The sequence below is a fragment of the Callithrix jacchus genome, chromosome 12 (assembly GCF_049354715.1).
Source record: "Callithrix jacchus isolate 240 chromosome 12, calJac240_pri, whole genome shotgun sequence".
In the NCBI taxonomy this organism is placed as follows: Eukaryota; Metazoa; Chordata; class Mammalia; order Primates; family Cebidae; genus Callithrix; species Callithrix jacchus.
Genome location: NC_133513.1, coordinates 112,866,662 through 113,115,894, shown reverse-complemented (window position 1 = coordinate 113,115,894; position 249,233 = coordinate 112,866,662). Strand labels below are relative to the sequence as shown.

Genomic DNA, 249,233 nt, shown 5'->3' with positions numbered 1-249,233 from the left:
AATACGTGAAATTGATGTAAACCCTCCTGACTTCACTTTCTGTCTTTCTCTCTTTCTTTTTTTGGTGAGACTCTCTCTGCTCTCTCTGTTGCCCAGGGCAGAGTGCAGTGGCACAATCTCGGCTCACTGCAACCTCCCAGGTTCAAGGGATTCTCCTGCCTCAGCCTCCTGAGTAGCTGGGACTACAGGAGAGCATCACCATACCCAGCCAGTGTATTTTTTGTATTTTTAGTAGAGACAGGGTTTCACCATATTGGCCAGTCTGATCTCAAACTCCTGACCTCGTGATCCACCCTTCTGGGCCTCCCAAAGTGCTGGGATTATAGGCGTGAGCCACCACGCCCAGCCACAAGTTTTCTACTACAATGGGTCAGATAGAACCAGGAACTGACACTAAGCTGATGACCTGAAAAGGGATCCTTTGCTTAATTACACCATCAATAGTGAGAAGCTCCCTGATCTCCTACTTTCTGACTCCCAAGAAAGATTCTATTTGCTTGTTGAAAGAGAAATCCAGCCACAGGTGGTGGCATACACCTATAATTCCAGCACTTTGGGAGGCTGAGGCAGAAGGATCACTTGAGGCCAGGAGTTCAAGACCTGCCTAGGCAACATAGTGAGACCCCATCTTTACAGAAATAGATAGGGATATTTTTGTATGCTTCCTTTCTGACTTTAGTATAACACTCTTCTAGAGCTTCTTTGTCCTCATCCCCTAAAGGAAAATGTGAATAGCTATTTGGTTGTTTTTCTGTGCATACAAACTTTAGGCTCTTATTCTGCTTGTAAAATTTAGACGTTTTTGTTGCTTACTGCTCACCTTCTTAATTTTTTTCTTTTTTTTTAATTTCGAGATGAAGTCTTGCTCTGTCGCCCAGGCTGGAGTGCAATGGCACGATCTTGACTCACTGCAACCTCTACCTCCTGGGCTCAAGCGATTCTCCTGCCTCAGCTTCCCAAGCAGCTGAGATTACAAGAGCCTGCCACCACACCTGGCTAATTTTTGTATTTTTAGTAGAGATGGGATTTCACCATGTTGTCCAGGCTGGTCTCGAACTCCTGATCTCATGATCTGACCACCTCTGCCTTCCAAAGTGCTGGGACTGCAGACATGAGCCACCATGCCCAGCCACCTTCTTAATATTTTTAAGAGGAAGATACTTTCCCACATTAGATGTTGATTATGATTGAAGTTTTTATGATTTTTTAAAAGCCTGTGTTTATTCTCAGTGGGCTTACTTATTCAGAGAGTCTGAGTATTATTTTTAGCACACAGCAAACCTATTATTTTAGATTAGATTAATAATGAAACTAAGCCAGTTTCTTGACTGTTTTTTTTCCCCACTTTCTCAGTTAAAAAATATTTTCAAGATGTCTCTGAAAGGATCCGATTGATTGATTGAGACTGGGTCTTGCTCTGTCACCCTGGCTGGAGCTCAGTGGCATGATCATAGCTTACTGTAGCCTCGATCTCAGGCGAGGAAGTAACTGAGTAACTGGGACTACAGGCATTTGCCACTACACCTGGCTGATTTTTTATTTTTATTTTTAATTTAGTAGATACAACGTCTCTCTTTGTTGCCCAGGCTGGTCTCAAACTCCTGAGCTCGAGCAATCCTCCCACCATGGCCTCCCAAAGTGGTGAGATTATAGGTGTGAGCTATTGTGTTTGGCTCGAAGGAATCTTTTTATTTTTGTTTTTTGCTTTTTTTTGACATGGAGTTTCTCTCTTGTTGCCCAGGCTGGAGTACAATGGCACGATCTCAGCTCACTGCAACCTCTGCCTCCCAGGTTCAAGCAATTCTCTTGCCTCAGCCTCCCAAGTAGCTGGAATCACAGGCATGCACCACCATGCCCGGCTAATTTTGTATTTTTAGTAGAGACTTGGTTTCACCACGTTTGTCAGGCTGGTCGTGAACTCTCGACCTCAGGTGATCCACCCACCTTGGACTTCCAAAGTGCTGGGATTACAGGCGTAAGCCACTGCACCTGGCTAAGAATAATTTTTAATAGGTACTCCCCTTTGTCCAAGAACCTTAAGAATATATCAGTCATAAATAGGTTGTGGCAAGCAGCTGGTTTCTATATGTCTAGACTATTTCATATATTTCATATTGTGCATAGAGAAGGGACTCCACATTTTGTAGGGTAATTTGGATGGGCCCTAAGGTAGAGAATGATTGGGGAGAGGAGGGAAGTGCAGGTAAGCTGACTATGGGCTGAACTGTGCCTCCCTAAATTCTACATGTTGAAGTCCAAACCCCCAAGTACCTCAGACTGTGAGTGTGTTTGAAGACAGGACTCTTAAAGAGCTGATTAAGGTAAAATGAGGTCAATAGGTCGGGTCCTAATACAATATGACTGATGTCCCAGTAGGAAGAGAAGATTAGGACACACACAACACATAAACCTGGAGACAACCAGGTGAGGACACAGCAGGAAGAGGCCAATGGTAAGCGAAGGAGAGAGACTGTAGGAGAAATCAACCCTGCCAACACCTTGATCTTAGACTTTGATATGGTTTGGCTGTGTACCCACCCAAATCTCACCTGGAACTGTAGTTCCCACAATCCCCACGTGTTGTGGGAGGTCAATGAATCATGGGGGAGTTACCTCCATGCTGTTCTTGTGATAGTGAGTGAGTTCTCAGGAGATCTGATAGTTGTATAAGGAACTTTTACCTGCTTCATTCTGCACTTCTCCTTGCTGACGCCCTGTGAAGAAGGACGTTTGCTTTCCCTTCTGCCGTGATTATAACTTTTCTGAAGCCTCCCCAGCTCTGCAGAACTGTGAGTCAATTAAATTTCTTTATAAATTACCCAGTCTCGGGTATGTCCTTTTATCAGTGTGAGAATGGATTAATACAGACTTCTAGCCTCCAAAAGTGTGAGGATGTAAATTTCTGTTGGTTAAGCCTGCTACTCTGTCACACTTTGCCATGGCAGCTTGAGCAGTCTAAGACAGCTGGGTCCTGGCCACATGATCTTCCCCACTCTGGAGTTCAGTTTGAAGGGAAGGGGGAGAGGCGAGGAGGATGAATGTCAAAGTCATCTGTTTGGCCATCTGCTCTATACAGCTTTGAGAACCCCGAGCAAGTCATCAGATACAGGTTGGCTGCAGAGATGGAACCTTCTTCAGAGTAGGGAAGGGGAGAGGAAGTGTGAGTAACAACAAAACATACTCAGGTAGTGGGGGCAGAGGGAGAGGCTGCAAATAGTCACTTTCACAGTTTGGTTGCTGTACTTCATTCTCTCATGGCTGATGTTTTACTTTTCCTTAAGAGTAAATAGAACTGTACTCTTTAAAAATAGAAGGAAACAATATGATTAATTTAAAAAGGCTTCTATTACTCTCTTGATGCCTTTTTATTTCCGAGTGACTATCTTTGTCCATTTTCATGCTGCTGATAAAGGCATACCCAAGACTGGGTAATTTATAAAGAAAAAGAGGTTTAATTGTCTCACAGTTCCACGTAGCTGGAGGGAGCCTCACAATCATGGTGAAAGGTGAAAGGCACATCTTCCATGGCAGCAGGCAAGAGAGAATGAGAGCCAAGTGAAAGGGAAAACCACCTTACAAAACCATCAAATCTCATGAGACTTATTTACTAGCACAAGAACAATATGGGGGAAATGCCCAATGATTCAATTACCTTCCACCAGGTCCTTCCCACAACGCATGGGAATTATGGGAGGACAATTTAAGATGAGATTTGGGCAGGGACATAGCCAAACCATATCAGTGACATAGGAATTGGTATATTAAAGGGGGTAGTAAAAACCATTCAAAAAAAGGTACAATCTCCCCGGCAAGTACACTGGGTTAAATAGTGTTCTCCCCAGATTCATGTCCACCAGGAACCTGTGAATGTGACCTTATGGAGATAGGGCTTTTGGCAGATGTAATTAGTCATTAAAATGAGGTCCTACTGGATTAGGGTGGGTGGGTCCTATATCCAATTTGACTGGTGCCCTTAGAAGAAGAAGAGAACTGGCTGGGTGCAGTAGCTCACACACTTTGGGAGGCCAAGGCTAGAGAATCACTCAAGCCCAGGAGTTCGAGACCAGTCTGGGCAACATAGGGTCTACCTCTTTAAAAACAAAAAAAAAATAGCCAGGCATAATGGCAGATGCCTGTGGTTCCAGCTACCTGGTAGGCTGAGGTGGGAAGATTTCTTGAGCCCCAGCGGTTGAGGCTGTGGTGAATTGTGATCACACCACTGCACTCCAGCCTGGGCAACAGAGCAAGACCCCATCTCTTAGAAAAAAAAAGGAGAGAGGAGCTGAGAGAGACACATGTAGACAGGAGGAAAATGCCACATGATGTGGAGGCAGACATTGGAGTGATACAGTCACATGCCAAGGAATGCCAAGGGTTGCCAGAAGCCGTCAGAAACTAGGAAGAGGCAAGGAAGGAAGAGGCAAAGACGGATCCTTCTTCATTGCCTTCAGAGAGTGCATGGCCCTGCCAATCAATGCCTTGATTTCAGACTTCTGTCCTCCAGAATTGTGAGCAAATACATTTCTACTGTTTTCAGCCACCCAGTTTGCCACCTGGTGATGTCAGCCCTAGGGAGCTGATAGAGGAAGCAGTGCAGGGACAGGCACAGTGCTTGACAAGTGCTTGTGACTTTCAGTGAATTTCATACAGTGGCTGCAGGTCCAAAGAAATCTCAAACCTGTGCTAGGATTATACAAGTGGTAAAGTGTCAGCTGGGTGCAAAGTAATTCCAGCACTTTGGAAGGCTGAGGCACATGGATTGCCTGTTCTTAGGAGTTAAAGACCAGCCTGGCAAATATGGCAAAACTCTGTCTCTACTAAAAATAAAAAATAAAAATAAAAATGGCAGGGCGTGGTGGTGTGTGCCTGTAATCCCAGCTACTCCAGAAGCTAAAGCAGGAGAATCACTTGAACCCGGGAGGTGGAGGCTGCGTGAGCCAAAATTGCACCACTGCATTCCAGCCTGGGCAACAGAGCAAGACTCTGCCACCAAAACAAACAAACAAAAAACAAAAAACCAAATGGTGTAAAGTGTCTAGCATACACCCACAGAAATAGTTTCCTTCCCTTTCAAACATATTGCACAACAGATGTAAACTGCTGACCGAAGTCCTTTGAGGACACCTCTTGAGGGTCCTCACCTGCACAAGTAAGGTAACTCGTACAAAGGGCTTCAGAACCGGAGAGCTCATCACAAACTGGGAGCTGACTATTTTTCCTTCAGTGCGAAGAATCTTCTACATTCTGAAATATCAGGATAGCTGCTAAGGGGCATAATCAGCTCGCTTTTGAGAAATTTTCCCATTTATGAGAAAGAAACATCATTCAGCAACAGGAACAGGAAGATAAGTATCAGAATCATAATGTTTTCTTAAATTTTTCAGACGTCAACTTGAAGTAGATGCCCACGTTTAGTGTATGGTAAGCTTGTCTTTTCTGCCAAAAGGGATTGTGTAAAGATTAACAAGGTAGATATTTGAAGGTGATTTTATATGTTTGTTTGTTTTGAGGCAGGGTTTTCCTCTGTTGCCCAGGCTGGAATGCAGTGGCGCTATCATAGGTGGCTGTAGTCTTGAATTCCTGGGTTCAAGTGAGCCTCCTGCCTCAGCCTCCCAAAGCACTGGGATTACAGGCATGGGCGAGTTCAGCTGGCTGAAGCCGATTTTGAATGAAATAGCATTGTTCCTAGGTAGGGAGTTACACGAGAGGCTGAGTAGTGCAGTGGAAATCATGCTGGGTTAGAGATTCTGAGGTGGATTTCTATGAGGCCTGGTGTCACAAATTTGCTGCCTGACTGTGGGCAAGTTGCTGCAACTTGCCAAGTCTTCATTAGGCTGGGTAGGTGCCTGCTGGATTCTCTAACCTTCTCCCACTGAGTGGGAGGAGAGGGTATTAGCCCCTGTAATGAGTAACCTCCCAAGAAATATGTCCAAGTCCTAATTCTTAGTACTTGTGAATGTGAGCTTATTTGGAAGTAGAGTTTTTGAAGATGCAGTTAATTTAAGGATTGTGGGATAAGTTCACCCTGGATTAGGATGGGCCCTAAATCCAATGACCAGTATTCTTGTGAGAGATGGAAAAAGGGGAAGATACACAGAAACATGGGGAGGCTGAGCGTGGCAGCTCAAGCCTGCAATCCCAACATTTTGGGAGGCAGAGGCAGGAGGATTGCTTGAGGTCAGGAGTTCAAGACCAGCCTGGACAACATAGCAATATCCTGTCTATATGGAAAAAAAAAATTATATGTTAGGCTGGGGATGATACCTAATGCCTGTAATCCTAGCATTTTGGGAGGCTGAGGTGGGTGGATAGCTTGAGCCTAGGAGTTTGAGACCAGCCTGGGCAACATGGTAAGACCCAGTCTCTACAAAAAATACAAAAATTAGTCAGGCATGGTGGTGCATGCTTGTAGTCCCAGCTATTCAGGACGCTGAAGCAAGAGGATCACCTGAGCCCAGAAGGTTGAGTCTGCAGTGAGCCATGATCTTGCTACTGCACTCCAGCCTGAGTAACAGAGTAAGACCCTGTCTCAAAAAAAAAAAGAAAAAAGAAAATTATACATATATATATATATATATATATACATACACACACACACATACACATATGTGTATATATATGAAAATAAATAGAAACCCATGGAATAAGGCCAGGTGAAGATTCGTGTGAGGGTGGAGTTGGAGACTGGAGCAATGCACTATAAGCCAAGGCATACCAAGTGTTACAGGAGCCACCAGAAGGTAGGAGAGTGGCATGGAATGGATTCTCTCTCAGGATTTCCACAAGAAATTGACCCTACTAACACCTTGATTTTGGACTTGGCCTCAAGAACAGTGAGAGGATCAGTTTCTGTTGTTTTAAGCCACCAGGTTTGTGGTCATTTGTATGGCAGTGCTAGGAAACTCATATAGACCTCCACAGGTTAGGAGGGGGCACTGGCCCAACAGGCCCTCTGATATGGATTGGCTGTGTCCTCACCCAGCCAATCTCATCTTGAATTCCCACATATTGTGGGAGGGACCCAGGGGGAGGTAATTGAATCTGAACCTGAATGGGGGCAGGTCTTTCCTATGCTGTTCTCGTGATAGTGAATAAGTCTCATGAGAGCCAATAGTTATAATAAAAGAGAGTTTCCCTGCACAAGCTCTCTCTTTGCCTGGTGCCTCCATGTAAAATGTGACTTGGCTCTTCCTTCCCTTCTGCCATGATTGTGAGGCTTCCCCAGCCACATGGAACTGTCAGTCCATTAAACCTCTTTCTTTTGTAAATTGCCCAGCCTGGGGTATGCCTTTATCAGCAGCGTGGAAAAGGACTAATACACCTACTCCACCTAGGAACCCCTAAGGAGTCATCACTGCATCTGATGATGAGATGCCAGGGTTGCCCATGTTTGTGAGACCAAATGCATGGGATTCTGATAGAGGTTGTATTCGTTTCCTGTGGCTGCCTTAACAAATTAGGACAAACTTCATGGCTTAAAACAACACAATTTTATGCTCTTTTATTTCTGTAGCACAAAAGTCCAAAATCAGTCTTACTGGGCTAAAATCGAGGTGTTAGTGGTGCCTTTCTACCTTCAGAGGCTCTAGGAGAGAATCAGTTTCTCATCTCTTCCAGCATGCAGTAGGGGCTGGCATTCCCTGGTTTGCCCATCTTGAAGAGCAGCACCTTCAAATCTCATATCACTTTCTCCCCTGTATGTTAAAAAAAAAAAGGAGCTTTGTTTTTTGGAGATGGAGTCTTGCTCTTGTCACCCAGGCTAGAGTGCAATGGCACAATCTGAGCTCACTACAACCTCTGCCTCCTGGGTTAAAGCAATTCTCCTGCTTCAGCCTCCTGAGTAGCTAGGATTACAGTCACCCACCGGTGACTGGGATTAGGATTACAGGCATGGTGGTGACCATGCCTGGGTAAAATTTTGTATTTTTAGTAGAGATGGGTTTTCACCATGTTGGTCAGGCTGGTCTCCAACTCCTGACCTCAGATGATCCGCCCGCCTCAGCCTCCCAAAGTGCAGGGATTACAGGTGTGAGTCACCACACCCAGCCCTCTGCCTCCTTATTCACATACATAAGACTACATTTAGGGGCACTTGGATATCCCAGGATAAGATCCCTAATCACATCTGCAAAGACCTTTTTTCCATACAGGTAACATTTACAGGTTTCTTCAGATATCACTGAGGGCTGTTATTCTGCTGACTGCAGGCGGTTAGACATGATGGAAATGTCAAGTAAGTGAGCGAAAGCCAACAGGGATAGAAAGTTTCACCTTCATCCCACCATACCACTCAGGGTGAGAGGAAGGTGAGGCACGCCTCTCCATTCAGGCCTTCAGAGACTATACTGAAGATGTGCTTAGGCAATCTCCCAGCTCTCCGAGGTCAGTTTCTCCCTATGCAAAATGGAGACAAAATAGAAAAATTTCTCTACAAGGTTGTTAGTAGAACTATATGAAGTTTTTGAAAGGGTATCTACAGTGTTACAAAAATGTTATTTTATACTTTAAAAAAATCTGTTTTATATGTAAAGTTTTCCCCTCCAAAATAAGAATTTGACAAATTCCTAACATATATGTGTGTGTATATATGTACATACATGTATAATATTAGCAGAATTAAATATATTAAGAGAATATTTTGAATGGATACTGTGTGTTTCCTTTTTTTTTGAGACAGAGTCTCACTCTGTCACCCAGGCTGGAGTGCAGTGGCATGATCTTGACTCACTGCAACCTCTACCTCCTGCGTGGAGCAATTTTCCTCTCTCAGCCTCCCAAGTACTTGGGATTACAGGCGTGCACCACCACCCCTGGCTAAGTTTTGTATTGTTAGTAGAGATGGGTTGCACCATGTTGGACAGGCTTGCCTCCAACTCTTGATCTCACATGATCTGCCCACCTCAGCCTCCCAAAGTGCTGGGATTACAGGTGTGAGCCAGTGCACCCGGCCTTCCCCCAATTTTCTATTGTCTCCTGCTCTCCTTTAATTCCCCTCCCAGTATGAGATCTCCTAACCCCTACCTTGGAAATTACAACCCTGCCCACAGGTTGGAACCTGACTTTTATCTCCCCAAGTATCCTATAAGCCCTACCCCTACAGCTCTGATGGCTCTGGAGTTAGGGGGCAGTGAGGTTGGATTCCTGTGAATTGTTGGAGGATTGTGATTCCTTGCTGCTTCCAGGCAGTGCCTTGACCAGCAGTAGCTGTGGCCAGGTTGGTCCTAAATCCCCCAAGGACAAGCACGCCTTGCCACTGAGTATTAACATTTTTTTCCTGAAACCACCACCCAGTCTAGCATCACACAATGAAAACACTCTCCTCCTATTAATAGTAGTTTGAATCTACTCCTGGAAAATCTATACCCTGGCATTGCTGAATCAAAAATGCTTCCTAGCTCTATTTTCAATATAAGTGCTCCACATGAACTGGGAATAGCTCTGTCTGAGTCATTGGGATGAATGGTGCCATCTTTAAACATAGTTTCCGATCTCTAAATTTATCTCTAAAACAAATGCGTGTATGTGTGTGCGTGTGCTCATCCAGCTCCATAGCTGTTAATGGATTAGAGAATTGGAGGGAGCAGAAAGTAGATCCGAGCTCAGAAGAGGAGGATGGGCTAAAAGGACAGGAAAGAATGATCACAGAGGGAGACAGGCCAAGAGAAGACAACAAACAGACACAGATCCTCCTGGGATGTAGAAGTACAGAAGGTTCTTTACTACTAGTGAGGGGGGCACAGTTCTTAACTGTGATGCCTAAAGCTTTTTCCAGTAAGGAGGGTCCTCTTGAGAAAGAATAATACAAAATAGTGAATACAGAATCAGGGCTGTGGATGAAATCAAGGAGTCTGGCAGCTTAAGCTTCTTTTGCCTCAGGACAAATCCTCTGTCTCTGGCTGGGAATCAAGGCCAACCTTCACCTTATAGTTACACAGTTAACGTCCACTACTTTTATTTCCTAGTGATGTGATTTGAGCTAAAAACATGTGAATTGGCTGGGCGCGGTGGTTGACCCCTGTAATCCCAGCACCTTGGGAAGCCAAGGGGGGTGGATCACAAGGTCAAGAGATCGAGACCATCCAGGCCAACATGGTGAAAACCCGTCTCTATTAATAAATACAAAAAATTAGCTGGGTGTGGTGGTGTGCGCCTGTAGTTCCAGCTACCTGGGAGGCTGAAGCAGGAGAATTGCTTGAACCTGGGAGGTGAGGTTGCAGTGAGCCAAGATCGTGCCACTGCACTCCAACCTGGCTCCTGGTGATGGAGTGAGACTCTGTCTCAAAAACCAAAACAAAAAACATGTGAATCATTTATATATATAAAATTGTGCTTAGCTTTACATATATATGTGTGTGTGTATATATATGTGTACATATATATATATATATATATATATATTTTTTTTTTTTTTTTTTTTTTGAGATGGAGTTTTACTCTTGTTGCCCGGGCTGGAGTGCAATGGTGTGATCTTGGCTCACTATAACCTCCACCTTCCAGATTCAAGTGATTCTCCTGCCTCAGCATCCTGAGTAGCTGGGATTACAAGCATGTGTCACTATGTCCAGCTAATTTTGTATTTTTAGTAGAGACGGGGTTTCTCCATGTTGTTCAGGCTGGTCTGGAACTCCCTACCTCAGCTGATCTGCCCACCTCTGCCTCCTAAAGTGCTGGGATTAGGCGTGAGCCACCACACCCCGCCAATATTAAGTATATTAAAATATATATTATATATATTAAAAAACATGTTACATATATGTTAGGAATTTGTCAAATAATGAATCTAGAGGGGAAAACTTTATACATGAAACAGATTTTTTTTTTTTGAGACAGGGTCTTGCTTTGTCACCCAGGTTGGAGTGCAGTGGTGTGATCATGGCTTATTGCAACCTCTGCCTCCTGGGCTCAAGTGATCTTCCCACCTCAGCCTCTTGGGTAGCTGGGACTACAGGTGTGCACCACCACCACACCCAGCTAATTTTTCATATTTTTTGTAGAGATGGGGTCTTGCCATGTTGCCCAGGCTTGTCTTGAACTCCTGGACTCAAGTGATACGTCTGCGTCAGCCTCCCAAAGTGCTGGGATTACAGGCCTGAGCCACTGCATCCAGTCATAAAATAGATTTTTAAAAAATATATGCAAAATAACATTACAATAACACTTCACAGTTTAAGATACCCTTTCAAAGAGGTGGCTTCATTTAATTCTGATGGCAATCTTGTAAAACAAATTTTATATCTCATCTCCGTTTTGCCTAGGGGGAAACCAATCTTGAAGAGCTGGGATATTTGCCTTAGCACATCTGGCTGGTGAGTAGGTGGCATGGGCTGGGACCCCAGTGACACTAGCCAGTGTTGGCAGGCTGTTCTGCTTCCCAGGGCCAGGGGTGGGTAGAGGAGAACAAGACAGCAGAGGTCACCGCAGCTGCTTGCCCCTTGGCATTTGTCTCTTTCCATCTCCCTTGGATTTCTCAGCTCCAAGCTCCACAGGCAGAAGAGTCGGTAACTTGCTCCAAATAGGAGCAAATGGGGGGGCTCTGGGGAATCACTCCAGATCCAGTGCTTATCCCTCTCTGCAGGCAGGCAGCAGCCCCGAAAACTTGCTGTCCTCCTCTGAACCAGACTCTCTAGTTCCAATTAGGAAATCACAAGGGAAGAAAAGTCCAAAGACCAGCCGGCAGCCTTTAAATGGATGGACTCTGCACAAAATTGTTTACAGGCCACATTTCGTTCCCAATCTAAATGAAGATACCTGTTACTGAATCCCAAAGGGGAAATATGTTTATGCTGAAGTGATGGGCTAGACTTGGTCATGTTTGCATGTTTCTAGCCTTTTCTCTTTTCCCCACCCCAGCCCCAGCTAGAGAGTTTTCTGGCTTAGCTTTGTGCTATTTCTTCCCGCCTCTCACCCTCTAAATAAGGCCAGGCCGTGCAGCGGGAGGGGGCGGGGGAGAATAGCCCTAAGTGGTTTGGTCAGATTTCACAACAAAGAACTGAAAAAGAGGCTGGAGGGAGAAAGCTTGGTAGAGTTTTGGGAGGAGAGATGGGAATATTTGTGCTATATGAGGACAATGGTGAGAAGAAAAGAAGATTTAAAACAAATTATAAAGGGCTGTAGAATATTTGAGAAATACACAAAAAGAACTTGAGTTTTCTCATATTGTCTTTAATTGTAGAGAATGTATTATTATTATTATTATTTTTAACCTCCATGCTGCCTGAGCTGAACCCCTTTGGTTGTAGCTTTATAAGCATCATACCTACAATTTAGAATCCCCACTCGATTAACTCAGAGACTAGCAACGAGAAAAGACAGGAGAAATGATGAGCTGCTTGGGAGTAACTGAAATGTGAGTATCTTGCAGGGTTTCAGAAGCAGTCATAGCACTCTAATCCTGGAATTAGAGTGAAGGCCAAAATTTCAAAATATATTTGCCACATTTTTGCAGCTGGTCTCTGGTTACCTATCGTAGTTAAAATCACCATCTTGGAAACTTGCAAATCACATTTCATGCTGCGTTAGCCCCCTCTCCCACCTCTACACCCCCATGCCTTTGCTTCTGTAGTCAGAAGCTGTCCAAACACCCTTTCCTGCAACACACATCCCCTCACTGTACTTCTCAGGCTCATTGAAGGATTGCTATAAAATTGAAAGGAAAGAACAGCAGTGTTAGGAAAACCAAAACCTATGTTTCCTTGTCACTTAGTGCTAGTCTTATGAAATGCTGAAACACTGTAGGATATTATTATTTTCTTTAACCTGGAGAAGTAACAATGGGTTCAAAATCCACTGGGCAGCCTTTAGGACGTACTAACTTTCTACCAGAGTAACTTCCCCCTGTTGTTTTCCTGTGCAGTGCAAAGCATTATCTGAAAAATCTCTAACGTGATTATCTAACAATGCATTTTTTATTTTTCTGAGGCAGAGTTTTACTCTTGTTGATTAGGCTGGAGTGCAGTGGCAGCATTTCAGCTCATAGCAACCTCTGCCTCCTGGGTTCAAGCAATTCTCCTGCCTCAGCCTCCCAAGTAGCTGGATTTCAGGTGCACTCGACCATGCTCAACAATTTTTCGTATTTTTAGTAGAGACAGGGTGATTCCATGTTAGCCAGGCTGGTCTCAAACTCCTGACCTCAAGTGATCTGCCTGCCTTAGTCTCCCAAAGTGCTGGGTTTACAGGCGTGAGCCACCATGCCCGGCCAGAGGCAAAAGACTTGGATCTTTAGGTAATATATTGCCTAAAAATATGTTTTTATGTGTGGTGGAGGAATGATTTGTGTATATTGTATATATATATATATATATATATATATACACACACACATTTATATACATACACACACACATTAGTTTTTTAAGATTTCAAACATTAAAAGCACATAGTTTTTTTAAAAAATCAAAAGAGTATACAGATATATCAAGACATTTTATGTACCCTGTAAATATATACACCATGTACCCACAAACATTAAAATTTTTTAAAAAGTGCACAGGAATATAAAGTGAAAAAAGTCTCCACCTTCCCTCCTACATTCCTCATTCCTTTTCACAGCCCCTCCACTCACCACCCCCATTTCCACCCCTCAAAGGGAACTACATTTTGTGTTTTGTTTCAGAAGTGTTCTGGGCTTATAAAAATGTAATATCTCTTCCATTCCCTTATTTTAGACACTCAGGGGCCGGGCGTGGTGGCTCACTCCTGTAATCCCAGCACTTTGGGAGGCTGAAGCAGGCTATTCACGAGGTCAGGAACTCGATATCAGCCTGGCCAACATGGTGAAACCCTGTCTCTATTAAAAACACAAAAATTAGCTGGGCGTGGTGGTGGGCGCATGTATTCCCAGCTACTAGGGAGACTGAGGCAGGAGAATCACTTGAACCCGGGAGACAGAGGTTGCAGTAAGCCAAGATTGCACCACTTGTCAAAAAAAACAAAAACCAAAAACCCTCAAATGGGATACTAGAAAATACTGTGTACAACTTGGAGGTTTTTTTTGTTGTTGTTGTTTGGTTTTTTTGAGACAGGGTCTCACTCTGTCACCCAAGCTGGAGTGCAGTGTGACATGATCTCGGTTCACTGTAACCTCCACTTCCCAGGTTCAAGTGATCCTCCCACATCAACCACCCGAGTAGCTGGGAGTACAGGTAATGTGTTACCATGCCTGGCTAATTTTTTTATTTTTAGTAGAAACAGGGTTTTACCATGTTGGCCAGGTTGGCCTTGAACTCCTGGCCTCAAGTGATGCACTCGCCTCAGCCTCCCAAAGTGCTGGAATTACAGGCATGAGCCACCGTGCCTGGCCTAACTCAGATTTTTTTTCTATTTAATGGTGTATCTTGGCCTTTTTTTCCAAATTAGCTTATTTAGACCAAACTAATTTTTTAAAAATTATCTTTTTCTGTTTTGTTTTTTAATTTAAGAGTGAATGCATAACAGAAGGGAAGAGAGAGACAGCTGGTTTTAGACAACTATGAAATTACCACTGAATAAGGATAATTATTTTCTTTGCAAGGAAAGATGAGAGTTAGATGCAGAAAAGACATTCTCTCTCTCCTTCTCTCTCTCTCACACACACACACACACACACACAAACACACAAATAATTATGGCTGGTTTTATATAAAAATTTTTTTTTTGAAATAGAGTTTCACTCCTGTCACCCAGGCTGGAGTGCAATGGCATGATCTAGGCTCACTGCAACCTCCACCTCCTGGGTTCAAGTGATTCTCCTGTCTTAGCCTCCCAACTAGCTGGGATTACAGGTGACTGTCACCATGCCCAGCTAATTTTTATATATTTTTTCAGTAGAGCTGGGGTTTCACCATGTTGGCCAGGCTGGTCTTGAACTCCTGACCTCAGGTGATCCACCTGCGTTGGCCTCCCAAAATGCTGAGATTACAGGCATAAGCCACCACACCCAGCATAATTTTTTTTTCCTTTTTTTTTTTTGACAGACTGGGCCTCTCTCCTCCCTCTTTTGCCCAGGCTAGAGTGGAGTGGTACAGTCATAGCTCACTGTAGGCTTAAACTCTTGGGCTAAAGTGATCCTCTCACCTCAGCCTCCTGAGTAGGTCCTTGACAATTTTATCAGGCCATATAACTTAAAACCAATAATCACTAACCCTCAAAGTATAGAAGTGAAAAAGAGGGGGTTTTCTCCATTAAATAAAATGGCCTGTCTCTTTTAGGCCGACATGACAGTCTCTTCATGAGAGACTTTCCTTTTTCTTGGTCCATGGTGCTTCTCAACTGAACAACTTTATTAATTTAATTTTATTTTATTTTAGAGACAGAGTCTCACTGTGTCACCCAGGCTGGAGTACAGTGGCGCCATCTTGGCTCACTGCAACTTCTGTCTCCTGGGTTCAAGTGATTCTCCTGCCTCAGCTTCCTGAGTAGCTGGGATTACAGACACCTGTCACCCTGCCTGGCTAATTTTTGTATTTTTAGTGGAGACAGGATTTCACAATGTTGGCCAGGCTGGTCTCGAACTCCTGGCTTCAAGTGATCTGCCTGCCTTGGCCTCCCAAAGTGCTGGAATTAGAGGTGTGAGCCACCTTGCCCGGCCTGCAGAACTTTATACATGTCAAAGTACTCCAACATGGTCATTACAATTTCCAGTCATCCTGGTGAAGTTATGTGAGGAGGTAGCATAAGTTTGCTGGCTGACAAATCCATGAGAGATTGGCTGTTGAGGGCCGGGCGCAGCGGCTCATGCCTGTAATCCCGGCACTTTGGGAGGCTGAGGCAGGCAGATCACTTGAGGTCAGGGGTTCGGGACCAGCCTGGCAACATGGTGAAACCCCGTCTCTACTAAAAATACAAAAATTAGCAGGGCATGGTGGTGCATGCCTGTAGTCCCAGCTACTTGGGAGGCTGAGACAGGAGAATCTGTTGAATCCAGGAGGTGGAGGTTGCAGTGGGCCAAGATTGTGCCGTCGCATTCTAGCCTGGGCAATAGAGTGACAGAGTGAGACTCCATCTCAAAAAAAAAAAAAGAAAAGAAATTGACTGTTGATTGGCCACATGTAAAAATTTGGCTTGTGTTTTAGCCTGTTTGGGCTAACAAAAAAATACCATAGACTGCTGGAAAATTCAAGATAAAGGCACTGGTAGATTCAGTGTCTGGTGAGGGCCTGCTCTCTGGTTTTTAGACGAACATTTGTTTCCTCGTGATGCCCTCACGTAGTGAAGGGGCAAGGGACCTTGCTGGGGTCTCTTTTGTAAGTGCTCTAATGAGCTTATTACTTTCCAAAGGCCCTGCCACCTAATACTATCACCTTACAGGTTAGGATTTCAACATATACATTTTTGGAAAGCAGTCCATTGCATTCTGCCCTCATAGTTCTCCAGAGAAATAGAAACAATAGAATATATATAGATATATATAATAAAATCTATGATGCGAGATTGGTCATGAGACTGAAGAGGTCGAGAAGTCCCACAGTCTACCTTTTACAAGCTGGAGAACCAGGAAAGCCTGTGGTATACTTCTAGTCCAAACCTAAAGGCCTAAGAACCAGGGAAGTCAATCTGGGTCTGAAGGCCCCAGAACCAGGAGGTTCTGCAGGCAGGAGGAGATGAATGACCTGGTCCAACAGGGAACACATTTGTTGTTCATCCACCTTTTTGTTCTAGTCTTATCCTTAAGGATTGGATGACCACCATACTGGTGAGGGCAGTCTTCTTTACTCAGTCTACCAATTGAATGCTAATCTCTTCTGGAAACATCCTCACACACACACACCCAGAAATAATGTTTTACCAGCCTTCTGGGCAGCTCTTAGCCCAGTCACGTTGACACATAAAATTCACCATCACGACTTGTGAGTGTTTTGGGCCCTTAACCCTAAAGCTAAGCCACCTGGTCTGCTGACCTGCAACATGAGCAGCCTCCTGGCAGGTGGGGGGAGGGGGCTATATATATATATATATATATATATATGTAAGTATATAGATTTATATAAATATAAATCTCTTCTTTTGGGAGATTTCTCATAGACAAGACTGAAGAAAGTTCTTATGGACAACATACAAGACTGGGGACAAGTAGACAGAAGACAGGAGATGATGTTAAAGTCAAACCTTACCAGAGGAAACCAAAATCGAATTCAAAGATCTCAGAGACAAATAATAACCCTGACAATGAAGGGCTAAATCGATCATCAGAGTCGGCTTATTTACCATAATTATCTGTGTAGGTTTAACTGTGTGGATGCATTTCCTCACACCGATTTCAGCACTAGAAGGGAACACTTAGTGATCATCTCATTTTTTAAATAAGGACACTGAGACTAAAAGAGATTGAGTGAATTGACCAAGATCACATTGAACTGGCTAGAACCAAACTCCTTAGTGATTATGCTTAGATTAGCATACACATGCCATACGTGTAAAAAGAAATATAATATGTATGATGGTCATCGTGTTGAAAAAGGAAAGCAGCATCATGTGAACTTTCTACTAAAACCTGGTGACATTGGCGGGATGACCTTGAATTAGGAAGCTGGCAGAGGGTGATGAGGCTGGCAGTTAGCCACAGGCCGAGGATAGGCCAGCCAGAGAGTGGAGAGGCTGCAGGGGCCAAGGTGCTGAAAGTTCATAGCAGAAACAAGGGAAGGCAGCTGTGGCAGTAGATTGGGGATGTGACATCTGCCAGAGGCAGAAAACATATACTCTTTTCACTCATTCCGCTCGGCCAGGCTAGAGCTATGCCTACCCCAAAGCATGCATTTGGAGCCTGAGGGAGACCTCAGTGTACATTGGGGTCAGATAGATTAGAAGCATCTCCCCTCCATGTTTTCCTCTCTCCTAAAGATTTGCTTGTTAACTCTGGATTTACAGGTAACCAAGCCCATATGATAGCACTGGTTAATGACTGACTGCTGTTTTTCCAAGCTGCTGTCAGGCAGATTTTTCTAATTAACTTCGTTTAAAATAGTGACATTTAAGCCTCACAACACATTAAAGTCATCTGGGGAGCTTAGAGAAAAACAAACATGCCAGAGCCCCACCCCAATTTGTACCCTCTCACTTTTACTTGATTTAATTGGTCTGAAGTCCAAGCATAGATATGTTTGAAAAATTCCCCAAGTGATTCTAAAAGGCAGCCAGGGTTGGAACCACTGATCTAAAACATCAGGAAGATTTTCAATGAACTAAGTAATTGCTTTAAAACAGTTACAACAGCATTTTTTTCTTCACATCCGGCAATGTAATTCATAAAACAATAATGAAATAATTTGCTGGATACACCATCTTCACAGAACTTTCTCATTACTCATTTTTGCTAAGTCAACATATGGCTGAATTCAACAATCAATCTGAAACCGATGGTTCCAATAAACCTTCTTACAGCTTCATTACCTACGTTTTCAACAAATCACATCACAAAGATTTGATAGAGTAACTTTTCTGTTGAGGTGTCTGGACAGCACAGAAGGCATGGTACTCAGAAAAGATCCCAGGATGCTTTGTAATCATTGTACTTTCTGTGCTATGGAAATTCAACACTAATTAGTCATGTGGAACTCCTTCCTGCTTTTGTACCCTCTCACTTTTACTTGAGCCGAAGGTTAAAAGTATTGGCACCCCTCTCTTTCTCTTTGTTTTTTTTGAGATGGAGTTTCACTCTTGTTGCCCAGGCTGGAGTGCAACCGCACAATCTCAGCTCACCACAACCTCCGCCTCCCGGGTTCAAACAATTCTCCTGCCTCAGCCTCCTGAGTAGCAGGGATTACAGGCATGCGCACCACACCTGGTTAATCTTGTATTTTTAGTAGAGACGGGGTTTCTCCATGCTGTTTGAACTGGTCTCGAATTCCCGACCTCCAGTGAACCACCCGCCTCAGCCTCCCAAAGTGCTGGCATTACAGGCGTGAGCCACCGCGCCTGGCCTTCTTTTGCCTATTAAACCCTCGCTCCTAAACGGGGGAGGGGGAAGTATTATCTCCCTTTGCTCATCTCCTACCTCTTGCCTTTTTCTCTTATTTCCGCTTCAGACATTAGAGAAGGCAAGGAATTAAGTGCAGAAAGATTCACTGATTTATAGAACTGGGAGTGTAATAAATGTCATTAGCCATCATCTGAAACCAAGAGACTTCCCCAAGATCACACAGCTAGACAGTACTGCAACTGGCCCCCGAAGTGGGGACCTCATTCCCTAGACCCATTCTGATCAGGATACCAACTGGTTTTTCAAGACAGACTGAGCTCAAGGATGCTTAGGGGAGACTCCTCCCTTCCCGAGAGCTTCTCCACTCATCTTATCCTAGCCAAACGATATTCCTTCCGCGTGCTTCATTAATTGGCTCCATTTATGAAGTCTTCTCCAACCCGCCCCGCTTAATTCGGGACACAGCAGCACCTGCACATTCCTCCCTTCCTCCTAGCTCTTTAGCCCCGCGCTGCTAATGCTTGTGTGTTTTCTATTGCTACATGCTCTCCCTCGTTGATGTGCATTTATTGAATGCCTCCTGTTGTCAAACTTCTAATCGGAAATATCAACACAGAAGACGCCTCCGCTCGCCGGGGAGCATGGCTGGGTATGAACTCCTGTAGCCAGGCCCCGGGGTCTTGCCTGGTTTCGGCACGGGCGGGCAGGCAGCGCAGGCCCGCGGGTGTAGGGCTGGATTCAGGACGCGGCTTGACTTTAGAGGGCCTAGTGAGGCGTGAGCGCTGCCAGCTCCGAGGGGAGGCCCCGGCGGTGGTCGCCTGCCGCCAAGGCCGCGCGGATGGCGGTCAGCCCAGCCCCAGTCAGCCGAGCTCCCGGGCGGTCCCCGGTGGCCAAGGCGGGAAGGCGGGACGGGCCGCGGGAGGGACCTGGGGAAGAGCGGGAGGGGTGGGTGGAAGGAGAAGAGGGAGGAGAAAAGACCCGTGGGGAGGAGCTGGCAGGAGAAACCCGGCAGAAGGCGGAGGACAAGGCAGGAAGCAGGGGGGAGCCGAAGGAGGCGGAGGCTGAGGGGCGGAGCCCGCGGAGGGGGTGGAGCCGGACCCGGGGAGGAGCCGGGGGAGAGGCCTCTACGGTCGCCGCCGCCGCCGCCTCCGGGGCGCGTTCTCCTCCTACCGGTCGGGCCCCCCGAGGCGTTCCCTCCGCCGCGGCTCCTCGGCGCAGTTCCTACCCGGCCGCTTCCCAAGGCGCGGGCTCTGGGGGCCGCGACCGACGAGGACGCCCCTTGCGCTGCCCGCGGGCCGCCGCCTCCCTGGGCGCGCGGGGCCGGCATGGAGCTCTTCCAAGCCAAGGACCACTACATCCTGCAGCAGGGCGAGCGCGCGCTGTGGTGCAGCCGCCGCGACGGCGGCCTCCAGCTCCGACCCGGTGAGACTGGCGGTGCGGGAAGGGGGCGCCCCGGGCCCGGGCCGGGAGAGGAGGGGGCGCGGCCGGACCCCTCGGCCGGGCGGGAGGAGCCGCCTGCGGGCCTGGCGAGGTGGGGCGGGGCGGGCTGCGAGCGCGCGAGCTGTCATTATTTCCTGACTGGAGGGAGCCTGGCCTTTCTCCGAGGGCTGCGCGGAGGGGCTGGCGACCCTCATCCCTCTCAACGCATCGCGCTCCCGCCCTTGAGGCTAAGGCCGAGGGGAGGGGGGTCCCCTCTGGCAGAAAGTTCCAGTAAGGTGCGCTTGGCCATAAAGGCCTTTTCCTCCCTGGAGTGGTTCTTTCTTGGCCTTCGCCAGAAGTTCTGGGTTCGAATTCCAATCTGGAGCGGTTGCGCCAGTTCGGTCGAGAGCTCTGCTGGATACTCACGCCCTGTTGCCATCCCGGCTGTTCTTGGTCCCTTATTAGTAAAAGGGTGACTTCAGTGTGGTTACCTCATAGGCACTCGGTTTAAAGCCCTTGTCTTTGACTTTAATACCACAGCACAATTAAACTGTATTATCATGTATAATTTTGAGATTTTTGTGTGACTTGATGTTGGACGACACAAAATGAGTTGTGGGTCCGTGTTTGGGTGTCATGTAAGCTGCTCGGAGAGGCTTAAGTCTATAGTTAGCTTGCTTTAGGAAAATGTGTGTGCACTCGTGGTTTAAACAGAGCAGTCCCTGCCCTCAGAGAGCTGACAGTCCAGTTTCTTGTTTGGCTGGGTGGCGCCTGTCCCTTTTGGCTTGCCAGTCCTTTGCCCATATCACTCAAGATTCTTTCACTTTAGGAAAAGTGAGAGGATAGAGTTCTTTAAGGAAAGAGCCAGAGCTTTTCAGACTACCATGTAATTCTTATGTGCAGTCTAGACAGAAGGATTACATGATATGAACTGAAAGGATAAAAGGGCCAAATGAGGTTTTCACATCACAGCGTGTTACCCCTTCTAGGATGGGTTTTAAGGACGGGCCCTTTAATATATTATTCCTGATCCCCACAACATCCTTACAGCACCGGTGTGGGATCCTCTTGTTCAGGTGAGGAGAAAGGAGTGAGAGGTTATGAGTAGCTCGCTAGGGGTCACAGCCTAGAGTTGAGACACTGACACAGGGCCGTTCTGTGACCTCCAGAACACTTTTGGACAGGCCCCATTGCTTTTTTAGGAAGGACTGTTAGTTGCTTTGCCAGAGCAGTGGATAACTTATTTTTTTCCCAGGCTCTGGCTGTATTTTCTTTCTATTACGTTTTATTTCTTCTTTTCAGAATGGAGGATAAACTCCTTGGCCCAGATAAAGTGCTTGATGCTTTTAGGACAGAGTTGTACATAGGCTAATTTTGGCCAGTCTTTGTCATTCTCTTCTCTGATTTGACCATTTGCCTGGCTGTTTCTCCCCTTCCCTCCTTTCACTCCCCCAATTTGGGTAAGGCTTCAGTACAGCTTGAAGTAAAGCAGATTGCAGAATTTCCTAGGTTGTCATAAGAGTCAACTCCTTGGATTCTAAAAGTTTAGACTATTAGAGCTGGATGGGATTTAAGATTGTCTCCAGCTCATCTGACAACAGACTTCTACACCCCAGTGTTTTCAGCTATGGTTGAAGGCTGATTGGGCCTACGTTTTTGGATGAAGCCATGCAGTTTGGATTACTGCTTTTCCGAAGTCCACCTCAGAAGGCAAATTTAAAACTTTTTGGGGGGAGTAAAGTAGCTACAGTCTTTGCAGTTGAGATTGTCATACTTTTTTTTTTGAGACAGAGTCTCGTTCTGTCACCCTAGCTGGAGTGCAGTGGCACGATCCTGGCTCATTGCAACCTCCAACTCTTGGGTTCAAGCAATTCTCCTGCCTCAGCCTCCCGAGTAGCTGGGATTACAGGCATGTGCCACCAGGCTCAGCTAATTTTTTTTTATTTTTAGTAGAGACAGGGTTTCACCATATTGGCCAGGCTGGTCTCAAACTCCTGACCTTGTGATCTGCTCACCTTGGCCCCCCAAAGTGTTGGGATTACAGGTGTGAGCCACTGCACCCAGCTCTTATCATACTTCTTAGGATATAGTTGACCACAGACCAAGTAGACCAAATATCTAGAGGAAGAAAGAGGCCATGTTTCAGAAGTAACAGCCAGTTTTGTTCTAAGGTGTTCAGGATAACCAGGGAATAAAGAGTCCCATGCACTTCATTTTCCCATAGTTCATTCTGTCCGGGACTGAAGATCCTTTCTAACTAATGGCTATTTCATAATGGCATTTTACTTGAATAAGTGCTTTTCAGATCTTCTTCTATATATGGAATCATTTAAAATTCTCTTTATTTTATTGAACTTTTCCCCTCTGCTTTTATGTCAAGTTTTGCTGCTATTTGTAGTGACAACATTTAAAATCTTTCATTGTTTCCTATTGGTTATTTAGCTGAATAGATTACTGACCAAGTCCTTTTCTTTTTTAAAAGGGCAATGTTATAAGCTCAAAAAGGCTTGTGGGCATCGTGGTTTTTACGTTCGTGGCTATTGAACAATCTGAAACAAGAGATTTCCTTTTTCTAGAGACACCAGAAGGATAAGTAATGATGATATTTAAGATTAAAATGCTCATTTATTTAGCCTGGGATGTTTGTTACTGTCGACTCCTTTTCCTAGCTCATTTTGTAAGGCCCAGTTCAGATGCTGCTCCAACCCCTGTGTTCATCCTACCTCTCATCTTTGGGGCAGAATTATTGTCCATCTTTATTGTGTTTCCAGGCATTTTCTATACTTAATGCACAGTTCAATTCTAGCCCTTATGCATCAGCACATAAAGTTTGCCTACTTCTTCCTCAGTGGGAAGTCCCAGTGTGTTCCCCAAGCAAGGCAAGGGGAAGAGTGTGTACTCTTCTTGGTGTCTGTAGGCTTTAGAGTTCTTAGGACACAGAAAGTGTTTTTGTTTGAGTTGAGCTGAATTAAAGTTAAGTCTAAATTTTCTCTCAGTAATATCATTGCCTTAAAAATAAGATGTATTATGCTTGTTGCTCTTTTTAGGCCTGTTTTTTTTTTTTTGGAGGGGGCAGCAGGCAGTGGACAGTCTTTCTCTGTTGCTCAGGCAGGAGTGCAGTGATGTGATCTTGGCTCACTGTAACCGCCACCTCCTGGGTTCAAGTGATTCTCCTGTCTCAGACTCCAGAGTAGCTGGGACTACAGGCAAGTGCCACCACACCCAGCTGATTTTTGTATTTTTTGATAGAGACGGGTTTTGCTATGTTGGCCAGGCTGGTCTCAAACCCTTGACCTCAGGTGATTTTGCGCGACTTGGCCTCCCAAACTACTGGAATTACAGGCTTGAGTGTGCCCCGCCTCTTTTTAGGGCTATTTTTAATATACTTTCATTGGAGTGGAAAATCTCTGTCCATTTGGATGAGGAAATATGAGGAAAGGTTTGCTTCCACTTCTGTTATATTTCTATCTGATGTAACATTATCTCCTTATCTTTTTGCTTTTTCTGAGACAGGGTCTTGTTCTGTCACCCAGACTGGAGTGCGGTGGTGTGCTCATGGCTCACCGCAGCCTCTGCTTCCCGTAGTCAAGCTATTCCTCCCACCTCGGCCCCCCAAGTAGCTGGGACTGTAGGCGTGTGCTGCCACACCTGGCTAATTTTTTTTTTTTGGTAGAGATTGAGTCTGACTGTATCACTCAGGCTGATCTTCGCCTCCTGGGCTCAAGCGATTCTCCCACCATGGCCTCCCAAAGTGCTGAAATTACAGGCATGAACCACTGCGCAGGGCCTTTAAAAAATCTTTATGGTAGTATTCCTTACTTTCCTCTTTAACGTTGTTTAAACTTTTTCAGTTTTTTTTTTTTCCCTAGCTAAACAATCAAGTATTGTTATTTTTCTGGTATTTCTAATTTTTTTAAGGGTAGTGAGTAATCTTTATTCATACATAGCACTGTTTTTTGAAAGATGCTTATGCCTATTGTAAGATAATGACCACCAGAGAAAAATGTTTAGGTTATTTTATTTTCTACAGGGAAAATGATAAAGCACTGTGTAAACATTCAATACTCTTGTGAGAGTAGAGTTTAATATCTCAGGATGAGAATTGTAATTTAAAGACTCAAAAAGAAATATAATACAATCTGCTTTGGGGTAATGGTGATATGGTCTTGTCTCTTTATTCTTAAAATTGCTTCCCCTAGTCCTTGTGGCTTTGTCTGATATGACAGTATTGTATAATTTATAGCTGTGTGTAAATTATATAATAATTCACATTCCATTCTGAGACAGAGTGACCATGAGAAGATCTCAGAGCATCTGCATTACACATAACATTAATCAACATAGAAACTATATGATACTCTAAGTGACGCATCCCAGCGAACTTTTTTTTTAAGGGGTGCTGGCTATCAGTTAGAATTCACAAAAACATTTTTTAAAGTTCTGTTGTTCTTAGAGTTAATTTTTGATAATAAAATTATTTTTACTATGTCATATGAGATTAACTTTTTTGAATGAGAAATCATAATTATGGAATTGAAATCCAACTGGAATTTTTTTGTGTGTGGAATCATTTTTATGAAATGTTTCTGTTTATTTGGAGTTTTGAGGCATTTGGTATTTACTTAAAAGAAGAAAGGATTTTGAACTTTATCTTTTTTTCAAAATGGTGGCTCACACTTGTAATCCCAGCACTTTGGAAGGCCAAGGTGGGTGGATCACCTGAGGTCAGGAGTTCAAGACCAGCCTGGCCAACATGGTGAAACCCTGTTCATACTGAAAATACAAAAATGAGCTGGGTGTGGTGGTGGGCACCTGTTATCCTCACTACTCAGGAGGCTGAGGCATGAGAATTGCTTGAACGTGGGAGGCAGAGGTTTCAGTGAGCCGAGATGATGCCACTGCACTCCAGCCTGGGTGACAGAGTAAGACTGTCTCAAAAAAAAAAAAAAAAAAATTGTGTTTGCTAAAAATTTGCAAAATACCATGACAAAATTTTATAGGGTACTTTTAATTAAATATTAAATATGTTTATAAAATCTTTCTAATCACTTTTGTTGCTGAATAACCAAGTTTTTTCTTAGTGTATCTGGTCTTTAGTTTCTATAAAATGGGTTACTAGTTTTATATCCTACTACTTTACATTTTATATTGCTGACAACTAACAGTTGGGTTGAATAAATCTGTGTATTTTTATGCATGTACATATGACTGTATATTTCCTATTTTAAGGTAGAAATATTTATCTTTACAGAATTTTCACCTCACATGTTTTTGACTTAAATGGAAGACAGGTTTTTTTTCTTTCTTTTGGAGACAGAGTCTAGCTCTGTTGCCCAGGCTGGAGTGTGGTGGCATGATCTTGGCCCACTGCAACCTCGGCCTCTTGGGTTCCAGCGATTCTCTTACCTCCGCCTTGTGAGTAGCTGGGACTATAGGTACCTGCCACCACACCTGTCTAATGTTGTGTATTTTTAGTAGAGACAAGATTTTGCCACGTTGCCCATGCTGGTCTCGAACTTCTGAGCTCAGGTAGTCTGCCCGCCTCGGCCTCCCAAAGTGCTAGGATTACAGATTGAGGGAGGTTTTTTGTGTATATTTTGATGTCTGAATCATCACCTGAGATTAAGAGTAGCTAATAATAACAGCTTTTATTTGTTGAGCACTTTTCTTTTTCCTTTTTTTGAGATAGAGTTTCGCTCTGTTGCCCAGGCTGGAGTGCAGTGGCACAATCTCAGCTCACTGCAATCTCTGCCTCCCGGGTTCAAGCAATTCTCCCTCCCTCAGACTCCCGAGTAGCTGAGATTACAGGCAACTGCCACCATACCTGGCTAATTTTTGTATTTTTAGTAGAGATGGGGTTTTACCAGGCTGGTCTTGAACTCCTGACCTCAGATGACTGGCCCGCTTCAGACTCTCAAAAGTACTGGGATTATAGGCGTGAGCCACCCTGCACCTGGCCTGTTGAACACTTTTCTGAGCCAGACACTTTTCCATGCCCTTTACATATATTATTTTATTTCATCTTCACAGTGAATCTTGGGAGGAGAGTTTCATTATTATCCTCATTTTACAGACGAGGAAACTGAAACACAGAGAAGTAATTTGCCCAAGTTTACAGAGGGAGAGCCAGGCTCTAACTCAGTGTTTGACTCTCAAACCAGGTTTTCCTCAGTATTGACAAAAATGTTTTATGAACCTTTCTACCCTCTTGACTCCAAAGTTACAGGATTTATATTTTCATGGCGATACCTGAAATGTACCTTTAGCTCTCCTAATCATTATAGTGTAGCCTACATAGAGAATTAAATAGCCTCTCAAATGTGAAAGCAAGCACATTGAGGAAGGATCTATGTAGAATGAAAAGGCTAATAATGTAGTAACTGGTTTGTTTGTTGACCCTATGCCTGCACTGGCTTTCTTGCAAAATTCATATAGTTATGGGGAATGTTGTTATGTAATGAATTGACTAGTAGTACTTTTTCCAGCGACGATCAGTTGATCAGGTTTCTCTTCTTAAGTGTTTGGAACATCTGCAGTTTGGGAAGGGAATAGATACAGGGTAGATCTTTGAGCAGAAACATTGATATGTGTACTCACTGGGAACTCTTTCTTCCAATGATGAGCAACCTGAAGCCCTTCTCAGTGTAGCTTTTCAAGAGTCCTAGATCCAGTTTCATGGACATCCTTTCAGAGCATGTACAGCAGAGATGAAATTCAGGAGAATCCTGAAGGGCAAAACTACCTTCAAAGAAGGGAGAACATTTGTAGAATCACTGTTTTCTAGACACTTGTGTTTTGGCCAGGTCCTGGCCAGCAGAGGCCAGGACTTGCCAAAGGCATGCTTTAGAAGAGAATTAGTATCAAGACTTTTTAAAGAGTAGATTGTGAAGGTGCCAGAAACTAAGGTGCACTGACAGCTTGGTCTTTGGGGAACCTGGTTGCATTGATTCAGGTCCCTACTTTTCCTACTTGCCTGGTGTAAACACCCCCTTGCCATGGAGAAAGAGGACAAGACTCATTGCTGGATCCCTAGCACCTGGACCATAGCACGTTTTCTGTGAAAGTTGTATTGAATAACTTGAAATAATTCTAGTCCCTGGTCTACCTTGTATAGTTTGAGCAGCAAAGGGGTTGTTGGGAAGTTTAAGGGGAGAATACAAGAACGAAAGACTAGAACACACTGCCTCTCTTGCCACCTAGAAAGGTTGTGCTAATTTCTCATTGCCATTTTATTCAGTGAAGCAGGAATTTCTTAATCCTGTGGAATTCATTAAATTTGTTTTCTTTCTGAATAAAAATAAATGGAACCCATAGACATTTTATTTTTTTCAAGCTGGCTCTCATGCAAAAAAGGGTGTTGTTGCTAATTTTAGTCTTTGTGATTTGTGACGGAATTTGTTGATGTATTTGCAGATAGATACTAAACTACTGGAAAATCAAACTAGTTTGGCTGTGCTATTGATTCAGTATATTCTCAGAATCATATCTAACCTTGTTTTGGCATGGTTTCATGGGGACTGAAATGCATTAGCTCTTCGCAAGCTGTGTTACTATGTCTCTGTGTGTCTTTTTGTAAACGGTTCTATTCCTGTTCAAATATGTTTTAAAACATAACCTTTAAAAATCTACCTTTGCAAACAGAAGTTTGCGAAGTAACAGCAATGTCACAGTGCCTCTAGTCAATCCAAGTCCTTAGCTGATATCAGTCATAATCATTATGTGTCAAATGCCCATATTTGAGCCGAGGAGAACATTTGAATCAGTATGTTTAACAGAATAGGGAAATAATAAATGTTATAGGTTATCAATAGCCATTGACAATACATTAAGTGATAATGTGTAAATCGTATTTCTAAAGTGAAGATAAACATTGAACATTCAGCATCACTGTCCGTCACAAGACATACTGGTAGCACCTTAATTAAATTGCATGTTTTTAGGATGACTCATTTTCTGGTTGTTGGAGACTCCTAAGGGATCTGCTTCCATTCACAAAAAAGCATCCACACATTCTTTGGTGAGTGGTTGAGTGAAATATGGGCTGATTTTAGGTCAGTGTTCCCTGATGTTTTTTTTCTTTTAAGTTATTTTAATTTCAGGTTCTTCCTAGTTTACCCTGTGTTTCTTTAACTTGATAGCAGGATACTTTAAAATACCACACTAATTTTCTTTATGAATCTCATTCTTTGAAACATTTTACTTTCAAGTTAACACTGAATTTCAAGTTTCACAATTTCTGCAATGTCAATCTGTAGGATTTGAAGCAGTTATTGAACTGAAGTGTTAGGAGATGTAAAACATGCCATAATGCTCTCAATTTTAGTAGTTTGCAGGTATAATATTATTGCTGTTTCACAGTATCATTATACATTGTTTTTATACCGGATATAAACATGCTTCTTATTGCCAGCTTAAAGAATGTCCCTTTCCCCAGGGAGCAACGGTAGTGGGTGGCCCTGGGAGTTTAGCAGAGTAACAGTCTCTTTTCTAGGCAGGGACTCCCAGGATTCATCTGCGTAGCATCTGTGCCACCTGTGCCTTTTACTCCCATTTGCACCTTCCAAAAACTTCCCTTGAAGAAGCATCCCTCATCCCCCAATATCTAACTAATTTAGTATTATATTTATTTCTCCTAACACTTTACATTGCCTGAAATCCTGTGGGCCAGGCTCAGTGGCTCATGCCTATAATCTCAGCCACTTTGGGAGGCGAGGCCGGTGGACCACCTGAGGTCAGGAGTTTGAGACCTGCCTGGCCAACATGGTGAAACCCTGTCTCTATTGAAAATACAAAAATTAGCCGGGCATGGTGGTGAGCACCTGCAGTCCCAACTACTCAGGAGACTGAGGCACGAGAATCACTTGAACCTGGGAGGTGGAGGTTGCAGTGAGCTGAGATCGCGCCTCTGCACTTCACCCTGGGTGGAGACTCCGTCTCAACAAAACAAAACCAAACAAAAACCCAGCACTTTGGGAAGCCAAGGCAGGCGGATCACCTGAGGTCAGGAGTTCACAACCATCTCTACTAAACATGGTGAAACCACATCTCTACTAAAAATATAAAATGAGCCGGTGTGGTGGTGCATGCCTGTAATCCCAGCTACTCAGGAGGCTGAGGTAGGAGAATCGCTCGAACCCGGAAGGTGGAGGTTGCAGTAACCCGAGGTTGCACCACTGCACTCCAGCCTAGGCAACAAGAGTGAAACACTCCAGCCTAGGCAACAAGAGCGAAACTCTGTCTCAAAAAAAAAAAAAAAAAAGAAATTCTATGAAGTCATTTACTTAATCTTTACAAACATTTATTGAAGACCTGTCTGCTAGGCATGTGCCAAAGTAAAAAGATACTTAAAACACTGCCCCCATCCTGGTGGAGGATGTGGCCTAATGGAGAAGAGACGCATATTGTATAGAGTCAGATACCCTGATGGAGCGATCACATAGAGCTCTGTGGGAGATTTGAGCTGAGTCTTGAGGTTTGAGACCTAATGGTGTTCCCCACACCAAGATGGTGAAAATCTCTTTCCTAATAAAGAAAATGAAAGAAAGGTGTTCTTTGTTTTGACTCTGTGAGGTTCTTTCAGATATGAATGGAAAGCCCTGGAGGATACTGGCCCTATGCAGGCCTGGACGTTTAAGAATTTTTGTTTTCTTTCTTCCTTTTTTTTTCCCCCTGGGATGGATTCTCTCTCCCTCTGTCGCCAGGCTGCAGTGCAGTGGTGCAGTCTCGGCTCCCTGCAACCTCTGACTCCCTGGTTCAGGCGATTCTCCTGCCTCAGTCTTCTGAGCAGCTGGGATTATTACAGATACGCACCACCATATCCAGCTAATTTTTGTATTTTTAGTAGAAACCGGTTTTCACCATGTTGGCCAGGATGTTCTCGATCTTCTGACCTTGTGAACTGTCCTCCTTAGCCTCCCAAAGTGGTGGGATTACAGGCCTGAGCGACTGCACCGGCCAGGACTTTTTTTTTTTTGTCTTGCCAGAAATAACTCCTTGTATGTGAAGATTGTGAAGGTGCCAGAAACAATGCCTGTGTTCTAATTAGGTGCTCCAAAAAGGAAAAAAAAAAAAAAAAAAAAAAAAAAGGAAAGGAACAAATTCATGAGGATGAATGGTGCCTACTGGGCCAAACTGTAGGGATAGTACATGTTTTTCTTTCCTTTCCACTCCCCGAGAACACTATCCTTTGGCCCTTATTTATCCGGAGTTTTTCATCAGAGGCCAAGTAAAATGGCAAATCCTAGACATGATTGGGTTTGAAGGTAAAGCTTTCTGTTGGGGAGGACCTGTGGTGGTAGAATGACTGTACAATCTTAGATGGGGTAGAGTAAAGTAATTTTGAAAAAAAATTTTAGGAAAAGCTAGGAAATTATTTGAACACCAGCTGGGAGAAAGGTTACATCTATTTAATGATGAAAGTGCTAATTTTATGCTTCTCTGTTAATGGCTCTAAAATGAGGAAAGGAAAATACCGATTCTTAGCTCATCTATGCTTTGATTTAGCTCTCAAAATCCTGTTTTTGAAAGTGATGTCAAAAGACAGTTTTGGGGACAGCAAAAGGTGAGGAGTAAATTCCAACACATTGCCATGCATTATGAATGCATCACCCAAGGATTTATCTAATCTTTGAGGTGGTTGTTACTTTCAGGTGCTTAAGGTAATGAGTTTGGCAAGTTGTAATTCAAGTTGTACTTCCTTTTTTATTCCCAAACCATGGCTTTTCTTTTTGTTAAATAATAGAGACAGGGTCTCGCTATATTGGCTGGGTTAGTCTTGAACTCCTGGCCTCAAGCAGTCCTCCTGCCTCAACCCTCAAAGTTCTGGAATTACAGACATGAGCCACTGTACCTGGCCTAGAAACTACGTTTCTTTTCTAGGTGGTATCTCTAATCTTTTAAATATTCTTGTGGTTACCTTTTGAAGTGTATTTCCTACTGCTAGTTTAGACCAGCTTTTATGCCACCTCACTATATTATGAGATCTTTATGCATTTTATATTACTTTACTACATGAGAGTTTTGAGTTGAATGTGCTATAGGCATCATCTTTCAGTCAGACTGATAAGACCAAGTTACTAATACAGGTCCTTCCCAGTGACCTATAATCATTTAGAACAGTGATTCTTAAGCTGGCTGTATATTAGAATCACTAGGGGGAGAATTAAAGAATACCTATTCCAGGGCGCCACCCTAACCAATTGAGACAATCTCTGATGCTGAGGCAATAGTATAAAGCTCCTAGATGATGATAATGAGCAGCCGTCACTGATAACCACTGAGTTAGATTTAAGACTGGGAAATCACCAGCTGCTAGAACTTCTAAATTGGATTAGCTCTTCAGCTTGTAGAATGCTGGAGAATAAATACTATCAGAGAATTCAAGGAAAAAAACTTTGCATTCATAAGATAGCACCGAATCAAATTATTCCTTAACCTATTTTCCTGGCCTAATTAAATTCTGAGAAGTAAAGCATAAATGAGCTAACAATTGAAACTTTTAGTTTCTCATTTCCTCATCTGTTTGATTTGGTGTTGGTGATTGTCTTTTCACAGCAATAATATCCTTTAACTTTAGCAGGAAATGAAACATGGGTTTGATTATTTATGCATACTCTGACACACCTTTTTTTTTTTCTTTTAAGACACAGTGAAAGTGCCTATAAACTTCAGCAGCTGTGCAAAACCCAGGCTTGTTCTGGGGCTGAGGGAGTGCCTTCATTCTTCCATCTTGGAATGAATGACTCATGTTCTGTGCAGGCACATAGTACTTAATCACTTGTTTTCTGTGTACCAGGAAGAGGAGGGCATATGAAAATAGAAGCGATGTACTGCCAAATGCATCTGAAATAAGAGTGGAAATGTTGACCTGATGGGTCAAACAGTTGAGCTTATTGCAAATACTTACAACTTTGGGTATATATTATTATTTCACTAATTAAAATTTGGCATCATTTCAAACATGCTATACTTTTGTCATTTGTAAGCAACTCTATTCCTTATAGGTACATTGATTATCTTAAATTTTATGATTTATTTGTGAATTAAAAATTTTTCTTTTTTAAATTTGTGTGCCACATTAGACTATACCTTCTGAAGGAAAGATTAGAAAACAATACGTTTGTTGGATTAGATCGGTTACATGGTTATTAGATAACTTAGATAGTTTGAGCCCGCTGGCCATTTTTTCTGGCATTCCAATGCCTTCTGCCCCCATAGTAGCCATTAAAATGGTTAGTAGAGTATCTGCTACTGAGGGCACTGCTGCATATGCCTGCTCTCATACTGTCTACACATGTCCTCTGTACAGAAAGACCCTTTAATGCCAACTGTTGTTTTTTTTTTTTACTGAAGAGCTACAGATTTTAAATACACACACACACACACACACACACACATTTTGAAGTGTCAGCTGTATGCCCGGTGCTATACCAGGCAGCAAGTCAGAGCAGCTCATAAGACACATGCAGTCTTCCTTTTTGTGTTAATTATAGTAGCTGCTTCAGGCCTTCCTCTATTGTTTAGTGTCTCTTATCTCTAACTAGTTTGAGAAGTTATGTGCTAGAGGTTTCAAGATAATACAAAGATTTCAAGATAATTTAAATTGCCCTGGCCAGGCTTGGTGGCTTATGCCTGTAATCCCAGCATTTTGGGAGGTTGACTTGGGAGAATCGCTTGAGTCTGGGAGTTTGAGATCAGCCTGGGCAATATAGATAGACCTTGTCTCTACTAAAAAAACAAACAAACAACAATTAGCTGGGCACCATGGCGTGTGCCTGTAGTCCCAGTTACTTGGGAGGTTGAGGTGAGAGGATCGATTGAGTCCAGGGGTTGGAGGCTGCAGTGAGCTGTGATGGAGTTACTGTAGTTGAGTCTGGATAACAGTGAGACCTTGTCTCAAGGAAAAAAAAATTGCCTAGAATTTTTAGGTAAACCTTTCATTTTGAGAAACCATATTCTCATCATGTATTATATTTACTGAAAGATAATGCTTTTATTAAAATCACCTGAAGAAAATTAAAACTCCAAGCTCATTCCTGGTTTGTATAAAAGAAGAAAATAAGTACATAAATGAAAGTGCCTGCAGAGCAAAGACTGATATTTTGGGGCTAACTTCAAAAACAATAAAACCTTATGATGGTATTCTTATTATGCATCAATGAAAACAAGCAATTGTTAGGAAAAATTCATTTTCACTTTTTGATGCTTATTTTTCTTTATTTTGTTTAATAACTATTGAATGAGTGCCTGTTATGCTGGACAGCAGGTATATAGTGGCAAACTATAAATAACCAGAGAATTAAATAAACTGATAGAGGGGTTCGGACTTAATAGTCTATATTTTTTTGAGATAGGGTCTCTTTTTGTCACCCAGACTGGAGTGCAGTGGTGTGATTCATGGGGTTACTGCATCCTCAACCTCTGGGCTCAGATGATCCTTCCATTTTAGCCTCTTAGGTGGCTGGAACTAAGGTGCCTGGTTAATTTTTTGTATTTTTTTTTTAGAGACAATGTCTCACCATGTTGCCCAGGCTGGTCTTGAACTCCTGGGCTCAAGCAATCTGCCTGTCTCAGCCTCCCAAGTATTGGGATTACAGGTGTGAGCTACCATGCCCAGCCAATAGTCTGTCTTGTCATTGGTTAGTTGAAACTATTTGAATGAACTATAAATGTATTAGAAGTGATTTCTACCTTTTATTTATGTTTTTCACTTATCATGCTTTTCTTAATTTTTATTGCTGTTGCCATTTCCCCCCATTTTTCATTGGTTAACTGAAATTTTGTCAGGTGTCTTTCTGTTGCTCATTAAAAGTTATACTTTCTATTTATATTCTCCTGCAGTTTCCCAAGGCTTGGGACCTAGTACTTATTAACATATGGAACTGGAGTTTATCAGTATTCATGTCTTTCCCAAGCATGTTTCTACCTCCCTTGAGATTCTACCTTTTTTAGATTATCCCTGTCTCCTGTGTATGTAGGGGGTGTAGGGCAGGGGAGTAAGTCGGCAGTCATGTTTGATTTACCATTTGGACCAGAATTTGGTTGTTGGGACTGAATGATGGATGCCCATTGTTAGGCTATATCAGAGCTGCAGATCAATGTTTTCTATTCTGAGAAAGTAGAATTCTGGGGCATATCTAGGCATTAAGATATTTCTGTAAAGCATTTATTACTCTGAAAAGGCTTTCAGGAATTACGGTCCTACCATGAGGTTTAATAATTGAAAAACTTATTGAAGTAGTTTTTTTTTCGAGACAAAGTTTGGCTCTTTTGCCTAGGCTGGAGTGCAGTGGCACGATCTCGTCTCACGGCAACCTCCGCCTTCTGGTTTTAAGCGATTCTCCTGCCTCATCCTCATGAGTAGCTAGGATTACAGGCGCCTGCCACCATGCCTGGCTAATCTTTGTATTTTAATATTTTTAATGTTTTTGAGATGAAGTCTCACTCTGTTGCCCTAGCTGGAGTGCAATGGTGTGATTTCTGCTTACTGCAACCTTTGCCTCCCAGGTTCAAGCAATTCTCCTGCCTTAGCCTCCCAAGTAGCTGGGACTACAGGCACCCACCAAGTGCCTGGCTAATTTTTGTATTTTTAGTAGAGATGGGGTTTTACCATGTTGGCCAAACTGGTCTTGAACTCCTGACCTCATGATCCATCTGCCTTGGCCTCCCAAAGTTCCGGGATTACAGGCGTGAACCACTGTGCCTGGCCTATTTTTGTATTTTTAATAGAGACAGGGTTCTACCATGTTGGCCAGGCTGGTCTCAAACTCCTGACCTCAGGTGATCCACCCACCTGGACCTCCCAAGTGCTAGGATTTCAGGCGTGAGCCACCAAGTCCGGCCGTTATTTTTTTTGAGACGGAGTCTCACTCTGTTGCCCAGGCTGGAGTGCATTAGGGAGATCTTGGCTCACTACAACTTCTGCCTCCCAGGTTCAAACGATTCTCCTGCCTCGGCGTCCCAAGTAGCTGGGATTACAGGTGCCCACCACCACGCCCAGCTAATTTTTGCATTTTTAGTAGAGACAGGGTTTCACTATGTTGGCCAGGCTGGTCTTGAACTCCTGACCTCAGGTGATCTGCCTTCCTTGGCCACCCAAGGTGCTGGGATTACAGGCATACTGCACTCATACCAATAACAGCTTTTTATTAAAAATTTTTTTTTAATTGTAATTTTTTTTCTTTTTGAGACAGAGTCTTACTGTATTGCCCAGGCTGAGTTCAGTGGTGCTATCTCGGCCCACTGCAACCTCCATGTCCTGGGGTTCAAACAGTTATCTGCCATAGCCTCCCAAGTAGCTGGGATTACAGGCTTCCGCCACTATGCCCATCTAATTTTTTTTGGTATTTTTAGTAGAGATGGGGTATCACCATCTTGGCAGGTTGGTCTTGAACTCCTGACCTCGTGATCCACCCACCTCGGCCTCCCAAAATGCTGGGATTACAGGCGTGAACCACCATGCCTAGCCAGTTGGTAAATGATCCTGATGGTGAAGGACCTGGACAAGGATAGTGCAGTAGGAGTCAAAAGAAGTGAAAGATTAATCAGTTATTGAGGAGTTACAACCAATCGGACTTGGCAAGAAAAAAAGGCATTTTAGAGTACCTGGGATGATGCTGGTGAGCTGAAAGCCCTATACAAATATGAGAGGATCGCATCAGAGAGAATTTGGTAGGGAAATTTACGGTATTAGAAAGAGCTGTGGCCCGAGAGTGAGAAATTATTCCGATGTTAACAAGCTGTGCAGTGTTGGGCAGTTACTTTACCTCTGCCAGCCTTAATGTCTTTGTCTCAAATAGACCAGATGAGATGACTTTACTTTTGTTACCTTAAGTAGTAAATCCTTCCAAAGTGGTTCTGTGATGATTTTAACTTTTGCCACTTTTAGTAGTAAATCCTTCCAACGTGATTCTATGCAAGTTACCTGATTTCAGCTTGCCTCCCCTTTCCATGTCATACGTTTACCCATTCATTTTGGAGCCTTCCGTGTACCATGCACTGGGAGCATAAGCTCGAGGAGACTAGGTCTCAGTCAACTTCCTCTTTCTGATGAGTTCCTATTCAGTCAAGGGGACAGGCAAGTCACTAATAACGTGCACTAAACCAAAGTAAGGTGCCATGATGGGAATATGTGCAGGGCTCAGGGCAGCCACGCAAGAGAGTCTGGTCAGCTCTGCTGGGTGGGTGGAGTGGGGAATGTGTCTGGGAAGAGCAGTGACCCTTGTTCTAAGTCTGGAATGAAGGGCAGGCAGAAGTGGGTGGGGAGTTGCATTCCAGGCCCAGGCTGCACATGGTTCAGAATGACTGAAGGCCAGGTTGCTACGGGGGGATGTGTTGGAGGGGGATGGACAGGACTAGCCCATGCAGGGTCTCACAAGCCTCTCCAAGGAATTTGGACTTTATTCCTAAGGCTGTGGGAGTTGGACAGGTAGTTAGCAATATCCATATTTATTCCTTTTTAATGCCTAATGTGTTTCTTTCACAATATTAATGTTATACCAACTAGACTTTAGGGCAAAAAGTGTTATTTGAAATAAGACTGGTTATTACATCCTGATGAGCAGAGCAGTTCACCAGGAAGATATAATAATCCTGAAAGATATAACATAAAAATAAAGAGAAAGAAAATAAAGCATGAGATTTTGAAAAGTAAGACCTCTCTCAAAAACTAACAGGTGAAGCAGTCAGAAAAATGAGCAAGTATGTAGAGGAGTTGAACAAAATAATTCACAAGGTTGTACCAAAAACAAAAGTTTTATGAAATATTTCTCCTTACACTGTGGTTTTTCTGTTTTCTATTCTGTTTTAGTGCTATTAATGCTGATCTCTACTTTTTTTTTTTTAGAGACAGAATCTTGCTCTGTCACCTAGGCTGGAGTGCAGTGGTGCAATCTTGGCTTACTGCAACCTCTGCCTCCCAGGTTCTAGCAATTCTCCTACCTTCGCCTCCTGAGTAGCTGGGATTATAGGCATATGCTGCCATGCCCAACTAATTTTTTGTGTTCTAGTAGAGATGGGGTTTCAGCATGTTGCCCAGGCTGGTATTGAACTCCTGAACTCAGGCAGACCACCTGCCTCGGCCTCCCAAGTGCCAGGATTACAGCTATGAGCCACTGTGCCCAGCCACTGCTCGTCTCTTTATATGAAATTGACATGATGACCCACTAATGGATTGATCCCCTTTTTCTTGAAAACACTTGAGTTAAAAAATATACATACTTTTTGGCCGTGTGTGGTGGCTCACACCTGTAATCCCAACACTGGGAGGCTGAGGCGGGCAGATCACAAGGTCAAGAGATCAAGACCATCTGGCCAACATGGTGAAACAAATAACAAAAATTAGCTGTGTGTGGTGGCATGCGCCTGTAATACCAACTACTCGGGAGACTGAGGCAGGGTAATTGCTTGAACTGGGGAGTTGGAGGTTGCGGTGAGCCGAGATAGTGCCACTGTACTCCAGCCTGGTGACAGAGCGAGACTCTGTTTCAAAAAAACAAATTATATATATATACTTTTAACATACATAGAACACTTGCAAATTGACTTTCCAAATTCCTTTCCCACACCTAGCCTCCAGTGCCCCTATTACTCCTTCATCCTTCCCTTTGCTAAAACAAAGATGACTTTGACTCCTGAGTCAAGGGCATATGATACACTCATCTGCTTCTCTTCTCCACTTCTATATTTAGCTTTTCATCTTTTCTTCCAGACTTAGAAGAAAAAAATAGTATCTTCTTTTCTAAGGTTAACTTTTACACCTGCTTTTTTTTGGTCATCTGTCTTCTTTTCCTTCTTTAACATCTTTTGTCTTTCTTGTTTTTTATTTTTATTTTATTTTATTTTCTTGCTCTGTCCCCCAGGCTAGGTACAGTGGCACCATCATAGCTCACTGCAGCCTCAAATTCCTGGGTTCAAGTCATCCTCCTGCCACAGCCTCCTAAGTACCTAGAACTACAGGTGTGTGCCACCATACCTGGCTAGTATTTTGTAGAGGCAGGGGATCTTGCTGTGTTGGCCAGGTTGGTCTCAAACCCCTGACCTCAAGTAATCCTCCTGCCTTAGCCTCCTAAAGTGCTGGGATTACAGGCATGAGCCACTGAGCCTAGCCCCTCCTCTTGTTCTTAAATTTAGTTATTTCCTCTTGATCAGCTCATCTTGAACTCAGTCTTTTTTTTTTTAAACTTTTTAAATGGTTTTATGTACAATAATGAACAGATATTGTACCCATAAATTCTACTTTCCAAAAGTGGGAGCTTTTTAAAAGAAAACCACATAACTTGTAAAAGGCACTGGGATTTCTCTGCTTCTAGATCATTGGGAGGCTAGAAAATAAAGTTTGTTCTATCAGGAATCACAAGTTGGAAGTAAGTGTTCTCCAAAGTGGAATTTCTAGAGTGTAGTGTCACTTCAGGCAAAGATTATTCAGTTCTCATCCCCAACATCCAAAACTACCTATCAGAAGGGCTAAACCAGGTCAAAACAGTCCAACATCAAACAATATCTTTATGCTCTTCCGAGATGCAGGTAAACCAAAACAGGAAATACTAAAATCTAAATAATATTTGATACTCATACAAATTGTTAGTTCCTTGTTATATCCCCCCCTTCTGTTACATTAATAAAGGGAATTAATAAAGTGCTTCCCTTCTGTAACATTAATAAAGGGAATATTTTACTTCAAAGAAATATTTTATACATCACTAGCCGTGAATTTTTGCTGCCTTGTGCCGTTATCCAAATGGCATAACCATTTTACATCCACAATTCACTTCTATAGTTATAAGCAGAATTTTCATGATTTACATAGGTACATCTGTCAGTGAAGATTTGACACTGAGATGCAATCTAACATCCGTAATATCTGATGTTTTGTAGATGGCAATATAGGAAAGATATATTTTAATCACTTTTCATTTAAGTGACCTTATGTAAAAAATAAACTAACAATTTAGCAGTTCCAAGTGTCCAAAGGGCATTTTCAAATGTACGTAAAAGAAATGGCTATATTTTTAAGAAGCATCTACCATGTCCACATCCCCTTGCAACTGCTGTACCATTTTCTCTTTCAACTGCTTCCCGGATGGACGTGGTGGCTCACACCTGTAATCCAACCACTTTGGAGGCCAAGGCGGGCGGATCACCTGAGGTCAGGAGTTCAAGTTCAAGACCAAGTGCTTCCCTTTTCCTGCAAGAGGGCCTCAGAGAAGATGGATGTTTTGCTTGACTTCTTTGATATCCTGAACTTTCTGTAGCTCTTTTTCTTCAGTCTGTTCATTATAAATTTAGCTTGGCGTTTCTGTTGGATCTCTTCAACCCTCTTCAGTGCATCGGTAGTTTTATTCCATAGCTCTTGTTGGTATTTGATAGGTTCATTTCTATGCTTTTCAAATTCAAATGAATTATCCACTGTAAGCTCTTTACCAGCTGCTTTCTGGATTGCTTTGGTCCACCTAACTTTGCGAGGATTGCGCTTCTATTTAAAGTTTTTATGACATTTAGATTCACAAAATCTGAACACCTTGTAATCATTGCAGACGAACATCATGCTGTGGCCAGGGTAGATGGGCCCTGAATAGAAATAACACTTTTTGATAATGCATGTTGAACCCTCGTGGGTCACCACTAACCAAACGCCCAGCTTGAGAGGAAGTCTTGAACTCAGTCTTAATGGGTTTAACTGGTTTTCATTCTGGACTATTAATGACTATTGTTTTTTAATCATTAGACCACAACACAGACATTTTTCTAGTTTTTTTTAAGTTAAAATCTCATTTTCTTGAATGGATGATGCATTTGCATGGTTCACAATGCCAAAGATGGAAAAGGGTATTGAATGAGGAGGTTCTCACTGGTCCTTCCTTTTGGCTGCTGTATACCCTGTCCTTACTGCCGTGCTCCCTCTTGCTCTTCTCACTTATGTCCTCATCCTTTCCCACTCAGGAGAGAATAGGTGTCTCAGTGTTATCCTTGATTTGCCCTCTTCCTGTCACTCACATAGCTTCTTTTGAGGAGTTTCATGTTCATCTCCTCCTGTGCATTCTTCACCCACTACCAACTCACTCTCCAAGCTCTTTCTTTTTTTTTCAATTTTTCCTTTTTTTTTCTTGAGATCTTTTCTCCGTGACCTTTCATGTCATTTCAAGCCAAGACTTTTGTAGTAACCCAAGTGGGTTTTTTACTCCCATTCTCCACCTCTTTTCAAATACTATTTCATGAAACTTTGTTTCGGTTACCTACATACATCTATGTGTTCACTAGGTAGTGATGTAAAAATATCTCTTACGATGAACCTTCTAAACGATTGAAAACACGATTTAACTTTTGGGTAAGGGTTCCTTAGTTACATCAACCTCGTGATGTAATCCCTGGCTGTAATCTTGTTTTACTTATTTTATTATCTGCTTGTCATAGTCTCCAGGAAGCTCAGGCTCCTTACTGTTTTTTTTTGAGATGGAGTCTCGCTCTGTCGCCCAGGCTGGAGTACAGTGGCATGATCTTGGCTCACTGCAACGTCCTGGTTCAAGTGAGTCTCCTGCCTTAGCCTCCTGAGTGGCTGGGATTACAGGCAGCACCACCATGCTCAGCTAATTTTTGTATTTTTAGTAGAGACAGGGTTTCCTCATGTTGGTCAGGCTGGTCACTCCTGACCTTGTGATCCACCCACCTTGGCCTCCCAGAGTGCTGGGATTACAGGCTTGAGCCACTATGCCCAGCCAGGCTCATTACTGTTTATGTGTTTTTCCACAGTTGGCCTTAGTTTATCAGCTTTATCAGTTCATATCTTCAGTGTACCTACTGGTTGTCTGTTATCTACACTGTTTGCTTCTTTATTTTTGTATCATCTTAACATGATACAGTGTCTGGTTCCTGGCAAGTACTTGATATGTGTTTCTCCAATGATGGGACAAATCCCGGAACAAATCTTGTACTTTTTTTCTGCTGTATTTTTCTTGCTGCTGCCCTTATGCCTGATGGCGCCACTTCTTCTACATGACTCTCCCTGACTGCTTTAACTCTGTTTTTCCCTTCCTCTTCCCTATTCCTAAAGCTTATTTGGTACCCAAGGTATAAGTCCTCCAACTGTGGTTTGTTTGTCTGAGGTCAGGGTGGGAAGGTTCTGGGTAGCTGGAACTCTTTCCTTAGCAGGGTTGTCTGTGTTGGCAGATGATGAGACGTGTCCTGCCTGATACGAAATTCTGGCTTGCTATTTGGAAAGAAATCAGGGTATCTTTATCCCACTGGTGTTAGGGTTAAATAGTTAACAACTAACAGATGAAATCAGTAAATACAGTAAATGATACTAACGAACAACTTTGTAAGCAAAAGATATAAAAATTAAAAACTGTGAAAATATTTGCAAACATGTCAAAAGAGTTGAAGTCCTTAATATGAAAGGAACTTGTAAGTCAATGAGGGATATAAAGAAAACTTGTTACGAGGTATGAACAAGGAAATCATAGAAGATGTCATGACATATTAGCAGCCAATTTATTTATTTATTTATTTTAATCAGAGTCTCGCTCTGTCACCCAGGCTGGCGTGGAGTGCAGTGATGTAATCTCGGCTCACAGCAACCTCCACTTCCCGGATTCGAGGGATTCTTGTGCCTCAGCCTCCCAAGTAGCTGCGATTACAGGTGTATGCAGCCACGCCCAGCTAATTTTTGTATTTTTAGTAGAGATGGGGTTTCTCCATGTTGGCCAGGCTGGTCTCAAACTCCTGACCTCAAGTGATCCACCTGCCTCTGCCTCCCAAAGTGCTAGGATTACAGACATGAGCCACCATGCCTGGCCATAAGCAGCCAATTTTATAATTAAGTTTTTAGTTTTACCAGCAATAGAATGGAAATAAACATCATGTTAGGCAATGGATGCCATCAAATTAGCAAAATTAGTTAAATTCTAAATTTTGAATTCAAAGTTATTAAATTTTTTTGTTGGTTTTTGAGACAGAGTCTTGCTCTTTTCCCCCAGGCTGGAGTGCAGTGGTGTGATCTGTTCACTGCAACCTCCCCTCCTGGTTCAAGCAGTTTTCATGCCTCAGCCTCCAAAGAAGCTGGGTTTAGAGGCATGCACCACCACACCCAGCTAATTTTTTTTTGTATTTTTAGTAGAGACAGGGTTTCAACATGTTGGCCAGGCTGAACTCCTGGCTTCAGGCAATCTACCTGCCTTGGCCTTGCAAAGGTTGGGGTTACAGGCGTGAGCTACTGCGCCTGGTCTTGCTTTTTTTTTTTTCTTAAACTCAAAGAAATTCATGTGCTTCTGGCAGAAGTCTAACTTGGTGTAACCTTTGTAGCAAGCAATTTGGTATTATTTGAGAAAATTACATTTTTAAGCTTTTAACCTATTATTTTAATTCCCAAGAATCTATCCAAAAGCTATTAATTAGAGAGGCAGATATTTGCATAATGAATGGTCATCATTTATCACAGTGTTTTTTATAATGATGGGAAAACTTCCAGTAACTTAATGCTTTTGTTGAGGAAGTATTTCTTTAAGTGGGAAATTATGCCACCATGAAGTTATAATTTTGAAGAATATTTTAAAGAAGAATACTCATGAAATATTATAAAAATTGTTGGAAATATTAGAAAATTATTTTTAAAGTTGTAAAAAATTATAATTATAATGTCATGGGATCCTTGGGGTGTTGCTTTTCCACCGGGAAACCTCTGTGGCTGGTGGTGCTTTTGTCTGAGTTTTCTTTGGACCTGCTGGGCTTGTTCCACCCTCTTGGCTTGGCAGGCTGCACACGGTTTGCATTACTAGCCCGGATCCTGTGCCTGCCAGGGGCGAGCCAGGTGCGGAGCGGTGAGTGTGTGTGAGTGAGTGTGGGGTCCAGCCACTGTGCACAGCCAGGTGTGCCAGCCATGGCAGGGCAGGCAGCTCCAAGCACCAGTACAGGCACTGGCTCTGTGGGAGGCTGTGGCTGGACCAGGCGTACCACAAACAGCTTCCACTCGGCACCGGAGAATATGGTGATGCCTGCAAGCTTGGAGATGCCAGCAGCTACAGAGCCCCATAGAAGGTGTCACAGCCCTGGCTCGGAGAGCCCCTAGGTCTGGTTTCCCTGAAGGGCCACAGCCCTTCCCTCCTTGTTGCCTGCAACCTGGTGAGCAGAGGGCATGTTTTGGTCCTGTTTGTGTTACAGCTTTTTCAGTCCTACCATTCAGGGGTCCCATGTCTAGGAAAAATGAGGTACACAGACAACTGGAGGGTAAGCAAGGCAGAGAGCAGCTTCATTGAGCAACAGAAGAGCTGTCAGGAGACCTGAAGTGGGTAGCTCCTTTTCACAGGCGGGTCTTCTGATGAGGAGACCTGAAGTGGGCAGCTCCTTCCTGCAGCTGGTAGTATGGACATCTGTGAGTATGGCTGAGTCTGGGATTTTTATGGGCTCAGAATGGAGGAAGTATGTGCTGATTGGTACATGGGAGGCCATGGACGACCTGGAAAAAGCACCGTTTAAGTTCTTACTCCAGCCAGTGGACTCCACCTGGAATCTGCAGTCTGGACCCCAGGCCTTAGGCCATCTCTGGCTTAAAGGTGGGGTTTCACCTGGGACCCACCCCTTTATGGGCAGGAACCTGTGTCTGCCTCCCTCCATCAACATGCCATCCACAGTCCCCACACTGTTTGGGTTGAGGGGTGCCTGCAGGCCCACTTTGAGCTGCCTTCACCCCTGCTGGCCTCTCTGTCATGCTCACCAGCACCCAAAGTCCAGAGGGGGCTGAGGTGGCAGGGGGCTGGTGTGTCAGCACTGCCCCTAGCCTGTGCACACCTGACTGGGTCATGATAGTGCCCAGGCTCAGCCACTACTTTGCTCTGCACCAGAGCAGGTGCTAGGAGCAGAGAGAGGCCAGGGAGTGGGAGCAGGCACTGCCTAGCCTGCAGGAGAAGAGGGGGCTTCCTGGGCCCCTGAGAGTGCAGGAATGCCTGGGTTAGAAGCCTCCGCTGGCTGCAGCTGTGCCTGGAGCATGGGGCTTCCACCCTGCCAACTTGGTAGCGGGCAGGGCTCCCACTTGTTCTCTGCTCTGCTGGCTCCGTGGAGCATGCAGCCTGGCTGCGCCTCCCCCATTGCAACCAGCAACTGCTCCAGACAGGCTGCCCCTGCCCTCAGTAATGCTTATTTATAGTGTTGCAGTTTGGTATGTCTACAAACATATGACCTGAAATGTAGCAGAAGAAGTTATCTCTGGATGGTGGGATAGGTGATGATTTTTTTTTTTTCACTTTATAGTACATGTTACTTAAAAATCACTGTCCTGGCCAGGCACAGTGACTGAGGCCTGTAATGCCAGCACTTTGGGAGGCCAAGGTGGGCACATCACGAGGTAAAGGGATTGAGTCCATCCTGGCCAACGTGGTGGAACCCCATCTCTACTAAAAATACAAAAATTAGCTGGGCATGGTGGGGGTGCCTGTAGTCCCAGCTACTCAGGAGGCTGAGGCAGGAGAATCGCTTGAACCCAGGAGGCAGAGGTTGCAGTGAGCCTTGGTGCAGAGTGCACATCATGCCGGTGCACTCCAGCCTGGCAACAGAGTGAGACTCCGTCTCAAAAAAAAAAAAAAAAATCACTGTCTTGCTGATTAGCTCCATGTATAATTTCTGAAGGAGGCACTGTAACAGAATGATTTAGAGCAAGGGCTAAGAGTCAGGAAGGTCCGGTGTTTGGTAGCAGCCTTGATCCGATCCATTGTATGACTTGACCATGTTACTTTTCTCAGCATCTATTTCCTCATCTGTGAAATGGGACTTCTTAAACCTAACTCACAGTTGTCAAGATTAGAAATATAATGTATTATAATAGCCTTTAAAAAATAAATTTATTATTTTGCTTTAATTCTTGCAATAAAAACAAGTCTTTTTTTTTTTTTTTTTTTGAGGTGGAGTCATACTGTTGACAGGCTAGAGTGCAGTGGCATGATCTTGGCTCACTGCAAACTCTGCCTCCTGGGTTTGAGTGATTTGCCCACCTCAGCCTCCTGAGTAGCTGGGATTACAGACACATGCCACCATGCCTAGCTAATTTTTGTATTTTTGTAGAGACAGGGTTTCACCACGTGCACCAGGCTGGTCTTGAACTCCTACCTCAGGCGATCCACCCTCCTCTGCCTCCCAAAGTGCCGGAATTACAGGCATGAGCCACTGTGCCCAGCCAAAAACAAGTCAACTTTTTTTGCCTCCCATAGAATATATCATAACAAAGACATTCAAGATATAATAGTCAAAACTCAAATGAATTTTGAGGCTGAACTATTAAGTGTATAATTACCCTGTGAGTTACAGATTGAGAGTAAGTTTCACTAAAATAAAATGTAAATAATAATAATTAAAATGTAGTTTAAATTTTCTGCCAAGACAAATATTGTTTTCATTCTTGCTAATCTTCTTCACCTGGTGAACTACCACAGATGTTACATTTATTACCATGTCTATAACAACCTTTTGCAGTCTGGATCACACGAGAGAATAAACCCTGTCCTTAGGCATCTGTTGCATGTAATGAATTTGCTTCTCTTTTGTGTGTCTACGATGGAACCAGCTTGTGTCATCTAAGTTCTCATATGGAAGCAGTGAGAAAACTGTCACCCAAGTTGCTGTCTGTTCTGTGGTTTAGATGACGAGCCCTGATTGAGATGCCTGGCAAGTAGAAGGCACTCAAAAGGAAACAGTTCCTATTGTATTTGTCCTAGAAGTCATGTAAAAGAGCAGTTGCTTCCCAGATTTCTTTGTTTGTTATAAGCATCTTTGGGAAAAGGTATTTTCAGAGTATGATCCTGTAAGTGGACAGCTCTGTGGCAATTTCTTAGGCCCGGTCTTTGGATCTGGGACTGACTCTGTGCTGTGTAGAACCACAGGCAGCTCCTCCGTTAGCCCTCTTGCAGTGTAACAGCCCTTTTCCTCCACTATAGGGCGCCAAGGTACTGCTTCCTATCTGGGCAGAGTTTCTGAATTCTCTTCCGCTTAACTGTCAGAAGTCTTATTGTATCAGAATTTCAGGCCTCACGTTTAATGCTTTGTCACAAATTGCTTTATGGTGATATATTTCATTTGGATATTCGTACTGCTTTTTTGGGACTTTTTTTTTTTAAATACACTGCTAAAGATATTGTTTTAATATATTTTCTGGTGAATATTTTCTCATCACTGCTTCCTATTTTATTTTAGCTACTGATCTACTTCTTGCCTGGAATCCCATTTGTTTGGGATTGGTAGAAGGTGTTATTGGGAAAATTCAGCTTCATTCAGGTATGTTTCTGTAAACTCCTTAAACTTCTCAAATTTATTATGGCATTTTTTTGGTGTTTTCCTCTTTGAGGATGCATGTAGGGTCTCTTATAGCTTTGATTCCTTTGTCTTAATTTTGGGTCTGCTCAAAGTGGGTGTATTTCCATATAAGTTTAATGAAATAAAAAGGTAACTTTAGAGAAAAAGTGGCATCATATTACACTTCTTTCTGCTACTAAAAACAAAAAACAAACAAACAAAAACGTACTGAATGCCTGCTGTGTGTCAGGAATCATGCTTGTTGGTGGAACACTATAATGAGCAAAGACCTGTTTCTACCCTTATAAAGCCTACAGTTTAAGAGGAAAGACAGGTATCAAAGACTAATCATGGAAGTAAACGTATGATTATTTGATAATCGTGGAATGTGCCATGAAGGAAAGATATAGCAAATGCATCTATCTCAAAGGAGAGTAGTAGGAATAAAGCTGGCAAGGGAGGCAGGTGGCAGACCATGGCTGGTTGGCTTTATGTCAAATGTCTTTTCCTGATATAATCAACTCTGACAGGGACAAGCATGGGTCTCTTAGCACACAGTATGGTCCTATCAGGGATCCCTATCCAGAACAGACAAATTGATAGGACATCCAGGTCATTCACCAGGAATGACAGGCACCTGTGTTTGTGTCCTAGGCCTAAAGGGAATTTTGTTGGTAGGAAAGTATAACAGGTATTATACAGGCGGGTCCTAAAAAGCTGACTGAAAGGGGCCAAATGAAATTTTATTTTTTTCTTTTTTGGTGGCCTGCCCTTCAGGGGAGCTTTTTGTTTGGTTGTTTTGTTTTTTTGTTTTTTTGTTTTTTTTTTTTTCAGATGGAGTCTCTCTCTGTCATGCTGGCCAGAGTGTAATGGCATGATCTCAGCTCACTGCAACCTCTGCCCTCCGGGTTCAAGCCATTCTCCTGCCTTAGCCTCCCTGGTAGCTTGGATTATAGTCATGTGCTACCACGCTCAGCTAATTTTTGTATTTTTAGTAGAGATGGGGTTTCACCATGTTGGCCAGGCTGGTCTTTAACTCCTGAGCTCAGGTGATCTGCCTGCCTTGGCCTCCCAAACTGCTGGGATTACAGTCGTGAGCCACATCGCACCCAGACTAGGGAGCTTTTTAAAATTAAAGATGGGTTCTCGCTATGTTGCTGAGACTGGTCTTAAACTCCTGGCCTCAAGTGATCCCCCTGCCTTGGGCTCCCAAAGTGCCAGGATTACAGGCATGAGCCACCGTACTGACCTAAATGAAATACTTTCAGCATTATGTTTAAATAAGTATTTTTCCTTTGGTATCAATGAGTTACGAATTTAGGAGGCTTTGCCATTATTTCTGTGTAATTGTGAGTATGTATCTCTATAATGTGTCCTTTTTTATTACTTAAAAATAATAAGCATTTGAGAGCTAGATTGATTTTTTTTGTATATAAGAAATAAGCACATATATCTGGAACAATCATGATTCTTTGGTTGTTTTTAAAAGTGTGTTTTTATCATGAAATATTTTCCAATTTCAAAAAGCTGTTTATCACAGATGTACATTTACACAGGTTGTTGTAAAATATACACATATATCTACCACCTAGATTAAGAAATGAAATATGGGCCAGGCTCAGTGGCTCACGCCTGTAATCCCAGCACTTTGGGAGCCCAATCACTTGAGGTTGGGAGTTCGAGACCAGCCTGACCAACATGGAGAAACCCTGTCTCTACTAAAAATACAAAAATTAGCTTAGCATGGTGGTGCATGCATGCCTGTAATCCCAGCTACTCAGAAAGGCTGAGTTGGAGAATCACTTGAACCCAGGAGGCAGAGGTTGCAGTGAGCTGAGATTGCACTGTTGCATTCCAGCCTGGGCAACAAGAGCAAAACTGTCTCAAAACAAACAAACAAAAAAAGAAATGAAATATGACCTATGTGTTTGGAGCTGTCTCTGTGCCTTTTTCCAAATGTTTCCTGTTTCCTTCCTCTTAAAGGAACCTGCTATTTTGAATTTTTTATTCCCTTGGTTTTCATTATTGCTTTTATTATATATGTATTCCTAAACGTGTTGCTAAGGCTTGTATTTTGGGGATTTTATATAAATGATATTAAGCTGTTTGTGTTCTTTCACTTATTTTTATTTATATTTTTGAGATTTATCTACGTATGAAACTAGTTCCTTATTTTCACTATTTATGAATATGTCATGATTTGTTCTTTTTCCTGTCACTGGGAAATTGTTTCTTTTTTTTTTCCTTTCTTTTTTTGCTATTAGAACTAATACTGCTATGAGCACTGTCGTATATTCTTTATTTGGTGGGCTTTTAAAAAAATTCTTCTGACACAGAGGAGAAAAGCATTTAGTCATTGTGTAACCATGTAACCAAGGTATTTTAATAACACTCTCCTACCTGTCCACATTTACATACATATATTTTTAATTCATTTACATGCTGACAGGATAATTTCACAACTGGGTGTTCTGAGCTAAAATTCATTTTCTATTATTTAAATGACATGTATGAAACTTTTGAGTTATTTTTTCTCATTTTCAGTCACATCTTAGCACAGTGAATAAATCACCGCAGTCAGGAGACCTGAATACAAGCTTTATTTATTTAGCTTCGAGATATAGGAGAAGCTGCCTAATATCGGTTTCATATATTTCTTGTTATGTAACAAGCCAACCCCAAAAGTTAATGGCTTAAAACAACAGTGTGGCTGGGTGTGGTGGCCACACCTGTAGTCCCAGCACTTTCAGAGGCCGAGGCGGGTGGATCACAAGGTCAGAAATTCCAGACCAGTGTGGCCAACATGGTGAAACCCTGTCTTTACTAAAGATACAAAAAATTAGCTGGATGTGGTGGCACATGCCTGTAATCCCAGCTACTTGGGAGACTGAAGCAGGAGAATTGCTTGAATCCAGGAGGTGGAGGTTGCAGTGAGCTGAGATGGCGCCATTGCACCACTCCAGCCTGGGTGATGAGGCAGGACTGTCTCAGAAAAAAAAAGAACAGTGTATAATTTCTCAGGATTCTATGGGTTGACGGAGCATCTCTGCTTTTCTTTGTTGTGTTGGCTGGGGTCATTCACGTAGCAGCAATCACTGGGAGTTTGCCTTGGGTGGCCTCAGTTCTCCTTCACCCGGCCCCTCCCTCCATGTGTTTCTTCTCACAAGGCCTCTCCTTGAGTCCTCCTCTCTCCTAGATAACCTGGACATCCTTTCAGGGTAGTGGCTGGGTGCTGAGAAGACAGCTCCCAGTATTCAAGGGCCTGTGTGTCTTAAGTTGTTAAACAAAGTAAAATAAACAGGTCTCTTCATTTCCGTAGGGTATTATGAGTCCCAAATGAGATAACGTACCTGCAAGTGCTTAGTAAATTGTAAATCACTATTTTATCAAGGCTCTTTGGTTGCAAATACAAACCTATCAGCTTAGCAAAAACACATACTTTTTAATGAGGAACCCACGGGACCGAAAATAAGAAAGAAATGGATGTTGTAGAGGATCCAGGATTACTTTATTGAGACAGCTGGTGTCTGACAAGCACCTCTTCTTCTATGTCTCTTTTATTCTTCTCTCTTTTTGGCTTTCTCTGTTTGTGTGTATGTAGGACAAAATTTCTGCCTTTAAAATGGCACCCTCAGCCCTCAAACCAACTGACATCTGATAATCCCTGAAATGACTGGAAACTGACCAGCAAGCAAAACAAATTGAGTAGTGAGTCCGAGTCCATGTTAGACTTCTAGTTAAGAGACTTATTGGCTCACCTTGGGCCAGGGGACTTGTGGCCAGGGTCACATAGGTCACATGTGCTCCAGAGTCCCAATCCCCTAGGTGGGGGTCAGAGCAGCAGGAGGGTTTGGACTTGGCAGACAGCCCAGAAGCTGCTGCTACAAATAATGTACACATGTAAGTTAGTTAATAGTTGATGAGTTTATGACACAGTCAAAGTGTGGTCATTTAAGAGGCGGTGAAGGTATGGTCATCCGTGGGTAGCCTCTTTATATGTACTGCTCCTCTTTGCCATTTTTTGGTCCCAAAACAGGTGAGAAAACCTGTGATGGTAGGATATTTTGGAAGAAGGAGAGGTGGAGAATAGAGTGAACTGGAGAAAGAAAGTATGAAAAAGGAAAGAAGGGCAGGGAAATTCTCTTAATTTTTCACTCTCCTAATCCTGGAACCTTTTTTTTCTTCTTGTCATGTCACTTGAAAGGTTTGGCTCTTAAGAAAGACAGTGGGGAGGAAGCAAAAGAAACTCTTTTCTGGGCCCCTGCTGCTTTTCCCTCCCTCCCAACCCTCTTTGTGTTGGGATTACTCTGCCCGCAGCCCCTCGCCTGTGAGTGAGTACCCATCTTACTTACTCCTCTCATCTGTCCTTGGGGATGCACCCTCCTCCCCGCTCCCTGCCCCACCATTAAAGCTCTTGCCCTAGGTCAGATTGGCTAGAAGGGAGGTATGTGCCTGCTGTGTTAGAAAGAATTGAAAAAATTACTTCAGGGACATTTTCCCTGGGAACATCTTATTTTTGGAGCATAGGGGATGAGGGGATTAAAATGTCTGTACTTAAACTTTCTCCTGTTTCCCTCCTACTTATTAGCCACATATTAATGCACAAATTTTTGTTCTTGCCTAGTGAGATGGGAACATAAATTTATTTTAACAGATGTCATTGACAGTCTTAAAGTGGCGTGGGTGAGCCATGCTGCTGTTCCTGTCACTGAACTCTGAGCTCTGTGGAATAAAGCAAGGGCTTGTTACTTAGGAACTATATTAGTTTGCTGCCATAACAAAGTACCACCGGCTGGGTGGCTTAAACAACGGAGTCGTATTTTCTCACAATTCTGGAACGCAGAAGTCTAAAATCAAGGTGTTGGCGCAGTTGGTTCCTCCCGAGGCCTCTATCTTAGGCTTGTGGCTGCCATCCCCTTGTGTCTTCATGTGGTTTTTCCCTCCGTAACTGTGTGTGTCTGTCTGAATTTCCTCATCTTGTAATGACACCAGTCATTTTGGATTAGGGCCCACCCAAATAAACTCATTTTAACCTAATTACCTCTTTGAAGACCCTGTCTCTAAATAATCACGTTCTGAGGTCCTGGGAGTTCAGACTTCAGCATATGAATTTTAAGGGGACACAGTTTAGCCTGTAACAGAAACAGCCTCCGAAATGCTCATTACAAAAACACATCAAAAAGAATTCCCTTTAATCTGATTTGCTGTTTTCTGCCGCTTGGCCTTATTTCAGTGTGACAGGCCAGTCCTCACATATTATTGGCTAGGCACCCACTCCAGACAGGAACTAATTATGAAAGATCACACAATTGCCTTGAGTCAGGTGACTTCATCTAGCCTCAGTTGCCATCTAGAAGACAAAGCTGATTATAGTTCCTTGATACAGTTATTTTGAAGGTTTAATAAAACTCATATAAAGTGAGTTCTTAGTAATAAGCATTCAATATATGCGGATTACTATTTTTTTCCGCTTAGATAGCCTCAGAGGTGTCAGATATTCTACTTGAGAACCACTTACATTGTGGCTACACATTTTTGAACAAATTTTAAACGTGGACTATTTTTCTAACGTTAATTTTTGCTGAAGCTGTAATAAGAACAAGTCATAGGCTGGATGTGGTGACTCACACCCGTAATCCAAGCACTTTGGGAGGCCAAGACAGGTGGATCACTTGATGTCAGGCATTGGAGACCAGCCTGGCCAACATAGTGAAATCCCATCTCTACTAAAAATACAAAAATTATATTGGTGTGATGGTGGGCACCTGTGGTCCCAGCCACTAGGGAGGCTGAGGCAGGAGAATCACTTGAATCCAGGAGGTGGATGTTGCAGTGAGCCAAGATCACACCACTGCATTCTAGCCTAGGTGACAGAGCAAGACTGTCTAAAAAAAAAGAAGTCACTGAAAGACTACATTGTAAGAAATGTATAAAAAGTAATGTTTTTGGTAGTAACAGATTCGTAGCATTAGCCAAAGTTATTTTGTAATCCACAGTTCCTTTAAAAAATGCTGTCCAGAGTTTTTATTGAGAATTGGCCATGTGGACCACATGGCCCAAGGCCTCCCACCAAAAGTTACATTGTTAGCATAGATTATCTGGCATTGCTCAAGGCCTCCAGTAAACAAAGATACTCCTACAGGTATTATCTGTAGGATAACATTCCAAAGGCTTAGAAATTACAGCAAAGTTAATAAAAAAAGAAAAAATACATATATGACAGAAGAATTTCAAACTATTTTTGTTTGTTTTATCCTTTGTTGATAATTGCCTGCCCTTTTAGCAAGCTCTGCCAAAAAAAAAAAAAAAAAGGGAAAAGAAAAATGGTTCTGTTTAATGCCTATAAAATATCTGTTTAGAACCATTAGCCTGTTTCTGGGTTGCAAGGCCACTTCCCCAGACATCTGTAGGCAGGTCTTCAGCCAGGGTGTAATGTACTCTGTCTCCAACAACTCAAACATGTCTGACTTTGGTCTAACCAGTTGAGAGAGATTAATATGAGGAACAGAAAGTAGGAGATGTATAATGTATCGACTAGGTGAAAGGAAAGTATAGACTTGTGAAAAATCAACATGAAAAAAGATTCATTGTAGTATCCAGGAGGAAATAAAAATGGCAGTCAAGGCTGGGCACAGTGGCTCACACCTGTAATCCCAGCACTTTGAGAGGCTGAGTTAGGGCAGATCACCTGAGGTCAGGAGTTTGAGACCAGCCTGACCACACAATGAAACCCCATCTCTACTAAAAATATGAAAACTAGCCGGGCATGTTGGTGTGCGCCTGTAATCCCAGCTACTTGGGAGGCTAAGGCATAAGAATCACTTGAACCTGGGAGGTGGAGGCTGCAGTGGGCCAAGATCTTGCCACTGCACTCCAGCTTGGGTGACAGCAAGACTCCATCTGGCTGGGAAAAAAAAGAATAGTAATCAGATTCATATCATAATTGTAATTACATATTAATTTTTTCTTTTTCTCTTTTGTCTGTCTTCTCATGGAAGTAACCTCCAAGTAGACAGCAGCTGTGGGCCATGTCTGTTCTGCTTACCTGCTGTGTCTCTGTGTGCTGGCCCCCTACAGGGCTATTCAGAAATATTTAGCGAGTACTTAAGGATTTAATGAGTATCTATGGAGTACCTACTGTGTGCCACAGTCTGTACTCATTGCTGGGAACTGCGGGTTGAACAGAACTCGAAGTTTCCAGAAACACAGACTCAGAATCTGAGTGATAGATGTTAATTACCAGTTACACAGTTTTACCATTACAAACGTAATCATCTAAAGACAAGTATGGGGTGCTGTGGTGCGTAAACAGAAGAGCCCAACTGGTGGAGCTGGGGTTGCTGGATGGAAAGCATCTCATATGGACAGGGCCAGGGGTGGGATGGGGAGGGATTGAAAGGAGAGATAGTTCTTGGCAGAGTATGAAGTTGTGCAAAAGGCCCACATGATTGATGTGTTTCTTCTCTTCATTTTCTGTGTGATGTCTGGCTATAGCCATTTCTTCACTCAGACATCCAGGAAAAAGACTGCTTTAGGCTGGAGATTTAAAATAGATCACAAAAGCTCTTCAAGTTATAATGTATTTTTAAGATCGAGAAGAGGATAAGCTCAATTAGGGTAAGAAGTATCTGAAGATAAAAAGCAAAAAGATCATTAGTAAAGGAATATATCCCATGATATATTTAGGACTAGTTTAAAGAGAAAATTGTCAGGAGTCTTGGTTAATTGGCAATAGAGCCTCTTTGTTTAGTGATTAACTGAATTGCTGCTGATAGTACTGAACAATCGTAGACAAAAATTCACTCAAATAGATCTCATTCATTAAAATAAGTACTCACCATCTGCTGTTCCTCCACTTTTTAAAGTGGTAATGATGTCTCAATCATTAAGATGGTAAAGTATATTATGCATATTATTATTATTATTTTTTGAAATGGAGTTTCACTCTTGTTACCCAGGCTGGAGTGCGGTGGCGTGATCTCGGCTCACCGCAACCTCTGCCTCTTGGGTTCAGGCAATTCTCCTGCCTCAGCCTCCTGAGTAGCTGGGATTACAGGCATGCGCCACCATGCCCAGCTAGTTTTTTGTATTTTTGGTAGAGACGGGGTTTCACCATGTTGACCAGGATGGTCTCCATCTCTTGACCTTGTGATCCACCCGCCTCTGCCTCCCAAAGTGCTGGGATTACAGGCGTGAGCCACCGTGCCCTGCCTGCATATTATTTTTAATACTGATTTTAGTCTTCTCTCTATGGAGACTTTCTTGCCATGGCACTAGTGACATGAAATATTTTATATTTTAGTGATGCATGAATGGAGTGTCACTAGCATCGTTTTATTGCATGCCTTAAAAGCCATTGGAAAACCCTACTCCTTAAGGACATTGGAGAGAAACCAGGGGTCTCACAGGATCCCTGTGGAGCTCTTATCCTTTGCTGGAGGCCTGGGTCGTGGGACAAGCCTTTTAGTTATTGTTTCTGTTTAGATATCAGTTTACCTGGATACAACTGTACTATGGGAGATGCAGGTTGTTTTATTGTCTACTGACAACTCACATAATTAAAAACATGTAGGTATTCTGATGATAGTTATACAACTCTAAATGTATTAAAATCATTGAGTTGTTTCCTTACAGTGGATGAAATTTATAGTATACAAATTATAGTAAATATGTCTTGAGATACAATTTATATCTTATTGTAACATAACATTTCTACCAAAATATAAGTGATCTAAAATATAATTCAAATACAGTCTTTTTTTGGCTGGATGCAGTGGCTCATACCTGTAATCCCAGCACTTTGGGAGGCCGAGGCAGGTGGATCACCTGAGGTCAGGAGTTCGAGACCAGCCTGACTGACATTGCTAGCCTCCCAAGTAGCTAGTAGTCCAAGCTACTTGGGAGGCTGAGACAGGAGAATCCCTTGAACCTGGAAGGCATAGATTTCAGTGAGCTGAGATAGTGCCATTGCACTCCAGCCTGGGCAACAAGAGCAAAACTCCATCTCAAAACAAAAGAAAACAAACAAACAAAAAACAAATACAATCTTTTTTGTTTTGAAGACAGAATCTCACTCTGTCACCCAGGCTGGAGTGCAGTGGCGTGATCATGGTTCATTGCAGCCTTGACCTAACTGGACTCCAGTGATCTTCCCATCTGTCTCCCAAGTAGCTGGGACTCTAGGCACATGCTACTGTGCCCAGCTAATTTTTGTTTTTTGTTTTTTTTTTAGTAGAGATGGGGTTTTGCTGTGTTGCCCAGGCTCATCTTTAACTCCTGAGCTCAAGCGATCGATCTGCCTGCCTTGACCTTCCAAAGTGCTGGGATTACAGGCATGAGCACTGTGCCCAGCCTCAGATATAGTCATTTTATATTCATTTTCTCATTTATGAGGATCTCAGAGTTATTGACTTCAAGAGGTAAGATTTACTTTTTTTTGAGACAGAATCTCCCTCTTGTTGCCCAGGCTAGAGTGCAGTGGTACGGTCTTGGCTCACTGCAGCCTCCACCTCCTGGGTTCAAGCAATTCTAGTGCCTCATCCTAAGGTGGCTAATTTTTGTATTTTTAATATAGACAGGGTTTCATCATGTTGGCCAGGCTGGTCTCAAACTCCTGCCTGCCTCGGACTCCCAAAGTGCAAGGATTATAGGCATGAGTCACCATGTCTGGCCTAGAAGTAAAATTTTCATTGGCAACCAGATTCCTGGTTAACCCTTAGAATATTCTTTAACTATAGTTTAGTGGACCCGTTTTCCTAACAGACTTGAGTCTTGGAAGCAGGCAGCTAAGTGGTGTGAGAGATTACTTTGGTATCTTCTCATCCGTCCTGTTTTTGCTTTCCTCCTGTTCCTTTTCCTCTCCTCTCAGGTACCTAGATGCTTGAGTGCTTCATCTTCTCTCTTTATTCCTCTCAGCTTGTCCCCACATTTTGTGCTTCAGATATTTTTCACTTCCCTTTCCCTAGTCTTGAGTCTGTCTCTTTGTGCAGACAGTTTTACCTCCCTGGTAGTAGTGATGCTTTAACAAGTCACATGAATGCCACATGCAGTTCTGAGCTCCCCAGAGCGTGATTACACAAGTATGCTTCTTATTCCTGAGCATCTCTCTAAGTGGCATGGCACATTTTTATGTTTTCAGGCAGAGATACTTGCAAGGCAGGCCAGCATGCCTGATATGCTATTCCACTGTCATTCCTTTTTTCTAGTCATAAACCCATTTGTTTTTAATACTCCAATTTTCCTCAGTGATCTCAATGGCCACAATGGTAAAGGTTTGATTTTCAGCCTCAGAAAGAGGGGAGGAAAGTTGGGTGCAGTGGTGTGTGCCTGTAGCCCCAGCTACTCGGGAGGCTGAGGTCAGGGGCACTGCTTCAGGCCCGGAGCTCGAGGCTGCAGTGCGTGATGATCATGCCTGTCAATAGCCACTGCACTCCAGCCTAGGCAACCTAGTGAGACCCTGTCTCTTAAAAAATAAAAATTTAATAAGGAGGATTGTTAAGTTAAAAATGACTGTGTGGACCACCTGTACAGGTGCTTTCTGTATTTCCTCCTTTGTATCACCTTTTGGAGTTTTTATCTTACTGAACATTTAAAAGTAATTACAGTCAAATTATTGTCAGAGCTAATTGTATTTAAGAAAGGAGATTCTCAACAAATATATTAAGTTCTCATTTACTTAGACTTGGCCAGTAACAACCATTGATAGCAAAAAAAGGTTATTTAATTGACTTGGATAGCAGGTTTGTTACAGCCTTTGGACTTGATTCACTTTGTGTATGGACCAATCACCTCCAACCTTGAAGCATTTTTATGTCACTTTTCAAAGCAGTAATTTATCTTTATAATGATTAACTTGCATCATGAGTAAAAATCCTGATTGTCTTTAGTATGCTGGAGTTTAATGGGCAGGAAAGTATTAAAGCTTTCAATAAACATACAGGAAAATATTTTAGTACTTTAGGGGAATATGCTGTAGTTATCTGGAAAATACATTTTTATAAAGAAGATCATTTGCCCAAAATAAAAATAAAGAGAAAAAGCCAGGTGTGGTTGCTCACGCCTGTAATCCTAGCACTTTGGGAGGCTGAGGTGGGTGGATCCCCTGAGGTCAGGAGTTTAAGACCAGCCTGGCCATCATGGTGAAACCCCATCTTAAAAAAATAAATAAATAAAAATAAAAATAAGGAAAATCATTTTGCCCAACAGTACTTAATAAATTAGACTTTTCTAGTTTTCTATAGATACAAAAGAGTTTATATGTTTATGGAGTATAATAGATTAAGATTATTTCATTTTATGGCAGATTTATTTAGGGATTTAACTACAGTCTTAAGCTTTACAGGCTAAGCAGAATATACTTCTTTTTTTTTTTTTTTTTTTTTTTTTGAGACAGAGTTTCGCTCTTGTTACCCAGGCTGGAGTGCAATGGCGCGATCTCGGCTCACCGCAACCTCCGCCTCCTGGGTTCAGGCAATTCTCCTGCCTCAGCCTCCTGAGTAGCTGGGATTACGGGCACGTGCCACCATGCCCAGCTAATTTTTTGTATTTTTAGTAGAGACGGGGTTTTCACCATGTTGACCAGGATGGTCTTGATCTGTTGACCTCGTGATCCACCCGCCTCGGCCTCCCAAAGTGCTGGGATTACAGGCTTGAGCCACCGCGCCCTTCTAATTGCACCATTTGGTACTTTCGAAATAGAGCCTATTAAAAATGTCTCTTGCTGTAGATGCCCTCCCTATGAGTCATTGTCACTTTTCTATAAACTGAGACTTAGGAAACTTTAGTAAGCAGCAGAGCAACCAGTTGGGAAACATGGAATAGCTGCTATGTTTGGAAGATGAACAAATTAATAGGTAGCTCTTTAGTCACTGAGAACATTAGAAGCCTAATGTGGTGTGCTTTTAGCTATTAGGTACCTGACGTTGAACAAACCAGCACTGGCATGGTGGTGGCATTCCTTGTTATTCCATTTACTTGATGTATGTTGTTCCCTGAAATACAATCTGAGATATATGGTGCTCTACTTCCACTGAAGGAAAAACATTACTCTTAGTGTAGTTTTTTTTTTTTTTAATACATGGCTTTAAATATAAAAGAATTAAAAATTAATTTTTTTTTTAAATATAAAAGAAAAATTCATTATACATACTGTGAATTCATATTTTTAGTCAAAATTTAAATTCATGTGTAAGTGTGCAGAAAACCTACTTTATAGACTCGTATTCATATTCACTTAAAAGTGCTAAAAGCTGATTAATAGCTTATTCATCAGATACCAATGAAGTAGCTTTTATGTACACTTAGGACTCAATTTACATTCCTGCCAAAGATTTGTAAATAAGGGAGAATACATAAAATTGGAGCATAATATGCCTTGGGATAAACTATTAAGATACTCTCCTAATTATTAGTTTCTCTTAGCATGTGAATATTATAGTTCAGTTGTCCCTTGGTATGAGGAGGAGGGGTTGGTTCTGGGACCACCCATGTATACCAAAATCCATACATGCTCAAGTCTTGAAGTTGGCCCTGTAGAACTTACATATATGAAAAGTCGGTTCTTTGTGTGGGTTTCTCATTCCATTAATACTATATTTTCAATCTGCATTGGATTGGAAAAAATCTCCATGTAAGTGGACCCTTGCAGTTAAACTTGTGGTGTTCAAGGATCAACTGTGTATAATAGTTCTCTCTTTGTCTGTTTGGGCTGCTATAACAGAATATCATGGACTGGGTGGCTTATAAACAACAGAAATGTATTTCTGATGGCTCTGAGGCTGGGCAGCCTAAGATCAAAGCCCCAGCAGATTTGATATTTGGTGAGGGCCTGCTTTTTATACATGGATGGTCTTTTCTCACTGAGTCCTCACATGGCAGGAGGCATGAGGGAGCTCTCTTGGGTCTCTTTTATAAGAGCACTAATCCTACTGGTGATGATGGAGCCCTAATAACCTCATCATCTACCAAAGGCCCACCTCCTGATACCATAACATTGGGGATTAGGATTTCAGCATACCTTCAGGGTCCTTCCTATTTGTAGGTTCCGCATCTGCAGATCGAAAATATTCAGGAAAAAAAAAATGCAAATAATGTAATAACTATTTAAACACCATTTATATTGTATTAGTTGTTATAAGTAATCTAGAGATGATTTAGAGTATACAGGAGGATGTGCATAGGTATATGCAACTATAATACTATGCCATTTTCCATAAGGGACTTGAACATTTGAGGATTTTGGTATCCATAAGGGATCGTGGAGTCAATCCCCTGAAGATACTGAGGGGTGACTGTATGAATTTGGGGGGACATGAACATTTAGCTTATAATATTCTGTCCCCTCAAATGTATGTTCTTCTCATATGCAAAATACATTCATTATAATCTCAGCAGCCCCAAACTCTTAACTCATTCTAGCATCAATTCTAAAGTAAAAAATCCAAAGTCTTGATTAAATGTCATCTAACTCAGATGTGGGTGAGACTCAAGGTATGATTCATCCTGAGGAAAATTGCTCTTCAGCTGTAAACCCTGTGAAACCAAATAAGTTACGTACTTAGAAAATACAATGGTGGGACAGACTTGGGCTAGACATTTCCATTTCAAAAGAGAAATAGGAAAGAAGAAAGGGGTAATGGAGCCCTGGTAAGTCCAAACTATAAGCCAAACTACCTGAGATCTTAAGGCTTGAGAATAATCTTCACTGGGTCCATGTTCTGCACTCCAAGCCCACTGGGGTAGAGGTCCTACCTTCCAGGCCTGCTGAGGTGGGGAGGCCTGCCTCTACAGCTCTACCCAGGAATGGTTGTGCCCCTGGGGCCCTGCTGGTTGTTCCTATCCCCACAGCATTGGGCAGAGACCATCTTGCCTGTTCAAAATAAGGCAGTCCCTGCCTATGCCTTTTGAAACCCAGAAAGCAGCCCTGATGATCTTAATCACCTTTGGGATTATTCTGCCTTGTCTTGAAGAATAGTGCACATTCTCTGCCAAAAAGCTCTGTGTTCCTGGCCTGTAAAACCCAAGAGGACAGTTCATTCCTTCATTCAGTTCCTTCCCTTCAGATTCCCAGTTTCTTCCCTTTCATTCCTTCCCAGTTCCTTCCTTTTCATCTCATACTGGCCATTCTCCTGCTGGGGTGGCTTATCAAGTCTATGGTTCACACCCATATTACTCTCCTTATCAGATGGACTTCGGCACACCTGTTGTGTTTCCCCCTGAACATGTCCTTTTCAAAATTTATGTAGTATGGCCAGAACTGTTCCAATTTTTAAGTTCTGCTTCATTTTTGCTTAACAATTCTGTCTTTAAGTCATATCTCTCTTCTCGCATTTTACCATAGGCAGGAACAGCCACATTGCAGCTTTGATGGTTTGCTTAGATATTGCTTGAGGTAAATATCCGATTTCATCACTCTTAATTCCTCCCTTCGACAAAATACTAGAACATGCACATACTTCAACCAAGTTCTTTGCCACTTTATAACCGGGGTCACCTCCATGTTGTCCAATAACATGTTCCTTATTTCCATCTGAGACTTCATCAGAATGCTCTTTACTGTCCATGTTTTCTACCAACATTCTGCTCAGGATTACTTAGGAATTCTCTGAGAAGATTGAGGCTTTTTCTACAGCTCATCTCTCTTCTCTCTGTGTCCTCACCAGAACCACCTTTAAAGATTCACACAGGGTAATGTAGGTTTTTTTCTAATAGTAGACACCTTCAAACTCTTCCGGCCTCTACCCGTTACCCAGTTCCAAAGCTGCTTCCACATCTTTAGATGTTTGTTACAGTAGCACCCCTGTTGTTTGCTACCAAAATCTGAATTAGGGCTTTCCAGAACCAGTAGTGTATATGCGTGCAAATGCAAGCACACACAGGTGCACGTGCACACACACACATACAGTTGACCGTTGGACAATACAAATTTAAACTGTGTGGGTTCATGTATAGTATATTGTCTTTTGCCTCCTCCACACCTGAGACCTCAAGACCAAACCCTGCTCTTCCTTCCTCTTCCTCAGCCTACTCAACATGAAGATAAGGATGAAGACCTTTATAATGATCCACTTCCACTTAATGAGTAGTAAATACATTTCTCTTCCTTATGGTTTTCTTTCTCTCTCTCTTTTTTTTTTGAGATGGAGTTTTGTTCTTGTTGCCCAGGCTTGAGTGCAATGTTGCAATCTCAGCTCACTGTAACCTCTGCTTCCCAGGTTCAAGCTATTCTCCTATCTCAGCCTCCCAAGTAGCTGGGATTATAGGCATGCGCCACCACGCCTGGGTAATTTTTTATATTTTTAGTAGAGATGGAGTTTCACCATGTTGGCCAGGCTGATCTTGAACTTCTGACCTCAGCTGATCTACCTGCCTTGGCCTCGAAAAGTACTGGAATTACAAGTGTGAGCCACCACACCTGGCCACTTGTGGTTTTCTTAATATTTTTTTTCTCTAGCTTCCTTTATTTATTTATTTTTTTGAGACAGTTTCCCTCTTGTTGCCCCGGCTGGAGTGCAGTGGCATGATCTCGGTTCACTGCAACCTTTGCCTCCCAGATTGAAGCGATTCTCCTGCCTCAGCCTCCTGAGTAGCTGGGACTATGGGTGCCTGCCACCATGCCCAGCTAATTTTTTGTAGAGATGGAGTTTCATTATGTTGGCCAGGCTGGTCTCCAACTCCTGACCTCAGGTGATCCACCTGCCTTGGCCTCCCAAAGTGCTGGGATTACAGGTGTGAGCCACCATGCCCGGCCTAGCATACTTTATTATAAGAATACAGTATATCATACAGCATGCAAAGTATGTGTTAATCAACTATGTTGTTAATGAGGCTTCTGATCAATAGTAGGCTTTTCATAGTTAAGTTTTGGGGAGAGTTAAAAGTTGTATGTGGATTTTGTTTTGGTTTTTGAGACAAAAAGAACAAAACTCTGTCTCCCAGGCTGGAGTGAAATGGGGAGATCTTAGCTCATTGCAACCTCAGCCTCCTGGGTTCAAGTGATTCTCATGCTTCAGCCTCTCGAGTAGCTGGTACTACAGGTATGCACCATGGTACCTGGCTAATTTTTGTATTTTTTTTTGTAGAGACAAGGTTTTGCTATGTTGCCCAGGCTGGTCTCAAACTCCTGAGCTCAGGTGACCTACCTGCCTCAGCCTCCCAAAGTGTTGAGATTATGGGTGTGAGCCACCACACCTGGCGCTCTCGCACTCGCTCTCTCTTTCTCTCTCTGCGTGTGTGTGTGTGTGTGTGTGTGTGTGTGTGTAGAGATTTAACATCTATAAGAGAATTATTATATATAGAGATTGGCTCATGTGATTATGGAGGCTGAGAGGTCCTAACGTCTGGCCATATGCAAGCTGGAGAACCATGAAAGCTGATGGTATAGTTCTAGTCCAAGCCCAAAGGACTGAGAACCAGGGGAGCCAATGGTGTAAGTCTCAGCTGGAATCCAAGGGCCTGACACCCAGGAGCACTGATGTCTGCAGGCAGGAGAAGATGATGTCCCAGCTCAGAGAGCAAGGTAGCCCATCCTTAGCCCTTTTGTTCTATTCTGGCCCTCAATGGATTGGATGATGCCCACCTGTATTGGTGAGGGCAGTCTCTATTCAGTTTACCAATTCAAATGCAAATCTGTTTTGGAAATATCTTCATACACAAACCCAGAAATTATGTTTTACCAGCAATCTGGGCATCCCTTTCCAGTCAAGTTGACCCACAAAATTAACCATCACAGGGTTATTTACAGATATTTCATACACTTTAAAAATGAGATCAAGAAAACTAATCAGAGGTTCTGTTTCTGACAGCAGCAGTATTTGATGAAATAATGGCCAAGAATTTTCTAAAACCAACTGTAAATACAAGCCACAGATTCAAGAAGTACTTTGAATCCAAGGGGAAAAACATAAAACTATACTTTAGTTACCTCATAGTAAAACTGATAAAAACTAAAGACAGGATATTCTAAAAGCAACTAAAGGGAAAAAAATACACACTAAATTCAAAGGCACGTAGTAAGCCCTGATAGAAACAATGGAAGCCAGAAGACAATGGAATGACATCACCAAAGTGCCTGTCCAGAATTTTATGCCTTCAGAAATTAAGAAAAATAAAGACATTTTGAGACAAACAAAAACTCAGATAATTTGTCACCAGCCGTTTCTGCATTAAAATAAATACTAGAGAGGGCCAGGCACAGTGGCTCTTGTCTGTAATTCCAGCATTTTGGAGGCCAAGGCGGGAGGATCACCTGAGATCAGGAGTTTGAGAACAGCCTGGTCCAACATGGTGAAACCCCGTCTCTTCTAAAAATATGAAAATTAGCCAGGCATGGTGGAGGGCATCTGTAATTCCAGCTACTTGGGAGGCTGAGGCAGGAGAATCACTTGAACCTGGGAGGCGGAGGTTGCAGTGAGCTGAGATTGCGCCACTGTACTCCAGCCTGGGCAACAGAGTGAGACTCAGTCTCCCAAAAAAAAAAAAACTAGAGAGATTTTCAGGCAAAAGGAAAATGATTTCAGATGGGAACATGGAGGGGTAGGAAGAAATGAAGATCAATGGAAAGAGGAAATAAATTAGTAAATTTAAGTGAATTTGTCATATGGGGCTTAAATTTAAATGTGGAATTAAAATACACAACAATAATAGTAACAATGGGGAGTGAAAAGGAGTTGGTATTCTAAGTTCTTTCACTGTCCAGCATCTGGAAAAAGTATGAATTTACATTAGGCGTTTGTAAATTAGTGTTCATATTATCCCCTACAGTGTAACCACTAACAGAATAATAAAATATTGTGAAAAGCTAATAAAGGGGAAAAGCAGAATAATAATGATTTAAAAATTTAATCCAAAAGAAGGCAAGGAAAGGTGTGTATGGAACAAGTGGGATAAATAGTAAGATGATAGTTTGATTCCTAAATATGTCAGTTATTACATAAGAAATGAGTAGACTTAATGCTTCAATTAAAAACCAGAGATATTTATACTGGAAAAACAATAAAATCCATCAACTGCATTGGAACTGAATCATTTTCTGAGTGCAAAACACACACACAAAAAGACAAAAAAATCCATCTACATGCTGCTTTCAAGACAAATGCTTTAGATATGTGAATACAGAAAGTAAAAGCATAGAAACTGCAAACATGAACCTAATGAAAACTGGTGTCACTGTGCTAACATCAAAGTAGACTTTAAGGCAAGAAGTAGAATCATTTCAAAAATAACGAAATGTTCAAGTCATCAGAAAGACAGAAAAATGTGAAATTTGTATGCACCTAAGTATAATCTCAAAACCAACTATAAATATATATAAAAAAACAGCAAGTCATTTGGCTTACAGTTTTTAGTTGAGACTCTCAATTTGAAATGACAGAGGAACGTGAATGTTCCTATTGGCAATGTGACAGAAAAGAAAGGAAAGGTGGGCAGACTTTTCCCCTTTTCAGATTATCCTTTTCCTTCTTTACCAACATGTCTCCATCCTCTGATGTATCCGATGCAAATATAGACCCTTCTGTGGTGCTTTGAGCATGATCTGCAGAAGCACAGCCCTTCAATAAATATTTGTATTTGAATATTATGTTACAAAAGACTTTTGAGTATATGGTATGCACCTCTGTCTTTGGGTTAGTATTTGTTGGCATGTCAATATAAGTTCTTATCAAGTGTGGTGCTGCACACCTGTAGTCCCAGCTACTATAGAGCTAAGGTGGGAGGATCACTTGAGCCCAGGAGTTCTGGGCTGGAGTGAGCTATGCTGATGTGGGTGTCCACACTAAGTTTGGCATCAAATATGGCAGCCTCTTGGGAGTAGGGGGAACACCAGGTTACCTAAGGAGGAGTGAACCAGCCCAGATCAGAAACAGAGGAGGTCAGAACTCCCATGCTGATTAGCAGTGGGGGTGGCGCCTGTGAATAGCCACTGCACTCCAGCCTGGGGAATATAATGAGATCCTGTCTCTTAAAAGGGAGAGAAAGAAAAGAAAAAAATTACAAATTCACCTGTGCCAGCTCCTCAAGTCATAACTGAACACAGTCTCAGTGTTCAGGCAGATGGGTGCACTCCATTTCACCATTTCCTAGCCTCTCTTTGACTATTGTAGTGAACCTAGGAAAGGTAACTCTTGGCCTCAGGAATATAATGTAAGTATTAGGGCATAATAAAGGAAGTAAATACCTGAGACTCATTAGTAAATGCACCTTCCCTTCCTTTTTACCTTTGTTCCTCACACGAATGTTTATAGAGATAAATTGGAAAGTGTCCAAAAGAGCAGTGAAAATAGAACCTGCAAAATAAATTATGGTTGTATATTGTGAACATAAGTCATTTTAAGTTCTCAAGTAAAATTAAAAGGACTAGTGCCAAGAATGGTAACCAGTTACTTTCTGTCGCTCTTGTTTTTCTTATGTGAGAGAACTAAGAAAGCGGGGTTTAGATTAGGTTTAAAGAATTTCCATGGAGTAGGGAATAATGGTTAAAGAGAACTTTAGTTTTATTTCTAATGTTTAAACTTTCAAAATGAGATGTATTTATATATTCCCTATATAATGTTAATAAAAATAAAAATGATTGCTGGACATGCATTGGTGGATTGAATGTATATATTTTCTGTATGTCAATAGTATGGTTAGCCATGTCTAGAAATATGTAAATACCCTTAGAGGTAAGGTCATGAGTAAGGAGTAGGCTAATTTAAAAAATTTTCTTGATATTTATTGATTTTCTTTTTGAGACAGTGTCTCACTATGCTGCCCAGGCTGGTCTCAAAGTCCTGGGCTCCAGTGATGCTCCTACCTCAGCCTCCTGAATAGCTGGGACTACAGGCACAGGCCGCTGGACCTGGCAGTGATGTTTAATTTTACATGTCAACTCGACTGGGCAGGGATGCCCAGAAAGCTGGTGCAAAATTATTTCTAGTCATGTGTGTGGGGGTGTTTCCAGAAGAAACTTGTGTTTGAGTTGGTTGACTGAGGAAAGAAGATCCATCCTCACCAGTGTAGGTAAGCATCATCCCATCTATTGAGGGCTGGAACAGAACCAAAAAGGAAGGGTGAATTGACTCTGTTTGAGCCTGGGCATCCATCTTCTGCTTATGGACGTCAGAGCTCCTGGTTCTCAAGCCTCCTGACTCAGATTGGGAGTTAAACCAACAGCCTTTGAGTTCTCAGGCCTTGGGACTTGGACTGGGACTTTTACCATGGATTCCTCTGGACTTGAACTGAATTACACCACAGGCTTTTCTGGTTCTCCAGCTTGTAGATGGCACATTGTGGGACTTCTTGGCTTCTATAGTCACGTGGGCAATTCCAATAATACATCTTTCTTACTTATATATCCTCTTGGTTCCGTTGCTGCAGAGAACCGTAATGCAGGAGAAAACCTTTTTTTTTCTAAAGCTGAATGAAAATCTTTATCCTACAATTGCTCATCTCCTTTTAAGTGAGTCATTTTCTAAGTCAAGCACTTGAACTTTTTCTAGGACTACTGTTTTAGCTCGCGGTGCTGGTAATGCTTTTCAAGGTAACCACTTCCTAATCAGTTTTGTTTTTTTTTTTTAAATCTTGCTGGGAAATTCAGGTTTCCTTGTATCTCTTTTCCTGGAAGAGGCAAGGTTTCCTCTATTGTAATATGTTTTAAAAGTTTGAAAAAAATCTTTATGCCGTCAGACCTTGCTAGATTCTATTATTTTTTTATTCCTTGTTATACTCTATATCTTGATCTCAAAATGGCAGCTTTAATTGAACCAAGTTTCTTTTCCTCTTGGGTAAGAAATAAAATACATAACCTGCTTTGGTGCTTTTTAAAATTATATTGTAAAATTATGCCTGGTGGATATGGATTGCCAAACCGTAGTGATGCTGTATTTTTATGTTTGTCTTGTTTTAATTCTAAGTATAAAAAATAGAGATCATTAAACCCTGTAGCTCAATGTACGCATTCCTACTGGACTTCTCAGGCTTTTATGTGGCAGGTGTTGTGTTTTATTTCACCAAAGGCAAAAATAATTGCAAGAATAGAGACTGCGGTTATTTTCCATGAGGTTTTATTGTTTGTTTATTTTCTAGAGTGAGTGTTGTTTTTGCTTGGAAATAGCTCAGTGTTCAGTTCATGATTTTTCTTTTCGTTGTGATAATTTTGATTATTCCCTTGAACACTATTCCATACAGCTACATCTTTTCACTAGTATTGATACATTTCAAGAATTCATGGACTGTCCTATCCTAACTACCATTTTTGGCAGAAAGTATACTTTTTAGTTTTTTATCCTCTTCTTTAGTTAAGACTCCTAGCAAGTTCTTTTGCTCTTCAGAAGGAGCTTTTTAAATAAATAAATAAAACCTTGAGATTTAATGTACATACCATAAAATTAACCTTTTTAAAGTATACAGTTAAGTGGTTTTTAGTAGATTTGCAAGGTTGTGCACATTTACCGCTCTCTAATTCCAGAACATTTTCAGCATCCAAGAGTGAAACCTCTTAGATGGCCAGTTATTTCTCATTATCCCTTCACCCAGCTCCTGACAACCACTAACCTCAGCTCCTAGTCTACCTTCTGTCTGTAGGGATTTTCCTGTTCTCAGTATTTCACATAAACAAAATCATACAATATGTGGCCTTTGTGATGGGTTTTTCTACTTAGCACAATGTTTTTAAGGATTATCTATGTTGAAGCATGTACCAGCACTTCATTCCTTTATAGCTGAATAATATTCCCTTGTATGGATAGACTACGTTTTGTCTGTTCTTTCATCCTTTGATGGATGTTTGGGTTGTTTCTTCCAATGGAACTTTTTTTAAATTTAAATTTTTAGGTAGTACAAGTGCATGGCGTAACAATGTGAATGGTAGTAAAAGGTATTCAGTGAAGCCTTCCCACTCCCCAGTCCCTATCTGCGCAATTTCCACTACTTCATCCAACCTAGCACCCATCATTATTAGTTTCTTGTGAATCCTTCCAGAGTTTCTTTGTGCATTTACAAACAAATATAATTATTATGCTTACAGTCTTCATTTTCCCAACCTTCCCAAATATATAGAATACATTTCTAGGAGAGGATAAAGCATACACACAGTTTGAATTTTGATGCATCTCCAACACTAAATGTTACCTTTAAGGAAGAGATTTCTTTTTGACAATCTGATAAAGAAAAAGTGATCTTCCTATTTTAATGTATATTTATTTGATTATTGCTGAGCTTAATTATATTTTTAATGTTTATCATCTGTACTCCCTCCATAAAGTGCAGATTCATATCTTTTTTTTACTTTGGGGACATTACTTTTTTCTCTTTTACAGATTTTATTGAGGAACTGTTGCACAAGGGGAAAAGAAACCTCCGTCTAGGATTGTGGTCAATTTCAAATATAGTAAGGACAAGTGGGGATTTACAGCAAAGGAGTGTGGTAGGAATCTGTGGATGGAAAATTACCAAGAGGAAACCTATTACTTTTTTATTGATTGATGCAACTCTTTATGTTTCACAGATACTAACCTTTAGCATACCATGTGTTGCAACTGATTTCCTGTTTGTCATTTGATTTTCATTTGGTTTATAGTGTGATTTACCACCCAGATACATTTTATTTATGTAATGAAATGTGTCCATTTTATGATTTCTGGATTATGTATCATGCTTCCAAAGGTCTTTCTGCTCTGAGATGATAAAGAGTCTGCTATATTTTGTTTTGTTTATATTTTTAGCAGTTAGCTCATCTACAGTTAATTTTGGAGTATGGCTTGCAGTAAGAATTTAACTTTTTTTCATATGAAGAACTAATTCTTTCAACATTGCTTTTAATTTTTAAAAATTATTATTTTTTTCGAGAGAGGGTCTTGCTCTGTTTCCCAGGATAGAATGCAGTGGCTCGAATTCGACTGACTGCAACCTTTGCCTCCTGGGGTCAATTGATCCTCCCACCTCAGCCTCCTGAGTAACTGGGACTACAGACGTGCACCACCACGCCCAGCTAATTTTTGTATTTTTTGTAGAGACTACTGCTTAATTCGTGGACTCAAGCAGACTACCCACCCTGGCCTCCCAAAGTGCTGGAGTTATGGGCATAAGCCACCACTCCTAGCCTATTTTTTAAATATTTTTAAATTAAATAAAAACTTTAAATTTTAGTTTCAGGGGGTACATGTGCAGGGTTGTTTTATGGGTATATTACATGATGCTGAGGTTCGGGTTTCTGTTGATCTCGTCACTCTAATAGTGAACATAGTGCTCAGTAGATGGTTTTCTATCCCTTGCTTCCTTCCCGTCATTCCCCGTTTTGGAATCTCCAGTGTATATTGTTTCCATTTATATAGATACCATTCTTTTCTCTTCTTTGTCATCATTTATGAGATGCTCATTTTTACATGGGTTTGTTTCTGGCTTCTCTAGTCTAATCTAGTGATACATTTATCTATTCCTTTACTAGTATCAAGTTTTAATTGCCATGCTTTTTTTCCTCCCATGTGCTTTGTCTCCCATGTTGGGTTTCACTGTCCCCCATGCTGGAGGGCAGTGATGCAATCATAGCTCACTGCCAACCAACTTCTTCAACTCCTGGGTTCAAGTAGTCCTCTTGCCTCAGCCTCTGAAGTAGCTGGAATGACAGGTAAAAGTCACCACGCCTGGCATTACCATAGTTTTATAGTACACTTTGCTGTCTAGGAAGATGAATAGTCTCAATTTCTTTTCAAAATTTACAATATATATATATTTACCTGTGTGTGTGTGTGTGTGTGTGTGTGTGTGTGTGTGTGTGTGTGTATGTATGTATTTTTTTTTGAAACAGGGTCTCACTCTGTTGCCCAGGCTGGACTGCAGAGGCATAATCTTGGCTTACTGCAACCTCCACCTCCTGGGTTTAAGCGATTCTTCTGCCTCAGCCTCCTGAGTAGCTGGGAATACAGATGTGTGCCGCCATCCCTGGCTAATTTTTGTATTTTTAGTAGAGACTGGGTTTCACCATATTAACCAGGCTGGTCTTGAACTCCTGGCCTTGTGATCTGCCCGCCTCAGCCTCCCAAAATGCTCGGATTATAGGTGTGAGCCACTTCGTCAGGCTGATAGAGAGATAGAGAGATAGAGATAGAGATATTTTTGAGACAGAGTCTTGCTCTGTTGCCCAGGCTGGAGTGCAGTGCTTGATCTCGGCTCACTGTAGCCTCCACCTGCTGCATTCAAATGATTCTCCTGCCTCAGGCTCCTGAGTAGCTAGGACTACAGGTGTGCACCACCACACCTAGCTAATTTTTATATTTTTAGTAGAGACTGGGTTTCACCATGTTATGGTCTGTCAATCTCCTGACCTCTGGTTCTGCCCACCTTGGCCTCCCAAAGTGTTGAGATTACAGGAGTGAGCTACCACACCTGGACTTTACTGGATATTTTTACACATTTAGTCTTTCAAGTGAAATTTAAAATATATTTAAATTTTCCTAGAAGTCCCATTAGAATTTTGATTGAAATTGCATTAAATTTGTATATTAATTTGAGAGAGACCAACAAATTTGAAGTATTGAACCTGTGCATCCAGGCACAAGATGCTTTCACATATTTATTTTCTGTGTACTCTAAATGAAAGTTCTGTGGTGATTTTCATGTAGATATTCTTCCTTCCTTCCTTCCTTTCTTTTTTCTCTTTCTTTCTTTCCTATCTTTTTTCCCTCTCTCTTTTCTTTTCCTTCCTTTCTTTCTTTCCTTCTTTCCTTTCTCCCCTCCCCTCCCCTCCCCTCCCCCCCCCCCCCCCCGCCTTTCTTGACTGGGTCTGGCTATTTTGCTCAGGCTGGTCTTGAACCCCTGGGCTCAAGCAGTACCTCTGCCTTGGCCTCCCAAAGCGCTGGGAGTACCGACATGAGCCACCACTCCCAACCTAGACATTTCTTAATTGGAATTAGTCCCAAAAGCTTTATTGTTACTGTTGCTAATGTTATGACATCCTTTTTTTCTGTTACATATGGAAGTGGCCTATATTAATGCTTTTTTGTATGTATATTTATATATGGCCACAAAGGTGGACTCCATCTATTAATATATTATTGATTTCTCAAGGTTTTAAAAACTTTGGAAAACATATAATATTTCATTTCTTTACAATATCACTAGTTTTTAACCTTTTATATTACATCTAGAGTCCATGCTTTTTCCATGAGGCTGAGGTTTAGCAAATGAAAAATATACAGCATATAGTAAAGGCATGGTGCTAGTTTTCTTCTTCACTGTTTCAGCCTTACACATTGATCAAAAATTAAAAAAATGAAACTAAGTAAAATTTATGAGGCAGTAGATATCTACACGTTATCTAGGTAATCTACCTTAATTTCTCTCTGCTTAGGAAATGGCATGATGATAGGTGTTTGGAATTTTTCTTCACACAACTTCCCTTTAGGATTCCTTAGGGGGAAAAAGCAATAAAAAAGTTACATATGTTTGATTATGCTAGAATCTAAAATCTTTTTTTTTTTTTTTTTCAATTTATTTCTGGAAGAAACTGGATTATCAAATATAATTCTTTTTTCTTTTTCTTTTCTTTTTTTGAGACGGAATCTTACTCTGTCACCTAGGCTGGAGTGCAATGGCATGATCTCTGTTCACTGCAATCTCTGCCTCCAGGATTCAAGCCATTCTCTTGCCTCAGCCTCCCAGGTAGCTGGGACTACAGGTATGCACCACCATGCCCAGCTGATCTTTCCATATTTTTAGTAGAGCTGGGGTTTCACCATGCTGGCCAGGCTGGTCTCGAACTCCTGACCTCAAGTGATCAACCTGCCTTGGCCTCCCAAAGTGCTGGGATTACAGATGTGAGCCACCACACCCGGCCTCTTTTTTATTTTTATTTTTTGGTAGTGTCTCTCATTCTGTCGCCCAGGCTGGAATGCAGTGGTGTGATCAAGGCTCACTTCAGCCTTGACCTCCCTGGGCTCAGGTGATCCTTCCACCCTCAGCCTCCGTGTGTGTGTGAGAGTGTGTGCATCTGTATGTGTGTGTACATATATACAAGGTTACTCCACCATGCCTGGCTACTTAAAAAAATTTTTTTTTTTTTTTTTTTTATAGAGACAGGGTTTCCCCATGTTGCTCAGGCTGGTCTTGAACTCCTGGGCTAAAGTGATCTGCCTGCCTTGGCCTCCCAAAGTGCTGGGATTACAAGTATGGGCCACTGTGCCTAGCCTCAAATACAATTCTAACTCAGATTTTTAACCAAAGGCCCATGGGATTTCTTCTTTACTTTCTAGATTTGCAATTTTTTTTTAAATTAAAAGACAGGTACAGAGTCATTGGAAAAAAAAAAAAGTTGAACGTCATAGAAGTCTGAGTCATGCATTGATTACTGCTGGGTCTAGGTGGTGGGTGGATTTGGTTTGATTTTATTGCTCCCTCTACTTTTATGTATGTTTGAAGATGTCTAGAAAGAAAGTTTAAAAAAAAATTCTATCGGCCAGTTGCAAGCCTGGATGGGGCATCTTATTCGAATGTTTTTCAGTTTTTTAGCTATAGGTTGGAAATGGAATCTACTAGCAGGGTATAGTGGTATTAAAACTGTGACATAAATTGCCTTGTGATACTTACAGTAGATGTTCAATAAACATTAATTCTTAGGAATAATATCATGAATTATACAAATTGTTATTTAATCCTCACAGCCACTCTCTGAAGTGTAGGCAGTTTTATCCCAGTTTTCATATGAGAAAACTGAGAACTGGAGCAAGTAAGTATTATGCTTTGAAGTATAGAGGAAGTAAGTGATGGAGCTAAAATCTGGCCTCAGAGTCTAGGATACTTGAAGCCTGCCTGAAAAGAGAAGGCTGCTATTTACAAAGCTTTGTTTCTGTCATTTGAGATTATTTACATTTTCTCAGATTTAATCATCATAACTGCAAGGCTGATTGAATGTCAGTCTATAACCTTTTAAAAGAAGCACATAGATTTTTCACATTTTTGTATATGAGTAGTTAACTCTAAAAAATGTGTATTTTATTTTTAAATATATTTGTATGTTTAAGTTGAGTTTATTGGCAATACCAGTGTTTTTGTGGAAGAAAAGGTGCCTCTTAGTTTTCCAAGTGAGTTTGTATATGAGATAAAACCTCTGTGTTAAGTTTAAAATTTTATATTTTTGTTACTATATCATTAGATGGTATATTTGATAATGTACATTGTGTTTTTGTTGTTGAATTTATTAAAATCATAAATTATAATGTTAATATGAAATGAATCCAGAATAAATCAGGGCAAGAAGATGTAAATTAGGGAAGGCTCTCCTGTGTGTGGGGTGGGGGGGAGGGGGGCTCCTTGAGTCATAAAATAAAGATTCCTTATTTATTTATTTTTTAAAGAGACATGGTATTGCTCTGTCATCCAGGCTGGAGTACAGTGACACACTCATAGGTCACTGCAGCCTTGAACTCCTGAGCTCAAATGATCCTTCCACTTAAGCCTCCTGAGTAGCTGAGCCTACAGGTATGCATCACCATGCCCAGATGATTTTTGTATTTTCGCAGAGACTGGGTTTCGCCGTGTTGCCCAGGCTGGTTTCAAACTTCTGGGCTCAAGTGATCTGCCCACCTCAGCCTCCCAGAGTGCTGGGATTATAGGCTTAAGCCACTGCACCTGGCCTTGGCTAATTTTTAAAAACAATTTTTAGGTCTGGGATCTCGCTGTGTTGGCCTGGCTGTTTTTGAACTCCTGGCCTTGAGTGATACTCCCTCCTTAGCCTTCCAAAATGCTGGGATTACCAGGGATGACCCACCATGCCTGACCCAAATCTGAATTGTTCACTATAAGACAGAAATTATTCCTGTGGCGTTAAGAGACCTATTGTAAGGATTTTTTTGTTTTGAGACAGAGTCTCTGTCGCCCAGGCTGGAGTGCAATGGCTTGATCTCGGCTCACTGCAACCTCTGCCTCCTGGGTTCAGGCAATTTTCCTGCCTGAGCCTCCTGAGTGGCTGAGATTATAGGCATGCCCCACCACGCCCGGCTAATTTTTGTATTTTTAATAGAGATGGGGTTTCACCATGTTGGTCAGACTGTTCTCTAACTCCTGACCTCATGATCTGCCCACCTTGGCCTCCAAAAGTGTCAGCAGAATGTCTTTTTATTCAACAAAATTCATTGACATTCAGCAGTTTATTATCTGTTATGTGCTTTTTCAGAAGAATGGCATGCTAGGTTTGTTACCAGGCATCTAAAGGGTAATATTTCACATATCCCCTAAAAGGTGTTTGGCAATGTCTGTTCATGTCTGATTAATTTCCTAGCACATGGCAGGTCTTCGGTTAATGTTTAATGATAGTAGGGAAATGGCCTTTAAAAGCCTTAAAACTTTGGAGTAAATTTCTGCCTTATTTTATATGGAATTATAAAATGTTTCTAAACTTTGAATTTATGAAATGTTTAAAGCATGTCTCCAAAGCACCATTTCTAATATGAGAGTTGATCAAACTTGGAGAATAAATGTGGAAATGAAAATATTATATATCCTTTTTATTTTTTATATTTATTTGTTTATTTATTTTAAAAAATGTTTTTTTGAGATAGGGTCTCACTCTCTCACCTGTGCTGGAGTTCAGTGTCACTGTCTCGGCTCACTGCAACCTCTGCCTCCCAGGTTAAGCAATTCCCATGCCTCAGCCTCCTGAATAGCTGGGATTACAGATGTGCACCACCATGCCTGGCTAATTTTTGCATTTTTAGTAGAGATGGAGTTTTGCCATGTTGGCCAGGCTGGTCGTGAACTCCTGGTCTCATGTGACCTGCCCACCTTGGCCTCCCAAAGTGCTAGATTATAGGCAATGAGCCACTGTGCCTAGCCTGTATATGCATTAAAAATTTTGTTTTATATGGGAAATATATGATGTTATTTTTCTGTAATAGGGAAATATATGATGTTATTTTTCTATAATTTCTGAAACACAATTTTAATCATTTTTGCTTTGGGGTATAATTGGGGAGTATTTTTTAAGGGTGTAGTCTCATAATCTGTAACATTGCTTTTGCATGCTGTTTTTCATAGACTCTTTTTCATTTAATTAAAAATCTCTTGTGAGAAGTAGAAATTTGGATTGGATGGATTGGGTATTTGCTTCTTTCTGTCTTGTATTTATTAAAGGTTTCTTTAGGTTGTTTTACCATTTTCCCCTCTATTCTCCTCAATGTATTCAGTTCTCTATTCAATCCTAGTGTACACATAAAGTGGGTAGAGAATCGCCAGCCCATACTCTTCTGAAAAATAAATTTTGTAACCAGAGTACAAAGTGCATACAGTTCTTTTTGTCTTTATCTCTACCAAATAGTTTTCTGAAGTTATTTGGTTAGTTTTTTCTTCTCTATCTCCAACAGTTTAGTTCGATTCTCAATTTTTAATAGAGTTGGGTTTGCAGTTTGAAGTTCTCCCACATTCTGGTTGATTCGAACTATTTATTTTAAGAGATAGGTGAAACATTACCATTGTTCTAAGTGTCAGAATTCTACTCAGAGACCAGTCATTTGCCAGGGCGTAACTGTCATTTCCTTCTCATCTCTTTCATCCTGTTCCCATCCCCCTCTTCTTTCTACTCCATTACCACCTACTCTGTGGAGATAGCTAATCTCACTGACTTCTGGTTTCTCTCTCCTCTTGTTTTTGTACTAATGGGTGGATACATGTAGTTGTGCGTCACTTAATTAGAAATGCATTGTTGGGCAGTTTCACCTGAACATAGAAATGGTACAGTCAAAATACTGTGTAAAAGATAAAAATGGTACACTTGTATTGGGGAATTAGCATGAATGGAACTTGCGGGACCAGAAGTTGCTCTGGGTGAGTCAGTGAGTGAGTGGTGAGCGCATGTGAAGAACATTATCGTACACTACTATCGACTTTATAACCACCATACATGCGGGTGACACTGACTTTATTTCAAATATTTTTTTCTTTATTTTGGGGGGTTCTTCTTTTTTTGTGTGTTTGTTTATTTATTTATTTATTTATTTATTTGAGGTGGAGTCTCACTCTGTCGCCTAGGCTGGAGTGCAATGGCGTGATCTCAGTTCACTGCAACCTCCACCTCCTGGGTTCCAGTGATTTTCCTGCCGCAGCTTCCTGAGCAGCTGGGATTACAGGCACCTGCCACCACACCCAGCTAATGTTTGTATTTTTAGTAGAGATGAAGTTTTACCAGGTTGGCCAGGCTGGGTTTTTAAATAAACTTCTTATAAGACAGGATCTTGCCCTGTCACCCAAGCTGGAGTGCAGTAGCATGACCATGGCTCACTGTAGCCTCAACTTCCTAGGCTTAAGCCACCCTCCTATCTCAGCCTCCCGAGTAGCTGGGACTACAGGTGTGTTTCTCCACTCGGGGCTAATTTTTAAATTTTTGGTAGAACAAGGTCTCCATATTTTACCCAGACTGGTCTTGAAGTCCTGGAGTCAAGCAATCTTCCCACTTCAGCCTCCCAAAGTGCTGGAATTACAGGCATGAATGATCCTCCATGTCCTGCCAAATTTTTTTTCTTTTTCAATAATAAATTAACCTTAACTTACTGTAACTTTTTTACTTTATAAACTTTTTAATTTTTTGAAACTTTTTGACTTTTCTGTAATAACACTTAGGTTAAAACACAAACACATTGTACAGCTGTGCAAGAACATTTTCTTTTTACCCTTAACTTTTTTTGTAAGTAGGAGTACACCTAAAATAATGATAAAAAGAACACTATAGCAGATACATAAACTGGTGACAGTCATTTATTATCAAGTCTTATGTACATATAAAATTTTATGTTGTATACTTTTATATCACTAGCAGTGCAGTAGATTTATACCAGAATCACACAAATATGTGAGTAATATGTCATGCTACATTATGATGTGACTGATAGGAATTTTTCAGCTCCATTATAATTTTAAGGGACCATCACTGCATACGTAGCTCATCATTGACGGAAACATCATGTGGTACGTGACTGTATGTATAGGTAGATATCACCTCATATTTTCTTTCTTACATGAAGGGTAGTACACTCTAGGTATTCTTTTATGCTTTGATTTAATAATATATTTTATTGACTGGGCACAGTGGCTTACGCCTATAATCCCAGCATTTTGGGAGGCCAAAGCTGGCAGATTGCTTGAGCCCAGCAGTTTGAGACCAGCCTGGGCAACGTGACAAAACCTTATCTCTTAAAAAAAAAAAAGTACAAAAATTAGCTGGACGTGGTGGTGCATGCCTGTGGTCCCAGCTACTTTACAGGTGGGTGGATTGCTTGAGCGTTGGAGACAGAGGCTGCCATGAGCTGAGATTGCGCCACTGCATTCTAGCCTGGGTGACAGAGTGAGACCCAGTCTCAAAAAAAAAAAAAAATATATATATATATATATGTTTATGTTATTATAACAGAGCCTTATTATGTACAGTCGGCCCTATGTATCCATTGAGCTCTGTATCTGAGGATCTAACCAACCATGGATGGAAAATTTTTGGAAAAAGAAAGGATGGTTGCGTCGGTACTGGATGTGTATAGACATTTTTTTCTTGTCATTATTCCTTAAACAATACAGTTTACCTGTATTGTTTACCATAGCATTTACATGATATCAGGTTTTGTAAGCAATCTAGAGATGATTTCAAGTGTATGAGAGGATGTGCATATAGGTTATATCCGAATACTGCACCATTTTACCTAAGGGCCTTGAGCATCCTTAGAGTTTGGTATCCACGGGGGGTCCTGGAGCCAGTCCCCCTCAGATACCGAGGGATGGCTCTGTATGTTAATATATTCAGTTTACCTACTTAATGCATCCACCTCATTAATTTATAGAATACTTTTTTTTTTTTTTTTGAGACGGAGTTTCGCTCGTTACCCAGGCTGGAGTGTAATGGCACAATCTTGGCTCACCGCAACCTCCGCCCCCTGAGTTCAGGCAATTCTCCTGCCTCAGCCTCCTGAGTAGCTGGGATTACAGGCACGCGCCACCATGCCCAGCTAATTTTTTGTATTTTTAGTAGAGATGGGGTTTCACCATGTTGATCAGGATGGTCTCAATCTCTTGACCTTGTGATCCACCCGCCTCGGCCTCCCAAAGTGCTGGGATTACAGGCTTGAGCCACCACGCCAGGCCTATATAGAATACTTTTTTTTACAACTGTGTAGTACTCCATTGCATGGATGTGCCATAGGTTATTCAACCACTATACTGTATCTGGACATTAGGCAATTTGCAGTATTTTATAATTATAAACTGCCGCAGTGAATAGGCTTCAGTGTATGTACTTTTCGTTGTTGAGGTATACCCTCAGGGTCAGTTCCCAAGGGTGGGATCACTGGATGGATTAAAAGGTGAGTGCATTTGTTGTATTGTTAGGTACTGCTAAATTTCCTTCCAGAAAAATTGCATTTGTCACCAGTATTCTCACCTGCACTGTTCTTGAGTTTTCTCACAGCCTCACCAACATGTGTATTGTCATTCTTGTTAATTGTCCCCAATCTGATGGGTGAACATGGTGTCACAACATTGTTTTAATTTACATTTCTCGAATTATGAGTGAGATTGAACATCTTTTTGCATGTTTAAGGGTCATTTTTATGTCTTTGTGACATGTTTTCCTTTCAAAGTTTATTTTGGATGCACACTTTATTATCATTGTTAGGTTATTCACCTTCAACTTGTCAGAACAGTAGCACTCTGTAAATGCCAGACTTTATTATGACTCTCCTCTTTCAGATCTTCCATGGTGGCTTATTCTAATTCGGCAGAAGGCATTGGTGGGCAAACTCCCAGGAGACCATGAGGTCTGTAAAGTTACCAAAATTGCTGTGCTATCACTTTCTGAAATGGAACCTCAGGATCTTGAGCTAGAGGTAAGGTGAAATAAAGGGAAATTCTCTGGAAACCTGATATAAATGTAATAGCAAATATGAGGATTTGGTTTAGTAGACCAGAAACATTCATTTTTTTAGAGCTGGTTTAGTAGACCAGAAACCTACATTTTTCAGAGCTGGGTAATATTTTTTTAAAATAATTTAATCCTATGATTTTCCAACTTTATTTTAGTAGTGGAACCCTTGTCTCAAAATCCATGAAATCCAGTATAGAAGACACGCAAAAGCAGGGCTGCTGTGGTTGAAGTAGTGCTGAGAAATCCCTGGAACTCTGACCACTTGATCTCTCCTGGGAAGCCACCTTCTGTTTCCAGGGAGCCGTAGGGCTCTGAACAGTACAGTTTGAAAACTTCTTAGGGAAAAGGAGTGAGTCAAGAAAAGGAGAACTTTGATTATATCCCCTTTTGTCTACATTTCTTGAAAACTTTCTAAGCATATATGAATCTTACAATTTAAAAAGAAAGTTTTTAAAAGGAAGACAGTCACTCATCTAATGTCATCTCTTTATTTTCTAGAGAAGAGCTTAAGTTTACAAGTAGAGTAATTTAGGGACAAAACAATGAGATTGCCTAGGGCTCGTGTTTTACCACAAGGTGCTGCCTCCTAGTAGAAGTAACCCATGAAAGCATTTCTGTTCAATTTGCTCTCAGTATGGGGATTTGATGCCTAGGAATTGTCATCACTCTAATATAGCCATAGCCTGTTTTGTTCACTGTGTGATGTGCCAGGCCTATGTATTACATAGATGATAATATTTAGTCCCTAGGAGAACCCTGTGAGGTGGGCATTAGGAGACCGGGGTGGCTCCTTTTTTTGACAGGCTAAGGCTGGAGGATTGCTTGAGCTCAGGGGTATGAGACCAGCTTGGACAACACAGGCAGACCTCATCTTGTTAAAAAAAAAAATTAGTGAATAGATTTCAGAAAATAAAATAAAAACAAAAGAGACCTGGCAAGGGTTAAGCCATGCAGCTGGCACATGTGGGGTCTGGATCTAGATAGACTCAGGTAGCCTGGTCCTGTATCACCCTGCTGAGCTGCCACCCTGTTACCTGAACAGCAGGTAACAGATAGCAAAGCACACACTGCCCTGCAACTCAACACATGTTTTTCCATGCAGAGTTCCTGGGGAGGAAGTTTGAGGACAGGGTTAAAATGCTTTAAGAATAAGTAAAAATAAAGCTATTTTTATGCTTCAAATGTCACTGGAAGTTTGACAGTTGAATTTTTAGAAACATTAAAATGAATTTAAGCAGACTCTGATGTTAACTATTTGTTACAGGGATCAAAAAAAGTTTGGAGTTCTTATTATTCTCCTTTTATTGATACTTATGCCAGAACACTATTCACTACTGCTGATCGAGAGACAAAAAATCTAGGCTGCAGTTAGGCCTATTAAAAGCAGATGTTTGCAGTTTTTGTTTGCTTTTTTTTGTTTGTTTGTTTTTGGTGAAGAGCAGCCAGGCTAGCAAAAATTGTATTAGTTTCCTAAGCCAGTAAATTTGCTGCCAATGTCTTTTGGATGGTTTTGTTGACACACTGAAAGATCAGGATGGCTTGTTATCACAGACTTTTCCCTTGAGGGTGGGCACCCCTTGGCCTGGCATTCAGGTTTGAGCACTAAGTGTGGAGTCTCTGTCGGTTTGATTTAGAGCCGGGAACCAGTTTGTCCAGCACTTTGTCCATCTGCCAGTTATAATTTGCATATTTGGCACTCCCAGTTCTGGGGAAATTGAATGTCACACCTCATCCAGAACAGGTTGGGGCCTTTGTTAGACCTTTCAGGGAGATTTTCTGATGTCCTTCATGGCCACCAATCTGTAACATTTTTGAGACTAGCAGCTGACTATTAAATAAATGGGGAAAAAGCCAAGATGGCTTTAGGAACTAATATTTACATGGAGTTTTTAAGCACAAAAGTGTGAGTATTATAAAAGTTTTAAGAACTTCTTTATGCTTCAGACTTTCCCTTTTCTCTCTCTTGATAGTCTAAGGGAAAGAGATTATATTCAAATAAAAAGGAAAGTGAGATTTCCTCTATCGATGTAATTATTTTTACAGCTGTTGGGCTGTGCTGCCGCACTTCTCAGGGGCAGCAAAATCATGATTCACGGTAAGAACTGAATATACGTAATGACTCTTGCTAATTAGGAGTTTAAGTAATTTCAGAGAAAGTATTTTCAGATCCTACCTCAGTGAATGGTTTGGTACACCTTTCTCTCCAGAGAGTATAATTTTAGAAATTTGTACTTGTGCTGTTTTTTCTTTCCTTTTAATTCTGTTTTATGGCAAAGGAGCTTTGCAGCAGTGAACAGCAGGAAGGGCAAAGAACCACTGTGTGGAAAATCACAACTTTACTGTCTTGTAACATGTTAATTTAAATCTTGGTACCTTTATTTCAATTTCCATATAACTCAATTTAAAGGAGCTTTAAGAAGCTTAATCATTTTTAAATTGTGTTTTTTGATTATACAGTGCATTGTAAAAGAGAAGAAAAAATATCCCCCCACTTGGAAATAGTCATTATCAGTATTCTACTGAGTTTTGATGGGTGTTTCCATTTGTACCTAAGCTCTTTGGAGGACCAGTGTTACTTTCAAATGTTTCAGAATAGTTTTTCTGTTTTGCATTTTTACATATTTTCCGTTAGTCTTATCTTTTTTAAGAACATAGGAAGACTTTATTAAAACTACTTATTTCTCCTTAATATGACTTTCTGATTTAGATGTCTGTATATCAATTTCAGTAATCCGCATTTATTTCAGCAGCGTCTTTTAATGTGGCACTGTTCTCAGATTTGCTAAAGCCTAGTCTGTTGCTGTAATTGGAGCAGATGCAATCTTATTTCAGAGACTTGTATTAATAGAATTTCTAGTTTTCTGCCTCTGTTGTCTTTTCTGCCTCTGTTGCCTTATTTGTTTGCCAGTTTGTGAATTATGTGAAAATAATTCACATACCATAATCCATATACTGTACAGTGCACCCATTTAAAGTATATGTCAATGGTTTTTAGTGTGTTCAGAGTCACGTCTTTATCAGCACAATCAATTTTAGAACCTTTCATCATCCCCCCCAAAAAACTCTATCTTCGTTAGCAGTCACTCCTCCTTTCCTTCCAAGCTCCAGCTCCCCAGCACTATGTAACCGCTAATCTTTCTGTCTCTATAAGTGTCTTTTGTGGACATCTCATATAAATGGAATCATATACCATGTGGCCTTTTGTGACGAACTTCTTTCACCTAGCATAGCTTTTAAGGTTCATGCCACATTTTATCTGTTCATCAGTTGGTGGACATTAGAGTTGTTTCCACCTTTTAGCTATTATGAATAATGCCATTATAAACCATTTTGCATACAAGTTTTTGGTGGTATGTTTGTTTATCTCTCTTGGTGGTGTGTACCTAGGAATGGAATTGCTGGGTCTTAATGGTAACTCACTATGTTACCTATGCTGGTCTTGAATATCTGAGCTCAAGAGATCCACCTGCCTCAGCCTCCCAAAGTGCTGGGATTATAGGTCTAACGTTTTGTGGAACTGCCAGACTGATTTTCAAAACTGTGCTATTTTACAAAAATGATGTAGAAAGGCCGGGCACAGTGGCTTACACCTGTAATCCCAGCAATTTGGGAGGCCATGGTAGGAGGATCGTTTGAGACCCACCTAGGCAACACGGCGAGACTCTGCCTCTACAAAAAACAGCCAGGTGGCACATCCCTGTGGTCCCAGCTACCCAGGAGAATTGCCTGAGCCCGGGAGGTTGAGGCTGCAGTGAGCCATGATCATGCCAGTGCACTCTTGCCTGGGCAATGGAGTGAGACGTTGTCTCCAGAGAGAGAGAGAGAGAGACAGACAGACAGACAGATGTAGGGGTCATGCCTGTAATCTCAGCTCTTTGGGAGGCCGAGGAGTTTGAGACCAGTCTGGGCAACATAGTAAGACTTAGCTGGGTAAAGTGGTGTGTACCTGTAGTCACAGGTACTCAGGAGGCTGAGGCAGGAGGATTGCTTGAGCCTTGGAGTTTGAGGCTGCAGTGAGCTATGACTGTACCACGGCACTCTGACCTGGATGGTGGAGTGAGACCCTGTCTCTAAAAAGTAAAAATTTAAATATATATATATAAGAGTATGAAGAATCTGTAAAGTTTAAACAATGAGGACATAGATGCTCCTTCTTTAGAAAAAAAATACCCTTTAAAGTTGCATAGGCTTATGTTCCATGTCTGCATATCTTATTTGCTGTATCTCATTGCCTTAATAGATAACTGTATCATTTTCCATATTTAGTTTCCATCAGACATCTGTTTAAAATTTCAGCTTCAGATGGATGTAGATACCAGCTTTTCACTTAAAATTATTTATTTCTCTCTTGTTAAATGACAGCAGCAACATCAACCCTTAATCTTGGTCATGACGTGTAAGTTGCAAGCGTAATTTAAAAACCAGGGAACTGCTGTGGAGCCTGTGGCTGTGTTATTTTCTTTTTGAGATCGAGTGTTTCAGAGCTGTGATAAGGACCTAACCACATACCACACAGAACTGGCTGGGCCTCTGGAAAGGGGAAGGTGATTCTGTTGCCAATGCAGTGCATTATAATCCTGCGACTCTGTGTAAACAAAATACCTTAGAACTGGGAAGGAATCCCAAGCAGTAATTTTCTCTTATCCCTGTTTTTTGTCACGACCGAATTTAACCTTTTCAGAAAGGTAGTGCTCTATACTTTATTTTCTAAAGGTAACTGTGTAGAAGATTCTAACATATTCATTGAAAATATTTGCATTTATAGTAATCTCATTAATTTGTTTGTTTGAGAGAGGGTCTTGCTCTGTTGCATGGCCTGGAGTGCAGTGGTGAGATCCTGCCGTCTTCAGCCCTCCAGGTGGCTGGGACTATAGGCATATGCTACTATGCACGCATAATTTTTATTTTTTCTCTTTTTTGTAGAGGTGGGGTCTCACTGTGTTACTCATGCTGGTCTTGAATACTGGGGCTCAAGCGATCCGCCTGCTTCAGCCTCCCAAAGTGCTGATTATAGGTATGAGCCCCTGCACCTGGCCAGTAATTTTAAATTTTTATTTAGAAAAAATCATTTTTAAGAGACAGAGGGCCAGGTGCAGTGGCTCATGCCTGTAATCCCAGCACTTTGGGAGGCTGAGGCGGGTGGATCATGAGGTCAAGAGATCAAGCCCAGCCTGGCCAACATGGTGAAACCCCATCTCTACTAAAAATACAAAAATTAGTTGGGCATGGTGGTGCATGCCTGTAGTTTCAGCTACTTGGGAGGCTGAGGCAGGAAAATTGCTTGAACCCAGGAGGCGAAAGTTACAGTGAGCCAAGATTGTACCACTGCATTCCAGTATGGGTAACAGAGGAGTGAGACTCCATCTTAAAAAAAAAAGAGAGAGAAAGACTTCCAGTGAAGGTGTTTCCCTGAGTTTGAACTGTGTTACACAGTTCCACAATCCTTATCTGAACTTTTTGGGGCCATATTTGTTTTAGAATTCTAGTTTTTTGGAGTTTTCAAAAGACTATTCCATGTATTTTCTATACTCTAAAGTGATACTGTAGCATTACCCCACAATAAAACACATTAATGTTTCTTAAAGAATCGTATAAATATTCATACTAAGAGAGGTAAGTAAGGATTATCAATAGCCTCATATCAGGTCAGGGCATGCTCTGCTATTAAATGAGTTTTAACTTAAAAAATAAGCTTTCAGGTCTGAGAGTTTTTTGGATTTTGGAATTGTACATAAGGAAGTTAAGGATGATGGGCTTATATTAACTATGTTTCAAGTCCAGGATGAGTATAGATAAAAGAAATAAAAATAGAAAAGGCCGGGCATAATGGTTCATGCCTGTAATCCCAACACTTTGGGAGGCTGAGGCAAGCATATCACTTGAGGTCAGGAGTTTAAGACCAACCTGGTCAACTTGATGAAACCCTGTCTCTACTGAAAATACAAAGATTAGTTAGGCATGGTGGCACATGCCTGTAGTTCTAGCTACTCTGGAGGCTGAGGCGGGAAAACCACTTGAACCCAGGAGGTGGAGGTTGCAGCAAGCTGAGAAGGAGCCATTGCACTCTAGCCTGGGTGACAGAGCAAGACTCTGCCTCAAAGAAAGGAAAAAAGAGGGAGGGAGGAAGGGAGTGGGGGGCGGGACCAAACTTAAAGAGAAAGCATTTTTAAAAGACCAGCTGCAGGCCTTTCTGGGTCTGCATCCAGAAGTGGACAGTAGCAGGTGGGAATTTGGCCCCTATAAGGTAAAGAGGACTAACAGAGCTTCATGGGAAATGGGAGCTTGGGGCCATGCTTAGTACTTGAGGCCTGGGGCTCAGGTGGAACTCCCTAGATCATGAGGGGAGCTGTTAGAGTGTCTGCACTGAGTTGGATAATCCTGCGTAGAAATCTGTGTTCCATGCCAGTAGCACTTCCATGAAGAAACACTGGTCTGGGCCAAAGATAGGGATCTGAATCAACACAGTAACTGGGCATGAAGTGGCTGGGGCTGACAGGAGAGACTTAGAGAAGAATGATGGAAGATGACTCGAAGGTTTCTTGCTTAAATGATCCAGTGTGGGGATGCAGTCATTAACTGAAAAATAGGGCATGCCAGAGAGGGAACAATATTTGGGGAGCAGATGTTGCTCGGTTCTAGAGATGCTGAATTTGAGGGTCTAGTGTGTCTCAGTGAGGGAGACATGTATCAGTCTTGAGATTAGGGCGGGAGAGTGGAGTTAGCAAATGTAGTAGTGAAAATGAGGAAAGAAGGTGACATTTTCTAGACGGAGCATGAAGACTGAGAAGTGAGCTAAGAGTAGAATGCTGGGAGTACCAACAGCTTTAGAGAAGAGAGATACACCCACAAAAGAGACTAGGAAGGATCAGCTAGAGGTGGGGAGGAACCCGAGAGACTGGTGTCATGAGGACCAGACGAGGAAACGGCAGGGAGTGTCCATTAGCGCCACATTCTGAGAGACAGAATTAGGAGGCCTAAGAGTGCCACTGGGGCCTTTACTCCTTGACTTACCCCAATCAGATGATATTCCTTACAGTTCCTGTGGCTGGGACACTCTCTGTGCCCTGCAGGCTCTCGGAGTAGATTCCAGGTTTGAGGAATGGATTTAAAAGAAGATTCTCGCATATGTAAGCATGTCATGAGGTGCTAGTAAAGGGGCTGTTAGAGGTTGGGACAAAGGAAAGGGGTGAATGATGAGCCCAGGTCCTAATTCCAGAAACTATCCTCTAAGAGAAAAATGGACTGTCTTTCTGAGTGAGGAAAATGTGGGTGTAGACTAGGTGTGCTGCTACACATTTACTTGGAATATGGACCTTTGATATATTCCTGGGGGGAAGTTTTTGCTGGCTTGAGTGCTCTTAAAGAATGATTATGTTGGCCGGGAGCAGTGGCTAACGTCTGTAATCCCAGCAGTTTGGGAGGCAGATCATCTGAAGTCAGGAGTTCAAGACCAGCCTAACCAACACGGAGAAACCTCATCTCTACTAAAAATACAAAAATTAGCTGGGTGTGGTGATGTGTGCCTGTAATCCCAGCTACCCGTGAGGCTGAGGCAGGAGAATCGTTTGAACCTGGGAGGCGGAGGTTGGGGTGAGCTGAGATCATGCCATTGCACTCCAGCCTGGGCAACCCAAGCGAAACTCCACCTCAAAAAAAAAAAAAAAAAAGAATGACTGTGTCTGTCACATTTTGAATACTAAAATTGTAATAGTCTGTAGCTCAGTCTTGAGCAAGTAAGCATGTTTTCAGGTTTTTAAGTTATTCATATAAGTAAATAATCACCAACATTTTATATAAATATTGCTAACCAATAGTTGCCCAGTGCCACAAGCAGAGCGGTAGCAGGAGACCAGAGGGAGAGCATCTTTTTAAAACTGCTGCTCTGCTGCCCCAGTGATGCTGTATCTTGGAGGGTGGGGTGTGCACGGTGTGTTTATGGGAGAAGGGGAGTGAGGGTCGTGAAACCTCTGATGCCAGCCACTGCTAAGGCACCAGAGATAGGAGTCAACAAGACAAAGCTTCCTGCCTTTATGGAGCTTACATTATAGAAGGAGGAGACAGATGATAAACATCAGCACAATAACCATGTAGTACATTGGGAAGTAATAAACACACATGGAAATGAGAGTTGAGCACAGTAAGTATGGTGGAGGGAGTGCCCAGGAGTGGAGATGGAGGTAAGCTATCTGGGGAGGGGCTGTCTGGGCAGAGAGGACAGCTGTGTTGAGAAATAGCAAGGAAGCCAATGTGAGTGGAGTGGAGTGAGCAGGAGGCAGAGAGGAGTAGGAAGTGAAGGTAGAGGGGAGGGGAGGATCTGGTTTTGGACGTGTTGAGTTTAAGATCCCTGGTAGAGATCCCAGTGGAAGTGTTGGGATATGTGAGGCTGGAGTTTTAGGAGAAAGCTGGTCTGGGAATAAACATTTGGATAGGTGGGGGTGGCATATGGATGATATTGGAATCCACAAGTCTGGATGAAATCACTGAGGGAGTGAATGCAGACGAGAAGGGGATCAGGGATCAAAGCTTGGGGAACCTGAACATCAAGCAGGAGGCTGGAAAGGAACCAGTCAAAGTGGCGGAGGAGGAGGGGCCAGTGGGAACTGGGGTGAAGCTGTGTATTGGAGGATGAGGGAGTGACTCAGATGCTACTGAGAAGTTAAGAACCAAGAGCATTAGATATAGCAAAAGTGGAAGTCATTGATCATGCTGGAGACAGCAGCTTCCGAGAGTGGTAGGGGTGAAAGCCAAATTGGGGGGTGAGGGGGCAAGTTGGGTAGCGAATGGGAGGAGTGGAGCTGGAGGCAGTAAGGAGCGCAGAGTGAGTAAGAGGACAGCAGTGGCTAAGGAAGAGGAGTTAGCGGGTGTGTGCAGAGGAGAGGAGCAGAGGAGGATGGGCCTGTGTGCTGATGAAAACGGTCACAGAGAGGGGTGAGGAGAGAATTGCTGGAGCTGTGTCTATATACTTGGTTCTTCTCTCCTTCCTGTCACCTGGAGTTCTTGTTTTTTGCTTATTTGAAGGGAAATAAAGTAAGCTGTTCTGGCAGTAGGAATATAAAGCTTTTCTGCCACACCTTTTGTTCCCTTGTATTTAATGGTAGGGCAGGAGCAGCTTAAAGCTGTAATCATGGTGAACCCATGTGGACAGTTTTTGATAGACCATAATTTTGAAAAGGCATAAAATCATCTGGAGATTCCATTGCACATGAAAATTTGGTCTGGTTATTGTTTCTACTTCCAAATTTCATAAAACAAGGATGGTCTTTCTCTCTTTTCTTGAATAACCAAAGCTTAAACCTGCTTTTCTTCTCTTTTATCATGTTAGTAGTTATTTTGTAACACACTTATGGTAGTAAGCATTTAGTAACTATTAATTCTTACTAAGAGTCTCCTCAGTGTAGCAGTGAAACTAGTTCGTTGAAAAAATGGAATTGGTCTGCATATTGTTAATAGAATTTATGTGTACATTTCAGAGTATTTGCTTTGTGTGCTAAGCTACATGAAATTATATGTAAAACCCTCGACTTTAACCAGATCGCCTTCTTTAGAACCTTCTGTGCCTTCTCTTATCTTAGCACAGCTGATTCACGTTCCCATGCCTTCTTACCCTTACCCTTGACAGTTGTGCAGCACTTTTCCTGCAGCTCCTAATTACTGTTTCTTCAAGTTTAACTAATCTTCACTAATGAAAGCTGATTTCATTAGTGCATGTGAGCGTAAGAGAGGGAGTGGTTGAAGTGTCCAGCTTTTAGGGCTTCCACTAGAACAGGCTCTTAAGCCATCTTCTCATTCAAAACAATTAGCATCAATATTTAGCACGGATACCTGAAAAGTCATAACCCTGAAGCATAGCAATGTGCATTTTGTAATTTTTAAATTCTTAGACACCAATTTCCAAAGCATTAATAACCTCAGCCAGAACCCTTCATTCTTGAGTTATGTTAGAAGAGAACTTATCATGAGCCCACTCTGAATTTTCCACCTCTAAATCGTAAGTACATCCTGCCCTGTATTCTTTGTGTCTTACCTTCTGCTGTCGCTTTCTCATCATTGGACTCAGCTATGTTTGCCATCAGTTGTCTACTTGATGATTTTTCTAACTCTTGAGGTTTACTGTTAATCAAAATACCTGAGTGCAAAATTCACTTCTGCACTCAAACATTTGACAAGCAGATATTAATAACAACAAATCATCTTTCTCTTCCTAATTATTTAGCTCTGTAAGAAGCATCATTTTGGTATTAACAAACCAGAGAAGATTATACCGTCTCCTGATGACTCCAAGTTTCTGCTGAAGACCTTGACGCATATTAAATCCAATGTGTCGGCTCCTAATAAAAAGAAAGTAAGAGTTCAATTGATACGGGCTTTGAATTCATCTTTGATTAGTTTTAAATGGAGAGATAATTTTCCCCTCAGGAAGTTTCCTTTCAAACCATTTGTTGTATTGAAGCACCATCTCCTTACATCCTTGGGATTATTTTCACTTCTGTCTTAGGAATTTATGTGTCATCCTCAGACTCCTTTACATTTAGTTTCTGTAGTCATAGTAGATTAATTTCTTATAGGTTAAGGAAAGTAAAGAGAAGGAGAAGTTGGAGAGAAGATTACTAGAAGAGTTGCTGAAGATGTTCATGGACTCAGAATCCTTTTATTACAGCTTGACCTATGACCTGACCAATTCAGTGCAGAGGCAGAGCACTGGGGAGAGGGATGGCCGGCCCCTCTGGCAGAAGGTACCACTCACTGCTCAATGAGCAGGGTTTGCCCTTGGGAACAAGTGATTGCTTGTTTTGGCTTTTATAGGAAAACTGAAATAATGTGTTTCTGAACTGTTGTTTCTCCATCTTTTCTAGGTTGATGACCGATTTTTTTGGAATAAATATATGATACAAGATCTTACTGAGATTGGTGTGAGTAGTTGTTTCTAAAATATCCCAACCCTACTCAGATTGGTGTATTTGTTTCTGAAACATCTGGGTATAATTGTTAAGCAAATGTTTTTTCATTGTATTAAGATACATTTTAAAAGATCACTGTTTTTTTTCCCTATGGGATGGGAATCATTTAGCAGGAAAATCAAGGCATTATTTTGAGGCAGTTTACAATTCCACTGCCTCCTCACAGGCCTGTCTCTTTAGCAGATTCCCATAGGACAGTGGTAAGTTAAGGCTGTGGAACTAATGTTCATAGAGTTCCTGTAAAAGGGGTATTTGTTCTCACTCACTGGAAATGTCGAATATGGGTTTTCCTGTAATGATACCAATTTTGTTTTGTTTTTTTACCTTCGCTGGACCTCTGTTTTCTCATCTGGGAATTGGAATAGACAGATCTCTAAGGCCATTCTTGTACTACCAATATTTGATTGAGGGAAGACACAGAATATGATGAGATTATTTTATGAAATTCCTCTGGTTTAATGATTACTTTCTTCCTTTTCTTGATCATGTATGTTGGAAAATTCACTGTCTAAAGACAATTCATTCAATCAACAAATATTTATGGAAGGCCTGTTATGTGCCACTTATGTTTTAGACACTAAACAAAGCAGGCAAATATCTGAATAGGTTTATAATATTATCTTTTAACCTTTCAGCAATTTCAGACCTTTTCCTTTTGGTTTCTCTCCCTTAGTGGTGGTTAGTATCAATGATGTTCACATAGTCTAGTGGTGTCTTCGCTAGATATCCATCATATGCCTCTATGGAGAATGAGGCATATGAGGCCTGAGATTATTCTTACCTCTGCAATGCTGATCAAACTGTGACCACCAAAACCCAGTGATCGAGGAGAAAAACAGGAGCATCTGTAATGAGTATTTGTCCTGTGTGCTGACAATACCAAGCTCTAACATGTTTTGCAGAGTTTTTGTCAGAATGCTTTTACATTACCATGTAAAACTGATGACTTGAAGTTGTCACATTAAAAGGCGATATTTGGCAGCATAAATTTCTCTGTGCCTGTCAAGAGTTTTGCACTTATTGCTAGAACAGAAATACAAATAATGGGAATGGTGATAAGAATGCTGGTAGATTCTTTACTTCACTATTTTCCATTTTAACTACCTTCCTAAGATCCTATCTGCAGGCTCCATAAAACAAAACCGTGAGATAGGACCTGGAGTGTTTGGTGATAGAAGAAGAGGTGGATTTGAAGTAGATGCTGAGATTAAAGCTGGGTACACTTATGGAGATAAGAGAGAAAGTAGGACAAAGAACAACTCTCTGGAGCATTTTTTACCCTTTGCTGTCTCTGCAGACAATAAGTTAAGAAATCTGTCTTCTTAGTCTGAAAGAAACAGAAGAAATCTTTATTTATTTTTTGAGAGAGTTTCATTCTGTTGCCCAGGCTGGAATGCAGTGGTGTGATCTCAGCTCACTGCAGCCTCCACCTCCTGGGTGCAAGCATTTCTCCTGGCTCAGCCTCCTGAGTAGCTGGGATTACAGCTTGCCTCACCATGCCCAGCTAATTTGTTGTATTTTTAGTAGAGACAGGATTTCACCATGTTGGTCACGCTGGTTTCGGACTCCTGGGCCTCAACTGATTTGCCTGCTTCAGCCTTCTAAAGTACTGGAATTACAGGTGTGGATCCACTGTGACCAGCCAGAAGAAGAAATCTTTAATCAGTACTCTCCTAATTATGTTGGATGACATTTTTAAATAAGACATTTATGAAATGGATTTTTTTGTTTCATTTATGACTTAGATTTTAGCTTGAGGAAGCAAGATTTTTTTTTCTAAGCCAGAAAATAGAGTAGAGCTATATGTTTCATAATAAAGTGATCGGAGTTAGTTGTATTTTACAATTGGGAGTTGAATCATAACCATAATAGTCACATTTTTTAAATACTATATGGCAGGCATTGTGCTAAACACTTTACATCTATTATCCATTTAATCTTCACAGCCTTATCAAGTAGTTGTTACTGTTTCACAGAGAAGGACAGCCACAGCAAGGGTGGCTCCCCTGAGTGAGTTAATAAATGGTGATCTTGGATTTGTCCAGGCAGCCTGGCTCTTAGGCTGTGTTCACTATAAGGAAAAGGAAGGACCTCCTCTGTCCCTTCCTTCCATGGTGTTCTTCAATAAGCAGAAAATATGGTTGCATAATGGAAGGTTTCTGCTTCTAATAAACTGAGAAATAGCTGCCGACTACAGTTTGGGTTTAAGAAAGTAGCAGTGCTGTACAGAATAGAAACAACATGATGTTCATTTTGTTTTCAGACCCCAGATGTAGACTCTTGGATTATCCCCATGATCCAAGGTTTTGTGCAGATTGAAGAACTTGTGGTTAATTACACCGAATCATCTGATGATGAGAAAAGCAGCCCGGAGACCCCCCCTCAGGAGTCCACCTGTGTAGATGATATTCACCCACGATTTCTAGTGGCTCTCATTTCACGCCGAAGTAGGCACAGAGCCGGTGAGTGGAGGGCTGTAACAGCATGCAAATCAAATCCAGGCAAAAATGGAAAAGGTGCAGATGTGTTGAAATGCTAATGACAATAATGGATTTGGAAACACAGTTGGCTTCAAAGTGCTTGGGGACTCTAAATACTGTGATATAATTGGAGACTAATTTTTGAAGAGAGGTGAATAAGAGAGAGTTAGCAAAATGAGAAGGAAAAGGAGGTACATATATAGAGAGAAGAGAGAAAGTCGCTTGAGATGTGCTTCAGAATACTGGCACTCCATTGATAGCCTGTATCACCATGATAAATCCTTCTTATGTGCTAGTGCCTTTGGGAAAATCTTTCAGTTCAGAGGAACTGTCTTAGCTTCAACTTGTTAAAAACAGTGATGCCTACAATTAGGATTTTGGGTCAGTTGATACTGCTCTGCTTGGCAGTTGCACACTGGATCCCCAAAGCTATCCTGGAAGACATACATTTGATTAGGAAGCATAATCTAGTCAGACTAAATACATTTTTAGAAACGTTGCTGTTTTCTGTTCTAATTTTCTTTCAGGAATGCGGTATAAACGAAGAGGAGTGGATAAAAATGGAAATGTTGCAAATTATGTGGAGACTGAGCAGTTAATTCATGTTCATAATCATACCCTGTCATTTGTTCAGACACGAGGCTCTGTGCCTGTCTTTTGGAGCCAGGTTGGGTATCGGTATAATCCAAGACCGAGGCTGGACAAAAGTAAGCATGTCGGTTATTTTGTTTGCAAATGGTGATTTCAGAGAGAATAGTTTTTAAGAAATTAGATACCTGATAGGTTTGGATTTGCTTTGCCAGATATTTCATTCAAAACAGTAACTTATACTTTTTAAATGTAATAGAAAGTGATGCAATAATCACAGGATTAGTAATAGTTGACTAAGTCATTTATTTAACAATAAAAATTATCTCTAACAGTAGAGCAAAACAGCTTACTTCGGAGATTTTAAATTGCTGTTGCTTTGAAGAGTACTTTGTTGAATGTTTAACTTTGGAAAGGAGCAAATCTAGCCAATATTTGTAGAAGCAGGAAATAAGATGGAATCTACCAAAATTCAGTGAGATGCCTTTACTCAAATATTTTTCTGTGAAAGTGTTTTTTTTTTCTTTTAAATCTTGAGTATTTCATTTCTTCCAGTATTTTAACTTTAGTCTTGGAATAGCTAAGTCATTTGAATCTAATTTGATTACTGAATGAGGTTGATTTTTGGAAAATTATTAAAGTATATTTCTCTATTAGCTTAGTTGGTATTCTTTGTGAGAATTCAATATAGCTTTGGTTTTTAAAATATTGTTTTAGAGGGGTTTTTATTAGCTTATAAACTACATGAAAGCTTTTCTGAGAAGTAGGCTGGGTATATAAATAATCTCATAATGTCACAGTTTTCACTTTCAGATATGTTTTAATGTATAATTGGAAAAAAATCTTTGGCTTAGCATTTTAATTTTAAATGATGGTTTAGTTTCATTTTGGCTGTCAATAAATTATTTAAAAGTAAGAATAAAGATGGAGTAGACACTAATATGTCTTAAACATGGGAAGGAAAAAAAGATTTTGTATCACTTCTTTGTAGGTGAAAAGGAAACTGTTGCCTATTTCTGTGCCCATTTCGAAGAACAACTGAAAATTTACAAAAAACAGGTGGGCTTTGATCTACAGTAGTAAAATGTTCCTTCATATTTAGAAATAACTGTATCTTTTTCTTTAAATTTCATAAAAGTTGTACTGTTCAGAATTAAAGCAGCATTTGTCATGAAGTTAAACACATTTAAGCTAAGCGTTTTCTTAATATTCTTTAAGAATAATCATTAAGTCAGCTACTTTTCTTTTTTTAAGAGACACTGTCTTGCTATGTTAACCAGTCTGTACTCAAACTCCTGGGCTTAAGCAATCTTCTCTCCTTAGCCACCCAAGTAGCTGGAACTAGAGGCACATGCCACTGTGCCTGGCTGAGTCCGATACCTTAGACTGTGTTTGGATAGCATAAAGAGATTAGACTGCTGTAGACTGCTGTCAATTAATTTTAACAATCTAAGAAGCATCTAGACCAAGGAATGAAAGTCGTGTCTCAGTACCACCTACAGTTCCACCTCCTGGAGATAACTTGTTGTGTATGTTTCAGTATCTTTTTTTCTCTGCTCACCTTCGTATACACTCACATAAAAGAATGCAAGTGTGTAAACCAAAATCAACTGAAAACTGGTAGGTGAGATGAAAGTTCAATGATTTTGATACAAGATGAATATATAATAGTAATGCTGTTATCCATTAGCAGTGACCAGTGCGAATGTATAATGCCATGGAATGTGTAATGAATAGGTAATGCATTTTTTTTTCAGCAACAAAAATGAAATAGGAAGAAACAACTTAAAATAACATACAAAAAGACAGCGTGTATATGGAAAGAAAAAAAAATGCAGAAGAACACAACAGAAAACCTGTCTTAAGTGGAGAGAAAATACCATGTTCCTGGAAGGGAAGTCTCAACATTAAATAGATTTCAGTTCTTCCTAAATTAATATATAAATTTTGGGCAATCCCAAACAAAGTCTCTCAGGGAAATAGCAAACCCTCAGATTGAAAAAATTATGAGGCTTGATGATAAGAGTTAAAAGGGGCAAGTATTTATGTTTTGAAATAACTCTCAAACATTGGTTGAAGGAGCCTAAGTTGGTATAGCCATTTTGAAGATATTATTAATTAAATTAACATTCTGCTTAACCCAGTAATTTTACTTTTTGATATCTATCCTATATACCCTATACAAAAATCAGTTGAGATGGATTATGAACCTAAATGTGAAAGGTTAAGCAATAAAGCTTTTAGAAGAAAAAATAGAATATCTTTTTGACCTGGTATCTTAAATAGGACTTTAAAAAGCAGTAACTATTGTCTTCCCATGTTTTCAATGTATTATTATGTATTTTCTCAGTTGTTTAATATTTTGTTAGTTGTTTTATAAGAGGTAATGCCCATCTAGGAAAATATAAAAAAAAAGACATGAAAAAGTTGATAAATTTGACTTTAAATTTGTTTTGATTACAACTTTACTAAATTACAAATATTAAAATACTGTTGTAAATATTATTAAAATTCTATTAAAATTAAATAGGACTTTAAAAACACCATTGTGAAAAAAGTTGATGGATTTGGCTCTATTAAAATAAAGAACTATTTGTTAAGACACAAGAGAATGGAAAGGCAGTTGACAAAGTGGTAGAAGATATTTAAGACTTTTTAGTGTATGTATGACAGAGGTCTCATATCCAGAGTATATTTTAAAATGCCTATAAATTTATTCAAAAGGATGTACAGCCCAAAAGAGAATTGGACAAAAGAATTGATCAGACTCTTCATAAAAAAGAATATCCAAAAGTCAACAGCCATATGCAAAAGGATGTCAGGGAAATGCAAATTAAAGCCCACTACTCACACACCAGAATTTTTTATGGCTAAAAAAAAGTTGGGAAGCCTAGGTTACATGACAAAACCCTTTCTCTACCAAAAATACAAAAATTAGCTGGGCACGGTGGCATGCACCTGTAGTCCCAGCTACTCAGGAGGCTGAAGTGGGCGAATCACTTGAGCCCAGGAGGTAGAGTGAGCCAAGATCACACCAGACACTCCAGGCTGGGCAACAGAGTGAGACTCTGTCTCAGAAAAAAAAAAAAAAAAAAAAAGTTGGGGATGGAATACCACGTTTTGACAAGGAACATGGAGCAACTAGAACTATAATAGAAAACAGTTTTAAATCTGAGAGAAGCATATTCAGTCAAGGAGGCATGTACAAGAACATTAGTTGCAGCATGGAAACAATCTAATTGTTCAGGAGGACAATGGGAAAATCAAGTATCGCCCGTCTAAAGTATTGAATATAAATGAAGAGTGAAGTAGATCCATGTGTACTAACATGGGAACATCTTAAAGTCACCTTGTGGAATTAGAAAACTATAATGGCATATAGCCATTTAAAAAGTGCCACAAAACAAAATTATGTCATTTACATATAGGTGATTCTTGTCCATCTGTTCCATCCACACACACATGACATGTGCATTTATGCAGAAATGCATTTATGTGGGCTGAATGGGGACACACCCAACTGATAACAGGAGTTACCTCCAGGGAGGGCCATGGGTTATGGTTAGGAAGGATTTGACCTTATTCTACATTTGAATTTCTTTCAATGTAAATAAATTCATGTATTAGCAATATGCATAATTATAAGTAGCTATAAAGAATAGAGCCTGTCTCTACAAAAAATTTACAAATATAGCTAGGCATGGTGGCACATGGCTCTAGTCCCAGCTACGCAAAAGGCTGAAGTGGGAGGATCACTTGAGCCCAGGAGGTGAAGGCTGCAGTGAGCCATGATTGTGCCACTGCACTTCAGCCTGGGTGATAGAGTCAGGCTCTGTCTCCAAAATAAATAAATAAATAAATAAAATTAAATAAAACTACAATAGTGAATAACACATTTTAAATGTAATATGCAATTAGAAAACAATACTAAGGTGTGTAAGCAGAGGAAATAACTGTTTCCCACACTCATCCCTGCTCCCTGTTGACCTTCACATCAATTTTATAGGTGTGTGTATTGAGCAGACACTTCCTGATTTCTAACAGTACTCCAGCAGTGTTCATTTATCCACCTTTTCCTGAGTAATTACTTTCTGGGGCGATGGGCTCACTGTTGGTCTGACTCAGCTGTGGTGGCACCATTGCTCTCACCAGTGATTGGTTTAGGTGTTGACCTGTGTGTGTTCATTGTGGATTTAGCCAATGAGTTCTGTGATGGGGGGGAAGTCCCCCGGAGGCTTCTAGGGACAGGTTTCTTGCTCTAATAAGAGATACAGGAATGAATAATCCCCCTCTGGTTGCTGTGTCTGGGTTTGATGTGGAACTAGCTCTCTCAAGACTGTGAAGGAACCAGCCTCAGGATCAGCCAGTATGCTGGCAGAATAAAAAAGATGGGAAGAATGGCAGAGTAAAGGGAGGGAAAGAACCTTAATGGTATTGGGAACTCCTCTTAAGCCATTTTGGAACCATCCTACCTCCAGACTTGTTCTGAGATATGAGTCAGTTAACCCAAATTTATCATAGGCAGCCAAAAAACCATCTTGACACATGCATATACACAATTAAAAACTCGAGTCAAAACAATACTATGCCATATATACTATTGTGCAGCTGTTTTCACTTAAGATCTCATGGCTACTGTTTAACCATTTCTCTATTGGTGGACCTTTCAGATATACTAGTTATTTTGCTATTAATGTTATTAAAATTCTCCAGAAAACATCTTTCTTTTTTTAAAAAACGTATATATAAAGATAGTTCATGGATTAGGAACAGAAAGCGTTTTATATATTTTGGGACACTTGTATGTTTTATAGAATAAGTTTATGGAAATGAAATTGCTGGATCAGACAGCATGTATATTTAAACTTGATACTCACCACTGTTGCTTCTGAAAAGATCACACCATTTGTTTTTTATTTGTTTTACAGCAACAGTAGGAGCTAGTGCCCATTTCCTCACATACTGACCAGTGTTGTCTATGTTTAGTATTCACATTTGCCTAGGTATAGGTTAAAACTCATTTTCTGTTTTAAATTGCACTTCTTTGAGTGTTGAAGTTGTCATCTCTTCATTTAGTGTAGGTTCAGCTGTTGTAGTCTCATGTTTATTAGCTGTTTGTATATTTTCTCATGTGGATTTCCTCTGTATCCTTTACCCATTTTTTTCATTATTGGATTTAGGACTGTGCATTACTGGTTTTTATGTTGCAGGTATATTCTCCTAGGTAGTACTTTGCTTTCTTACCTGTACTGTCATTTGGTACACAGGCTTAACATTTTTTAATGTTACGCTTAGAAAGTCATGCCCCACCCTACGTTTATAGAATCAGTATTCTGAATTTTCTTCTAGCTCTTTTATAACCTGAAAAACTATTTAGATCATTAATGAATCTAGAATTTATTTGTGTATAATTAATGAGATGTAGAGAGCTCACGTAAGCTTCTCCTTACCCCCCACATAAACATCTCAGTATCATTTATAGACTAGTCCACATTTGCCCCACAGCGGTATCATTAGCATAGCTTAGATTCCTCACTATGTGCATAGGTCTGCCTCTAGGCCACCATTCTTATTCAATTGAGTCACTTATCTATTTCTACACTACTATGGCAGTTTTAATTGCTATAGCTATAGTGTTTGTTTTGCCCTCTAATAGGGCAAGTCCCTTTTTATTATTAGTTTCCAAATTTTTTCTACATATTTAGTCTTCCTGATGAACTTTTGAGTTGTCAAGTTCATTAACAGATCCTGATCAAATTTTGATTGGGATGGTTGAGTGTATAGATTAATTGGGGGATGCCCATTCAAAAGTGGGCAAAGGACATGAACAGACACTTTACAAAAGAAGACATACATGAGGCCAACAAACATGAAAAAATGCTTATCATCACTGGTCATTAGAGAAATGCAAATCAAAACTACATTGAGATACCACCTCACGCTGGTTAGAATGGCTGTCATTAAAAAATTTGGAGACAACAGATGCTGGAGAGGATGTGGAGAAATAGGAACTTTTACACTGTTGGTGGGAGTGTAAATTAGTTCAACCATTGTGGAAGACTGTGGTGATTCCTCAAGGACCTAGACATAGAAATTCCATTTGACCCAGCAATCCCGTTACTGGGTATATATCCAAAGGATTATAAATTGTTCTACTATAAGGACACATGCACAGGAATGTTCATTGCAGCACTGTTTACAATAGCAAAGACCTGGAATCAACCCAAATGCCTATTGATGATAGACTGGACAGGGGAAATGTGGCACATATACACCATGGAATATTATGCAGCCATCAAAAACAATGAGTTCGTGTCCTTTGTAGGGACATGGATAAACCTGGAAACCATCATTCTCAGTGCACTGACACAAGAACAGAAAATCAAATACCATATGTTCTCACTCATAGGCAGGTGTTGAACAATGAGAACATATGGATGCAGGGAGGGGAGCATCACACTCTGGGGTCTGTTGGGGGGAAATAGGGGAGGGACATCAGGGGTGGGGAGCTGGGGAGAGATAGCATGGGGAGAAATGCCAGATATAGGTGATGGGGAGTAAGGCAGCACATCACACTGCCATGTGCGTACCTATGCAACAGTCTTACATGTTCTTCGCATGTACCCCAAAACCTAAAATGCAATTAAAAAGATTAATTGGGGGAGACTTGGAATTTTTACAATATTGAATCTTGCTGCCTAGCAACATGGTATGTTTCTGTTTATTCAGGTTTTCTTCTATATACTTTGTGTACCTCAGCAACATTTTGTAGTGTTCGGTCTTTAGGTTTTTATATTTATTTTAAAATATAGATATCTAAAAGATTTGCTATTATAAAAGACCTTGTTATTATTTTATTCTAATTGGTTATTGCAAATGTATACAAAAGTTATTGTCATTGATGTCAATTCTCATAAATGTATGTAACATGAAAACTATAGAAAAAATTTGATGTTTGAGTGTGTTAATTTTTAAGCATGGCTATAAAGTATTTCTAAAACATAATTCCAAATTATTAAAAACCACATTATGATTCTAACATCTAATTAAACAAGTTTTTCTTTTTCTTTGCTCTTCTAGGTTATTATTAACTTGGTAGACCAGGCAGGAAGAGAGAAGATTATTGGCGATGCATACCTGAAGCAAGTGTTGCTCTTCAACAATTCACACCTCACTTACGTTTCGTTTGACTTCCATGAGCACTGGTAAGATGGCTTTCTGAGAATAGTGTTGGTCAGTTGCAGTGTTCTTGGTACATGCTGCCACAGGGACCTTAGTTTCTCTTCTTTGCTGGGTGAAAAATTTCTTCTCCTTATTATTGGAAAGAAAGAGGGTATCATTTGTTTACTTAGTTTTAATTTTCATGTGGGCATTATTTTGGCTAAAATTTTGAGTTAATTGTTTTCAAAATATTTACAGTCTTTCTGTTCCAAAAGGACTTGGAGACATAGCGTTCCCTTTTTGCTTTGATCACACCAGCTAAAGAACTTACGGCGTTGTCTTTCTGCTCAGAAAGGTCTAAGCCTAGCAGAAGTAATAGAGTTTCCTTCTTCATATCTGGTAGTGATGCTTCTCTCCCTATGGGTAAACTTCATTAGAGGAAAACAACAAGAAGCTGTGCATTTTTTGTTTTCTAAAGACAGGTCTCACTCTGTTGCTCAGGCTGAAGTGGAGTGCAGTGGTGTGATCTGGGCTCACTGCAACCTCCACTTCTGGGTTCAAGGGATTCTCCCGCCTCAGCCTCCCGAGTAGCTGGGACTGCAGGCACACAGCACCACACCCGGCTAATTTTTGTATTTTTTGACAGAGGCAGGGTTTTACCATGTTGGCCAGGCTGGTCTGGAACTCCTGACCTCAGGTGATCTGCCTACCTTCAGAGTGCTGGGATTACAGGGAAGAGGCACTGTTCCCAGCCCAGTGAGTCATTTTGATGGTGCCTTTAACTTGTGTGTATTCTGACAGCAAGGTTCTTTTGCCATAATCCTGGCTCTAACTTAATTTACCTAAGTATTGGAAATTTGGTGGGGAAAGAAGCTTCTGATGTCTGTAGTAAGTTTTAATGAATTTTTAAGTATGCTTTATTTCACAATGCAGATTAGCTATAAACATTTACCTAATTGCCTACATAATATATAGTGGTATTAACCTCATATACATAGAGCAACAATTCTTTTTAATTTTTCCAAGCTACATTAAATAGCATATCTTAAATAAGTTTAAAAAAATCTATCATTATATTAAAGATTTTTTTCTTTCTTTTGGCATGGATTTTAGCCGAGGAATGAAGTTTGAGAATGTTCAGACACTAACAGATGCCATTTATGACATTATTCTTGATATGAAGTGGTGTTGGTAGGTATTTCACAAGAACTCCTTTTTACAGACTCTGGGATCTGTGAAATCATGATGGTACCACTAAGCATTAAACTAATAGCAGCATGCGGAGACGGCATTTTTGTGTTCGTTTTGCTTCCCAGTTCCTGTTCGTTTCAAGAGAATGTTGATCATTAGGCAGTGTTAGCTTTGAACAGGGAGAAGGTGTCAAATGATCAGGCAAAATGAAGTGAAACGCTCTGACTGTTCTTGAAGGACATGAATTTATTCCTGCTCATGCCCCATGGTTCACATTTTTTCTTTCCCCTCTTTCTCACTGTTCCTAACACAGGAGGGAAGGCTTAGAGGCACTTTGTCTCAGCTTTCAGGCATTTCAAAATTATCAGAGACGGAAAATGATTCTGAGTACAGGAAGTTTAAATTGGCTTAAAGGACAGAAGAGAACATTTGATTAGAGGTTAAGACTACACAGGTGGCCAGAGAAATTAGATGAGCAAGCCGTACTGCATGACTCCTCACTGGGCGGTAAAATAACTTAGTCTGATTCAGAGAGTTTAGACGCATTTCTACTTTGAGTCAAAAGGAACAAAGGTATTTTTTAAAGCGCCTTCTGGTTTTTTACGTGTCAGAAAGCATAACTTGGGAATGTGTCAGCTCTGCCTAGCAGTTGTAGGACTCAGGGCAAGTCACCTTGCTCCCCAGTTTTTTTCCCCTTGGATGAGGATAATATGTTCCCATGCTATTGTGTAAATTAACAGTGATGTCTATAAATGACTCAGTAATGCATAGCATAGAAAGATACTCCAAGCAAATTATAGCCAGTGCTACTGTTTTATTGTTATACTTTAAAGAATTATGTGTTTTGAAAACCCTACTCTTTTATATTGTAAAATAATTTTGTATTGTTTTTAAAAAGGGTTGATGAAGCTGGGGTAATATGTAAGCAGGAAGGAATTTTTCGTGTTAATTGCATGGACTGCCTGGATCGAACCAACGTGGTCCAAGCTGCCATCGCAAGAGTGGTCATGGAACAGCAGGTAATTTGGAGTCTGTCGGATTGCAGATACTCATTTTGAAATGCTTTCTTCCCATGAGTAATCAAATAGCTAAATACTTTTTAAATGTCAAATGTTGTATAGAACATTTACAGCATACAAACACCCTTGTTGCTTTAAAACCTGAAAAGCACAAACTATACTGGAAATAAGTTAAATAAAGTGAGATTTTCTTAATTATTCATTTCAAAAATGTGATGGCCAACATTTTTAAGTCCATTGAGTGACATTGTATGGTCATTTATCTCTTCCTTATTTGGGGCTGGGATTCTAGATACGGCAATTCTTTTTCTTTTTTCCTTTTTTTTTTTTGAGATGGAGTCCTACTCTGTTGCCCAGGCTGTTGGGGAGGGAGCTGCTGAAGGGAGGAACACAGGTGAAGGAGCCTGTACCTTTTTCCTCCTCCTGCCTCATGGGCTTCCTTGAGTGCCTCCTATTGGCAGAGCCAGCTGGCCAAGCAGAAATGTGGTGTGTAGGCTGGGCATGGTGGCTGATGCCTATAATCCGAGCACTTTGGGAGGCCGAGGGGGCTAGATCACCTGAGGTCAGGAGTTCCAGACCAGCCTGGCCAACATGGCGAAACTCCCATCTCTACTAAAAATACAAAAATTAGTTGGGTGTGGTGGCAAGTATCTGTAATCCCAGCTACTTGGGAGGCTGAGGCATGAGAATCGCTTGAACCTGGGAGGTGGAGGTTGCAGTGAGCCCAGATTGTGCCACTGCACTCCAGCTTGGGAGACAGAGTAAGACTCTTATCTTCAAAAAATAAAAATAATAAAATAAATAACCTTGTGACTGTACTTTGAGGACATGAATCTATTTCTCTTATGTAGTGTTTTAGCAGTCAGTTTTGGGTTCAAGCCCTGGCTCTACCACATACAAGGTTTTGACTCTGTACAAAGAAAACTTAACCTCTCCAAACCTCAGGCTCATTGTTTTTAAAATGTAGGTGATAACAGTATTGATTACATGTGTTGTTAGGACTAGTGAATAGGAAAAAAACTGTAAAAACTGTGTAAAAAAGCTCTTAGAACCCTAGCCTTGGCACAGAGTTAACACTTACTAGGCACTTAACCGTTCTGCTACTATTAGTATTGTTTCTATGTGCTTTTTTGATATTCAGCTTCACTTCATAGGTAAATTTAAAACAGACAAAATATAGTAGTATGATCCTGTGCATTATAAATTTATACTGTACCAAAACACTCTACATATTTCATTATATTTATTCAGCTTATGGCAATTTAAAAAGCCTTTCAAGCACTGCTTTATTAAAAACAAGTCTGAAAAGACCATTTCTTCTATTTAAGGGTCCTAAATTGTATATGAATGTTTCCTTTTTCTGCAGTACAGATTTTATGCTATGGTTTCCTGGCCCATATACAGTTAATCCACCAATGTGTTCATTTTAGCTGAAAAAATTAGGTGTGATGCCCCCGGAACAGCCATTACCTGTGAAATGTAATCGTATCTACCAGATAATGTGGGCCAATAATGGTGACTCCATTAGCAGACAGTATGCTGGGACGGCAGCTCTGAAGGTAAATACTTGCAGCAAGCACCTGTGGGTCATTGTGTAGGACACAGGTTAGCCTGTGGTTTAAAACCACAGAAAGGTATGTAGGCTCCAGATTGGGGGTGGGTGTAGTTGACTCTTCTGAAATATGTGGCTAAGGCAGGGCCAGGTAATGTGACTCAAGCAGGCCACACATTATATCAGAGGGGGAGGGGCTGCGTGGACCTGAGGAGGAGTGTGTGGCTCTCTCTGGAGGGGCCTGTGTTGCCAGACCCTTCAGTTTTTCAAGGGAGTCTGGAAATCTGAATTTTATACGAAGTGGTTGTTTTTCAAAACTGACAAAACAAAGCATGTCTACTGGCAGGTTTTGGCCACCAGTGTCATGCTTCATCTTTGAGTTTGAATCTCAACCCTGCCTCTTACTAGCTGTGACCTTGGGCAAGTCACTTAACCACTCTCACTTGTCATACAGGAATTATACTAGACCTATTTCAAAAGACTGTTATGGGATCATATGAGTCCATGCCTGTAAGGGTTTAGAATATTCTCGGACACACGTAAACGCAGAAGAAATGTTTTAGTTATTGTAATCAGTAAAGTCTTTTGAAGATCCTATAGAGCTCTTCACAGAATATTAAGTATAAAATATAGTCCCTAGAAAATGAATTACTCCATCTGAGGGCGTTGTCCTCTGTGGCAATAGGAAGTGTTTGAATTTGTTTAAATTAGGTTTATGTTGATCATTCTTAAAGATATTTCTTGTCACAGATTGTACCATCAAGGACTTAAGAGACATTAGTCCTTCTTTTGGGTTGAGTGATAAATATCAAAAGCTTTTTAAGGATTACGGAAAGTAAACTTTAGAAGTCCTGGTACAGGCCAGGTGCAGGGGCTCACCCCTGTAATCCCAGCACTTTAGGAGGCTGAGGTGGATGGATCACCTGAGGTCAGGAGTTCAAGACCAGCCTGGCCAACAAGGTGGAACCCAGCGTCTACAAAAATACAAAAATTAGCCGGGCATGGTGGCGTGCACATGTAATCCCAGCTACTTGGGAGGCTGAGGTGTGAGAACTGCTTGAACCTCAGAGGTGGAGGTTACAGTGAGCCTTGATCACACCATTGCACTCCAGCCTGGGCAACAGAGCAAGACTCTTACCTCAAAAAAAATGTCCTGGTACAAGTTAGTGCTTAAAGAGAAATACTTCTCTTTTTTCCTCCTTGATTTTAAACTTCTTTGGGATGAGCAAGCATTCATGCCTTTCTTCTGTAATAGAGACTTGTTGCTCTACTAATATTTCCTGTGACTGGCCTAATTGGCAGCATGTTCTTCCTAAATTGTCGGTTTTAGGCCTGAGATTTCTGAGATTGCCTTGGAGCAAATAGAGGGGTTGGGATGGGGAAAGAGACTGCAACTTCCTTGCCTTAGGTTTAAGTTACCACTTCTCTAGGGACTTTCTCTGACATCTTTGTTGTGAAAAGCAAGGGAAACAAAACAGTTTAAGTTGTCACTGAGTTGTTCTGCAGGTGCTGGTGCTGTGCAGCAAGGCATGGAAACCTCTGCTTGTCCTACCTGTGTAGAGCTGCCATCTACATACCCAGGCTAAAAGCCCATTGTGATAAACTCTAGGGAACAATCCACATTTTCCCACATCAGAAGCTTGGTTTTTGAATATTACACCAGTTTGAGAAGTAAATAGTTTTATTATTTTGGTGTTTGTCATATAATTCTTTTTGACCTGTAAATTCTAGAAATTCTACACATTGCCAAGAATGGCTTTACCGTAAAGTACCATCTAACTGTGGAGACTTGATGCCACAAGTAGCATGTGTAATTATTTGACAATCTTAGATCAAGGTAGAATACTAGTAGATATTTTAATTTAACTACACTGTTTGAAAATTATAAAAGTCATACCTTGAAAATTATAAAAAGCCTGTAGAATTCCACTCTTGAAATGAAAACTCACAATTTATTTTGGGGACATTCTTGTGTTTAAATAAGACATCAAAATGAGTTTTTGTTTGACAGGGTGACTTTACAAGGACAGGAGAAAGGAAGTTAGCAGGAGTTATGAAAGATGGAGTGAATTCAGCAAACAGATATTACCTCAACCGATTTAAGGATGCTTATAGGCAAGCTGTTATAGGTAAGAAGCAGAAAAGCTTTGCTTTCCTTAAAATTTGTGCGTTCCGTGACTAATATTTTACAGAAACCAGCTTCATTAACGTAATTCATATTTTTAATATACTTGTGTTTCTGTATTGAGCGTCTTACCCAATACATCAAATTCAAATTTTTACAATATTAGAATTTGACAAATATTGTTGACTGAAGCATCCATCTATTTCCATGCATATTCGCCAGTTTGTTACTCATGTAATAGAAAGCAGGGTTTGAAGCTCCTAGAGTGTGGAATAAGGTGCCCTAAAACCTCAACAGCTAAAAACTTTATATTCCGTTTTTTTCCCATTACTGAATGCTGAGCAATGTAATCTGATTATTTTTCCTGTATGCTATTTATTGTACGTTCTTGCTGTGGATAAATATACCAGCCTTTCCCATAAGCGTGGTTTAACAGAATATTAGGGTATGAAATTTAGAGATTACCCTAACCAACTCATCATTTTTTGGAAGAGGAAATTGGAGGGTAGATTGCCCAGTGGAATTTATGCATTGACATTTAAAAAATTTAATTTTCATGAAGATGTTACTGTATAGGATTAAAGTAAATGCAGAGTGTTCTAGATTAGAACCAGATGTAACATAGCGGACCTGTGGTCCCTGAGGGTCTTTTTGAAATCCTATTTCTTCACCTGATTATTTAGTGCACACATCAGTCTAGAAGGCCCTAGACACAGGCCACTTAGGAATTTGAGAAGTCTGATGTAAAGAAGTCTGATTCATTTGCCAGACATGGAGGGTGCATGCTATGACTACAGAATTGGATTTTAGCAGTTGATATTCAAGGAAAAAAAATAAGTACCTTCCTTCCATTGGTTGACCTAGCTATTTAGTTATATCATTGAGGACCCCAGTTCTGTCCTCCTCTCAGTTCAGCCATTCATTGCATCAGCTCCTTCCTGATCCTGAAACTGGCTGAGAGATCTTCAGGGTGAAGAGATAGAGGGCAGTAGCAGTCTGTGCATGTCTCTTTCCTGTATAGGGCCAGTGGTTGGCAGATCTTCTTTCCCAGAAGCCTCCTCCAGTCTCATTGTCCCATGAGACAATGAGATAGGGTGGAATAACTCCGTAAGGAATGGGATTATAATGATTTATTAAGGCTAACTTCCCCCACCAAGAGGAAGTTAGCTAGTCTTTCTAGGTCTTTTGCTCATTTTAAAATTGGCTTATCTTTTTGTTATTGATTTGTAGGAGTTCTTTATTTGTTCTAGATACAAGTCCCTTACAAGATAGATGAGTTGTAAATAAAGTTCCTCACCAGATAGATGACTTGTAAATATTTTCTCCTGTTCTAGGTGTTACCTTTTCACTTTTGTGCTGCTGATCTTTGAAACACAGTTTTTAACTTTTATGATGTCCAGTATGGTGGTTTTTTTTTCTTGTGTTGCTTATGATTTTGGTGTCATATCTTAAAAATCAGGTCTAATCCAAGGTCACAAAGATTTATGCTCATGTTTTCTTCCAAGAACTTTACAGTTTTAGGCCTTAGACTCTCTTTTGTTTTTTAAAAATACATTAGTAAACTAAAATGATGAAAGATATTAACAATTCCACCCTAGATTTGATGCAAGGCATTCCAGTGACAGAAGATCTTTATTCCATATTTACCAAGGAGAAAGAACATGAAGCTTTGCATAAGGAAAATCAGAGAAGCCACCAGGAACTAATTAGCCAGCTCTTACAAAGTTACATGAAGTTACTACTGCCCGATGATGAGAAGTTCCATGGGGGCTGGGCCCTCATTGACTGTGACCCCAGGTGAGTTGGAGTGGTGTCCAGGTGACCAGCTTGCTTATCCGATGTTGGGAAGTTGTCATGATTAACACTGGCAGTTGTCCATAAAGCTATGGGCATGCATGCATGGTGTGAGGCTGTTTCCTCTGTGGGCTGGTAGTAAGGGAAGCTGACTGTACTTGCATTGGGTACGAAATTAAGGGGTTTCTAAAAACTTGGTAATGAAGAGAAATGTTTTAGTGCAGTATTTGATTTTTAAAAAATTCAAATTGGTGAACTATAGCCTGCAGCTGCCTGTGGGTCCCCTGCTCCCCGCAGCCCTAGAATCTAGATTTATTGTATTAATGCACTTAAGTGAATGCAACAAGAGATACAGCGAGGCTGGGTATTTTTATTGGTTATAAAGTGGTCCTGGCCTTTCATAAAATAAATAGGCCAACTAAATATTCTTTTTTTTTTTTTTTTTTAACAAAACCATCCAATTTCAAGTGGTTCTTCAAAATATCAATGAATAACGGGATCTAAATTTATCCACTAGATTGAATGTTTGCCTTTAGGCTGAAATCTAAAATGATAATCATCAATATTATAAATCAGAAACATTTTGGAAAATTGTAACCCAAGCTTTAAGAATAAAGCACTGTAGTTTGATTTTATCTTATTATATATTTTGTATGTTTCTAGTAAGAGAAGGCATAAAACGTGCTTTAAATGAAAGATAGTATTTATATATTAAAATGAATAAAAAACAACATTGACTATAGATTCATAGGGAAACATCCCATGATAATCCCATGGCTTTTTTTCACTTTGATAGTAAATACTGTATGTATGGATGTAATTTGTGGACTTTTAAAATAAGAGATGAAGTTTTCCTCACACCCAACCTCGCAGAAGGTTTTCATGTTTGTTTAAGCCATTTGGTAAAGCTATTTTGATTCATATTCTTTATTTGCTTTTTTAGTAGCAGCAGTCCAACTTAATGTAGTATCAAAAAAAAAAAAAAAAAACACCAAAAAGAGTAGTTTTAATACCCACTCAGAAATAACTGCTGGTAGCACACCTGCATTTTCCTTGAGTTTAAACTATACTTACGTTTTTAAGAGGGTGTCATGATTTTCAGTGCCATCTTTTTCCAATCAAGTATTTTTGTGTCTACTTTGGGATAATGGAAATTGGGAATAACCAAAAGGTTTATTTCTAGTGCTGGCTGCCATTTTGTAGGGTCACATTACGCTTGATGTGATGTCCAATTCTGTAATTTTTATGGAAAATTGGTACCCTGGGGTGGAGAGTATTAAAAAATGTAGGCTGGGTGCGGTGGTTCATGCCTGTAATCCCAGCAGTTTGGGAGGCTGAGGCGGGCAGATCACCTGAGGTCAGGAGTTTGAGACCTGCCTGGCCAACATGGCAAAACCCCATCTCTACTAAAAATAGAAAAATTAGCTGGGAATGGTGATACACACCTGTAATCCCAGCTACTCAGGAGGCTGAGGCAGGAGAATCACTTGAACCTGGGAGGCGGAGGTTGCGGTGAGCTGAGATTGCACCATTGCATTCCAGCCTGGGCAACAAGAGTGAAACTCTGTGTCAGAATAAATAAATAAATAAATGTAAAGTGTATATAGCTTTGCTCTTTAAAGTTTGCAACAGAATTTGGGTAAGCATGCTTTAAGAGTCATTAGAAGCCTCTTGCAGGCTGGGCACAGTGGCTCACACCTGTAATGCCAGCAATTTGGGCGGCCGAGGTTGGTGGATCACCTGAGGTCAGGATTTTGAGACCAACCTGACCAACATGGAGAAACCCCATTTCTACTAAAAATACAAAGTTAGCCGGGCGTGGGGGCACACGCCTGTAATTCCAGCTACTCGGAAGGCTGAGGCAGGAGAATCACTTGAACCCAGGAGGCAGAGGTTTCAATGAGTGGAGATTTGCACTCCAGCCGGGGCAACAAGAGCGAAACTCCGTCTAAAAAAAAGAAGCCTCTTGCAAAGATTCATAAAAACACTCATATTTATTTCTGGCAGTTGGATTAATCAAAATAATGGTGAATAATGGTGTGGTGACTCTCGCCTATAACCCTAGTACTTTGAGAGGCCAGGGAAAGAGGATCATTTGAGTCCAGGAATTTGAGACCTCGTCTCTACAAAAAAACATTTGTAATAGCCTGGTGTTGTGGTGCAGGCCTATAGTCCCAACTACTCAGAAGGCTGATGTGGGAGGAACTCTTGAGCCCAGGAGTTTGAGTCTGCATTGAGCTGTGATTGTACCATTGAACTCCAGCCTGGGTGACAGAGTAAGACCCTATCTCAAAAAAAAAAAAAAAAAAGGTATGGTGAAACAAGAATAGTCCTCTAGGATTAGGTATTTAATCACTGGCTGGGCACAATAGCTCATACCTGTAATCCAGGTGCTTTGGCAGGCTGAGGTTTGGGGTCACTTGAGGCCAGCAGTTCAAGACCAGCCTGGACAATGTAGCGAGACCCTGTCTCTTAAAAAAAGTCACTGTTGGGTGATTAGAGTCTCAAATCTTAAGTTCTCAGCTACCACATATCTGCCTCAGAAATACCACTGTGCTTCAGTTTTCTTTTCTTCATTAACATGATGAAATGCTTCTCTTTTTTTTCCTGACTTTTGACTCCCTCTTCTTTCCAGTGTCCAGTAATTGCATTTCCTGTTTCTCTTTAATATAGCACTATAGAATTTGGCTTTCTGATAACAGGGAACCAGGGAGTATCTTCTATTTATCTTCTTTAATTAAAGTTACTAGGGCCAGGCACAGTGGCCCACGCTTGTAATCCCAGCACTCTGGCAGGCCAAGGCGGGCAAATCACGAGGTCAGGAGTTCGAGACCAGCCTGGCCAACATGGTGAAACCCTGTTTCTACTAAAAATACAAAAAATTGGCTGGGCATGGTGGCAGGCACCTGTAATCTTGGCTACTTGGGAGGCTGAGACTGGAGAATTGGCTTGAACCTGGCAGGCAGAGGTTGTAGTGAGCCAAGATTGTGCCACTGCACTCCAGCCTGGGCAACAGAGTGAGACTCCATCTCAATAAAATTAAATTAAATTAAAATAAAGTTTCTGATGAAAAACACATTACTATCAGTCACATTTGTTAGATAGCAAGGGTCAATACATTCTTCCTGTTGCTCACTGCTGCATTTGGGCTGTACAGGTGAGGAGTTCTTCCCCCCCCCCCCAAAAAAAAGCAACTGCCCACTCTTCCTTCACAAGTGAAGCTGAAACACATGCATTCAGGGCGTTACCAGGTTTTCAGCACATGGTAGATGATCCACATAGTCTCATGTCATGATGGACAGTGAAACTAAGTTCATTTTGTTCAATCTGTATTGCTGCCTTGTCTGTAGGTGCTAACCTGGTTCAGGGCTTGCAGCTGCCCCACCGTGGGTCTTGGGCTGAGCTTTCTGCTGCGTTTGCCTTTTAGTTGTGTTTTTCATTCTTGTTCTACTTCTTTATTCTTTTGTTTCAGGATAGCTTCCGTTTGGGCCTCTGAGTCTCCTGATTACTTTCCAGTTTGTTGTTGGATTCCCTCTTTTGCTCAGATGTTGCTGCACAGTGGTTTTTGTCCTCTAATTCTTTCTTAGATGGTCAGTTGCCAAGAATGATTGTGAGAGAATCCTTCACCTGTGTTATATAACACAGCCTTCACTGCCATCTTCATCTTCCCTGTGATCATTGGTGTCCAAACAGACCTGTCAGAGTCATTAGCCCAGTGATTCCCTTTGATCTTCATCCTTTGAGACCCTGAAAGATTCTGAAGATTTTCCCATCAATGTAGGAATCCTTAGCTGAGGTACTGTCTTTCCTAATGTGTTGCTGGCTGTGAAAATGTGTCTTCTCTGATAATATGTAAACCAGTGTCTGGTGTAGAGTGGTTTTGTCTATTTGCTCTTCAGTCCAGAGAAGCTGACTTGGGTCTAAAGCAGAGATGGGCAGGGGAGTGCCATCGCTAAGCAGGACAGCAGGAGTGTCTCGGGCTGAGCTTTCTCATGGGAAATTCTCACGGGAATGACGTGTTGATTGTCAAAAGGAGGAGGTAGAACAGGGGACACAGGGGTCACAGACTTGTGGAATCTGTGTGCAATCTGCTCTTTGGCAACAGGCATGGCTGCTAAGTTTTAAGACTCTCCACTCTGTTCCGGAAAGATCTCCTCTAAGGCCCATTGTGCCATACTGTTTGCGTCTAACAGTAGTTGAGGTGTTGGCTGCTTGCTAGGTTTTCCTTGCCCTTGGTGATCCCTATGGTTAATGTTTTGCTAGAAATGTGTTTCTCTGAAGCTTGGGAACAGGAGGAGGTGGCTGTAGGAGCCAGTGAAGCCAGCAGCTTATCAGGTCATGTTTTCCTTGTTGGCTTGCATAGCTGGATGAGGCCTGCCTACCAGGGTCTTGGCATTTTTTTTTAAATGGAAGGCACTTAATCTCCCTGTAGCTGGCTTCAGTGTGAGCCTCTTTTGGAGAGCCAGGTGGTTTAGGGGTTTAGGCTGGGGCTTAGGAGGAGCTGGAGGAGATAGAGCAGGAGCTGGGTCTCAGAATGGTTCTCAAGTGTTCTCTTTTATTCCAGAAGTGGTGCTTTTTTCAGACAGAGAACTGTTACCTTCTTCCTACATTTTCCTCTCCTGTGGATTACGGATTACTCTCAGTGGACATGGGGTGTCATGTGCTGTTTGAGTTTTCAGAGTAACTATTGTGTTTCCATCTTGATTAGATAATTATTTAGGAACTCCCCTTCTTACACGTACCTCTTTACTTTGCCTTGTGGGTGTGGTTCTTTCTAATACTGCCGAGATTTCTTTAAATTTGCCACCAGTATTTTCTTCTACTTGCAAGGCTTAAAGATCTTCCCAATGGTGCTCTATTTCCCTTTCTCTTTATTAGATAGAGATTTGGAAACCTGATCTTGGGCTGAGTTTGCTATAGAACCTCTGTACAGTCCATCAGCTCGGCTGGAGATATTGACTCAGAACAGAGGCTCCTGGGTGGAGGACAGAAGGTGGCCCTGGAAGTGGCAGTGGGTGTGCGGGTCTCTGGAGAGCCAGCCAGTGGAGGGCTCAGCCCTCAGACTTGGGTACTTGCTCTCATTGCCTGCTTGCGTGCCTCAACTGTCCACTCCTGGAATATGTGTGTGTGTTTAAACAGTTTTATTGAGACATATAATTAATATACCATATAATTCACCTATTTAAAGTATATAATTCAGTGGTTTTTAGTATATTCAGACTTGTGCAGCCATCACCATAGTCAATTTTAGGACATTTTCATCACCACAAAGAGATGCCCTGTACCCTTTACCTGTCACTTCCCTGCCCCTTACACTCCCATCCCTAAGCAACCATGAATGTAGTGCTTCTGTCTCTGGATTTGCCCATTCTAGACATTTCATCCAAGTGGAATAATATGTGGCCTTTTGTGACTGGCTGCTTTCAGTTAGCATAATGTTTTCCAGGTGAATCCATGTTGTGGCTTGTGTCAGAACTTCAATCCTTTTTGTAGCTGAATAATACTTTGTTATGTGGATAGACCACATAATGGTTAATGCTCATCTGTTCTTCTGCCAATGGGCATTTGGGTTATTTCCACATTTTGACCATTGTAAATAGTGCTGCTATGAACATTTGTGTACAAGTTTTCATTTGAACACCTTTCTCTATTAAATAGTTCTTTTGGGTGGAAGTTGCCAGATTATCCAGTAGTCCCATTTAACTTTTGAGAAAATGCCAAACTATTTTCTACAGTGGCCATGCTGTTTTACATTTCCACCAGCAGTGTTTCGGTACATTCCAGTTTGGAGGGTTCCAGTATCTCCAGCCTTTGCCAACACTAATTTTCCTTTTTATCTAATTGTAGTCATCCTACTTGGTGTGAAGTGGTATCTCATTGTGGTTTTGATTTGCATTTCCCTAATGACAAATGATGTTAAGGTTTTTTGTTTGTTTGTTTTTGTTTTGGTACTTGGTTTCTGTGTCTTACATGGAAAAACATATATTCAAACCCCTTGCCCATTTTTTTAATTGGGTTATTGATTTTTTGAAATTTTGTTGGGAATAGAGCTGGGATTAGGGTCAGGTAAGTGAGGTACAATTATGCAACTACAGGGGTGTATTCTATCTTAAATGTTTGATGTTCTGTCTATCATATTTATATTTTTGCATTAATTTTGATTTTTAAAAATATTGCACTAATTGTCTTGTTGACAAAATTAATGGCACCCTTTAAAATTTGTACCAGAGACCAGTACACTCGCCTCACTGCAGTCCCAGCCAGATGTTTAAACATCTGGTGGAAAAACAGGCAAGCAGTTTGGAAATGCGCAGTCCCTGCAGGACAGCAGGCCTGGCTGTGGGGTGCCAGCCTGGGGCATTGGGCGCTAGAACCGAGCACTAGGAACCAGGAACTGTCCAGGACACGCGTGCCTGTCCCAGCCCTTTTCCCTTGCGAGTCTGAGCCCAGCTCTGTCCCGGCCACCCTAGACAGCCTCTGGCGTGGCCGGGCCAGATCTCTCTGCCTTTCTTGTCCTTTCCCGCCCGTTATCGAAGGAAACCCCCGACTCTGTCAACAGTAGGAAAGAGGCTCTGAGACTGGAGAGGAAACCGGGAACCTGCAGGGCGCGCGTTGCCTCTCCGCGAAGCCAAGTGGTTTTTCCCAACTCGCTTTGACTCGCCTTCTCGCGCTCCAGCCGACTGCCTGGTCCAGGCGTGGTAGTGGAGTGACCAGGCACACGGCAGCCACTGTCCCTTAGGCATGCCATGGCCTAGGGGGCCAGGCGCTAGGCGCAGTACACACGCCCGGCCCACCAGCATCCCCTCTAGCCGCAAGCACTGTCCCTGATGAAGGCGAAGCGCCGGCGAACTCTTGCTGGGGCAGCTACTCTGGCAACCCTCCCCTGCCAGGCCGGGATCTGGTCCCTCCTAGGCGGGTGCAGAATGCGCAGGACGGAGCGCGCATGCGCACTGGCAGCCAGCCTAGGCCGGAAGTGAGCGTCAGGAAGCTAGAAGCGTCCCCTGGGCGTGGCTTGGCACAGCTGTGTCGCAGTTGCCGCATTTGCCGCATTTGCTGCAGGCGCGAGGTCGAGTGCAGACGGCTGTCTGACTGAGCCTCGAGGCATCGACGGACGGACGGACGGACTGACTGACTGACGATGCCGCGCTCCCACAGGTCTCATTCTACCGCGCGGCGGGCTGCCGCAGCCGCCACCACTGCCACCGCTGCCGCGGCTGCAGAGCCCCCGTCTGAGGGCCCTCTGGCTATGACTTTCAAGATTTTTCTCCTTTTTGCAGGACTTACTGTTAAAGTTCCTGTGGGGTTATATTTTACCTGTAAATTACTTCTTTTCCAAACTCTGTTGATGATGTCCCCCGATGACAGCGGCTTTTACGCGACCATTGTCTCAGTGGTCGGGCTGCATGTGGTGCTGGCAATTTTTGTCTTCATAGTGTGGAAGGAGGGCTTGCCCCAGTGGCGGGAAGAGAAAGACGAATAGAGCAGCTTCTCCTAAAGAGCTACAGACGGGGTGGGGGGGGGGATACCCAAAGGGTTTTTCGTTTTCTTGTTTGTATTGAACGTGCTTTGTTGTTGTTGTTGTTGTTTAAAAGGGAAGGGTGGGTGGGGAGGGAATTAAATATTTACTGCAGCTAAGACTTCAGTAAAATGGGGTAGGGGGGAGGGTTGACATTTTCCCACCGCCTGTTACGTGCCAAGTGTTTTTTCGTTAAGGACATAATGTTTTTGACTGAGAATCATGTTTGGCTGATGTAAATATTAATGCCAAAATAAGCTAGTTAGTAGTAGAATTTATTTCATATTAAAATGTGTCGTGACGTAATTTTTGTGGCGTGGCTCCAGCAACAGTTTTCGGAGTGCACGTAAGTATCAATGCATGAAACTTAACTACGTTTTACACTGTTATTTGGTGTTAGTCTCCATGAAGCTGCCTGAATCGGTCTCCTTTTCCCATTGATTAATTGGTTAATGCTCAGATTTTGGCTCCTAGAATCGATTTGTGTGTTCCCGGTTCTGGCATCTCATTGCGTCGTTTGTTGTATTTTTGGTATATTATTGTACGTGCAAATCGAGGTGAACTTGTTGTTTTAGATTGAGACCGTTAGACTTACGCTACAACAAGGTGGCTGTGAGGTAAAAAAAACTGCGATTTAAGATTTTGGTAAATTCTCTGCAGTACCTGTTAAACAGTGACGTCATTCTTGCGCAGATTCAGTACGTGGTTTAAGTTTCACCAACAAATGCCTTTTTTCCACTGTCATTTTCCATTTGTTTTTAGTAGCATTTTGATAAGGTCTAGGGAATAGGTATGAAATCCCAAAGCAGAAATGTCGGCTTTCTTACAGTGGAATTTGCAGAGCAATATAAGAATGCAGAAACATCTCTACCTTTTGCTGGAAAGGCTATTATTGTTAGGTTAATATTAGACTAAAAGTTTCATTTTAATTCAGATTCTGCCTGTGTTATTTGTAGATTTTGTAGTTTAAGAATTTTCTTGTTAGTAATTTTACAAGGATGTACGTTTTACTGCGGTTGTGGTTTCATGGTTCATCATCACTTAGTACCTGGATGCTAATTCTTATTTTCATCATTGATTTTAGAGTGGGTATAAATATGGCAACATAGACTTAGAATAAGGAAGTGTTTACTTGTTTCTAGAAAGCCAAATAAATTAATCTATAATGACAAAAATGCAAAAGTAGCTTGGATTTGTTCCATTTTTGCACATACTGTATTCATGTAAAAGTCTTTCAAAAGATGCATTTCACTGAATGTAAAAATATCCTGAGTGCCTACAGTGTGTTATTGTGAAGATTAGCTAATGTGAGATAATTTAGATGATTTCTCCCTTCTCAACTCTCACATTTTTCTTTCTTCTTCCCTTAACTCTTCTCTGTCATCCTCCAGTCCCCCACTCCCTCACCTGAAATTGTCCCATTTCCCTAGGGACCCCTTCCTCCTTTGGCTGCCTTTTTCTACGCAGGGACCTCCCCTCAGCTCCAGCCCAGCCCTTCTCCATCCCTCACTTCCCACATCTGCTTTTCCTTATTTTTTAAAGACTGTCCAAATGGATAGATTGTATTACATCTAACTTCAGTAGAACTCATTGATTATCTTGTCATCCCCCCCACCCCCCAGCCAATCTTTTGTCCTAAGTAGCTCTCCTGAAGAAATATGCTCGGCAAAAAATGCAAATGAAAATATTTAATCTTCTGTGTCATATTTAGCCTCATTGATGCTACTCACAGAGATGTGGATGTGCTGTTACTGCTTTCTAACTCTGCCTACTACGTGGCCTAGTAAGTTGATTATTGATTTAAAGCATTTGATTTTGTTTAACTTGAGTAAATTTTATTTTTAGAATTCATTAAAAAAATGTGAGAATGTGGTTTTGTTACATATTTTATGAAACATCATTGAACCCCTTTATCTTATATAACTGATAGGTTATTCTAGCTTCCTTTTATCTTTATCGGGTTGAAAACATGATTTTACAGTTAGATTACTATGTAAATGTTATATTGTATTCTTTTGGCATTTGGTATTATTTCATATATATCTCCCAGATTTTGATATACTCCATACATTTTTATCACTAATGCCCACATATCATCATTTCTTAATATAGTAAAGTTTTTCCCTATTGTTAGGTATTAAATTACTTCCAATTTTTTGTTAATACGAATGACGCAGTTGTCTTTATGCAGTAACATGTCTGTGCGTGCATGCGCACTTCTTTGGTTACAAGGGTATGATGAATTATGACTTTTGTGGTTTGTTGTCAGCTTGATCTCCAGAAAGACTATCAATTAACAGTGCTAGTAGCAAAATACAAGTACTTGTTTCCTCATACGTTACCGGAATTGTTTTATTTTTACTAATATTCATTTTAGTTTTGGCTTTGTGTAAACTGTTACTTTTTAGCTATTTGCTCAGATGCCCATTGGCATATGTCATATGAATTTTTCATTCTGGATTTTGGATATCAGATATAACAGCTCTGTTGGCTGTGTTGTTCCCAAATACATAGTCTGTTTCTTTCTCTCTCTCTCCCTCCGTGTTTGTGTGTGTGTGTTTGCCTTGTAGGTTAAGTTTTTGGTTTTTTTCATTTTATGAGTTTTTATAAAACAAATTATTTTAACCTTGTAGTTGCTTTCTTTAACTGCTAGATCTGTTCTTTTCCCTGTGCGGTTGAACTATATGTTACTCTAGTTTTTACAATAGTTCTTAGGTTTTAATGTGTTACCCCAGAATGTATGTGCTGTGGAAGATTTTGTTATCTTAACTGTATGTAACAGTTTGCAGCTATTATGCCTTCCTTGAAAGCCAAATATGCTTTTCATTTTAATCCTGTTTTTACTTCATTTCCCTTTATCTAGTTATGATGATGAAGTTGATAAAGTAAACCAGTATCAACGACTAAGTCTAGAAGACCTGGAAAAAATCGAAATAGGTAAGTTTTAACATTCTAATCGAGTCATAAAAAGCACATGCTGTTGTTTTCAAGAGGGGGGTCAAATTATCTAAGCAATTTGTTTAAGTTTCACCTACAAATGCTTTTTTTTCACTGTTATTTTCCATTTGTTATTAATAGCATTTTGATAAAGTCTAGGGAATAGGTATGAAATTCTAAGGCAGAAGTGTCGGCTCTCCTTACAGCGGTATTTGGAGACCAGAATAACGTCTGTTAGAAGCCAGAAAGGGATATTCCAAGCTGTCTGCCTCTTAGAACTTCCTTTCTATTCTTTATAGGTTAGTGATGGATATAGTCTAATAATTATTCCTTTTATTATTTACCTTACGAAGATTACCCCAGGGATCAAAAAAGGTTAAATGATTGAGATTGAAAGAGTTCTTCTAGCCTTATCAAACCAAATGGTCACCAGAAGTTTGTATTTTGTGTGCTGTCATTTATATCACAAAGATAAATGTATTGGTCTTCTGAAGATAATAGAAGAAAGTGCATGTTTTGTGAAAGATTTAACTTTAAATGTATTCATTTGGGTTTTTAGGTCCTGAGCCAACTCTTTTTGGTAAGCCCAAGTTTTCCTGCATGCGACTGCACTACAGATACAAAGAAGCAAGTGGCTATTTCCACACACTGAGAGCTGTAGTGCGCAATCCTGAGGAGGACGGCAAAGGTAAAAAGAGGAAGAGATCAAAGTATTCAGTGAAAACTCTGTATTTACTCTTAAAAGCCCAAATGGAACTGGGAACATTTCATATCATAACCAACTGAATGAGAGCAGATCTAGGGAATAGCTTTGGAATTATTAGACCTTATAATAGCAACTCTGTTTCCAGCAACCCAGGGAGATTATTTGAATGTATTATTTAGTTTGGGACAAGGGACTCTACAGTGGGGATTCTCAGTGAATTTGGCCCCGTCAGTGATCATATGGGTGCCAAGGCTTTTCACACATCATGTTCCGAACATTTGTGGCAGGCAGGGACCATGCCTGTTTGGTTCATGGCTGTTCTCAGCATCTGGCATGGTGCTAGAACATGAGTTAGAACACACTTTTAATTCCTCAGTTTCATTCTTTTGCTTTTGTTCTTTTCTCTTAAAATGTTAAAACATTGTGAATTAGTGGGGAGAGTAGTGAACAGATAGCAGATCACTAAATCAAAACAAATTTGTATTTAATCAAAGCAAATACATTTGTATTTAATTACATGACCACAAACTTCAGTCAGTGCTATGAGTTAGAACTGCTATTTTTTGGTATGTTTATGGAGAAACTGGCAAGCAGTTATATTTGGGTTGCAGATACCCTTCAGTGCATTGCAGAGATGCTGCAGATCACCAAGCAAGCCACGGGGTCAGATGTCCCCATAACTGAGAAGAAGCTTGAGAGGTGAGTACACCGCTTCTCTCAAGAATAAAGGCATTATTATCCAAGGTCTGTTTCTTTAAAAGTATTTGCAGGGGAAAGGGCAAGGTGTTGGTATTAGGTAAGGATCACATTTCTGCAGATCAGAATTTTAAAATTCTTCATGTATACAATTTTCAGATAAGTTTTAGACTCACAGAAGAGTTGCACAGGTAATTCAGAGGGTTTCCATATACCCTTCATTTGTCTTCCCTTTACAGCTTACATAACCATAGACCATTTATCAAAACTAAGAAACTAACCGTGGCACGGTAAGATTAAATAACGAAAGTACAGAACTTAGGAGGATTTTACTAGGGGTTGACTGACACCCTTTTTCTGGTCCAGGATCTAATCTGGGATTCCACATTGCATTTAGTTGTCTCTATAGTTTAATGTTATTTCCTCAATCTTGTTTTTTCTTTCATAACTGACATTTTTTGAGTTACTGGTCAGCTGTTTTGTAGAATATCCCTGAATCTAGGTTTGTCTAGTGTTTTTTCCTGATTAAGCTGAGATTTTACATTGTCAGGAAGGACACACAGAAGTGATGGGCACTTCTCAGTGCATCATGCTGTGGGGAGGGGAGGACGTGGTGTCCCTATGTAGTGTTGTTGAGGTTCACCTTGATTACTCAGCTAGAGTAGCGTCTGCCAGGATTCTGCACTGCAAACTTTGTGTCTTCCTCTTTATAACTGCTAAATATTTGGGGGAAATCCTTTGAGACTGTGTAAATATTGTTTCTGTGTAAACTTAATTCTATTCATTTTCATAACCATTGTTGGATCTTATCTATAGTAATTATTCCTGTAATGATCTATGGTGATTTTTCTAATTCTCATTCCTTCTACACTTAATTGGAATTCTTCTGGTAAAGCCACTGCACCCAACCTCTTGTACACATTTTTAACCTATGTAGGTTAATAACCTTTTATTGCTAAAGATTGTATTTTATGGATTTTCCACATTACTTTAGAATTCATAACTATCATTTACATAGCTGCCTACTGTGACCTGTTTGCAGACGTATTGGGTGGGTTCAGAATGTGGGCTCTGGTCGGCCAGGTGTTTTGGTTTTTTTTTTGACTCCTGGTTCTATCAATTATTCTTTAATCTTGGGAAACATACTTAATATTCCTTTACTTCAATTTTGTTATCTGTAAGAGAAAATCCATGTTAGTGCATTGCATGAACTGAATGATAATGCACTTAACCTGGCACACAGCTATTAAACCCAATTGCCAAGAATTTTGGTTGCTGGCATTTTTTCCTTTTTTTTTTTTTTTTTTTTTTTGAGACAGAGTTTCGCTCTTGTTACCCAGGCTGGAGTGCAATGGCGCAATCTCGGCTCACCGCAACCTCCGCCCCCTGGGTTCAGGCAATTCTCCTGCCTCAGCCTCCTGAGTAGCTGGGATTACAGGCACGCGCCACCATGCCCAGCTAATTTTTTGTAATTTTTAGTAGAGACGGGGTTTCACCATGTTGACCAGGATGGTCTCGATCTCTTGACCTCGTGATCCACCCGCCTCGGCCTCCCAAAGTGCTGGGATTACAGGCTTGAGCCACCGCGCCCGGCCCATTTTTTCCTTTTATAAAAAATAATGACAGATATCTTTGTCATGTATTGCTTTTTCATGTTTAGGATAATTTCTTTAGAATAGCGTCCCCAGGTTTTGAACCTGGATGGAAAGATGTGATCTCCAGAGTCCTTAAACCCTGCACCCACCTCCTTAAAGGTTATTGCTTATCCTCGGTTTCAAGAAAAACTTTGAAGACCCAGAGTTTCATTTTCTTGAGTGACATGGCATTTAAAATATGCTTAGGATATCCCTCTAGGTGTGTTTAAAAGTTTTGTTACAGAGTAACACTGTCTCCACAAGTACTTAGGTAGGTGGAATTTGCCAAGAGAACCAGGAACAAGCTCCCTCAAGGGTTTTGCCATCCTTGATACAATTTGTGTGGCCACAAGTGATACATTGTAAACTCCTAAGTAAACTTATAAGGCAACATTGAAAATTTTTTTTAAGTGCTTTGTAGAGAAAATAGTATGTTCTAAACACTTGGCTTTTGAATTGGGGAAAAGGATGCCTATCAACAGATTATTTCACATTTTAAAAGTATGGCTTTTCTTTCTAATGAGCATCTTGTCGGGCTTTGTGGTCCACATTCTACTAGTGAAGAGAGCCATTTGGCCAGAAGAAAATTATTCGGGCTTTTGTTAAAGTATTATTTTAACCTCACTTTTCCTGCACTATGCTCACATCAGTGATCTTGCATGACCAGCAGTGCAAATGCGCATACAAGACGTGTGGCAAATAGCGCCGACTTTTCTCATTTATAGCTGTCAAAAGGGACGCCAAAGGAGAAGACACTCGAGTGATTGTGTTACATGTTCCAAATCTTTTAAAATAAATTCAGATAACCCACAGGACATATAAGGAACATCTTGCTCCTCTCTGCTCCCACTATCTGAATTGAGCCATACTGAAATGTGTATAGGTAACCTTAGTTAAGGTGCTGCAGATTCCCATTTACAGTCAGAGATTTCTTTGCTGATGGTATAGATGGTGGCTGTGCTAGACACCACATGTGGTTTAGAATACAACTAGGCTGAATTGTCAGGTGTGCTGTAAATATAGAACACTGCATTTTGCTTATATTCAATTAGTTCAAAAAGGAATATTCATCATCTTTTAAAAATTTTATGTTGAGGCCGGGTGCAGTTGCTCAAGCCTGTAATCCCAGCACTTTGGGAGGCTGAGGCAGGTCACAAGGTCAAGAGATGGAGACCATCCTGGTCAACATGGTGAAACTCCATCTCTACTAAAAATACAAAAAATTAGCTGGGCATGGTGGCGTGTGCCTATAGTCCCAGCTACTCAGGAGGCTGAGGTGAGCCGAGATCGTGCCATTGCACTCCAGCCTGGGTAACAAGAGCAAAACTCCGTCTCAAAAAAAAAAATTTACGTTGAAATGATATTTTGTATATATTGGGTTAAATTACTATTAAAATTCATTGCTGCTTTTTAATGTGGTTGTTAGAAAAATTGGAATTACATATATATGTCATATTTCTATTGGACAGCACTGTTTTAATGTCAACACTGAGGGATTATCAGTTAGCAATGTACTGTTTTCAAGAAGTTGGGACCAATTTAAAATGGCTTTCACGTATACTAATTGGAACTGGTGTATTGTATTCCATGGGGAATTAACTCTTTTTTCCTCTTCTCATTTGTAGGAAGAGCAGTAAACCACATGAAGACATCATTGGCATCAGGTCTCAAAACCAAGGTTCTTTGGCCCAGGGAAAGAATTTTTTAATGAGCAAATTTTCATCTCTAAATCAAAAAGTGAAGCAGACCAAATCCAATGTAAATATTGGCAACCTCCGAAAGCTAGGAAACTTTACCAAACCTGAAATGAAAGTTAACTTTCTAAAACCAAACTTAAAAGTAAATCTTTGGAAATCAGATAGTAGTCTTGAAACTATGGAAAACACAGGCGTGATGGATAAGGTTCAGGGAGAGTCTGACGGGGACGTGTCTTCAGATGACTCATACCACTCTGAAGAATTCCTTACAAATTCTAAGTCTGATGAAGACAGGCAGCTCGCTAATTCATTAGAGAGCGTAGGGCCAATAGATTATGTTCTTCCTAGTTGTGGTATTATTGCTTCAGCACCTCGATTAGGCAGTAGGTCTCAGTCTGTTAGCAGCACTGATAGTAGCACTCATGCTCCTTCAGAGGTTACTGTTGCTCATGGAAGTGGGCTTGGAAAAGGCCAGGAGTTGTCTTTGAAGAAAAGTCCCTCTGCTGGCAACATACACATATTGACTGGCTTTGCCAAGCCTGTGGATATTTACTGCCACAGATTTGTGCATGATGCACAAAACAAAGTGACCCACCTATCAGAGATCAGATCTGTCTCTCCGCAGGCTAGTCAGGAAATAAATCAAATGACCAATCAAGTTTCCAACGAAGAAACCCAGTCAGAATCAACAGAACAGACCCCTTCTCGGCCGTCTCAATTAGACGTGTGTCTTTCTGCAACAGGCCCACAGTTTTTGTCAGTTGAGCCGGCACTTTCAGTAGCATCTCAAAAGACCCCCAGCTCCGCTTCCGGCATGCTTGAACTGGAGACAGGGCTTCGTGTAACTCCTTCTCCTTCAGACAGCAGTAGCAGCAGAGCAGTCTCTCCCTTTGCCAAGATTCGAAGTTCCATGGTCCAGGTTGCTAGTATTACCCAGGCGGGATTAACCCACGGGATAAACTTCGCTGTGGCAAAAGTTCAGAAGAGTCCAGCAGAATCTGAAGTGATGAATGAAGTCCAGCAAAATGAACTTAAAAATATGTTTACACAATGTCAGACACGGATCATTCAGATTTAGCTTTTAGCCAGAAGAATACTTCCATGGCTTTTATTTAAAAATATGAAAATTAATTTTCACCTCTTGGGGTATTTTAATTGTACTGTCTGAATCCAGGGATCACAAATTCTGTTTATTGGAAAGGGTTTTTAAAAGGAGTCTGAACCTGAGTAGATACCAGAATTTTAGAGCCAGGACTCCAGAAGTGCATCATGCTAGAATTTGTAGAACTGAGGAGCTTATACACTACAGAAAACTTTGCTTATTCGAAAGTAATTCAGCAGCAGGTTACTTTGGGATCTACTAACCTGAACCTTTTTTGGAGTGGGGTGGGTGGAATACATTAAGTAGACACGAGAGCTGGACATGCAGCCTTTTTCATAATTTGTTCCATTTGTCAGTTCATTCCTGTGTGTTGTTACCTCTACAAAGTAACTTATACATTTAGTTTTTAGTGACTTTAATGTGTTACCGAAGCATCTGAATTTAAAGCTATTTTGGTTTGATGGCTCAACTATTCCCTGAGGAGTTAATTGAGGGTTGACACTAAAATCAAGGAATGAATTCTCATTTGATCCTAATTTTTCCCATATTCTACTTGAACACATTAAAAATATTCTGCTGCCTATACCGTGGAAACCTAGGAGCATTACCACTTGCCAGTCACACGGTAAACCTGATAACATCAGATGTGAACACCAGCACCTATTAAATTTCATTTTGCTGTTTTCAGGAATGTAAGAACACATCTATTGGCTACTGGAAATTCTATAAGGAAGTCAGATTTTAATTTATTCCAGGAGGGACATCCTCAACATCTTAGGTAGACAACTGACAATTTCACAATTTAGGCTGGGCCAAGTGCACTGGCTCACACCTATAATACCAACACTTTTGGGAGGCCAGGAGTTTGAGACCAGCCTCGGAAATATCTGTCTCTACCAAAAACATACAAAAATTAGCCAGGCGTAGTGGTCCATGCCCGTGCTCCTAACGACACAGGAGGATTACTTGAGCCCATGAAGTTGAGGCTGCAGTGAGCTGTGATTTTGCCACTGCCCTCCAGCCTGGGGGACAGGGCAAGACCCTGTCTCAAAAAGAATTAGTCTGAAGCACAACTGTGCTAAAACTGGTCTTCTGACTGTAACTCTGACCACACAGAACCAGGGCTGCCTCTGTAATCCACATAAGAAAGTTGCACAGCATATTCCAACAAGTATTGGTTTGTCTTATATCTTTAGAGCTTTACTCTGTTGAAGTGAATCTCAGCTGAACATTATGTCTGTTGTAACTTTGATAAGCATTCCACTTGTTATTTATTGGTGGTATCTTTTTTTTTAATGTGTTAAATCTTGTGATTATTAAAATAAAGTACCATGGTAATTTCAAGTGACAATGTGTATGAGAATTCCTTGCATAACAGATTAAAGAATTTGTAAACAGGCAAATTTGCTGTAACTGAACACTTGGTCTAGGTGTTGCCAGTACTTTACTCCTAGTATACCCATGATTTTAAAAAACGATGAAATGGATCAGAAACTATACTTTAAAATCCAAACATTCAAAATGGAATGCTTTCTTCTACCAACTTTTCTTCCAGGTCCTAACAATATTAAGGGTTCCCAACATGGGAGAAAATACAAGCCAATGTTATGTGATAAAATACACATTTAAGCTCCACAGAAATTAGTTTGAAAGGGATTTCTGAAAAATTAAGGCAAAGTTCCAAATGGTTATACAGGAGTCTGCTCAGTTTCCTGGCCATTCACACAGGATTAACACTGTACCTTAAATCAGAGCAACACACTCGACTGTCCATCCATGTATACAGGTAAGGGACAAAGGGCTTCCATAGCCAAGCGCTGCACTCCACTCCGCGGCGGGGGGGAGGGGCGTTGAACAGGAAGGCCTCTCGCACCATCTCCTCTTCAGTTCAGCTCTTTCATATCTCCACCAGGACATGGTTTCTTCCCACACAGATCATATGGGATGGTGAATCTTATCCATGAAAAACAGCTCACATTACTGTTCATTTGGGAAGTTTTATTTACTGGAAAGTTTCTTTCAAGGAAACTTTTCTGCAAGACCAAGCAATTTATATACTTTTCTTTGGTAAATTATAATTTACATTGGCACAAAAAACACATGATGACTAATCTACTTTGCTTGAGGACAGTTAAAGAAAATGTGTTTTATCCTCACAAATCCAGTTAAGCCTTCATTTTATTTCTAAAGTTTAATGAAGGTCTAGTCTACCAGTTTTAAAAAGAAAACCAGTTAAATTATATAAACATTATTTACATTAGTTTATAAAAATAGATTTGAGTTTAGGAAAAGTTGAACAACTAGTGATTTTTACGTCAGTTATTAGGTATAATGAATTCCTCAATTTTTCAAGGCTGACCCTGTTTCCTTGGTTACAATTTTAAGTTAGGCCTTACAGGAAAAAAATTTACTCGATCCTTTGTCCGTCTCCAACTAAGTAAGTTACTCACTAAAAGAAGTTAAGTCTTGATACCACTGACAGCTTAAAAGGTAACATCCTAACCTTTGGAAATTCTGGTTGTCATAACCATGATACTATATAGTTTGTTAGTTTGCACTATGAAAACTAACTGTTCTGGAGAAAACATACCTGCAGTTGTATGAGGCTGTTGCTGGAGCGGCAGATGTTAGCTGATTTAATGTACGTGGAACCAACTGAAAAACTCATATAAAATGCTAAAAATCCAAATACAATCAAAGCAACTAAATGACATTAGGAAAAAAACTTTCTAAAGGGGGTACTGTTTTTTAAGTTTGCTATTTTGTTTTCATATTTGGGCAAAACTTTGTGGCATAGCATTCCCTTATGCATGGTTCTAAAATGCACTGGGATAGAAGAAAATAAGGAAAATGGTGTATCTTGGTTTATTTTGCCCCCAAAAGCTACATTCATTCCATTTAAAGAACTATTATTCTGAGATTGACCTTTTACGAAAAAAAAAAAAAAGGTGACAATACAGTGATTTATTCAGATTACTTGGCAACGTAAATTGGCAACCCTACAGTCCCCCAAATTTTTGGAAATATTACTACTGGTCCATGAAATACAAAAGTCTGGGAACCACTGCCATATAAAAGTCTATTTTGCAGGCTCTTAACAAATGTTAAGTGGGAAAAAGTTTCTGTGGCCAAACGTCTGGGAAATGACAGTACAGAATTTCACGTAGTCATGTGAATCAGTGGAAGCACGCCTCCATCCCCAGCGTTGGGACTACTGAATGCACCCAACCCACTGCTAACTGGAAAACAAAAACCTGAAGCGCATAACTCATCGGACTTTGAAATTGCAACAACCTTCTTCATCTCAGCATTTCAACAGTCTGGCCTATGACTCCACTGAAGCTAAGGAAATGGTATAATCAGGAACATTATCAATATTAAACTTTTAATATCAAATACTTTTTTTTTACATCATTACTAATTTATATAATTATAAAACAAACTTCAAAAGCTCCATGAAATCAGTAAGGTAAAAGTCCTTACTGCGTATCATATAAACATCAGATGTTAACCAGGCTTAAGGAAACGTCATTGGTTTGTGATAGAAATTACCTATAAAACAATGTGGTATAAATGAATATCTGAACTTTACAATTATGTGGCTACAATTTGCCCATTGCTCTTCATAGGTATCAGATTTTTAAAGTTCATTTCCATTCACACATTTTTGCTGCTGAAGCCTCGTTCTTCTTAAAGACTCCAGCTGCTTTGCTCTCAGCCATCGTTCTCTTGACAGCGTTGTCTGACCAGCACTGAGAGATAGACACCTGGTTTGAAATACAAACAAATTTAAGTCTAGAACTGGGACAGTAAGTCTTACATTTTTTGAAGACCTAGGAATACTTTGTAAAATACAAACCACGTATGGGAGACAAGACCGTCTGGTAGTTACACACAAGTCAATAGCCAAGTTCGACTTCTACAAAGAAATCTTTGAAGAGTCAGAATTGGAGGGTGGCTCACTCTTTGAAGCTTAGAGAACAAGCAGCATGCCTGTTCCACTGAAGGGATCACCAGTCAACCTTGATTGCCCCTCAATGAGCCCTTTCATACAGCGTTTTTAAAAGGAAAAGTTCATTTTTGTTTTCAGAAGTCTGGCTCAGTTACTGCTGAATAACTGAGAAGATTTATATACACAAGCTCAGCGAAAAAGCAATGATGGACATGCACCACTTACCGAGCCACCACGAGCAGCTGGTGAAGATCATCAGCAGTGATGCTCTGAGGGTCGTTCTTCCGCATTTCCACAAAGTCATCTTCAACTGCCTTTATCAAAAGAGTAAATGTAAATGACATGCATTTTTGTAAGAAAGAGAAAATTAACATGGTTCCTTGACTGATGTGAAAATGAGGATGTCAACCCCTTAGACAAAGGAGACAATAGGGAATGTACCAAAGCATATACATAAATAATGCTGGTGAAAAATAATGAAACTCAAGATTCATTTAAGGTCAAGCAAACATATAAATCGGCAACTGGCATAGGAAACAATGCTTTTCAACAAAGGGAAAAGTGATGCTAGTGAAAATGGCAGAGAAAGGACTGCAGAAAACTGTCTCTACTTTAAGAACATCGATCAAAATCAACTTTTTTAAAACTCTGGAAATAAAACCACACTTGCAGCAATCCAGAGAGCATTTATGCAAGAAAACCAGGTGATTATCGGCAAGAATGTTGAGGCTTGTTGGCATTTTAACATGTCCTATTCCTATATTCTACCGTCTTCCCCTCCAGGTGATGTTAATAAGCTTCAAAAACCAACAGCCTGGCAGCCACTGGAAAAAGAACAGGGCTAGAGCTCTTTCAAAGTGCCATTTCCAAAGAACTGTCTTCTGACCACCTGTCTAGTGGCTCCCTGGAATAACCATTTACAAGGTTTTCTTCATGTAACCTGACTGGAAGCCTGTCTACTATGAACCACCTCTTTCCCCAGGGCATTTATCAAAAACAATCAGAAGAAATTGTCAATCACTTTAGCTACGTGACACACTGGATAACAGTTGTGGCAAACAGGCTAACCCAAACCCTTAAACGGAAAAGCTAGTTGGGAAATGAGATGTCTGCAGAGGGCTCTGAAAACCTCACATATGTAACTCCTAGGAACTTAGAAGGCTGCAGACATGCTCAGAGACCTTCAACTCCCACCTCTGGATAACCTGGAGGCTCTGTGCAAGCAGGAAATGAAGACTAAGGCAGGCTTGTAAATTGTAAAAGGCTAAGTGTTGAAGGCTTGACCCAGCTTTTACTTTTATTTATGATTATTATTCACCCTTAGACTGGGAGACCAACTGGGAGAAAGAAAATTTCTTGGCATTTAAGAAAATTTCTTTCCAATCATTAACCACAAAACTAACAGCAAAGACTTCAGTGCCCACATGTGACAAAGATACAAACGTTATAAATTAGTCAAAAAAGTTACTAAACAACCTACCAACAATAACAAATAGCAACAACAATAAATCCTAAGTAGGTTTAATTTCCAGAGTCTTGACTTCCAAAGCAGAGTTGCCATATTATATTATTTAAAATGTCTGGTTGTGGCTAGCGTGGTGGCTCACGCCTATGATCCCAGCACACTGGGAAGCCAAGGTGGGAGGACTACTTGAAGCCAGGAGTTGACCAGCCTGGGCAATAAAACAAGACCTCATCTCTACAAAAAAACAAAACAAAACTTTAGTTAGGCATGGTGGCGCACACCTGCAATCTCAGCTACTGAGGCAAGAGGATCACCTGAGCCCAGGAATTTACTGTGACTATGCTACTGTACTACTCCAGCCTGGGTGACAGAATGAGACCCCATCAACCAATCAAATAAAATGTCTGGTTTTCAACAAAAAAGCACAAAGAAACAAGAAGGTATGGCTCACACTCCTGGGGGAAAAGGGAGTCAGTAGAAACTGTCCCAGAGGAAACTCAAACATTAGACAGAAAGACTCTAAATTGGCTATTTTAAGCATTCAAATAACTAAAGAAAACCACATATAAAGAACTTCAAGAAAATATGAGAATGATGTCTCACCAAATAGAATATCAATAAAAAGTAATTTTTTAGAAGAAGCAAAAATTCTGGAGTTGAAAAATATAGTAAAAATATCTAGAGGTGCTCAGATTTGATTAGGCAGCAGACAATCACTAAACCTGAAGATAAGCTTTCACTAAGATGAGTGTAAGAAACAACTAAAAAGAATGAGGAAAAATGAACAGAGCCTTGAAGACCTGTGGGATACCATTAAAAACAGCATCAGATAGTGAGCATCAGAGGGAGAGGAGGGAGAAGCAAGGCAGAAAGAAACATGGCCAAAACCTCCCCAAATTCGTTGAAAATTTCCCCAAAATGTGAATTATTCTGCACTTCCAAGAAGCTCAACAAACTCCATGTAGGATAAACTCAGAGATCTACAAGTAGACACATCATAGTCTGTCAAAAGCCAAAGAATCTTGAAAGCAGTGAGAGAAAAATGACTTGGTGTGTACAAAGGATCCTCATCAGAAACTAGCTAGCTTCTCAGCAGAAACCAGAGGCCAGAAAGTGGTGGGAGGACATATTTGAAATGAGACAAAGAGTATAAGCCAAGAATTCTACATCCAGCAAAACTAGCCTTAAGGAGAATTTAAGATACCCAGATAAACAAAAACTTAAAGAGAGCTGGGCATGGTGGCTTACACCTCTAATCCCAGAATTTTGGGAGGCCAAGGCAAGAGGATCACTTGAACCCAGGAGTTTGAGACTAGCCTGGGCAACATAGGGGGACTCCCCCCTCATCTCCACAAAAAAAAAAATTAGCTGCACCCAATGGCACATGCTTGTGGTCCTAACCATTCAGGAGACTGAAGTGGGAGGATCGCTTGAGCCTAGGAGGATTGAGGCTGCAGTGAGCCATGATCACAACACTGTACTCTAGCCTGGGTGACAAAGTGAGACCGTCTCAAAACAACAACAACAAAAAGAATTTGCACAAGTAGACCTGCCATGCAAGAAACACTGAAGGGAGTTCTTCATGCTGAGAAGATACTAGACAGTAACATGAACCCACATGAGGAAATAAAGGATGCTGGTAAAAGTGACTGCATAGGTAAATAGAAAACAGAGTACAACCATCTTTTCCATTTAGAACTTTTTTCCTCTAATTTAAAAGACAACTGCAAAAGCAGTAATTCTAAATGTGTTGATGGACATAAAATGTATAGAGGTGTAATTGTATGACAATAGCAGTACAAGAGAGGGGAGAAGGAACAAGATTAAAAAGGGGCAAAGTCTTTGTATAATATAATTAAACTGGCATTACCCACACAAAAATTTTAATTAAAAATAACTAAACAAACTGGCATTAATCCTTAATAGATAACTATAGCTAACACGTTAAGTTTATCCCCCCAGGGCAACCACTAAGTAAGTAAGAAACTTCAAGGGATTAAAATGGGACATGGAAAATATCAATTTCGGCACGGTGGCTCACACCTGTAATCCCAGCACTTTGGGAGGCCAAGGCGGGTGGATCACGAGGTCAGGAGATCAAGACCATCCTGGTCAACATGGTGAAACCCGGTCTCTACTAAAAATACAAAAATTAGCTGGGCATGGTGGCACGTGTCTGTAATCCCAGCTACTCAGGAGGCTGAGGCAGGAGAATTGCCTGAACCCAAGAGGCGGTGGTTGCGGTGAGCTGAGATCGCGCCATTGCACTCCAGCCTGGGTAACAAGAGCAAAACTCCATCTCAAAAAAAAAAAAAGAAAAGAAAATATCTATTTCAAACAAAAAGACAATAATGGAATAATAAAGGAAAGAGAAAACAAATAGCAAAACTACCTTATCAGTAATTATGATAAATGTAAATTGGGGAATATGCAACACAGGGAAATCCTTTATTTTAAACCAGACATACCTTGGTTATTTCATCAGATATGCTATAATCCAGGAATCTCAAAAGGGTTAGATAAATTCGGAATTTGTTCAGCACAGAAGGCAGCACCGCTGAGAGAAGGCTGTTCATGTACTCCTCCATGTTTGGTGGAATAAGCTGGGGCTGTAAGTGAATCTGGCAGTCTGCCTGAAAAGAGAGAGTACACTGTATTTTCTGAGTTCCTAAACTACATTTTTAAAGAAAGATGCAACATCTCTGTCAGCCCCTACGGGAATTAGAAAATACCATTTGTTATTTAAGGCGAGGGAATAATACTGTTTTTTTATATATGCGTAAGACAGGTTTTGCTCTGTCACCCAGGCTGGAGTGCAGTGGTATGATCACAGCTCACTGCAACCTGCCTCCCAGGCTCAAGTGATCTTTCCACCTCACCCTGATTAGTGGGACCATAGGCACACACCACCACACATGGCTAATTTTTTGTATTTTTTGTAGAGATAAGTTTTATCATGGTGCCCAGGCCGGCCTCAAAGTTGTGGGCTCACACGATCCATCTGCCTTGGCCTCCCAAAGTGCTGGGATTACAGGCACAAGCCACTGCACCCGGTGAAAATCTATTTTTAATACTGGCTTACATGCTTTATAACTACCTCAGCAGTAATTATGAAAGTTAGCTTTTCCTTGGTTAGTTATGTTTCCTCAGTAGTATTAGTGAGCATACAAAAATGTAGTCAACCTCTAAAAAAGCAGTTAATTAAAAAGGTTTGTCATACTTGCATACAAGAAAACATATCCTTTAGCGGTTCCATTCTTAGTCAAAGGCTGTTTCTCATCAATTGCAGGTGAATACTATGATACAGACTGCACCATTTGACAACTGGGAGCATTTCCCACCATCCTCAGAATTAAAAGCTCTCCTTACGAGCCATTCTGAGGGCATACCAGAGCATTTCACTGTAAAGCATGAAAATAGCTATCAAGTGACCAAGGACATTTTAAAAGAAACTCTAAATATTTTTCACATAAGATTAACAGAAAACAATGGGTCAAAGGCAGCAAGACAGAAGTCTAGATGTTAAAATCAGGCAATCTTTCTATACTCAGATGTGGGAGTTTCTGCTGCCAACAGCCTTTCTAGCCTTGTGACTTGCTGATACCTGAGCTTGGTAGATGTAAGGTTTTCATCCCTGGCAGTGCAAAATACTCAATTCCCTTGATAATCAGCAGTCACCGTTTTTTACAACAAATTTAACTTATTAACAAGCAGTACCAAGACACTGCAAAAATCTAGATATTTTTCCAATGTCAACCTCCCTCCATTTAAAAATGACTCATCATACCGGGAGGAGTGACCTCCCCTCCGAAGTAATGAAAACGTTAATATTGCAGGGGAATTCCATCCGATGATAGCTGAAGTCATAATCCACCTTCTGCCACGTTATGAGGTTGCTCAGGGCAGTCACATTATGAACACCTACAAAAGCAAGAAAACATTTTCAGTCATTTGACTTTAATCATCTATAAACAAATCAGTTTTGCTGACACTGATAATAAGCCATCAAGTTTCTACTGCTTGGGTATGAGGCACTGGCCAGTTTACTAAGCTAAACGTCACTAAGTGTGTAGGCTTACAACAGTCTTAGTCAAAGTAGAACTTTCTGGGGCCAAGACCCCCTGCCACAAATCTAATACCTAGCATCTGGTATGCACCTAGACATAAAATAGTTCCCGAGTAAGTACGATTATTTCTAGGTGGTGTAGCCACAGGGCTGAAGTAAGAAAGGACTGAAACTATCTTCATATGTAGACCAGGCTAGTGAAATTTACTGATTTTATATTCCCCTTTGCCTCAAAGATGCCCAGTCTACCTCATTTTTTAATTCTACCTTTACCTCTTGAACTGATCACCAGCAGTATAATCTTAATTGTCTTCATTTGAGCACAGATAAAAGTCTGCTTTCTTGTCATTTTATAATATGTTCCATAACTGAAGTTAGTTCAAACCATTTGATCTATCATTTTTTTTAGAGATTCTCTGAAACCCATTTAAAAGCTTTACAACTGGAGGTGAAAAATGTTTTATTAGATCTTTTCTACACTTCTCTTTTGAAGTATTAAATGACTAAAAGCAAAGCTTCCTCCCATTTCAGCATTCATTCATTCATTTTTCTTGCTCTGTTGCCCAGGCTGGAGCGCAGTAGCACGATCTCTGCTCACTGCAACCTCCGCCTCCCAGGTTCAAACAATTCTGCCTCAGCCTCCCAAGTAGCTGGGATTAGAGGCGTGTGCCACGTGTGTGGCTAATTTTTGTTTTGTTTTAGTAGAAACAGGATTTCACCATGTTGGCCAGGCTGGTCTCGAGCTCCTGACCTCATGATCTTCCGGCTTCAGCCTCCCAAACTGTTGGGATTACAGGCGTGAGCCACTGTGCCTGGCCCCATTTCAGCTTTTAAAAAGCTATTTTGGGCAGGTGCAGTGGCTCACGCCTTTAATCCCAGCACTATGGGAGGCCAAAGCAGGAGGATCACTTGAGCCCAGGAATTCAAGATTAGCTGGGCAACATAGTGAAACCTTGTCTCTACTCCCCCACCAAAAAAATAAAAACCCAACTGTTCTACTGTACTATTTTCAGAATACTATGGCAAAACACAGTTGGTTTATACAATTTGATTAGTTTTTAATATATGCTTTAATCAAAGTTACATGTCAAGCCTTTATCTTACATACTTGCTAAATGTGAATTTGTCTTTGTCCATACTCTTCAGAAAGTTACCCCTAGATCTGGCTTTAGCAAGAACGAAGTCAGAAATGGAAGGGAAATTTCTATGTACGTACCTGAGGTATCCAGCTGCCCCTGTTCTAGGAGAGTCTCATCAATTACAAGGGAAGTATTGCTGGGCAGCTGGAGGAGCCCACTGACCAAGCGATTGGCTGTGTAGTCTTTGTGGGGAATGAATTTCAAATGGTTCATGTTCTCTATAGTCATCTGCAGACGAAAAGACTGCAAAGGAAAATTTTTTAGTGAACAAGAATTTAAGTTTCCCTGTTTTAAGAAATATGCACTTGGAGTTAAACACTGTGTTTCATATGGAAAAAGTGATCTTACCAATTTTAATTTAACCAATGAAACAAATGGTAGATAACTGACGTACAAATATTAAATATCCCAAAGCCTAACTTCTTTCACCTAATGCAAGCTAGTAAAAAGGAAATATTAATTTTATTCTTCAAGATGGGGAGAGAAAAGTTTAATTTTCCTCTATATTCTTTGAGTTAAAATTACATTCATTCATCATAGACATTTTTGAAGAAACTTTTCAGAGAAAAATCAAGGAGCAGAGCACACTGAGCTGTGGTGACATGCTGCAGCTCTCAGGACATGGCTCCCGGCTGTGTGCACCTTCTTCTTTAGTCTAATGAGTAAGCGACCCATCTATGCTCCTCCTCCAGCTCCTGAGCCACCACTCTCAACACTCTGTGCTCTGCTTTATACAACAATCATTATTCTACCCCTTCGGGGGAAGGCTGTCAAGGAAGAGGTAAGACGTATTGCCAAAATTTAGAGGTGTTTTATACATTAGCTCAGTGAATCTAAAAAAACAGGGGAGCTTAGGGAAGCTTAAATGACCTACCATGGCTTAATTTATTTGTTGGTCCTTTACCTAAACTCCGTAAGGGCAAAGGATCTGACTGTTTCAATAATTCTCAAAATGGGGTCCAGAGAATCCCCAGGGAATTGCTCAAACACTTTTCTGGGGTCAATCAGGTCAAAATCATGTATGAAGAAAAGATCCTTTCAATGTGTGAGACTAATGAATTTTATCCGAGGCAGGAGAATTGCCTGAACCCAGGAGGCGGAGGTGGCGGTGAGCCGAGATCGCGCCATTGCACTCCAGCCTGGGTAACAAGAGCGAAACTCCATCTCAAAAAAAAAAAAAAAAGAAAACGTCATGTGGATAGTTTTGGTCTACTATCACAGGCCAGCACCAAGTTACCTACAAAGGCTATTGAAACCATCCTTTACCAGCTACCTTTCCAACTGTGTGAGGCCAGCTTTCCTTTATATACTTCAACCAAAACCTCAAATTACAACAGACTGAAGGCAGAAGCAGATACAAGCATCTGTTGTCTCCTATTAATCCAGACATTAAACAGACTTGCAAAAATGTAAAACAATGTTGTTTTTATCACTAACCATTTTTGGCTTGTGAAAAGTTGTTTTTATAAAAATATTTGTCTATATGTAGTTTTTTATTTTTAATAAATATATTTGCTTTACCTTCTAATTTGGTAAATTAATGATAAATATAACATGAAAAATGTGAAAAACAGCACTTTGAGTACTAATACGTTTTTCAGAGTGTCAAGTGAGTCTAAGGAGACTGAGAATTGCTGGAGTATTCTGGTCCACTTGTGCTTCTGAGGGCCTGGACGAGTGCTAGCACTGAGACACTCAATACATTTGGTTCAATGAGGATCTAGTGCAACCTCTTCAATTTCCAAAGAAGGGATCACTATTTTCAGTCACACAGCTAATCAGAAGCAATTCCCCTGTTCCCAAGATCCTAGCACCACACAAATACTGCATTCTAGATACCCTGGCAAATAAAGTGAGCTCAACTTTCCAAACAGGAATTAAAACTGGGTAAATGGAGACAAAGAACTTTATTACCTCAGCTAAAAGAATTATGCTCCTATAATTTAGAGTTCATTTAGATTTAAGATTTTAGTGCGCAAAAAGGATGGCAAATTGCACAAACAAATGGGTATCAACAGAGTATAATTTTAAGGGAGTTACTGCAATTGTATTAATTGTTAAGACTGACAGAAATTTGTGCTTAGACAAAAAAAAAGTGAAACGTTTAGGGGAAAGTACATTTTAAATTATGTAACTTGGCAGGGTTTGTTTCCCCTTAAATAAGATCTATTATATCTCTAAGTTAAATATTTGGGTTGAATGAAAGATAGATGGATTTGTTAAGTGTGCTTAGGTTTATAATACATATTTATATTCATCTTACTGCTGGAACAAGATGTTGAATAATTCGATATAAGTGTTCTGTGAAGGTACTATTCCGTGGGCAACCACTCAAGTTAACTGTAAATTTTCCTAGTGGAAGAACGTCTCTTCTTGTATATCTAGAAAAGAAAGAAATCAATAAGATGCTGAAGTGATTTCCTGATTTCTATCGAAAAGCAAAGAATAGAAAAATTAGCTTAATGTTGTCATTAAATATAAACCAGAATACTCTCGACCAGTTATATCAGAATAACCGCAGTAAAAGTAAAAGCCAATGTTTGGACACAAGCGCTGCTATCATGTGCCAAAGACTGTTCTGAGTATGTAAATGCTTCCTCATTTAACCTCGAAACATTCGGAGGCAGGTACTGTTGTCTTTGCTTTACAGATGAGAAATCTGAGGCACAGAGATGATAATAAGCAACATGTTCATCTAGCCAGAAGCTGATAGAGCTGGGATATTAATCCAGGTAGTTTGGTTCCAGAGTCTGTGCTCTCAACCATTATGTACTACTGTCACAGATCAATCTGAGAAAAGATAAGATTTACAGCACAAAGATGTTTACTGCAACTTTATAATAGAGAAAAGTTAGGAAAACCTAACATTTAGGGAAACTGTTACAGTATGGTACAACCGTATAGTGAAATAGTTTGCAGCCAATACAAAGTTCATGAAGCATTATGATGGGAAAACGTTTAATATATATCAGTTGTTAAAAAACAAGACACGGATCTGTGCTTAGAATATAACTAAGATCCATGCAGGGATGTACACATATGTAAACAAAAATCAATGAACGTGTACCAAAATGTTAATGGAGGTTCTAAGTGATGAAATCACAGATGATGTGCATTTCCTTCTTTATGTTCTTGTTACTTGTCAAAGGCCCACATTAGTTTTAAAATCAGAAAACAAAGAAACAGTGGAGTCAAGGGATGTGGTGCTAGTGTCACTGTCCACGTTAAGTGTGCACATGATGTGGGAGCCTTAGGACATATAAAGTGTTCAGAATGCAAAAGGGACAAAGTAGCTCATTTTACTCATCAGCCAAGTCCTTTACCTCAGGCATCCCCAAGTCCCAGGCTGTGGACCGGTACTGGTCATGGCCTGTTAGGAACCAGGCCACAAAGCAGGAGGTGAACAGTGGTGAGCAAGTATTACCGCCCCAGCTCTACCTACTGTCAGATCAGCAGTGGCATCAGACTCTCACAGGAGTGTGAATCCTATTGTGAACTGTGCATTTGTGTGCTCCTCATGAGAATCTAACACCTGATGATCTGAGGTGAAACAATTTCATCCTGTACCCATCCCCACTCTGGTTCATGGAAAAATGGTCTTTTCATGAAATGGGTCCTTGGGTGCCAAAAAGGTTGGCAACCAATGCTTTATCTGATTTTGGCTCTAAAAGTTAAGGGGACATAATCAAAATGCTCAATATGAAACTGTGAGAAAAGGAATTTGTTTGTGATTTGGTATAACACTTGTTACACTGAACAGATAAAAACTACTTGATGAAGCCTAATAACGAACACACACAAATTACACCAGCAATCTTCCTGCTCTTCCACTTTCTACACAGACCAAACTCCCTTAATTCCCACCAGGATACAGCACTTACACTGTGGAGATGAGATGTAATATAAGGTATTCGGCAGCCAAACTATCCCCCAGAAGAGCATGAGTGAGGAACCCAAGAAGTTCTGCTCTGACTGGAGACAATTCAGACATGAAACTTGAAACAACTAGAGGAGAAAGGGAGACCAGAGTCAGGACCACACACCAGTTCCTCTCAAGTGTCTTAGGTAAAAAAGTAACTACGTGAACAAAAGCACTACAATTCAAAAGACAGCTAGTAAAACTGAACACAGCATCCATAAGTGATGCTAATTTTAAAAATATGACAGTTTGTATACTCCTTTTTTTTGAGATCGAATTTCGCTCTTTTTGCCCAGGCTGGACTGCAATGAGGTGATATGGGCTCACTGTAACTTCTGCCTCCTGAGTTCAAGTGATTCTCCTGCCTCAGCCTCCCAAAGTGCTGAGATTACAGCAGTGAGCCACCATGCCTGGCCTTGTATACTCCTTTTTTGTCCTCATTTCAATAAAAAGGATTAATGTAAGAGAAAAATAGGGCAACGAGAGAGAGATTACTAAAAACACTTATTGTGATGAATGAGGATCTGACTCTTAATTCCTCTATGAGCACGTTACAGGCAGCTCTGGACATACACTGAGGCTAACAGTCAATAGTTCACTAGGCTGTAACACTTAGACTTACAGGTTTTGCTCTCCTCTTTGTTAAGGCAGGCAGGCAATAACGGGTTGATGTGCTGCAACTTCTGGGCTAAAATCACATGAATTCTCGGCACTAATGAAGCAGGAGGACTATGTACTCTCTGCTCCTCTGCTGTGTCTGTGCACTCCATTGGATCTAGCAGTGCAGAAGCATCCCTGCGGAGAGACGATGAAGTTTCAATTTAGAGATACATCAATTGCATAGATGCAAAAACAATATGCATCTTGGAAAACAAAATTAGAATTAAAGCCAAGAATATTTCTACCTGTACATCTTCTTAGAGAACAGAAAGTGGCCTTTCATTCTAGTGTTACATCACACAGACTTCAGGCTTGTTAAGACATATCATGAAATATGCATTCATTCCATTTCCCAGTAACATTTTTTTTTTTTTTGGAGGGGGGGATGGAGTCTCACTGTGTTGCCCAGGCTGGAGTGCAGTGGTGCAATCTGAGCTCACTGCAACCTCTGCCTCCTGGGTTCAAGCGATTCTCGTGCCTCAGCCTCCTGAGTAGCTAAGATTAGCTACTTGTTTTAGACAAGCAGCTAATGTTTTAGACTTTAGCTGCGTTTAGACTTTTAGACAAGTAGACAACAAGTGTGCATCACCACACCTGGCTCATTTTTGTATTTTTATAGGGAGGGGGTTTCGCTTTGTTGGCCAGGTTGGTCTCAAACTCCTAAACTCAAGTGAACCACCTGCCTCAACCTCTCAAAGTGCTGGGATTTTTTATAAGCACTGCAATAAACGGAATATAGGATATCACTCATTAGGTTATTTCAAAACACAGGTACTCCTTAACTATCCACTGAGGCATCAAAAACTTAACAGCACATCTCAAAATCTGGGGTCTTTTTCTTGAAAGTCATCCAGTATCTATATTATTCAGTGTGTGGAGAATCCATTCATTTCCTATCTTGCTAATTGTTTTCCCTAAATTTTATTACATAATCCCTCGAATACTGAGTAGACAAGCAATGAAAGTATGAATTTTTCAGATTTGCTAAATTAATTTGCAGATGATAGATTTGTGAGATGACTGAAATAAATGACTAAGTATTTTTAGATCCTGACTTTATAGACTCTATAGACACTGAAGTAATAAATTCATACTCCTATATATTTTAATACAAGCATAACCTTTTCCATAGTACGTACCATGTAACAGACAATGTTCAATGCTTTACACGTACAAATTCACCAAAACCTCCTATCTACCTTACTTACAACGAGGAAACCAAGCCTAAAGTCACACAGCTAGTAAGCGGCCAAGTTAGGACTCCAACCCAGGCTGTCTGCTTGTCTGACCTTTTATCCTCCATGGTTAACACTGAGTGTCAACCTGACTGGATTGAAGGATGCAAAGTATTGTTCCTGGGTGTGTCTGTGAGGGTGCTGCCAAAGGAGATTAATGTTTGAGTCAGTGGACTGGGAGAGGCAGATCCACTCTCAGTCTGGGTGGGTACCATCTAATCAGCTGCCAGCATAAAGGCAGGTATGCAAAGAGCAGACTGGCTGAGTCTTCTGGCCTCCATCTTTTTCCCATGCTGGATGCTTCCTGTCCTCCAACATCTGACTCCAAATTCTTCAGCTTTCGGACTCTTGGACTTGCACTAGTGGTTTGCAAGGGGCTCTCAGGCCTTCAGCCACAGACTGAAGGCTGCACTATCGGCTTCCCTACTTTTGAGGTTTTGGGACTTGGACTGGTTTCCTTCCTCCTCAGCTTGCAGAGGGCCTACTGCGGGATTTTGCCTTGTGACTGTGTGAGTCAATTCTTCTAATAAACTCCCCTTCATATATTCATCCATCATATTAGTTCTGACACTTCAGAGAATCCTGACTAATACAGCTTCTAAACTAAACTGCATCAATAGGGAAGTAACTAAACAGGAAAGTCATCATAACCAGAAATTGCCAAAATGAACAATTTTACATTCTATTAAGGGATTAAGCTTATTTAAAATTGTTTAAAATTTTTGTTTTGTACCTTTTTTTTTTAACTGTGAAAAATGTTAAATTCATCCTCCACAGAAACCAAGACAATGAATGTCCAGTCTTCAACAAGAGGACTCTGGTGGAGAGACATCAGCCCTTGCTTTTGGCATTCTCAAAGCAAAACAAAAACGAGGAAGATCTAGATTTCCAACATATGTTAATTAAAAAAAAGTGTAAAAGAGTACACTATATGCTACCTGTTATAGAAGAAAGAGGTAAAAATAAAATATACACATATCTACTTATTTTTTACAAAAAAGAAATCCAGAAAGGATAAACCAGAAACTATGGTTCCCTAAGGAAGCTGGGTGGGAACAGACAGCAGGTATGGGGATAGCTGAGAATGACACCACAGAGTATCATTTTGTAGTTCGAATTTGGCAACAATATTAATGTTTCCTTTATTAAAAACAAAAAACCAGTAAGGATCGAGAAAAAACGGAAGTGAACCATAATCAGACATAAATGAATCTAAGTAAAATAATAAAATTACACTGAATGGGAAGAAGTTACTTGAGTAACTGGAAGACAGCTCTGGCTACACAGCTGCATTCTGAAATAAAACTGAACTGGAAACGTGTATTGAACACTAATTACTAGGTTTATGCTTTGTAGTGGTATAGCTTACCAATTCTGAAATTCCCTTCTGTATATGGTAGAAATGGGCAAATGATAGATTGTGGATAATGGGAATCAAATCTGTTAGAAAAAGAAGTCATAAATATAGACAGGAGAATAACTGGAACACATGACACCTGTTGTGCTGAACTGGAATCAGAAATATGGTTTTTCATAGACTTTAGAAATATATAAAACATATGTATGTGTGAGTACATGTATGCATTTAAATGTGTATGCAGACATATGTATACATACGTTGCATGTATCCTAGCTCTGTCTACTGTAAGGGCCTAGATGCAAAGCTAACCCAGTACCAATAAGCACATCTAGAGCTCAGATCTTCAAAGTATATGATGAAGCTGCAACAGCTCAATATGCCAGTGCTTGCCTACAGTCCCAGCTACTAAGGAGGCTGAGGCAGGATAATCTCTTGAACCCGGGAGGCAGAGGTTGCAGTGAGCCGAGACTGCGCCACTGCACTCCAGCCTGGGTGAGAGAGCAAGGCTGTCTCAAAAACAAACAAACAAACAAAAATGATAAGATCATCTCACAAAAAGGAACCAGCACCTGCTTAAAGTGGCTACCACTAGCCAAATCTAGAAAAATCTGGGTCTCAAAATAATGACATTAACATTGAATAAAATCAGAATTTGTGCATACTAAATATAAGTAAACAAATTACTTGAATAACAAAATGGAAGAGACATCTCTTTTATAGTAGAATCCCAATAAATAAAAGTAGAAGGAATGACTGAGTTAGAGAATTGCCAACAAAGTAATAATTGATTCAAGCTAGAATCATGAATGGATGCTAAAATAAATTGGTGAAAGTTTAATGAGAAACTGGATTATTTATGTCCCAAAGTATCTTCCTCCAAGTTACTTGTCAATTACAAAGAGAAAAATGTAACTTTATAGAAGAAAGACATCTTGAAGACACCACCTTAACCAACTAATGAAAATTAACCTCACCAGTAATGGGACAAACTGACATCGAATGCCTCCTGCTGTAACTACTGAGGATACATCACTTCTGCAGTATTCCTGCCAAAAATACGTAACGTTGAGTCTAACCCAAGTAACTGGTAACTGGCTTACACTCTTCAAAAGCATCAAGGCTCTCTGCTCTCTACCATGTGAGAAGACAGCCATCTGCAAACAAGGAAGTGGGCCGTCACTAGACACCAGATCTGCTGGTAACCTTGATTCTGGCCCTCCCAACCTCCAGAACATATGCAAGACATACATTTCTGTTGTTTAAGGAAAAAAAAAAAAAAAAGTAGCAAGGCCATTAAAAAAAAAAAAAATGCGCAAAGGCTGAGGACTGTTTCAGATTGAACTCCAGTCACTTAGGTTTATGTTTTACAGTAGTATAAGTTAACAATTCCGAAGTTTCCTTATGTTGTAAAAATGTGCAAATTATCTAAATTGTGAAAACTGGGAATCAAGTTTAAGAGAGTTACACTAACATATAGAAAGAAGAACAAGTAGAATGACACCTGTGGTGCTCAACTGGAATCAGAAATACAATATGAACTCAGTAGAAATAGAGAATGAGCCATCTTCTGAACCCTGGAATGGAGACGTGTGAGAAAGAACATGATTTAAGACAATTAGTGAAATTAAGCATAGATTATGGATTAGCATATTGTGTATTTGTGGCAAATTTCCTAGTTTTGATACCTGTACTCTGATTAAATATGAGAAAAGTGCTCTTAGGAAATGTTAACAAGTAGTGAGGGGTAAAAGGGTTTGATTTCTGCAACAAACTTTCAAGTATTTCAGAAAAATGTGTGCATAGAGAGCACAAATGAATGACAAAGCACATGGGGCACAAGTGTTTACATCTGGGAAAAAGGGAAAAGGGAGTTATTTATAACCATCCTGTAAATTTTCTGAAAGCTCAAAATTATATCAAAATAAAGGAGACCAAAAAAAGAGCACACAGACTCACCTTTCATCATTATTCAGAATACTCAGCACAGGATCCACAGACAGTATGCCATACAGCTCAAGAATGTCATTTACTTTGAAACAATCCCAATCTTCATAAACCTAACGAAAGACCACATGGAACCATACTGTTAGAAGAGACACAAAGCCTAAGATATTAATCTTGAAGTACTAATATCTTAGAATTTTAGACCAGGAAATGGACCTTAAAGTAAGTCCTTTATTTTATAAATTGAGACCAAGAATCATTCTGCTAGTTAGCAAATAAGTTAAAAACTAAAACACAGGATGCCTAACTTCCAGACTAATGTCTATTTTCAATATACCACACTATTTCCCAAAAAAAAAGGCTTTTCCTAAAATTAAAAAAAAAAAAGGTTTTTCCACCAAAGGCTAACAGTTAAAACCAGAAATGTGCACTATCTCAAAACCTATTAACCACACCAAGAAAAGGAAAAAACAAAAACAAGATGACTAACTTGGTGTTTATTCATAAACTATGCAACATTTGAAGGATTAACACAAAACTTGGAGTGACCACAAGATTTCTCACAATTAAAAAAAAAAAACTTTCCAAATTGTCTATCATGATGGACTTCAGCAGTGGTCAAGGCCACTTACGGATGAGACCTCGTAGAAGCATAGCAGGGGGAAGAGTGGTAATTCTGGCTCCTGTGCCATATGACTGAAGTGCCATTTTAGTTAAAACCACTGAGAATGTGGGTGTGATGGTACACCTGAAATCCCAGCACTTTGGGAGGCTGAGTCAGGCAGATCACTTGAGGTCAGGAGTTCAAGACCAGCCTGGCCAACAGAGTGAAACTCCATCTCTATGAAAAATACAAAAAACTAGCTGGGTGTGGTGGTGCATGCCTGTAACCCCAGCTACTTAGGGGGCTGAAGCATGAGAACTGCCTGAACCCAGGAGGTGGAAGTTGCAGTCAGCCGAGATCATGCCACTGCACACCAGCCTGAACAATAGAGTGAGACTGTCTCAAAAAAAAAAAAAAAAAAAAAAAAAAAACCAAAAAACGACGACAAAAAAATGCACAAAGGATGGAAATCCTTAACAATCATTTTTGACCCTTCTAATACTTGCTCATTTATCAGGATCAAAACACTACTAACAGTTTTATTCCTTCTATTTTAAATACCAGTGAGAAATAGGTTTTGCTGAGAGAAGGAAGACAAAAATGAAGACAATACTATGTTAGAAATGATACAAGAAGGGAACAGACATAATTTAAAAGTTGTTCTGCTTCTGCATTTCAAATATTCTTTGATTATTTTAACTTATGAATATGTTAGCTTACATGCAAAAGGAATGTGCAGGTGTGATTAAATTAAGGACTTTGAAATGGGGGGATTATCCTCAATTAACTGGGTGGGTCCCATGTAATCACATGGATTCTTAAAATTGGGAAACGTTTCCTGGTTGTGGTCAGATAAGATGTCAGCAAGAAAAAAATGGTCAGACAAATGCAATGTTGCTGGCTATGAATATGGAAGAGGGAGCCACAAACCAAGGAAATTCTCCCTTAGTGGCTCCAAAAAAGGAATATAGCCCTACTGGCACCTTAAGTTTACCCCAGTGAGACCATGTCAGATTTCTGACCGAAAGCCTGTAAGATGATAAATTTTTGCTGCTGTAGGCATTAAATGTGCAGTGATTTGCTTTACCTAGCCCAGGACAAGAAAGCTAATGAAAATGCTCAGATACTAAGCTAGTTTCTGAGACATATAACATGTCAATGTCAGATCTACAAAAGGTTTTATTACCTTCACAAGGCATGCAGGGCCCTTTTCTCCCGGCAATGGAAAATTCAAATCAAAAGGAGAAGAGAAGTTCAGACAGTTCATCTGTTGCCCAGCAGAAGCTTCGGTTTCTAAACGTTTTGGCTCTCCACACCATTGAAGACCACCAACACTCCCTAAATTCAAAGGACAGTATTGCACTTAGTCTTTTCTAAGGCCTTCTGGAAAAAAGGACCATTCCATAAGCACCTTCCCAGTTTGATATACATGATGCTTCCGAGCTTGCAAAGTTCAAGTTGTTACAGTTTTTAAAGAAACAGCACATACTAACAAAGTCTTTTGTTTGATCAGTAAGAGAACAAAGATAAACGTGAAGATCTAAAAATTTTACTTTTTTCCCTTACTATAAGATGTCAACAAATTCCTCCCATCAAATCTCATGTATAATCACTTTGAAAAGCTGATTTGCAGTCTGGTTACTTTGACATCTTTGATTTAAAAAGTACATGGTCTACCCACAGCAAAACTCCTTGGTAGAATGTACTTTTTCTACTAATTAAGCAGAATAAAACTATACAGCAATCAATTAATTTATCAAATGCTTATTAATATCTGCTACATACCAGGAATCAAACTACTTGTTGGGGATATACAGGTCATTAAAAGAGTAACTCCAACTCCTGAAGTAGTTACACTTTAGGGATGATAACAAGAGAATCGTATTATGCCATATCATGAAATACTACTCAGCAATAAAAGGGACAAACTACTGACGCATGCAGTAACTGGGATAGATCTTAAGGGAATTGTGCTGAAGAAAAGCCAATCCCCAATATTTACATAATATACAATTTCATTTGTATAACATTCTTTTTTTTTTTTTTTAGATGGAGTCTTGCTCTGTCACCCACTTTGGAGCGCAACGGCATGGTCTCAGTTCACTGCTACCTCTGCCTCCCAAGTTCAAGTGATTCTCCCGCCTCAAGAGACTCTCCTGAGTAGAAGGGATTACAGGCATGCACCACCACACCAGCTAATTTTTGTATTTTTAGTAGAGATGGGTTTCACCATGATAGTCAGGCTGGTCTCAAACTCCTGACCTCGTGATCCACCCACCTAGGCCTCCCAAAGTCCTGGCATGAGCCACTGTGCCCAGCCCTGTAACATTCTTATAATGACAAAATTAAAAGAGATGGAGAAGAGACCAGTGGTTGCCAGAGACTAGAGACTTGGGAGGAGGGAAGAGGCAGGAGAGTGGTGGTTATGAGCATAGAAGGGCAACCTGAGAGATCTAGGTAATAAAATACTCCTGATCTTAACTGTGGTGGTCATATGAATCTACATGTGAGAAAATTGCAAAGAATGAAATATTCACAAATAAGTACATGTAAAAATAAGATTATATTGGCCAGGTAAGGTGGTTCACGCCTGTAACCCCAGCACTTTGGGAGGTCAAGGTGGGCGGATCACAAGCTCAGGAGAACAAGAACATCTTGGCCAACATGGTGAAACGCCATCTCTAATAAAAATAAAAAAGTGGCCGGGCATGGTGGCACATGACTGTAGTCCCAATTACTCTGGAAGCTGAGGCAGGAGAATTGCTTGAACCAAGGAGGTGGAGGTTGCAGGAAGCTGAAATCACATCACTGCACTCCAGCCTGGGTGACAAGAGTGAAACTCCATCTCAAAAAAAAAAAAAAGTGATTGTATCAATGTCCATTTCCTGGTTATGATATTCTACTACAATTATGTAAGGTGTTACCACTGGGGGAAGGAGGCAAAAGGTATACAAGACCTTTCTGCATTATGTCTTTTTTTTTCTTTTGACACTGAGTCTTGCTCTGTTACCCAGACTGCAGTGCAGTGGCACAATCTCAGTTCACTACAACTTCTGCCTCCCAGGTTCAAGCAATTCTCCTGCCTCACACCCCCTCCTGAGTAGCTGGAACTACAGGCGTGTTCCACTGTGTCCGGCTAATTTTTTGTATTTTTAGTAGAGACAATGTTTGACCATGTTGGCCAGGCTGGTCTCAAACTCCTGACCTCATGATCCTCCCAAAGTGCTGGGATTACAGGTGTTAGCCACCCCACCTGGCCCTGTTTCTTTCTTTTTTTGAGATAGAGCCTTGCTCTGTCACCCAGACCGGAGTGTGGTGGCACGATCATGGCTCACTACAACCTTTGCCTCCTGGGTTCAAGCAACTGTCTTGCCTCAGCCTCTCAAATAGCTGGGACTACAGACATGCACCACCACACTCAGCTAATTTTTGTTTTTAATAGAGACAGGGTTTCACCATGTTGGCCCGGTTAGTTTCGAACTCCAGACCTCAAATGATCTACCTGCCTTGGCCTCCCGAAGGTCTGGGATTATAGATGTGAGCCACCATGCCCAGCCTCTCTGTATTATTTCTTACAGAGTAAATAAAATTCATTAGTAAATCCCTGTTTACCACTGACTCTTAAATCTGCCTTCTCAATCCAATCCTGCAAATAGTAAACGACCAGACTGATTTGTTTTGCCTCCTTGTCCTTTAATTTTCCTTTTGATTAAAGGTGCTAAAGGGAAGTGACTAGCACATAAAAGGAAAAATAAAGACAAACTTATATACCTGCCATAACAAAGAAATTCACTGCTTATAAAAGCTATGACTGGTTAGGCACAGTGGCTCACACCTGTAATGTCAGTGCTTTGGGAGGCTGATATGAAAGGATCACTTGAGCGCAGGAGTTTGAGACCAGCCTGGGGAACATAGGGAGATCTCATCTCTACACAAAATTTTAAAAGTTAGCTGAGTTTGGTACCATGTGCCTATCGTCCTAGCTACCAGGCAGATTCAAATGAGAGATCACTTGAGCCCAGGAGGTCAAGGCTACAGTGAAGCATGATCATGCCACTATACTCCTGTGTGGGTAACACAGCAAGATCCCGTCTCTAAAAGAAAACCAAAAAACTATGATTGAAATCAATGATATGTAGCAATTCTGAATTTCTCTCATGCTCTTATTGAGTAGAAAGTTTAAACTTTTGGTCTTTTTGTTTCAACCAGAAGGTATATTTTAAGCGTGTTTTTAAAATACTTTGGGAGGTCGAGGTAGACGGATTACTTGACCTCAGGAGTTCGAGACCAGCCTGGACAACATGGCAAAACCCTGTCTCTACAAAAAAATACGAAGATTAGTGAGGCATGGTACACCTGAGCCTGGGAGGTAAACATTCCAGTGAGCCAAGACTGTGCCACTGCACTCCAGCATGGGTGACAGGAATGAAACAAAAAAATAAAAAATAAAATGAGAAAGCATGTTTTCAGATAAAAACAAGTTGTTTTTAGGGTAAAGCACCAGGCTTCCATCTTATTTAAGAATTGGGAAAAAAAAAGAAATATGTAGAAAAGACCTTTCCATTTAGTCAGTTGAGACTCCAAAAACATACATTAGAGCAACCACTTGTCCCGAAGTGATGCCTAAGTGCTCAGCTGTGAAGCACAGTCTAACCAAAGAGTACTGTAAAAACTCAACACTGTAACTCTTGACAGACTTGAGGGTTGCCACATCATCGCCAACTCCTAAATGTAGAGCTATATAATATAATAATTAACTCTGAAAATTAACCTACTGTAAGAGAGCAAAGTCTACGAGAAACGTGTTGACACACTACCTGCTTGTCTGCCACCTGCATGTTGGTCTTTCTGTTTATTGGGCTGTAGGTCCATATCGTCATCATCTTCATAACTCCTCTTGTGGCGACTAGGAGTGTAGGATGTTGAGGGACTGACTCGAGCTTGGTTTGCATTAACACAGGCGTTAAATGAAAAGTTAAGAAAAGACTACCATAAACTGAAGAATATCCTAAATGTTATGCTAATGATATGACTTATAAAAAATTATTAGTTTGGCAATTCAGTTAAAGTGAAAATGCATTTTTAAAAGGAGACCAGACTTCCAGTTTTGGTCACGAGAGTAATAGGTATCAGCCTTATGCTCCTATCCTTGCTGTAAACAACAATGTAACTGGACAAAATATGTGAAACAACTGTTTTCAGTCACTGGATAACAGGGAGCATAGGCTATGATCCTTGAATGAGGAGAAACACAGCAGGTAAACTTCAAATTCTCCCAGCTCTCTCCTGGAGACATTCTCCAAACTGTAACAAAGAGCAGTAGAGACTCTGTTCTTACTGGGTGGACAAGACAGAGCACATGGTTCAGGGCTACTGAAAGCAACTGGAATTTGCAGAGGACTAAAAAGGAAGTAGTTATGGATAAAAGACCCAAAAGGTTCCATTTGAATCTCTGACAAAACACTATGCCACGGCATAGCAGAGAACAGCTGCTAGATGGCAGAGATTTTAAATGGAGACTCTGAAAGTAGTATAATACTAGAATGGACCCTGCTAGTCACCCCAGGCATTTAGGTGAGACCTAGAAATAACACACCTCACGAATAAGGACCATCTACTGCACAGCAAGGGCTGTGCTACACCACCCCTAACAAATCCCAGGTGGGTGTGGTAGCTAACATCTGTAACCCCAGCACGCACTTCGGGAGGCTGAGGTGGGAGGATTGCTCAGCCCAGGAGGTTGAGAGTAGCCTAGGCAACATAGTGAGATTCCCGTCTCTCTCTCTCTTTTTTTTTTTGAGGCAGAGTCTCACTCTGTCACCTAGGCTAGAGTACAGTGGTGTGATCTCAGCTTATTGCAACTTCTGTCTTCTGGGTTCAAGCGATCCTCCTGCCACAAGCCACTGGAGTAGCTGGAGCCAAAAGTATCTACCACCATGCCCAGCTAACTGCCATGTTAGCCAGGCTGGTCTCAAACTCCCTGCCTCAAGTGAACCTCCTGCCTCTGCCTCCCAAAGTGCTGGGATTATAGGCATGAGCCACTGTGCCCGGCCTATTTTTTCTTAATAAGTAAAATATTAAAATAAAAAATAAAAATTCTATATCCAATGAAAATGTTTTTCAAAAAAAAGGGTGAGGCCAGGTGCAGCGGTTCACATCTGGAATCCTAGTGCTTTGGGAGGCCAAGGCAGGTGGATCACTTTAGCTCAGGAGTTTGAAACCAGCCTAGGCAACAAAGGGAGAGATCTTGTCTCAAAATAAATAAATAAACAAACAAACAAAAATGAAGGCAAAATAAAAGATATTTTCAATTGAACAGAAACTGACAGAATTTGTCACCAACAGATCTGTACTTTAAAAAAAATCATCACTGGCCAGGTGCAGTGGTTCACACCTGTAATCCCAGTACTTTGGGAGGCTGAGGCAGGCAGATCACAAGGTCAGGAGATTGAGACCATCCTGGTCAACATGATGAAACCATGTCTCTACTAAAAACAGAACAAAATTAGCTGGACGTGGTGGCATGCACCTGTAGTGGGAGGCTGAGGAAGGAGAATCTCTTGAACCCGGGAGGTGGAGGTTGCAGTGAGCCAAGATCAAGCCACTACACTCTAGCCTGGCAACAGAGCGAGACTTCATCTCAAAAAAAAAAAAAAAAACACTAAGGGAAATAATGCCAAATATAAAAGATGAATTATTCTTGCTTGATTTATATAAAAAACAAATGACTGTTTAAAGCAAAAATAGTAATTACACATTTTGAGTTCTATAATCTAAGTGTGAGTGAAATATATGACAAAAATAGCACAAAGAACGAGGGTAACAGAAGCAGGCTGTTGCCAGGGCCAAGGATCAAAGAAGAAATCACAGGGAAATTAGAAAGTATTTTGAATTGAATGATAGTAAAAACGAGTTAAAACTTGTGGGATGCAACTAAAGCAGTGGTTAGGGAGACATTTATAGCTTTAGTAGCTAACATTAGAAAACAAGAAAAATTTGAAATCAATAACCTGAGCATCTACCTTAAAAAGCTAGAAAAAGACCCATTAAAATCAAACCAAGAAGAAGGAAATAAAACAGAAGTCGATGAAACAGAAAACAGAAAATTGAAGTGAAATATAAACTAACACTATTGGGAATGAAAGAGATGCATGCTAGATATCCCTCAAACATTAAAAAGAAAACAAGGAAACACTCTGACAAGCTTTGTCAATAAATTCAACAACTGGGTTTAAATGACTTCAAAACAGTCCTTGAAAGATACAACTTATCACAACGGACTCAAAATATCTGTTAAACTGAATTAGTAGTTCAAAATATTCTCACAAAGAAAATGCCCAACTTAAAACTGCAAACAACCTAAATGCTCATCAACTGGAGACTGTATAAACAAATCATACTTGGAAAAAAAATAGAAATGAAGAACTACTGATATGCACATGAATGACTTTCAAATGCATTATGTTAAACACAAGATGTCAGACCCAAAGACTATATACTATATGACGCCATTTAGATGCCACTGAAGAATAGGCAAAAAAAAAACAAGCAATAATGAAAGAATTGAGGACTGTGCTTGCAGGGGAGAAAGTAGTGACTGGAAAAAGGCAGAAGGGAATTTTTAGGCACAAGTTCTTTACCACGGGGTATAAATTATATGGATAGATGCATTTATTCAAATCACTGTGCATTACCTTAAAATCTGTGCATTTTAGTGTAGGTGAGCCATGCCCTAAAAAACTATTACCGTAAATGAAAAGGAGATGTTTCTACAATCCCCTCTCAAAACAGCCAACATGTTGTTTTCCCTTAAGAAAATTAGAATGGGCCGGGCGCGGTGGCTCAAGCCTGTAATCCCAGCACTTTGGGAGGCCGAGGCGGGTGGATCACGAGGTCGGCAGATCGAGACCAACCTGGTCAACATGGTGAAACCCCGTCTCTACTTAAAATTACAAAAAATTAGCTGAGCACAGTGGCGTGTGCCTGTAATCCCAGCTACTCAGGAGGCTGAGGCAGGAGAATTGCCTGAACCCAGGGGGCGGAGGTTGCGGTGAGCCGAGATCGCGCCATTGCACTCCAGCCTGGGTAACAAGAGCGAAACTCCGTCTCAAAAAAAAAAGAAAAAACGAAAATTAGAATGAATTCTAATTTGAAACTATTTTTTTACTTTAATCATCATGATATTTTTTCAGTACCTTTAAATGTGCCTTGAGGTGGAGCATGGTGGCTCACGCCTATAATCCCTGCACTTTGGGAGGCTGAGGTGAGAGGATCACTTGAGCCCAGGAGTTCAAGACAAGCTTGGGCTACAAAGTGAACCCTGTTTCTACGAGAAATCAAAAAATTAGCTAGGGATGGTGGCACATGCTTGTGGTCCCAACTACTACAGAGGCTGAGGCAGGAAGATTGCTTGAACCCTGGAGGTTGAAGCAGCAGTGAGCCATGTTTGTTCCATGGCACTCCAGCCTGGTGACAGTGCACCCCTATCTCAAAGAAAAGAAAAGAAAAAAAATTTACTGCAATCTTTTTAACAGTATTTCTAGTATTATAGGAATGTACTGTAATTTCACCACTACTTAGTGATGAACACTTAGCTTGTTTTATGGGTTTTCTCAATTAGAACAAATGAAACACATTTTATTAAAATAAAGCCAAGCTTTGCAAAGGAAGAATAATTAAAGACTAAGTTTTTAGAAACCATCAACATAATAAGAAAGTTCAGATAAAGGATATTTCTTTTACCCATGTAGATTCCCCAGGCACCGGAACACAATAGAAAGTCTGTCTTTCCAAAGTGGTATTTCGTGGAGAGTTTAAATCAAGTTCTTGTTGAGGCTATGATACACATAAAAAGTATTTTTAAAAATTCATTTAAAAAAAAAAAACAAAATTTATTTTAAAATTAGCAACCACATTTTCATGTAACACCACAGCAAATATTTTACGAGTTAATTTAATTAACAAGTAACTAATTCCAGACTATCACTTGTTAAAAGAAAATGGATATAAAATCATTTCTTCTTCTTCTTTATTTTGTTTTTGATACAGAGTTTCACTCTTGTTGCCCAGGCCGGAGTGTAAAGGCACTGCACCTCCACCGTCTGGGTTCAAGTGATTCTCCTGCCTCAGCCTCCCAAGTTAGCTGGGATTACAGGCAAGTGCCACCACACCCAGCTAATTTTGTATTTTTAGTAGAGAAGCGGTTTCTTCATGTTGGTCAGGCTGGTCTCGAACTCCTGACCTCAGGTAATCCACCTGCCTTGGCCTCCTAAACTGGTGGGATTATAGGCGTGAGCCACCACACCCAGCCTGAAATCATTTCAAATACAGTCATCAAACACTTCCTCCCCCAAATCCAGAAAAATGGGACCTCTATGGAGTGACTTATGGTCTGGGTCTAGTTCTCTGCTTTGTGGATCTAGAACCTTACTTCTATCAGGTTATCTAGAGTTTTTACATTTTTGGAGTCTAACTCTTGGCTTACCCAAACCTCAGGAGACTGATTTATCAAACCCTAATACCAGTCTGTTAATTCACAGTAGAAGTTGTTGTTAATTAAATATTCTGGTTCAGTTGGCAGATCTGGATAGAAAAATAGCCCTAATTTGGAAAGTTACTGCAAAGATTATATTTAACAAAAACGTAACGTCTGACAATTATTTAGAGTAATGAACTCAATTTGAAAGTCAGACCTGTGCAATCTTAACACATGATGAACTTCAGGGCTCTCTTTTCTTTTAGAGTGTTTCCATAAAATAAATGCTGTGCCAAGCCTAATGGATCAACTGTATTAATGATTATGGTATCCCCTGTTTAAGGACCCCGAACACATTAGGCTAACATATTACATTATTGTATACTAGAAAAAGCTGTGTATTAATATAACTTAGTAATCTCAATATCTGGAAATGGGCCAATAAAAGAGAAGAGGCTGCCCATGTGTGACACTATTAAAGGCTAAGAGAGAGTCAGTACACATGTTGCTGAAAAATCATAAATAAAAGAGTCATTTTAGGAAAAAGGTACCTTGGGCCTAGAAAGAAAAGCAAACAAAAAATCCTAGCTTGTATGCATTAGGCTCAAACTTGATGTCTCTTGGGTCCCTTCTACCTCTTAGAGTTTTCTAAGTATATTTGAAAGAGAATATGCCTTTCCTAGGGAGTAATATCTGACTTTTGAATCTCATCTCAGAGCTACCTAGGAATGATTATTTCACTAAATTTCTATATTACAGGTGATCCTGACAGTTTTCTATGAAAAACAGTGGGATTGCCACCGGCTTTGTCTTTGAAAGAATAAAAAAGAATTTAATTTTGCAACCTAGGGTATTTTGTTTTACATATATATTATATATGGATATGGGAGAGAGAAATTAATTTTGGCATTAACAGTATTTTCCCTTCTAAAAGATCTTTAGAAGAATAAAAACGTCACATCAAACTCTTAAATAAAGCCAAATAAAGAAAACATTTCTTTATTTGTGCAAGTGGGGTACATGACTCCCTCTACTCTGGACAGCTTTTCTAAGGCTTGGAGACCCACTCAACTTGAATCCTGGGTTTCTGTTGTTCCTTGCTGTCTGGAAGTAATAAATCTTCCCCCCCCCCAAAAAAAGAAAGAAAACATTTCACATGATTTCTTATGACTTATACACAAGATAAACAAATTTAAGATTAGCCAAATTACAAATTCTCTGCTTAGGAAAAATTCTTACTAAAAATGTTTTACATATATTAAAGATACATACCCCACACTCTGCTACATCTCTGTATTTTCCAAAATGAAGAACCTATGACCCAAAACAGAGGAAAACAGAATTATATCAATATATCAGAACCAAAACTACCACAAACAGCACAAGAACAAAATTAATATCACAAATTCAGGAAAACAGCAATACTTACATGTGCTTTTGTGTTTTGATTAACTGTTTCATAAACTCCCATGTAAAACTCAGGGTCAAACATATCCTGAATCATGCAACGAAATTTCACAAAACTATTAGGTTTCAAATAATGAAGGGGAACTTCATTCAGTGATGGTACCTTAAAAGAAAATAATCAAGTAAGTCAACTAAATATCCCGTCTATACAACATGAAGCATACATACACAAACTTTATATCCAGACTCAAACTGTTAAACACACACCCACCCATACCTCATCATTGGCCAGGGAGCCAAATGATCTCACTGGCCAACATAATTCTGGGGATAAGTTCTCTTCCAGTTCTTCCCAGTTTAGATAACATTTGACCATAATGTAAAAGAATGCTAAAAAATGTTTTTCATTTAGAACACTTTTCAATTAGCAAAAAGGCATTCACCTGGTTGAGCTCTTCTCTTAAAACTAGCATACGCCAATTCTTTCAAAATGAAGATAATAAAACAAAGGTAATTGATGCTTTTGCAACTAAAGATTTGTCTTAGGAAGCAATACAGTCAGTTACTGCCACCTAGAGGCATAATGTATTAGTATTTATTTGCTTAATTAGCAAGAGACGAAAGTCTTTTCATACTTACTTGAAGCAGAAGTACACATTAATCCACATATTTTAAAATTACATGTGTGTTACTACTCTACCAAGAGAAACTGTACAGTCTGCCCAACCCTCTCCCCCAAAAACAGCAATAAGCTTACCCACTTAGGAGCATTATTTTCCTTCAGCTTTTCCTTAAAATACTCAATTACTTTCTTCTCCCAGTCAGGATTAACTCCATTTTGGGCTGAAAAGAGAAATGTACTTTTCAAAGCTAATATACAGGCAATATATAATCAGAGACTATGATCAGGTGAGTCACACAATAGTTTAGCCAGCAAAAACCAAACTAAAATTTGCTACTATGATAGAATGAACTCTAGCTAGAAGGATGAATTTTATACTTCAGCATGTCTGAAGTACTACACAAGACATATTCAAGAAACTGTACTGGTCCGGGAGAGGGACAGTTATAAATCAGGAGGATGTTGACTTCCTGCCAGCTCTCTGGTACCCACAGTGAAGCTGGGGACACCTACAGAATGAGATACAAGGCTACCTAGATTCAGCAGCATATGAGCCACTGCTTGTAAAGCACTTTGTTCTTTTAAAATCTTTTTATGTAGTTTTTAGTTAATCTTTACAACTATCCTGAAATGAAGAGCTGAAGTTTGTTTACAATTTCATTTGGGAATAATTCCAGATTCAAAAAAATTGGGAATAACACCTGTATCCCTGCCTCACTTGCTTATCATTTGCTCCATCTCTTATTATTTTTCTGACTCATATAAGTTGCATAGGCTGGGTGTGGTGGCTCACGCCCACAATCCCAGCACTTTGGGAGGCTGAGGTGGGGGGGATCACCTGAGGTTGGGAGTTTGAGATCAGCCTGACCAACATGGAGAAACCCCATCTCTACTAAAAATATAAAATTAGCCAGGCGTGATGGCGCATGCCTGTAATCCCAGCTATCGGGGAGCCTGAGACAGGAGAACTGCTTGAATCTGGAAGGTGGAGGTTGTGGCGAGCCAAGATCGTGCCACTGCACTCCAGCCTGGGCAACAAGAACGAAACTCCATCTCAAAAAATCAAACATACAAACAAAAGATTAAGTTGTACTATCACGTATTTTTGCCTTAAAATATTTCAGTGTATCTCCTAAGGAAACTATCTTCTATAACCGTAGTACTGTTACCAACCTCAGGAAATTCAAAATTGACCCAATACTATCCTCTGTAGCACTTTTTACCCTTCAGTACAGGATCTGGCCTAGGATCACTTTTGCATTTAGCTATCAGGTCTCTTTACTCCCCTTTAATCTGAAATAGTTCCTCAAGCTTTATATTTTATGACATTGCTATTTAAGAAGAATAAGGTCCTTTTTAAAACATTGAATGCTTCTCAATTTGGATTTGTTGGTTCCCTTATGATTAGATTCCAATCAAGTATAACCAAACTGCTGTTTAAATGATGGTTTCAAACTACTGTTTAAGTGATATTTTGTCCTTCTAGGTATCTGGAAAGACATGATGTTCATCTTCCCTTCGTTGGTGACGTTAATTTTGATCACCCAGTCAAAGTGATAGTCCATTTATCTACTGTGTAGTTTATTTACTCCTTACAATTAGCATGTCATCTACAGAAGGCACTTACGGGAACTGGCTAAGACCAAAAAGTGAGCTATTTGATGGAATACAGATTTATGTGAACTAAAACCACCAAACCACACAGTGGGCCAATCCTGCCACCATCTGTATTCATCACACAAGTGTTATGAAGATTTGGAGTACAAAACAAAAATTCTACACTTGTTATGGAGCTGAATTTGTTGAAAATGCTCATACAATCCTAACACCATGTTTGAGCAGGACTTCCAAACACGGTTACTTAACTGGACAAAGGCCAGTTCTGAAAAAGAAGTAGGGATGGGTGACTCCTCAGATGATTATGACGCCCAGATGTTAAATCCAGTAGTAAACTGGTCCTCAAAGTTGGTTCCCTGAACAGCATCATTAGCACCACCCGAATCCTTTTTATAAATGCAAATTACTAGGCCAGGCACAGTGGCTCACGCCTATAATCCCAGCACTTTGGGAGGCAGAGGCGGGTGGATCACAAGGTCAAGAGATCGAGACCATCCTGGTCAACGAGGTGAAACCCCGTCTCTACTAAAAATAGAAAAATTTTGCGCGCCTGCCATTGCACTCCAGGTCTGGGTAACAACAGCTAACCTCCGTCTCAAAAAAAAAAAAGAAATGCAAATTATTCAGCCCAATCCCAAGCCATAGAATCAGAAACTCTTAAGGGTGGAGCCTAGCAATTCATGTTTTAAAAAGCCCTCTAGGTGACTGACTGTAATGCACACTGAAGTTTAAGAATAGCTGCTCTACTAGATACAGTGACTTGGGTAAAAGATAAGTGGGTATTTTCGCTTGTAGTCAAAATGGATGTTTAAAGAAAAGACTATTACACAGCCATGACTGCCACGCCAACTATTCTGCCTGCAATTGTGTAAAAAAAACCTAAGAATACCAGGCCGGGCGTGGTGGCTCACGAGGTCAAGATCGAGACCATACTGGTCAACATGGTGAAACCCCGTCTCTACTAAAAATACAAAAAATTAGCTGGGCATGGTGGCGTGTGCCTGTAATCCCAGCTACTCAGGAGGCTGAGGTGGGAAAATTGCCTGAACCCAGGAGGCCGAGGTTGCGGTGAGCCGAGATCATGCCATTGCACTTCAGCCTGGGTAACAAGAATGAAACTCTGCCTCAAAAAAAAAAAAAAAAAAAAAGAGAATACCACATAACAAGTAGCAAAGCTATATTAAGCAGTGACTGGGGAGCAGCAAGTTATTTCTAAGTTACCTGAATGTATATAAATGCAATTTTTTTTTTTTTTGAGACAGGGTGTTGCTCTATCACCCAGGATGGAATGCAGTGGCATCATCTTGGCTCACTACAACCTTAATTTGCTGAGCTCAATTGAGCATCTGGTCTCAGTCTCCTGAGTAGATGGGACCCAGGCACGTCCCATCATGCCTGGCTACCTTTAAATTTTTTTGTAGATACAGAGGTCTTGCTATGTTGTCCAGTTTCGTCTTGAACTCCTGGGCTCAAGTAATTGATCCTTCCACCTCTGGACTTAAAATGAAAAAAAATCTCCTGGCTAGGCACAGTGGCTCACAACTGTAATTGCAGCACTTTGTGAGGCTGAGGCAGGTGGATGACCTGAGGTCAGGAGTTCGAGACAAGCCTGGCCAACATGGTAAAACCCCGTTTCTACTAAAAATACAAAAATTAGCTGGACGTGGTGGTGCATGCCTATAATTCTAACTACTCAGGAAGCTGAGGCAGGAGAATCGCTTGAACCCAGGAGGCAGAGGTTGTAGTGAACCAAGATTGCCTCACTGCACTCCAAGCCCTGGTGCTAAGAACAAAATTCCGACTCCACCCCCCCATTAAAAAAAAAAAAATTGGCCGGGCGCGGTGGCTCAAGCCTGTAATCCCAGCACTTTGGGAGGCCGAGGCGGGTGGATCACGAGGTCGAGAGATCGAGACCAACCTGGTCAACATGGTGAAACCCCGTCTCTACTAAAATACAAAAAATTAGCTGGGCATGGTGGCGCGTGCCTGTAATCCCGGCTACTCAGGAGGCTGAGGCAGGAGAATTGCCTGAACCCAGGAGGCGGAGGCTGCGGTGAGCCGAGATCTTGCCATTGCACTCCAGCCTGGGTAACAAGAGCGAAACTCCATCTCAAAAAAAAAAAAATTATCAAGACACTAGATTCCTCCAGACCTCATGTTTGTCTTTCTCCCTTAGGATCCAACTATGTATCCTTACCATCTTGCTGCAATAAATTTTGAGAGAAGTAAAACTATACAATGAGTCACATAAGTCCTTCTAGTAAATCTTCAGGGATATGGATGGTTGTGCGACCACCGCCAACATGTTTGTGTATGAATACTTCATTTCTTTTCATTGCTATTATTTCTCTGAATAACAATCAATTTGTTTATCTGTTTGCTTGCTGAAGGACATTCAGATTGTTCATTCAGGTTTTGACAACTACGAACAAAACTATAGAACACGCGTCTGCAGATTTTCATGTGAACATGAGCTTTCATTTTTCGAGAATGACTATCTAGATATGACACAACTGGGTACATGGTAAATATATGATTAAGATTCTGCCTGTCTTCCAAAGTGGCTACACCATTTTGCTTTCTAAGAGATCTAGCTGTTCATATCCTTGCCAGTACTTAGTATCATCACTATGTATTTTTAAATTTTAGCTGTTTTACTATGTAATATCATGGCTTAAATGTGCATCTTTTGAGGGGGATATTTGCCATCCTGGTATCCTTTCTGGTGAAATGTCTATTTAAGCCTACTTAACTCTTTTTCCCCTTTTAAAATTGAGTTTTTAAATTGCCACTGTGTTTTCTTTTATATTCTGGATTCAAGTTCTTTTTCTGATATTGGATTTTCAAATACTCTCCCAGTGTATAGCCTGTCTTTTCATGCTAATAGTATTTTTTTTTTTTACAGAGGAAAGGTTTTTAATTTTGATGAAGCCCAATTTATCAAATTTTTATTTTATGCATTGTGCCTTTGTTGTCATGCTTTAAGAACTCATTGCCAAACCCCAGGTCACAAAGATCTGTTTTCTTCTAAAAGTTTTATAGTTTCTGGTTTTATAGTTAGATCTATAATCCATTTTGAGTTAATTTTTATATGAAATGAGGTATAGGTTGAGATTTGTATTTTTCCATGTAAAGGTTGAATTGTTCATGTCTTTGTTTAAAATAATAGCCTTTTTCCATTTGAATTAGCTTTTGTATCTTTGGGTTTTTTTTCTTTTTTTTTTTCCCTAGAGACAGGGTTTCATCATGTTGGCCAGGCTGGTTTTGAACAGGTGATTCACCTGCCTCTGCTTCCCAAAGTGCTAGGATTACAGGTGTGAGTTTTGAACTCCTGACCTCAGGCGCCCACCCCTGTATCTTTGTTAAAAAGCAAGAGGGTCAGTGTGGTGGCTCACACCTGTAATCCCAGCACTTTGGGAGGCCAAGGTACGGGGATCAACTGAGGTCAGGAGTTTGAGATCAGCCAGTCCAACATAGCAAAACCCCGTTTCTACTAAAAATACAAAAATTAGCCAGGTGTGGTGGCATGCGCCTGTAATCCCAGCTACTTGGGAGGCTGAGACAGCAGAATCCTTTGAACCAGAGAGGCGGAAGTTTCAGTGAGCCGATTGCGCTGCTGCACTCCAGCCTGGGTGACAGAGTGAGATTTAGTCTCCAAAAGAAAAAAAAAAAAGAGCAATGAGGACAACATGAATAAACCTTGAAAACATTATGCTAAGTGAGATAAGCCAGATATAAAAGGTCAAATATTGTAAGATTCTACTTATATGAGTTAACTAGAGTAGGTAAACTCAGTGACAAACTACAATAGAAGTTCTGGGGGGAGACGAGAGGGCTGTGGGGACTGATGGCTATCTATTTCATCTTGGGTGAGTTTGGACAGTTTGTAGTTATGATCAGCAGAATAATGCCCAACCCCTTCCCACCGAGATATTCATGTCGTAATCCCCAGAACTTGTAAATATATGTTATATGGGAATTAAGGTAGCAAATGGAATTAAGGCTAATAATCAGTTGAACTTAAAAATGCAAAATTATCTGGATGGGTTCAATGTAATCACAATGGTCCTTAAATGTGGAAGGAGGCAGCGAAAGAGGAAGTTAGAGTAAGATGTGCAACAACTCAATTTCTTGTCTTTGAAAATGGAAGGGGCCACAAGCCAAAAAATGTGGGCAGACTCTAGATGCAGGAAAAGCCAAGGAATAGATTCTCTCTTAAAGCCTCCACAATGGAATGCAAGTTTTTTGTTTTTTTTTTGAGGCGGAGTTTCTCTGTTGTTACCCAGACTGGAGTGCAAGGCAAGATCTCGGCTCACTGCAACCTCCGCCTCCTGGGTTTAAGCAATTCTCCTGCCTCGGCCTCCCGAGTAGCTGGGACTACTGGCGCACACCACCATGCCAAGCTAATTTTTGTATTTTTAGTAGAGATGGGGTTTCACCTCGTTGACCAGGATGGTCTTGATCTCTTGACCTTGTGATCCACCCGCCTCTGCCTCCCAAAGTGCTGGGATTATAGGCGTGAGCGACCGCGCCCGGCCCCAAGTTCTGTTAACAATTTGATTTTACCCCAGTAAGACCCATGTCAGACTCTGTCTCCAGGATTGTAAATAAAAACCTTTTGTTTTAAAGCCACTACATCTGTAATTTGTTACAGGAGAAACAGGAAACTAATACAGCAGTTTCTGAGGAACTGGTCCATTTCATCTAAGTAGATGAGTTTCTATCTGTAGAGTTGTTTGTATTATCCTTTTAATGCCTGTACAGTCTATGGTGGTCTCTCCTTTTCTTTTCTAACATTGGTAATTTGTCTTCCTTCCCGCCCCCGCTTTGCCAGTCTGGATAGGGGCTTACAATTTTATTATTTTATTTTTTTTTATAGTCTAAGATTTATTACCAATTCTAAACAGCAAGAAAAGTCCAGTATAAACACCACCATTTAAAAAGTACACACAGATTAACACCTCTCCTAAAATTTAGGAAAAGGAATGGGCATATTTTCAAATATCTTGCCATGACTATTAATTTATTTTTAAAGAGCTTTGGTTTTTACTGATTTTTTTTTCTATTTAATGGATTTTTCTATTTTTTTTTGTTTGTTTCCTATTTCTCTATTACTTCCTTTCTTGTTTAATTTGGGGTTTTTTTGTTCTCCATTTCTAGTTTCATAGGTGGAAGCTTAAATTATTCACTTTAGTACTTTCTTCTAATGAAGTCAGTTAATGCATTTAAGCACATCTTTGGCTGTATCTCACAAATTTTGATACGCTGAGTTTTCACTTTGGTTTAGTGCACAATATTTAAAGCTTTCCTTTGAGAATTTTTAGTCCACGGATTGTTTAGAAGTGTTCTTTTTAAAGTTTGATACTTGGTTTATGACCCAGAATATGGTTTATCTTGGTGAACGTTACATGTGCACTTGAAAAGAATGTGTATTCCACTGTCATTAGGTAGAGAAATGTCAATTAGATCTACTTGGTTGATGGTGTTGTGTAGTTGTGTGTTGTTCAGTATTCTTGATTTTCTATCCACTATTATGTCAAGTACTGAGAAAGGAGTAGTAAAATATCTAACTACAATTGCAGATTTGCCTATTTTTTCTTTTACTTACGCTGGTTTTTGCTTCATACATTTTGAAGCTCTGTTGCTTGGTGCATATATAGTTAGGTCCTTCTTGGTGAACTGACCGTTTTAACATTATATAATGTGCCTCCTGTCCTCTTCGCACACAATTTTTCTTGAAAACATTTTAGGTCAGGCATGGTGGCTCACGCCTGTAACCCCAGCACTTTGGGAGGTTGAGGCAGGCGGATTACCTGAGGTCAGGAGTTTGAGACCATCCTGGCCAACATGGTGAAACATCATCTCTACTAAAAATACAAAACTTAGCTGGGCGTGGTGGCAGGCACCTGTAATCCCAGCTACTTGGGAGACTGAGGCAGGAGAATCACTTGAACCTGAGAAGTAAAATGGTGCAGCCACTGTGGAAAAGTCTGGCAATTCCTCAAAAAGTTAAACATAAAATTATAATATGACCTTGCAATTCCATCCCTAGGTATATCTGGGAAAGAATCAAAAACTTATATGCACATGAAAACATGTACATGAATGTTTATACCAGCACTATTTATAACAGGCAGGAAATAACCCAAGTGTCTATCAACAAATATATGGATTAAGAAAATGCAGTACAGACATACAATGGAACATTATTTTCAGTCATAAAAACAATGCAGACTGGGTACAGTGGCTCACATCTGTAATCCCAGCACTTTGGAAGGCCAAGGCAGGAGGGTCACTTGAGTCCAGGAGTTTGAGTCCAGCCTGGGCAACATACTGAGACCCCAAATCTACAAAAAATGTTTTAAAAATTAGCTGGGTGTGGTGATACATGCCTATAGCCCCAGCTACTCAGGAAGCTGAGGCTGCGGGATCCTTGAGACTGGACGTTCGAGGCTGCTGTGAGCCACAGTCTTGCCACAGCATTCCATCCTGGACAACAGATAGATTCTGTCTCAAAAAAAAAAAAGGAATACAGTATGCAGTACTCAATCATACTATGACACGGATGAACCATGAAAATATCATGGTCAACGAAAAGAAGCCAGACCCCGAAGGCCACATGTTGTATAATTCCATCTAAATGAAACGTTCAGAATAGGTAAATCTGTGGGCAGATGTACAGTTGTGGGCGGGGGTTGCAGTGAGCCAAGATCTCCCCATTGCACTCCAGCCTGGGCAAGAGTGAGACTCTGCCTCACTTCATCTCAAAAAGAAAAAGAAAATGATAGTGGTGATGATGGTTGCACAACATCATTATGAATATAGTAAAAAAAAAGAAAATTGAGGCCGGGCGCAGTGGCTCACACCTACAATCCCAGCACTTTGGGAGGCCAAGGCGGGTGGATCACGAGGTCAAGAGATCGAGACCATCCTGGTCAACAAGATGAAACCCCGTCTCTACTGAAAATACAAAAATTAGCTGGGCATGGTCGTGCGCGCCTGTAGTCCCAGCTACTCGGGAGGCTGAGGCAGGAGAATTGCTTGAACCCAGGAGGTGGAGGTTGCGGTGAGACGAGATGGTGCCATTGCACTCCAGCCTGGGTAACAACAGCAAAACTCCATCTCAAAAAAAAAAAACTTGAATGGTACATTTTAAAATGGTAAATTGTTATGTGAATTATATTTCAAAGAAAAAAAATTTGGACCAACCTGAACAACACAGTGAAACCCCATCTCTACTAAAATCCAAAAAGTTAGCTGCATGACAGCTAACTTCCGAGTGCGCCTGTAGTCCCAGCTACTCGGAAGGCTGAAGCAGGAGAATTGCCTGAACCTGGGAGGCAGAAGTTGCAGTGAGCAACTGCAGTGAGATCATGCCACTGTACTCAAACCTGGGTGACAGAGGTGACAGAGCAAGACTCTGTCTCAAAAAAAGAAAAAAAAAGGGAGGGGGAGGGAACCTCTAAAAGCAGAAATAAGTTAAAAGTGGTTACTTCAGGCCGGGCGTGGTGGCAAGGCAGGTGGATCATGAGGTCAGATCGAGACCATTCTGGCCAATATGGTGAAACCCCATCTCTACTAAAAATACAAAATTTAGCCAGGTGTGGGGGCATACGCCTCCCAGCTACTCAGGAGTCTGAGGCAGGAGAATCGCTTGAACTCGGAAGGGGGAGGTTGCAGTGAGCCGAGATCACGCCACTCCACTCCAGCCTGAGCAACAAAGCCAAGTTTGTCTCAAAAAAAAAAAAAAAAAAAAATTTGGCTGGGCGCAGTGGCTCAAGCCTGTAATCCCAGCACTTTGGGAGGCCGAGGCAGGTGGATCACGAAGTCAAGAGATCAAGACCATCCTGGTCAACATGGTGAAACCCCGTCTCTACTAAAAATACAAAAAATTAGCTGGGCACGGTGGCGCATGCCTATAATCGCAGCTACTCAGGAGGCTGAGGCAGGGGAATTGCCTGAACCCAGGAGGCAGAGGCTGTGGTGAGCCGAGATCACACCATTGCACTCCAGCCTGGGTAACAAGAGCGAAACTGTCTCAAAAAAAATGCTTATTTTAATGGAGAGAGCACATACTTTTACTCAGTTCATACCATCATATTGGTTTTTTGAAACCATGTGTAAGTTATCAAAAACTTTTTATGCCATTTGCCATGGCTGCAAGAGCTATTCTTCTTCTCTGAGAACACCCCCATTGTTGAGGTGTGGACAACAGTCACAACTGTCCCACCTAACACTGTGCCATGGCCACAGACGACTGATCTCTGAGTGAATGGATTCCTGACTCCATGTTGTGCCAATCAGAGTTTCTATGCCTGAAAATAAAGATGGTAGCTAGCGTGGGTTGGAAGTGAGAACAAGTAAATTTGGGAGACATGGAGTAGAAAGAGAAAGTTAAGTGTGCAGAGATGAATGTAGCCTAAGAGAGAAATACTGAGTTGCTTGGATTCCTGCTAGCTTTCCAGTTCCTGATTCCACTCAGTCTCTTGGAATACCCAATCACTCTCCCTGCCATTGGGTTTTATAGCCTTAATATAAATTACCTTTTTTTCAGTGGTCTACCAAGGACAGAGTGGTAGGAGAGATCCAAGCTGGGTGTGGACAATAAGGGCATGAATTGTCTGTTTAGATTCACGATGATAATAAAAAGCAGACCAATTAACTTTATTTTATTACTGCTTTAAATTCTCTAAAATGCCAGTGATAAATTAGTCTGCTCTGCCCAATCCACCAACATGCTCTTTTTTGCATGAGCTAGCCTAGTTCTGTTAGATATAATCAAAGAACCTTAAATACAACCAGAATGATGATCTTGGTCTAACCAATGACTGAAGGAAAAACAGCAAAAGAGACTGGGTACAGCAGCTCACACCTGTAATCCCAGCAATTTGGGAGGCCAAAGGGGCGGATCACTTGAGGCCAGTAGTTCATGCTGAGATTATGCCACTGTACTCCAACCTGGGCGACAGAGGGAGACTCTGTCTGGGGGGAAAAAAAACTCTAAAAGTAGAAACGGTTAAAGGTGGTTACTGTAGGCCAGGTGCGGTGGTTCATGCCTGTAATCCCAGCACTTTGCAAGGCCAAGGCAGGTGGATCATGGGGTCAGGAGATGAGACCATCCTGGCCAACACGGCAAAACCCTGTCTCTACTAAAAATACAAAATTTAGCCAGGCATGGTGGCGTGCACCTACAGTCCCAGCTACTCAGGAGGCTGAGGCACGAGAATGGCTTGAACCCAGGAGGTGGAGGTTGCAGTGAGCCGAGATCACGCCACTGGCACTCCAGCCTGGGCAATAGAGCAAGACCCTGACTCCAAAAAAAGAAAAATTTTGAGATTTGTGATCTCAGTAGACATTTCAATTAACGACATTTCTGATTAATCAGTCTTTCCACTGCTTTTGTTCAGCAAGTATCCACTGAGCACTTTCAATCTACAAAGCACATTCTAGGAAATTAGGATATAATGGTGAATAATGCAGATACAGGCCCTGAATTTGCACAGTCAAGATCCAGCAAAGGAACTTCGGAAACAAGGAATTTCAACAATGCCCTTTGCATACTAATTTTCAAAGACATATATATAATAGGATCCTGCAGTAACATGGAGCAGGGGATATCCTACCTTGGTACCTAACTTAGGTTCCCAAAGGAAAAGTAAGACTTAGCCAGAAAAGTAGAAATGGGATGGAAGTGGGAATCAGGCACAATAAATAGGATATGCAAAAGGCCTAGACACAGGTTCAAAATCAAAGAACTGTTCAGTGATTCTGATTTTTCACTGAACCGAAAAGAAGGTTCAGTGCAGCTGGGATGGAGAGTACGAGGAGGAGACACGCAGTGGTAAAGTCTCAGAGCAAGGCAAGGGTAGAGCCATCAAGGGCCTCATAAATCACTTTAAAAGGCCTGGATCAGATAGGAAGGGTAATAAGAAGTCACTGAAAGGCAGCAAACCACACTGCCATGTGTGTACCTATGCAACAATCTTACATTTTCTCCACATGTACCCCAAAACCTAAAATGCAATTAAAAAAAAAAAAAAAGTCACTGAAGGACTTGGTTCCAGCGTGGAAGGTGGAAGAGAAGCAAGACTCAAGCCAAAAAACAATTAGAGGGCTGTTCCAGCATCCAGGAAAGAGACTACAATGGGCTTAATTATGACAGTAACATTGGAGATGAAGGTCTGGGCCGGGCACTGTGGCTCATACCTGTAATCCCAGCACTTTGGGAGGTCGAGGCAGGCAGGAGTTCGAGACCAGCCTTGCTAACATGGCGAAACCCCATATCTCTTAAAAATACAAAAATTAGCCAGGTATGGTGGAAGGTGCCTGTAATCCCAGCTACTTGGGAGGGTGAGAGACAGGAGAAGCATTTAAACCTGAGAGGTGGGAGGGTGCCGTGAGCAGAGATTACCATCGCACCCCAGCCTGGGCGACAAGAGCGTGCACTCGGGGGAATATGACACCAAAAACTAGAACTGATAAGATATAGCGACCAAATTAAAATCCCGAAAGAGTCAGTGAGTAGCCAGTTATCAAAAAAAAAAAAAAAGAAAAGAAAAAAAAGAGGCTGGGTGTGGTGGCTCAAGCCTGTAATCCCAGCACTTTGGGAGGCCGAGGCGGGTAGATCATGAGGTCAGGAGATCGAGACCATCCTGGTCAACATGGTGAAACCCCATCTCTACTAAAAATACAAAATTAGCTGGGCATGGTGGCGTGCGCCTGTAGTCCCAGCTACTTGGGAGGCTGAGACAGGAGAATTGCTTGAACCCAGGAGGCGGAGGTTGTGGTAAGCCAAGATCACGTCATTGCACTCCAGCCTGGGTAACAAGAGCGAAACTCTGTCTCAAAAAAAAAAAGAAAGAAAAGAAAAGAAAAACAAAACTAGCATCATATACTAAAAAGTGGCATACTCCAGATCAGCGCTGTAAATAGAACTTCCCGATGTTAAGAATATTCCAGATCTGTTAATATAATAGCCCCCATCCACATGTAGCTACTGAGCACTTGAAATGTGGTTAGCAACACTGAACTTTTAATTTTGAATAATTTTAATTAATTCACATTTAAATAGCCACACTTGGCTACTGCCCTGGACTGCACAGCTCTAGATTATTGTGACACCTAACCTAAAATATATGACAGGGTTAGTAAGTTTATACAACACTATATGACAAGGACAATAAGAATGGGGCTCACCCCTGTAATCCCAACACTTGGGAAGACTGAGGAGGGCGGATCACTTGAGGTCAGGAGTTCGAGACCAGCCTGGACAACATGGTGAAACCCCGTCTCTACTAAAAATACAAAAATTAGCAGGGTGTGGTGGTGGGTGCCCGTAATCCCAGCTAGTCGGGGGGGCTGAGGTAGGAGAATCACTTGAACCCGGAAGGCAGAGGTTGCAGTGAGCTGAGATGATGCCACTGTACTCCAGCCTGGGCGACACGGTGAGACTCTATCTCAAAAAAAAAAGAAAAAAGAAAAAAAGAATTGGAAAAAGATTCCAATATAGTTGGAAAGATGTCCAAGGTATATTAAGAAATGTGTATTTCAAAATAATATACACAAAACTGCACTTTTCAGTTTTAAAAAACGGTCTATGCAGAGAAAATATACACAACCATAAACCAAATGGTATCTTGAAGATGAAGGATCTTTAAAGATCTTTTGTTTTCTGCTATATGTTACTGAATAGCTTTTCCTTTTGTACAATACATAGGCATTACCTTTCTATGGGGGGGGGAACACAATTTCCTACTAAACCAAAACGTTTAAGTTCTCGCACAAGAATACTTGTAATGCTATTATTATAAAGGTGTGCAATACAGTCACAGTGATAGGAAAATACAGCAACAGTTTCTACAAACACTTTATGACTTCTCTATAAGACACAACCTACATGGGAACAAGAGAGACACATCAACAAACTTCAGGTTCCCACGACAATCCAAGAAATTTATAAAATACTCTAGAGCTATTATTTGTATCTAAGTTATATCCTTTCTGTACCATGATGATGTGTCCCTTAGGATCATACCCTCTGGAGACAAAATTTGACACAAATACATTCAAATCTCTATCAAATATGAAATCATCTTGTTTATTCAGCAAAATCAGAGTATGGAGTATCTTTCATAAGTGAATATTCTAGTATGAGTCACTGAAATTTAACCCTTTAAGCACCAAATCTTTTTACTTTGGAAGAATTTTTCCTAAAAACTATCTATGCATCTCCACCCTCTTAAACCAATGCTACAATTGAATCTTCACTTGACATTTTTGGGCCACTATGTTGAGCATCGATTATCAGTTCCAAGATTATGATGAACATAAATTACTAGGATTTAGTGGAGAAATACATGCCCCTTTCTCAAAGCACCCTTGACTGCTATATAGTGAATCTTTTTTTTTTTTTAATTGTGTCGGTAGTTGTAAATTTCTTCACCAGGCTGTCAGTGTTCACTGGCTAAGTCCAGAGGCCTATCCAGGCTTTCTTCTAATGAATGCCTTTAGTTTCAGCCTGGAAAACCAGATAACGAAACTAATTAAAATAACAGATAAATTAATAAGGACTTCCTGAGTGAGCACTAGAGGCTCTTCCAGAAGAAATACCATACACTGTTTGCCGTCGGTTTTGGCTGCTGAGGATGATTTAGCTTCCTACTGGCTTTTCTCCCAAGTATCCCACGGTGTTTTCAATGAGCTAAGGCCGCTCTACAACTCTAAGTTAACTTCAACAAGTCAGGTGTTGCCAACTACAGTGATTTCTAGTTGGGTCTGACCCCACCACTCACTACGTGCAAAAAGACACTGGGGAATGGGACGGTTGTCAAAATGCCCAGTTAAGGACAACAAATATAATTTTTTCTTCGTGTACCCTTCGCAGAAAAGTAGCAACAGCAATCACAACCAAAATTTACTAAGCTCGCCTGCAGCATTCTCAGCCATATGTACAAACTCAAGTAGCTCAGTATTTCTTGCTGGCTCTGGGACAGGAGCAGATCCAGACTAAATAGGTTCTAAGTCATCCCAATAGGAAAACTAAGCTATGAACCTTAAATCTTGCCTCTGAAAAAGAGAATGAGGGTAACACGGGAGTTAGAATCAACTTCTGTGCCAGCGAGCACTCCCCGACAAACCGGAAGTTTTGAAATATCCTGTGGGCTTCCCACAGGCAAAGTGGTTTCCCCTCCCCGCGGCTCTGCCGGCCCTTCCCAGGGTTCGAGGATCTCCCCGAGTTTGCTGTGCCCGGGGCCCTGTCCGTGCCACAGCCCGCACCCCACGACTTCACCTTGGCGACTCCCGAACTGCGACTCGGGCAGGTGGGAGGCACCTGCGGCCGCGGCTCCGGCTCCTGCCCGCCGCACCCGGGGGAGAGACGGTCCCAGCTGGGGCCGGCGCAGGCCCTGGGGCGCCGTCTCGGGCCGCGCTAGCCCTCCAGGTGGTCCCGCGTGGGGGCCGCGCAGCGGGGCCGAATCCCGGGGCTCGGCAAACTCGGCTGCCCGCCCGGCCCAGCCTGGCCCACCTCGCGGCGCCGATACTCACCAAAGAAGCCCTGCACGATTCCCAGCGGGTGGCTGAGCCAATCCTCCCCACACGGCATCTCGCCGGCGGCCGGGGACTGCGCGGCCCGGGCGGCGGCGATCCGCGGGCCGAGAGCGGCCGGGCGGCCGGGTGACCGGCGCCCAGCTCCTCTTCAGCTGCTTGGCCGCTCCTCGCCCGCGCCCTCCCACGCACAACGAGCGGCAGGGCACGGGTCTTCCGCGCCTCAGGGAGGGTGGCTGCGGCAGGGCCGCCGAGGAGCTGCTGGCGACTGGCAGGCCGGCGCGTACCAGCCCCCAGCCTCCACTTCGCACAATGGCGGGAAACAGCAGCCGCCGACCGCGCTGCCTGCGACCTGGGTGGAGCTCGCGCGGGGAGGGGCAGCGGGAGTGCGCGGCGCGGCTCTGCGCGGTGAGGAGGAGGGGCGGGCCGGGGCGGCCGCCATCTTGGAGACGGGCAAAAGGAAGGGCACGGAGCGCCGCGGGAGGCTGCGCAGCGCCGGGCCGAGCCCGGCGTTCCAAGGGCGGCGCGTTGCCGTTTTTCCCCCTGTGCCGGCGTGGAGGGGAGGCTCCCGTATTGGGCTTATCAGAGTGCCAAGCGAGTCCTTGCTCAATAGCCGCGGAGCGTAAGCTCAGAGACCTGAGAGTCATCTCTGGGCAAAATTAGTGGGCGAAACCGCCTTGGGAATCTGCCCACCTCCTCTTCGTGCCTTTTTTTGCTGGTGGCAGCTTTTTTATCTGGCCCTGGGCCCGGAACCCTAAGTGGTGACTTTTCCTCAGCTGCACAGGGTCTACCCGAGGAAGGTGCACATTTAGAGAAGGGGAACCTCGGAGGACCGCGCGCTCCTTCTGCGGTGGCGTTCAGGCCGGAGACGATTCCTTTAAACGCGCCGGGCCCGACCTACGCCCTGGCTGCTAACACCCGGGTCCGCCTCTGGAAGCCGGCAGCGGTCGGGGAGCGGGGCAAGGCTCCTGCACCTCGCGCCGACAGGATACACTGGAGAAAGGAAGCTGCGAAACCAGCTACAGCAGCCTTTTGCTGAGGCAATTTGGAAAATTTCCAAGTTCAAGAGTGAAACTGTGGGAGTCACTGAATCTCTTCTGGTTCAGGAGGCTGTCTGATTAAAAAAAGAGAATGAAGCTATTTCCCCTGGGCCTGGAATGTACCTAAGAAAACCCCAGGTGGGGCCGGGCGCGGTGGCTCAAGCCTGTAATCCCAGCACTTTGGGAGGCAGAGGCAGGTGGATCACGAGGTCAAGAGATCAAGACCATCCTGGTCAACATGGTGAAACCCCGTCTCTACTCAAAATACAAAAAATTAGCTGGTCATGGTGGTGCGTGCCTGTAATCCCAGCTACGCGGGAGGCTGAGGCAGGAGAATTGCCTGAACCCAGGAGGTGGAGGTTGCGGTGAGCCGAGCTCGCGCCATTGCACTCCAGCCTGGGTAACAAGAGCGAAACTCTGTCTCAAAAAAAAAAAAAAAAAAGAAAACCCCAGGTGGCCGGGCGCGGTGGCTCAAGCCTGCCCAGCACTTTGGGAGGCCGAGGCGGGTGGATCACGAGGTCAAGATATCGAGACCATCCTGGTCAACATGGTGAAACCCCGTCTCTACTAAAGATACAAAAATTAGCTGGGCATGGTGGCACGTGCCTATAATCCCAGCTACTCAGGAGGCTGAGGCAGGAGAATTGCCTGAACCCAAGAGGCGGAGGTTGCGGTGAGCCGAGATCGCGCCATTGCACTCCAGTCTGGGTAACAAGAGCGAAACTCCGTCTCAAAAAAAAAAAAACCCCAGGCACGTCAGATATATTTACTCATTGAAAAAAGAGCATGGTGACGGAAGGGGGATGACCCGAGTGCAATCTACAAAGGGAGGAGCTGAAGGAAAAGAACGGAGCCCGCAGCTCAAGCCCTCTTTGGGGCTATAGGGAGGGAAATATCCCTCTGCCTTTCTAGGTTCTTATCACAAAGCACGTATTGGCAAGATAAAAACATTTTAGTAACGCACATCTCATACACACATGGACAAAACTCAAGGAAGAGTAATTCCAAGACGTGGTTTAGAATGGGGAATTACGAGCCGGCGTGGTGGCTCACGCCTGTAATCCCAGCACTTTGGGAGGCCGAGGAGGGTGGATCACGAGGTCAAGAGATTGAGACCATCCTGGTCAACATGGTGAAACCCCGTCTCTACTAAAAATACAAAAAAATTAGCTGGGCATGGTGGCGCGTGCCTGTAGTCCCAGCTACTCAGGAGGCTGAGGCAGGAGAATTGCCTGAACCCAGGAGGCGGAGGTTGCAGTGAGCCGAGATCGCGCCATTGCACTCCAGCCTGGGTAACAAGAGCAAAACTCCGTCTCAAAAAAAAGAAAAAAGAATGGGGAATTACGTGGCGTTTACAATAAAGAACAATAAATTTGTGGAGAAATGACAGGACAAAGGAAAGCAGTTTGAGGTTTCCAAAAGCAACAGACTGAAGGTAGAGATATGAGAAACTAATGGTAGCTACAGGTAGTGAGTGAAGTGTGTTACGTAAGTTCTTCTAGTGCCATCTCTGGCTGACAAGGGTCTAAAGTTGTCTCTGGTGATTAACTTTTGTCCTTGGTAGAGAGGAGGTGGGATATTTTTGAAAATTTACGTCCCGCTTTTAGGCAAATAGTGGAAGGGTAGGGGGCTTGTTTTGTACAGATGCTCCTCTATTTAGTCTACTTATGATGGGGTTACATCCCAATAAACCCATTGTAAATTGAAAATATCATTAGTTGAAAATGTGTTTAATACACCAAACCTGGCGGGGCGCGGGGCTCACGCCTATAATCCCGGCAATTTGGGAGGCCGAGGCGGTGGATCACAAGGTCAAGAGATTGAGACCATCCTGGTCAACATGGTGAAACCCTGTCTCTGCTAAAAATACAAAAATTAGCTGGGCATGGTGGCATGCGCCTGTAGTCCCAGCTACTCGGGAGGCTGAGGCAGGAGAATTACTTAAACCCAGGAGACGGAGGTTGCGGTGAGCCCAGATCGTGCCATAGCACTCCAGCCTGGGCGACAGAGTGAGACTCCATCTCAAAAAAAAAAATATATATATATATATATATGCCCCAAATATATATATATGGATGTGAAGAACTCATATATGTATATTTATATATTTATATTTCCATAAATATAAATATAAAAATATATATATTTTGGGACTTTATAAAAACAAAGGAATCACTGAGGAAGGATGGAGGCAGGCCTTTATTTTTTTTGAGATGGAGATTTGCTCTGTCACCAGGCTAGAGTGCAGTGGTGTGATCTCGGCTCACTGCAACCTCTATCTCCTGGGTTCAAGAGATTCTTCTGCCTCAACATCCTGAGTAGCTGGGACTTTAGGCACCTGCCACCACACCCGGCTAACTTTTTGTATTTTAGTAGAGATGGGGTTTCACCATTTTGGTCAGGGTGGTCTTGATCTCCTGACCTCATGATCTGCCTGCCTCCCAAACTGCTGGGATTGCAGGTGTGAGCCACTTCCCAAGGCCAAGACAGGTCTTATGCTGGAATATACAAGAGCAAAGTGATCCTTTGCAATAACCCTTTCTCAGAACTCAAAAGGTAGGGGGGATTCCTGAACTGTTTCTGTCTTTTGCTGGGGACAAAAAGTAGGGAAGATGGCACTCATTGACGTAGTCAAAATGTTTCTGGGCTAATTGCTGCACAGGTTGTGGGTCAGAGTTATATTGTTAACCTAGTCTGACTGCTGGGCACATTGGTTCATGCCTGTAATCCCAGCACTTTGGGATTCCAACATGGGCAAATTGCTTGAGCCTAGGAGTTCGACACCAGCCTGGGCAACGTGGTGAATCCCTGTCTCTAAAAATAATACAAAAATTAGTTGGTGTGTGCCTGTAGTCCCAGCTACTTGAGAGGCTGAGGTGGGAGGATCACTTGAGCCCAGGAGGTTGAAGCTGCAGTGAGCCATAATTGTGCCACTTCAGTATGGGTGACAGCGTGAAACCATGTCTAAAAAAAAATTAAATATAATCTGACCATTGTCTATTTGTATATGCAGTTCTCTTAGAAACATTGTACAAGACATGTATGTAACTTAAAAGTTGTTAGCAGTCATACTTTAAAAAATAAAATAAAATAATAATAATTTTTTTTTTTTTTTTTGAGACGGAGTTTCACTGCTGTTACCCAGGCTGGAATGCAATGGCGCAATCTCTGCTCACCGCAACCTCCGCCTCCTGGGTTCGGGCAATTCTCCTGCCTCAGCCTCCCGAGTAGCTGGGATTACAGGCATGCACCACCATGACCAGCTAATTTTTTGTATTTTTAGTAGAGACGGGGTTTCACCATGTTGACCAGGATGGTCTCGATCTCTTGACCTCGTGATCCACCCTCCTCGGCCTCCCAAAGTGCTGGGATTACAGGCTTGAGCCACCATGCCCGGCCTATTATTTTTTTTTTAATAGAGACAGGTTTTCATCATGTTGGCCAGGCTGGTCTCAAACTCCTGACCTTGTGATACGCCTGCCTCGGCCTCCCAAAGTGCTGGGATTACAGGTGTGAGCCACTGCACCCGGTTATTATTATTTTTTGAGATGGAAGTTCACTCTGTCGCCCAGCCTGGAGTGCAGTGGTGCAATCTTGGCTTACTGCAATCTCTGCCTCCTGGATTCAAGTGATTCTCCTGCCTTAGCCTCCCAAATTGCTGGGATTATAGGCATGTGCTACCACACTTGGCTAATTTTTGCATTTTTGGTAGAAACAGGATGGTCCACCTGCCTCTGCCTCCCAAAGTGTTGGGATTACAGATGTGAGCTACCACAACCGGCCATAAATTAATTTTAGTAGTGTATTTTACTCAGCATGTCAAAATTAATACAATTTGAAAAAAAATCAATACAAATATTATAATAAGATATTTACTTTGTTTCCTGAAGTCTTTGAAATTCTGTGTATATTTTATACTTATAGCACTTCTCATTCAGATAGTCATATTTCCAGTGCTCAATAGACGCAGGTGGCTAGAGGTTTGACAGCATGAGATGTTGGGATTTACAGCACTAGAAATACCAACCAATTCAATATTCAAATCATAGGGGGTAAAATTTTTGCTGAAAAGCATTTCCAAGGGTCCTTTGAGACTTTGTGTAATCAGAATAATCCAGCCTTACGGCAAAGTTCAAATCAAGGATGATTCTCTTCTACTGAAGCTTATTTCAAATCACCTGAAGTTAACCCCCAATTAGGCTGCAAAATGAGCTTGTGAATCAGATAAGGAAGTAATGAATTTCTAACTGACCGGAAATAAAATACCAGGAGCAGGGCTGGAAAAAGCTAGCAACTGTCCAGCCGAGGCAGTATAGGGTGATCCCATCTCTACAAAAATTAAAATTAAAATAAATGAGCCAGGCACGGTTGCACATGCCTGTGGTTCCAGCTACTCAGAAGGCTGAGGTGAGAGGATCGCTTGGGTCTGGGAGGTTGAGGCTGCAGTCAGCCATGATTGTGCCATTGTACTCCAACCTGGGTGACAAAGCAAGATCCTGTTTCAGAAAAAAAGAAAAGAAAAAGCCAGAAACTTGTGTAGGCCTTAAAAGCAAGCCTTAGGCCTCAACCTTTTACCAGCAAGAAATGGGCTGCCAAGGCTGTAGAGCCCCAAAGAGGGACAAACATGCTTCCCAATAACATTTATTGGTTTTGTTTTTTTTTTTGAGACTGAGTCTCACTGTTGTCACCCAGGCTGGAGTGCAATGGCTCGATCTCGGCTCACCGCAACTGCTGCCTTCTGGGTTCAAGCAATTCTCCTGCCTCAGCCTCCCTAGTAGCTGGGACTACAGGCGCGCACTACCATGCCCAGCTAATTTTTGTATTTTTAGTAGAGATGGGGTTTCACCATGTTGACCAGGATGGTCTCGATCTCTTGACCTCGTGATCCACCCGCCTCGGCCTCCCAATTTGTTTTTTTTTTTTTTTGAGATAATCTCACTCTGTTGCCTGTTGCCCAGGCTGGAGTGCAGCAGTGTGATCTCAGCTAACTACAACCTCTGCCTCCCGGGTTTAAGCGATTCTCCTGCCTCAGCCTCCTGAGTAGCTGGGGCTACAGTCACGTGCCAACACACCTGGCTAATTTTTGTATTTTCAATACATGTTGGCCAGGCTGGTTTTGAACTCCTGATATCAAATGATCTGCTTGCCTTGGCCTCCCAAAGTGTCAGATTATAGGCATGAGCCACCATGCCCAGCCCTGATGCCACTTTAAAAAAAATTGTTTTGAGACAGGGTCTTACTCTGTCATCCAGGCTGGAGTACAGTGGTATAATCACAGCTCACAGCAGCTTCGACCTCCCGGGCCCAAATGATCCTCCTCCTTCAGCCTCCAGAGTAGCTGGGACCACAGGCATGTACCACCATGCTAGTTATCTCATTTTATTTATTTTATTTTATTTGAGTAGAGACAGGGTCTTGCCATGTTGCCCAGGCTGGTATTGAACTCCTGGGCTCAAGTGATCCTCCTGGCTTGGCCTCCCTATGTATTGGGATTACAGGCGTGAGCCACTGCAGCTGGCCCCTAATGCCACCTTAGATATGGCCAAGGGAGATCACGGATCAAGAGACATCTCCCTGTGTTAGTCTACTTTTTGCGTCACTATAAAGAAATATCTGAGGTTGGGTCATTTATGAAGAAAAGAGGTTTAATTGGCTAATGGTTCTTCAGGCTGTACAGGAAGTATGGTGCTGGCATCTGCTTCTGTTGAGGGCCTCGGGAAGCTCACAATCATGACAGAAGGAGAAGAGGGGGCAGGTGCATCACATGGCAAAAGTGAAAGCAAGAGAGAGGGGCAGGTACCATACTCTTTTAAATAACCAGATCTTGCTTTAACTTAGAATGAAAACTCATTATTGTGAGGACAGCACCAACATTCATGAGGGATCTGACCCACGACCCAAACACCTCCCACAGGCCCCACCTCCAACATTGGGAATCACATTTGAAGGGGACAAACATCTAAACCATAGCACTCCCAGAGGGCAAAGTCAGGGCCTCAGAGGACTGTAGACTGAGGAGTTATTTCCAGAGGACTGGGGAGTTATTAAAATACCGGAGGCAGCCAGGACTAACCATGACAATTTTCCACTCTCAGAGCAGGGAGCATTTCCAATTCATGCCTATCAGGATTCAATCATTCCTATGAAAGTGATTGCTATGTTTTCCATTCCTCCTTTTTTCCAGTGGGGACCTGATGAAAGTTACGCTGTTCTTGTTCCACTATTGGCTATTGGGCATCTTACAATCATGGTTCATTAGACTATAAGGAACCACATTTTGATGCAATCAAAAGGGCTGAGCTACGCTCAAAGATCCTGGACATTTAAGTTGGAGGTAGGTGGTTGCCTCCCTTGGGAAGGGACATGGACATATGTTCTATGTCTGGGAAGGGTGGGTATTTGCCAGCCAGAAGGGCAGGCTGTGGTGGCAGTTGTTATTTGCCCACCAAATCTTCTTCTTCCACAGTTTTATGTAGTTAGAATGTGGCCACCCAGGTGGGGACTGTATTTCCCAGCTCTTTGTGCACCTAGACATGACATTTGTGGATGTTCTCATCAATGGAATGTGAACAGAAGGGATGTGTGCAACTTCTGCCCCACTCATTAAGATGAAATTTTTGTCCTTCAACTGCTTTGACCCTTCCTGCTAGCTTGGATGGCAACAACTAGAGCAGCCTTGGCAGCCCTATATTGAAGACAAAGATGGTCACCAACATGTACTCTTATGTGAGTGAGGGCTGAGCTTCTGTTTTGTTTGAGCCATTGGGTCTTTTTGTTAAAGTAGCCTATAGTCCCCTACCATACATTGAAGCAGTTACTTTAGAAAGCTTGCAATTATAAACCCTTCTTCTGCTACTTGGAGATGTAAATCTCTGACCACTGAGAACTGTCTTCTCAATGACCTGGGGTTTGTCTCTTGAATTGCAAACATTCAAGGAGATAGTTTCATTCTCATTCCCAGTCCCTGTGTCTACTTTGGTCTCATACACTACTGCTTGTCCTGAAGACAGAATTATGTGTCTCCTCTGGATAAGCATGGATTAACACACCCTGGAGGCCTAATCGCAGGACCAACCACCCCTTCACACTCCTCAGCACCTTTAGCACACCACAACCTCTAAAAAGCCTCCACACTTCTGTTTCAGCAAAGTTGCGTTTTCAGTTCATGCTGGACCCTCTTCCCTACTGCAATAGTTTTCATTAAATAAAATCTAACTTACTGCTTTAACGAGTGTCCCACTTTAAAAAAAATTTTTTGACAGTAAGCACATTAAATAGTTATTGAATTAATAAACTTAGGTTCTGCATAGGTGTAAACAGCTGGGGAGAGTTTCACTATTTTTTTTTTTTTTTTTTTTTGAGACGGTGGCGTGCCACCATGCCCAGATAATTTTTTGTATTTTTTTTTTTGAGACGGAGTTTCGCTGTTGTTACCCACAGTGGAGTGCAATGGCACGATCTCGGCTCACTGCAACCTCCGCCTTCTGGGTTCAAACAATTCTCCTCCCTCAGCCTCCTGAGTAGCTGGGACTACAGGCGTGCACCACCGTGTCCAGCTAATTTTTTTTGTATTTTTAGTAGAGACGGGGTTTCACCTTGTTGACCAGGATGGTCCTCGATCTCTTGACCTCATGATCCAACCGCCTCGGCCTCCCAAAGTGCTGGGATTACAGGCTTGAGCCACCGCTGGTGGCAAGAGTTTCACTATTTTGAGAGTTCTTTTGGGATCTCCTCTCCCAAACTCCAAGAAGCTGAAAGATTGCTTAAGTTTTATTTTCTTTCAGAATCTCTAACTCTGAAAGAGTTATCCACAATATCTTCTGGATTGAACCAGTCACCTTAATTGTGGATATGGAAAACAATGTAAAATGTCAGATCCCTGGCTGGGCGTGATGGCTCACGCCTGTAATCCCAGCACTTTAGGAGGCTGAGGTGGGTGAATCACAAGGTCAGGAGTTCAAAATCAGCCTGGCCAATATGGTGAAACCTAGTCTCTACTAAAAATACAAAAATTAGGCATGGTGGTGGGTGCCTGTAGTCCCAGCTACCGGGTAGGCTGAGGTGGAAGAATTGCTTGAACTGGGAAGGCAATCTACAGACCACTGCATTCTAGCCTGGGGCGACAGAGTGAGGCTACCTCTCAAAAAAAAAAAAGTCAGATTCCTAATTTCTTTCTTTCTTTCTTTTTTTTTACATTACATTGCAGATTCATAATTTCAATGTCCTCGTTTATTTTTTTTTAAGGAGACAGGGTCTGGCACTGTTGCCGGAGCTGGAGCACAGTGAATGTTATGATAAGAGTTAATTCAGCCTCAAAATCCCAGGCTCGTGCAATCTTCCCACCTCAGCCTCCTAAGTAGCTGGGGCTATAGGTGCCATGCCACCACATCCGGCTTTTTTAAAAACAATTTTTTGAGACGGAGTCTTGCTCTGTCACCCAGGCTAGAGTGCAGTAGCGTGATCTCAGCTCACTGCAACCTCCGCCTCCCAGGTTCAAGCGATTCTCCTGCCTTGGCTTCCCGAGCAGCTGGGATTACAGGCGCGTGCCAGCACCCGGTTAATTTTTGTATTTTTCTTAGAGATGGGGTTTCGCCATGTTGGCCAGGTCTCAACCTCCTGGGATCAAGCTATTCTCCCGCTCTGCCTTACAAAGTGCTGGGATTGCAGGCCTGCACCACGGCGTCCTGTCTCGTTTTTCTTTCTTTTTTTTTTTTGAGACGGAGTTTTGCTCGTTACCCAGGCTGAAGTGCAATGGTGCGATCTCGGCTCACCGCAACCTCCGCCTCCTGGGCTCAGGCAATTCTCCTGCCTCAGCCTCCTGAGTAGCTGGCATTACAGGCACGCGCCACCATGCCCAGCTAATTTTTTTGTATTTTTAGTAGAGACGGGGTTTCACCATGTTGACCAGGATGGTCTCGATCTCGACCTTGTGATCTACCCGCCTCGGCCTCCCAAAGTGCTGGGATTACAGGCGTGAGCCACTGCGCCCGGCCCTCATTTTTCTTTTAAATATTTTTTTGGCCTGGAGCAGTGGCTCACGCCTGTAATCCCAGTACTTTGGGAGGCTGAGGCGGGCAGATTACGAGGTCAGGAGATGGAGACCATCCTGGCTAACATGGTGAAACCCCGTCTTTACTAAAAATCCAAAAAGTAGTCAGGCCTGTAGTCCCAGCTACTCTGGAGGCTGAGGCCGGGGAACCGCTTGGACCCGGGAGGGTAAGTTGCAGTGAGCCACGATTGTGCCACTGCACTCCAGCCTGGGTGACAGAGCGAGACTCCGTCTCAAAAAACAAACAATAAACCAAAACCATAAAATAATTTTTTTCTCCCTATGGATTAAACACTTAAAAAGTTTCACCATTTCTATTTCTGGGTCAACGACAAAGTTTAGTTCAGAAAGACACGTGAGTTTTGAAGGGTGTGTTTGGTTTGGCCTTGTGTGCGAATTTCCGCACTTCTTCCTCCCTTCCTCCTTCTGGTGGCGTCCATCAGGATTCCGCTGTTCCTCCAAAATATCAGGAAAGCCTAGAAGTACTCACGGTACTTCTAGGAAGCCCAGAGCTAACCGCCACAACCTGTGATTTTCAGGGTCAATTGCACGTCAATTCGTCTGTCCACCCAGAACCTGAGGGAAACACGCCCCTACGCTCCCGCCCGGCCTCCGCCCCAACCCTCCTTAGCCTCCGAGGGTGTCACGTGCTAGACTCGGGCGTGAAGACAGCACTGCCATGTTGATTTCTGGCGGCGTCGGCTACGGGAAGGGAGGGGGGCGGCTGACTAGTCACCCGTAGTTCCGGTTCCCGTGCGCAAGTGCGGAAGTGTGCTGGCCAGGAGGGTGATCGGCTTCCGGTCAGTGCGGCACTGGGTACTCGGAGACGTGTAACGGACGGTAGGCTGCAGCCATGGCCGAGAGAAAACCTAACGGTGGCAGCGGCGGCGCCTCCATCTCCTCATCTGGCACTAACTTACTTTTCTCTTCCTCGGCTACGGAGTTCAATTTCAATGTGCCCTTCATCCCAGTCACCCAGGCCTCTGCTTCCCCGGCCTCCCTGCTCTTGCCCGGAGGTAATAAGAGGGCGGTCCCGTGTGCGGGGAGGCGGGCAGGTGGCTTGCAGTGACAAGGGTCAGACAGGAGGTTTTCCTTCTGCCTCGAGCTACCCTCTGGGTAGTTTGCCAGGATCATCAGTGGCCAGGTTTTAGTGTGTCGGGGGATTTAGGGTCTTGGAGGCGGCAGGTGATGAGACTTGCTTTTCATTGCAGAAACCATCTGTTCCAAGTTGTCCAGAATGCTGGACACTCGTGCACTGGCATTCCGCAAATCTTTGCTGAACACCCATTGGTACACCAGGTGCTGATAGGGAATGCAAATAAATTAAACAGTGGCCCTCTCCTAGGGTACAGTAGTAGTATCTCCCACTAGAAGGCTCTTAGGATATAGTAAGATACCTCCTAGGATGGACTGTGCCTCTCTGCTAGATAGGGTACGCTCTCTCCTACTAGGAGAATGTAGGGATACAGTAGGATATCTTCTAGGTTACAGTAAAATATCTTGTAAGATGGACTGGGCCCCTCTTCTCTGATAGGCATGTAATATTTGTGAAGCAGAGATATAAAATGCATTCTCCATCTTTTTTTTTTTTTTTTTTCTTGAGACTGTGTCTTGCTCTGTTGCCCAGGTTACAGTGGCAAGATTATCGGCTCACTGCAATCTTCACCTCCCTGGTTCATTCTCCTGCCTCAGCCTCCCGAGTGGCTGGGACTACAGGCATACAGGCGTGCGCCACCATGCCCAGCTGATTTTTGTATTTATAGTAGAGACGGGGTTTCACCATGTTGGCCAGGCTGGTCTCGAACTCCTGACCTCAAGTGAGCTGCCTGCCTCGGCCTCCCAAAGTGTTGGGATTACAGGCATGAGCTCCCCACCCATTCCTTATCTTTCAAGACAATCCATCACTTTTAAGAAGCTTTTTCGGGCCGGGCGCGGTGGCTCACGCCTGTAATCCCAGCACTTTGGGAGGCCGAGGCGGGTGGATCACGAGGTCAAGAGATCGAGACCATCCTGGTCAACATGGTGAAACCCCGTCTCTACTAAAAATACAAAAACTTAGCTGGGCATGGTGGTGCGTGCCTGTAGTCCCAGCTGCTCGGGAGGCTGAGGCAGGAGAATTGCCTGAACCCAGGAGGCGGAGGTTGCGGTGATCCGAGATTGCGCCATTGCACCCCAGTCTGGGTAACAAGAGTGAAACTCCGACTCAAAAAAAAAAAAAAAAGCTTTTTCTTGTTTCCTTATGCCCCTACTTCTATGTGCACTCCTAGCTCTTTTTTCATATTTGTATTATTATCCAAGGAGATTGCTTTTCAGTGATTATGTGGCATAGCCCGGAGAGCATGGTGTTGAGGAGCACAGACTGTGTTCCTGTCCTGGCCCTGCCAGTAACTTGCTGTGTGACTGTAGGCATGTTACTTTACCTCTCTGTACTTCAGTTCCTATATATGTATAGCCTCACAGAATTGTAATTAGAAGTGCTTTAGTTTTTTCAAGGCAGTAAGTATAGTGCCTGCAAGACATGTGATTTAATGTATATGAAATAAATACTCTCCATTTGGACTGTGGTCTTCTTCAAGTTTGCAGCTATGACCTAATTGCCTTTTTATTTCCAGCATCTTGTTTAGGGCCTAGTACATAGATCCTCTTTGGATGCTGAGTTTCCAGTGAATAATTTATTCTTGTTTGAGGGACTGAAGACACTTTCATGGAGAAGCGAAGACAGGCACACTGGGAACAGCTGTACATGAAGGTTCCCCTGCCCGTGTTATGTTTCTTCTTGATGCTTGTCACTACCTGACATGTAGGCATATTTGTTTATTCCACCCCACTAGAATGTAAGGCCATGAAAGCAAAACTTAGTTTTATTCACGATTATATTCCCATTGCCTAGAATGGTGTGTGGTGTGCAGTAGACCAATTATTCAGTACACGTTTGTTGAATGAGTAAAAGGATGGGAGTCAGGAATACTGTGTCTCATTTCGACCTGTGGTTGAAAGGTTAGGCGTTGCTGTCTTTGGTGAAGAACCAGCATGGTCGGAGCAGAATGCTGTGGGAGGATGCAGGAATAAATGAGGCTATACCTGGGGTTTTCAAATCATCTTTTGCATCATTAAAGTTGTTTGGTTATGTCCATCTTCCTTGCTATATGGTATTTGGTTTGTGAGTGCCACTGTGAATTCATGCTAAATATTTTCATTGTTAAGTCTAGGATAGCTACATCTGTCTTTAATGCTCTTATTTCTTGGAGACTGTGTGTGTGTGTGTGTGTGTGTGAACGTTAATAATTTTTAGAACTAAAATTCATCTCTAAAAATCTCAGAAACCCACTCAGAGAATTTCCAGAGACAAAAGAGGAACCTGTCTCCTGGGAAGCAACAGTTAATCCTATAAGTGAAAGAGAGACACAGAAAGCAATTTCGTACATTCAACAGACATTGAAGACTGGGCACGGTGGCTCACACCTGTAATCCCAGCACTTTGAGTGGCTGTGGGTGGATCACCTGAGGTTAGGAGTTCAAGACCAGCTTGGCCAACATGGCAAAACCTTACCTATACTAAAAATACAAAAATTTGTTGGGCGTGATGGCGGGCTCCTGTAATCCCAGCTACCTGGGAGGCTGAGGCACGAGACTCACTTGAGGCAGAGTTACAGTGAGCTGAGGTCATGCCACTGCATTCTAGCCTTGGTGACAGAGTGAAACTGTCTCAAAAAAGAAAAAAAAAAAACAGACATGGATTGAGCAGCTTCTATTTGCCAGGCCCTCTTCCAGAAGCTGGGAGACATAGAAGAGCAGACAGCCCTGCCCTCAATGACTGCACAGGATATATGTATGCATACATACCCACCTGTATAAGCAACTTGATACAGGGTTAGAACAGTTAGAGGGCTTGATAGGCTGCTGTGAATGCTATGGGTCTCAGGCTGGCTGAGAGGGGGAATGGATGTCCCTTAGGCCTTCAGGGCCTCTTTGGGGAGGTGATGCTTGAGTTGAGTGTTGAAGGATACATAGAAGTGAGGGAGTCTGAGAGATAGGCATATGTGAAGTCTGAAGGTGTGAGAAAATCTGCAGATTTGGTAGGAGATAGTGATTGGTGGCATGGGACATGGATGGAGCTTGTCCTTCTCTCCTGTCCCTTCACCTTTGTCTCCTCTTCTCTTTGTCCTCTGCCCCCTAGAGTGTATGCAGTGGAGTGGCCTCAGTGGTCTATGGGCCGCATATACAATACTCAGGAGGAGTTTGTAGTTCATCTTGTGTGGTGTTTGAGAGCCTTTGAAGGATTTTCAACAAGGCAGTGAAATTAGATGTGTGTTTCAGAAAGACTAGAGATTTCTCTAGTTGCGCTGCAATACAATTGACTGTAGCAAGAGGATTTGGTTGGGAGGCTTAGTGAGAGGCTGGCAGTGGTCATGGCAGTCTAGCTTGAGTCAGCCATATTGGGTGTGAAGAACAGGGAGCAGATGTGCAAGATGTGTACACTATACAGTTGTAGAGACTTAGGGACTTACAGAAGGTCAGTGTCAGCTCTGTCTGTCAGCACAGAGGCCCATTTTTGTTTAGTTTTAGACCCAAGACTGAGCTCTGTACCTGGCATATAATGTGTCCTGAATAAATGTTTCTTGAGTGAGTATTCAAATGATTAAATGAAGGGTAAGAGAAAGAGGGAGGAGTCTGAGACTTGAGGTTTCTGGTTTGAATATCTGAATGGATGTTGGCAAACATCTGTGGAAAAAGGAGCACAGTGGGGGTTAGTTAAGATAATAAACTCGTTTTAGGCTTACTAACTATGGAGTATATGTGACTGAATCTGCCAAAAATATTGAGGAAGTAGTTGGTAAACAAGTTCTGGAACACATGAGTACAGTCTGGGTTTGAGACAGAGATAGGAGTGTCGCAAATATACAAATGCCAATTAAAATTGTGGCTTTAGATGACATGAGTCTGAATGCAATGAGAAAGTGCCCCTGAGGCGAGGGTAGCAGTGTATGGAGAGCATTTCATCTGTAGTTGATGCTAATCAGAAAAAAGTTTATTGTACCGGTTTGACCTGAAGTTTTTCTAAGGGGGAGTGATACCGCTGAAGTTTTTTTTCGTGCTTTATTATTATTATTTTTTGAGACAGAGTCTTGCTCTGTTGCCCAGGCTGGAGTGCAGTGGCGTGATTTTGGCTCACTGCAACCTCTGCCTCCTGGGTTCAAGCGATTCTCCTACCTCAGCCTTTCAAGTAGCTAGGACTACAGGTGTGTGCCACCACGCCCAGCTAATTTTTGTATTTTTAGTAGAGATGGGGTTTCACCATGTTGGTCAGGATGGTCTTGATCTCTTGACCTCATGATCTGCCCACCTTGGCCTCCCAAAGTGCTGAGATTACAGGAGTGAGCCACCGCCCAGGCCTCATGCTTTTAATTGTTGGCAGTGAACTAAGAAATACACATAAGTCCAAGTGAGGGTTACCGACCTGAAAAGAGGGGTGGGAGCTGGAAATACATCAGGAAATGGAATGACACAAACAGACACAGGGCCTTGTACAGCAAGGTATGTTTTATTTTTAGTTACAAGAAACTATCAAGAGGAGTATTTTGAATAGTGGAGTATTTTATTTAATTAATTAATTTACTTATTTGTTTATTTATTTATTTTGAGATGGAGTTTCACTCTTGTTACCCAGGCTGAAGTACAATGGTGCGATCTCGGCTCACCGCACACTCCACCTCCTGGGTTCAGGCAGTTCTCCTGCCTCAGCCTCCTGAGTAGCTGGGATTACAGGCGTGCGCCACCATGCCCAGCTAAGTTTTTGTATTTTTAGTAGAGACGAGGTTTCACCATGTTGACCAGGATGGTCTCGATCTCTTGACCTCGTGATCCACCCGCCTCAGCTTCCCAAAGTGCTGGGATTACAGGCTTGAGCCACCGCACCAGGCCGAATAGTGGAGTATTTTAGTTAAACAGATGTGTGTGAATTATGAGAGCAGCTTAGAAGCTCAAGCCCTAGGCGGGACATGGTGGCTCACGCCTGTAATCCCAGCACTTTGGGAGGCTGAGGCGGGCAGATTCGAGGTCAAGAGATCAAGACCATCCTGGCAAACATGGTGAAACCCCGTCTCTACTAAAATACAAAAAAATTAGCTGGGTATGGTAGTGTGCACCTGTAGCCCCACCTACTCCAGAGGCTGAGACAGGAGAATTGCTTGAACCCGGGAGGTGGAGGTTGCAGTAAGCCGAGATCGTGCCATTGCACTCCAGCCTGGGTAACAAGAGCGAAACTCCGTCTCAAAAAAAAAAAAAGAAAGTGACTTTTTCAGCAATTCGATGTTCTATAATGATAAGTATGTGATAGTGCATGGTTTTAAGAAATGGCAATTAATGGTTGACCTACTTTGCCTTGGGAATACAAATGCCTTTGTTCATTTGTACAGTAAGTGCTTTGTAGGTAAGAGTCCTGACACATACTTTTTTGTCCAGAGTTAGCTTTAGTCTCCTTTTATCACTATAGAAATAAAATTATTTGTATTTGGGTAGTGGAGTAACAATTGAATTATTTTTTACCAAGAAAAAAAGATAAAAAATAGTATGTAAGGCTGAACGTGGTGGCTCATGCCTGCAATCCCAGCACTTTGGGAGGCCAAGACGGGCAAATGACTTGAGGTCAGGAGTTCAAGACCAGCCTGGCCAACATGGTGAAACCTCATCTCTACCAAAAAAACCCCAAAAAACAAAAATTAGCTGGGCATTGTGCTGGGCCCCTGTAATCCCAGCTACTCAGGAGGTTGAGGCCTGAGCATTGCTTGAACCTGGGAGGCGGAGGTTGCAGTGAGCTGAGATCTCGACACTATATTCCAGCCTGGGTGACAGAGTAAGACACTGTCTCAAAAAAAAAAAAAGTAAAAATAGTATAGATTTTGTTTCTATTTTTAAAAACTTCTCCCATATACAAATATATATTTAAAAATAACAAATGACAGTTTGTATTTATTTAAAAAGTATGGAAGGGTATGTAGCAAAATTTTTTTTTTTTTTTTGAGACGGTGTTTCGCTCTTGTTACCCAGGCTGGAGTGCAATGGCACAATCTCGGCTCACTGCAACCTCCGCCTCCTGGGTTCAGGCAATTCTCCTGCCTCAGCCTCCTGAGTAGCTGGGATTACAGGCATGTGCCACCATGCCCAGCTAAGTTTTTGTATTTTTAGTAGAGATGGGGTTTCACCATGTTGACCAGGATAGTCTTGATCTCTTGACCTCGTGATCCACCCACCTCGGCCTCCCAAAGTGCTGGGATTACAGGCTTGAGCCACCACTCCGGGCTGTAGCAAAATGTTAACAGTGTGATTGTCTCTGGGATGTGGGCTTATGAGTGAATTATAATTTTTTCCTCTTTTTGTGTTTTCTTATTCATGTTTTCTAGTTTTTCGTTTCTGAGAAGCAAGTTTTCAAAGAAGGAAAAAACAGTATTTTTTTTTGTCTGTAATGCAGAAATATAAGTTTGAAGAACAAATAAGGAGGTATAATTGCTAGCTCTTCCTTCTGGAATCGTATCTGCAGAATGATAGACTACCTTTTAAACCACTTGCTCTCCTGTTCTGTTTCAGAGGATTCCACAGATGTTGGTGAGGAGGACAGCTTCCTTGGTCAGACTTCTATTCACACGTCTACCCCACAGACATTTAGTTATTTTTCTCAGGTATCGAGCAGCAGTGATCCTTTTGGGAATGTTGGACAGTCACCATTAACAACTGCAGCAACTTCAGTTGGACAATCAGCATTCCCCAAACCCCCGACTACTCTCCCTTTTACAACTGGATCCCAAGATATCTCAAATGCCTTTTCACCACCCATTTCGAAGGCTCAACCTGGTGCTCCACCTTCCTCACTGATGGGAACAAATACTTATCCACCTTCTCAGCCAAGTAGTCTCCCTCCTTCAAATTTTGGGAGCCCACCCCAAGGAATCCCCCAACTAGGGTACAATCCATATCGCCATACGCCTGGCAGCAGCAGAGCTAATCCTTACATTGCACCACCCCAGCTGCAACAGTGCCAAACACCAGGCCCTCCTGCTCATCCTCCACCTTCTGGACCCCCTGTTCAGATGTACCAGATGCCTCCAGGATCTTTGCCACCGGTATGGAGACGTGTTTTTGTGTCCTACTTACTCACTGTTTCTTCGCTCTTACCTGAACCTATGTGTTAAAAAACGTTTCACATCTTATAATCAATATGATCACAAATTAGTTTCAGAGGATATTCTTTGTAAGCTACATGAAGTAAACATTGTCTTAAAGATAGCTCATTGGATGGTTCATATTTTAATGTATATTACCTGTTTATTGAAGTTGTCATTGATTTTAATGAGTTAGCTACATGTCAGTATTTCCAGGTTTTAGAGTAAGGTAAAAATAGTAAGTGTTGTCTGGAGACATGTGACAGTTGAAGCAGGTGAAGATTGCTAGTTTTTCATCTTTCCATTATACTAGTCAATCAGAATACTCAATTACAGGGACTAACATGGATTACTTCAGTAATTTCATTTATATTTATGGAGTTTGGATCTAGATCAGTCAAACTCTATCCCAGGGGGAGTTGATGGACTAACATATGCATTGGGTAAATTTTATGAAATTCCCGGCTGGGTGCGGTGGCTCACGCCTGTAATCCCAGCACTTTAGGAGGCTGAGGTGGTGGATCACGAGGTCAAGAGATCGAGACCATCCTGGTCAACATGGTGAAACCCTGTCTCTACTAAAAATACAAAAAATTAGCTGGGCATGGTGGCGCGGACCTGTAATCCCAGCTACTCAGGAGGTTGAGGCAGGAGAATTGCCTGAACCCAGGAGGTGGAGGTTGTGTGAACCGAGATTGTGCCATTGCACTCTAGCCTGGGTAACGAGTGAAACTCCATCTCAAAAAAAAAAAAAAAAAAAAAAAAAGGAAGAAATTCCCTTACACAGTTTTCTCAACTCATTGTTCATTTGATTTCCAAAGAAAAATCAACTGAATTAAACAAAAAGAAAAATGATTAAAAAGAATTAAGAACATATTTCAGCATGGTGGAGATGGCACTATTGTGATTAGAGTGTAACTAACTTCTCTGTTAAGAGATAGAGAATGGACTCTATTTTATCATTTCATTTAAATCATACCAGTACACAAATTTTTGACGGTGTTGGATTTTGGCATTCTGAAAAGTTACCAGATTCATGGCATGTGGTATAGTTAGTATTTTGCTAACTATAACAAACTAATTGTAAGGTTTTTAGGTAAGAATTTAAAATATGATCATTTCAAACTCGAAGAAAAGTTGCAACAATAAAAATAGTACAAAGAGCACTGTAATGTCCTTTATCCAGGTTTACTTATCATTAATGTTTTATCCCATTTGTTTTTTAATTTGTGCACCTACACACCCTGGTATATATGAGCCCTCCTCCCTTCCCCCAACCCTCTCTCCTCCCCCTTCCTCCGCTTCCTCCTCCTCCTCCTGCCCCTCCCTTTTTCCTCCCTTCCCCACTTCATTTCTTTCTCTCTCTCTGTATATGCAATTTTGGGGAAATATTGAAGGTCAGTAAAATACATGATGATTCCTTATTCCTGAATTCTTGGTGTGCATTTACTAAGCATAAGAACGTTCTTCTACATAACCACTGTGCAGCTGTAGATCTCAGGAAATTTAGCGTTGACATAATACTTCAAAATTATTTATATATATATTTATATATATATTATATACATATTATATATTTATATAATATATATTTATATATATAAATATATATATAAATATATAAAAATTGTGTGTGTATTTTATATATATGTATATATATATTTTTTTTTTTTTTTGAAGACAGTTCTTGCTCTGTCACTCAGGCTAGAGTGCAATGGCATGATAATGGCTCACTGTAGCCTTGACTTCTCAGGTTCAAGTGACTCCCCTACCTCAGCCTCACCAGTAGCTGGGACCACAGGCACGTGCTGCCACGCTTGGCTAATTTTTTTTTTTAATGTTTTGTAGAAATGAGGTCTCACTGTGTTGCCCAGGCTGGTCACAAACTCCTGGGCTCAAGCATTCCTCCTACCTTAACCTCCCAAAGTTCTGGGATTATGGGCTAAATGACATATTTTTTTGAGATGGGGGATTACAGCTGTGAGCCATCACACCTGGCCAAGATGGTTTTTAATTAAAAAATTTAAACATAAGTATATTTTGATTTTAAAATCATTTTTATTGTAGAAAATTTGAAAAATGCAGAATACCCAATTTAATAAAAAATGTCCACAGATAACCACTGTTTTCATTTTGTTATGTGTCTTTTTTTGGCAAACATCATATAGTACCTATGGTTTCTATTATCTTTTTTTTTTTTGTGAACATACCTTAAGTGTTATTAAGATTTTTTTCTAAAACATTCAAAATTATTATTTTCTTCTTCTTCCTCTTTTTTTTTTTAAGTCATGGGAGGTCTTGCTCTGTCACCCAGGCTGGAGTGCAGTGGTGTGATTACAGCCCACTGCAACCTTGAACTGCTGAGTGCAAGTGATCCTCCTACCTCAGCCTCTGAAGTAGCTGGGCCTGCAGGTGTGCCCCATCATGTCTGGGTGATTAAAAATTTTTTTTTTGTTTAATAGAAACAGGGTATTGCTGTGTTGCTCATGTTGGTCTTGAAGTCCTGGCAAATGATCCTCTTTTCTTGGCCACCCAAAGTTCTGGGATTTTTTTTTTTTTTTTTTTTTTTAGACAGAGTTTTGCTCTTTGTTACCCAGGCTGGAGTGCAATGGCGCGATCTCAGCTCACTGCAACCTCCGCCTCCTGGGTTCAGGCAATTCTCCTGCCTCAGCCTCCCGAGTAGCTGGGATTACAGGCACGCACCACCATGCCCAGCTAATTTTTTGTATTTTTAGTAGAGATGGGGTTTCACCGTGTTGACCAGGATGGTCTCGATCTCTTGACCTCGTGATCCACCTGCCTCGGCCTCCCAAAGTGCTGGGATTACAGGCTTGAGCCACTGCGCCTGGCCAAGTTCTGGGATTATGGGTGTGAACCATCGTGTCTATCCTCTAAAACTTTTATTTTTGTTTATTTACTTATTTTTTTTTAGCTATCTCCTTCAGGAAGGATATAAGACATTTTTAATGGTTCTAGAGGATCTAGCATTTGAGTGAAATTATTTCAAACATTTCAGTTATTTCCAGTGATTTCCTATTTTAAATAACCTTTTGGTGTACATCCTTGTGGGTAAATTTTTACTTTTATTTTATTTTTTGAGAAGGAGTCTCAGTGGAACGATCTCAGCTTACTCCAACCTCCCCCTCTTGGGTTCAAGCAGTTTTTCTGCCTCAGCCTTCTAAATAGCTGGGATTACAGGCATGTGCCACCATGCCTGGCTAATTTTTGTATTTTTGGTGGAGACAGGGTTTCACCATTTGACCAGGCTGGTCTGGAACTCCTGACCTCCCAAAGTTCTGGGATTATAGGCTAAATGATCACTTGGGATTATGGGCTAAATGATCCACCCGCCTCAGCCTCCCAGAGTGCTAGGATTACAGGCGTGAGCCACTGTGCCTGGCCTATTTGTTTTTATAATTGTATCTTTAGGACAAATTCTTAGAAATGGAATGACTAGGTCAAGGAATAGGCACATTTTAAAGGTTAAATAAATCATGGGAGATGTATTGGTAGATTGACTTCTATAAGGTGTTCTGGGAAAAAGTCTAGGTCACTTTGTAATTGATTTTTTTCTAAATTTTTAATTTTTGTGGGTACATACTAGGTGTTTATGTTTATGGGTTACATGAGATATTTTGATATAGGCATGCAATGTGTAATCATCACATCAGGGTAAATGAAGTATAGGTATCCTTCACCTTGAGCATTTATCCTTGATTTGGGGTTTTGTTAGATTTAATAATTCTTTTTAAAATTGCTTTGGGGTCTAGTTATTGCACTAATTGTCCAAAAATATAAGTAGGATTATTACTACTAACATCAGTTTGGGTGTGAAGCATATTCAGAGTTCTTCTGGTCAAGCATGACAGTCTTCACTTTGCCGTCTCCTCCAGGTTCCTCCTTCAGTGCAGTCACCGATACAGCAGCAGGTACTTGCTAGACCTGGAGCTCCCTCTGTTCAAGTGCCACCTCCTTTTCTGCTTCAAAACCCATATGAGCCTGTTCAGCCCCACTGGTTTTACTGCAAGGAGGTAGAATACAAACAACTGTGGATGCCTTTTAGTGTGTTTGACTCTTTGAATCTTGAAGAAATCTATAATTCAGGTAAGCACTGGTCGTACATCATTCATACCTGATTTTAGGAAGAGAAGAAATGAGTATCCATGGTCTATTTTCTGTGAATGTCAAATCCTCAATTTTTTATAGACCCCAGACTCTGTATTTTAAGATGATGATATTAATGTAAGTCCTGAGTTATCTGGGTAAGGTATTTAAAGAAATGTTTTAGTAATTTACTTCATAGTTTAAAGGTATTTTGAATCAGAGAAGTTGATTAGTTCGTATAATTCAGGTTTCAATTTTTCTGTTTCCCTTTTATTTGTAGTTATGGCGGCATTTATAAAGGGTTTTCTATGGAACTCCCAATCCTGGAGATGCTCTGTGAAGAAAGGGTTCCATGATGAGTTTTGGAAATGCTGCTCTCTATATCTAGGTCTTGAGAGAAATGGTGCACAGGAATGCATTAAGGCTCTGAGAAGTCCTGCAGTGTAGAAATATGTTTATTTGGTTATCCTGGTAATATTTGATCATGGACTTAAAAAATCAACCTATTAATGGCCTTTAGATGCATATTCCATGGAGCATTGCTGTATGTAGATAATATTGCTCTGATTTAAAAACAAATCCATCAGTTATTTGAATTATGCTTTTTTTTTTTTTTGAGATGGAGTTTCACTCTTGTTACCCAGGCTGGAGTGCAATGGCACGATCTCGGTTTACTGCAACCTCTGCCTCCTGGTTTCAAGCAATTCTCGTGCCTCAGCCTCCCGAGTAGCTGGGACTACAGGCACGCGCCACCATGCCCAGCTAATTTTTGTATTTCTAGTAGAGACGGGGTTTCACCACGTTGACCAGGGTGGTGTCGATCTCTTGTCCTCATGATCCACCCGCCTCGGCCTCCCAAAGTGCTGGGATTATAGGCATGAGCCACTGCGCCCAGCCGAATTATGCTTTTAAAGTTTTCCCTGGTGGCTGTTTCTTTTCTACTTAAGAAGAGTCATAATTTTCAGCAGCACAAATTAATCTTAAACTTCTATTTTTAAATAAAAATGAGCTTAGTTTTTTGTCTTTAAAGATTGAGTAGTCACCATATTCATTATTTATTATTTTATTTATATTTTTTTGAGACAGAGTCTTATTCTGTTGCCCAGACTGGAGTGCAGTGGCACAATTGGGCTCACTGCAATCTCTACATCCTGGATTCAAATGATTCTCTTGCCTCAGCCTCCTGAGTAGCTGGGATTACAGGCATGAGCCTCCATGACCAGCTAATTTTTGTATTTTTAGTAGAGATGGGGGTTTCATTGTGTTGGCTAGGCTGGTCTTGAACTCCTGACCTCAAATGATCCACCTGTCTTAACCTCTCAGACTGTTGGGACTACAGGCATGAGCCACTGTGCCCAGAGGATTATTTATTATTTTAAAATATGCCTTGTATCAGTCAGGAAAAGTGTTAATTTTGTTCTCTAGTTCAGCCAGATCCGGAGAGCGTGGTTCTTGGCACAGATGGAGGGCGCTACGATGTTTACCTCTATGACCGAATAAGGAAGGCTGTGTACTGGGAAGAAGAGCCCGCCGAAGTGAGACGCTGTACTTGGTTTTACAAGGGGGACACAGATAGTCGATTTATTCCCTATACTGAGGAGTTTAGTGAAAAACTAGAGGTACGAGTGCTTTATTTCTTCATGAGTTTCTTTAAGAAAAGTAGGTCCTGTATACCTTGGTGAGTAACATCACTCACAGTGGAGCTGACGTTATTTACAAGACAGCTTGTCTTGATGCTGTTCACAGAGAAGATTACATTTTAAGTGACGCCATCCCTCATGAGGTGCTAATCGTGGCCTCTGTGTCTAAAGATGGGATATGATTTACAGAGGTACATCACAGATCTAATAAGGTGCTCATGTCAAGCCTTTAATAGAACTTAGGCTGCTGGGATTTGTTGTTGATAGAAGATACCAAGCATATGGACATTTTCTTTTATTTATTTATTAAATTTTATTTTGGACATTTTCAAATTAATATTCAGCAAAAGGCTTGAAGTCAGCCTCTGATTTGTGAAAATAGTGTCATGAGCCTTATTGGCCATCTTAAATAATTTCTTCAAGAAATTAGGTGGTTAATGTTGTTTTATATAATTGTGTTAAATGCTTGTGATAATTCTACTGAAGAGTTGAATGTTAGTTATTTGAAATAAGTTAAGTGAATTCAGTTGCATAGATGGGAAATGATATATAGAACATTTTAGTTAACCTCTGTCTGGGTATGGTGGCTCGTGTCTATAACCGCAGCACTGTGGGAGGCCAAGGTGGGCAGATCACTTGAGGCCAGGAGTTTTAAGACCAGCCTAGCCAACATGGTGAAACCATGTCTCTACTAAAAATGCAAAAACTAGCTGGGCATGGTGGCACACCCCAGCAGTCCCAGCTATTCAGGAGGCTGAGGAGGGGAGGATCACCTGAGCCAGGGAAGTTGAGGCTGCAGTGAGCTGAGATCCTGCCACTGCACTCCAGCCTGGGCAACGGGAGTGAGACTCTCAGAAAAAAAAAAGTATATATATGTGGATATATCTGTGTGTGTGTATGTGTATATATATATATATATATATATATATGTATATATATATATATAGAAAAAAAGCGTGAAGGAATGCTGATATCTATAGCTACCTAGACATAAATAAATAAAGGTATATTATAATTTTTGGTACCTTTGGTAGGCCCTTAGGAAGCTATCATATCCCCAGATTAAATGCTTAGTGTTACTGTTTTGAAGCTGAAGTATGTATTTTCAAGTCCAAACAGTGTCTGAAAGTCTGCCCTTTATCTTTACTGTGTTTGATTTTATGTGGGTGACATAGGCTTTGAGGTGGGATAGCTATCCACATACTGACCGTTGCAACAACACATGGCTACCTAGGGAGACCTTAGCTTTTATTCAGCTTCTTTCAAGAAACTCAGACCAGATCAGGGAAGAGGCAGAGGAGGTTAGGAAGTAAGAAAGCCAGTAATGGAAAGGGAACAAGATGATAGATATTGCTCAGCATCCTGTTGGTGATCCTGTCAGAGCACTCCGTGTTCTCTGTCTCCAATGGAAGGGTTGGAGACAGAGAACACCTTTAATTTGACAAGACATGATTGTCTACATGGAAAATCAGGAGAACTCTAGAAATACCGTTAGCACCAATACAAGAGTTTTTTGCAAGTCCATGTATATAAAATCAGCATAGGTAAATTAGTAACATTCCTGTACCATAGAAATAACCAGTTAAAAATTATAATTGAAAAAGAAGATACTATATATTTATAACACAGATACTACACAATTAGAAAACCTCAGGCTTTGTAGGAAAAAAGTTCAAGAAAAGTACCCATGAGCTTTATGGAGATAAACTACAAAAGAGAATTGAAGAATGTAAAAGGTGACCTCAAGAAATGGAGCTAGGCTGGGCATGGTGGTTCCTGCCTATATAATCCCAACATTCTGGGAGGCCAAGGTTGGGGGTTGCTTTACGAGTTCCAGACCAGCCTGGACAACATAGCAAAACCCCGTCTCTACAAAAAATACACACACAAAAATTAGCTGTGTGTGGTAGGTAGCCCATGCCTATGGTCTCAGCTACTCAGGAGGCTGAGGCAGGAGGATTGCTTGAGCCTGGCATGTTTAGCTGCAGTGAGCTGTGATTGTACCATAGCACTCCAGCCTGGGCGACAGACCAAGACCTTGTCTCAAAAAAAAAAAAAAAAAAGAAGGAAAGAAATGAAGCTAAATATCATGTTCATATAAGCACTATCATAAAAGATATCACTTCTTCCCAAATTATCTGATAAATTTCAGGTAATCCCAATAGAAATTCACATCAAGGTTTTTTTGGTAAACTTTGTAAGTTGCTTCAAAATTTTATGTGGAAGATTGAAGTGTTAAGGATAATCAAGACCATTTTGACAATGAAATGTGGAATCTTTACCAGGTAATACTTACTATAAAGCTATGGATTGAAAGGGAATATGAAGAAGTGAAATTTTTTTTTTTTTTTTTTTGAGATGGAGTTTCGCTGTTGTTACCCAGACTGGAGTGCAATGGCATGATCTCGGCTCACCACAACCTCCTCCTCCTGGGTTCAGGCAATTCTCCTGCCTCAGCCTCCTGAGTAGCTGGGATTACAGGCACGCACCATCATGCCCAGCTAATTTTTTGTATTTTTAACAGAGACGGGGGTTTCACCACATTGACCAGGATCGTCTCGATCTCTTGACCTCGTGATCCATCTTCCTTGGCCTCCCAAAGTGCTGGGATTACAGGTGTGAGCCACCGCGCACGGCTGATGAGCATTTTTTCATATGTTTGTTGGCCTCACATATGTCTTCTTTTGTAAAGTGTCTGTTCAAATCCTTTGCTCACTTTTCAATGGGCTTGTTTGTTTTTTTTCTTGTAAATGTGTTTTAGTTCTTCAATACATGTTCATTTTTTTGTTTGTTTGTTTCTTTCTTTTATTTCCTTCTCTCTCTCTCTTTTTTTTTTTTAGAAGATGGGGTTTCACCGTGATGGCTAGGCTGGTCTTGAACTCCTGACTTCAGGTGATCCACCCACCTCGGCTTCCCAAAGTGCTAGGATTACAAGCGTCAGCCACCGTGCCCGGCTGATACATATTTTTTCTATGTCACCCTGTTTGTGGTGGTTGATAACGCAGCCCTAGGAAACGAACTGACTGCTTAAAACTTGGTTTTCTTCATTATATAACGGGGATCATATTATTTAAGAGTGATTGAGAGTAATTACTTTAATAATATGAGTAAGGTAATAAAATGTATTTTAACCAATCAGTAAATGTGAACTGCTATTACTGTTATTTTTATCACCATTATAGTTATTATTTTCCTCCATAGGTTCTCTCAATGTAGAATAAATTTGTCATATTGGAATATATGTTGTCTCTCCCGTTATAGGCTGAATATAAAAAAGCTGTAACCACTAATCAGTGGCACCGAAGATTAGAGTTTCCAAGTGGAGAGACAATTGTTATGCACAATCCAAAGGTAATGAGGCTGTTTAAAATATTAAGGTATTAAGTTTATTTTAATTGTTATTTTGCTGTATATGTTTGATAAATTGTTCCTTTTTAGTAACTTCTACAGTGAGAATGTTTTTGTAACAAGTGCATTGCTTTTAAAACAGTTTATTATTATAGTGGATAATACAAATATTATTTGTTTATATGATTCACATTGATCATAGAAACAAAAACACAAATTTTTCTTAGGGTGAGGTACATGCCTGTGAGAGGCTGAGACAGTGGAATGCTTGAGCCAGGGGGACAGCAGAACCCTGTCTCTATAAAAAATAGAAAAATTAGCTGGGCATGGTGGCACATGCCTGCAGTTCCAGCTACTTGAGAGGCTGAGGTGGGAGGATCACTTGAGCACAGGAGGTTGAGGCTGCAGTGAGTTGATTGCACCCCACTGCACTTCAGCATGGGTGACAGAGCAAGACCCCATCTCAAAATAAGTCATTTTTTCTCAGGCTGGATGTGGTGGCTAACACCTGTAATCCCAGCACTTTGGCTGGATTGCTTGAGGCTAGGAGTTTGAGACCAGCCTGGGCAAAAAGAGCCTCTGTCTCTACAAAATTTAAAAAAATTAGTTGAGGCATAGTGGTGTGCACTAGTCCTAGCTACTTGGGAGACTGAGATGGGAGGAACACTTGAGCCCAAGAGTTTGAGATTGTAGTAAACTATGATCACGCTCTCTCCTGCCTGCATAACAGAGGAAGACTCTGTCTAAATAAATAAATAAAATAAAAAAGTATTTCTTAAGTTTCTGTTTATGGCAACATGATAACTGAAGTTTAGTATGCGCTGTAGAAGTTGCTTGATAAATTTTTCAACTTGATTAAAAGTTGGCAATCTTTTTCTATAAAGGGCTAGAGGCAAAATATTTAAGACTGCAAGTTACGCGGTCCCTGTTGTAGCTACCGGCTCTGGCTGGCATTGTGTAGTGAAAGCAGCCAGAGTTTACAATGTGTAAACCAATGGGTGTGATATTTTCAATGAAACTTTATTTATAAAAACAGATGGTGGGCTAGATTTTTCCTGTGAACTGTAGTATGTGTGTCTGCCTTTGAAGTGGTTTGCTCTACCTTTCAAGTAAAAATATGTCCTTTTTTATTTGTATTAGCTATAATTTATCTTGTTTTTTAAAAAAGTGTTGATTGCTGGTGTTCTGATTCTTTCATTTACCAATTTTAATTTCTCTGATCTCCAAGTTTCTCACCTGCAGTAATGATCTCCCAGGGTCATATTTTAGATGAAGTTAGGTAATTTATGCAGAAGCATCTAGCTTGTGGCTTAGCACACAGTAGTTTCTGAGAACATAGGTTTTTTATTTATTCATTTAAGAAGAGTATAAAAAACAAAAATAACTTATAATCCAACTACTACTTCTGTAGTCCTTATTGATATTGAAATAAATAAAAATAAAAACATTTTATTATTTTTATTAATAAAATATTTTATATTTATAAATATATTTATAAACTAAATTATAAATATATTTATAAATAAAATATGTATTAATAAATAAAAAAATAAAAATGAAACAGTTTAAAAGGATATTAAATAAAAAATAAAAGCCTCCTATCTTTTGCCCTTCTCGTTTATCCTCTCCATGGTAACCAGTCTTAATCTTTTTGTTTGTTTGTTTTTTTAAGAGACAAGGTCTCACTCTCTTACTCAGGCTGCAGTGCAATGGCCAGTCACAACTGGCTGTATCTTTTAACTCTGGGCTCAAGGGATCCTCCTGCCTCAGCCTCCTGAGAAGCTAGGACTATATATGTGTGCCACCTTGCCTTGCCAGTTTTTAAGTTTTTTTTGCAGAGACATGGGGGTCTTGCCATCTTGCCCAGGCCTGGCCATCCTCCTGCCTTGGCCTAAGCCTCGGCCTCTCAAAGTGCTGAGATTACATGTGTGAGCTAATGTGCCTGGCTAACCTTTTGTTTGTTTTTTTTTTTGACAGACATTTTGCATACTACATCAAGTATATATTCTTTTTTTTTTAAAGAAAATTTTCTGTATGGTACAGGGGTGAATTTAATACAGTTGATTTAACAGAATGGATTTCCTGAAATGTGGTGGAGTTTTGTCATTCACTTTTTATCATTGAAATTGAAATTGTATTTTACTTTATTTTATTTTATTTTGAGACGGGGTTTTGCTCTTGTTACTCAGGCTGGAGTGCAATGGTGCGATCTCGGCTCACCGCAACCTCCATCTCCTGGGTTCAAGCAGTTCTCTTGCCTCAGCCTCCCGAGTAGCTGGGGCTACAGGTGCGCACCACCATGCCCAGCTAATTTTTTGTATTTTTAGTAGAAACAGGGTTTCACCATGTTGACCAGGATGGTCTTGATCTCTTGACCTTGTGATCCACCTGCCTCGGCCTCCCAAAGTGCTGGGATTATAGGTGTGAGCCACTGTACCCGGCCTGAAATTGTATTTTAATTGGGAATCTTACTATTTAAAGGATTTTGCTTTACATGCTCTTTTTTTTAAGACAGAGTTTTACTTTTATTGCCCAGGCTGGAGTGCAATGGCACCATCTTGGCTCACCACAACCTCCGCCTCCTGGGTTCAAGTGATTCTTCTGCCTCAGCCTCCTGAGTAGCTGGGATTACAGGCATGCGCCACCATGCCTGGCTAATTTTGTATTTTTAGTAGAGTTGGGGTTTCTCCATGTTGGTCAGGCAGGTTTCAAACCCCTGACCTCAGGTGATCCGCTTGCCTTGGCCTCCCAAAGTGCTGGGATTAACAGGCATGAGCCACCATGCCCGGCACTTCACATGTTTTTGTAAGACAAAGACTCCTCAATTGCAGATTACTTGTCCTTGATTTCTTTTTTGCTTTTATTTTATTATTAGACAGGGTCTCTAACTTTGTTGCCCAGGCTGCTCTGGAACTCCTGAGCTCAAGCAGTCTTCCCACCTTGTCCTCTTAGAGTGTTGGGATTTCAGGCATGAGCCACTGCACCGGGCCTGTCCTTGATTTCCTATGTATAAACCTGGAGTTTTATGTTAGCTTTATTTATTTTTATTTTTTATTTTATTTTATTTCTTTGAGACAGGATTTTGCTCCATTGCCCAGGCTGGCAGGCTGGAGTGCAGTGGCACAAACACAGCTCATTGCAGCCTTGACTGCCTGGGCTCAAGTGATCCTTCTGCCTCGGCTTCCTGAGAAGCTGGGACCATAGGCATGCACCACCACGTCTGACTAATTTTTACATTTTTTGTACGGACAGGTTCTCACCATATTGTGCAGGCTTGTCTTAAACTCCTGGCCTCAAGTGATCCTCCCCACTCAGCCTCCCAAAGTGCTTCGATTACAGGCATGAGCCACCATACCTGGCCTATGTTATTAGCTTTTAAATCAAATTATAATACTTCTGATTTAACTGTATAATTTTCAACATTAGCATTGGAAAGGTATTAATTTGTTTAATTTTGGTGGTTAATGAACACTAGCAAGACTCAAAGAGTGGTTAATGCTAGTGTTCATTAACCACCAAAATTGGCTGGACACGGTGGCTCACACCTGTAATCCCAGCACTTTGGGAGGCTGAGGCGGGTGGATCACCTGAGGTCAGGAGTTCAAGATCAGCCTGACCAATATGGTGAAACCCGTCTCTAAAAAAAAAAAAAAAAAACCACCAAAATTAATCTTTTGGGGGAGCAGTACTAGTAATTTATAAACTATCCATACTCTGAGGTATAGCTTATTATGTATTAAACTACATAGGCTGTAGTGGAAAAGAATTTGTTAATGAGCTTTGTCATAATCCTGTTGCATCTTGAAGGTTATTGTTCAGTTCCAGCCCTCCTCAGTGCCAGATGAATGGGGGACCACGCAAGATGGACACACAAGGCCCAGGGTTGTAAAGCGTGGAATTGACGATAACCTTGATGAAATTCCTGACGGTGTGTATTCTTTGTTTAGAACTGAGGTCTGTTTTAGTCCTCTCCATTTTAGCATCATTCTTTAGAACGATGAAGAAAAACACAGTTGCTAGAATTCCCTGCCAGAGCAGCTATGGCATGCAAAAATCAGCCAGTTTGGCACATACCTTTTTTTTTTTTTTTTTTTTTAAGACAGGGTCTTACTCTGTCATTGAGACTGGAGTGCTGTGGTGTGAATAAACACAGCTTACTGCAGCCTCAACCTCCTGGGCTCAACTGATCCTCCCGCCTCAGCCTCCTGAGTAGCTGGGATGAAAGGTGTTCACTACCCATTAGCCCAGCTAATTTTCTATTTTTTGTAGAGATGAAGTTTTGGCATGTTGTTCGGGCTTTTCTCGAACTCCTAAGCTCAAGCTATTTGCCTGCCTCAGCCTTCCTCAGTGCTGAAATTACCAGCATGAGCCATATCTTTCTTTTTGATTTTGTTACTTTTGTATCTTTATTTTTTTACTGATGCATAATAATTGTACATATTAATGGGGTACACCTGATATTTTGATACATGCCTACATGTGTCATGGTGAAATCGAAGTAGTATGTCCATCACCTCGAACATTCATCATTTCTTTGTGCTGGGAACATTTCAAATCTTTTCTCCTAGGTATTTTTTCTTTTTCTTTTTCCTTTTTTTTTTGAGATAGGGTCTCACTCTGTCACCCAGGCTGGAGTGCAGTGGCGTGATCTTGGCTCACTGCAACCTCTACCTCCCAGGTTCATGTGATTCTCCTGCCTCAGCCTCCCGAGTAGCTGGGATTACAGGCATGTGCCACCATGCCTGGCTAATTTTTGTATTTTTAGTAGAGATTGTGGTTTCACCATGTTGGACTCGCTGGTTTCAACTCCTGGCCTCAGGTGATCCACCTGCCTCAGCCTTCCAAAGTGCTGGGATTACAGGCAGGAGCCACTGCACCCTGCCTCTCCTAGGTATTTTGAAATATACAATACATGGTTGTTAACTGTTGTCACCTTACTGTGTTACCGAACAGTAGAAGTTACTCCTTCGACATACCTGTATGTTTGTACCCATTAACCCGCCTCTTTTTATCTTCACTTACTCCTGATCCTTCCCAGGCTCTGGTAGCCATCTGCCCTTACCTCCATGAGATAAACTTTTTTAGCTCCTACATGTGAGTGAGGACATGTAGATATCTTTATCTTTAAATTTGGAATTCTGTTAAAATACACAAACCACATAGTATAGATTCTAAAATATGTTGTGGAGAAGCACTTTGCTAGTTGGAACTAAGCTTTGGAAACACCTTTTGGCTTGTGTTTTTACACCTCACTGGTTTGTATTACTCTTGGCACAGGGATTGCAGACTTTTTCTGTAAAGGGCCAGATAGCAGATGTTTTAGGCTTTGCAAACCATATGGACTCTATCATAAGTACTCAGCTTTGCCATTGTTGTGTGAAAGCAGCTATAGACTGTAAACAAATGGGCATATTCCATAAAACTTTTTTTTTTTTTTTTTGAACAGAGGTTCACTCTGTTGCCCAGGCTGGAGTGTAGTGGTGTGATCTGGGCTCACTGTAACCTTCACCTTTCGGGTTCAAGTGATTCTCATGTCTCAGCCTCCCAAGTAGCTGGGATTACAGGCTCCCACCACCACGCCTGGCTAATTTTTGTATTTTTAGTTGAGAGGGGGTTTTGCCATTTTGGCCAGGCTGGTTTTGAACACCTGACCTCAAGTGAGCCATGTGCCTTGGCCTCCCAAAGTGCTAGAATTACAGGTGTGAGCCTCTGCACCCAGCCCATAAAACTTTCTTTATTGTACTTTTATGTTTTTCCTTGGTTTCACCTTTGTCAAAAACTTTATTTATAAAAACAGGTAGTGGGTATGATTTGGTCTGTGGGCCATTGTTTGCCGTTGCCTGCTGTAGTGTGTGTGCTTTGGCTTCTACTTATTTTATTTTATTTTGAGAGGGAGTCTCGCTCTGTAGCACAGGGTGGAGTGCAATGGCGCACTTGGGCTCACTGTAACCTCCATCTCCTGGGTTCAAGCAATTCTCTTGCCTCAACCTCCCGAGTAGCTGGGATTACAGGCGCACACCACCACGCCCGGCTAATTTTTAAATTTTTACTAGAGATGGGGTTTCACCATGTTGGCCAGGTCTCAAACTCCTGACTTCAGGTGGTCCGCCGGCCTCGGCCTCCCAAAGTGCTGGGATTAAAGCGTGAGCTACCTTGTGCTTTGGCTTCTTTACTACAAGAATGGATTTTATTTTTATAATTACATATACTTCATGTTTATTGAAGTGTATGCAAAAATGTTTCAATAAAATAAATATATACCCACATTATGAAATCTGAGTAATCTCTATGTGGGACTTGGTGTCCTGGGGAGTTCTGAAGGCACACAAGGATATGGAGCCTCTGTAGATAAAAACATGCTGCTCATCATGTGCTGTTAGCCTCTGGGAACAGGGAGAGCCTGCCGCCTCCAGCTCTTGTTCTAATTCACTTTTATTTGCCAAGAGGGACAAATCCTTCTTCTAATTTGGTAGGGATAATAAGGTTTATTCTCTTGGAAAGGTCATCTATTTCTTTGTCAAGTTTGTGATGACAAAAGGGGTATCTAGAATATTGCCATTAGGAAAATCCAAACATTTCCATCTTTATGTATGTTAAACATTTTTTTTGATAGGGGAAATGCCTCAAATTGACCATTTGGTGTTCGTAGTGCATGGCATTGGACCTGTGTGTGACTTACGCTTTAGGAGCATTATTGAATGTGGTAAGTGTTGGGCATATTGTATTTTATGGGATGATCTGAGAACTAATAGAAGAGCTTTGGAGTATTCATTTTGAAGCTGGTTCCCAGCTGCGTGCTACTTGCTGAGGGGACTGTAAGAGGAGATTTAAATGGTCAGTGGGAAATACTAAATTGTACTTGATTTGCTCTTGTGACATATGTGACTCATAAAATCCCAGACCCTGAGGAATTAGAAGGGATCTTTGAAGTAATTTAGCCTTGCTGACAGTCTCTGCCTGAGCACCTCCAGCAGTTAGGAGCAGCTCTGCATTGAATGGACTTAGAGTGAGTGAGTTGTGAGAAGTTGTTTAATGGAACCATGAATCTGCCTGGTTGACTTAAATTTTTGAAGTTTTATTTTTATGTCCATATAATAATAGTTTGTATTTATTGAATATTTGGTATATGCCAAAAATCTTGGGTGTCTTGTGATTTGACCCTCACAAATAAACCTTTGGGGTATAAATGCTGTCACTGCTATTGCCACTACTGTGACTAATAAGGAACTGAAGACTGGGGCAGTGGGGGTGGCGGGTGAGGAGGTAGGTAGTGGTGGGGCCTGGGGCCTGGAGCCTGGAGCCTGCAGTGTGATTCCAAAGCCTTTCCCCAAGGTGTCATGCTGCCTCCCAGCAGTGCTGGTTAAACTGATGGCATCCCAAGCATTGATTCCTCTGAAATAATGTGAAGTTCAAAAGAGCTTCCCAAAGCCAAAGGTTATTTATTCTCTTCTTTTTTAAAAATTGTACTAATTCTGTTATCCTCATTTTTTAAAAAAATGTATTTTTAGGTTATTAAAAATACTGGCATGTTATAAGTAACTGATGACTAGCTATCAAACTAGGACAATTTAATCTATTTTTTCTGATTTTTATTTTTTTGAAGTGGACGATTTTAGGGTGGTTTCTCTGAAATTGCTGCAGACACATTTCAAGAAATCTTTAGATGACGGGAAAATAAGCAGAGTGGAGTTCCTTCCAGTTCACTGGCATAGTTCTTTGGGTGGGGATGCCACTGGTGTTGACAGGTTTGTGGATTTTGATAACTTGTTTTTCATATTAGTCAAATTTAAATTCAAAATTTAAACCATAATATGAAATAGTTTATTATAGCTTTAATCAATATATTTTTAAAAATTATATACTTTTGACATATGATTAAATATTGGTTGTAAAGTTTACACACTACTTTTCTCTGTGTATGTGTGCTTTCCTGTTGTAAATATTTAAGAGACTCTAAGACATTTTAGCTGGTTTTAAAATACAATTTTAATCTGTCGTGGTTTAGACGGGGCGGTCCTGTATATAGTAGGATGCCTGATGGCTTTTCTACCCAACCAAAAATGTCTCCAGAAGTTGCCAGATGTCCCCTGGAGGGTAAAATCACTCATGGTTGAGACCCACTTTCAGAATATTGTTTCTCAGCGGAGATGCTCTTGCTGGGACAGTCCTTTTCTGTGCAGTGCTGTTGCATTGCAGATCACGTAACTTCCTTAGTGTAAAGGTCACTTAGTACTAGCAGTGCTCCCGAGGCACTGTGACAGTTAAAAATACTCTGCTCAGTTTTGAATGCTCCCATTGAGACTCATAGATACAGGTAATATTTCTGCTGGCACAGAGGGTTAATAACATGTCTAGATTTTAATGAATACTGTAACGTTTCAGGGTACATAGTTTAATAAAAGTGATTCCACAAACAGCATTTTGTCTGTGTTAGGCTCTATTATAAGGGTGTTTTCTTTCTCTGTGTGTAGTCATGAGCTTCAATTTGATCATTCTTAAATCGGGAAAGATTTTTTATTCCATGTAGCACTGGTGTTTTTTGTTTGATATTCTCTTTAGTCCTTTTGACCCACAAGTTTTGTCAGGTGTCCAGATTTCCAGTTAACTGGAAGAAAAATGGAAGAGTAACTTAACCTCTTTTAAAAATAAAATTAAAATCTTTGCATATGACTTATATAGCAACTAACTCTTCAGAGAATCCTAAAATTCATAGTAAAGTTATAGGTACAAATAACTTTAAAAAAACTGAATTGTAGTAGCCTCTGGAGTGCAGTGGCATGATCATGGCTCACTATAGCCTTGGCCTCCTGGGCTTAAGTGATCCTTCCACCTCAGCCTCCCAAGTAGCTGGGACTACAGGCACAAGCCACCGTGCCTGGCTAATTTTTAAATTTTTGTAGAGATGGGGTCTCACTATGTTGCTCAAGCTGGTCTTGATCTCCTGGGCTCAAGCAATCTTCCTGCCTTAGCCTCTCAAAGTGCTAGGATTACAGGCATGAGCCACCACACATGGCAGCACAAATAACTTTTTTTGCTTTATCTTTATTTATTTATTTATGTTTTTAATTTTTTTCGAGGTGGAGTCTTGCACTTTGTCACCCAGGCTGGAGTGCCGTGGCATGACATCAGCTCACTGCCGCCTCCGCCTCCTGAGTTTAAGCAATTCTCATGCCTTGGCCTCCCGAATAGCTGGGGCTATAGGTGCACACCATGATGTGTGGCTAATTTTTGATTAAAAAAATTTTTTTGAGACAGAGTCTTGCTCTGTTGCCCAGACTGGAGTGCAGTGGTGCAATCTTGGCTCATGGCAACCTCTGCCTTACGTGTTCAAGCAGATCTCCTGCCTGAACTCCTGAGTAGCAGAGTAACAGGTGTATACCACCATGCCCAGCTAATTTTTGTATTTTTAGTAAAGACAGGATTTTGCCATGTTGGCCAGACTGATCTGGAACTCCTGACCTCAAGTGATCTGCTCACCTTGGCCTCCCAAAATGCTGGGATTATAGGGGTGAGCCACCACATCTGGCCTATCTTGATTTATTTATAATGACTGTCTACAGAAACAAGTCTGTGGGGCTTTCTTAGTGTATTTTCAGGAGTCAAAAATCTAAACTTTAAAAAAATCTGTAAATTTAAGATAAATGCTGATTGAATGTTCTATATTTTTCTTTTTAAACAGGAATATTAAGAAAATCACTTTACCAAGTATTGGTCGATTTCGTCACTTTACCAATGAAACTTTGCTAGATATTTTATTTTATAATAGCCCCACCTACTGTCAGACAATTGTGGAAAAAGTAGGAATGGAGATAAACCGTCTGCATGCACTCTTTATGAGCCGGAACCCAGACTTCAAAGGAGGTGTCTCTGTTGCTGGTCACAGTTTAGGTAAAACTGTCAAATATTCACCTTTTAAATACAATTTTTGTTGAGTCATTACTGCTTTCAGTGTAGGAGATACTGTTAGTGCAAAATTAAGAATTACAGATTTTAAGTTTCAGAAAGGGTAGAAATGAAAGCTTTGAGTTTAGATTCTGCCTTTTCTAAATTCACCTGTAGTATTACCTAGGAATATTATGTATTTTAATTTATTCTGCTGTTTGATATAATAAAATTATTAATTATCAGGTCTTACAACATATAACGTTTGTATAACTTTTAACTATAGACTTTGAAAAATAATTTATTGTTATAAAAGCACCTACTATATTATAAGCCAAAATGTTTCTTTTTCTTAGGTTCTTTAATATTGTTTGACATCCTGTCTAATCAAAAAGATTTGAATTTATCAAAGTGCCCTGGCCCTCCTGCTGTTGCTAATGGAGTTGTGAAGCAACTACATTTTCAGGAAAAGCAGGTATGTCTGCACATGGCCAATTAACATTTCAATTTAGAGTCTATGGAGCTGAACGGTTTTTAAAAGTCTGAACTGTTTCCTGAAGCTTTTTGTTTGATCATTTGAACAAGGCCTGGCTTGGTTGCTTGGGCTAGTCTGGAGCTCCCTCCTGGCCTCAGGCGATCTTCCTGACTTGGCCTCCCAAAGTGCTGGGATCAGTACCTCTTCAGAGAATCCCCAAATTCAGAGTACAGTTATAGGCACAAATAAAATAACTACTGTGTCCAGCCCTGAAACTGGACACTGAGGGTGGATCAGAGTACACTGAGGTTTAGAAATGGATTGCAGTCATATAGCTCATTGTTTGAGTTTCTCACTTTTCTTCTTTATGGATTATAAATTTAAATGTGAAAGTTTGTAATTTTAAAATATGTAAATAATAGGAAATGGGGACATAAGTGATTTATTAAATATATACTTTTCAGAACATTCAGACTTTTTTTTTTGAGGCAAAATCTTGCTCTGTCAGCCAGGCTGTAGTGCAGTGGTGTGATCTTGGCTCACTGCAACCTCTGCCTCCTGAGTTCAAGCGATTCTCCTGCCTCAGCCTCTTGAGTAGCTGGGACTACAGGTGTGTGCCACCACACCTGGCTAATTTTTAATATTTTTAGTACAGACAGGATTTCACCATGTTGGCCAGGATGGTCTCGATCTTCTGACCTCTTGACTTGCCTGCCTTAGCCTCCCAAAGTGCTGGGATTACAGGTGTGAGCCACTGCACCTGGCCAGAATATTTAAACTTTGAATGGCAAAGTACTATACCTGAAATTATGATTTGGAGATAGAGCAAAATTGTTTGATTTTTCACAGATTAGAAGACATTATATGGGAGTTTTTCTGAACTTGTAATGTTTTACATACTTTTTTTTTTTAAAGATACCCGAAGAGCCAAAGCTCACTTTGGATGAGTCTTGTGACCTTGATGTTGAAAATGAAGAAGTCCTAACTTTGCAAGAAACTCTGGAAGCACTTAGCCTCTCTGAATATTTTAGCACTTTTGAAAAGGAAAAGATTGATATGGAATCCCTGGTACTGATGATAGTTTGATTCATTTTGTTTGAAATTGTTTTTCTTGTGTATAGATTGAAAATTAAGAATAAACACTTTTGTATCAAAATACATTCCAGAGTAGAGGGAGACTGAAATGTTTAAAAAAATTGAAAAACACAGAATTTTTTTTATATTCTGAAAGGCTTTCGGAATATGAAGAAAAATCCAGAAGCCATCAAAGAAAAAAATTGTGTAATAGTAGACACCAATTATAACATCTGAAGGCCAATGATAGATTTGCAACACACATTATAGACAGATGGCTTACTTCATAATATTCAAAGCTTCTACAAATCAGGTACAGAAAGGTCATCACATCGTTGTGATAGGTAAATAGGCAAAGAATGTAAACATTTACAGAAAAGGAAATAACAAATGACTTCTTAACTATGAAAACTCATAAGGGAAATGGAAATTGAAAGTACAATGAGATTTTTTTAACTTACTAGTTGGAAAAAATAGGAAGTTTGATAATATGTGGTCAGAATAAAGGGAAGTAGGCATTGTTATATATTGTTGGTCAGACTGTAAATTGGTACAACCTCTATGGAAGGCAGTTTGGCAGTATCTCTAAGAACATAAAAATTACCCTGTGCTTCATCAATTTCATTGCCAGGAATATTTCCTATAGAGAAATATTCACACAAGAATATCTATAAGGATACTCATGGTGGTGTTTGCAATATAACAAAGCATGTTGAGGAGTAGGTTGCTAGTGAAATCATTTATGGTGCATCCACATAATGGAGTACCCTACAGCTTTTGAATGAATGAGGTGGTGTCAGAGACACCCATCTCTCTCTCTTTTTTTTTTTTTTTTTGTTAATGAGAGCTTGTAACATTGCTCGGGTTGGCCTTGAACTCGTAGCCTCATCTCCTCAAGTGCCAGGACAACTGGCCGGAGCCACCGCGGCCCCCGAGAGATACCCATCTCTAAGATACATTACATGATGAGAGCAAAGTTCAGTACTATGTGCATAGCAGACTACACACACACACAGAAAAACACATAGGTGTTATGCATACATAAGACATCTCTTCAAAGAGCACATTTCTAGCAGTTGCTGCTGAGGGGAGAATTATATGGTTGGGGCAGCAGTGGAAGGAAGATATTTCATCATATGCTTGACTATAGCTTTGGAATTTTGTACAACAGCTATTTTCTGTTAATAGAATGATTTAGGTGTGGAGGCCTAAGACTTTATAGCCTAAACTAATGCATGATTTAAATATAAAATAATTAACTTTAAAAAAGTTGACTGACTCTTAGATTGCTTTAGTTGATGTGGTTTCTTTATAATTTTTATATTCTAATTTCGGTTCTTCTATCACTAGATTGATTAATGTGCTTGTTTGTTTCCTTTTGAAGCTTATGTGTACAGTTGATGACCTGAAGGAAATGGGGATACCCCTTGGACCCAGAAAGAAGATAGCTAACTTTGTAGAACATAAAGCAGCCAAACTGGTAAAGTTCACCTCTGACATCAAGAAAAACTAAAACTCATGGTGTGACCAGCTCGTTTATATTATAGAAAATTTTAATACTGCTATGGTTGGGTAAGCTAGTTTGGTCCCTACCTAGGGCACAGTAATGGAGCTGATGGAAACTCAGACTTTGGAGCCAGTCAGAGTTGAGTTTAAGTCCACGTTAGGGTAACTGGCCATCCTAGTTTTTCTGGGACCAAGTTCCTAGGATGAAGAACTTTCAGTTATAAAATAGGTATTTAAGGATTTTCTGGTACAAAACTGGTTAAGTTCTCGACAAATAAATTCTCAGCTCAACCACTCATTAACTACATATTAATGAGCTATTTTTATTTGGTTTTATTTGTCTGTTTCTTTTGAGATGGGATTTTGCTGTGTTTCCCACTGCTGGTCTCAAACTCCTGGGCTTAAGCTATCCTCCCACCTCAGCCTTCTGATCATGAGTGATTTTCTTAATTTTTCTGATCCTTTGTTTTGTTCATATCTAAAATGGAAGTAATAATACCTCCCTTACAGGGTTGGAGTAAGCATGAAATAATGCATGCAAAGCTCAGCACCAAGTAATAGCTCACTTTATTTCTGGTCCTTATCATCTAAAGAGAAGAGGAAAAACACATACACTACAGTCTCATTAAATAAACACAAAACAGCAAAAATTTTTAACAGTACAAAACAAGGCAACAACTAAGCATTTAAAACTAGAACAACTGGAAAAATATACTTGTTTTATTAATTTTAATTTATTGATCAAATTAATTTTACAGAGGTTTTCTAATTAGAAAAATTAGACGACACTTAGAGTGGCTGTTTTATTTTTATTGTTATTAACATGGTCTTTGATGATCCTTCTATCTTTTGAATTTCTGTGGTTCTATTATTTTACTGCCTATTTGCAACTCTTAACATATGTCATTTCTTTTTTTTTGAGACAGAGTCTCCCTCTGGTCGCCCAGGCTGGAGTGCAGTGACGTGATCTCAGCTCACTGCAACATCATCTCCTGGGTTGAAGTGATTCTCCTGTCTTAGCTTCCCAAGTAGCTGGGGTTATAGGTGCCTGCTATGCCCGGCTAATTTTTGTATTTTTTAGTAGAGACGGGGTTTCACCACGTTGGCCAGGTTGGTCTCGAACTCCTGACCTCAGGCCTGGAGTGTTGGGATTACAGGTGTGAGCCATCATGCCCAGCCATGTCATGTCTTTATGTGGAAAATGACTATAAAGTCATAGGACTGATTTTTTTTTTTTTTTTATGGTTAGCTTAAGGAATTGAGTCTTTTGGTACTTTATTGAATATCTGTCTCTTTTGAGTCAGGCACTGTGTTCAATTCTTGGGAGCTGGAGATTAACCAAGAACGTGCTGTCTACTTATGGGGAGCGTGTTGAGCTCAAATGATGACATACCAGTCCCATAATAGCGTGGCGTGTCAGCTGTTCTGAGAGAGATGAGAAGTGCCTGTTCTGGCTTGTCGAGACAAGCATGGGGTTGGCGAGAGAAGACTTCTCCAAGGGGATAGTGCTTGAGCTTGAAGGAGGGGTAAGGTCAGGGGAGATGGCCTTCTGGGAGCTGGCATGTGTTTTTCTGTAGCTGAAGCATCAGGAAAGCTGGAAAATGGGAAGGGCAGAGGGTTCCAAAAGCCCAAATGGCAGGTGTGGTGGCTTGGAGTTTTCTCTTGTAAGCGAGTGGATCTCAAACATGTTCTTATGGTCATGAAAGTCATGGTGTTTTAAAACAAACATTACAAAATGCTGACCTGCTTATTCTATCACAAGTTATGATTTAGCACCAAAACATCTATTTAGTCTAAATTTTAATTTTGACTTTTGGGCTGTGGAGAGCTTGCTTGGTTACAGTGCACAGGTGAAGTTGGAAAGTGGTGAAGCTGGAGGCAGTTGGAATCTTTTCTGGTAGTAATTCTAATTGTACAGTGACTGAAGGAGAGATGAAGACTGTATAAAGTAGGAGGCGGAGAGGGAGGGAGAACTCAAAAGACATTTTAGACGTAGACAAGCAGTATTTTATTAAGTGCTGAGAAAGGTTATTAGCTTTGGCAGTGAGAGGTATATTTTGTGTCATTTTTCTTGTATGTTGAATCATTTTGTCATTCCAGTTTACAAAGAGCTTTTTATCTCACCTGAGCTTCACGACAACCCTGTGAGTAGATCCCCAGGTGTCTGTCTCTGATGAGCACAGTAGTTAAACCGAGACTAGGACACAAGTGTGTCAGGGTTGTTCCTGTATACATCAAAATGCTCGTCTCCATGTCTGTATCAGTGAAGCAAAAGTCTGTAACAAAAACAAGAAACGAGAAACTTTGTGTTCTGGCTCTATACCATGTTCTTAATTTATTCTGTAATGAAAGGGAAAAAAGTAGAAAAAGATTCTGTAATTCTTGAAGAATTTCTAGAAGGAGACTGGTTTATGGGCTGCAGTTGCTTGGATATATAATTTATGGCATTATAAGAATGTTTTGAAATGAGCAAAAATCACTGGGCGCGGTGGCACGTGCCTATAGTCCCATCCACTCGGGAGGCTGAGGCCGGAGGATCTTTCGAGTCCAGGAATTCTGGGCGGGTGTTGCACTAAGTTCAGCATCAGTATGGTGACCTCCTGGGAGCGGGTGTCCACCAGGTTGCCTAAGGAGGGGTGAACTGGCCCAGGTCGGAAACGGAGCAGGTCAAAACTCCCGTGATGATCAGCAGTGGGATCGTGCCTGTGAATAGCCACTGCACTCCAGCCTGGGCAGCATAGGGAGACCCTGTCTCTTTATTTAATTTAAAAAAAAATTAAAAAAAAGTGAAATGAGCAAAAATCTATAGAGTGATCTTATTTTTTAAATTAAAAAGCAGTTGCCTTTGGATGAACCATGAAACTTTCTCAGCTGAGTTGCCATTGATTGCTCTACATTTCTTACAGATAACAAGTTGCTACTAGATCAATACAAAAATAATATGGTGTATCCTGTTGAGTTACTGTAACTGAAATAATGGGACCAAAATTAGCAATTATTTTATAATAAGGAGATCAAATATTTGTGACTGTGTGCTTTTTTTTTTTTCTTTTTAAGGCATCTTAGTAATTTTCATTTGAAAAAGAATTGTTTCTAGTGTTGGGAATATTGATAGTCAAGTATGTATATGTTCACCTTTTTTTTTGTTTGAGAGGCAGTATCGATTGCTCTGTTGTCCAGGCTGGAGTATACTGGCATGATTTCAGCTTACTGCAACCTTTGTCTCCCAGGTTCAAGTGATTCTCCTGCTTCAGCGTCCTGAGTAGCTGGGATTACAGGTGCCCAGCACCACGCCCAGCTAATTTTTGTATTTTTAGTAGAGACTGGGTTTCACTATGTTGGCCAGGCTGGTCTTGAACTCCTGACATCAGGTGATCCGCCTGCCTCGGCCCCCAGAGTGTTGGGATTACAGGCGTGAGCCACTACGCCTGGCCTATGTTGGTTCACAGTTTAAAAATTATTGCAAATAATTTTAGGGGAACAAAACAACTCTTGGCAACAGGACAATTTCTGATCTCTTTAGACAACTCTTAGCAATATAGAATGTTTTATGAATATTGTGGGCGGTAATTCTGAGTGAGAAAGCAGATTTAAAGTGAAGAACCCCGAAAATGTTCCTATTTCTGATTTTAGGCTTAATTTTGTGTTGCCTCTAAAGGGCAGAGATAATCAAGCCTTCTAAAACATTAATGGTGGAAACAGTTACAAGCTAGCTAAGAGTTTTCTTTTTTATAGACTGTCTTTTCAATTAACCAGTTAGACTTACTTTCCTGATTTCCTGCTGTTTGGAATTAAATAATAGATAAGATCATTTTGGCCAGCTGTGTTTTAAGGCACTGTTGATAGCTGTTTAAACAGAGGCTAACACTTAGTCATTCACAACCTAACTCGTGCTATTGGGAAGTAAACAAGTCCCCCTCCCACCCAGCTGTTTAAATATCTTCCATGTTATTGTTGCTGCTGTATTCAGGGCAAATTACAAAACCAGTGTGAATGGCTTTTTTCTTATTATAGAGGTAACACTTTTTTTTTTTTTTTTTTTTATTGGATTTTAGGTTTTGGGGTACATGAGCAGAGCATGCAAGACAGTTGCGTAGGTACACACATGGCAGTGTGCTTTGCTTTCCTTCTCCCCTTCACCCACATTTGGCATTTCTCCCCAGGCTATCCCTCCCACTGGCCCTCCCCTTTTCCCCCCAGTAGACCCCAGTGTTTAGTACTCCCCTTTCTGTGTCCATGTGTTCTCATTTTTCATCACCCGCCTATGAGTGAGAATATGCGGTGTTTCATTTTCTGTTCTTGTGTCAGTTTGCTGAGGTTGATGTTCTCCAGATTCATCCATGTCCCTACAAACGACACAAACTCATCATTTCTGATTGCTGCATAATATTCCATGGTGTATATGTGCCACATTTTTCCAATCCAGTCTATTATCAATGGGCATTTGGGTTGATTCCCGGTCTTTGCTATTGTAAACAGTGCTGCAATGAACATTCGTGTACATGTGTCCTTATAGTAGAACGGTTTATAGTCCTTTGGATATATACCCAGTAATGGGATTGCTGGGTCAAATGGAATTTCTATTTCTAAGGCCTTGAGGAATCGCCACACTGTCTTCCACAATGGTTGAACTAATTTACACTCCCACCAACAGTGTAAAAGTGTTCCTTTTTCTCCACATCCTCTCCAGCATCTGTTGTCTCCAGATTTTTTAATGATCGCCATTCTAACTGGCGTGAGATGGTATCTCAATGTGGTTTTGATTTGCATCTCTCTGATGACCAGTGACGATGAGCATTTTTTCATATGATTGTTGGCCTCATATATGTCTTCTTTCGTAAAGTGTCTGTTCATATCCTTTGCCCACTTTTGAATGGGCTTGTTTGTTTTTTTACTGTAAATCTGTTTGAGTTCTTTGTAAATTCTGGATATCAGCCCTTTGTCATATGGGTAAACTGCAAAAATTTTTTCCCATTCTGTTGGTTGCCGATTCACTCTAGTGACTGTCTCTTTTGCCGTGCAGAAGCTGTGGAGTTTGATTAGGTCCCATTTGTCTATTTTGGCTTTTGTTGCCAATGCTTCTGGTGTTTTATTCATGAAGTATGTTCTGGATAGTTTTGCCTAGATTTCCTTCTAGGGTTTTTTTGGTGCCAGGTCTTATGTTTAAGTCTTTAATCCATCTGGAGTTAATTTTAGTGTGAGGTGTCAGGAAGGGGTCCAGTTTCTGCTTTCTGCATACGGCTAGCCAGTTTTCCCAACACCATTTGTTAAACAGGGAATCCTTTCCCCATTGCTTGTTTTTGTCAGGTTTATCAAAGATTGTATAGTTGTAGATATGTTGTGTTGCCTCCGGTGCCTCTGTTTTGTTCCATTGGTCTATATCTCTGTTTTGGTACCAGTACCATGCTGTTTTGATTACTGTAGCCTTGTAGTATAGTTTGAAATCCAGTAGTGTGATGCCCCCCGCTGTGTTCTTTTTGCTTAGAATTGACTTGGCTATGCGGGCTCTCTTTTGGTTTCATATGAAGTTCATGGTGGTTTTTTCCAGTTCTGTGAAGAAAGTCAATGGTAGCTTGATGGGGATAGCATTGATTCTGTAAATTATTTTGGGCAGTATAGCCATTTTCACGATATTAATTCTTCCTAACCATGAACATGGAATGTTTCTCCATCTGTTTGTGTCCTCTCTGATTTCGTTGAGCAGTGGTTTGTAGTTCTCCTTGAAGAGGTCCCTTACGTTCCTTGTGAGTTGTATTCCAAGGTATTTTATTCTTTTTGTAGCAATTGTGAATGGCAGTTCGCTCTTGATTTGGCTTTCTTTAAGTCTGTTATTGGTGTAGATGAATGCTTGTGATTTTTGCACATTGATTTTATATCCTGAGACTTTGCTGAAGTTGCTTATCAGTTTCAGGAGTTTTTGGGCTGAGGCGATGGGGTCTTCTAGGTATACTATCATGTCGTCTGCAAATAGAGACAATTTGGCTTCCTCCTTTCCAATTTGAATACCCTTTATTTCTTTTTCTTGCCTGATTGCTCTGGCTAGAACTTCCAGTACTATATTGAATAGGAGTGGTGAAAGAGGGCATGCTTGTCTAGTGCCAGATTTCAAAGGAAATGCTTCCAGTTTTTGCCCATTCAGTATGATATTGGCTGTTGGTTTGTCATAAATAGCTTTTATTACTTTGAGATACGTTCCATCGATACCGAGTTTATTGAGGGTTTTTAGCATAAAGGGCTGTTGAATTTTGTCAAATGCCTTCTCTGCATCAATTGAGATAATCATGTGGTTTTTGTTTTTGGTTCTGTTTATGTGGTGAATTACGTTGATAGACTTGCGTATGTTGAACCAGCCTTGCATCCCCGGGATGAATCCTACTTGATCATGATGAATAAGTGTTTTGATTTGCTGTTGCAATCGGCTTGCCAATATTTTATTGAAGATTTTTGCATCTATGTTCATCATGGATATTGGCCTGAAGTTTTCTTTTCTTGTTGGGTCTCTGCCAGGTTTTGGTATCAGAATGATGTTGGTCTCGTAAAATGATTTGGGAAGGCTTCCCTCTTTTTGGATTGTTTGAAATAGTTTTAGAAGGAATGGTACCAGCTCCTCTGTGTGTGTCTGGTAGAATTCGGCTGTGAACCCATCTGGACCTGGGCTTTTCTTGAGTGGTAGGCTCTTTTTTTTTTTTTTTTTTGGGGGGGGGGGAGGAAGGGAGGAAGGAAGGGAATAAGGACGGTAGGGAGGAAGGAAGGGATGAAGGAAGGAGAAAGGAAGGGAGGAAGTGGGGAGGGAGGGAGGGAGGGAGGGAAGGGAAGGAAGGAAATCAAGCAATGAGAGAGACATTGCAGACCTAGATCTAGAGGTTTACAAGTTGATTTCTTTTTTTTTGAGAGAAGGAAAGAAAAAAAAAATAAGTAAACGAGAGGAAGAAAGAGGAAGAAAAAGAGGGAGAGTAAATGGAAATATTGCTTTATTTTGAAAAAATTTGGGTATTAATAATGGCCAATCAATGTTTCATTTAAACTTATGGGTAGGTGTGATGTGGTATTGACAAGAATGTATATTTTGTGTATTTGAAGTGGAGAGCTCTATAAATATTTATTAAGTTTACTTGTTCCGGATCTGAGAACTTCCCTCCCTCCCTCCCTCCCCACTTCCTCCTTGATATCCTTATTAATTTTCTGTCTCATTGAATCTAAGTCTCTATGTATCTGGGTGTTAGGATCGTTAGCTCTTGTTGTTGCATTGATCCTTTTACCACTGTATCTTTGTTGCTTTAAAATCTATTTTATCTGATACGAGAATTGCAACTCCTGCTTTTTATTTATTTATTATTTATTTTTGCTCTCCATTTAGTTGGTAAATCTTTCTCCATCCCTTTGTTTTGAGTCTTTGCATGTGAAACAGGTCTGGACGTAACATGCCATTGGGTTTTGGCTGTGTCTTTTGATTGGGGGATTTAGTCAATTTAAATCTAGGGTTACTGCCATTTGATGTTGACTGGCTGTTTTATCCATTCGTTGGTGTAAATTCTTCTTTATGTCGGCGCTCTCCACTTTTTGGTGTATCTTCAGAAAGGCTAACACTGGTTGTTTCTTTCTGTGTGTAATGCTTCCTTCAGAAGCTCCTGCAAAGCAGGCCTGGTGGTAATAAAACCTCTGAGTTCTTGCTTGTTCACAAAAGATTTTATTTTTCCATAAGTTGTGAAGCTTAGTTTGGCTGGATATGAAATTCTGGGCTGAAGGTTCTGTTCTTTGAGGATGTTGAATATTGGCCCCCACTCTCTTCTGGCTTGTAGAGTTTCTGCTGAGAGATCTGCTGTAAGTCTAATAGGCTTGCCTTTGTGGATAACATGACCTTTCTCTCTGGCTGCCCTTAGTATTTTCTCCTTCATTTCAACCCTGGTGAATCTAACGATTATGTGCCTTGGGGTTGCTCTTCTTGAGGAATATCTTTGTGGTGTTCTCTGTATTACCTGGGGTTGAATGTTGACCTGCTTTGCTACTTTAGGAAAATTTTCCTGAATAATATCCTGAAGGGTATTTTCCAGCTTGGATTCATTCTCTCCGTCGCATTCAGGTACACCTATCAAATGTAGATTTGGTCTTTTCACATAGTCCCACATTTCTTGGAGACTTTGCTCATTCCTTTTTATCCTTTTTTCTCTAATCTTTTCTTCGCGTTTTATTTCATTAAGTTGGACTTTGACCTCTGATATTCCTTCTTCTGCTTGAACAATTCGAGTGTTTAAACCTGTGCATACTTCTCGGAGTTCCTGTATTGTATTCTTCAGTTCCATTAATTCACTCATACTCCTCTCTAAGTTGTCTATTCTCAATAGGATTTCATCAAACCTTTTTTCAAAGTTCCTAGTTTCTTTACGTTGGGCTACAACATGTTCTTTTAACTCACCGAAGTTTGTTATTATCCATTCCTTGAAGAGTGATTCTGTCATCAGGAGGCGCTCGTTCTCCATCAAGCCTTGTTCCATTGTTGATGTGGAACTGTGATCATCTTTAGAGGGAGAGGCGTTCTGATTTTGAGTATACTCAGCCTTTTTACGCTGGTTTCTTCCCATCATTGTAAATTTATCCTCCTGTTGTGTTTGAAATTACCAACTTTCAGATTAGGTCTCTTGAGTGGACGTCCAGGTTGTTAGTTCCCAGGGCCAGAGCAGCGGTGTTGAAACTGATGGTGCTTTTCTGCCCAGGATTCTCCTGCCTGGCTTCCTTCTTGTGTCCGTAGTAGGCGACTCTGCCTTCCCGGGGCTCCAAATCTCGTCAGAAGGGGAACCCGTCCCGTTTACTCTGCGCCAAGCGCTGCCACGCTGAGGTGCCATCACTGCCACTGCGCCGGGCTCTGGTATTGTGCTGGAGGCCCTTGTGGGTCCTCCAAATGTGTTTACTCTGCTCCGAGAGCTTCCACGCCAAGGTGCCAGCGGAACCGCTGCGACGGCCATGAGAGTCACGCTGGCCACCCATGTGTTTCCTCCACTGGGGGATCTTCTGATCCGTGAGCAAGCAGACTTTGTCTGAAAGTGTGGCGTCCTCTAGTTCTCCGCGCCTTCCCTGAGAGCTGCAATCTCGGGATGTTAGCGATCGGCCATCTTGGATCGTTCCCGAGTGGTAGGCTCTTAATTGCTGCCTCGACTTCTGACCTTGTTATTGGTCTATTCATAGTTTCAGCTTCCTCCTGGTTTAGGCTTGGGAGGACACAGGAGTCCAGGAATTTATCCATTTCTTCCAGGTTTACTACTTTATGTGCATAGAGTTGTTTGTAATATTCTCTGATGATGGTTTGAATTTCTGTGGAATCTGTGGTGATTTCCCCTTTATCATTTTTTATTGCATCTATTTGGTTGTTCTCTCTTTTATTTTTAATCAATCTGGCTAGTGGTCTGTCTATTTTGTTGATCTTTTCCAAAAACCAGCTCTTGGATTTATTGATTTTTTGAAGGGTTTTTCGTGTCTCAATCTCCTTCAGTTCAGCTCTGATCTTAGTTATTTCTTGTCTTCTGCTGGGTTTTGAGTTTTTTTGATCTTGCTCCTCTAGCTCTTTCAATTTTGACTATAGGGTGTCAAGCTTGGATCTCTCCATTCTCCTCATATGGGCACTTATTGCTATATACTTTCCTCTAGAGACTGCTTTAAATGTGTCCCAGAGGTTCTGGCACGTTGTGTCTTCGTTCTCATTGGTTTCGAAGAACTTCTTTATTTCTGTCTTCATTTCATTGTTTACCCAGTCAACATTCAAGAGCCAGTTGTTCAGTTTCCATGAAGCTGTGCGGTTCTGGGTTGGTTTCTGTATTCTGAGTTCTAACTTGATTGCACTATGGTCTGAGAGGCTGTTTGTTATGATTTCAGTTGTTTTGCATTTGCTGAGCAGTGCTTTACTTCCAATTATGTGGTCAATTTTAGAGTAGGTGTGATGTGGTGCTGAGAAGAATGTGTATTCTGTGGATTTGGGGTGGAGAGCTCTGTAAATGTCTATCAGGTTTGCTTGCTCCAGGTCTGAGTTTAAGCCCTGGATATCCTTGTTGATTTTCTGTCTGGTTGATCTGTCTAATATTGACAGTGGAGTGTTAAAGTCTCCCACTATTATTGTGTGAGAGTCTAAGTCTCTTTGTAAGTCATTAAGAACTTGCCTTATGTATCTGGGTGCTCCTGCATTGGGTCCATATATGTTCAGGATCATTAACTCTTCTTGTTGTATCGATCCTTTTACCATTATATAATGGCCTCCTTTGTCTCTTTTGATCTTTGTTGCTTTAAAGTCTATTTTATCTGAGATGAGAATTGCAACTCCTGCTTTTTTTTGCTCTCCATTTGCTTGGTAAATCTTCCTCCATCCCTTTATTTTGAGCCTTTGTGTATCCGTGCATGTGAGATGGGTTTCCTGGATACAGCACACTGATGGGTTTTGGATTTTTATCCAATTTGCCAGTCTGTGTCTTTTGATTGGTGCATTTAGTCCATTTACATTTAGGGTTAATATTGTTATGTGTAAATTTGATACTGCCATTTTCATGCTAAGTTGCTGTTTTGCCTGTTAGTTGTTGTAGATTCTTCATTATGTTGATGCTCTTTACCATTTAGTGTGATTTTGAAATGGCTGGTACTGGTTGTTCCTTTCTGTGTGTAGTGCCTCTTTCAGGAGCTCTTGTAAAGCAGGCCTGGTGATGACAAAATCTCTGAGTACTTACTTGCTTGTTTGCAAAGGATTTTATTTTTCCTTCACTTCTGAAGCTCAGTTTGGCTGGATATGAAATTCTGGGTTGAAAGTTCTTTTCTTTAAGAATGTTGAATATTGGCCCCCACTCTCTTCTGGCTTGTAGTGTTTCTGCCGAGAGATCTGCTGTGAGTCTGATGGGCTTCCCTTTGTGGGTGACCCGACCTTTCTCTCTGGCTGCCCTTAGTATTTTCTCCTTTATTTCAACCTTGTTGAATCTGACGATTATGTGCCTTGGGGTTGCTCTTCTTGCGGAATATCTTTGTGGTGTTCTCTGTATTTCCTGCATTTGAGTGTTGGCCTGTCTTGCTAGGTGGGGGAAATTTTCCTGGATGATGTCCTGAAGAGTATTTTCCAGCTTGGATTCATTCTCTTCGTCCCCTTCTGGTACACCTATCAAATGTAGGTTAGGTCTTTTCACATAGTCCCACATTTCTTGGAGACTTGTTCATTCCTTTTTGCGCTTTTTTCTCTGATCTTGGTTTCTCGTTTTATTTCATTGAGTTGGTCTTCGACTTCAGATATTCTTTCTTCTGCTTGGTCAATTCGGCTATTGAAACTTGTGCATGCTTCGCGAAGTTCTCGTATTGTGTTTTTCAGCTCCTTTAATTCATTCATATTCCTCTCTAAGTTATCCATTCTTGTTATCATTTCCTCATATCTTTTTTTAAGTTCCTTAGTTTCTTTGCATTGATTTAATACATATTCTTTTAGTTCACAAAAGTTTCTCATTATCCACCTTCTGAAGTCTAATTCCGTCATTTCGTCACAGTTATTCTCCGTCCAGCTTTGTTCCCTTGCTGGTGAGGAGTTTTGGTCCTTTCTAGGAGGCAAGGTGATCTGGTTTCGGGTGTTTTCCTCCTTTTTTCGCTGGTTTCTTCCCATCTTTGTGGATTTATCCACTTGTCATCTGCGTAGTTGCTGACTTTTCGATTGGGTCTCTGAGTGGACACCCAGATTGTTGATGATGAAGTATTTCTGTTACTTGGTTTTCCTTCTACCAGTCTAGCCCCTTCGCTGTACGACTGCCGAGGTCCACTCCAGGCCCTGCTTGTCTGGGGTGCACCTCTAGCAGCTGTGGCACAGTGAGGGATGCTACCAGTTTCTTTTTCTGCTATCTTTGTCCCAGGATGATGCCTGCCAAAGGTCAGTCTTTTGGATATGGAGGGGTCAGGGAGCTGCTTGAGGAGACAGTCTGTACTTAATAGGAGCTCAAGTGCTGAGCTGTGAGCTCTGTTGTTCATTCAGGGCTCTTAGGCTGCTATGTTTGATTCTGCTGCAACAGAGCTCATTAAAAAAACCCTTTTTTTCTCAAATGCTCTGTGTTGGGGGGGTTCGCGCTTTATTTTTGGATGTCCATTGAGGTGTCCTGCCCAGCTAGGAGGCAGACTAGCCACTGTTTGCCTGCCGAGGCTCTGCCCTGCTGTTGTGTGGTTCGCCCTGTTGCTGCAGGCTCTGCTGTTCTGCTGTGGTCTCCGCCACGCCCTGCGGCGGAGTCTCTCTGTTGTAGCGGGTTGCCTCGGCAACGGCAGGCTGCGTCAGCAGTGGGCGTGTGTCTCAGTAGGGACGGGTTGCCTCGGCAACGGCTGGCTGCGTCAGCAGTGGGCGTGTATCTCAGTTGGGGCGGGTTGCCTCGGTAATGGTGGACGCCCCTCTCCCACAGAGCGTCTCGGACCGTCTGCACGGGGATCGTTTGAAATCGCGGTTTTTGTTCATCCCACTGGGCTACCCCAAACGCTCTGTCCCTGCAATCCCCTGGGCTGGCCCACTGTCCAAGTCTCGTTCAGTCTCAAGTCCAGCCCTCTCAAGTCTCAGGTTGCCGGTTCAACAGGGCACCCGGACAAGCACGCCCTGTGGGGAGCGTTGGGTAGGGCCTTCCGCCGCCACCCCGGCTGCCGGCTTCGCCAGGCAGAGGTACTGCCTGGCGTCCCGCGTCTCCTTTATACTTGGGAATTTCCCCGTTCTGTGGGCAACAAAGATCAGTCTGGAAATGCAGCTCCGACTCACTTCTCCGCGGATTCAACGAGAGCTCCAATCCTGGGTTCTCACAGTGCCATCTTGAGTCCTCCCCCACTTTTTTTTTTTTGAGACGAGTCCTGCTGTGTTGCTCAGGCTGAAATGCAGTGCTGGATCTCAGCTCACTGCAACCTCTGTCTCCCAGGTTCAAGCAGTTCTCTTGCTTCAGTCTCCCAAGTAGCTGGGATTACAGGCATGTGCCAGCACGCTCAGGTAATTTTTTTGTATTTTTAATAGAGATGGGGTTTTGCCATGTTGGTCAGGCCGATCTCAAACTCCTGACCTCAGGTGATCCACCTGCCTTGGCCTCCCAAAGTGCGGGGATTACAGGCATGGGCCACGGTGCCTAGCTGAGATAATAGCTTTTGTGTAGATGCCCCAAAGCTTTTGTTTACTTATAGAAACACAGATCTTTTGAAAAATTATTTATTATTATTTTTTGAGACAGGGTCTCACTCTGTTACTCAAGAGTGTTGCCCACATGGCTCACTGCAACCTCCATCTTCTGGGTTCAAGCAATCCTCCCACCTCATCCTCCCAAGTAGCTGAGACTTCAGGTTGGTACCACCATGCCTGGCTAATTTTTCTATTTTTTATAGAGATGGGGTCTTGCCATGTTGCCCAGGCTGGTCTTGAACCCCTGAGCTCAAGTGATCCACCCACCTCAGCCTTCCAAAGTGCTGGGATTACAGGCGTGTGCTGAAATGCTTACATCTTAAGTGTGCAGTAGGATAAGTTTTCACAACTGTATGCACTTGTGTAATCACTGCCTAAAATAAGAAATTGAACATTTCTGTGTTCATTTCTATTTTATGAGGGAGCTCAGGTAGCTCCCTCATGCTTCTTTCTAGTTAACTCCTCCCACCACAAAACCACACTTCTGATTTCCTTCAATATGGAATAGTTTTGCCTGTTATAAAAATTCATGTAAATAGAATGAATAATATATATTCTTTTTTTTTTTTTTTGAGACAAAGTCGTGCTCTGTCACCAGGTGCCAGGCTGGAGTGCAGTGGCACAATCTTGGCTCACTGCAATCTCCGCCTGCTGGGTTCAAGCAATTCTTCTGCCTCAGCCTCCTGAGTAGCTGGGACTATAGCCACCATGCCCAGCTAATTTTTGTATTTTTTAGTAGAGACGGGGTTTCACCCTGTTGGCCAGGATGGTTTTGGTTTCTTGACCTCGTGATCCGCCTGCCTCGGCCTCTCAAAGTGTTGGAATTAGAGGCGTGAGCCACTGCACCCGGCCTATATATTCTTTTATACTTGGTTTCTTTTACTCAAAGTAATATTATTGGGATTTGTCTAACGAGAGCCAATACTTAGTTGTAGCTGTTTTGCTATATTTTCTTTGCTTCTTGTTTTTCTTAAGAATATTAAATTATAGACATTGTGACATTTGTTCCCCAAATATTTAGTATGCATGTCTAAAAAGGACATGTACAAAGTTTTTTAAATTTTAATTTTTTTTCTGAGACAGGTCTCTCTCTGTTGCCCAGGCTGGAGTGCAGTGGCACGATCACAGGTCACTGCAGTCTTGACCTTCTAGGCTCAAGTGATCCTCCCACATCAGCCTCCTGAGTAGCTGGGACCACAGGTGTACACCACCAGGCCTGGCTACTTTTTTATTTTTTGTAGAGATAGAGGTCTCACTATGTTGCCTACATTGGTCTTGAACTCCTGTCCTCAAACGATTCTGCCACCTTGGCCTCCCAAATTGCTGAGATTACAGAGTGAGCCACTGTGCGTGGCCTGGACATTTTTTTTAATTAGCTAAAGCAAAAGCTTCAGGGAATAAAAAGGACATTAAAAAAATCCAAATACTATTACTATTCCTAAGAAGTTACTAATCATCCCTTAACACTGAGATAACATGTTTTATAATGATAGCTGGGAGCTGAACCTTTCCTCAAGATTATGTTACTACATTTTGGTATTTTACAGAAAAAAGCATTGTCAGAAAAGAAGGCAATGGCAGTCACTTCTACAAAAGGACAAGAGGAAAGTGCCCAGAAAACTAAAGACATGGCTTCTCTCCCCGCAGAATCTAATGAGTCAAAGAGGAAACTTCCAGTTGGTGCTTACGTTTCTTCTGTGTGTGTTAATTATGAATCTTTTGAAGTTGGCGCTGGACAGGTAAGTTTGCGTATGGACTAGGGCTACATAGTTCATGTTGGAATCATACATCTTTATCATTTGGGCTGGCTTTAAGTTCTTTAAATATTTTTTTGATATTTATTTGGGATGTGGAGAAAAATGATTTAGTGAAAATTTTTTGCTTCTTCGACAGTGCTCAAAATAAAGGATTAAGTGCATACAGAACATGTTATCTGACTTCGGAATTTGTCTCTATTTCAGTTTTTCCACACTCACACATACTTTTGTAGCATTAGTCTCATGGCCACTAACAACAGAAGTGGCTGGCCATAGTTAGAAAATTATGTTCAGAATATACTTCAGTTTCTATGAGAGCAACTTGGCTCTATTCACTCAACTTATGTTTTCTGCTACTTGTAATTCTTCCCTTGGGGAAAAAGTCTTATAAAAATTGACCAATGCTGCATTTAATAATATGTTTTAACATACTTGTATCACAGTGGCTTTCAGACTTATTGAATTCCTTTTAGTCAGTGTTACTGTCAGGATATTTATAGTTGGGTATATAAAGATGCATTTTCATAAGTGAGTTCATGAAGGTACAAAATGAAATTGGATGTTTTATTTGTATTAAAATGAAATTGCAGAGGAATATATTTTTTTTTTTTTTGAGATGGAGTCTTTCTCTGTCGCCAGGCTGGAGTGCAGTGGTGTGATCTCGGCTCACTGCAACCTCCGCCTCCCAGGTTCAAGTGATTCTGCTGCCTCCGCCTCCCGAGTAGCTGGGACTACAGGCACGCACCCAGCTTATTTTTGTATTTTTTAGTAGGGATGGGGTTTCACCATGTTGGATTGGATGGCCTCGATCTCTTGACCTCGTGATCTGCTTGCCTTGGCCTCCGAAAGAGCTGGGATTATAGGTGTGAGCCACCATGCCTGGCCTTTTTTTTTTTTTTTTTTTTTGCGACAGAGTCTTCCTCTGTCACCCAGGCTGGAGTGCAGTGGGGCGAACTCAGCTCACTGCAGCCTCCACCTCCTGGGTTCAAGCGATTCTTCTGCCTAAGCCTCCTGAGTAGCTGGGACTACAGGTGTGTGCCACCATGCCCAGCTGTTGTTTTGTGTTTTTAGTAGAGATGGGGTTTCAATGTGTTAGCCAGGATGGTGTCAATCTCCTGACCTTGTGATCCGCCCACCTCGGCCTCCCAAAGTGCTGGGTTTATAGGCGTGAGCCAGCACACCTGGCAGAATATATTCTTAAGTAAGTAAATATTCCTCTACAATTTCGTTTTCTTTTCTCTTTTCTCTTTATAGAGACAGTCTTACTCTATTGCACAGGCTGGAGTGCAATGAGGTGATCGTAGCCCGTTGTAACCTCAGAACAAGAGTTTGAGGTTTGGGTTCAAAGGATACCTCTATCTCAGCCTCCCAGGTGGCTAGGACTGTAGGTGTGCACCACCACACCTGGCTAATTTTTTTCATTTTTTTGTAAAGACAGAAATGTTGCTCAGGCTAGCCTTGAACTCCTGGCCTCAAGTGATCCTCCTGCCTTGGCTTTCCAAAATGCCAGGATTACTTACAGGCATGAGCTACTGCTTCGGGCCTACAACTGCATTTTTAATGACTGCTTTAATCAGTAATGACTGTAATTTCACTGTTTGGACAGATAATGACTTATTCTTATTTCCTTATTATTGAAAGTATTAGTTTCTTAAGGCGCCATAGCGAAGTACCACAACTTGGGTGGCCTTGAACCATAGAAATTTGTTGTCACACAGTTCTGCAAACCAGAAGAGATAAGGGTGGTAGCAGGACCATTCTCTCTCTGAAGCTTGGAGGGGAATCCTTCTGCGTTTCTTCCGAGCTTTTAGAGATTTGCTGGCATCTTTGGCAGTTCTTGGTTTCTAGGTGCATCTCTCTGGCCTTCCTTTTTTTTTTTCGAGACGGAGTTTTGCTCTTGTTACCCAGGCTAGAGTGCAATGGCGTGATCTTGGCTCACCACCACCTCTGCCTCCTGGGTTCAGCAATTCTCCTGCCTCAGCCTCCTGAGTAGCTGGGATTACAGGCACGCGCCACCATGCCCAGCTAATTTTTTGTATTTTTAGTAGAGACGGGGTTTCACTATGTTGACCAGGATGGTTTCAATCTCTTGACCTCGTGATCCACCCACCTCAGCCTCCCAAAGTGCCAGGATTACAGGCTTGAGCCACCACGCCCAGCCCCGGCCTTCCTTTTTTATGTTGTACTCTCCTTATCTCTTCATATCATCTTCCTGCTGTGAGTGTCTGTCTGTGTGTCCAAATTTCCCCGTTTCAGAAATCAGTCAGATTAGGGCCCATCCCAGTGATCTCATTTTAACTTGATTACCTTTTTAAAGACCCAAGTTCCAAATAAAGTCGCATTATGAGGTGTTGGGGGTTAACTTCAACATAAATGTTTTGTGGGGACACAATCCAACCCATCATATTAGACATGTAGGCAGTTTATACTTTTTTACTCTTTCAGGTAGTCTGGTGATGAACATTTTAAAGCCAGTTTTCTGTGCACATTCTTTATGATTTCTTTCAGTTAAGTTGGTAGACATAGGATAGCTGGGCCAAAGGATGGACACAGTCACTTCCCCTGGAGAGGCACCAATTTGTATTCTCACTGGCAGTTTAGAAGGTTGCCTGTTTCCCTTGTCCATTGCCAGTACTGGTACTACCATTTTCCTTTAAAAATATGTAGTATTTTCACATTGACAACTTTATTCTAAAAGATTTTTTTGTGTGTATATTTTCATATAATTTTTTTCCTTTCTTTTTAGTATTTCTTACTTTCCTTTTAGTATTTCATTACGTTTCTGATAACCTCATAGGGAAAATGGTATCACACTCTATTTCTTTGAGCATTAGTGAGGTTAGATATTTTCTCACATTTTTTACACATTTTTCCTTAAGTGTTGAATTTACCTGTTTTTTTTTTTTTTTGAGATGGAGTCTTGCTCTGTCTCCAGGCTGGAGTGTAGTGGTGCAATCTTGGCTCACTGCAATCTCCGATCCCAGATTGAAGCAATTCTCCTACCTCAGCCTCCTGAGAAGCTGGGACTACAGGCACATACCACCATGCCCAGCTAATTGTTGTATTTTTAGTAGAGACAGGGTTTCACCACATTGGTCAGGATGGTCTCGATCTCTTGACTTTGTGATCTGCCCACCTTGGCCTCCCAAAGTGCTGGGATTACAGGCATGAGCCACTGCGCCTGGCCCAATTTACCTGTTTTTCTATTGTGTTTTTTTTTCTTTACTGACATTTAAGAAATGTTTCCAGATTAAAGTTATTAGCTCCTTGTCATGTATGTTATAAATATTTCTTCCAGTTTGTAATTGTTCTTTAGCTTTCTTTTTCTTTTTTTTGTTTGCTGGAACAAAGCTGTCAAATTTGTAAATATAAGGACAAACCTAGGAATGTGAAGGAATGTGACTTAGTTAGAAGGGCAGCTTAGTATAGTAGAAAGATAATTGGATTTGGAATTACAAGTCCTGGATCTAAGTCTGCACTCTGCCACTCACTGGCTCTGTGTTCTTGGGTAAGTCATGTCACGTATTTGAGCTTCACCATGGGCATAATGGTTTTTGCCTTGCCTCCCTCTGTCTGTGGACCTCTGTCAAACACTTGGATTATGCCATTCATTGTTCTTTGCTCTTAAGATACTAAAATAAAAAGACACGTTTTCTGCTACTGAGAAACAAATGAAAGAGCTTTGCAAACTGTGGAGTGTTATACAGATGACAGTGCTTTCTCTTGAGAGAGGCTACATGTAAGCTACTCAAAATATGCTCTTTCAGGACAAATCATTTTTCTGATGGAAAGAAACTTAACTGGAGAGGTTGATAGTTATAATAATAACAGAAGTAATGCTCACTGAGTGCTTAAGCAAACCAGGTTCTGAGCTAAGCACCTTATATGGATTCGGTGATTTATTTTTCAGTCACATGTGAGCTTGGCATTGTTATAATCCCCATTTATAAATCAGGAAACTGAGGTGAAGGAGAGAGAGGTTAAGAAGCCTGCCCAAGGTCACACAGTGAGGAAGGAGTGAAACCATGATTCAGACCCAGGCAGTTTGAGCTTAGAAGTCTAAAGTTTTAACCATATTTATAACCATATAAATATAGTAATTCTTATATACTATTTGCTATGCTAAACAATAAGTAAAAGTATAGTTAGAGGATATAATAGTCTATAAAGATTTTAAAGAGAATTTTCTTAGTACTTTTAAGCTAGCAACAGCTGTCTGAGGGGCATCATCTGTTTGTTTATTTTTATTTTTATTTTTTAAAATTTTTATATCGTTTTAATTAAAAAATTAAAAAACAAAACAAAACAAACCTACCATCCTGGCTTCACCATGCTTGCCTCAGACACTCTAGCCCAAAAGCTCCCATCACTTCTACTCAGTGAAAGATGAAGTTAGGTGCCTCCTATGGAGAGAAGTCCTAGGTTGTGTTTGGTGTTTTTAAGTAGGTGTAGTTCTAAGAATTTTTGAACATTCAGAAGAATTTTCTACTATGTGACGTTGGAACAATCATCTTTTATTGTTATTTGATTCTTTCCAGGTTTCTGTTGCTTACAACTCATTAGACTTTGAACCAGAGTTATTCTTTGCCTTGGGATCTCCAATTGCTATGTTTCTTACTATTCGAGGAATTGACAGGATAGATGAGAATTACAGCCTTCCTACCTGTAAAGGGTTCTTCAATATTTATCATCCGGTAAGTAACTGATTTTACTTTCTTTTTTAAAACAGTTTTTTCTTTTTAAAAAAATTTTTTACTTTTTTATAGAGATGGGGTCTTGCTCTGTTGACCAGGCTGGTATCAAACTCCTGGCCTCAAGTGATCCTTCCATCTCAGCCTCCCAAATTGCTGGGATTACAGGTGTGAGCCTCTGTGCCTGGCATTTTACTTTCTCTTTTGAACAAGATGAAGAACCTGTCCTCTTTATCCTAATAAATTCTACAAAATCTTGATTTTGTATGGTTCAACTCTGTGTTTTTTTTTTCCAACTCTGTGTTCTAAGAGTTATAGTCTGACACTTTCCAATAAACTTTTCTACCAAAAGCCTTTGTTCAAGGAAATAATTTTGTTGCCTTGCTTGCAAAGTAACCTTACACACAAACTAGAAAATCTTTTTATAATTGTCAGTATTTGAATAAGACTTGGAGAAAAATAAAAATCTCTGATTTGCCATGTATCCATTTTCTTACCCAGCGAAGGCATATAACTCAAAACAGCTTCATAAATCTCTTTTATTCATTTATTCATAAATTCTTCTATTTATAGCTTGATCCAGTGGCATATAGATTAGAACCTATGATTGTTCCAGATTTGGACCTAAAAGCTGTTCTCATTCCACATCACAAAGGCAGAAAAAGACTTCATTTAGGTAAAAAGCAAATACTATAAAAATTTTTTTCCTGTCATTTATAATCTGTAATGAATTATGAAAATTTTGACACTAAATTGTCTCTGAAGCATTGGTATTATTTAAGTTCCTACTATGTTCAGAACTTTTAAACTAAGAATTTGGAAGAGCTGTAACAAAGTTATAAGTAAGTTATTTCTCTTTGATGACATTCTAATTGTTGAGATAATTAAGAATGGGGGAAGTTGGTAATAAGGTAATAAGATGCATAATTAGATTTTTTTTTTTTTTTGAGACAGAGTCTCGCTCTGTTGCCAGGTGCCAGGCCGGAGTGCAGTGACGCGATCTCGGCTCACTGCAACCTCCGCCTCCTGGGTTCAAGCAGTTCTCCTGCCTCAGCCTCCTGGGTAGCTGGGACTACAGGCGCACACCACCATGCCCAGCTAATTTTTTTGTGTTTTTAGTAGAGACGGGTTCCACTATGTTGGCCAGGATGGTCTAGATCTCTTGACCTTGTAATCCACCCGCCTTAGCCTCCCAAAGTGCTGAGATTACAGGCTTGAGCCACTGCGCCTAGCCTCATAATTAGATTTTGATAGAGTTTGGTTATAAGTTTTGGAATTAGGCAGAAGAATAATATTTAAAGTAATGACCAGACCATCAAGAAATAAATTTGATGTTGTCTAAGTGAATTGTCATTTTCTTGCTAACTAGACACACTTTCCTATTAAAAAATTCATTAAACATAATAGATTGGTGATTCCAAGTAGAATTTAGGTTTCTCTTTTTCCTGTTAATGGTGTATATTAACCCTACATTTGAAAGTTTGGGTAGAAGGGATGGGAGTGGCAGAAGAGAAGGAAAAGTGATTGTGCACTCTTATGCGAAAGTATGTTTTTTGTTTGTTTTGCTAACATGCTTTTTCGAAATATTTAACTTTTGAAGTTAAACTGAGACATGTTTTATAACTCAAGAGACCTTGAATTCACACGTGATTATTAGACAATAGTAGAAAAAGTGAGGGAGCAGGGATTTCTTCATTTCTGAGTTGGAGTTTAAGTTGTGATTCAATCAGAATCTTAAATTCTCCCCTTGAACCCGGGAGGTGAAGGTGGCAGTGAGCCAAGATTGTGCTATTGCACTCCAGGCTGGGCAACAGAGTGAGACTCCGTCTCAAAAAAGAAAAAAAAAAAAGAATCTTAAATTCTCAAAACCACTTCCTGTTTACATTTTTAAATCTTGTAGACCTCTTTTTATTTTTATGTTTTTAACAATAGAGATAGGGTCTCACTCTGTTGCCCAGGCTAATCTTGAACTCTGGGCCTCAAACGATTCTCCCATCTTGGCCTCCCAAAATTTTGGAATTACTGGTGTGAACTACTGTGTCTGGCCCCCATGTCTAAATTTACTTTTTTTTATTTTTAACTGTAAGAATGTGTTTACATTTTTATGGTATTTGAACTTTTTTTATTTGGAGAGAGGATATTTGTAGATTTTGGCTGGATCAAGTTTAGTCGTTAAGAAAGAAATAACAGAATGAGACTCTCCATGACATTTTAACATGTTGAGGGTTCTTGGCTGAGCACTCCATATATTTGACATTTAAGAGAGGAAGAAGCAGTCTTATCTTGTCTGAGAAGAGTGTTAACTTGTAATTTTTGTGATGCAGAAGTTTACCCAGTGACTAATGAACTTATGCCATCTTAATCTCTTTAGAATTGAAAGAAAGTCTCTCTCGTATGGGATCTGATTTGAAGCAGGGTTTTATTAGCTCTCTCAAAAGTGCTTGGCAGACATTAAATGAGTTTGCCCGTGCTCATACCTCTTCAACTCAGTTGCAAGAAGAATTGGAGAAGGTGGCCAATCAGATCAAAGAAGAAGAAGAAAAGCAAGTCGTTGAAGGTAAATTTGACATTTGAGTCATTTGCTAATACAAATGTTTTATATGAGTGTAACACTTAAAAGTTATATAATGATGCGTTTCCTTTCTAGACTTTTTTGTTAAATTATAGAAGCTCTTTAAAGGAAACTGTATTGTCAGTTGCATTACTTCAAAACCCATGTCATCTTTTTTTTAGTGGGTTTTTACCTGATAGTTACTGAACTTTTTCCTCTGCAGTTTAAAAATTTTATTGAGATTGTTAAGGCCAGAGTGGAATTTCCTAGATGAGCACTCACTTTGTTTTAGTGTTTGCATTTTAAAGACTTACTCTGAGAAGTGTTCTTTCTAATACTGTTGATTAACTATGTTACAGAGTTATGCAATGTTAGGTCATTGTGCTGTGATGTTCTTGACTTTTTCAGATTCTAATCCTATTTCCTTTTTTTCTACAATGCTTTCTCACCCCTTATCTTCACAACTCCTCTCAGCTTGTTGGCTCTTTCTCCTCTCTCTTGGGTAACCAGCCCCTCTTCCCCTGGCTCTTTGGAGGAATGGGGAGTGAGCCTGGTAGCTCCTCAGGTTGCTACGTGTGTCAAGCAGTATTCTCAATTGAGCCCAGAAAGTCAGCTAAAGTCAAAGGATAATGATTAAGTGATTGACTTTGATATTGAAATGATTTAAATTCTAGCAGAAAAGGTTGTTGAAAGTCCAGATTTTTCCAAGGATGAGGACTACTTAGGGAAGGTTGGAATGTTAAATGGAGGCCGCCGAATTGACTACGTTCTTCAAGAAAAACCAATAGAGAGTTTTAATGAATATCTTTTTGCTCTTCAGAGTCACTTATGCTATTGGTAAGTGTTCTTAAATTTGGGAACATTTGAGTGGGCTTTAGGTGCTAGCACATGCAGCAGTTTTAGTTTTAGTGAGATTCTTTTACTGATACAATGTGCTGTGAATATTCATTGGAACTGTTATATATTCAGAATCATGATTTTTCCCCTTTAGTTATCCACCAGATGGCACTATGTCATCTGTTTTTGACCAAAGACCCTTGGTTCTTGCACACTGTTTTCATGGGAATGCCTTTCACAGTGGGAGTGGTAGGGACTTTGAAATGCCATTCTTTCCTGTATCCCTGTCGCGAAGGAGAATTGCAGCACAGCTATTTTGGCGCTAATCAGTATCCATTTAGTTTTTTTTTCTCCCAAGATCCAACTATGAGCTTTTTACCACTTAGTTTTTAAGGGCAGCTCTGAGATTACACTGCTTTATTTATTACACTGAGATTACATTGCTATCATTTGCCCTTCTTAGAGTTGAATAGAATAGAACCTACATTTTCTACCATTGTGCATAGAAGTTAATTTCTACTAATTGTTTCTTAGGTAAGTGTGCTTTTTCTTTTCGTAGGGAATCTGAAGATACTGCTCTGTTACTACTTAAAGAAATTTATCGAACAATGAACATTAGTCCAGAGCAGCCCCAGCATTGATCAGACTTCAGTTTTACTGTGTGAGTTTATCCTTGTTGAATGGACACATTCTAAATGTTTGTGTTCTAATATCTGTTGTATGGAGTTGATGTTGACTGATTTTGCTTTTTTGTGTTTCCTCTGAGTTTTTGTTGTTTTGTTGTTTTAAAAAATTCACAATAGAGACATTAAGGAAGAGAATTGGTTTGCAATGTATATTTCTGACTTTTTATAGTTTTCTTTCTTTCTTTCTCCCCACCCCCTTTCTTTCTTTCTTCTCTTTCTTTCTTGGGGTCTCACTCTGTCGCCCAGGCTAGAGTGCAGTGGTTAGAATCCTAGCACACCACAACCTCAAACTTCTGGGCTCAAGTGATCCTCTCACCTCAGCTTCCCGCAGTGTTGGGATTACAGGTGCAGCCACTGCACCCATCCCCATCTGTTTGGCTTCGAAGCCCACATTTTTTTTTTTTTTTGAGATGAGGTCTCACTCTGTTGCCCAGGCTAGAGTGCAGTGGCGCGATCTTGGCTCACTGCAACCTCTGCCTCCTAGGTCCAAGCAATTCTCCTACCTCAGCCTCCCGATTAGCTGGGACTACAGGCGACTGCCACCACGCTCGGCTGATTTTTTGTACTTATAGTAGAGACGGGGTTTCATCATGCTAGCCAGGATGGTCTTGATCTCCTGACCTTGTGATCTGCCCACCTTGGCCTCCCAAAGTGCTGGGATGACAGGCATGAGCCACCACGCCCGGCCTACAGTCTTCTTTCTAAATTTACAAAGAATGAGTTCTTTTATTTTTAGTTTCTTTATTTTTTTTTTTTTTAATTTTTTTTAAAAAGAGGTAGGGTCTCACTGTGTTGCCCAGGCTGGAGTGCAGTGGCTATTCACAGGCACAATCCCACTACTGATCAGCACGGGAGTTTTGACCTGCTCCATTTCCGACCTGGGCTGGTTCACCCCTCCTTAGGCAACCTGGTGGTCCCCCACTCCCAGGAGGTCACCATATTGATGCCGAACTTAGTGCGGACACCAGATCAGTATAGCGCACTACAGCCCAGAACTTCTGAACTCAAGGGATTCTCCAGCCTCAGCCTCCTGAGAAGCTAGGACTACAGGCACGCGCCACCATGCCTGGCTCTTAGTTTCTTTTTAAAATAGATTCCCAAGAATATCAGTTAGGAATTCCTTTGGCTGCAGGTCACAGAGCGCAGTTTACAATACATTAAACAAACAGAGGTTTATTTTTCTTCTGTAACAGGAAGGGTTCCTCTGTTGAAGGACTCTACCAGGCACCTGGAGTGCTTGCGTCTTTCCCCCTGAATGTTGGCTCTTGCTGCCTCATAGTTACAAGATGCCCTCATAGTTGCAGGTACCATATCTATATTCACGACACGAATAAGGGGATAGGGTAGTACTGCTCACATCTGTCGCTTTTAATTAGGGAAGCAGAAGCTTGTTCAAAAATTTACTCATAGCTATTGACTAGGCCTGTATCTAACGCCCAATGTCTTGAGTCTGTATAAAAGATTGTAAAAGTGATGGTTTGAGCATTCTCAATCTTTATAGAGGGAAGGAACAGAGAAGGAGGTTAAGTCTGTGATGGGTCAGCTGACCTGCAAGTCAGCCATACTCTGTATTCCGAACGATCCTCCTGAGACACCAGATACTCATATTTCATCACTAGGTTATGCATCACTTTTAAAAATAAGTAATGTGTTTTTTTAAAAAAGTTAGAAATTTTAAAGCCTTTTAAAGAAGCAGATACAAAGTGCTGAGCACTACATTACTGAAATCAAAAGAAATTCCTGCCATTATTGGTTTTCTAAGAGTAAGTGGTAAATGAAGATTCCTTCAGCCTCATCTTCTACCTCGTTTTAGAGAGGTAACCACTTTTATTAGGGCTTCCTTAAAGAAATTTTTTTGGCTCCATTTCCAAAATTAAACTTGTAACAAAGTAAAATACAACTTAAGTGTAGGCCAGACCTGGTGGCTCACACATCTAATTGCAGCACTTTGGGAGGCTGAAGAGGGTGAATCACAAGGTCAAGAGATTGAGACCATCCTGGCCAACATGGTAAAACCCCATCTCTACTAAAAATACATAAATCAGCCAGGCGTTTTGGCAGGGGCCTGTAGTCCCAGCTACTCGGGAGGCTGAGCAGGAGAATTGCTTGAACCCAGGAGGTGGAGATGCAGTGAACCGAGAGTATGCCACAGTACTCCAGCCTAGTAACAGAGTGAGACTCTGTCTCAAAAAAACAAAACAAAACTATATCTATATCTATATCTATATCTAATCTATATCTATATCTATATCTATATCTATATCTATATCTATATCTATATCTATATCATCTATATCTATATCATCTATATCTATCAGCTGGGCCTGGTGGTAGGTGCCTAGGTTGGGAAACGCAAGGCCAGAAGTGAAAAATTTCTCTCCTAGAACTCATCCCCATCCTTCCTGCCTAGAGGCAGGGAGGCTGTGCAAAACAGGCTGTGCCTTTTTTTGTCTTTTTTAAAAGACAAAAGAAGCGGTGGCTCATGCCTGTAATCCCAGCACTTTGGAAGGCAGAGGGGGATGGATCACCTGAGGGATGGTCAGGAGGTCAAGACCAGTCTGGCTAACATGGTGAAACCCTGTCTCTTCTAAAAGTACAAAAACTAGCTGGGCATGGTGGTGGGTGCCTGTAATCCCAGCAACTCAGGAGGGTGAGGTAGGAGAATCGCTTGAACCCAGGAGGTAGAGATTGTGGTGAGCGGAGATTGTGCCACTGCACTCCAGCCTGGATGTCAGAGTGAGACTCCGTCTCAAAAAAAAATCAAAAAACAAAACAAACAAACAAAAAAACAAATGATAGGAAAATTGACACACAATTCTTTCTTTTGTGTCTTTGAGATTGTCCCATATCTATCCATCCATCCATTCATCCATCTGTCCAATATCTGTTGAGCATCTTAAGTGTCAGGTACTGCTTTAGGTGTTGGGTTTCACAGCAGTGGACCAAAGTCTCTGCCCTTAAGGACCTTTTTTTCTCTGTTGGAAGTCAGACAGCACGTGGACAGTTGAAATGCACCACATGGTAAATATTGAGCAGCAGGATGAGGAGAGGAATGCATGTGGGATAGGAGCAAGTTATTGTATATAAGATGACAAGGGACCCCCCTCATGAATAAAGTGTCATTTGAGCAAGCGAGCCAGGTGAATATCTGGAGGAAGAAGACCATTTCAGGCAGAGAGAAGAATCTGTATCAGAACATGAGAGTAACCTCATTCTTTTTATGTATTCCATTGGCTGTTACACCATAATTTGTTTAACCAGTCCCTACTGATGGGCGTTTAAGTTATTCTAATCTTTTGTTATTATGAAGAGTATTTCAATGATACATGATATTTTAATAGTTGTATTTCATTTCATTTTATAGTTCTCTTATTAAAATACTTAATTTTACCCCATTGTTGGGTGTTAGGTGATTTTCCAAATTTTCTTCATTATATTAGGTGATTTTCCAAATTTTCTTCATTATAAATAACTCTGATATGTAGTTTTACACACTTTTTGCCCGTCTCTGTTGGCTTTGGATAAATTCTTAGAAGTAGTGTTCTTATTTCTGAGAATATTGCACATTTTGAAAAGCTTTTTTGGCTGGGCATGGTGGCTCATGCCTGTAATCCCAGCTTGAGAGGCTGAGGCAGGCGGATCACTTGAGGTTAGGAGTTTGAGACCAGCCTGGCCAACGTAGTGAAACCCCGTGCAACAGCACAAGATTCCATCTCAAAAAAAAAAAAAAAAAAGGCTGGTCGTGGTGGCTCACGCTTATAATCCAAGCACTTTGGAGGCCAGGGTGGGCGGATCGCCTGAGGTTGGGAGTTCAAGACCAGCCTGACCAACATGGTGAAACTCCATCTTTTAAGGAAGAAAGAAGTAATTTTTTTTTTAATTTTAAATTAAGAAAAAAAAAAAAAAAGACAACCTTTTTCATCCCTACATTTTACTAAATTGCATTTCTGAAAAGTTGCTCAATTTTCTTATTTACCATCAGTATGTAAAGACCAGTATTCTTGCACTCTTGCAAACACTGGGTTTTCCTGGTTTAAAAAAAAAATGGCCAATTTGATAGCCAGAAATTGTTATAATACCATTTTTACCTACATTTCTATTACTAGTGAAGTTGAGCTCTTTGGTGTCTTAACTGGCTGATAATACTTCTTTTGTCAGTTCAGTGTTCTTGAGCTTTACGCATTTTCTTGGAGGTATAGGGTAGGGTCCTTTTCTTTCTTATGGATTTATAATTGTGATATTTAGGATATTAATCTTTGTCATTACAAGTATTTTTGCCCAGTTTGAAATTGGCATTTTATGTTTGCTTATGCTTTGGATATTTTTGGAAAGCGACTGAGGGGAGCATATTTTAAAAATGCGTAGCCCTTGGCCAGGCATGGCTCACACCTGTAATCCCTGTAATTTGGGAGGCCGAGGCAGACAAATCACCTGAGGTCAGGAGGTCGAGACCAGCCTGGCCAACATGGTGAAACCCCATCTCTACCAAAAATACAAAAATTAGCTGAGTGTGGTGGTGGGTGCCTGTAATCCCAGCTACTCGGGAGCTTGAGGTAGGAGAATTGCTTGAACCCGGGAGGCGGAAGTTGCCGTGACCCAAGATCGCGCCACTCTACTCCAGCCTATGTGACAGAGCGAGACTCTGTCTCAAAAAAAAAAAAACAAAAAAAACAGCCCAGTCTTTTAGATATTTACATTTATTTTCTTTTAGTTCTCTCTCTTTTTTTTTTTTTTTTTGAGACGGAGTTTCGCTCTTGTTACCCAGGCTGGAGTGCAATGACGCAATCTCGGCTCACTGCAACCTCTGCCTCCTGGGTTCAGGCAATTCTCCTGCCTCAGCCTCCCGAGTAGCTGGGATTACAGGCACGTGCCACCATGCCCAGGTAATTTTTTTGTATTTTTAGTAGAGATGGGGTTTCACCATGTTGACCAGGATGGTCTCGATCTCTTGACCTTGTGATCCACCCGCCTTGGCCTCCCAAAGTGCTGGGATTACAGGTGTGAGCCACTGCATCCGGGCCCCACTTTTAGTTCTTTTTTTAAAATTTGGCTTTGTAATTTAGAAGAGTAAGGTGTAGAGAGCAATTTAACTTTTTTTCTTACATAATCATTTCTGTCTGTGCCATATATTGAAAAATGTACCCTTCTGTCATTGGCTTAATGTTTTTATCATATGCCAAATATTTTGCTGTTGTTTGACATTTTAATCAATATTTGTTTTCTAGGCTTTCTCGTCTCTTCTAGTGATTTATTTGTCTATGATACTTCATTGGTTTCAAGTCATATATTTTCCACATTTTAACATCTTTAAATTTGTAATGCATCTTAAAATCAGCTGTGGGGGGCTGGTGCAGTAATCATACATACCTGTAATCCTAGCTCTGTTGGAGGATTACTTGAGCCCAAGAGTTTGAGACCAGCCTGGCCAACATAGTGAAACTTTAAAAAAAAAAAAATTTAAGGCCAGGTGTGGTGGCTCAAGCCTGTAATCCCAGCACTTTGGGAGGCTGAGGTGGGTGGATCATGAAGTCAACAGATCGAGACCATCCTGGTCAACATGGTGAAACCCCGTCTCTACTAAAAATACAAAAAATTAGCTGGGCATGGTGGCGCATGCCTGTAATCCCAGCTACTCAGGAGGCTGAGGCAGGAGAATTGCCTGAACCCAGGAGGCGGAGGTTGCAGTGAGTCGAGATCGCGCCATTGCACTCCAGCCTGGGCAAGAAGAGCGAAACTTCGTCTCCAAAAAAAAAAAAAAAATATATATATATATATATATATATATATATATATATATAAAGTCAGCTCTTGCCTTAACAGAAGTTGAGTTCTTTATGAGAATCCATACATTTTTTCCTGCTGGTTACTGGGGGAAGGGCTCTACCAACCTGCCTCTGCTTAAGTTAATTTCTACGCTTGAGATTTTTTAAGACTATGCTGGTAGTGTGAATTCAGCCCCCAAAATTTGCAGGGGTAGGGTTATTGGTTCAGATACTGGAGTTTTTGTTTCCTCCTTCTACTGTCAAGGAAGAGGTGTGCAGGCCTCTGCCATCCTTCTGCATGTAGTTTCTTGCTTTTATCCCTCATTGAGACTATAAATGCTTGGTAGCCCCACTTTCTGTGAGGGTCTCTCCTTTGAGATTCCCTTTCTGGGCATCTTTTTTATGGTATATAACAGTGAAATGTCTTACAATCGGTATCTTAGATTTGGTGAAATATGGTGTTTTAATAATTGTAATTTTATACTTTTTAATATCTGGCAGTACAAATTCTCGATATACCATAGTCTTCGTAGTTAATCCCAAATGAATTTCGAAATAATTTAAGTTCCCCTGACACTCTCCCCCAACAAAACAAAGCAAAACAAACAAAACCAAAACAATAGTAATTCTAGGATCTTGCCATCACCTTATATGAAAAACTCAGTAAGAACCTTCTGTTTCACATATCATTCGTTCACTGTCAGTGTTCATTTCTTCTTATACTTGGCTGTAAAATTTAGTCAAGAATTTAAGTTTCTAATACTATACTAATATCATAAAATAATCCATTTAAAATGTTAATCATTCTATGCATGGTTCATTCAAACATAAGTCAGTTTTGCTGAATAGTTGTTTTAGGGTATGTCCTTTTAGTCCTCTTTAGGATTCTTCTTTGAAAAGCTGCAGATTGGCTGGGTGTGGTGGCTCATCCTGTAATCCTAGCACTTTGGAGGCTGAGGCATTCAGATCGCTTGAGCTCAGGAGTTCGAGACCAGCTGAGTAATGTAGCGAGACCTCATCTCTATTAAAAGTAAAAAAAAACACAAAAACATTGGGGTGTGATGGTGTGCACCTGTAGTCCCAGCTACTTGATGGTGTGCACCTGTAGTCCCAGCTACTTGAGAGGATGAGGTGGGAGGATTGCTGGAGTTCGGGAGATTGAGGCTGCACTGAGCTGTGATCACGCCACTGCACTCCAACCTGGACTATAGGGTGAGACCCTGTCTCAAATATAAATAATTAAATAAAAAATAAGGCCAGGTGTGGTAGTTCACACCTGGAATCCCAGCACTTTGGAAGGCCGAGGTGGGTGGATCACAAGGTCAGGAGATCAAGACCAACCTGGCCAACATGGTGAAACCCTGTCTCTACTAAAATACAAAAAATATTAGCGGGGCTTGGTGGTGCATGCCTGTAGTCCCAGCTACTTGGGAGGCTGAGGCAGGGAAATCGCTTGAACCCGGGAGGTAGAAGTTGCAGTGAGCCGAGATCATGCCATTATACTCCAGCCTGGTGACAAAGTGAGACTCTCTCTCCAAACCAACCAACCAACCAACCCACCCTCAAATTAACATGACAGATAACTAACTTTATCTTTTATTAATACTTTATTTTAGCTAGGTGCGGTGGCTCATGCCTGTAATCCCATCACTTTGGGAGGCCACGGCAGGCAGATCACAAGGTCAGGAATTTGAGAACAGACTGGCCAACATGGTGAAACCCTGCCCCTACTAAAAATACAAAAATTAGCTGGGCGTGATGGCACCTGCCTGTAATCCCAGCTACTCAGGAGGCTGAGGCAGGAGAATTGTTTGAATCCAGGAGGCGGAAGTTGCAGTGAGCCGAGATCTCTTTTAATTTGCAATTTCTGTCTCAAATTAAAAAATATTTTAAAATATTTTTGGGAAGGGGTCTCACTCTCTGTTACCCAGGTTGGAGTGCAGTGGCATGATCTCAGCTCACAGCAATCTCTGCCTTCCAGGCTCAAGTGATTCTTCCAGCTCAGCGTCCGGAGACCACAGGTGTGTGCCACCATGGCCAGCTCATTTTTTTGTATTTTTTGGTAGAGATGGGGTTTCCCCAAGTTGCCCAGGCTGTTCTGGAACTTCTGAGCTCAGATGATCCAGCGGCCTTGGCTTTTCAAAATGCCGGGATTACAGGCAAGAGTCATGACACCTGTCCATAACCAACTTTAAATTGTGTCTTTTACTTTTTGTACTGGCTTTGTTATGAAGATTATCATGCTGGTTAATCTTACTGAGTGTTCCCTGGGCACTCTTGTCTCTTTGGAAGGCCTGAGGACTTGTTCATGGGATGCTGTCTTTGGAGGCATTTGTACTATTTGTCAGTAACGTTGAATGCTGGATTGTCTGTTCTTTTACTTCAGAAAATACAACGATGCATGATATTTGACTGTAAGTTTGTAAAGTTCACTGACGTTTCTTTTTTTTTTTTCAAGACTTTCTTATCTGCACAGAAAGTCCCAGTGTAACTTCCATTGCTGAGAAAATCCTCAGAGGATGTTCCCATTTTGCTGCTGTGATGGATGACAGAAGAGCGATTCATCGACAGTTGCTCAGCCACAATTCTTGGATATAGGGATTCATTTAAAAGACAGTACACAGAACTAAAACAGCGAAAAAAATCAGTACCACATTTGGACAGTATAGGTGAGAAAACGTAATTATAAAAACGATGCCATGAAAAATTCCAGATCAGCTTAGTCGTACAGTTGTGAAAGTTATGTGTGAATCAGTGAAGAAATATTTGTAGCATGTAAACAGTTATTTCTGTTTCTTAAAAAGTATTGTTAGTGGGCTATTAAACTTGGATTTTTCTTTTTATTAATGAAGTATGTTCTTTTTATTCAAGTATGAACTGTTGAGAAACTATAGTAATATGATTTTTAAGAGATTTATGTTCTACTTTAAATGTGGATTGTACTTCTGAGCTGCCTTAATGTGAGGTTATTTCTATTTGTTAAGAGGAAATAATCAAGATCACTTGTATCCCAACTGATTCTGAGGTTTTATAAAACCCTCAAGCTATTGCTGAGAGCATTGTGGAAGGAAGTGCGATGCTCCTTATTTTCCTGAAGTCCTGTGAAGCGCTCTCCTAGCACGTCCATTTCCAGGAGGAGAGGCAAGCAGATGAGAGGTTTTCCATTTTATCATCCAAGGTAGCTATGCAATTGCCTTGTTGCTGAAGTTCCAATAATGTGAAAACCAAAGTAGAGGTTTTTTTTCTTCTTCCTCTTCTTCTTCTTTTTTTTTGCTTTGTATTAATTTAACTTATACCAAAGTGTTTGAAAGTATGAAACGTATTGCTTCTGGGCTATATAAGGCTACTTCATGAAAAGACTGCTTTGTAATATTTCACTTTGTTTTACTATAAATTCAAATTATCCAAATATTTTCCTAATACTACATGGGAATGCTGATTTTCTTCTTTTGTTATGTAGTGGAAACATTTTGCATTGTTTACATAGTTCTCATGGAACATGGAAATTTTTGAAAGTGATATATGATACACATTTTTTGTGTATATATTCTAATTAGTATGAATAAAACAGTAACATTAATGCATTTTTTTTTAAAGCAGCAAACTTCTGTATTTCTCTTGTCTTCCTTAAAAGTATCCTGATGAGTTCAGTGTTTATTCCCCTTTCATTGTGAGTATCTGCTTATGTGTCAATACATAACATTAGCATTGGCTCTTAATGGTAGAATTAGAACAGAATTGTAGAGCTGTAATTGACTCTAGACAACATATTTTTCAGCCACCTCATTTGACAGTTGAGGCCAGGACACTAAATGCCTTTCCCAGACTGGGTAGTGGCAGATCTGTGATGGAATATGGTTTTCTTGATTCCCTCTCAGCCTTCATTTCTCTTTGGACTACTACTTTTTAGTTAATTTTCACTTAACTTCCCAATGCTGATGAAATAAAGAAAAATGAGGGTTATTTACATATATTTTAATAAAATCCAGTTTGATTTTTCAACCTTAAAACTTCCTGGTTTTGTATCATTTGGCCTGTCTTCTGAGTAATGGGCAGAGAGGGACCAGGATTCATAGAAGCAGCATGTGGCAGCTGAGTGGTAGCAGTCTTCTCCTTTCATTTTAATACTTGAGGAAACAGAAAATAGAATTTTTGGGTGACTCTGCCTGTGGACATATACATACTACACATATGTATGTACATACACACATATGTATGTACATATATACACACACACATATGTATGGATTACTGTTCAGTCTCTTAAAAACCAAAAAACAGTAGGTCCCCTCGGGGCAGAGTCTATGTGTATGAACATATTGTTCACTGTTGTAACCACCATGCCGGATTTCAGTCTATAAACGAGGTGGGGGTCCAGCTGCTGAGTGAAGCTTGCCCTCCACCTCTCCTCAGGAGAAACTCATCCCCTGCCAACCTCCCCTCCCAGCCCCTAATCTAGTTCAATGCCCTCCTCTTCCCAGATAAAGAAAGTCATGTCTCTAGTTATTCCAAAAGTGTTTCATGTGTAGAGTTGGGCACAAAAATTAAAAAGCGCTAGCATCTGAAATCAAAGGTCAAAGAGTGGTCACAGTACTAATGAGGACACCCAGGCCTCTTCCGCTATGTCAGCGTGCTGTGTGACAAGAGGAACCTGCTTTCCAAATGTGTCGGACATGTGTGCTTCTTGAATCCAACCAGATGAGCATGTTTTCTCAAAACTACAGTATGATTGTAAGACAAGGAAACTGCACAGATTAGAGTGGTTTTTGAGGTAAGTATGTGATTGGAAAGGTATGATCTGTATAGAGCCTTGAACATGAAAAGGAGGAGATGCCACTGTCGTGGCAGGGATGGTCCTGTATTTGAAATAGCAGCTCACAACATTTGGTCTCATGATAGGAGTATTGAAGATTATCCCAGAAAACCTAGGATGATTGGTATTTATAGTACCATCGTTTCAGGTTTTTATGACTTGAGCCATCCGTCTTAATGCTGTACTTTAGTGTTTTTACCAAGCAATTTTCTGGTGGAAACTTCATTGCCCATGTAAATTTTGCCATTGGGAAGAGGGAAAATTGAACTTAGACACTGAGTGTTTGGTTTTCCTCCAAGTTATAGTTCTCATTGTAACTTAGTAAGTTGGCATTCTGGCTTAGTTAGAGTCATTTTCCCAGGTCTGGGTCCTCAGAGGAGAGGAGATAGAACTCTGTTCCTCTGTGAGGTGGGGTGCTGACATTGTGTTCCTGCTGTTGACAGTCTCCCTGCAGTGCGCGGGATGGGCTCTCAGCTCACCTGTCTTCGTGACATGTCTATAATACTTTTCAGGGGGTTATCAGTCGTATCCTGCCATTTCACCTCCTAATTGAGCTTACCAAAACTTGATAGCATAATAAAGACCTCTGGTGTTCACCTACTTTTATTTGTGTCCAAGCTTTATTTAGCTATGAATCCTTGTGCAAGATCTTTCCCCAACCTCTCAGCAAAGCGTTTTTGTTTTGTTTTTGCTCAGTTTCCTCTATCATGAAATTCCTCAACCTCCTAGAAGAGTTGTGAGGATTAAATGAAAATATGAATAAAATACCTATCGTGGTGCTCAGCACATAGTAGGCACTCAGAATGTTAGCTAATTATTACTACTGTGGTTCTTTTACCATAAGTGCTTGAGTCTGGGGAAGACCCAGGCCTTCACTCCAGGTCACCGTCCCTTCCTGTCCTCCCTGGGGAGGGCTTTGGCCAGGTTTCTTGTGATTGAGCCCTGCCAGGGAGAGCACCTTCGAGGCCTCTGAGATGTCTGCAGAGGTGTGAGGTGCGCAAGTCTGCAGGAGGCACAGTCACTGGAAAGGGGTGAGGAGCTGCGGAACAGGTGGGCTGGGTAGCTGCCCCCTGACTTGCATGTAATGCTTGCTTCATGCGAGTCAGGGGCTCTTACACAGCACTTTTGGATAACTTCTTTGTGCCTCGATTCTCTACTTTAAACTCATTTTGGGATAAGGAACAAGAAAACACATTTTTTTTTCTTCTTAAATTCTGCCCTCCCTTCTCCCTGATACTGTTTTCTGCTTAAAAACAGCAACTCTTGCCGATTTTCCAAATGTATTGGTCCCACAAAACACTGATAATAATGTCATGTTGTTAACACTAGCGGGAGCTGGGGAAATAATGCTGGCTCTTTGTTTAATACTTCTTTCAGCTTCAGATCAAGTGAAATGAGTTTCATATACTTCAGTATACGAAATTGTATGATGACATATAAAACAGGAGTTATCCATTGTGATAGGTTAATATTAGCTACAATATTAAACATGTGTCCAGGTGTGGTGGCTCATGTCTATATTCCCAGCACTTTGGGAGGCCAAGGCAGTTGGATCACCTGAGGTCAGGAGTTTGAGAACAGCCTGACCAACATGGAGAAACCCTGTCTCTACTAAAAATACAAAATTAGCTGGGTGTGGTGGTGCATGTCTGTAATCCCAGGTACTCAGGAGGCTGAGGCAGGAGAATCGCTTGAATCTGGAAGGCGAAGATTGCAGTGATCATGCCATTGCATTTCAGCCTGGGCAGCAAGAGCAAAACTCTGTCTCAAAAAAAAAAAGTATACTTCCAGACTCACTGAAATATATGAAATTGTATGACACATAAAACAGGCCAGGGGTTACTGAGGACACATCCATGAGATCGTGGGCAGTGCTACATATTTGTTAGTGGATGTGCTGCAGTTCAGGTTCATGGGCAGGTGGGATTGGTGTATTTGGGATAACCCACCTTGTTTTTCTTCCATTTTTTGTATTAAATAATTGTTTTTAAAAGACCTAACTATGGAATTTTCACAAATACTCAAAAGTATGGAGAATGGTACAATGAATCCCCATGTGCCCTTTTCCCAGCTTCGGTGGTGGTGTCAGTGATATGGTCTGGCTCTGTGTCGCCACCCAAATCTCATCTTGAATTGTAATCCCCACATGTCGGGAGGGCCCTGGGTGGAAGTGATTGGATCATTGAGGCTGTTTCCCCCATGCTGTACTCATGATAGAGAGTTCTCACAAGATCTGATGGTTTTAAAAGTGGCAGTTTTCCTTACATTCTTCTCTCCTGCCACCTTGTGAAGAAGCCTGCTTCCCCTTTGCCTTTCGCCATGATTGTAAATCTCCTGAGGTCTCTCCAGCCATGCAGAACTGTGAGTCAGTTGAACCACTTTTGTTTATAAATTACCCAGTCTCAGGTAGAACCTTGACAGCGATGTGAAAACAGACTAATACAGTCAGGGATTTAAAAGGGAAAGAGATGTGGCCAGGTGAAGATGGAGAAAGGACAGTGTATTCCAGACCTGTGGAAAGATCCGAGGTGGGAAAAAGCATCACAACTTGGGCAACTGAAGAAATTAGGTTGTTAAGCACAAAACGTTGAGAGAGCTATATGAATGTGAGTGCGATTTTCATTAAACAATTTTTAAAGAAAGGATTTCTAGTGGTGCTTTGTTTTTGCAGCCGCTTAATAGCGTTTACTCTCATTGAAAGGAGCACAGTTTGGAATATTGGAAAGTGTTGCTACCAGCTGAGATGCATTACTCTCCTATGCCGCTCAACATCTGTGCTCAGCTGTGTCTTTGAGGCCTATTTCCTCCCCTTTTCAGGGTATATTTACTAGTCAGGAGTTGTAAAACTATTTTGAAGAGCACTTCTAACCCCAGAGCAACTTCAAGTGAAGGAGGCTGCTGTAGTTCCCTGGCTGTTACCTCCTGGAAGACAGCTGGGGAGGAGAACTCATTCGTTTGGGGTGCTGACTGTGTCTTAGGTGCTATACAAGCTCTAGCTCTTGCCTGTAATCTTTACAGAGGCGATTGAGGGAGTTGTTATCCTCATTGTTTTACAGAGGAGAGAACCAAGGCTCTTAGAAGCTAGTCATCTGGCACAAGGCCAGTTAATG

The 249,233-nt window shown here is 41.2% G+C and overlaps 3 protein-coding genes across 10 annotated transcripts; 2 read left to right on the top strand and 1 right to left on the bottom strand.

Annotated features, from left to right (window-relative positions):
* Nucleotides 1-19,367: 19,367 nt before the first annotated feature.
* On the top strand, nucleotides 19,368-125,952 carry INPP5F (inositol polyphosphate-5-phosphatase F). 4 transcript variants are annotated; one of them, XM_035269263.3, is made up of 20 exons: nucleotides 19,368-19,541; nucleotides 46,481-46,561; nucleotides 79,274-79,410; nucleotides 89,662-89,790; nucleotides 90,014-90,181; nucleotides 90,302-90,358; nucleotides 92,670-92,868; nucleotides 93,414-93,593; nucleotides 94,466-94,533; nucleotides 100,555-100,679; nucleotides 101,749-101,826; nucleotides 102,725-102,845; nucleotides 104,276-104,404; nucleotides 106,409-106,526; nucleotides 108,121-108,319; nucleotides 117,544-117,615; nucleotides 118,696-118,769; nucleotides 119,329-119,457; nucleotides 120,087-120,174; nucleotides 123,431-125,952. In XM_035269263.3, exons 1-20 carry the CDS (start codon nucleotides 19,466-19,468, stop codon nucleotides 124,578-124,580), a joined length of 3,378 nt encoding a protein of 1,125 aa, XP_035125154.2. In that variant the 5' UTR covers nucleotides 19,368-19,465; the 3' UTR covers nucleotides 124,581-125,952. The 4 variants fall into 4 exon arrangements, with proteins under 4 accessions (XP_035125154.2, XP_009008631.3, XP_078202757.1 ...); XM_009010383.5 differs by lacking the exon at nucleotides 19,368-19,541 and adding an exon at nucleotides 20,008-20,314; XM_078346631.1 differs by lacking the exons at nucleotides 19,368-19,541; nucleotides 79,274-79,410 and adding an exon at nucleotides 20,008-20,314.
* A 635-nt stretch (nucleotides 125,953-126,587) lies between these two features.
* MCMBP (minichromosome maintenance complex binding protein) lies at nucleotides 126,588-171,928 on the bottom strand. 2 transcript variants are annotated; one of them, XM_002756661.6, is made up of 16 exons: nucleotides 171,612-171,928; nucleotides 156,588-156,673; nucleotides 155,853-155,993; nucleotides 155,696-155,737; nucleotides 153,682-153,783; nucleotides 149,766-149,910; nucleotides 146,135-146,286; nucleotides 144,357-144,457; nucleotides 139,768-139,940; nucleotides 139,108-139,231; nucleotides 137,490-137,607; nucleotides 135,304-135,469; nucleotides 133,809-133,942; nucleotides 132,490-132,654; nucleotides 128,782-128,870; nucleotides 126,588-128,371 (listed from the first exon to the last, which is right to left on the bottom strand). In XM_002756661.6, the coding sequence occupies exons 1-16, from the start codon at nucleotides 171,667-171,669 to the stop codon at nucleotides 128,245-128,247; spliced, it is 1,923 nt and encodes a 640-aa protein (XP_002756707.1). In that variant the 5' UTR covers nucleotides 171,670-171,928; the 3' UTR covers nucleotides 126,588-128,244. The 2 variants fall into 2 exon arrangements, with proteins under 2 accessions (XP_002756707.1, XP_078202758.1); XM_078346632.1 differs by having other exon boundaries at nucleotides 128,782-128,866.
* A 10,552-nt stretch (nucleotides 171,929-182,480) lies between these two features.
* SEC23IP (SEC23 interacting protein) lies at nucleotides 182,481-245,320 on the top strand. 4 transcript variants are annotated; one of them, XR_013525151.1, is made up of 19 exons: nucleotides 182,481-182,716; nucleotides 189,285-189,817; nucleotides 193,750-193,960; nucleotides 195,386-195,579; nucleotides 198,862-198,951; nucleotides 202,756-202,876; nucleotides 205,562-205,651; nucleotides 206,552-206,693; nucleotides 208,628-208,836; nucleotides 209,187-209,305; nucleotides 210,221-210,373; nucleotides 211,764-211,859; nucleotides 226,574-226,765; nucleotides 231,322-231,477; nucleotides 232,048-232,150; nucleotides 233,846-234,031; nucleotides 234,500-234,862; nucleotides 235,422-235,523; nucleotides 243,769-245,320. XR_013525151.1 is itself a non-coding variant. In XM_078346629.1 (19 exons), the coding sequence occupies exons 1-18, from the start codon at nucleotides 182,554-182,556 to the stop codon at nucleotides 235,501-235,503; spliced, it is 3,000 nt and encodes a 999-aa protein (XP_078202755.1). In that variant the 5' UTR covers nucleotides 182,481-182,553; the 3' UTR covers nucleotides 235,504-235,523; nucleotides 243,769-245,320. The 4 variants fall into 4 exon arrangements, 3 of the variants coding, with proteins under 3 accessions (XP_078202755.1, XP_002756709.2, XP_078202756.1); XM_078346629.1 differs by having other exon boundaries at nucleotides 234,703-234,862; XM_002756663.7 differs by having other exon boundaries at nucleotides 234,700-234,862.
* Nucleotides 245,321-249,233: the final 3,913 nt, after the last annotated feature.

What these genes read in the sequence shown, in the direction of transcription:
- INPP5F (XM_009010383.5), top strand. Translation starts at nt 20,218, where the DNA reads ATGGAGCTCTTCCAAGCCAAGGACCACTACATCCTGCAGCAGGGCGAG. An exon ending in AAGACCGAGGCTGGACAAAA is followed by an intron (nt 93,594 to 94,465) that starts GTAAGCATGTCG and finishes ACTTCTTTGTAG; the next exon opens with GTGAAAAGGAAACTGTTGCC. An exon ending in GAGTGGTCATGGAACAGCAG is followed by an intron (nt 102,846 to 104,275) that starts GTAATTTGGAGT and finishes TGTTCATTTTAG; the next exon opens with CTGAAAAAATTAGGTGTGAT.
- MCMBP (XM_002756661.6), bottom strand. Translation starts at nt 171,669, where the DNA reads ATGCCGTGTGGGGAGGATTGGCTCAGCCACCCGCTGGGAATCGTGCAG. An exon ending in AATCTACATGGGTAAAAGAA is followed by an intron (nt 149,911 to 153,681) that starts ATATCCTTTATC and finishes TTTTCATTTAAC; the next exon opens with GCCTGTGTTAATGCAAACCA. An exon ending in TATCTGATGAAATAACCAAG is followed by an intron (nt 128,871 to 132,489) that starts GTATGTCTGGTT and finishes CTTTTGATAAAG; the next exon opens with GCAGTTGAAGATGACTTTGT.
- SEC23IP (XM_002756663.7), top strand. Translation starts at nt 182,554, where the DNA reads ATGGCCGAGAGAAAACCTAACGGTGGCAGCGGCGGCGCCTCCATCTCC. An exon ending in TTGAAGTTGGCGCTGGACAG is followed by an intron (nt 226,766 to 231,321) that starts GTAAGTTTGCGT and finishes GATTCTTTCCAG; the next exon opens with GTTTCTGTTGCTTACAACTC. An exon ending in AGAAAAGCAAGTCGTTGAAG is followed by an intron (nt 234,032 to 234,699) that starts GTAAATTTGACA and finishes TTTAAATTCTAG; the next exon opens with CAGAAAAGGTTGTTGAAAGT.